This window comes from Semicossyphus pulcher, unplaced genomic scaffold (genome assembly GCF_022749685.1).
Source record: "Semicossyphus pulcher isolate SPU_LCO1_2020_fin unplaced genomic scaffold, fSemPul1.0.p SCAF_24, whole genome shotgun sequence".
In the NCBI taxonomy this organism is placed as follows: domain Eukaryota; kingdom Metazoa; phylum Chordata; class Actinopteri; order Labriformes; family Labridae; genus Semicossyphus; species Semicossyphus pulcher.
This window is the reverse complement of record NW_027211698.1, coordinates 5300913-5586150: the sequence shown is the minus strand read 5'-3', so window position 1 is coordinate 5586150 and position 285238 is coordinate 5300913. Positions and strand designations below refer to the sequence as shown.

At 42.4% G+C, this 285238-nt stretch overlaps 8 protein-coding genes across 10 annotated transcripts; 2 read left to right on the top strand and 6 right to left on the bottom strand.

Annotated features, from left to right (window-relative positions):
• Nucleotides 1–1972: 1972 nt before the first annotated feature.
• Nucleotides 1973–4010, bottom strand: cryaa (crystallin, alpha A). Its single transcript, XM_069675590.1, has 3 exons — nucleotides 3813–4010; nucleotides 3271–3393; nucleotides 1973–2182 (listed from the first exon to the last, which is right to left on the bottom strand). The coding sequence occupies exons 1-3, from the start codon at nucleotides 4008–4010 to the stop codon at nucleotides 1973–1975; spliced, it is 531 nt and encodes a 176-aa protein (XP_069531691.1).
• A 40625-nt stretch (nucleotides 4011–44635) lies between these two features.
• Nucleotides 44636–121465, top strand: dgkza (diacylglycerol kinase, zeta a). The gene is made up of 36 exons (XM_069675646.1): nucleotides 44636–45618; nucleotides 47488–47596; nucleotides 47810–47902; nucleotides 50319–50396; nucleotides 51968–52030; nucleotides 52924–52980; nucleotides 53106–53174; nucleotides 53341–53412; nucleotides 53486–53602; nucleotides 54816–54887; nucleotides 55077–55175; nucleotides 55262–55344; nucleotides 55437–55497; nucleotides 56166–56279; nucleotides 56366–56503; nucleotides 56689–56767; nucleotides 56858–56913; nucleotides 59027–59089; nucleotides 59170–59243; nucleotides 61580–61691; nucleotides 63714–63800; nucleotides 65034–65146; nucleotides 65243–65343; nucleotides 70803–70882; nucleotides 71188–71232; nucleotides 86208–86274; nucleotides 90186–90226; nucleotides 94057–94193; nucleotides 104562–104651; nucleotides 106071–106127; nucleotides 108612–108661; nucleotides 114213–114253; nucleotides 114393–114513; nucleotides 115081–115117; nucleotides 115409–115508; nucleotides 119314–121465. The coding sequence occupies exons 1-36, from the start codon at nucleotides 44636–44638 to the stop codon at nucleotides 119428–119430; spliced, it is 3876 nt and encodes a 1291-aa protein (XP_069531747.1). The 3' UTR covers nucleotides 119431–121465.
• Nucleotides 121466–130906: 9441 nt separating this feature from the next.
• On the top strand, nucleotides 130907–152517 carry mdka (midkine a). Its single transcript, XM_069675397.1, has 5 exons — nucleotides 130907–130961; nucleotides 146786–146859; nucleotides 148884–149051; nucleotides 150287–150448; nucleotides 151859–152517. Exons 2-5 carry the CDS (start codon nucleotides 146787–146789, stop codon nucleotides 151885–151887), a joined length of 432 nt encoding a protein of 143 aa, XP_069531498.1. The 5' UTR covers nucleotides 130907–130961; nucleotide 146786; the 3' UTR covers nucleotides 151888–152517.
• A 19333-nt stretch (nucleotides 152518–171850) lies between these two features.
• Nucleotides 171851–203445, bottom strand: chrm4a (cholinergic receptor, muscarinic 4a). Its single transcript, XM_069675520.1, has 7 exons — nucleotides 203029–203445; nucleotides 181502–182094; nucleotides 180702–180856; nucleotides 178499–178700; nucleotides 178333–178422; nucleotides 176293–176559; nucleotides 171851–174738 (listed from the first exon to the last, which is right to left on the bottom strand). The coding sequence occupies exons 1-7, from the start codon at nucleotides 203081–203083 to the stop codon at nucleotides 174493–174495; spliced, it is 1608 nt and encodes a 535-aa protein (XP_069531621.1). The 5' UTR covers nucleotides 203084–203445; the 3' UTR covers nucleotides 171851–174492.
• A 6358-nt stretch (nucleotides 203446–209803) lies between these two features.
• gucy1b2 (guanylate cyclase 1, soluble, beta 2) lies at nucleotides 209804–220474 on the bottom strand. The gene is made up of 16 exons (XM_069675680.1): nucleotides 220454–220474; nucleotides 220271–220344; nucleotides 220057–220151; nucleotides 215982–216142; nucleotides 215810–215909; nucleotides 213969–214175; nucleotides 213744–213847; nucleotides 213552–213653; nucleotides 213384–213477; nucleotides 213111–213307; nucleotides 212852–212975; nucleotides 212628–212776; nucleotides 211765–211911; nucleotides 211463–211617; nucleotides 210047–210228; nucleotides 209804–209979 (listed from the first exon to the last, which is right to left on the bottom strand). The coding sequence occupies exons 1-16, from the start codon at nucleotides 220472–220474 to the stop codon at nucleotides 209804–209806; spliced, it is 2088 nt and encodes a 695-aa protein (XP_069531781.1).
• A 2552-nt stretch (nucleotides 220475–223026) lies between these two features.
• LOC138603582 (protein SON) lies at nucleotides 223027–235347 on the bottom strand. Of its 2 annotated transcripts, XM_069675443.1 has the most exons (20): nucleotides 235262–235347; nucleotides 234312–234530; nucleotides 233339–233373; nucleotides 232196–232389; nucleotides 231918–232111; nucleotides 231614–231831; nucleotides 230120–230390; nucleotides 229840–230033; nucleotides 229598–229750; nucleotides 229336–229511; nucleotides 229127–229261; nucleotides 228865–228951; nucleotides 227116–227334; nucleotides 226876–226986; nucleotides 225995–226111; nucleotides 225769–225916; nucleotides 225534–225602; nucleotides 225216–225331; nucleotides 224938–225039; nucleotides 223027–223886 (listed from the first exon to the last, which is right to left on the bottom strand). In XM_069675443.1, the coding sequence occupies exons 1-20, from the start codon at nucleotides 235342–235344 to the stop codon at nucleotides 223809–223811; spliced, it is 2919 nt and encodes a 972-aa protein (XP_069531544.1). In that variant the 5' UTR covers nucleotides 235345–235347; the 3' UTR covers nucleotides 223027–223808. The 2 variants fall into 2 exon arrangements, with proteins under 2 accessions (XP_069531544.1, XP_069531545.1); XM_069675444.1 differs by lacking the exons at nucleotides 224938–225039; nucleotides 225216–225331.
• Nucleotides 235348–236753: 1406 nt separating this feature from the next.
• LOC138603307 (voltage-dependent L-type calcium channel subunit beta-4-like) lies at nucleotides 236754–258251 on the bottom strand. 2 transcript variants are annotated; one of them, XM_069675005.1, is made up of 13 exons: nucleotides 257878–258251; nucleotides 253034–253204; nucleotides 252501–252623; nucleotides 252057–252184; nucleotides 248325–248401; nucleotides 247865–247884; nucleotides 246883–246963; nucleotides 246504–246562; nucleotides 245224–245333; nucleotides 244901–245052; nucleotides 243292–243387; nucleotides 242921–243106; nucleotides 236754–241603 (listed from the first exon to the last, which is right to left on the bottom strand). In XM_069675005.1, the coding sequence occupies exons 1-13, from the start codon at nucleotides 257920–257922 to the stop codon at nucleotides 241340–241342; spliced, it is 1512 nt and encodes a 503-aa protein (XP_069531106.1). In that variant the 5' UTR covers nucleotides 257923–258251; the 3' UTR covers nucleotides 236754–241339. The 2 variants fall into 2 exon arrangements, with proteins under 2 accessions (XP_069531106.1, XP_069531107.1); XM_069675006.1 differs by having other exon boundaries at nucleotides 236754–241600.
• An 11269-nt stretch (nucleotides 258252–269520) lies between these two features.
• On the bottom strand, nucleotides 269521–281260 carry LOC138603402 (semaphorin-5B-like). Its single transcript, XM_069675157.1, has 21 exons — nucleotides 281116–281260; nucleotides 280337–280436; nucleotides 280174–280219; nucleotides 279978–280040; nucleotides 279800–279898; nucleotides 279045–279258; nucleotides 278682–278967; nucleotides 278455–278590; nucleotides 277159–277366; nucleotides 276863–277070; nucleotides 275317–275434; nucleotides 275045–275229; nucleotides 274755–274898; nucleotides 274521–274668; nucleotides 273092–273317; nucleotides 272742–272963; nucleotides 272499–272669; nucleotides 270703–270852; nucleotides 270434–270469; nucleotides 269974–270185; nucleotides 269521–269891 (listed from the first exon to the last, which is right to left on the bottom strand). Exons 1-21 carry the CDS (start codon nucleotides 281258–281260, stop codon nucleotides 269730–269732), a joined length of 3279 nt encoding a protein of 1092 aa, XP_069531258.1. The 3' UTR covers nucleotides 269521–269729.
• Between the last annotated feature and the right edge of the window lie 3978 nt (nucleotides 281261–285238).

Below are 285238 nucleotides of genomic sequence, written 5' to 3'. Positions count from 1 at the left end.
TCCTCCTTTTTCTTCTCATAAAATCTGACAGCTCTGTTTGTGTTTTGTGATTAAATACGTCATTCACTGCGAGTGACTGGGCGGGGTTGATGACGTTTATATCATGCAACCAGAAGAGCGACACATAACAGGAAGATTAAAAACATCCGAGGTTGAAGAAGAAGGATCGTTTACAAGACGACGGCAAAGATGGCTGCAGACTGGAGAGAGGAAGAGTCTCAGGAGCTTCAGAAATTGTTCACCAGTTGTGGGGACTTCAGTGTGATGTCACGCCTTATGAGACCGTAGCTGTGTCCCAATCCAGGGGCTGCATTCTTTGAACGATGTATTAGAAGGCCGATTGAAGGCTGTCCCATTTTGAAGACAAATGCGTCCTCCTCTTCCCGAGTTGGGTGCATCCTTCACAGCCCAACATATCCTAAGATTCATTGCATGCCACTTCAAACGAGATGGCAGACTCTCAAGTGGCCGAGGAATACACTTTAAATGTAAAAGTTTTTGGTTTCAACTCAGTCGAATAGCTAGAGATACAAATGTTAAACATAACGAAACGAAAGGGGCCTTGAAACTAATTATCTTTAAAATAATAAGTTAAGTTATGTGACGTTACTTATGTTGGCGACAGAAGCAGCGATTTGTTACACAAGGGTAAGGGCGGGAACAGCTGGTGACGCAAACAGGAGATCCTCTGTAGAACAGACTGTCTCATTTCAGTTTGGCCTTAGCGTCTACGCAGGCTGCAGATGATCATCCTTTATAGGCCGCGTCCTTCTAAGGATGCAGCTACTGAATTGACACACAGAGTTTGGCATTTCGGTTGTTGCCATCTTTGTTTTTGGAGAGGTTGGCTACCCAAGAGGTTAAGTAAAGTGACTGAATTAGCTGAGGTGACACCTAGCAGGCAGCTAGCAGCTCCCACCTGTCACTCAAAGAGGCCACGCCTCTAATGATGCATCACTTTAAGCCTTAATATAATGTAAACAGGTGAGTTGTATAAAGATTCTCCCCGTACAGTTGTCATGAAGAGAAACATTTTTTGTACCAGGCTGTAAACATGTTTATTTCTGCTGTAAAGTTTTAACCTGGGGCTCTATGGGGACTGACTCACTGTGGGGCTAGCCTCAAGTGGTCATTTCAGGAACTGCAATTCTGTGTTGGCGCCATCCCCTCTCAACCTCAGAAAACGCTCGAAATTACCTTATTTTCTTGTATAATTGTGACCTCTGTGATAACTTTTTTTTTTTGTGACTGCTTCACAATAAAAGCCCCCATATTTTGCTAGTTGAATGCTTTTAATGTAGCAGGAAGTGTCATGAAATCTTCATCTTTAAAGCTGTGTATACATATCTACCCAGAACCCTGATCAGGTGCACTGATGTCATAGTTGAAACCTTTTAAGAGTAAAGAAGAAATGCACACATGAGTTGCCTTTTGTTAATTGTACAGCTTTATTATCTGTTTCTTAGTATGGACTTCTCAGTAATGAGCAGGTATCCATTGAACAAGTCCTACACTACAGCACAGGATATATTTAAGACAAGAGAGGAGAGGGTTTCAAAGAGTCAGCACAAGAATGGAAGCAGCCAGGGCCTCGGAGAACTTCACTGATGGAAAATCTGGGACAAGACATGTGTGACATTTACCTCCAAGCTTAACCCCAACCACCTGCACCGTCAGAGGGCTCGCTCTGACGAACACCAGCAACAACCAGCAGTGAATGTCTCATCCTTTACATGGGGTTTCTCTTTAAAAACTCCAGCCGCCCCTCACTTAACCATCCTCATGGGGAGATTTGTGTTAAGCTCCAAACAATGATACTAATAATACTGTAAGCTAAGAAGAATCTACAGAGGAAGAAGTGAGGAGGACACAGAAATCCTCGAAGGGAAAGTGAGAAGAAAAAGCCAAAGGGTGGAGGATGGAGACTCCGGTCGTCCATCCCGGTCGATTCAGGGTCGCCACCGCTCGGTTTCTAGGAGGAGACAGCAGCATTGGGCTTGTCGTCACGGGTGACGGGGATGTTGCGCTCGCTGCGGCTGGATTCATTCCCCCCGCTGACCTTTGGCCCCCACAGAGTGAGCAGACCATCAGCTGACAGGGTGCAGGTGAATGATGATTGGTCGACGCTGGAGGGGATGCGGTAGCGGCGGTGGAACTCACGAGAGATGTAGCCATGGTCGTCCTGAAAAACAGTAGGAGGATGGCAGAGTCAGGTAAAGACGTTATTTTTATCATAGACTGTATATTGCTTCGTGGGCTGCTGTTTTGAAGCCTTAAGTTTGGCATTTGGTCACCGCCATCTTTGTTTTTTGGAGCAAGAAATTACCATGATTAGAGGGTGGAAATATGATAAACAACAGCTTTAGCAAAGGCTATGTTTTTGGCCAATGCTAGCTTAGCAAGGTGCATACATAATTCTTAGTAACTGGGATATTAATGGGGGTGCTAATTTTGGCTAGCTAACAAAAGGCTTTAAACAAAACCACCTTAAAATGACGAGAGGGTGGAACTGGAGGTATACAAGGGGTTAGCAGAGGCTCTGTTATTGGCTAATGCTAGCTTGGTTAGCAAAATGCATACATAAGTCTCAGTAACTGTGATATTAATGGGGATGCTAATTTTGGCTAGCTAACAAAAGGCTTTAAACAAAACCACCTTAAATGAACAGATGGCTCCTCAGAGTGCCGCCATCTTGTTTTTTTGGAGCAGGAAATTACCATATTTGGACAGAGGGTGGAACTGGAGATATGCAAGGGGTTAGCAAAGGCTTGTTGCTAGTGCTAGCTTAGTTAGCAAGGTGCATACATAATTCTGTGATATTAATTGGGATGCTCAAGGAAACGTCTTTTAGTGCAACCTAGCTGTGAACAAAACATCCTTTAAGTTTGCTGTGTGAGTGACTTGTCAATCACAGGTAGCCCCGCCCTAAACCCTCCCCTGCTTTCTGGTCTGTGTGACTCTAAATGGGAGCATCGCTGACTAAATGAACATCATGCTGCGTTGAAGAAGACTTGAAACTAGAGATTGAGACCATTAGGAAAATGTTTACAGAGGGAATAAATCTAGAGAGAATTCTTTGGAGTCGCCCCCTGCTGGTCATTAGAAAGGATGTAAGTTTAGGGCACTGCTGCATTGAGTCTTTTTAAAGGGTTTTGACACATCACAGGTGCACCTTATATTTGTTGTTTTTGACTCAAAGTAATACTAACATGTTCCCTTGTTGCATACTTTGTCCACATGAGTGTTTAAGGTAGAGAAGAGGAGCGTTACCTGTCTTTCTCCATGCTTCCCCTGGATCTCCACGTAGTCGTCAGTGATCTTCACATTGAGCTCGTCGGGAGAGAAGTGCTTGACGTCCAGGTAAACTGTGAACTTATCCCTGTCGGACCTCACCTGAGGGAGACACACAAGCATTGACGGAGTTAATAAAGTTAAGGAAATTCTTGATTTGGGCTCAGTAGAAGTTATTTTTCAATGTAGAGTAGCTAAATTCAAGACTATTTCTGGAAGCGAACTAAACAAAATCAGGATATTTAAATGTAATACTTGTGAACAATGAGCAAAATCCAGTGTAAAAAGTAAGAAATAAATCTGTTAAAGTGTTTTAAATACTATCGAAGAAGCATCGGTTTTTGTAGGAAAGAAAAAAGTTCAACATTTTGCACATAAAAAGACATTTCCTGCTGCTTTGGTTGAAATTGTAAGCAATGTTTAGATGAAAACAACCCTTCTCTTCCTTTAATAACTAATTAATGAATTATTAAATTAAGCCAGCTCTGTCTCCATTTGAGTCTTGGTTCTCGTCTCGTTACCTCAGAGATGCCGGAGTTGGAAGAATCCATAAAGCTGCGGAACAGCGTCTGTCTGTAGTAGGGGCTGATGGTGGAGGCGGCGTAGGGGTAGAGGTCGTAGTCGAACATGCCTTCTCCGAAAAACTGGTCAAAGAGTCGGGCAGGGTAGACGGAGCCCATGGCGCGTCTGAACCAGGGGTGCTGGATGGCAATATCCATAGTGACTGGAGACAGTGTGGTGAAGCTCAGGTGAAGATGTACCTGCTCAGCTCAGAGTCCAGGAGGGGGAATAAAGGAAGGAAATGAGGCGAGATAGAGAGAGCAGAGTGTGGAGGAAAACCAACAAGCGAAGAAGAGTTTCCAGAGTGCTTCGTCCTCTGCTCCACAGCCGCCTCCTCTTTATATACCTGAGAGCCAGAAAGAGGGGCTTTAGCCAGGATCCCTCTGGAATGGCATTATCTCATGGTGGGTTGGGCCCCGTCAGCAGAATCAGGGCTGAGGATGGCGAGGAGGGGGGCACCGCTGGGTCCAGACCCAGAACCACCCACCGACCAGACAACCAGGGCTGCCAAAACAAACCCTGCCGGCTGGGGAGGAGGGAGGAGGAGGAGGAGGGCCCGGACAGAGACAAAGAGGTCAGGAAGCACACTACAGAGACATTTTACCTGAGCGATAGTACATCAAACAAATACACATCTACTCCGTCAGACTGTCAGTGACATAATACAGCCGTATTGTTCAGTCTGTGTGGTGGGACTGAGGGCAGATTTAGAGACAATGATGCTTGAGTCAATGGAGCGACGACAACGGACACAGAGACATGAGAACAGATGGATTTACTCACGTATTATACGACAACATTACAGAAAGGATCCCTACAGAGATTGACCTTTTTGTTAAAGAGGAAGGGGATTTTTTTCAACCAGAAACAGACGTTACATCACTCTCTTCAAACGCACCAGACTCCATTCAAAAAAACAGTAATTTTATCCTGCAGAACGCAGGAGTTGCTGGTCTTCTGCTGCCTCGATTGGTTAGTTATTGGGTTATTGTGTTGTGTGGGATCTGAGCTTACATTTACAAACACCAAGGTCACACAATAACACACTTGTTTGTGTAAAGTAGACCAGCAACTAACATGTCCTGCAAGGGAAAATTGCTTCCTTCAAAGCCACCAGACTCCATAGGCAAAATCTGTAATTGAACAATATCCCTTGAGGGATCCGTTCTGTGATATTGTTGCACAGCTTTGATAAGGAACTGAACCATTCAGTGGCTAATTGGTAGAGGTGAGCCAAGCTACGTCTTTAGTAGTTGGGGCAGCTCTACCTTAAGGTCAGCACAGCAAGGCCCATGCTCTTACCTGTCAACTGGCGCTGCATCAAAGCTTTCCTTTTTGGCTAGGCCAGACTGAGCTTATAGACTCTATATAAAGGCTGACATCAGCCATTGGTTTGTGGCCTTGAGTTTGGCTGTCACCATCTTGGTTTTTTCCAAGTGACCATATTTACATAAGAGGGTAGAGCTGTAGAGGAGCAAGGGGTGGGCAAACGCTAATAATCAAGCTAGGGCTAGCTTGGTTAGCAAGGTGCATCCGAAATTCACAGTAACTATGGGGATCTTTGGAGGCTAATTTTGGTAGCAAATAAAGGTCAAAAGGTCATTGCTATGCCTCTGTTTGACTCTAAATGGGAGCATCATTGACTTAATGAACACCATGCTGCATTGAAGAAGACCGGGCCCCATGCTACCATGCTAGCTGACAACTTTCAGTCCAAGGCCTGGCTTCAGGTAAAGGCCCAGGTCTCCTAGTCCACACCAGATTGGTTGAAAGTTACTGCTCCGGACCTGCTCTTTTTTAACTCGTCTAAATCTTTTTGTAAGTCATGTGTAGAGCACGTATTAGCTTGAAATGCTACGTGCTAATGAATTAAACCCTGCTTTGCTTTGCTTTGTGTTTGTTCATGTCAGTAACAGAGAAAAATAGCATCGCAAACATTACAAAACCTGATGTAATTGAAGACAACAGGCCATCTAAGGCTGAATTCTAATGTAAAGATGAGGGTGACTTCCCATGCCTGTTGTTTCACCACCAGTGGCTTCCCGCCGCCTGCATTAGTCTAATCCCGCAGGGCTTTGGCGGGCCAGCACAGGGGCTTAGCTGCTCCATGCACCCGCAGGCCAAGAGCAACTGGGCCGGGGCTGGGGCTGATTTAGGGGCAGTTTGGGGAGGTTGTTGGGGTTTGGGGTCGCTAGCTGCTCCAGACCGGACGTAGATGCCGTTGGACTGGCCGCGGTTCAGCCGAGTCAGCATTCTGGGTTTTTATCAATGGGACAGATAATGCCTGGGTGCTCTGTGTGTCCACAGCTCTGTAAAGCTGTTTTTGTCGACAACCTGTCGGAGTGGACATTCTCAAATCCATTCACTGATTTCTGCGCTTTATAAAGATTAACTCTGGAATCTTGTAGTAGGAGTTTGATAAAGGATACTGGAAAGGAAGGAAACTTCAGCTGTTTCACCACCTGATCCTTGGAACTCAGATGTGTATTTAGTCCCAAGGCACACACACAGGACACACACCATCCTGAGCGGTCAGAAGTAGTAAATATTAAATGCAACAGTGAACAAAAGTGCACAAAATCCGAGTGCAGCGCCAATTTAGCTGCTTTCCAAATCATATTTTGATTACAAGTCAGTAGCTAATAATATAAAGACATGTTTTGTATCTGCCTGTGTCACCTTCAGCTTCAGAAGCAAGTTAATCTCACTATGCAGAGGCTGCTGGGAGATATTCACAACCCTGGCTCAGAGGAATTTGCATCATATTAACTCTTTGCAGCGAACAAATCCTGTGGATTTTCTCTCCCCTCAGAAGAAGTGCATCGGGAATCTTACTAAAACATTAACTTAGGTTTATATTTGACATGTGAGAATGTAACTGTTATGTATTGACCGGCTTTTAAAGTGTGAGCAGATCCTCTGAGATGAACCCGGAGGTCATTTTCACTCTTTCAGCAGCTTCTAAAGAGGCTGAAGAACAAATTCAGATTGTTACAGATGAGGTTTCATAAATTTCAACAGTAGATATATAATATTTATTTAGAAGTCAGATCACTGTAAGTCGTGGCTGAATTCTGCTGCCCCCTGCTGGACTGATGTCATATCACCTTCCACACCTTAAAGGGACTGTTGTCCAGTTTGGTGTATAAAGTGAGAAAAGCCTGAAATTCAAGTGACTACATTAATGAATGAACTATTACTGATAGAACGCAACACTAATATGTTAGAATGAAACAAGAAGATTTTAAAGAACAAAGTTTCCAATAACATCTTATATCTTTCTTCATTTAAATGGAGCCTGTAATTAAAAGTATAAAGTCTATACTGTACATACATGGTCATATCACACCTCCAGCTTTTTATCCTGGATTTTATTTCTGCATTATTAACTTTTAACTTCTACCTGGACTGTTCCAGTAACAGCTGCACATGTTCATACTGCAAACATGTTAACTGTCCCCTGTCTACTCCCAAAAGCACCTACAATGGGCACGAGAGCATCAAAACTGGACCATGGAGCGATGGAAGAAGGTGGCCTGGTCGGATGAATCATCTTTTACATCATGTGGATGGCTGGGCGCGTGTGCGTCTCCACATAGGGAGGACATGGCACCAGAATGAGAAGAAGGTGAGCCGGCAGAGGAAGTGTGATGCTTTGGGCAACGTTCTGCTGGGAGACCTTGGGTCCTGCTGTTCATGTGGATGTTACTTTGACACGTAGCACCTACCTAAACATTGTTACAGACCAAGTACACCTCTTCATGGAAACAGTATTTCCTAATGGCAGCATGATGCGCCCTGCCACACAGCAGACATGGTTCAGGAATGGTTTGAGGAACGACGAGTTCAAGGTGTTGACTCGGCCTACAAATTCCCCAGATCTCAATCCAATGGAGCGTCTGTGGGATGTGCTGGACAAACAAGTCCGATCCATGGAGGCCCCACCTCGCAACTTACAGGATCTGCTGCTCACGTCTTGGTGCCAGATACCTCAGCACACCTTCACAGGTCTATAGGAGTCCATGCCTCGACGGGTCAGGGCTGTTCTGGATCTACACAATATTAGCAGGTGGTCATAATGTTATGGCTGATTCATGTTGAATCTATTCTCATCTTGAACACTGTGTTATTTCACACATTGAAATAACGTTATATAACTATATCATCCTCTCCAGTGTGAAGTCTGCAGGTATGGATTATCACACCTACACTCACAACAACATCCTTTGAATGCAGGACTAAAACAGGTGGTTGCAAACTTCAATAATCCTCTGTGATGTTTCTTCTGTTTGATTCAGGCCCAGCGGCCCGGAGAGGAGCTGTAGGTGGATCTCTGGTGGTCTCACAGATCCGGAACGTCCCGTTTGATAGAAGAACAGTGGAGCCCTGCTTTTACTTGCACGTTTCCTGTGGGAGAGGATGTGGTTGAATCACAGCTGCACCTGAGAAATCAGAGATATTTGTGCACCTTAACATAAAAGCCTCAAAGTGTATGATATCTTACATTTGTTTTAATAATGTAATGTCTAGAAATCCATCCTACATTTCCCATAATGCAACTCAACCTTGGAGCTAACCTTCCTGACACTGTCAGCATGTCCCATCTTGGTCCCTTTGTTCATGTGTTTCATTACTTCCTGTTTTATTTTGATAATCTCACCTCTCCTCTCGTCTCAGACTCTTCACTTCCTGCCTGTGTGATTGCCAGCCTCGCCCTGATTGGTGTCACCTGTACCTGATTAGTCTCACCTCTCCAGTGTGATTAATCTAATCTGTCTGGTGGTGTGTTCACTTGCTCTTCAGACGGTTCGGTTTTCCAAGCTGGGAAGTCCTTCTTCTGACTTTGGTTTGCTCATGAGCTTAGATTCAGGAACAAGATAGACGCCAGGTTATTTTTAGTGTCCCTCTACCTGGACAGCAACAGTAACAGAAAATGTTTTACAATATGTTAATTATTTAAAGGTTTTTGACCCTAAAGGGAACATGTACGAGGTCCGACATGTCTCTGCAAAATATGATGTCAAGTTTGCAAGTCGTGTACCACAATTCCCCCTGACTTTCACAAGTTGTAGTTCTTATTGTCAGGGCCTTTACAAGAATTTTCCCAGTCGGAAACCAGCTTTTTAAAGATTATTTAGATGCCACATTAATTCATAATTGGTCCTAAAGTGTCTTATCCTGACTCCAGCCTAGTTTTTGGACGTTTGGTTTGTTTGCCAAGAGTTAAAAACTTTCTGTTTGGGTTAAACGCTGCTCTTGTCTCCGTCACTTTCTATCCAGCTGTCCAATCACAAACGAGGAGGGGCGGGGCAGTTATCTCCAAAGCCATATCTTATGGCCCAATCCCAATCTCCACCCTAAAGCCTAAGCACCTACTGGTGACCCTAAAGTCAGGTGTGCAGTGCGGTATGTAATTATGTGTCTTACATTACAGTGTTTGTATATTTTAGCATCTTTAGCGATTGTTTTTTTTTCTAACGTTATTGAATACCTAATAAATATAAGTCACTGCTCCAGAAGTGCTCTTTTACATCTTGTCTAAACGTCTTCATAGAGCACTTATTAGCTTGTTAGGCTCGTGCCATTCCAGTGCCGTCCATGCTTATTTCTTTTCAAACTATATTAAATACTTCTTCAATACACTAACATTGGTTTGCATTTAGTGTGGGGCTGGACAATAACGTTCTTCACGTCCCACAGAAAGTCTGCAGATATGTGGACTCAGAAGTTTGGCGTTGAAAAGGCGGCATCAGAGCCCTTAAGCGCTTGATGATTTGACAGTGGGACAGCGCTAAGCGCTCACACACTTGGCAGGAACGTGCCTCAAAGTTCTTGAGTCTGTGAGTGTGGAGATTAGGATCAGGCCTTTGTGTACGAGTGCAGAACTTTAGCAGCAATTACGCAGAAAAAATCGGGTCTATGAGGTCTGTTCTCGGTCCCTGTGTGCTTTAGCTTTCCCCCAAGGACTCTATTTTGTGCCCACATCAGGATATTTCCTATGAAGGCAAAATATTGCAGCTCCAAAAGCACTTTTAAGCCCGCCCAGCTCGGTGTGATCAGAGGAATCCCTGTTGTTTTCAGCTGGGAAAAAATAGTCCCTTTTTACCCCCCTTTCCCACGCCCCAGAGGGTAAGGAAGCAGGATGTGGTGGTACCTGTCTGTCCTGTCAGGAGTTTCAGTTTGTCATTATGCATGTCAATCAAGTCTGCAGGTTAAATTGTTAAGTTGCAATATTGCAGTTAGATATTGTGCAGCTCATTTCCTGATGAAAATAGTAATGAGTTTCTGATGGGTGACTTCCTGGACAGATTTTATTGTTTTGTCCAAAGTGGGCGGGGCCAGAGCAGAGAGGGGGCACCTTGCAATTTAATGCAGCCCAATCACAAATGAAATATGAAAGCATAATTCTGTAATTTCATTCGCCACTGTTATTAGTAGGCTGGTTGTATTGTTCAATAGACGACAAGCGGAAAGAGAGAGAGAGAAGGACACACACGGGGGGAGAAAGAGAGCTGATTTCCTGCAACATGTAGATGGAGGACGCTGCAGAGACACCGCTCACCTTCCGCCGACAACTTTTAATTACAGCCCGAAGAAGAGCTCCTGAACACACCGCGCCTGTCTCACAGCGAGCTGGTGTCCTGACTGACCCGAAAAAAAGGACACAACTCTGCGGGTTTACCTCGCAGAGCTCGGCGGTGCAGCACGCGGAGGATGGGACAGAGAGACAAGCTTCATTTAAATACGCACCAAAATAGTAACTTCTAAAAATAGCCGGACACAGCAACACAGCAGGAAGAAGCTGAGCCGATTGAAATATTTGCATTTTATACGTTAAAAGAAGGGGGAGAGAGAAAGAGACACCGCAGGGATGATGAGAGACTCTCCGGTTGTGGAGCGGCCTGGGCTGGAGGACGTGGCCGAGGAGGAGGACGTGTTCGCCGGGGAGGGAAGCAAGAGCGAGCCGGAGAGCTGCAGCTGCCAGGTGGGTGTTTGTGGGGGTGTTTACCGGTCTCTAAAACAGTTAGATTCCTTCTTCTCTCTCAACGCAAGCATAGCATAACCTAACCTATTTTAGTGCTTTTTTATTGTAAGGGAATATTTCAAAATAAAAGCTTTATCTTTCCTCTCTTTACAGCCTACAAGTGCTGCATGCTTTAAGCAAATACTGACTTTAACAGGCATGCTACAGCTCGTTCACCTGTTAGCTTGCTAAGGAAAACTGGGCATTAAAATGTGTTTTTGTTTGTTTTAGGTGGCAGCAGAGAAGCAGGTGGAGGGAGCAGAGGAGGAAGAGGTGGGGGCCGGCCAGCTGTCAGTGTCCCAGATGGAGGCAGAGTTTGCCCAGCTGACCTTCAGGAAGCAGGTGTCCTACAGGTAGTCACACTGACAACAAACAGAGAAAAAAAGTGGAATGTGGCCCACTTCCTGCTAACCTGTTCTACCTGACTGTGGCTCTTGGCTGACTGGGTGGATGTAGTGTCTGTGTTAATGTGTGTCACATGACGCTGTGCATTTGTGTGTGTGTGTATCAAGCTAAAGGTCTCCTTATTAAAACTGAAAAGGTTAAGATCACTTCCATGTAGTGACAACAGGTGTCAAACCAAAGTGACAGCCACAGTGAGAGAGCAATAACTGCAGTTCCTCTGGTGTCCACTTGAGGCTGTCTCCAGCAGTGAGTCAGTCCCCATAGAGCCCCATGTTAAAATAAACATGTTTACAGCCTGGTAAAAAACAGTTTGCGTCTCTATGGCTCATTTCTCTCTTCATGACAACTGTACGGGCAGAATCTTCATACAACTCACCTGTTTACATTATATTAAGGCTTAAAGGGCCGTGGCCTCTTTGAGTGACAGGTGGGAGCTGCTAGCTGTCTGCTAGCTGTCACCTCAGCTAATTCAGTCACTGAACCTAACCTCTGGGTCGTGTTTGTGCTGTTGGAGCCTTTTGGAGTTTTTTTCATGTAAATATCAGGCAAATGATCTGTGCGCTGACAGACCGTCCAACACGTCTGACACTCAGTTTTTACACTGTCGCCTCACAGCTAAAAGGTTCCTGGTTTGAATCCAGGTTCAGACGTAGTTTGGATGTTTGCATGCTCTCCGGTTACTCCGGCTTCCTCCCACAGTCCAAAGACATGCCTGTTAGGTTCATTGGTGACTCTAAATTACCCATGAGCATGAAAGGTTGTCTGTCTGTGTGTCAGCTTTGTAATTGACAGGTGACCTGTCCAGGTGTAACCCCGCCTCTCGCGACCCTAAACAGGATAAGTGATAATGGACGATGGATGGATTTTACTTTGTTAGCATTAGTTTGCAGATCTGCGGTCTCGGCATCTGCGCTCTTTGACATAGCTTGTTAGCTTAGCTTGTTAGGTATCTATCTTAGCATGCTAATGAATTAGCCTGAAGCGTAGAGCTTATATCATGATTACTTTGCCCATCTTGGAACACCATTGGCTCTCGTCTGACGGTGATGTATCCTCTAGGAGCGACGTTGTAGCCAGCGGTTAGCGATAAAGAACTTTAGGACGAGACTTCCTTTTCCGTGCGCTGCATTGTTTAAGTCCGACTAGCAACTTGTGAAGCGGGATTAGAGTTGGAGTTGAGATACGACGTTGAAGTACGTTTTGCTAACCCCTTGCTTCTCTCAAGTCTCACCCTCTCGTCCACATATGGTCACTTCAGGCTCCAAAAAACAAGATGGCGACCGCCAAAATGCCAAAATTGAGACTTCAAAACAGTAGTCCATAAAATAATGGCTAACTTCAGGTTGGTTAAACCTTACCTAATGTACTCTAGCATCGTGTGGCCTGTATATCTGCACTGCCTCCTGACTCCTAACTCACAAACAGTGAAGCGCAAACAGCTGATCGAAGGCGTGTCTGCTTCCGTATACGTCTAACTGTTGTAGTGAACATCAGGCTCGTGCACGGGATTAATCTGCTGACGTGTTTGTACACTTCTGTCTTGTGTAAACACAGTTCAGGTTTAGCTTTGAACCTGTTTGCCTCCTGCTTGATGACCTTTGACCTCTTCTCAGGGCAGTGAGAAGCTTTCGTCTGGCGCTCACAGACAGCTAATGGGTTTACGGTGTTGATGGAGTGTTCGGGCGCTTTGCCAGAAGACACTTCAGTCTTTGTCCTTTTAATTTAACTTTAGCTTCAGAATTTCTTATATCACATATTTATTTTGCTACAGTTCAAGTTGCTTTCGTTGCAAAATCACCTCCTCGCAGTTAAAGCGTCCGCCAACCGGTGCATCCCTCTGTTTTCACACTCCTCTCTGCATCGTGTGTGTGTGTGTGCGTGTGTGGGCTGTACCTGCTGTGAACTTTATATTGTCTATACATCTATACCATTTATTCCTGTAGCTTTTTGCACTTCTTGCATTCTCCATAACTCTTTTTATTTATTGCTGCACTTGCAAAGGTGGTGCATATTTATAAGTGATAAAAGGCTGCATGCACAGGCTGCAGGTGTCTGTTTATAAAAGAGGAAGTTATTGTTAGCTTGGACGTCAGGGCCTGTAGGTGCAGTCCCTACCTGTGGATGAAGGAAGGCATGTTAATGCACTTTATTGTTGCCTAAAGGTAGATAGAGAATGTACTGCCGTCAAACTGGGACCTTCAGCAGGCATGGTGGTGGAAGCGGTTGGGATGAGGGTCAGCACCTCCAAGTCTGAGGTTCTCACGGGTGTGGAGTGAGTCTCTGCCTCAAGCGAAAGAGTTCAAGTATCTCAGGGTTTCAGCAACAATGCAGGCGTTTTACCGGACCATTGTGGTGAGGAAGGAGCTGACCTGTAAGGCGAATCTCGTTCCAACCCTCACCTGTGGTCATGAGCTTTGGGTAGTGACAGCAAGAATGAGATCGTGGATACAAGCGGCTGAGAAGAGTCTTCTCTGCAGGGTGTCTGGTTGAGCCTCAGAGAGAGGGTAAGGAGCTCAGACACCCGGAGTAGAGCTGCTACTCCTTCGCATCGGAAGGAGCCAGGTGAGGTGGATCGGGCCTCTGATTAGGATGCCTCCTGATCAGAGTTTATGCTCGACATTTTTTTTTGGACGGGCAATTTGTCCATTAATATTCCAGAATTCCGCCCATATAGAAAAACTGTCTGTTTTGAATAGCCATACATACATAATCAAATAATTAATTCAACATTAATGAATACATCAGACATCATCCTAAATGTGTGTCTTTGTATTTCATTAACGTTTAACAGAATAACTTTAAAATAAGCTGCATGAAGAAGCCAATAAAGTTTGTCTAATTGCCATTTAGGGCAATGTGCGGCTTCATTGAACAGAATCCATCCAACCCATCGGGTCAACTTGCAAGTTATTAACCTTTTTTCTCAGTGAGGCGGCTTCTCAGGTTTTTCTGGAGCGAGAGCCCACGCTCTGCGGCCACACTCCACACAGGAGTTGTGCTGGCAATCTTTGCCAGCTTTTCCCAGTGGGAGTAGATTTCCCCGAAATCCCGGATTATATTTTCACATTCCGTGTGGAATTTCAACCCACCGTAGCCACGCAGCGCCGCCATCATCAGCACTGCATCTCGCAGTTGCAAATGATGCGTCATACTGTGCCGTTGTCCGTCTCCGCCTGCCCATCTCTCCATGTTTTTAAAGGCTACATAAGTTCACAATAGCTTATTTAATATGTTATTTTTTTAATTTGTTTATTTATTTGGCATATTTTCCCACCGGACATTCGGCCGTTGATATCCTGGACAACTGCACGATACCGGCGAAAAAGCCCTGCTCTTGGGCGCCTCCTTGTGGAGGTTTTCCGGGCACGTCCAACTGATAGGAGACCCCGGGGCAGACCCAGAGCTCGCTGGAGGGACTCTACTGTAGATCCCCTCTGCCCTGGAAATGCCTCAGTATCCCCCAGGAGGAGCTGGAAAGTGTTGCTAGGCAGAGGGACGTCTGGGTCAGCTTGCTTAGCCTGCTGTAGCCGCGACCTGACCCCAAATAAGTGGAAGGAAATGGATAATGGATTTACTGCTAAATGTTTTCAGCTCTTGCAGCTCTTGTCTGAGTACATTTTCACACTAATATTCTGTGACTCTCGCCGCCTCTGGTCTTCCTGGCTCACCATAATCTCGTTTCCGTTTTCAGTGTCTTACAATCTCCTACATGAGGCTCTTTGAAAGGATTACAGATGTTGTGTTGTGTCCGAACAGTTACCCGGTCATGTTTACATTTCCACCCCGAGAGAATATCTGGATTTTAATCCTCTCATCTCTTATTTGATGATTATTTTCCAGTCTTTGGCCCGCCGCAGCTTCTGAGAAATGTGATTGAAATCTAAAATAGATTTGACCAAATGTTCCTGCTGTATTTGTTCAGGACTTCGTATGCAAACATGCACATAAGAGCTCTCTGCAATAACGCTGGTGCAGTTGCTGAAATATTGGCTGTCTGTTGCTGTAGAAACAGTTGGCGTGTGATCGTCTCTAATCTGATTGTGGTCCCTCCTGCGTAAACAAGCCTCTCCCCTCACAGCTGCTCCAGGCAGACCACTGAATGAAGTCTGACGTGCATGTTTTCTCTGATTTCTTGTCATAGGAACACAAGTGATGATGATGAATACACAGGATGAATTATTTAGAGAGTAACCGAACACCGAGCTGGACCGCATTGTTGCACTGACCTGTTTAGCTGAATGTTTCACGTCTGAACACGCCCGGCGTCAGCACGTCACTGCAGCGAACTTCGACCTCAGGAGGAGAGCTAAAAGTTCTTGTTGTTTCCACTGACAGGCTCAGATTGTTATTCTAAGTGTGTGACAACATTACAGAAAGGATCCCTACCGAGATAGACCTTTTTGTTACAGAGGAAGATGCTTAATTTAACCACAAACGGACGTTACATCGCTCTCTGCAAACACACCAGACTCCATTCACAAAATCAGTCATTTTAGCTTGCAGAACACAGGAGTTGCTTGTTTACCTCGGCCTCCATCGGTTAGTGTTTTAACGTTGTTGTGCGACTTTTGTGTTCAAAACGGTTGCTTCAGAGCCAACACAACATTTTCTGTGTAAAGAGTAAGTGTGAAAGATTAAGAAGCTTTTTTATGAGCAGAAACAGCTGTTGCGTCGCTCTCTTGAAAGCTACCAAACCCCATTGACAAAAACACTAATTTTACCTCACAGAACACAGGAGTTTCTAGTCTACTGCTGCACTCATCGGTTAGTATTTTGGTGTCATAAAAAAGCCCTGCAGACATCATGGATGCTTGCATTACACTTTAAGACGCTGTATTAGCCACCATGTGCAGGCACAGAGACAAAAAGCGTCTCTTATGTTGGGGATGAGACTCATGCTGCTGCTTCAACGGTGCCAGAGCCTGACAACGGCCTACAAAAAAACCCATGAAGACGGTTTCAAGAAGGTTTTTTTCCCCATTTGGCGTGCCAACATTTCTGACATGTAAGAAATTAATCCAAATATTGAATAGCTGGTCAAAAGTCGTTGATTGGTCCTTTTATCTCACGGTGTTCGCCTGCTTTGAAACGTGTTTGGAAGACACAGTCTGACTGAAGCAGACAGCCGACGATCGCCTCTTTTTCTGAGCACCACCTTCATGATACCTGTTATCTCTAATTTGAGCCAGCTTACTAAAAGATGTAATAAATAAGATTTTCCTAGAAAAATAAAATATAGACTTTTACAAATATAATATAAATCGCTTCATGGGCCTCTATACATGTGTGTTGGTGAGTGTGTGTGCAGACCCTTGTGAGACACGGGACATTTTCAGGAGGGGCGCTGTCGTGATTCCCTGAGCAAATCACAGCGTATAGGTGAGTGTGGGAGTGGTTCAAATTAGCAACTGGGCCCCGTTCAGACCGCCGAACATGGCGAGAGAGCGATGCAGAGTTGGCCTTCTTTCTGTTGGACAGGTAGGCGCCTCAAACCGGGTAGGACAAGCTAACCGGCGATTAGCATGCCAGCGAAAAAGCTAGCCGTGATGCTGTTGGTGTTAGCTCGGCGGGGTGGGCGTGTCTCGCATGAGGAGGGGCCCAGTTTGAAGGTGTTGTTGACAAAATGAAGGAGAAATCCTACTTATTATACCTTTTAAATAAAGCCTGGGTGTGTTGAGCTTCGTAGTACAGCCGTCCGTTTTGTGGATGCCGTCATGTTGTCAAGCTGCCGCTTTGGGACATCATCACCTGTATGGCTCGGTGGGATTCAGGGGGATCTGCAGACGCCCCTCAACCAATTCAACCAGTTACAGGATGCATTGCTTGTATTGTGACAGATTAGACGCACAGGGGGGGAAAATATAGATTTTAAACATCAGACAGCCACCACCGACATCTAAGTCCCGTCTCGTTAACGGAAACAAAGCGTGTGTCGTCAGAGTTTTTATTATCAAAGATCTATTTTTAGCTCATCAACGTCCTGTCTTTCATCAGAATTTTGTGAATGAAATTAACACTGGGAGAGAGAGCTGGAAACCTGACGTCAGAACAGGCATCGGAACCAACTTTTTACTCTTTGGCTTCATACAAATTACATCACAACACGACACCTTGTATCATGTGCACGTCTCACACTGGCATTAAAATTCAGTATAAGCTTCCCCAGTGTGGGATTTGAGCCTGAGTCTGAGGCTGCAGTCTGCATCACAAACAATAAAAGATATAATCCCTCTAAAGTCTGCGTTAGAGCTCGTCTGACACATCTGTACATGATCGTATATGATGTGTACAGTTTCCAGATGTTTAATTGAAGCGGATGTTTTCTATCAGCGAGCTGGAGGTCAGACGGCTTCATCTGCCGGCTCGTTATGTCACGGCCTAATCCCAGCATAATTTAGTATCATCAGTAATCCAGATGGGATTGTGTGTGTGTGTGTGTGAGTGAGTGGCGGGGGTGGGGCAGGCTGGCACTGTTCTCCTGACTCACTAAAGGAGAGAGTTGTGTAAGGATCAGCTGGATGTGTGGCACTGCGGCGCTGCGGCGTGTGCGCACGTCATCGTGTGGGACTCACAGGGGGTCGAACTTAATCTGCTGATATTGTTACATCCCGTCGACGTCGGCGTGAACATTTGTAGTATTTCCGCAGAATCTGAGCGGAGTAGAAATCTGATCTGCAGGTGCAGGTGCTGTTTTCATAAAACACAATCAAGGTTACCTCTGCGTCTGTTTTTAATCACACACGAGTATCGCTGACAGCCGAGGCAGCAGATGGAAACCAGACCTGCTGCCTTCAGATGAACTGTTAATGATCGGAAAGGATACAAAACACCATAAATACTGTCCAGCTTCTTGTAGCTGACAGATGCTGATATGAATCAGACATTAAGCGCTGCCTTCCTGGCAATTATGTCTCTAATTGGAATAAAATTGTGTTTCTTCTGTATAATTAGATATGGAGTCTTTGAAGGATGTAAAGTGGAACAGATGCACGAGTAGGGAGGGTTTTTCTTGTGTGTGCTTCAGCATAAAATCTAAGGATCAAATCTAATCAGAGTTAAATTAGGACAATCATGCTTTGTTTTTTCCAGTTTCAATCACCAATCAGCGTTTAGATTTCCCGACTTCCCTGAACGCATCATAAATGATGGCTCCGCCCTCCGTCTAATGTTAAAGTAGTTTTCTTCTCCTCTTGAGGACAGACCTGACAAAGCTTCATGTTGTTCCTAATCTGCATCATGATGTTATTTCAGCAAACTGAAGATCCGATAATTAAAGTCACTCACAAGAAAATCCCCCTGAAGTAAGCCAGTGTGCAGCCTCTGTGTGTCTTCCTGTTTACAGTGAAACTGAGACTCAGCACAAACTGATGAACAGGCGCCAGAAGTGACCATATTTAGACGAGAGGGCGGAGCTGAAGAAGAGGGTTTAGTTTTCAGCCATAACTCGTGCTAGGTTAGCAAGCTGCAACTAAAAATCAACATAACTGTTATTAATTGGGATGCTAATCTTGATTTAGGAAGAAAATGTGCTGACCCAAAATATTTGTGCTTTGAGGGACTACTTTCTGGCATTTTAATCCTAGTTTTTGGGGGTTAGAAGTCGCCATATTTGGACAAACTGTGAAGCTGGAGAGGAGAGCAGGGTTAGCAATCATTTCAGCTAACCCTAGCCTAGTGCTAGCTTAGTTAGGAAGCTGCCTCTGTAACTCACAATAACTGTGATATTTATTTGGATGCTAATTTGGCTAGCGTAAAACAAGCTTCAGACAAAATGTACGTAGTGAAAATTTTTTTAGTACAGCTAAACGCTGAATAAGACAACCTGTCAATCACAGGTAGCCCCGCCCTAAACCCTCCCCTGCTTTCTGGTCTGTGTGACTCTAAATGGGAGCATCACTGACTAAATGAACATGAACTAGAGATTGAGACCATAAACTTTCTCATAGACTTCTATAGGATCAGACGCCTTTTTGCAAACAGGCTGTCATCAAGTCATTAGCCTGTATCTGCAGCCAGCAGCCCTTTACATGCTTTAATCTCCTGTATCGTCTGGATTTGATGGTTTGGAGTCCTCAGGCAGGACACTGATGGTTATAACGATCATAATTGACAAGTGTTGATGCTCTAAGTTGACCAGCTGAGGGAGTGGGAGGGGAAGAACAATGCACTTGTTGCCTGAAGCCAAAAAGTTGCATAATTTAGCACAACAGAGTGCCAGATGGAGGCAAACACAGATGGCACAGACAGAGAGCAAAAACGGACAAACAGGAAGTGAGAGGATGCAGCTCAACGATCCAAATCTCCCTCCACTTCTCCTGCAGCTCTCTGATAGCACAGACTAACTTTTTCCAGTCTTTTTCACGACTTCTGTAGAAGACATCTCTCAGCTCAAATTGATCATGTTTACTGTGTTCAGTTCCAGGATTTAGCAGTTTTTCTGTGATTGTTGCAGCCTGAAACGCCTGATTTCACTGCAGCAATGAAAGTTGTGGTGTTTTGAGGCTTTTTGTCTTGTTTGTCTTAAACTCTGGCACGAGGATCCATGTGTTCACCAGTTTAAATATAACACACAACACAGTGCACTATTGACCTACAGCGGACAGTATGAGCTGTCCCTCTGCAGGGTCAGCTTCAGGAAGTAGGTTAATCAATAGCAGTGATCACTGTCCTCCCCCTACAGCCCACTGGAAATACACACACAACTTTAACCTCGACATTTATAACTTATTCTAACTTATTCATTAAATATAGACACACAAGCAGCAACAAGAAGACGCTTTAAAAGCAACGAAACAGAAGGTGGGAGTCGATTTTAAAAGAGCATAACGATAAGCTGATAACAGGATCGATTTCTGCAGCGTCGCTCAGTCATCTTCTCATATCTGCCTTGTAAACAGGTTGTAAAATGACTTCCTGCATCACGAGTTCGGCTCTAACGTCGGTCCACGAGGCCGTCCACAGATGGAGCTGACACAGTCGACACACAGATGGTGCAGATCTGCACTAATTATTCATCTCTCTTTGTATCCCACATGAACATCACAGAGAACAGTCGGTCAGTGTGGAGACGAGTGTTGGAGTGTGGTCGCTCGACATCACATCACATCACCCCGATCCTGGCTTCACGACATCGGCTTCCTCTTAGTTTCAGATCACATAAAACTCACTTTTATGTACTCTGTCTCCTCTCAGCTGCATGTTCGTCCTCTTGGTTTAACTCCATACTGACTGTACCTTTATGTCAGCTGTGTCCCAAGTCAGGGGCTGGTTGCGTCACAGCGACGCGTTGAAGGCTGTCCCATTTCGAAGGCTCCTTCAGATGCGTCCTTCGCGGCCCAACGTATCCCAAGATTCATTGCACCCCGATTCAAACGAGAAGGCGGGCTTTCAAGCGGCTGAGAAATACACTTTAAATGTAAACGTTTTTGGTTTCAACATGTTAAAAAACGAAAGGGGCCCTGACACTTTTAAATTATCTTACTTCAGCTAGCTACATGTTGCTAGGCGACAGGAGCAGCGTTTGGTGACGCAAGGTTATGGAACTCCTCCGTAAACCGGACCGTCTCATTTCAGTTCGGCCTTAGCGTCTACGCATGCTACAAGTGACTCATCCTTCGTAGACCGCGTCCTTCGAAGGATGCAGCCGAACTGAAATGAGACGGTCTTGTCGGTCCTATTTGCGTCACCAGCTGTTCCCGCTCTTACCCTTGCGTCACCAAACTGGTAGCTAGCATGCTAAAGTCATGTAATTTAACCTATTATTTAAAGATAATATATTTAAAGGCCCCTTCCGTTTAACATGGTTAACCAAAAACTTTTACATTTAAAGGGCCAGTTCACCGACTTTCAACGTCAGTCCTATCATGCTATGATGGGGAGCTAATGCCATTATGGTTCAATAAAATGCTATTTGGCTGTCTGCCTTTGGAGGACGCTATCCGCTTCTCTAATGGGCCCTGGAAAACCTCAACCAGACTGCGTAAGACGCGTCATCTGGTGGAGGCCAGGGAGCTCGCTAAACTACACTTCCTCAATCTAGGACGCCCGCCTCCGATGTCATGTCTCGTTCAAAATGGTCAGGTTTGAAATGTACAGGTGCTGCAGAAAAAGCAGTCTGTCCAACGCCAACCTTCAGCACCATTGCAGCTGCAAATAGGTATTAATCATAATCTAAACCCCCCCTGTCCTCATGACTGTCTAATCTTTATATCTATATTTATCTTTATACACTATTCTATCTGTAGTTTTAATAACGCGGCTGTAAGTGGACGAAACAGACGGTAAACGCAGCATCTCTGATGTGTTTTTCACATGTAAATGTCCCCACAAGACTATAAAAGAGAGGCTTACTGCTGCGGACCTTTCCTCTGCTCATTAGGAAAATTGTTTGCTTTGGGGTCAGATTTGGGATTAATGTTACAATTTATAATCAGAGTCCTTCATTAGAGGGAAACAGAGAAAATAGGTCAGCGGTGGGTGTTGGGAAGTTAAAAGGATCCCTGTGAATTGTGTGCCATGCCGCTGAGTGGCATTTTATTTGTCATGGAAATACTGAGTGGGCGCTGGATGAGAGGGAGCAGGGATAACAGAAAGCAGGGGAGCAGGTGTGTGTGTGTTTGTGTGTGTGCGTCAATAAAAGTACTGAGATGAGCTGTGTGTGTCTGTCAGAGCGACTGAAACCATAATCACATCGCACCATAACAACAACAACAACAATATTGCCTCTTTCATGCTGCGATGCCTTTATTCTCTCACCTATACAGATCCTATACACACACATATATATTTTAATTATTGCTATATAAAGACAGATATTGTTATATAACAATCAGGGCGGGTACAGTTAAGTAATACTAACAACATGAGCCCAATAAAGTTGTTGCTTCGTTCCTGAAATAGAAAACGTTCACACCCCCCTTATTTTTGGTGAGACTTAAAAAAGGTCTAAAAAAAGGAAAATATTCAAATAAGTGTGAAATGTTTCCAATATTTAAATTGTATGCTTTCCTACAAACTCAACTGGCTTAAACTATCTTTCAAAAGCAAAGGAAGAGGAGGTATTAGGGTGTTATAGAGCCAGAAAGCCCACAGAAGGAGGAGGTCAGGTGTTCCTGGCTCCTTTTAATCAGGCTCAGATTCTTATTTTAAGTGTCTGACAACATTACAGAAAGGATCCCTACAGAGATAGACCTTTTTGTTACAGAGGAAGATCTCCGCAAACACACCAGACTCCATTAAAAAAAACTGTAATTTTACCTTGCAGGATACAGGAGTTGCTGGTCTACTGCCGCCCGGATCGGTTTGTTTTCGTGTTATTGTGTGTTAAACAAATATTGCATCGGATCTGAATTAAGTATTTTAAACACCACAAAAGTCACACAATTACACAAATAAAATAACCTGACAAGGCAGCGGTAAACAAGCAACACCTGTGTTGTGCAAGGTAAAATACTGTTTCTCCAAATGGAATCTGGTGGATTTAAAGTGAGTGATGTAAAGGCTGTTTATGGAATCAAAAAACATAACAGAAAGGATCCCCACAGAGATAGACGTTTATGTTAAAGAGGGAAACCAGAAACAGACGTTATATCGCTCTCTTCAAAGCCACCAGACTCCATTGACAAAAACAGCGATTTTACTTTGCAGGATACAGGAGTTGCTGGTCTACGATTGCCTTGATCAGTTTGTTTTTATTATATTAATATTATATTTATGTTATTGTGTGTTAAATATTTTGTTGGATGTGAATTAAGTATTTTAAACACCACAAAGGTCACACAATTACACACAAAAAATAAACTCAAAAGGCAGCGGTAGACAAGCAACACCGGTGTTGTGCAAGGTAAAATTACTGCCTTTGTCAATGGAGTCTGGTGGATTTGAAGAGAGGGAAGTAAAGGCTGTTTCTGGTGTCACAAATCAAACAGAAAGTATAGATCTTTTTGTTAAAGAGGAAAATGATTTTTTAACCTCAAACAGACGTTACATCGCTCTCTTCAGATCCACCAGACTCCATTGGAAAAAACCCATGATTTTACCTCACATGATACAGGAGTTTTTGTTCTCCCGCTGCCTTGATTAGTTAGTTTATATGTGTTATTATATGTTGCGCAAATATAGTGTTGGATCTGAGCTTTCAAACACCAAAGTCACACAATAACACAAAAATCTAACAAACCCTCTTCCAGGGGCCGCAGTACAGAAACTTTTCACGTCTTATCTCAGTTTAGGATGACATTTAGACTGGTTGTTATTACAGATACATTTTTTCTAACTAGGTGTAGGAAAATATGCTTCCTTATCTCAGGATAGGAATTCAGCCATTGCGAAACTGAGGATAACATAACTGAGGAATTCCCTAAGTTGAAAGGAAAGGCCCCTGTACTTAATTCAAAATAACCGTCTTGAACAGGACGCAGACATGACTTCTCTTACAGTATGATTATTTCTTATCTCTGGAACCTTCTATGTTTTCAGCCTCTTTTCTGCACCAGCTTTGCACATCACTTTGAACATCGCCGCTCATAAATATTCCTGTGAACACATACTGAAGGGAGCCCTGTTGGTTGTCTGGTCTTCTGTCTGTTAGACATCGCCCTCATCTGGTCATTTACAGCAGTGCATAGAGAAGGCCTTAATTCTTTATGCGTTGTTATCAAGTATTGTTTGTATATCGAGGCCTGTTATAAACACACACACTGTTTTGACCCAATGCCACATACACCATCCTGCCACCTCTAAAGCACCAAACGTGGATTAATCCGCCATTGAAAATAGTTCCCAACTGTTGCACTTTCCCTTGGGTTTGAGAAACATTGATTAAAACTACAGTGCCCTGTAGGGGAATGAATGTTTTAGGATTAGAAGAATAGGGTACCTTAAATATTTGTGAGTGCTCTGACCGAGCTGATGTCAGAGACACGACAGGAAGTCAGAAAGTATTGATTTTGCAGTGTTCAATGGTGTGTCTATTGCATTCTTAATGACCTTTATGTTGTTTTAAGAGCCAGGCAGGTGTGACAGGTTAGACATTAGATCACTTCATTTGTGCTTTTTTGATTATATGACATGAATCATATGAATTATATGATTATGATTCTTAAAAGTGTAGTACTTTTAAGTGTATCAAAAAGTACCTGAAGTTCATAACAGCACTATTTGTTTGCATTAATGTCATCAGTCCTGCTATTATCACAGCTTTAGAGGAGCTCTTAAATTGAGTGATTTTAACATGGACCCTGGTGTGGACCTTTGCTTATCGTTCTTATCAATGAGCCTACTTTATGATACTTTATGTGCAGTACTTTGAGTATATAATAAAGTGCTTGGAGAACAGTTTAGGACTAGTTCCGTATAATTATGTACTCAAACTTCCCCTACAATCTACATGTTGATTTATTTAGGTATGCTATTGGCAGCAGATTGGAGTAGTGGACATATAATATGCAAGCTAGTTCACTTCACCGCTTAAGATGAGTTCTTAAATTGAGTGATTTTTGCTTGAGACCCTGGTGTGGACCTTTGCTCTTGGTTCCTTATCAATGAGCCTACTTTATGTGCAGTACTTTGAGTATATAAAAAAGTGATTGAGTACAGTTTAGGACTACTAAAGTACATGTATGTAGTTCCACTTCCTGTGCAGTCCCAGTAATATCCCAGCTTTAGAGGAGTTCTTAAATTGAGTGATTTTTGCATGGGCCCTGGTGTGGCCTTTTGCTTGTGGTTCCTATCAATGTGTCATTAATATACTTTTATGTGCAGTACTTTGAGTATATAAGAAAGTGATTAAAGTACAGTTTAGGACGACTAAAGTACATGTATGTAGTTCCACTTCCTGTGCAGTCCCGGTAATATCCCAGCTTTAGAGGAGTTCTTAAATTGAGTGTTTTTTGCATGGACCCTGGTGTGGACTTTTGCTTGTAGTTCCTATCAATGCGTCATTATTATACTTTTATGTGCAGTACTTTGAGTATATAATAAAGTGCTTGGAGAACAGTGTAGGACTAGTTCCGTATAATTATGTACTCAAACTTCCCCTACAATCTACATGCTGATTTATTTAGCTATGCTATTGGCAGCAGATTGGAGTAGTGGACATCCCCGCTTCAGATGAGTTCTTAAATTGAGTGATTTTTGCTTGAGACCCTGGTGTGGACCTTTGCTCTTGGTTCCTAATCAATAAGCCTACTTTATGTGCAGTACTTTGAGTATATAAGAAAGTGATTAAAGTACAGTTTAGGACTACTAAAGTACAGGTATGTAGTTACACTTCCTGTGCAGTCCCGGTAATACCCCAGCTTTAGAGGAGTTCTTAAATTGAGTGTTTTTTGCATGGACCCTGGTGTGGACTTTTGCTTGTAGTTCCTATCAATGCGTCATTAATATACTTTTATGTGCAGTACTTTGAGTGTATAATGAAGTGCTTGAAGTACAGTTTAGGACTAGTTCCGTATAATTATGTACTCAAACTTCCCCTACAATCCGTCGGCTGATTTTTTTGGCTATGCTATTGGCAGCGGAACGGAGTAGTGGGCACAACAACGACATGTCATTGGATTTTAAGTTAATATAGAGAGCGTCCATGTTGTTTCCACATTACAGTTTAAAGCACATAAAAGTTGGAAAAATGCAACCATCCAAGTCGCCATGAATGCAGTATAAGTTCTTTATTCACACTGTTTTAGCTCAGGTTTTGGCTGCCACAATATCTGAGGGAAAGCTAGATTGTAATTAAAAATATATTTTAGTTGCAAAGTGAATTAAAAAAAGCTAGATCAAAGCAGTCAGAAAGTCAGTGAGAGGGTTTCAGTCAGGCATGAGACGGGGCAGCTCACACAGAGGCCCTGATTGTTTTCATTATCTACTTCCTGGTTTGAGCCGGGCGGGTAGGAGAGGATCAGTGTGTGAGTGTGTGTTTACCAAAGTGTGTGTGAAGCAGCGTGTGGCTCGGCTGTGTGTGTGCTATGGTGTCAATGTCCACCTCACATGGAGTGTGATTAAACTCAGGAAGAAAGTGAAGAAGAAGAAGAAGAAGAGAGGTAGGAGGAGGAGAAGAGGAGGAAACAATTTGTGAAAGAGTGGCAAGAAGGAGAAGGAGAAGCAGAGAAGGAGGAAGAAGAGAGGTGAAGAAGAAGAACAAACAGAGAGGAGTGTGAAGTGGAGTTCTTCTGCTCTGATAGTGATACTACTGCTGCTGACAGCTCTACTACTGAATGGAGACATGAGGAGGAATGCTGGGGAGGATTATCTCTCCCTCAGGACCCAACACTAATCTCTCACTACACACTCACGCACACACCTTGTGTCTTGTAAAAGACCTTTGGCATGTGGATTATTGACTTTGTAGCTTCAGGAGGGCGGCCATGTTTGAAGTTCTGCAGCATTTTGAATGTTGTTTGTTTGTAAAACTACTTTGTTTGAACTGTTTTCTGCAGGGTTGATATTTAAGGGACAGTTAAAGCTAAAGTTTGTAGCGCTGTTGTTGCTGTACCTGCAAAAGAATACATGTAATTCAGCTGTTTCAGTATAGTACTTGAAGTGTAGGACTTTGAGTGTAAAGAAACATGCAGTTTAGGTGTAGTTACGTTTGTTTATGTACTCAAACTTCCCCTACAACCCTGCTCATATCACAGCCTCAAGCGACTTCTTAAATTGAGTGATTTTAGCATAAACTCTGGTGTGGACTTTAGCTTGTAGTTCTTTATCAATGAGTGTTTGTTATGATACTTTAAAGTGTTGTACTTTAAGTGTATCAAAAAGTACCTGAAGTACATAACAGCACTATTTGTTTGCATTTATGTAGGCGGACTTCCCGTGCAGTCCTGCAATTATCACAGCTTCAGAGGAGTTCTTAAATTGAGCGATTTTCGCATGGACTCTGGTGTGGACTTTTGCTTGTGGTTCTTATCAATGAATCATGAAGATTCTTTATGTGCAGTACTTTGAGTGTATAATAAAGTGCTTGGAGTCCAGTTTAGAGCTACTGAAGTAAATTAATGTAATGAGAATTACCCTATAATCCTTCTAATGTCACAGCCATAGAGGTGTTCTTAAATGCAGCTGTTTTTGCATTGGACCATGGTGTAGTAATTTGCTTGTGTAGTAAGCGTATGTGTATAGAAATGTGCTTCAAGTACAGTTCAAGTGAATTTAAGCAGTAAGACTTTCCATGCAGTCGTTCTTGTACAACAGCTTCAGAGGAGTTCTTAAATTTGTTGTTTTTAGCATGGACCCTGGTGTGGACATTTGCATGTACTTCTTAATCCATGAGTCTCAATTATGATACTTAAAAGTGCAGTACTTTAAGTATATAATAAAGTGCTTGCAGTACAGTTTAGGACTTTTAAAGTATATTTATGTAGTTAGACTTCCTGTGCAGCCCTGTTAATATCAGAGCGTTAGAGGAGTTCTTAAATTAAGTGTTTTTGGCATAGGACCCTGGTGTGGGCCTTCAGTCAGTATTTGTTTCAGGGTTATAAATCATATTTCTAACGGTCACAAATTAATGAATTGGCTGCAGAGACATTGCTGAAGTCCAAGAGTCTAGTCCAGCATCTTACCAGCCTACTCTGAATACTTAAGGAACCTTTAGTCCTCCTTTGCAGAACATTTTGGACATTCTGAGACCATTCAAAATTTTGCAAGAACTTTCTGTCAAAATGTGACAAGGCATGAGACCACAAGAACAAGAACAAGTTCATGTCATGGATCCAGACCTGGGAGTAGAAGCTGATCTGATGGGACGCGGAGCTGGACTTTGTGCTGAAGCTCCTGAAGAAGAAACAAAAGGAGAGTCTAAAAGAGCAGAAGAAGAACGGACGCTAAAAGGATGTGATGGAGATTTCAGCTCCGCCTCCTCCTCCTCTAATTCCTCCCTGCCTTCCTCCGCCTCCTCCATCGTTCCAACAGTGTACTCGCCGCCCCCAATCTGTGTGGAGGAAGAGAAGGAGGTGCTGACTGGCTGCTCCAAGTCTTTCACCGGGCTCAAGATCTTCACCAGGAGGTAAGACGAAAGGAGAATAAAAACCAGTTCAGTTCAGCAGGTGGTGCACCCTTCGCTGATGTAATAGCTTATATTAACCAGCAGGTGGAGCCATTGCCTGAGACTAAGCTCCCTGCCCTGATTAGACCGGATGTGAACAGATGTGTGATACTTGAAGGCAGCTCACAGCTGCAGTAACAACATCCCCCCTAAGACTCACTGATACAGAGCCTCTCTGACACACATATGGCGTCGCACGTTTCAAAAGTTCAACTGTCAAACCTGCCCTCCCTAGATCTACAGATACTAGAAAACACCCCCATCACATCAAGCTTCTCTTGTTATTCACACTTCTAGTAACGAATCATGTATTTTCCCACATTGCTGGATGACTGAGTGCATGATCCGGATTATATCTGTGTGTGTGTGTTTGTGTTTATAACCTTGCCAAGGGGTCACTCGTCATCATGTGCACAGGGGACATGATTCCCACAGCAACAGGGGCCACGGTTTTCAAGCCAACAGCAACAAGGATGACAGTTGTGCCTCCAGCTTGGCTGGACACTCGAATAAACAAGTGTCAGTGTGTCATTGGTGGGAAGAGAGGGATGATAGTGGCGCACTTTGTCGCTGCTATGCTAGTGTGTAATGCAATCAGAAAGCTGGAGAACAAAACTAATAGTGTCCTTTAATAATGTGAGGCTGTGGTGTTTATTTCCATCCTTTATTTTATCTTACTACTATTTTTTAATTTTATTTTTTACTTATTTTACAGTGTTAATAGGTACAAAAAGTTTTGCAATTCCTCCAATACATTGCTCCATCTTGCAGCCAAGAGACAGGCTGTGATGGCTGCAACATAATCTTTCTAGGCAAGCACACCTGATCAATTTACGCCCTCGAAAAGTTCTTGTTGTTTCCACTGACAGGCTCAGATTGTTATTCCAAGTGTCTGGCAACATTACAGAAAGGATCCCTACAGAGAGAGACCTTTTTGTTACAGAGGAAGATGATTTTTTTTAACCACAAACAGATGTTACATCGCTCTCTGCAAACACACCAGACTCCATTTAAAAAAACCACTAATTTTACCTCCCAGAACACAGGAGTTGCTGCTCTACCTCTGCCTCGATCGGTCAGTGTGTTAATGTTGTGTGACTTTTGTGTCTGAAAACGGTCGGTTCAGATCCAACACAATGTTTTTGTGAAAAGAGCAAGTAGCAGGATTAAGGTGCTTTTTTTGTGAGCAGAAACAAGATGTTACATCGATCTTTTCAAAGCAACCAGACTCCATTCACAAAAATGGTCATTTTACTTTGCAGAGTTGCTGGTCTACCTCTGCCTCCATCTGTTTTTTGTGTTGAAAAACTCACAGTCACACATTAACGATTAAAATGGCAGTTTCTCTGTAGGGACATCTCTTCTTGCATGAATGCATGTGTATATGTCAATTTTTGCATGTATTTCAGGCCTTTTTGTTGAATTCCCCCTGAGGGATTAACAAAGTATTTCTTCTTCCTCTTAAATACAACAGAAAAACCATGAATCATTAAAGCAAAACATAAAAGGGACATTTCTGTTTGCGATGTGTGTGTATGGCATCTCTTTGTATTTTAAATCCTATTAGTCTATTAATCTTTCATCTAGATTATGTAGTCCAGCCTTGAATCGGTCACAAAATGTGCCGCAGAAAGAGGATGTAGGTCACCTTTTTGTAAAAAACTATCTTTTTAGCTCTGGTTCTGTTTCCTCTTTCTCTCAGCGCTCGTGTTGTTTGCGTGTGTAATCTTTTTCTTCTATCTTTGTGAGGACCGACCTGCGTAGCGAGGACCGTTTTGCAAAGTGAGGACATTTTTTGCCTTGTCTTCATTTCCTCGTAGAACTTTTTTCAGGGTGAAGACTTTGTTTGAAATTACAGGCTTAAGACTCAGGTTGTGTTTAGAGGAAAGTCCTGGAAATGCATGATGTCACAGACGGTCCCCACAAAGGTAGAAGGACACGTATGTGTGTGTGTGTAAATATTTATCAGACAGTTTTGCACCCAGCTTGACAAGGAAGTACACCAAGTTATTTTAGTCCTCTCTCAGGCTCTCTCTTTAAGCCACACCCACTCTCTCTCTCTCTTCCTCTCACCCGGTGTCTCTCGCCCCTCCCTCTCTCTGTACTCCACATTAGCGGTCACTGTACTCTGGGGTTTAGCGTGAGCTCAGCAGATAAAATAGATGAGAAAGAGGAGTGGAAGCATGGATGGATAGTTTTCTCCTCACTTGTCAGGTTGGCTCCTCATTTATTCTGTTTTTTTAAATATTTATAAAGATTCAAATATTTCATGAGCTTTGTTTTAACACGGATCTTTCTTTGCCTGTTGTGTTTGATTATGCAAAGTTAAATCAACAGTTTAGTCTGCAACTCAGTGAAAGTAAAAAGGTTGTTGCAGACTGATGCAGTGCTGTGTTCTTCTTCATTCAACTCAGATGTAAACAGAACAGCTGATGAGAGGGAACTTCCTCTACGAATAAGGCAAAAATATATGCAACGGAATAAATCTGGCCGACAACAAGATCATGCAATGACCTCAGTGTTTCCCTCAACTTCTTTTTTTAATAGTGCTTCATATACTGTATAGATCTGACTGTTCTGAGGCATAGAGCAGACTTTTTCTGCATGTAGTCGTTCGCTCTTTCTATCATGAAAGATAATCAGATAAAATCATTGCAGTATATCGCTTTGCTTACAGTCACACTAAGACTTAAAATCAGGTTCTTTACCTGAATGTGGTGCATCATGGGTAATTTCAGTGTGTCTTTGGGAGTTGGGTGGATAGGGTGTCTCTGTACAGCGTCTCTGTTCTGGACTTGGCGCTGGACGAGGACGTGGAGCAGCTCATCATGCTGCACTTTGTGCTGTTTTTTCAGCCGCTTCAACAAGTTAGTCGTGTTGCTTAGCGTTTCAGACGCAGGTTTCATGAGCTCTTTGCATGTTATTGTTTTCTTGCTTAGATTATAATCTTGAAGATCTCAGTTTCGTTCTCTTTGGCGGTACCTATGGTGATAAACGGTAATTGAGGGAGCGCACGTCCCAGATATCCAGACAGTGCTGCATGTGTGACGTCCACGCTGACGGTCGCTTTCCTTTTCAGACTGTTTGCTTCATCTGAGCGTCGAGTTTGTTTCTTTGTCTTTGGATTTTCACTTATTTTTGAAGTTGTATCTGTAGTCATCCATCTTTTCTTCGTTTGTTCAGCCATAGTAGATTACTGTTTACTCACAACACTTGCAGAGAGCGGAAAAGCAGCCGCTTAGCTCCGCCTACCCTCTCTGGCAGACCAACCACTGCTGGGTGATGGAAAACACGTCACTTACTGGGCCTTCAACTTCTGTTCCAGACATTTGTCTTTAGCTTCTCCGACCATCTCTGTTGTTTACTCTTCCACTCTGCAAGGTAGGCGCTCATCACATGACCATCAGCTCCCCCAAAAGTGAAGCCCAAACCTCTCCATTGCCCCCCTAGGGGAGGGGCTGTTAGTTTAGGGAGCGCTTGATTTCATACGCAGGAGTTTTCTATGGGTGGAGCATTATAAATGTCACCGTCAGCCATGTTTATTTAATCGTGGGAAGAGTAATTGTGCAGCCCAGACTCACATAGTCGCTACTTGCCTTTGTCTGACATGCATCTTCTTCTTTGAGGTTTTGGCTTTACTTTCACCCTCAGTTTTTAACCTCTCAGTTCCCGTTCATTTAAAGGTGTATTTTCAGTAAAAAAAAAAATTCAAAATCATTATAAGTCAACCAAATTTCTCCTGATTTAATTCTGAGTAACGAAGATTTTTAGGGGAAATGTATCTGAGTAAAAGTGGAAGTTGACAGAAATGTGTTTTAAAATAACAGCAGGTAAATTCCAGTTTTTCTTGGCTGTATCCGTGGTAACGCCCAGTAACGGTACGTCAACTACAGATGATGTATTTGGAAACGTTGTGATGGTAGTAGTGAACCCACAGACAGTGGACCCTTTAAGCTTCTTATGTTTGACTCATAACTTTGCTGTTGTGCTTCAGTTTTTCCACTCGTGCAGTGTTGTTTCCAGCAGCTGTCAAAACCCCTTCTGTACACAGGCGACCAGCACCGTACTGACAGAGCTGGAGACTCACTGGTGAACATGGTGAAGCATTTAGCTGCTACGTCTAGATTTGTTTCCCCCCTGCTTCAAGTTTGTCTGCTAAGCTAGGCTAAACACATCTTGGACCTGTCTCTGCTACAGGATGCATGCATATATTGAACACTCAAAAGGCGACAAACAAACACAGCATTAACTTCATATTTCTGCACTTGTGTTGAAACAAGGGGTCGCTTGTTTGGTCGAGGGCCAAAATAAGCAAATTAAAAGGAGCAGCTGCTCGCTTATGAAGCTTTAGTGTCAAACTGTGACCTTTTACTGAGTGCTTTATGCCTTTATACTTTATAGATTTCACAGATAAGCAAATGAATGATTGGTTAAGGAGGTGAAATCAAACGGAAGTGAAACATTGAGCTCATATTCAGTGAAAGGACGGTATTATTTTCTCTAGTTGTGCTTTTAGTGTCAGCGTGATTGTAATCAGAGGTGATGGGGATTATGCTGAGCAAGACTTATTTAGGTAATGGAAATGCACGTCTGCTGTATATTTCCAGTCATTAGTTTGACATGAAAGCTGCTGTTTGGACTGAAAACATGTCACCATGTAGGCCGACAACAGAGAGAGAGCGAGAGCACTAATGACCGCGTTAGAGACACTACTGTTTGGACTGAAAACATGTCACCATGTAGGCCGACAACAGAGAGAGAGAGAGCGCTAATGACCGCGTTAGAGACACTACTGTTTGGACTGAAAACATGTCACCATGTAGGGAGAGAGAGAGACACACACATTAAACATAATGTAAAATCGAACTCCGTCTCGCAGCAGTCAGGAGAAGTAGTCCAAATGAATGTTTTTCAGTTGAAAGAATATTTCTTGGCGCTAACTCAAAGCCAAGTCCAAAAGGTCAAGTAGAATTATCTTTACTTTCCTCTGTCACATGACCTTACTTTAATTTCTTTTATAGTTTCCTTATAGGTTTATTTGACTCTAAACCTCAATCTTTTTTTCACAACAAAACAAAGTAGTATTGGTGTCAACAAATAACCAAACTTCAACAGTTTTTTCTTCGATTTAAGCCACAAACTGCTTGGTTACGTTGAGCAAAAGGTCATGGTTTGGGATAAAACAGTGAAGAGAGCGGGTTAAACTCTAAAGATGGAGGTCATATAAGTCCATGGAAAGACAGTTGTGACTGTGTAAATAGGTTAGTATTCATGCCTAATAGATTTAGTTGTACTTTTCTTATTCCTCAAATGTCCTCCCAGCTGTAAACTGTGAATAAGAAGTGGATGTAGCCCCCAGGTGTGAAAAGTCAAGCCAAAGCAGAAGTGGTCAAACGGACTCCTTTGGTCGCAAAGAGAAGTCCGACTGAGTCGAAGTCTGTAAACATTTTCCTAATGAGTTTATGGTCTCAAGTCTTCTTCAGCACAGCGTGATGTTCTTTTAGTCAATGATAATGCCATTTAGAGCCAAACAGACCATAAAGCAGGGGAGGGTTTAGGGCGGGGCTACAGCGACCTAAAGAGGGTGGAGCCTAACATTCCAATTAGAATCAGTTTAAAAGCCAAAACTGAACAAGAATGTTCCCGATAAACTCCTCAATCAGACTAAAAGGGCACAAATTGCTTGCAGAGGGCTGCTTTAAACCATAAACCGATCAAATGAAAAATTGTACCTTGTAAAGAATTTGCCCCGATCACCTCCTGACTGCGCTCTTCTGCGCAGCCCTCCGTCTTGACGTAAATGCGTGCTGATGGTCGCGATGTACAAGATGGCGACATCCAAGTTTCAAGCATTAAGAGACTTTAATATTGGCTGACGTCGATGACTAATGTTGACATTGATGGCTGACGTTGAGGCTCCGTGGACGGCTACGATGACGGCTGATATTGACAGCTGACATTGACAGTTGACGATGACAGCTGACACTGACGGCTACGATGACAGCTGACATTGACGGCTACGATGACAGCTGACATTGATAGCTGACATTGACAGCTGTCGATGATAGCTACGATGACGCTACGATGGCAGCTGACATTGACAGCTACGATGACGCCTACGATGGCAGCTGAGATTGATGGCTGACATTGACAGCTGATGATGATAGCTACGATGACACTACGATGGCAGCTGACATTGACAGCTACGATGACGCTACGATGGCAGCTGAGATTGATGGCTGGCATTGACAGCTGATGATGATAGCTACGATGACACTACGATGGCAGCTGACATTGACAGCTACGATGACGGCTATGATGAAAGCTGACGTTGACGCTACGTTGGCGGCTGATACCTTGGTGTCACGCCGTTGCTTGCTTAACAGCAACAGAACAACGACAGAAAAGTGCATGTAAACCAGCTACTGAGAAATAACTACATTATTAAGTTAGCCTGTTTTTGCTAGCCAAAATTCACATCCAAATTAAAATTGCAGTTACTATGTATTAAGGATGCTCCTTGCTAACTTAGCCTGCACTGGTGTTAGCTGTTAACTTAGCTGTTAACATAAGAAATGCATAACTCTAGGCCAAAAAAAAGGCAGTCCACTACTTGTTCTAGTCAATGCTATGTTTTGAAATGACACTCTAAACAACGCTGTAACCTGAGGGCTTGTAGAAAGGGGAAGGTTTCCCAAGACCTGCAACAAGGAACACCAACCTGCTCATCTACATTTTGAAGGAAACACAATGACTGGTTGGACAACGTTTACGGTACCGTCCAAACTCTGCTGAAGTTTAAGGAAATATCAATAATAACAAACTTACCAAGCTGCCCCTCCCCCCTCTTATAACCTCTTATATTATATTTGATAGCATAGTAAAGGTTTTTCTTTGCTTGAACTTAAATGTCTGGAAGCCATCTTTGTTTATTGTCAGAAGAGGTTGATTTCCAGCTGCTGGTAGCTGTAAGGCCTCAGTTTGACACAAAGCTCAGAGGGGGAGCTGACATTGAATAACACGCCTGTGGGAGAGTCGGGGATCCGGCATCCATGAAACTTTCCTTTTGTTTCCTTTTGACTTTCATGTATTGTGATGATCCAGGAGGGAAGTTTTAGTGAAGTGGACGCGCAAAGAGACCTCTGGGTTCCTTGGTTTGACGTGCAGAAGATAAGAGGTGTGAAGTAAATTCAACTGTCATTGGAAGTTAGTTAGTACAATCCAAAAATTGTTGTCTCTTCTTCCGCTCGAGGCTCTTGTTTGCCAATATAGACTAATATGGTTCAAACACTCATAATGAGTGTCGGCCCTGTGTGGCATCAGTTTGACGTTTAAGTCGCTAACTACAAAAGTCCGCTTGTTTGATCCGAATCAAAGAACAAATTGTTACAATTTTGCATTTTGCCTTGAGACGGCGGACCAAACGATGCACGAGGAAACTGCTCTCTGATTGGTCAGAATTTCCATGTGGGGAAACTCCCTGAAGTAAACAAAGAGGGAGAACAAGAAGAGAGAGAGTCGCTGCTACTTATCACTTATCAGCTCCACTCTCCTTTTGTTTTTCACTGAACAGTTTGAACACCTTTCACTTTGAATTTCCTCGTCGCTCCCCCACGCCTGTCCTCTACTCCTCTTGCCTGGCCTGTCTCTGCAAGTGTCAACATCCCGTAATCACCCACAATGCACCTGTTTTGGCTTCCTGTATTAGTTCCTACTGTAAGTCCGTTTATGTTGTGGATTTTGTTGAAGGATGTTTTCTAAAGACGTGTTTATTCCCTGACGAAACAGACGTTTAACTCTTCTGCTAAATCGTGTGACACTCAGTAGAACCCGAATAATAAATCAGCAGTTCTACAAATGTGTCATGCAGTGAAATAAAACATGATATCAAATCAATCAAAATGCAAAACTGGAATTCCCCTTTATAGACACTTCGGGGATCGCAGGTGTCAAACAACTTTTAAGCTAGCTACATTTATCAGTAGATGAGAGCATGGAGGCGTTAAATAAAAGTACGTTCATCGATACTTCCTGTCAGCAGATGTCTTCGTTACACTTTTAGGCCTTGGGGCATTGGCAGCGATGCTGATTGACAACATTATACACCGCTCTGTTAATTCAATCACCGTGTATCAGTTAAACCACACAACCACACAGCATGTTGAAAGGCATTTAAGGGAAACATCACAGATGTATTTCTTGACAATACACCACATCAGAGTCGTGACAGAGCTGCAGAGAAGTGGAAAACCACAGTGCTTTAGAGCTCTGTTTATGCCCGTGTGTTTGCATAGTGTTCCCTTATTTTTCATGTAAATATTTAACCCAACTGCACAGAGCTCTGGACTGTCTCACATACTGCTGCACACTCACACACGGACAACACCTCTTTATTCTTTCCATGAAGGGCACCCAGGCGACCCAAAAAATGTGGTTGATCATCCAGCAGAGGCTTTACAGTATGCTGTAGCTAAAAGATCAGAATCAGCGTTTCCTTTTAGCTCATAGAGGTTTAAACCTGCGATGTCAGGTGGCTGCTTTCTACCTGCTGTTATGCAGATTTTCAATTTGTAAGGACCTATTTACTTTGACGTCATTTATTTATCATTGACAGTGTGACATAAATTATTCTTTTTCATCAATTTAAGTCACATTTTATCACTAAAAAATGCCTTATTTTAATATTTTTTGTCATATTCATTTACTTACCTTCGATTTTGGTAGTTTGGTTCCTCCTTCCTGTTTTTAAATAGGTTGGATTTTGGTGGCACATTTCATGGCAGTATTTGATCACTTTATTGTGGTTTGGCCATGGCGCCAATTTGTGTATTTGATTGTTTAAGTGCACTCTATTTGGGCCACGATAGCATATTTATCTAACATTTTATCTTTGGTTGTTTGATGCAGATATGAAGCTTTGTATCCTTATGGTCTGTTTTCTATCGTGTGTGTAATGGTTTTACGGTTTTATACAGGTTCCTGGCAAGGTTACGAATTGGGCTGGTTTTGAGCTGCAATTGGGCTGGAAACTGTCGCTCAGATCTGGCAACACTGTTTTTGGTACAACGGTGAAGAAGAGTAATAAGGCCGAGAAAAAACTTAATTCAGAGATTAAAGTTGTAAATTTGCTCGAAAAAAATGGCAAATTTGTGAGACCAAAACTTGCAAATTTATGCACACGAATGCTCTCTGGACGCCCACCCGAGCACGTAACGCACTTAATACAGTCGTCAGCCACATAGTTGGGGTTATTGTTTGTTCTATAAGCCTCCATCCAAACAACCAAAATGACTGAAACTACTGATTTAAAGTCGTTTGGTGTGTTCCCTTTCAGTATCCGTCATGAGGTCGTAGGGTAACTCACATGTGTGGTGGTAACCCCTGGGGCAAACGGGGAGCATAGAAACGTGTGTTTCTGCAGCACGAGCTAACAGGGCAGAGAAGAGACACAGGTGAATCAGAGGGAGGGGGCCGTGAACCCTGAACCTTCCTATAAACACGATTTTATTGGTTTTTGTGTCTCACAAGTTAATGACTTTATAATCTTATAAATTTGCAAGTTTATTATGGCAAATTTAAGACTTTAACCCCGGAATTTTCCCGTTTTTTCTCGAGATATTTCTCTTCTCCTCCGGCTCCATCTTGTTTTTACAATGGCGTCGTCCTTTTGCTCCTATAAAGACACTAATACTGTATGAAAGTACTAAAACATCAAATGAATGCATCAAACAAACTTTATTTACGGTAGCTTGAGCTTTGACTCGTTCGATCATGTCATCTTGTTGTGCTCTCTTGCGCCTGACTTGAGAATTGGTTCCATTATCTGTGAATCCAAACAACCCAATCCCGAGTTTTCCAGGCTGTTATCACACACTGTTTTTACCTTTAACACTCAAAAATATTGCTCAGTAATTTGTATATTTTTACATTAGATTATACTGTAAATGACAATGACTCTTGAGAGGCTCTATTTGATGTCCGTCCTGCTTGAACCCTGACTGTGCAGTTTATTTTTAGCATCATGTCAGTCACTCCTCTGTCTTTAAAAGGAGTTCTTCTCTGTTCCAAAGGAAGTTCCTATTTCTAGAAACAACACGCAGGACGTATGCAGATTGCAATATGCTCGGTGTGAGTGCAATGTGACATGCAAACACACGCTCAGGTGGGTCATGTTGTATTTACTAAGTACTCTCATCTCATCTCTCCCTCACTTTCCCCAGTTATGCTCGGGGATTATGATTGTAGAAGGCTGCTGTTACATAACAGCAAAAACACACGCTCACGCACACAGAAGGGAAAAACACACGGTCATAATAGAGTTGTTTGGAAGCAAAGAGGAGAGGAGGAGATATTTGCACTATAAACAAGGACGAATAAGCAAATTATAAATTGACTTTGACGGATTTTAAACCCCTCGTATTGCTGGCTAATCTGTGCTGATTATTGTTACACTAAGTTTCTGAACCCGGGGATAAATTGTTCCGAAACTCCTGCAGTCTGAGCTCGGCTTAATGGAGACGCATACGAATTAGGCAAATGAAAGTGTATCAAGTCAGATCTGCTTATGAGCCTTATACATGCGTGGTATTTACCTTGATCACTTTATTCCACACGGCCGACATGGGTGGAGCTGTTTGAGTGACGTCATGAAGCGGGGGTTGGCATAAGCTCCTGAATGGGTCCAAACATTTCAATCCTCCAACTCCACCAAGTTGGGTGATTAGTGAGGCATCGTGACATGGAGCAGCTGTTTCTCTGGCTTTAAGAATAGTGACCATACAAACAGGACATGCTTATTTTGCAATGGTATTTCTTCTTAATATTGTCTACAATGCAGGTAGTTTTTTTCTTTGTTCTACTCCACTCTTAAGGAGGAATGTGAGTTGTGTTAAACGTGGTTATACCTTCATGATTTGGGGACAAAAATTTACCTCCTTTTTTTTATATTGCACCAGGAGATTGTTCCAGGCAGTATCGGTGTCTGACAACATTACAGAAAGGATCCCTACAGAGATAGACCTTTTTGTTACAGAGGAAGATTATTTTTTTAACCACAAACAGACGTTACATCGCCCTCTGCAAACTCACCAGACTCCATTGACAAAACCAGTAATTTAACCTCACAGAACACTGGAGCTGCTGCTCTACGATTGCCTAAATTTTTTATTTTTTTTTGCATTATTGTGTGTTAAACAAATATTTTGCAGCTTCTGAATTGAGGATTTTAAACATCACTAAAGTCACACAAAATAAATTAACAGGCAGCAGTAGAGCAACAACTCCTGTGTTCTGTGAGGTAAAATTACTGTTTTCGTCAATGGAGTCTTGTGGATTTGAAGTGAGCAATGTAAAGGCTGTTTCTGGTTTCAAAAGACATCACAGAAAGGATCCCTATAGAGATGGACCGTTTTTGTTACAGAGGAAGATGATTTTTTTTTAACCACAAACAGACATTACATCGCTCTCTGCAAACACACCAGACTCCATTCACAAAAACAGTGATTTTAACTTACAGAAAAAATTAGTTGCTGGTCTACCAATGCCTCAGTCAGATAGTTTGTGTTCATGTGCAAGTTATGTGTTGTAAAGGCATGTCTCGGATCCAACACAACACACAAACTAACTAACCAATTGATGCTGATCAGTAACTCCCTTGTTTTGCAAGATAAAATTAGTGATTTTGTCAGTGGAGTCTGGTGTGTTTAAAGAGAGTGATGTAACGTCTGTTTGTGGTTAAAAAAATCATCTTCCTCTGTAACAAAAAGATCTATCTCTGTAGGGATGTTGTTGACACCAGAAACAGCCGTTACATCACTTGCTTCAAATTCACCAAACTCCATTTACAAAAACAGTAATTTTACCTCACTTGTGTTGCTGGTGTACCGCTGCCTGTTGGTCTGTTTATGTTATCGTGTGCCCTTTGTGGTGTTTAAAATCCTTAATTTGAATCCAACAAAATATTTGTTTGACACAAAATTAGGCGAAAAAACAAACTAATCCCGCAACCGTAAAACCAGCAGCACCTGTGTTCTGTGAGGTAAAATCACTGTTTTTGTCAATGGAGTCTGGTGTGTTTGCAGAGAGCGATGTAACGTCTGTTACTGGTTAAAAAAAAATCATCTTCCTCTGTAACAAAAAGGTCTATCTCTGTAGGGATCCTTTCTGTAATGTTGTCAGTGAAAACAACATGCACGAATTCCCCTTTAAATCTCCTTTTTGGAGACACAAAAAAAGCAGGTGACCTTCTTGTTAAAGAGGAGGATGATTTTTTTAAACCAGAAACAGGCGTTACATCACTCTCTTTATAGTTTTAATTGTAATGGATCTACTGTTATCAGGCACATTTACCCCCATGATTATGTAGCAGCCATTATAACCCATTAAACAATTTCTCACTGAAGCAATCGACTGGAGCAATTCAAAGCTTTTTGCATCTATTAGTTGTTTAGTCCACAACATATATAATGGGGCCCAATTTCAAGCAATGAAGAGTGAAACAAAGACCCCACATGTCAGTTACTCTATAATAATTTCCATGGTGTTGTATATAGAACTTGCACATCTCCTGAGACGGTGGCTGTCGTTAGCCTCACTGTGACGACCTTGACCTTTGTAGTCGGGTATTAGCAGATAGAGTGCTTGTCTGTTTAATGTCAGCGGTCGGATTAAATGAACAGCGGAGGTTTCAGTGTGCTGATGGTTCTCAGCAATAGGACTTCCTGTTAGACCGTACCGTGGTTTCAGTATGGAGGCCTAAGCTGCACACCCGTTTATCCTCACCTCTGATCTCATGTTTTCTGTCCTATTCTCTAAGCTATCTTCTGAACTGTGGCGCTGTGTGAGGGTAGTCTGTGAAAGTGTGGTCTGCAGCGGCGTCGTGTGCCACTGACACAGTCATTCTGTTCCTTTTAGGTTCAGTGGTAAATCAAAAGCAGAACAGATGTTGGTTTTCACCTCTTCTATAACTACAGAGCTCTTTTGTTTTCTATTTTTCAATAAACTGACATTTTTAGCTTTTTATTCTTCTTTTATTCTTCACAGCTGTGTTTTAAAACTAGACCGTTAATTTCCTGTGGAGCATATTGAGTGTCATGTTTACTGTAAACTGTCTGCAGCTGGAGACACAACTGATATTGAATGCGTTGCTGACAGGTTGTAAAGGACAGAACCACAGAAAAAAAGCTGTTAATGATTTCACAAGTTAGCCACGCTAGCTCGATGTGTCATATGCATAAACTGCACATAGTTTATGACAGGATGAGTCATCGTGACCAAATATACAGTTTCAAGTTCACGATGTCAACCGTGTGAAAACTACAGCCCTGCAATTAAGCTATCCTTCATGAGGATTCATTTTGTGTTTGTTTGCTATTTTTGTAGGGATGAATAGCCTAACGAGGTGGGTTTGTTTATAGTAGTTAAGCCAAGATGCTCCTATTTCCTAGTCCATTATTTGTTGATCTTAATTTGGTCATTTGCATGTATATTTTGGGAAATCAGAGACTGGTTTAAATTGAGAAGCTGAAAATAATTTTATAAGTCACTTTGTTCACTCTTTGTGACATTAACGAGAAATACAAAACACATGCGTGAATGAGCCGCCTGTTAAGGATAACGCTAACAGCATCTCCATCAACTGAACCAAAGAAAGGTTAGCTTGATAAGTGCAGTGGTTAGCGCTGTCGCCTTCGAACCCCGGCTCAGATGTAGTGGGCCTTTCTGTGTGGAGTTTGCCTGTTCTCCCCGTGCATGCGTGGGTTCGCTCCGGGTACTCCGGCTTCCTCCCACCTTCCAAAGACATGCTCGTTAGGTTCGTTGGTGACTCTAAATTGCCCATAGGCGTAAGAGTGAGCGTGGTTGTCTCTCTTTATGTGTCAGCCCTGTGATGGACAGGCTATCAGTCCAGGGTGTACCCCTCCTCTTGCCCAATGACAGCTGGGAGAGGCTCCAACCCCCCTGTGACCCGGAACAGAATAAGCAGTATAGATGATGGATGGATGGATAGTTGCGTAGTGTCGGTAGCTTGGCTCTATCCAGGCTCGTAGCGGGTTACTAGCTTGTGCAGTTTGGGCAAATTCTGTAACACTATGGATAGATCTAAGAGACGTTCAAGACTTGTCTAAACAGCTATGGATTTGGTTGATTGTTTCGAGGCGGTCCTAAAATCTACCCACTCACACCAGAAAGAGGCAGTGACATCAACAAGAAAAAGAGTGCCGTGGTAGTGGTGGTAGTATTTCAATCTGGGGTGCTTGACTTGGGAACTGGAGGGTTCAGCTTAGACAAGTCAGTGTTGAGTACTTGTTGGAAGGTGCCAGTTTACCTACTGGGCACTGCTGAGGTTCCATTGAGCTAGGAACCGAACCAATACTTCCTCAGAGCAAGTTGCATCCCCCCACCTCTTTCTTTTTTAGACCTTTTAATACCAGCAAGTGTCTTCTTCTTCTTCTAGTGAGTGCATTTGGGTTGTGCTACACTTTTAATATAGCATCCTTTCTTTAGGCTCTGTTTCATACCCTGCAAGCAAACCCTCAAGGTCAGCCCTGTCAAGTTGGCCAAAGAGTATTACTGAAACCGTCTTGGAAGCAGTGCAATCAATGGATGGAGATGCAAGTGATGTAACATTGCTCTAAGATTTGTTTTCATTGTGGGACAGGGCCTTCTCAGTTTACCTCTAGCTCATGATTCTGCTGACGACGGCAGAAATTGATACCTTCGGACTGAGCAGAATTTTGTCCATTGAATACCTCAGAGGATCAGAGAGATACGATACCAAAAGATTCCCATCAAGTGTTACTCTGGCTGAACCCAGCGCCCTTTTGAGCCCAATACTCACAGAAACAAAGAGGCCCAACAGCTGAACTCAACCTGCATTTGTTTTGTATAGTTACTTCCTGTCGAGAACAACACAGATTAGACAGATTGATACGCCTTATCTTTTCTGATGAGACAACCCTGAGTCAACAACTACTGTTTTGTAATATGCTGTAATGCGACATTTATCATTTATTTGGAAACAGAAGAGCAAGAAGTCCTTGTCGGTTTTTTTCTAGACTTGAAATTCAGATAAACTCAAACCTTTTTGCCTTTATCTCTGAAGTTTTTAGTTTTGGCTCATGCAAATGTTCAATGAAGTGAACGTTGTCAACGATGAGTTGGAGCGCTTTCTCCTGCACCAAACAGGAAGTAGCAAACAGGGTAAATAGTAAAAATAGAGGGGACTCTGAAGAGGGCTGCTGTAACCATTTCCACCATGAATGTGACGCCATGGTTGGACGCTCGATCGCTGTGAGGACACTGTGTTAGCGCCTGTCTTTGTTGGTTGTTTTCAAGACTTAAAATTCAGATAAACTCAAACCATTTAGCCATTACCTGAAGTTTTTAGTCTTGGCACATGCAAACACTGAAGTTCAACTAAGTGAACGTTGGCAACGACCAATAGGAGTGCTCTCTCCAGCGACAAACAGGAAGTAGCAAACAGGGTAAGAAGTAAACTTGGAGGGGGCTTTGGAGAGGGCTGCGCTCAACGTGTCCTCCATCAATGTGACACCATAGTAAGCAATGAAAGTTCGGAACAAAGAAAGGCCTAATAGCCTGCTAGCTCATAGTGCTAACCCAGCTAGATGCTATGGCTTCAATCACCGCTTTTGTGGCCGAACACTTCTTCCGATTCTGCCTCCTTGTTTCTCTTCTTCTTAATTTCCACCAGGAGCATTATGGGAGATTACCTCAACAGGAAACTAGTTGAAGTCTTGTAAATAGTGAGTTGCCTCTTGGTTAACTCACATCTAAAATAGGACAAATGAATGTTGAAGGAAACACTGAAAAAGGTTTTGATTGCTTGAGTAACTTTGAACGAAGCAGCACTGCATCAGGGATCATTGATCAGATTAAACACTTTGTGAAATGACTTGTTGAATTAGTTTTGATGGTTTTGGTATTTAGCCATTACTTGATCCTTGGAATGAAGTACATCTTGCATCAGTAATGTCAATGTCATAATCTAAGGAACAATGTAGATTACATTAACGGTAAAGGCTGTTTGCTCCTTCAGCATTTCTAAAGGAATACCGTACAGAAGCTGGACAATCATCTCTTTCACGCCTTTGTTGGAGGAAACCCAATTATCATGGTCTCCATCTTCTGCCGCAGGGATATTGAAACATTATGTGCTCTGACATCTGACCTTCAACCTTCAGCTTGGTGCCAAAGAAGACTGGGATAAGACGCTGCTATGCTTTCTACTCCGGCATGACTTATTGGCATGCAAATTTACTTTCTAGTGCCTTCATCATTGCATCTCACTTCAAAACATGATGGATTACTTCTTCCAACGTCATTTCCGCCGTCGCCAGAAAAGACAGAAGCATCTGCCAGCCGTGCGACAGCCTGGTCCTGCTGTTCCGACCAGTAAAGCCAGGAGGCGCTCCAGTGTTGGTTTGCCCTCTGTAGCTCTAGCACAGTCCAGGCGCTCCTCCATTGGTTTACCTCGACTTGATACTGACCCTCGCAGGCGCCCCAGTGTTGGCTTACTGGTGGCCAGCGGACAGAGGCGACAGTCCATTTTAGATTCAGCTGGAGATCCTGCGAGAGGAGCAGAGAAAGCTGATGGAGCCATCAAGAGAGGAAGACGGGGATTTCCTTATAAACCTTACCATGGTCATGGCACCGTCCCTTGCATGCCTCGCGGACTGGCGGTTCGATATCGACGTCCTTCTAAAGTCAAATCCATTGAACCTCATTTGCTTGGATCTTCAATGTTACTTGCGAGTTTAGTCCAGATGGGAATAGGTGGGAAAGAGAAAGACGAGGAAGAGGAGGAGCTAGATGTCTCCATGCGTTCCTGTTCGGAGTCAGATGGAGAGGAAGGAAGTGATGAAGAAGTTGGGAATGGAACTGGAGCATCTCGAATGCACTTAACCCAGGCGGTCATTACAGAAAACATTTCTCCCCGCCCCTTGCTCCGCCCTCCTCGCTGCCTGAGACGAAACTCCTCCCACCTCCTCCCAGCAGACTCTGTGTTCCAGAGCCGTGATTCAGGGTGTGGAGTTTACGGACGATACAATCGACGACAGTCGAGTCAAAGTCACTGGACGCCAAATAAACCAATCCAGAGTTCCACGACCAGTCCGAGCCTGGGTCAGCTGGCCTCTGAAGTCACGAGCTCCGAGTCTGCAGAGACAGATGTTTCCTCTTCTGGGTCAACACTCCATAAAAGCTGCTCGTCACCACTTTGGGGTCAAGAGGAAACCATATATTATGATCCATATCTGGATACATGGGAGAACTTCCTGTCGTATGTAAACACACACTCAAACACACAAATATGCACGATAACATCACAGTGTGCTTTATGTTTTGTATTTATAGGCAACACTTTAGTCTTTGCTCTAACTGCAACTTCATAGAGCTTTTCTGCCTTATTTGATGGGAATATCCTGGAATTTCTTTAAGACTGATGTCTAAATGGATGTTCTGTTGTAAGAGTGCTGTCGACTGAACAAAAACAAACACGTTAGGTCCAATTCTCTGGCTGGTTGAGTTTTATTAACTGTACAGTGGAGACAATGGATCGTAACAAAGCTGTAGAATTCCAGAGTGAGTGCCAGGATTTTATTCAGGATTCAGGAAACAACTGGCTGAACAAAAGATCTGGGCTGGGCAAAACCTATTCTCTGAGAAGCTGAAAGAACCAGACATGTATTATGTTTCAGTCCCAGGGGGATTCTGAGTGACCTAAATCACAGTAAGATTCTTCTTAAGTCTGTAGAGAGGAAGGGGCGTTGGTCTTACAGATAAATGTCAAATATTTGTGTGACTGTGTAAGAGCAATACGGGAGTTCTTTTGGGAAACAAAGGGAAATCCACAACAAACTGGTTCTGTTCTGTTGGGTTAGCTCCTCCTTGTACCATTTGGCCCCTAAAAGTTTCATACCTGAGTGAAAGGACGACAATACCATTTCAGTGAAAACTCCTTAACCACTAGTTTTCTTGGCCGTATCAGTTGGAGAAGGAAATTGATATTTATAGTCCCATTGGAAAATTTTTGCATCCCAATTTTCTGGAAAACTCATATCCAGGTATCCAACATTTTTTTGAGTTCATGTTGTTTGTGGCGACCCGATTACCTTCCCTTTAGCCGGAGAGAAACTTGCTTTCAACTACGCGTTCCTTGCATCATCTGTACGATGTGTCGTTGCCGTAAACGGAAACAAGTCCGGGACAGTTACGTCCGTGCACGGAGGAACATGTTGGAGACACGGATCGGGGACGGTGCAGACGGTGTGTTCTAACCTCCTCGAGTGTCCCCACGTCTGTTGTTTACATCCCGCACATACAGTAGTTTCACACGGCCTGAGCTCTCTGGTGCGCCCTCTGGAGGTATCCTCCGGTAACACGCGTAGTGCACAGACAAGTATCGTTCAGGCCGCAGACGGTTGTTTACGCGATCGCACGGTTAAAAAGCAAGTTTATCTCCAGCCTTAGTGTCCAAAAGGTATCACATAATCTCATTTACATGTTATTGGTATCTTGACACGTTATCAAGATTAGGAAACACATCTTAATGCAAGGGGTAAATGCTAAATATGGTCGGACCTCAATGGGAATAAAGAGAATGCATTAAGAGTATCTGATATCCCAGTCCGGATATTACCAGAGGGAGCGGCCTCGTCTTGACGCTTCCTTTGTCCATTCAAACTCCCAGGGTGATTTTACATCATAATGACCTCGTCATCAATCTCAATGTTTAACATGACCATTTCCTCTTATAAAAAGTGTGTATTACGAGCATGTGTGTCCTCTCTGTGTGGAGACTTTCTTCATGTCTATATGAGTTTTCACAGTTCAGCAACACTCTGATCATAAGCAGGCGTGAATGTGAATTTGTATGCTTGTCTAAATGTGTGTCAGCCATGTAATAACTCTTGATCTGTCCAGGTGTGCGCTGCCTCTCGCCCACTGTGACATAACTGAGCTCACTGTGGCTCGTGTTGTCTTCTTGCTTCCTCTTCTTCTTTTGTGTGTGCGTCTGTGTAGTGTTCCACGTGCAGCTGCGTCGCTGCAAATGATGCATTACTGTAAAACAACAAATAAGCTTAGTCATTTGAATGTTTTTACCAAGAAGACAATTTGAGCATTCACAAGTTTCTGTCTCTGCTTCCAGGAAAGCGATAGCAAAGTCCGGCCTGCACCACCTGCCCTGTCAGCCCAGCACGTCGTCTCTGAGCAGGACCGACCCCGAGGCGATCATCCGCAGCACTCTGGACTGGACGGTGAGTTTGTGACTCATTTGCACTTTAAATCAACTTTCTTTCTAGGCTTTGCACGAGCCAAAAGCTGCAGAGAAACGTCAGGAAAGAATCCGGCATGAAAGCAGTGTGCTGCTTTTGGATAAACAAAGTTGACTTGCCTCGTACCAAAGACCTACACGCATAGGGGTTATTTGTGTCCTCATGTGAGCCTCCTCTCTGTTTCTGTCTCTGCAGGACTCTGCTCTGTACGGAGATCATATCTGGTTCGAGACGAATGTGTCTGGAGATTACTGTTATGTAGGAGAACACTGCATAGCCAGAGCTCAGGTCAGTATCTCACGATAATCATCCTCTTGTTCCTCTCTGCAAGTTCAACTCATAAGCAGATTTTGACGTGTCTCAATGTGAAGCATCTTTATACATTTGCATACTTACACGTCTCCATCTGCTAAAAGCTCGCTGCCATATTAGTCACCCACGTAAAAACAGGTCTTGGCCGATGATGCAGCACACGTGCGCTCTGCCCAAGAACAGCCATAAATAACAGGTGGTCCACATTTGGTAGCCAGACCTCGGGCTGCATTTGGCTCAGGACATCAGGTCAAAATAGAGCCAGCTTGTGACATATGTCCAGAGTAGCCAGCAAGCATCTTAGAGTTGACTGTATCCAATCACAGTTAAAAAACAACACATGAGGAATGCATTAGTTCCAGTTAGGGCTGCACGATGAGTGGAAGTCTGAGCTGTACCTGCCTGTAAACTGTAAACATGCAGACTGCTGCTGTCACACGTAATGTCGGCGATGATCCACGCAGGCTTTTACTTACGCCTGGTTATCAGCGCCACCTCTTCCCGGTGCTCGTGGCTCGGTAACAGAGCGAGCGTGCCGTGGAGTGTTTACTTTTAGTGGCTACACCTGCAAAGCACACACGGCGTGAGGTTGTGCGTGCCAACAGGAAGTAGGAGGCGGTGAGCTTTCGCTTCCGTCATCGCTGATTAAACTTACATTTCAGCATCGTTAGAAATAGTACACGACATCCCGTATAAGTGACAAGATGTCGCTCCACCTGAACTCTCTCGACTTTTTCATGCGGCTGAACCAAGAGTGTTGTATGTAATTGTTTATGTGGATATAAAACACACTGCATTTATTTAGTATTCAAGATTCAAGAGGTTTATTGTCATGCACGTTAAAAACACAGCGGTTACACTACACATGAAGTGTCTCCCTTCACGCAACAAAGAACTTAAGTAAAAAAAGTAAAGTGCACTATGCATCGTGCAAATACAAGTAAACATGGACAGTAATATTGTACAGTAAATTTGCATAGTAATGAACATATTGCATAGTAGTGTACATTTCACAGTCCAACAAGTGTCTGTATGCTACAGTTCAATTATGCTGTTAGAGTGAGAGTGATTGAATGGGAGGCAGAGGGGGCAGTATAGAAGAAGAAGTATAGAAGTATAATTATAATTATAGTATAATTTCCTGTATTTTTTTATATTGCCGAACAAGAAGTTATCACAAAATCACTTTTCTCCAATATCGTGCAGCCCTCGTCCCAGGGATTAAACACCTGCAGTGTGCACATATTTTATTCTCATAAACAAGCACAAAGGCTTTTTTAAATATGTGGTATTTAAAATGTAAAGTGCAGCTTATTTCCCCAGTTTAACTTTCATAAACTTTCCCATTTGGAACAACTTTATTAATGTTATACAAATTTCCTCCTACATGTTCTATGCAGGAAATAATCAAATGTTTCTAGATAAATAACTTGAGAATAAATGATTGACCAAATAAACATCATAAATGTAAAATACACATTTTAATAAAAGTGTAAAGAGAACTAAAAAGTTTGATTTATTATAAAGTTGACCACAAAGAGTGACAGTTATATCACTTTTTTAAGAGGTCACCAGTTTGAGTCGTAGTTTAATCCTTTTTTTTTCTTTAAATAAAACGCTTTTACTTTGAAATTAGTTCACAATTTATTCTATGTTATATTGACTATGATTATAACTTTACTTATTACATTTATCACTTTCCTGCGTACATACATAACACCTTTATCAACCTAATTTAGCTTAAAGATAGATTCTAATCCAGCCGTTTTATAAAGGAGGAAGGTTTTGTATCAAGGATGGGATTTTTTATCCTAATGTAGCTGCCACATGTGATGTCACGATGATGTCATTCACCATCCGGTCTTCCAAAACTCCACAAAACTTTGTCTCTGCCCCAACCAAGGTGACCACTCCCTCATAGCCGCCTTTATTATACAAAGTGTTACACCTGTACCTGAGTGCTCTGTGACGTCCGTAACAGTGACACCTGATGCTCTGTGATTCATCTCCGGTGTGAAGGCGGTCTGTCATTGTCGTCTAACACGGTCATGTCATGATATATTTTTACTCATGTCCGCTCAAATTAACGTCAAACATACAGCCGATCTGTCACATTACATTCAGACAAAGAAATCAGATGGCACACACTCTGTCATGTCCTGTTATTCTTACAGTGTGTGTCTGGTTCCAGCTGCAGCGTGACAGTTTTTGCGGTGCACTCATGACCCCTAGTGGTCAGAGAGGGCATTACTATGTCATGTTTAATTTCCTCCAAAATCACTCCAAACAAATCACACGTTTGCTGTTGGTAAAATTAAGTTGTTTCACTTTATTTTCTGCCTGTGGTTGTCTTTGTTGATCTTATTCTCCTCCTGTTTCTGTCTTTCTCCAGCAAAAGTCCGTCAGTCGAAAGAAGTGTGCTGCCTGTAAGATAGTCGCCCACACCATCTGCATAGAACAACTGGAGAAGGTAATTTCTCATGTATTCAAAATAATTTTTACCAAGTCGACTGATCCAGTGAATCTTTTTTTTTTTCATATTTTGGTTCTAAATGATTCAATAGGTACAAAAGTTTTCAGATGGTTTCAGTAGATTGCTCTAAAAGTTCTTTTTGTTTCCACTGACAGACTCAGGTTGTTATTCTAAGTGTGTGACAACATTACAGAAAGGATCCCTACAGAGATAGACCTTTTTGTTACAGAGAAAGATTTTTTAAAACCACAAACAGACGTTACATCGCTCCCTGCAAACACACCAGACTCCATTGACAAAAACAGTGATTTAACTTCCCAGACCACAGGAGGTGCTGATCCACTGCTGCCTTGATTAGTTAGTTTGTTCGTGTGTTAGTGTGTTGTGCTGGATCTGCAACAAGCCTTTACAACACAAAACTAGCACAACATTACAAACAAACTCTCCAACTGAGGCATTGGTAGACCAGCAGCTCCTGTGTTCTGTGAGGTTAAAATGACTCTTTTTGTCAATGGAGTCTGGTGTGTTTGCAGAGAGTGATGTAGCATCTGTTTCTGGTTAAAAAATCATCTCTCTCTTTAACACACAGGTCTCTGATCTCTGTAGGGATCCTTTCTGTAATGTTGTGTGACACCAGAAACAGCCTTTACATCACTCGCTTTAAATCCACCAGACTCCATTAATTAAAAACAGTAATTTTACCTCACTGGTGTTGCTGGTCTACCGCTGCCTGTTAGTTTGTTTTTGTTATTGTGTGACTTTTGTGGTGTTTAAAATCTTTAATTTCAGATCCAACAAAATATTTGATTAGCACACAAAACGCATATAAACAAAACAATCCAGGCAATAAGAGACCACAAACACCTGTGTTCTGGGAGGTTAAATCACTGTTTTTTCAATGGAGTCTGGTGTGTTTGCAGAGAGCGATGTAATGTCTGTTTGTGGTTAAAAAAAACCATCTTCCTCTGTAACAAAAAGGTCTATCTCTGAAGGGATCCTTTCTGTAATGTTGTCACACACTTAGAATAACAACCTGAGCCTGTCAGTGGAAACAACAAGAACTTTTATACGCATCCATCAAGGATTATGTTGCAGCTATTCCAGCCTGTTCAGCCTACTGGAGCTGTTTCAAAACTTTTTGTACCTATTAATCATTTGGAACCCAAAAATATGCATAAAACGAGGGCCCAGGATTCAAAAAAATGTAACTCCCCTTTAAATGTCCTTTTTGCAGACTCGTAAAGCTGCAGGTATAAAATGTTGCATCACAGACAGATATGAAAGAAGGATGTTTGGACCGTCTTTCAGGAGGGAAAAGAAGGTGATGGAGGGATGAGTAAAGACAGATTAAACTTTCCATCCTGAAGGATGAGTTTAAGATCAGAGAGAGGTGAAAGGGAGGATTACTTTAAACCCTCGGTCCTGATGGAGATCTAAAAATGGGTCCAAAGCTGGTTATTTATTCCACTTATGTCATTTTTTTTTTTTACGTGTGAAGCAGAGGACAGCACATTTGAAAGACGAGGCACCTTATTTTTATTTAACCGTCGCTCCTGTCTAACCCTCAGTTCCCCAGCTCTAGAGCCATTCTGCTGGACGCCACGCTGCCCCTCAGTGAGCCCGACTTTAGAGTGAGACACACAGAGCTCCTTCTTCCTCTCCTTTCTACCTTTCTTCACCTCACTTTAATCCAATCACAAAGAAACTCATACAACATCAGTGTTTCCCTCCCTATAAAGGATTTATTTGGAGCGGCAGAATAACAAAGGGTCTTTGTAGGTGGGGGTAAATGTATGCTCAAATAAAACCTTTATATGAGGGAAACACAAGACTTTTATTATCTGTTTATTCTAATCCAATTTAATCTGAATCTATTGGAGTCCAAACTTCGACTTTTGTTCTCGCCGAATCACAAACAGGTGATTTTCTTTTTGTTAAATCTTAGGACGTCCTCTCTCGTCATTTATTTTCATGTTGATTCACCTGGTTTGATAGGAGGGGATGCCAAAGAATTTCACTCCACTTTGATCTGAACACCTTAAGCTAGCCCAACTATAAGCTTTAGGAACGTTTTAAGCCTCCTCTTGAAAGTAGAGAGGGAGTCTGCCTCCCGGACCTGAGCTGGTAGATGATTCCAGAGGAGAGGGGCTTGATATTCCTGGCTGAACCAGGATTTAAAGAAGCAAACACAACAATTGATCAGTGTATTTCTGCTAAACCAGTTTGGTTAACGTCACGTCATTCAGCCTGTCGGCTGCAGCGTCTGGTGGTTTCTCTCCTCGGCCCTCGTTCTTCTTCTCTCTGACACACTGTTTGGGAGCTCTCTGTCCAGCTGATATGTGACAATGATGTTTTCATAAATGCATGAACAGTCGGGTGAATTTCTTTCAGGCTTTTTCAACCTGTACAAGTGAACATTATTTTCCCACATCACCTGGACTATAACCTCTCACAGGACCCAGCGCAGGCTAAGTGATCACCATCACTCACTCTTCCCTGTCCCTCTTCCTCTCCTCTCTTGCAGATTAATTTCAGGTGTAAACCGTCTTTCAGAGAATCGGGCTCCAGGAACATTCGAGAGGTGAGTTCAGGAAGAAGGACGATTTCTATCTCAGGAACAAACATGGAAATAATGTTTTTATGTTATTTATCTGGAAAAAAGTGTTGCTAAATATTGTAAAATGTGTGTCTTGTGTGTGTGTTCAGCCCATCGTGGTGCGTCATCACTGGGTGCATCGGAGACGGCAGGAAGGAAAATGTAAACAATGTGGAAAGGTGGGCGAGAATTCCAGCATATTTTACACTGTGTGCAGTAAAAACATGAAGAAAAGCTTGTTTTCCTACATTTCTTGAGTCCACATTAAACTAAATATGAACTAAATTAGTAGTTAATTCAATTTTTCCAGCTTAAATAAAGGTCTCTTCCTGTGTTTCCCTGCAGGGCTTCCAGCAGAAGTTTACCTTCCACAGTAAAGAGATCGTGGCCATCAGCTGCTCCTGGTGCAAACAGGCTGTGAGTTATTCACTATATACATTCTTCCTGCTGAATAATCAAATGTATTATAACATATCTTTTCCCTCTTTAGTACCACAACAAGGTGTCCTGCTTCATGCTGCAGCAGATCGAGGAGGCCTGTCCAATAGGAGCTCACGCTGCCCTCATAGTCCCGCCCACGTGGATTATACGGGTCAAACGACATCAGGTAACACGGCTGTCAGTCACTCTTAACTGGACTTAACCAAGAATCACAAGCTGCACAGTATCAGACTCTCTCTGCTGTCACACCTAAAGTCTGTATCACTCCGCAACAACAAACATAAACGTGCGTTTTGCTGGTGTGTGCCACGCAGCCGTTGTGCGGTGCGTCTCTCTGCAGCACAGAGGCAAGGAGAGAGAGAGGAGAGATGCCAAAAAGTGCACTTTATTGCTGCAAAATGTTCAAATACAACTAAAGTTATGATTCTTGGCGTGCACCACCTTTTTACCTCTAGGTGTTGGAGCTTAGTGCTACCGTTAACTGTCAAGAAGCCCCTCACACTCCCACTCGTCTGAGCCCTCTTTTTATTTCGGCCTCTCTTTGCAGCTTTCTTCTCCTCCAAGCTCGTCCTTCTTTTTGCTTCTTCAGCAGTGCGTGCCGTTGTCGGTAAAGGAGGTGCAGGAAGTTTACCGCACGTTGCCATAGCTCCTGACTGATACAATCTTTGTGTGCGCGTGTGCTGCTGACACAAGTCACGTAGATGCTAGTTTGTCAGAGTCAGAGTACAGAGTTTGGAAAGCTAACCCTGATTGGTTGTTTGATTCAGACCAGACAAATGTTCTAAAAAACTACATACAAAGGGGCGTGCGCTCACAGTCACAGATCAGACACCAATATCATTTCAGTTTTTTAGCCAGACTTTTAGAGTAAAGTCCGAAAGTCCAGACCGAAGCTGTCACGTGTTATTAAAAACTGCCTCTTTACTGCAGGATCTGGGGTCCTCAGATCTGTAGTTTATTTACCTCTAAACAAGCTTTCACATCCTTATGAGCACAATGCCAACTTCTCCTCCATTAGAAATCTAATCGAGCCCTCTTTTTCTCTCCGAGGCTTCAGGACGTTTTTTCTAAAAGGGTAAAAGATGAGGGAGGAGCTGAGGGGTAACTCTAAGAGGAAAAACAGCACCGTTATAACTTCAGCTCCCTGCAGGCCTTACTAGACCTTCTTCTTTCTTTATCCCCTTTTTATTATTTCCTCCATGCAAAACAAGAATACCATTTTGCATCCTTGTCCTTGACTTATTTGAAGGGAAATGAAGGTGCAGATCCTCGCTGTATTAAAGTAGCAATTAAAACACCTCCTCAGGATGATTGTCTCTAGACATGAGAACAAAGTGCATCAAATCTGTATATCTCTTCCTCTTCTGTGTCTCCCTCAGTCGTCTATGAAGTCGAGTAAGAAGAAGAAGAGGACGTCGTTCAAGAGGAAAAGCAGCAAGAAAGGAGTCGAGGTCAGTGCTGCGCGGTGTCCTGTGACCTGCAGGAAGCAGAGCATGAAGAAATCACAACATGTTTTATATTCTGCAGGGCTTTCCTGACACTTATCTTGTCCTTATTTTAAAGACATTTTAGGGACATAAAATGAAGTAAATGAGAGCTACTAAAGAGAAGTTCTTCTTCTTCTTCTTCTTCTCTGGCAGGAGGGACGACTGTGGAAGCCGTTTATAATCCGACCCATCCCTTCTCCTCTGATGAAACCGCTGCTGGTGTTTGTCAACCCAAAGAGCGGAGGGAACCAGGTATCATGAACAAACCAGCTCATGTGCGGCTAAAAAAAGTGGTTAAAATAAAGTGTCTCTAGACTTAAACGTCCTTTTTGTTGCAGGGCAATAAGATCCTGCAGTCCTTCATGTGGTACCTGAACCCCAGACAGGTGTTTGACCTGAGCCAAGGAGGACCAACTGAGGGGTACGTCTCTTTTTCTTCCTTTCATACAAACTTCTTCTTGTTATGTCAGGTATATTTGATTTAAATCACCATTAACACATTTAATCTTGTAGCTTGGAGCTGTATCGTAAAGTCCACAACCTGCGGATCCTGGCGTGTGGAGGAGACGGCACAGTGAGTCCTTACACACTTACATCATTAGTTTATACAAAAATAAGTTTATTTGTAGAGTATATATAAAAGTACAACATGGATTGAAGTGTGAAAGTCTTATTTTTAACCAGAAACAGCCGTTTCATCGCTCTCTTCAAAGCCACCAAACTCCATTGACAAAAACAGTGATTTTACTTTGCAGGACTCAGGAGTTGCTCGTTTATTGCTGCCCTGATTGGTTAGTTAAATTTTGTTATTGTGCAACTTTTGTGCATCTAACTGTTATTTTAAATCCAACGCAATTTTTGTGTGACACTCAATAACACAAAAAATCTAACCAAAAGAGGCAGAGGAAGATTAGCAACACTTGTGTTCTGCAAAGGTTAAATCGCTGATTTTGTGAATGGAGTCTGGTGTCTTTGAAGAGAGTGATGTAACAGCCCTTTCCTCTTTAACAAAAAGGTCTATCTCTTCCTATTATTGCCTAGATTAAGGAGCGAATCATTTCCAATCTTCAGTATAATGATATCCTGATACGATATCATGAAAATAAAACAGGAAATGCCAAATAATTTAACCCTGAGATGCTCTGTTGATTAGTTTTTTCTCATGGACACTTCCTGATTAAGAGGTATGCATGGACGGACACGTCCCTCTGTCTCTCTAACTGCGCATCTGTGTCGATCCAGGTGGGCTGGATCCTGTCCTGTCTCGATGAACTCGGATTAAACCCACAACCTCCTGTTGCCGTGTTACCGCTGGGGACAGGAAATGACCTCGCCAGGACCCTTAATTGGGGAGGGGTGGGTACAAACACGGACAAACGCACACTCTCTTTCATTGCATTAGTCCCCTCCTTTATATTCATGTATTTAATGTAACTCTGCAGGGCTACACAGACGAACCTCTGTCTAAGATCCTGTCTCATGTGGAGGATGGAGCTGTCGTGCAGCTCGACAGGTGGAATCTACAGGTTGAACCAAACCAGATCGCAGGGGCTGAACCGGACGAGCAGCAAACTGATAAGGTGAGTGCACACAGGCAGCCTCTGAGATTCTAACGGTATATTGCCTCGAGTGGCCGTTCGAGGAACTGCAGCTTTTAGAACTGGCATCTTTTTTTGAGGTTTCCAAATAATTCGACTCATATTTTAGCCCAGATATAACTTTTGTTTTCTATAATTTGCGTGTGTTTGTGTGTTTTCTGTCTCAGCTTCCTCTGGATGTTTTCAACAACTACTTCAGTCTGGGGTTTGACGCTCATGTCACTCTGGAATTCCACGAGTCAAGAGGTACACTCATAATCAAACGTGACATATAAATTGATGTGTAAAGATGCTGTTGCTACATATATGTTAAATGCTTTGTTTTTGTTTTGTCAGAGGCAAACCCCGAGAAGTTCAACAGCCGCTTCAGGAATAAGATGTTCTACGCTGGGGTGAGTAAACCTTTACATTTGTCTGTGTTTGCTCTGTTACAGCCCCTATGTTAGATATAACATGAACAAGTAATTCTACGCCTGCCCACTGGAAGGAAACGTGATAATGTGCCAAAGGATCTGCTTTTTCTGCCTCTTAATGATTTAATAGTTGATAATTCCTTGTTGAGATTAGGGACACATTTCAAAGTATTTGAAAGAACTTTTAGCACGCTTAAAAACTTTATCAGAGATCATTGTGACTGTAAATACGGCTTGTACAAGAAATGCATGTGCTAGAAATGAAGCTTAAAAGATGCAAAAAACTGCAGGTTTTCATTCGACGTCGGTGCCAAAGCAATTAAGAAAAACTGTGAAACCTCCAAATTCAAAATTGCAATCAACATCACCACAGGAAACGGGCAATAAGAGGAACTTCCAGAGCTGGTTTCAGCTATTTTTGAGGACTGATGTCACACGAGTTTGTCAAGTGAATGATACGATACGGTACACTTTATTGTCCCCTTGGGGAAATTTGTCTTGGACTCCGATGCTGCGCACACCTCGCTCCCATTACAGTTGGATCAATAAATTAAAAACCATAGAAACACAATCCACATGTAAACAAGAGTACAAGCCCGTGAAAAGACCACAAACATGTATTGCATGTAACCCATCTGGCACAGATCCACATAAAAGAAAGTCTGAAATATAAGAATATAGGAATAAAAATGACGATCGACGTGGGCGCAATCGATTTTTTGTCTTCAGCAGTGTGTCGCTCCAGCTCCGTGTTTGTTTAAATGTCGCCTGGTTTGATGCAATGTCTAATTTATGCAGGAGTTTACATGCAGCTATCATTTTCAGGGTTGTACCAGCTGGAATAGTTCCAACATGAACAGAAGTAAAGTAAAATCTTACACCTCACCTTTAGTTGGTGTCCAGAACAGTTCTCGTAAAATGACTTTTGGGTGATGCATTATTTTTGAAAGGCAGGATGACTCGGAGGATGAGAAGAAGAAAATATTAACAGAATATTGTATTATACATTTTAAACTTGGATACAGCTGTGGCAGCGCGCACAACTCCAAAAATAAGTTACAAAGTATCGTTTCAGGTGCAGGGAAAAAACGAAATCCAGAAAAAACAGAAAGCTCCGGCACTCACAGGATCAAGTAGAACTGACTATAATGTGGGTCACAGATGAAAACGTTTCGGCTCTTATGGTATGCTGAAGACGGCATAAGAGCTGAAACACATTTTAAACTTGACATCAGACACTAGTTTCCATCTTATCTCACTGCTTTGTCCAAGTTTTTGTTTAAAGATTAAATTGAGTCTTTTGCTTCCACAACGCCGCAACGCTATGTAAAAAACACACGCGAGCGGATTTACGCCGGCGTTGCTTGGTCCAATGTAAAATAAGAAAGGCTACAATGACGGTGGAGCTTCGGTACGGCGCTGTGGCGGAATTGCAGTGTATAAAGGGCTTATGTCTCTCTTCCCCCTTCTCCCTTTCTCTCTCTCTTACTCAGTTTCAATTCAGTAGAGCCGTATTGGCATGGGAGACATACTTTGTAATTACATTGCTTAAGCAAGTGTGAAATAAATAGACATAATTAAGAACAATAACAAGATTAAGAAGATTAAGAAGGTGTAAACAGAGCAGAGTACGATTGCAGCACTATAATCACTTGCATATAAAAAATGTTTAACTAAATATACAAACTGAAAATTTGCTGTTAAAATATATACAGATAAGAAAAGGACGTGGAGTCTGTAATAAAGTTTTACGTCTCTGCAGAACAATTAAACATCCTCAAAGGTTTAGCATCACTCAGTGTGCACTTTGTAGCCTAACTTAAATGAGATATATCTGGAGCAGCTCGCCCAGATCCTTTAATGTGGTAAACATGACAGCAGGTGGCTCAGTCGTGCTGCTGTGAAGAAGAGAGAGAAACAACTCAACACCTCTGAGCAGGAGGAGAAGTTTGTTTGTGTCTGACAGAAGCAGCAGGAGATAACTTCATCCTGCTGAGAGCTTCATGATGGACTCCTCTGAGAGATCCTGCTCACCTGTGTGTGTGTGTGTGTGTGTGTGTGTGTGTGTGTGTGTGTGTGCGTGTGCGTGCAGACGGCGTTCTCTGATTTCCTGATGGGGAGCTCCAAAGACCTGTCGAAGCACATCAAAGTGGTGGTGAGTAGCTGTCAATCAAACAGTCGGTCGTTTGTGGGAAAGCTCTGAGTCACTCCATCGCCTCCTCTCTCTCTCTGCAGTGTGACGGGACAGATTTGACATCCAAGGTTCAGGACTTGAAGCTGCAGTGTTTGGTCTTCCTCAACATCCCCAGGTGATTATTCTGTTCCTGATGCTACCTGCTATCATAACTGCTTCATACTAAAACGCCTTTGTAGTTGTTTCTTAGGTCTTCTAAGTAAGTTCCCTTTTTTTACACAACACCAGAAGTGTGAAATGAACTTAACGGACATTTTACTTGTTACTTTGAGGAGTGAACACTAACAGACCCGTGTGCTCAGAGCCGTGACACCAGGCAGAGTCAGCGAGAAATACCGCTAGCTGTGCGGCTAACTTAGACTCGTAGCTAATGGAAGTGCTCTTAGCCTTTACACCGAGCGCCCTTACAGGCCTGGGGCACTTCGGTTGCGTTGACTGGATCTCCTAGAATTAGTTGCGCCCTGATTGGACAGGTTAGCTTCCTCTGATTGGATGGTCAGTCGAGAACGTCGAAGCGAGCTGATTGGCTCGTTAGCCGAGGGGTAAAGAAACGGTGCTTATAACTCGTAGCTTGTAACTTCAGGTTCACACATGCAGATAGGACGTTTGTGTGTCTGTAACTCAGACTTGGTGAAAGTTGAACATATTGTGGCACACATTTTAAGTACACATAAAGCTTTGTAGGAACTTAAGAAACTAACCTGTGCTTCAAAAGTAGGAACCAGGGTCTAAATTTTAAGTAGGTCCTCCAACACGTGTGCATGAACTAATCACTCATAGTGTCCCAGAAGAATCTTCTTTTGGATATGTGTTGAAAAACAGTCTGGGCAGTCTTTGCATTCGTTCAAACATCATGTCAAAGGGGCGCAGGATTAGCTCAGCGATTAAAGTGTGTGCCTCGTGCACAGAGGCTCAGCTCTCCACGCAGCGGCCCCAGGTTCCAGTCTGACACTCGGCCCTTTGCTGCGTGTTATCCCCACTCTCTTCCCATGTCACCTATCGAATAAAGGCAAAAGCAAAAAAGATAATTTTATAATCACGTTATAATAAATGATATAAAAGATATCATAAAGACCTTTATCACTTCAATGGGTGTGGTTTTGCAGTACATAGCACACTTGGAGAGCTAAGTCACTGACACGGTGAAGCTGTTTTTCCTTCACCCAGGAGACATCTCTTCCTGAGACACTAAAACACAGTTTTTATATATTATTTAAAGGTATAATAAGTAGGATCGTCACCAGAAGCTCACTCTCACTCTCTCAAGATCACACCCACCCCGCCGAGCTAACACCGACAGCATCACAGTTACCTTTGTGCTAGCATGCTAACCGCCAGTTAGCTCGTCCTACCCGGGTTGAGGCACCTACCTGTCCGTCAGAAAGAAGGCCGACTCCGCATCGCTCTCTCGCCATGTTCGCCGGTCTGAATGGGGCCCAGTCGCTAATTGGAACCACTCCCACACTCACCTGTACGCTGTGATTGGCTCAGGGAACCACAACAGCGCCCCTCCTGTAAACGTCCCGTGCAATGCAAAACAAGTAAAAACCAGACTGATTATACCTTTAAGGGCCTAACAATAACATTTTCCCTAAACCTTACTGAGCTGTGACTGTTTAACAAAACAAAACATCACCTCTGTGGGGAGTTACAGTCAGGCGTGAAGGCGCAAAGATTAGGAACTTGTTCTGCTAAGTTTTTGCTAGCGGTTTTGCTAGCTGTGACCAGACGACCTGAGGTAAGCTGAGGAGAATGACGTCCTCCTTTGGTCCTAGACTTCTGGACTCACAGGAAGACGTCCAGTAGTGAAGAAGAATGCTTCTAATAAGCCGGCAGTTAGTTGTAATTTATATTTTCAATAAAGGAAACATTACAACCTTTAACATGGAGATCGTGCACCTTCACAGACTGAAACTGCCTCTGCTGCACTTTCCCGGAGCCAATAATACGAGTGAAATTACTTTGAATGTTTTCTCTGCTGCTGGGAGCCTGATATTACACCAGCTGTTTATGACACACAAGAAATAAGGCGCCAATTTTGTAAGATTGTTTTTTAATCTGGTTTATGTCATTGGTAAATTACTGTAACGTACTGTTGGAGTCTAATGTGCAATAAAGTCAGTCCCAGCGCTGAGGGAGCCCCGTCATCACTGCCGCGCTCTTAAATCCCTGCTGTCACTGAGGAGGAGGTAATTGCAGAGCGAGCGCAGGTCTTAAAACGGAGAGAGAACGTCCTGAAATCAGTCACAAGGAGATTTAATCAAATCAGATGAAGATGATGACAAGTGTTTCTGCTGCTACTCACAATACCTGCAAGTGTTGTGTTTGTTTCAGGTCATGAAGGAAAGCGTTTTATGATTCTTGGAAAGCCTCGAATTGTAGAAACTTTCACATCAGAAGAGCAGTTTCTTTATATGTGTGTCTGAACCTCTGATGTGTGTTTGTTTTTAGGTACTGTGCAGGCACCACGCCTTGGGGCAACCCTGGTGAACATCACGACTTTGAGCCTCAGCGTCATGACGACGGATACATCGAGGTCATCGGATTCACAATGACTTCACTGGTACGGAGCTCACTGTGACTTATTTCCACATATTTTGAGGTCTTAATGTCTAACGGGTACAAAAAGTTTTGGAATTGCTCCAGTAGATTGTTTCACCCTGCAGCAGTGAACCAGGCTGTAACAGCTGCCAACCAATCAAAGTGCGTCCTCTAAAAGTTCTTGTTGTTTCCACTGACAGGCTCAGATTGTTATTCTAAGTGTCTGACAACATTACAGAAAGGATCCCTACAGAGATAGACCTTTTGTTACAGAGGAAGATGATTTTTTTAACCACAAACAGACGTTACGTCGCTCTCTGCAAACACACCAGACTCCATTGATAAAAACAGGAATTTAACCTCACAGAACACAGGAGTTACTTATCTTCCTCTGCCTCTATTTGTTTGATGTTTTTGTGTTACTAAGTGTAATACAAATATTGTGTTGGATTTAAAATAACCCTTTAATGTACCAAAGTCACACAATATCAAAACCTAACTAACAGATCAGGGCAGTAATGGATGAGCAACTCCCGTGTTCTGCAAAGTAAAATTACTGCTTTTGTAAATGGAGTCTGGTGTCTTTGAAGAGAGAGATGTAATGTCTGTTTGTAGTTTAAAATAAGCCTCTCACTTTTTTTTCTCACAGAGGAAAATTATTTTTTTAACCACAAACAGACTCTCTTCAATGCCACCAGACTCTTTCTACCCTCTAGTACGTGAGGGTTGCTGGCCTACTGCTGCCCCAATCTGTTACTTTGTTTGTGTTATTGCACGACTTTTGTGGTGTTTTGAATTCTTTATTCACATCCAATACTATTTGCGTAACAAATGATAACACAAAAAACTAACAAGTTCAAGGAAACAGTGGACCAGCAACGCCTGCATTCTGCAAAGTAAAATTAGTGTTTTTGTAAATGGAGTCTGGTGGTTTTGGAGAGAGCGATGTAACAGCTGTTTCTAGTTTAAAATAAGAACTTTTGTTAAAGAGGAAGATGATTTTTTTTAACCAGAAACAGACGTTGCATCATTCTCTTCAAAGCCACCAAACTCCATTGACAAAAACACTAATTTTACTTGGCATGCTGGTCTACAACTGCCTCAATCTGTTAGTTTGTTTGTGGTATTGTGTGATTTTTGTGGTGTTTTAGATTATTAATTCAGATCCAATACTATATTTGTGTAACACACAATAACACAAAATACTAACTGTTCAAAGAAGCAGTAAACCAGCTACTCTTGTGTTCTGTGAGGTAAAATCATCGTTTTTATCAATGGAGTCTGGTGTGTTTGCAGAGAGCGATGTAACGTCTGTTTGTGGTTAGAAAAAAGCATCTTCCTCTGTAACAAAAAGGTCTATCTCTGTAGGGATCCTTTCTGTAATGTTGTCACACACTTAGAATAACAATCTGAGCCTGTCAGTGGAAACAACAAGAACTTTTAGTGGACGCACTTTGATCCATCAAGGATTATGTTGCAGCCGTTACAGCCTGTTTCACTGCTGCAGGCTGAAGCAAACCACTGGAGCAATTCTGAAACTCCGACACTGATTTGACTCTCCTCTCATGTAAATATTTCTTTCTATTGTTGTAGAAAATAAGCAGTAACACATGATATTTCCAGCTTCCCTTTTCCAGTCACAACTTGTTAATCACATATTTTAACGTGCAGCAGGCAGAGCATTTTTTTAATCCAGATGGTCCAGAGAGTGTTTGAGAATGTAAAAAAATATTCATATTTCATAAAAAACACAGATGCTGATTCCATAAACGACATAATGATTCATGCAGACTGTACAGCTTTAATTGGATCAAGTGATTTAAAACAACCATCATGAGATTAAAAAAAAAATCATCCATCTGTTTGGGGATTCAGCGTCGCAGGGGGAAAGTAAGTGTTTATAAAGTCATAGCTGCACTAATTGATAAGTGAAACTGTATGTGTGTGTGTGTGTGTGTGTGTGTGTGTGTGTGTGTGTGTGTGTGTGTGTGTGTGTGTGTGTGTGTGTGTGTGTGTGTGTGTGTGTGTGTGTGTGTGTGTGTAGGCTACTCTGCAGGTTGGAGGTCACGGCGAGAGGTTGAACCAGTGCAGAGAGGTCACACTCACTACTACAAAGCCTCTCCCTGTGCAGGTACAACTGAAGATACACCTGTTACTGTGCTGCTTCTCTGAACTTGAATGTGTTCCGGCTGCTTTATATTTAAACAGTCACAAGGATTTTCATGCTGAGCAGCTGCTTTTTTCTTTACCTGATGTTGTCTAAATAAAGCAGGGTGTTCACTTTAGCTGCAAAGATTAGTTCGCAAATCGTTTCGACTGAAAAAATAAGCTGCAACTTATTTTTATGGTGCATAAATCTTTTAAGACATTTTTCACACAGCCTCTTAAATATGGAGATTTCCTGCCTTTCTCTGTTTTAGCTCATATAAGAGGTTATATATTTGTGTCTTTGACAAGTAAATCAAGATGTTTTAAGACATCGCCATGCTTTTAAAAAAAAACAGGATACAATTTTCTTTCTATTTTCTAATATTTTGTAAACCAAACCAGTGTCGAGTCACCAAACCTCGAGTCTGAGTTGAGTCAAAGTAGGCTAGCATCTAGCTAACGGTAACACATCAACAGTCCAAGTAACTTCAGAGTCTCACTGACTTTGCTCACTGACTCTGCATCCTGGGGTTTGAGGTCGTCCTCGTCTTCTTCTCGATGCTCCTTTCACATATCCGACATGTTGCACGGCTCTCGCTGCGTTTGCTGTAAAATCTTTGAAAGCAAAACGATTCGTGGCGCCTCTTTTGTTGCACGTGAACGCGCATGCAGGTGCACACACGAGCCTGCCCTCGCTCGAAACTGAATAAATTATTATTTAAAACAATACAACAGTTCTAATTAATAAATAAATCTGAGTCCTCCTCTCCGTCTTCCGAGCCCAAATACAGTCGATGCTCGAGTCTTGAGTCCTGAAACTCAGGACTTGAGTCCGAGTTCACTAGAGTACAACATCACGGCACCAAACAATGAAACAATTATCTAGAAATCAACTGGCAGATGAATCAATATGGCAATAATCCTTTGTTGCGGTTCCAGTATAAACCCATTAAGATGCTTTACAGGAAATGACAGCAGTGACACACACAGTCAAGTCAACACATCTGAACATAAACACATTTAGGCACAAAAAAAAATACACGTAAAAACACCAAAATAAGTCTCTAAAATAAACCTATATTCAGCGTGCAAAAGTGTTTTTTAATGATTAGAAATCTCAATATAACTAACTATATACAGTGCATAAATATATATACAAATGTGTGTATAAATATGAGCATTCATGTGACTGACTGGTTGGTTTGTATTCTGTCAGGTGGACGGTGAACCCTGCAGACTCGCTCCCTCCGTCATTCAAATCAGCCTCAGAAACCAGGCCAACATGGTGCAGAAGACCAAGCGACGGACCTCCCTGCCTCACTGCAATGAGTATGTCTCACACACACACACACACACACACTTTCATCACACACATTAACGCACAGTAATTTATCTGTTTAATGCGGCCTGGTGTTTGTGTCTCAGTCAGCAGCCGGTCCCGGAGCGGCTGAGGATCCGGGTCAGCAGGATCAGCATGACGGACTACGAGGCGCTGCACTATGACAAGGACAAACTACGGCAAGCATGTAAGGACACACTCGCAATCATGTCTGCAGCGGGGTGAGCAATGTGTGCAATTAATGAACATAGCTGCTGTTGCACCTGCAGAGGAAGAACGCTCTCTGTGTCAGGATGCGGCGATGTTTCCCTCGCAATACAGCGTCTGTTTCGTTGCATGTAGAGAGGCGAGCGCTGGCACACGGATGGTTAAATTCCTGCGACGGAAATGCCAAATTAAACATTTTAAATACATAAACAACACATGCAAAAAAACTCCTGTAATGATGTGAAGATTAAACATTCAAATATGTTTTTTCTACGAGACAGAAGCAGAAATCTTTTTGTTTCTTTAAAATGTCTATACTCCCGTTAAGACGCTCCGGTTCTATCAGGCCACAGTTTTCCCAGCGTCTTGCTTGTCAGTAAGATTTCTCCGAGCCGTTCATCGGGGTCAGAGAGCTGCATCTTTGTTCCTCTCTGACAGCTGCATCTTCTGAGGAGGGAAAACGATCGCTTGAAAACGAGAAGGTTGATCGATGACGTGAAGGTCAGCACGAGCGTTTTTTCGTGTGTGTTCACATGACACACACACGGAGCAGCGTCATGGATTAATCAGGGGTATAGGACGGGAACAATTACAGTGAGCTGTTTCTGCAGCACACATTCAGAGTTTAAACACAAGGGGGGGCTGTTAGCTTTACAATATTTAGCTTTATAACACTGTAAATAATTAATACAAGTGTAAATATGTATATGTATACATCTCCAATTCTAATTGACATTAATAATTCATAATCACTCTGCCTTCTATTTAATCCCAAAGTGTTTTATTGGCTTTAGCTGCTTTCATTATTTTCCACATGTCCTTTGTTCTCGCTGTCTGAAGTTTGTTTTCTCATTATGCAAATCGATCAGGCTCTCCACTTGTGGATGTGTCACTCTTGGGGAGATGGTAAAAATATGATTCACGCCCCGAGGCTCAGCGGTTATATCATCTCAACGCCGTTTCTCTCACCGAGGCTCCGTTTTCCTCCCGATCGTGCAGAGAGATGCTTTCACTGAGATCTCTTTCATGACTGATGAGATATGATCTGTACGGTTTCTGTGGGGGATTACACAAGGATAACTTCTGAGAGACGACAACCAGTGAAGCAAAACCCAACAAAGATAGTTAACTCCTATGTAACAGATGAAAGATGACTTGTTTTGTTAGACCGACGAGAGATTAAAGAAAGCTTTGAGTCAGTGTTTCTGACCGCTCAAATTGCTCCTTCATGTTCAATCATGTTCAGAAGCAGAGACTGTACTTAAAGTCGTTATCTAGAGATCACATGTTCATTATTTAGTTTTCTTGTGATGATAGATGTTGAACTTAAAGGAGCAGTTCTCCCCTGGAAAGCCGCTGTCAGTCAGAGCTGGTGTTCTGTGTAATCAATAGAAGCAATAATATTTGAAATTGGCGCCATAGCTGTGGAGAAAGTTGCTCGTGGTTTCGGCCATTCTACATACCTACAACACCCAGCATGCATTGCGCCCCTCCCTCTGAAAGTAACGGCCCAGGGAGAGACGCTGGAGTGAAATACGACCGTTTCGCTGCAGGCGACGGCTCAGAGCGGGACAGAATCTGAAACACGACGAGAATATACCGGTTGGTCGTCTTAGAATATCTTCAGGTCTGCAGTCTACATTTCAAACCTGACGATTCTGAACGAGACATGACATCGGAGGCGGGCGTCCTAGATTGAGGAAGTGTAGTTAAGTGAGCTCCTTGGCCGACGCATTTTATGTAGTCTGGCGAAGGTTTTCCAGGGCCCATTGGAGAAGCGGATCGCGTCCTCCAAAGGCACAGAGTGATAATGACCATAATGGCATTAGCTCCCTATGATAGCATGAGAGGACTGAGGGTGAAAATCAGTGAACTGGCCCTTTAAACAGACAAAATCTGCTTTGAAAGAGTACATTAAAACAAACACTAAAGGGTACTTTTAAGGAGACATCATAGAGTATCAAAAACAGACGCTCTTATTGCACAAAAGCGAAGCCAAACCCCCCCTGGAGCGAGCGTTGCCATCTTGCTCATCTGTATCCAGAGTGTGTGAAGTAGAGATCTGCTGTTGGACGTCCCGCCCCTTCCTCTACCCGACACACACCTTTACCTTGTGTCCTTGCCGTGTTGGAGCCCTCAGGTGGGCTCAGTCTGCAGCAGAGCAGCTTCTTGTGTCAGTCTGAAGCAGATATTCACGCTTATGGAAAGTTCAATGACTGTAGTGTTAGTGTTAGTTACGTCTCCTCTCGCCGTTCCTCCTCTACTCTGCTACTCGGGCACAGAACGCTGCAGGAGCCCCATTTGTCAACAGAGCTGTCAATCATGAGGCCACGCCCCCTTTTTTATAGCATCAAATAACTAATTAAAAGTAAACTTCTCACTTGGACATAAATCAGCATGATAAGAACTAGATTTATAGTTTGACTCATGTCCCATCTGTTAACATGGAGGAGGCGGGCTTTATGAGCTATACTGCAGCCAGTCAGCAGGGGGCGCTAGAGAGGGTTTGGCTTCACTTTAAGGGAGCTGTCATGTCGGCCATCTTTATACAGAGAGCGGGCTACCCTGAGACTCAGACAGACTCTTTGGCGTTCCTTAAAACAGATGCTAAAGGGTACCTTTGACTGGAAGCCCGGCTGTTCTTGGTTTCTGTAAACATTTCCAGCTTGCAACAACAAACTTGTTGAGTGAACAGAAGAAAAAACAGTTGGTTATAAAATATGCAGTAGGTTTTATATTTAGATATACGATAGAAATGTGGTTATATGAATCTAACCATGACACATGGTTAAAGACTCTCAAACAGGCCGTTAACGCAGATTTTCTCTCAGGAATTTTGGCGATCTGTCTCGAAGCTTCCTGGATTTTTGTTGCGCTTTGTCTTTGCGTTCTCAGTGAGGTGTTTAGTATCAATGGTAGTTGTGTGTGTGTGTGTGTGTGTGTGTTTGTGTGGGTTCAGGAGCCTGCTTTGACGGCTCTTCCAGCATTAAGCTGTGTGATGTTCAGCCAGCTGCGTTGTTGTGTCGGTGCAGCGGGCGGCAGGCCGGCTCAGCCTCGGGGAGCAGTCTTTATTGTTTCAACAACATATATCTGCTTATTGATGACACGCCAGCTCGGTCAGGCTCATTTATTTAAGATAAAACACACCGACGCCAGCATCTAGCTGGCTCCGAGTTTTGGCACTGGGGCGTAAAATGTCAGATGTGGAGTTTTCCAATATTGATGGAATTCTCGGATACGCAGCTTCATCAGCTCAACACCAGAGAAATGTGTCGCCTACAATCAGGCCGTGTTGTGCTTTACTTATTCTGACAGATGTTGTGTTTACCGAGCAAAGATGGACCGCACACACACACACACACACACACAGTTGTAGAACTACAGTTTGCTCAAAGTATCTTGTAATTCGCCTCGCCTTGTTTCTGAATATTAAATGAGATCCAGACAATAGTTTTCATGTTCTTTTATTCATGTGGTGCAGACTGTTGTGAGCAGAACAAGATGTCTTTGTTACATACTGTGTGTTAATGAAAAGCAGATTATTTCTATGTTTCTCTTGCTTCCTTTTTATTGTTAGCAAGTTATTCTAGCGATAGCTCTAACAGGAAGTTAAATTACACCAAGAGTCCTTAAATGGTAACTCTTATATTTTGACATATTTTGGAGTCCAACGTTTTTGGCTGTCTCCAGTAGATGTCTTTGGCCTGCAGCCATGAAACAGGCTGTAATGGCTGCAATATAATCCTAGTGCATCCACTAAAATTTCTTGTTGTTTCCACTGACAGGCTCAGATAGTTATTCTAAGTGTCTGACAACATTGCAAAAGGATCTCTACAGAGATAGACCTTTTTGTTACAGAGGAAGATGATTTTTTTTAGCACAAACAGACGTTACATCGCTCTGTTCAAACACACCAGACTCCATTCACAAAAACAGTGATTTTACCTCACAGAACACTGGTGTTGCTAATCTTCCTCTGCCTCTATTTGTTAGATTTTTATAAGTTATTAAGTGTGACACAAATATTGCGTTGGATTTACAATAACCCTTTAAAGCACTAACTAATCAGGACAGCAATAGATGACCAACTCCTGTGTTCTGCAAAGTAAAATGACTGTTTTTGTAAATGGAGTCTGGTGGCTTTGAAGGGAGCGATGTAACGCCTGTTTCTAGTGTTGTTAAAGAGGAAGGTGATTTTTTTTTTACCAGAAACAGCTGTTAGATTGCTCTCTCTTAAAATCCACCAGACTCCATTGACAGAAACAGTGATTTAACCTACCAGAACACAGGAGTTGCTTGTGTAACGCTGCCTCTTATGGTTGGTGTTATTTTGTGTTACACAAATATTGTGTTGGATCCAAACTAAACATTTAAAACTTCAAAGTCACACAACAACAGAAAAACTCACTCATAGATCGAGGCAGCGGTAGACCAGCAACTGGGAGGTAAAATTAGACTTAGACTTAGACTCAACTTTATTGATCCCTTTGGGATGACTCCCTCTGGGAAATTCAGTCAAATAACTGTTTTTGTAAATGGAGTCTGGTGGCTTTGAAGAGAGCGATGTGATGTCTGTTTCAGGTTAAAAAAAAGCATCTTCCTCTTTAAGAAAAAGCCTTTTTTTTTACTAGAAACAGACCTTATATTGCTCTCTTCAAAGCCACCAGACTCCATTTACAAAAACACAAATTTTACTTAGCAGAACACAAGAGTTGCTCATCCATTGCTGCCCTGATTAGTTAGATAGGTTTGATATTGTGTGGCTTTGGTGCTTTAAAGGGTTATTTAAAATCCAACAAAATATTTGTGTTACACTCAATAACACAAAAAAATCTAACAAATAGAGGCAGAGGAAGATTAGCAACACCAGTGTTCTGCGAGGTAGAATTGCTGTTTTTGTGAATGGAGTCTGGTGTGTTTCCAGAGAGCGATATAACGTCTGTTTGTGGTTAAAAAAATCATCTTCCTCTGTAACAAAAAGGTCTATCTCTGTAGGGATCCTTTCTGTAATGTTGTCAGACACTTAGAATAACAATCTGAGCCTGTCAGTGGAAACAACAAGAACTTTTAGTGGACGCACTTTGATCCATCAAGGATTATGTTGCAGCCTGTTTCGTGGTTGTTGTTCGGGAGGAATTCCAACAGTTTTTGTACCTAAAAAATAGCCTCCCCTTATAAACAAAACTTTAAATCACTTTTGACGTGACTGACCTTTCCCTCTAACTGGTTCTCTCTGTTATAAAGAGAATACTTTATTATTTATTCTCTCGTCTCCAAACTAATGCAACTCCAAAACACTCGATGTTGCAAGTTCTGACGTGTTGCAATCTGACCTGAACTCAAACTAGCAGCACTCGCGGGGTGCTGGAGTTGTAAACCACTGTATAAGCAGATATCAAAGTGCTGTTGGATAATTGTCCTGCTCCTCTGTCTCTGCAGCCATCCCTCTGGGCCTGATCGTGGTTCCCGGCGACAGCGACTTAGAGACCTGCAGAGAGCACATCCAGCGTCTGCAGGAGGTAAGACGGATGTGCAGTGCCTCCAAGAGACAACCTTTGGACCAACACTGATTAAAGTGTCTGTAAAACTGAGTTAAAGGCAACTGATGAATTACGCCCAATTTTTAATTGCTTTAAAGCTTATCGGGTGCAGAAGCGTGACATTCTGTAAGCAACTTATTTTCAGTGTAAAAGTTGGATTACAAGCCGCATTTTGTAGTTCATATATTTGCCTGTTAATGTGCGAGGGGCTTGGCTCCGTGTGATTGGTTCAGCCCGTAGAAAACTCTCCTCTGTACTCTCTATGCTCCCGCCTTCCTCTCCAGGACTTCTGCTCTGTCCATCCCCCCTTCAGATGCTTGGGCGTGCAGGTTGGTGGTTTGATGCTAGTGTGGTTTTTAATGGATAATCATCCCAATAAGTTGATCTTAGGAAGAAAAGAGGCGCTATCTACGAAATCAAGGGAACAACACACATATTCACACATCTTCCTGGCAGTCTGTGGTCGTGTTTCCGGGCATGGCTGTGCTGTGGTTGTTCTGATTCCTGCTCTGACAAGTGATGCATGTGTGGGGGTTGTATCTGTGCAGTTAACTGACGTGGTTGTGTTGGCTTGAAGCTATTTGAGTTCTGTGGCTTTTGTGGTGTATCTGTAACACATTTGTCATAACTAACAGAAGCACAAAGGCTTCAAATCTTGAAAGAATTGGTATTTTTTGCAACTAAACGCCCGTCTGCTTCTTGCAAGGTTACTCTTTTCTCTTCTTTTCCCTTCATTTGTTCCTCTGCCGGGAAGTCCGTACTCAGAAAACAGAGCTAAGATCAGTAACTGGAAAACAAGAAAATGGTACTTTAAAATACTTCCTTTGAAAGATGCTCAACCCAAGGACAGATTCTCAAGAAGCCTGATTGTCTCTTTTACAAATTAGTGTGCGATCAAAACGTTCCAAGGCTCTCAAGAGGCTCAAAGAAGCCTTTATCTTCCTGAACGAGGCGTGACACTCGAACAATAAAGGCTTTTTAATTGTTAAAACAGAGATCCAGTTACGTGATGTTTCTTTAACATGAGCAGTGAAGAAAAGCCACAGCACCAAAGCTGCCGTATCCATACATCATCGATACAATCGCACACACGGGGATAATCTGAGTGTTTACAACGTGCGCAGCTTAAAGCAGCACACGCAGTGACTGAATGCTGCTGCAGCTCTGCTGTTAGAGACGATTAAGTCATAAATGCTGTGAAAAGCTTTTCCTTAAACTAGCTACTGGACCAACACACTCGCAGCTCCTAAAGGTTAGAGGGAGTGCAAAAACAAGCTAAAGGAAACACAGAACAAACTGCGAATGAATGCAGAGAGACTGATTGACGGTAAACAAGCAACACGGCAGCAAAGAAGATCCATATCAAAGTAGAAGGTTGTCAAAACGTTGTGAGAGAATGGCAGCAAGGACGGACCCAAATGCAGACCGTGGAAGAAGCTGGATTATATCAGTGCTTTAAGGAAACAAGCAGGTTCTGGTCCAGGTGGCTTGAAAGTGTTTACATGACATTGCCGTTTCTAACCATGTTCAAATGTACGTTTAATCAGCGTGATCAGCGCGGTGACGGTAACTTCTTGTACACACAACCTCACGCCCGGTGCGCTGCAGATGTAGCCGCTAAATGTAAACAGTCCACGGCACGTCTGCTCCGTTACAGCCTGTATCTGTAGCCACAGCGTTAACCAGCACCGGGACGAGGTGCCGCTGATAACGGGGATACTCTCACTGTGACAGCAGCAGCGTCACGTGCTTGTTTGCAGTTTACAGGCAGGTGACACACAGAGTCTGCAGCTCAGCGTCAGTTCACTCTGTGCTCTGCACTGATGTGATGACAGATGGACTTTTGTCGTAGATAAGTGATGGGAAACGAGAGAATGGCGAGTTCAATAAAGTAATTTTCCTCACTATTGCACATGCGCACATTACATTAAAAAGGCTTGCGTGCAGAAACAATCAAAGAAGTCAAGGTTGTTTTCTTTGAATGTTTGAGAGGATAAGTGTCTTATTATTGGGAATAAGCACAAAGGTATTTATCATGTTAGACAAAGGAAACTCCTGCAGATAATTTGACCGTGGAAAATCACATCATTGTGACGGTTAAACGATAAATAGAAGACATAATAACCGAGGAAAAGTTGCACGATTTTCCACGCACAGTTAGAAAAGTGTGTTTTTATTACTGCTGTCTTACAAACTTGCAGCCGAAAGTGCTTCAAATGGAAAATAATAAAACACAGATGGAAACTAAGAACAGAAATGGACAATAAAACAACAAGCTGTTAGAAATCAACTAAAAATCACCAGAAAAACTTTTTAAACCATAAAAATTTCACCAAAAAATGAACCTAAATGGCCGCCGGTCTATTGAACACTGTAAAAAACGAGCCCATTTGAAGGCACCACCTTTTGCAGATGAGGGAATATGACGCCAGATACCTGCAGACGAGTTGAGGGACATGATGGGGAACAGAGGACAAGTCCAACAGCATTCAGTAAATAAATGGAAAATGGCAATAAGGATGGAGGAGGCCGACCGCTCGACTCATTCTGCAGCCGTTGATTCAGTCTCGTTTAAATGAGCTGCTTTTTAAACAATCGCTTCAAACATCTGATGACTGACGCTGCTGTCAGAACCCAGCGGTGCATCGTGAAAGGTTAACTCTGACACCAGCGCTGAGACTGAAATGTTCCACCAATATATAAAGAATCCTCCGGCACACACACACACACACACACACACACACACACACACGTACAGTACATACACCATTCTAAACAAACACACACCCACACACATAAACAGAACAGACTCTGTACTCCAGGGGTTACAGAAGTACAGAATGTGGCCAGCAGTGCATTACACAACACGATACACACACGCACACACACACAAATAAAACCAGAACATATCCTGTTAGTCATAACAAACTCACTCACAATGAAGGCATCCAAACTTTTAGCAGCAGAGTGAGCTGGAAATAAAGCTGAGGAGGACAGATAACTGATCTGCTGGATTTGCAAATCTTGGGGCTTTCGCGCCCGCTAAACCTGCACACGACACAAAAAGACTCCGCCTCAGTCTCCAAGCACACGCAGAGGGTTCGGCACCCTAAAGCGTCTCTGTGCTCCGGTGCTGTTTGGATTTAAAGGAGTCATCATGCAAACATTTGGGGCAAGTGTGGCCCCTTTCTATGCAAATGAGCCTCGTGGCAAAAAGTGCGCACCTAAGCTGGTAATGCCTGAGAGCAGAGAGTGGAGGTGCAGCTTCTCTCCACAATCAGACACAGAACAAGAGCAAACTGCACGAGCTGTGAAACTTTATGGGCGTGTTCGCTCTTGAATATCCATCCGTCCATTTTCTTCCTCTTATCCGGGGTCGGGTCGCCGTGGCAGCAGACGTCCCTCTCCTTAGCAACATTTTCCATCTCCTCCTTGGGGATCCCGAGACGTTCCCACACCAGGTGGGACATGTAATCCCCCCAGTGTGCTCTGGGTCTACCCCGGGTTCTCCTCCCAGGTGGACGTACCCGGAAAACCTCCACAGGAAGCGCCCAGGAAGAGCGCTGACTCAGCCGGCTTCTTTCCATGGGAATAGGTAGCATTAGGGATGCACGATATTGGATTTTTTTTGCAGATATCCGATATGCCGATATTTTACAACTCATTTAGCCGATTACCGATACCGATATTTTTTTCCCGCACACCTAATTGCAGAGATCATCAACTCCTCCTCGCATCACCGAAGCTGAGCAGTCATTGCAAATAGCAGTGTCGCTATCTATTTTCGGACACTTTGAAAAACTTCCACACCACGGACATTTTGGCTTCTAACTCTCTCATGCTGCAGGTAGACACATGACGTCATCACGCTGCGCCGAGCAGGTCTTCTTCGCACCGGGGACATTGCGCCGAGGTCGGGCATTTAATCAAGTATGCAGCAGCCCATTATTTTATCGGTTAATTATATCGGCGGATATTGGCGTGTTGGCCGATTTCCGATAGTTCATTTTGCCCATAATATCGTGCATCCCTAGGTAGCATCTCTACTCCAAGCTGCCTCCGGGTGTCTGAGCTCCTTACTCTGTCTGTAAGCGGCTTGAATATCATCAGGGCAGTTTGCTTAGTAAACCGGACCTTGAGACGCTATCAGCGGCCGCAATCCATTCTTAGTGAATTCCCCCTCAGTCAAGCCACTCTTGTTGTAGCACTCAAACATCACTCAGCAACTCTGGTTTCACTTTTAGGGGTTAAAACCAAAAATGTATTTGTAATAATTAAAGTAACGACACGTGGGGAGCAAAGTTAAATGTTATATTGAAACATTTTTTGTCTTAATAACTTTAATCTTTTGGTCTCTTGGAAGTTTAAAGTGTTAGTTTGTCGGTGTGGGTGAGTTCAGTCGACCATTATTTTGAAAAACCTTCCAATAATGCAGAATCTTTATCGAAAGTCCCTCAAATGCACCCTGAGGCGGCAAAAAGAGAACAAAAAGTGTCGTTTTCATATCTTATTCAGTGAGTTTTCTTTAAGTTTTATTAATGGAGCAATTATCTCAAAGATGCTCCTTCAAAGAACTTCTTCTAAACTCGACTAGACTCAAAACTTTGTCTTATTTTCCTTACAGGACAGGATATACATTCTTCTGTAAATGAAGTCTTTCGGTTCAGTTTATGTTGGCGTCAAATGTATAAAATGTAAACACATCGAGTCTTTAATGTTTTTAGTGGTTAAAACTTCTGTTAAAACACATAAACTCCGTCCTCTCTGGCGTCTCAAGTCCTGGAGGAACTTTTCAAACTGCAGGAAACTTCTCCCATCCTTCAGCGATGCAGCATGTGACAGAATACTCTTCTTCTGCGTTATCAATAATTCCCCACCCAGCGCTCGGCTGCCACCGCGGAGCAGAGAGAAAGGAGCTCCGGGGCCTTTTGTCTGGTGTGTCAGGTGCTAAATATCACATGAGAATCGCAGCTCGATCCATTACGGCCCTTTCCTGTTGGAGCAGTCATTATGGAACATCTCCCTAATGGAGACCTACGTCATTAATTCATCGGATAAATTAACCAGGCAATGTTCCAGATTACATGTCTGAACGCGGCTATATTCAGACTGACTCTCCTCACTCAGAGGAGAGTGAGACCGAGTCAGGATGTCCTTTGTGCTTACCACCAAGAGCGAGACACTTATCCTCCTACGTTCAGAGAGAACGACCTTGACTCCTGTTTGTTTTCTGCACACCAGCCTTTTCAGAAGCAGCTGTATTGTCTGGAGATCGCAGCAGCACTTGTTGTATTTTCCTCGTCTTTGTACTCTGCTTTTAACGTAGAAAATGTTCTGACCAGCGCAGCGTGTGCAGAGCAAAGGTGGCAGGATAAAACAGATGGTTGCGCCATGTAAATACGGCAGCGTAATGTTAGTTCGACTGGATTTTGCATGGATGGACGGATGGCTGATTTTCCCTTCTGAAGTTAAAGATCAAGTTAAGGAACATCTGCATCGTCCAGGCAACCGAAAAGCACAGTTACACCCTCCTATTACTCTCTACTGATCTGAGTCTTACATGTATCTGTCATATCCTGCTGCTTTCAGAGTCTGTAGAGTCTGTAGATAGAAGAAAAACAAGGCAGAAACATGCAAATTCAGACATTTGACTCTCCTCAAATCAAAGTACAACCAAAGGCCTGACACATAATCTGTATTTACAGATGCTGCATAAAAATGCAGGACCGGTTTTTAGTACGGGAAGTGGTCTCGTTTCTGTTTGTAGTCCAATTTGTATTGACCAATCATGCATCAGCAGCTTTGGTTTTGGCTTTGGCGCTCTCTCCAGCCCCAAACAGGAAGTAGCACCCTGGACACGGAGGGGACCCTGAGGGCTGCTGTCATCATGTCCTCACTGAATGTGACTCCATAGTTGGACGCTCGCAGCAGCCCAACTACAGAAACTTTCAGTAGTGAGGGAGGAAACTTCTCCATTGTTGGCCTTTCTTCTTGTAAATTTCCACCAGGTGTATGATGGGAAATAATCTCAACAGGAAGCTAGTTGTAGTCTGTAAATAGTGATCCTGCAGGACACCAAGTCCTGAGAGTTAAATGTCTTTGTCAGTGAGAGGACTTTGAAGTCAAACTAGTTTATCGTTTGCATTAGAGGCATCACAACAGGTGCAGCTTTGATTACAGGTGCAGGACGTTTATGTCATCACGCCGCACCATCCAGACAATTTATTTCCTACTTGGAGCCGCCATCTTTCCTGATTGTTTTTGCAGAGCTGATGAAGGTTAAAGATCCATCACATGCCGCTGATTTAGATTTCTTTGCACTCAAACGTGCTGCGAAACAAAGACCCTGGAATCTGCAAAAAGGGAGCAAAAATACAAAACTTGAGCCGCAGAATTCAGCAGCAGTTTTTTAATGCAGAGAAAAACACACAGGTTTGTTTCATCATTTTAGTTTCCCCTGTGCGTCTCAGTTTCACAGGGTGATGCATGGACTGTGCATCCATATCCTGTTTTGCGTCCGTGCATCAAAGTTTATTGGTGGTATTATTGCATTTACCTGCTGTAACAGGTTTGTCTGGTCTGTAGGAGATGCTTCCCGCCGTTCCGCTGCTGTCGGCTCTGAACAGATAAAACCTTTTCTCAGAGACGATCACTTCGACTTTAGCTTCTCATTGTTGCTTTATTTAATTTCAGGGTTAATTAGGAAGTCTCTTTGAGGGCCGCGTGTCCTCAGGAGAGGCCCGAGAACAAAAACAATCATTCACAGAACACTTGTGATGTTCGAAAAGTCTTTTTGTTCAGTAAAGACACTTTCCACAGTTTAGTTCTGTCAGCGGAGAACAGGATCAGACAGGAAACCTCAAAGAGCTTGATGCTTTTGAAACTGAATCTTGAGTCACTTTTAACTGTCGAGCTGACGACGCTTTGTTTGGCTCTCATGATTCATAATGTATCAAACAAAGTAAACCCACTTTGAGAGCTTAAAGAGAAGCTATTACACTTTTTACACACATTTTAGAGCTTTAATTTGTCCATTTAAAACTAATTATGTCTCAAAGTGTGTGATAACTTTGCTTTGTCTCTAATTTAGATTTTTTTAATTGCCTAAGTGTGATGGGATAGTAGAGGAACTGGAAAATGCCGGAGTCATGCAGTGTATTTCTGTTAGAGCTAGTTGGCTAACCTTAGCATGCTCGCTAACGTTATGACAATACTATCCGAGTGTGTATGTCAGTGTTGTCAGTTTAGCTTGACAAATAACATGATACTAACTGAGGTTGATTTTGGACAACATGATGCCGGTCAACATGATACCGGTTAATGAACACGTCTCGTCAGTGAAACGTAAACAGAGCCGATGAGTTCCGAGACTGAGCATGCTCAGTGTCGCGGTGTCTTCGGCAAAAACCCCGGATGCTCGTTCATGCGTGCGAGTGTCCGCGCGAGCGCGTACAACAAGGAGGACTGCAGTTCCCTCAAAGGCCGACTGTTAACCTTTAAAACACGGTGTAGCATTATCGCCTACATTTGATTGGATTTTTGCCTTTAAAATGGCTAAAAAAAGAGAAAGTGCTCTGCCTTTAATTTGTTCGTGTGCCTCATGAAATCACACCGCCATCTCCTCTTCACTCTGAACTTTTTGACCGTTAAGAGTAGGGTTGTCATGATACCAGAATTTCAAACTTTGATACGATACTATTGGGGGAAAAAAGATACTTGACACCTGTTTGTTACCACAACAGTGTCCGGGCAGTGGTCTGGAGCTCAGCCAACAGTCTGCAGGTCGGTACTCGGTGAAAATGTAGCACCAAGGTGACACAGCTGTCTCTCTGCTCTGCTCTCTGTAACTTTTGCATCTTTATGAAACGTAAAAAGGGACTTCACAAAACGTCTTCATGTGACGTTCTGTGAATGAGAACAGTCCGCTGTATCGTTGCAGTAACAGAGCTGCAGGTGTGACGGAGGGCTAAGCAGACAGACACACAGTCGACTTCGGCCTATCAAATCTAAACCCTGTCCCTTCCTGCGGGGTCGTACGGAGGTGTAGGTGTGTTAGTATGTTTAACCGCTGTGAGAAAATCAGAAAATAAGGTCTTATTTCTCTGTTTCTCAGCTTTATTTTCATTAACGGCGCTCGCTCTCTTCACTTCCTGTCTATGTCGCTCGACCACAGCTGCTCTCTCTCTCTTGTTCGCTGCAGTTTCGGTCTCTTCTCCCTCGACGTCCTGATCAAAATGGGCAACAAGAATCACATTAAATCACAAAAACACGCTCACCTGTTGAAATACACAACAAACAGACAACAAAAGTTAGGTTACTCTGAAGGCATGAGAGGTAAAGTCAGATATCAGAGCTCTCCGCCCTTCATATGACAAGATAACTGTAGTGTAACAAAAACAAGTGGAGGATTTCAGAGAGAGTTGAAGCGACGTCGGCTAACTCACCCGAAGGTCGTCCAGAAAATCTCCACACCTCCTCTCCTCTCTGCTGGGAAACACTACGTCTGTTCAAGGACCAGAGAGCAGAGAGAAGTAGTAAAGGGAACATAATTAGCAGCATCTCGCTCGAACAGGTCGGTGTAAATCAGAGATGAGCGCGTTGAGATGCTTTAAAAGTCACAGAGAGAACAGGCTCACCTGCTCGCTGCTGCTGTGTCTCGCTCTCAGGGGTTTGTTTCTCTCTCTCTCTCTTCCTCCTGTCTGTTTCTTTTCTTCCTTCCTCTCAGCAGCCGGGGGGGATTTAGCTGTTGGGATGCCGTGCTGTCATGCTCTGTCACCTTGACATGTGCGGTGAGGGGATGAGGGTGCTGTGCTTTTTTTAACACAAAGTGGGCCGATGCAACCTGATTGTGTTTCACAAAGAGGAGAGCTCTGCAGCCCTCAGCGTCTCTGAGGTGTAGAGGAGCAGAATCAGCTCAGATTCAGCTGAGGTTCCTGATGTAACCCTCTCATTGATCAGATCAGAGTGGTTTCTCCTGAACTAAGTACAAATTATTTATGCTAACAAGAAGGTTCAGAGGCATCGTGAACAGATTGAAACTTTCCCCACAGAAGAAGAAGACTGAGCATGCTCTTGTCAGAAAAAGTCCCGAGGTCTGACAAAACTTCCTCTCAGATCCAATAACAGAGACGCGTATCATCATGATGGATCGAGTATGAAAGACGTTCCTGCAGAACATTTGTGAGCACAGACACTGACAGCACACGAGGGTAATGTTAGCTTCTGTGTGTTAGCATTTGTTGCTAGTTTTGGTCTTCCAATTTTGCTTCTATTTCTGCTCTCGTTCTCCATCTCTTTGTTCCTATATAAAGCGCTTGAGCTGTGTGTTTGTTTGAAAGGAGCTGTATAAATAAAGTACAGTCTGACCCTGTAAATCGACCAACATGCACTTTAAACAAGTGGATTCAGGTTGTTTTTATCTGTTTATAGATGAGAATATTTAGCTCTCTGTTGCTAGCCCCTGTTGCTAGCCGTGCAAGATGCAGGTTGGTCTCATTTTGTGCAAAACTCTGTGCATGGTGCAGCTTTATTTGGTCTCATTGGTCGCAGTGCAATGAACAGAAATCAGAATGCATGCACAAGTGTCATTTTGGTCGCTGTAGCTCAGGATATCAAGGGTTGTACACCAATCTCAGAATACATCGGCTATCGTGTGTTGACGATATATCCTCTGTGAGTGACGGCCATTTTTCCGGGGCTTCCTGTGTCGCGATAAACGACTTCCAGCCAAGACGTCCTTTTCTTGTGCTGCATTGTTTACAGTCCGACTAGCAACTTAAGAAGCGAGATTTGAGTTGGAGTTGTGAGACGACGTCCAAGAGCAGATTGTTAGCTGCATGTCATGCAGATATCTACGACAGCGTATTGGAGCGATTGTAGGAAGAAAAAAAAGCAGCCGGGAGAGGAGAAATATTTAGAGAAAAAACTCCCGATTAAAGTCGCAAATGTACCCAAAAAAGTAGCAAATTTACGAGATTAGAAAGTACATTTGTGAGGACAAAACCTGCAAATTTATGCGCACAAATTCTCCCTGGACACCCAAGCACATAACACACTTGATACATTCGTCCGCCACGACCTTGGGGTGGCTGTTTGTTGTCTAAGCCTCCGTCCAAAAACAAAACGACTGAAACCACTGATTTAAAGTAGTTTTGTTCTAGTATCCGTCATGAGGTCGTAGGGTAACTGTCATGTGTGGTGGTAACCCCTGGGGCAAACGGGGAGCATAGAAACGTGTGTTTCTGCAGCAGAGGGTCGCTCAGTCTTTCTCCTCTATGAAGTCTGCTTCTTGTGTGCAGAATAAACAGGCTGAATCTGCTCCGAGCTCCGTGCCATGCACGCCTGTGTGAGCAGCAGAGCCAACAGGGCAGAGAAGAGATACAGGTGAATCAGAGGGAGGGGGCCGGGAACACCAACATCCTGTTTGAGGGGTCGCGGCTCAAACAGGTTCCGAGTTTTCGAGTTTATTACTCTCCTCCTCCGGCTCTATTTTTTTGTAGTGGTCCTACTACGGCGTCGTTGATGTCTGTTTCCATAGATTAATAAAAGGATTAATCGTCGTCAGATGACTGCTGATGGGAGCCGGGATGGCAGCACAGCTGATGCTCTCCGCCTCTTAAGCTCTCCGCACGGACTGTGTTTCCTGCATGCAACCAAAGCCTGCTGATACGTCAGTAAACAACTAAACTCAGACTACAATAAGAAGCCAAATCGTGCCGACAGATTCTGTATTTTTATGCACTTTCATGCAGAATCTGTGCATAGAAATTGCCTCTTCCATCCCGACTCCTCCAGCTCACATGTCGAAGTCTTTGTGCATGAATGTGTGTGAATGTTTAAGATACGGCTTAGCATTAGAAAGTCTAATGTGACTATAAAGGTGCCACCAAATGTGTCAGCAGGGTACAGCATGGTTCGAGCGTCTGACCGGTTAATATGTGGGGAAATGTGTTTTGATAAAGTCGTGTTTCTCTGACATTTGCTTCAAAGCGATAATCTTTGAACATGTCTTAAAAACATCTTTCCTGTGCCGCTCCTGTACGGGATGAAAGATGGTTGGACTCAAAGGAGAGACGTGTCTCTGTTGTGAAAGTCCTGAGTCTGACCAACACTCTGATATTTAAGAATTTACCAAAACATATGAGAGCTTTAGAAGCGGATGACTTAAAACAGAGGAAATGACTCTAGGACGTACGAGGGGAAATATATTTATGCATATGCGTGCAGTTTGCTTCACTCATGCATCTTATATGAACACTTTGAGTGCGTTAACATGCTCATTAGCCTCCTGCTTTTGATCTTTTTCGGGATATGAAGTTCGAATGCAACAAGAGAAACCTTGTTATTCGCAATTCACATGAAAGGACCCAGGCAGACGTGTCTTGATTTATCACCGTCTCTTTTGTGCACCAACAGAACGGGTTGATTACAGGCCATATATTCAGCACGCTCTAGTTTCCTTTCCTGAGTTATAGCTTTCTTATTTCTTCTTGTGTCGGGGAAAATTTGAGAACACCAGGATGCATTTCACTGCTGATACCTGCAGCGACAGGTAAACTGCACTTCCAGGCTGTTTGATAAATAACGCACATAACTGCAGGCGCAGAATGAATCAGAGACGAGCCTCGAAAGCTTCTGAAATCTGACCAAAGCAGAGAAGGAACTTTATGTGTAAAGGAGCAGAGGAGTGAATGGAAGAGAGGCAGGAGAAGAAAGAAGGTGAGGAAGAGAAGAGTCAGACGAGTTCAGCTTTTGATTCCGCGTTTGTAGGTTTGCTGTAAAAAGCCTGCGGGCGTTTCACTCAGCCCGAGACTGCCGCTGAGCTCGACAGGAGGATGAGATAAGTAGAGACAAACGCAGAGACGGAGAGCAGGAGAGGTGTTTACTTCAGCCGGTGTCTCTGTCACACGCTGCATGAAAGGTTCGCACTTTGAGGGGGAAATGACTTCACTTTCTTTGGCTTGTTTTCCCTCCTGTCACGTGTATTGAAAGGAGACTTTTTACATTCAGTCACTGCAGAAATAGCTTGCATTGAAGCTGCAAAAACGGCATCAACTTCCTGTAAATGTGACCAGTTTTATGATAAAAATCTTTTCTGCCAAGATGTTACTCCAGTTTCTGCGGAAAACCTTTTAAACAGCGTGAGGCCACTGATGGAAGCTGTTTGACAAGAGGGCACAGAGTCTGCAGGTTTCCATCCAGACCTCTGCAGCCGGTCACTTCCCTTAGAGCTGTGCTGTGGAGGGCATCCGAATCAGCTTTATAAGCCAGGTTTGAGTAGATACACAGGCAATTTCACTTTGCTTTTGGGTTGCTAAATATACACAAAACCTTTTGTAACATTTGTAGATGGCAAGTGTATTTATATAGCACATTTCAAACCTACGAGCACAAATTCAAATGATTAAAAAAAAAAAAATCTGCAAGAAAATATAAATAATAGAGCCAAAAGACAAAAGCACACTTATAAAAACAATAAAAAAAAACAATTTAGAGCATATTTTCTTCTCAATAAAAATTTAAAATGCAGCAGTCCTGCAGAAAAAAACAACCAATTAAAATGCCTTTAATTTACAAAACATTGAAACCTTTAATTCTAAACCTGTAGAATTTAAAGTTCAAATGTAAATGATAATAATTAAACACAGTGGTTAACAGGACAGCTAATTACTATGAGCAGAATTAGTTTATTAACTCCCCTTATAAGCTACAGAGGCAGGAGTGGGGGGCTAGCAGTGTCTGAGAACCCCCCCACCAACAATCCTCTATGAAAATAGAGGTAGTAAAAAATGTAATAAATACATGTACAAACGTCATTCTAGCTTATATTTCTATTTATAAGACGCTAACTATATAAACGTTTTTATTTACGTAATGACGTTTCAGTGACGCAGGGTCCTAATCCCCCCAGAAAAAGGCTGAAACTCCCCTAAAAACACCCTCCCCCAGGTAATTTTGTGATGAATTTTTATGCATTAAAAATTGAATAAATACATATAGAGACATGTATCCGAAGTATATTTATTATTATTTCGAAATATAATTTATTTTACGTAATGACGTGACTGTGACTGTGACGCGAGTGCTAACCGTTGAACCGTTAGATTTGATTAGTTTGTACCTTACGCGTCAGATAGCATTAGTGGGACAGCTTAAACATACATTACTCTTGTAGTTTTTTGGCTAGAAGTTGCAACAAGTGTTGTATTGATTTAGTGAAATACAAAAAGTCCGTGCTAAACAATTTATTATGGACCGCGTTACTTTTGTTACCGATAAGTAACGAGGAAAGGTGGCGACGATTACAGACTGCTAATACCGGAAATGAGGATGCTAATTGCTAACGTGGTGGAGGACGTGCTTGTGCTAAACATGGCGCATAATGAGGAGGAGGAGGAGGATGAAGAAGAGGGCTGCCTGACCGTGCTGTATTGATACTGTAAGGTAGCGGTTTGAGCAGAAAGTATGGTGCTTCTGTTAAGTATTGTGTTCCTCGGGCTAACGCTAACGAGTAGCTAGCCGGAGTTGTGTGTTGCTGTTAAGATGGAAATAAAGGACGAATCTGCCGTACTGTAAAGTAATTAACTAATTAACTACAGCTGTTTTTGCACACAGCTGAAGTATTTTGTAAATCTACAGTTGTTTTTATGGTGACTAAGTTTGGTTTGTGATTGAATGGAAATTGAACTTTTTATTAGCAGCTGTTTTGTTCAGTAGGAATATTTGGAATTAATTGTACTGGCGTTGTACATGAAGTAATGCGCATTTCAATTATATATGCGTGGTAATTACTGTCTAATTTCTTCTGTAGTAATATTAGCTGTAATTTATTTTGTCAAAACACATTAGCATGACCTAGAAGTAATCCACCCCCCCCCCCTCATTTACCTGCTGCTGCTACTTATATACAGTAATTAACACAGGAGGAGGCATAGTTGTTCCCACATGAATTGTAAACACTAATATCTGCTAACAACATTAAAACAAAAAACAAACAAACATATTAAATAAACAAATTAAGATTTATAAAGAGTGACAAACAATACGCACCTATGAATTATATGGAAAAAAATTAAATAAAAAAAAGTAAAATGGGAAAAAAATACATTTAGTGTAAATGCAGAGACTATTAAAACTCAGTAAACATTGAGGAAGTGAAAGTCTGTTTTTAAACTTCAGATCATCAAACGAGTCAGAAAAAGAAATTGATGGAGGACGATAATTTCAGTTTTTCAGGCGTCTTCTGACAAACCTCTGCGACAGCTTGACATTTAGTCGTTGGTCCGCGGACAGACAGGAGTGTGTGCAGGATCAGAGGAGTCTGACGGTGCAGTACGGGGGCAGGGGTTCACAGACAGAGACCCTTTAGTCCAGCGTAAACAAACAACGAGATTTTAAACTTCAGTTGACCGGGAGCTGCAGCAGGGAGGCGAAAACCTCAGTTATATGGCATCTAGTTATTTGATCTTGTTAAAAGTCTCGCTGCTGCTTTCTGAGCTAATTGGAGGACGGATGAGAAGAGGCAGAGAGAAAGCAAAAAGATGAAGTAATGAGGCGGGAAGAGAATCGACAGGAGGAAGCTGTCTGCACCTTCATATCCAGGGATATTCAAGGATATGAAGGTGAGGACAACTTCCTGCAGGACACAGAAGTTTTCAGATACTACGAAGTGGATTGGTAGAATACCTTCTTATTGAAAACCCAGAGATGTGGGTCAAACATGTCACCATCTGTCTGAATCTTTGTTGCCAGATCTTGCAGGAGAAACAAGCAAAATAAGCATCTGATGTGTGATTCCTCTGAGCAGCATGCACGAGAAGGATTTACAATTAACTGTATTTGCATATATTTCTGGCTTTTTCCCAGATGGTCTGAATAAGCAACTTTGCTTAGAGTTGCTTTTTAGAAATATAGCTGCGAGGAGGGTCTAAAAAAGTTGCTAAATTCCATCACTGAAGACTGTCATCTGTGTTTGTAGGGGAAAGGAAGTGCTGAGGGGACAAGTTTTGGTGATTGCAGAAGGACGTATGCAAATCTTAAACAACATTTTGAAAACATATGCAGGAATATTTAGAGACAAAACAAACCCTGATGTTCATTTTATATACTGTCTCATATTTCTGTCTCACTGTGGACGTTGTAATCCTCAGACCTGTTGCCTGGCCTGCAATCTGTCTCTACTCTCTCCTCTTTCATCCACCCAGCCTGTTGTTCCTTCTTTCTCTCAATCCCCAGCTCAGCCGATCTCCTGCTAGACGTTATCTGCAGCTCTGTGATCGACCTCTTCTGTCTGTTTGTGTTTCAGGAGGAAGCAGCCAAACCAAAGAGTCTGTCCTCGCAGAGGTTATCTCCAAAGTGGTGTTTCCTCGACTGTAAGTACATCACCCTCTTAATACTTTACCCTTTTCTTAATCAGTTTTCACCTTCCCGTGTTTTATCAACAGATTGCTCTTCTTCCCACTTGTACCATAAACATTTTCCCACATTTTTCCATGCAAAAAACCCCACCAAAAACCCAACATTTTAGAGTATGAGTAATACATGTAGAGTTGATAAACTCCTTTGCAACACGTGAGGACCCCAAAGTAGGGATAAAAGTAGCATCATTTTACTTACTGCAAAGATATAATCATATTTAGGGCTGCAACTTACGACTATTTTGATAGCACTACAGTCTTATATTAATGTTAAAAGCCAATACATTTCCCTCTATAGATAGCTAACGTTATCATCCACGTGCTTCCGTGATAAACAAGGTCCGCTTTACAGATCCTGCAGGCGATCCTTTTCTTTGCAGCGTTCAGGCTGAAATGCTCCCAGACTTTATACATTTTTGGACGCAATGGCCGCCAACATTTTGCTATGTTTGTTTACCTATCGCTTCCCGGTCGCTGTTTTGCATGAGCAACTCTCAGCAGAGATTGTAAGGATGTGAGATGGCTCACCGCTCAGCAACTCAGCTCTGGAAAACTATGTTATGTCTGCGCACAGCATGAAAGACACGCAATGACATAACCAACTAATTATCAGCAATTAAATTCATTGGCAACTAATTTTGTCTTCGATTTTCGAAATGGATGTGTCACACAACATTGAAACAAAATAATTAGGATGTGCTAGAGTTACAGGAACTGAAATGAATTGGTTAAAGTTAGTAAACAAACCTTTCATAGCTTCCTGGCTCTTCACTGCAAAACCGTGAAAACACGAATGCAGAATGGTGTATTCACACTGTATTATATGTGGTTTTTATTCCAATACTAAATACTTTTTTTAATCAATTTCAAACAGCTTATCATCAAAATCATACTTTCTAGTACCTGTTTTTTAATATTCTCCCATCATGTACTGCAGTAAAAACACCCACACTTTTTTTAGACGTAAAGCTGTTGTGTTTTAAGACACGACTGAGTGAGCACTACCAAAGATATTTTCTAAATTTTAGTGTCCCTAAACTTTTATTGCAAAGTGCAAATTCAACATGTGAAGGTACAACATTATAATTACAAATTTGCTCTTACTATTAATGTGCTCTATCCTTTTTAAAAGATAAAGAGCGGTTATTTATTTAACTTATTCTGATTTAATCTGTCGTCTTTTTCTTGTGAAATTTACTGTAATAATGCTAAAAACCCACAAGTATACTCTGCCTTTTTGCAGGTAGATACCGCCTGTTCCTCTCCTTTTTACTTTAACTTTATATAATGTGTATTTATAATGTTTCTCTGCAAAAAGTGTGTATGGCTGCCGTCGCTTTATAGCCTCTATTGGCGTCTTTTACCTGTTTTTACATCCAAAACATATCCCCCCATCACATGCTGTCCTTGCTGTCAGAATCTTTAAGTTGCATTGCCTGATGCTGAACATTGACTGACAGTTTTTTCGTCATGCGATATTGATTTTTGATTTTAATTAAACAAAGATCCGATGGGTGTGGCAAGGCCAGGACAGATTTGAGGGGAGTTTGTGGAATATAAATACAACAGGAAGGTGAAACAATCAATGAAACATCGATTTTTGAATACATTAGATATCTGACAGCAGCTGGACGATTAGTCCGTCTGCTGGTCCAGTTTCTACTTTTTCAATCCTGTCGCCTCAGAAACATTCATTGTTGCTATGATTTAATGCTCGGGGCTTTGTTATAAACCTGTCAGATTGTTCATGTAGCCGCTGCAAAGCTTCGTCTGCAGGATTAAAGTAGCAGAAAAACATGCAGAAACAAACCTGTAACATGAAAACAGGTGAGCGTGCTGCTGCTCCGGAAGCCTACTTCCATTGCATTGTGTTTGTTGGTGAAAGTCATGAATATTAATTTCATACAGCAGCAGCAGCTTACCAAAAATATCACAGAGGAAAAGCTTGCGTCTTACATAATGTTATGCATGCATTCAACACGCACGCACACACACACACACACCTCTGCTTGTGTGGAGTCCTGGAGGAATTAAGCAGAAAAGTGGAGACAAAGAAAGCGAGCTGGGAAAAGGGAAGAAATAGGAGTGTGTGGTGTGTTTTTATGTTTTAATTTAAGGGAAACTTTACTCACTACAAACTTTAAAGTGACCATAAACTCCTGGTGAAAATATTAATATTAAGTTTCTAGCTGTTTAACAAAGCTGATCCCCAGTTCCAGTCCTGATCTAACATTTAGATGTCTCTACATAATACAGCTGCACACTGCACTTTCCCACAGATTGAGTATTCTCATGACACACTTGAAAAGGCCTATTTTAGGCTGCTGTCAAAAGCACAAGTGCATAATGAGAATTCAGGCTTTACCTGTGTTTCTGAATGGTATCCATTCTAGAGAGTTGTCCTGGTTTTGGGGTCTTTATCTCCTATTGTTGTAGCTTCTGATCAACTTTGTGCACAAACCTGCAGTTTGACCTCTCTAGAGGACCAGAGTCTCGCTATTACGAGGAGTAAAGTGCAGCTGCTTGCATCATCAATAAGGTCATTCGTGCTTGTGTATAAATTTAGCATCAAACTAAGACTTAAAATCAGGGTCTTTACCTGAATTTGGGTGCATCATGGGTAATTTCAGTGTGTCTTTGGGAGGTGCGTGCAGCGTCTCTGTTATGGACAAGGACGGGGAGTAGCTCGTTCTTCCTGTTGACCTTCATACACTCATCATGCTGCACTTTGTGCTGTTTTTTTCCAGCTGCTTCAACCAGTTGAACTGTACATGGTCCCTTTTAAATAAATTAAATCAAATCAGAGTTTGTTTTGTTGCCGTGCAGCACAGACGCAGGTTTCATGCACTCTTTGCAGATTATTTTTCATGCTTAAAGGAGCAGTTCTCCCCTGTCAAAAGCTACCGTCAGTCAAAGCTGGTGTTCTCTGTAATCGACAGAGCAATGATATTTGAAATTGGCGCCGTAGCTGTGGAGAAAGTTGTACAAACAGCTTGGGTTTCGCGCGTTCTACATTCCTACAACACCCAGCGTGCATTGCGCCCCACCCTCTGAAAGGAACGGCCCAGCAAGAATATACCGGTGGCTCGTCTTAAAAATCTTCAGGTCTGCAGTCTACATGTCAAACCTGACGATTTTGAACGAGACATGACATCAGAGGCGGGCGTCCTAGATTGAGGAAGTGTAGTTTAGCGAGCTCCCTGGCCTCCGCCGAAGTCTTGCGGAGGCTTTTCAGGGCCCATTGGAGAAGCGGATAGCGTCCTCCAAAGGCACAGAGGGGAAAAATGTGCTCTAGTAAACAAATAACCAATTGTGCATGGAGATATCAGTAGGAATCTTTGCTGTTTCAAATCAAGAGTGAGACATTGTCACTTGGTGGATTTACAATTTAATTTTTGGACTGGCAAATCAGATGAACATGAGCTCCTAGGGATGCGGCCAAATAATGGAACAAACTAGGACATCTTTATTAAACTTCCCTCTTACAAAAAGCTACCAATAGAAACAGGAAGCTAAAACTCAGCTGGAAACCCACGATACAACCAAACTGCTCACTAATTCAGTCCTCAGGAAACTCATTACTGCCTTTTTTTAGCTCCCGAAAAAGAGAATAAGGTGTAAAGTTTTCTAGTTCTGCTGAGAATCCCATTATTTCCTGGTTAAAGAGACAGACAGCCAGATGATACTGTCTTGTTACTCTGCAGGTTGTCACATAGACAGTAGCTCCCAGTATAATTGCTGCAGCTGTGGAGAGCCGACCCATGTACGAGTCAACAATGATGAAAGAACTTTTAGTCGCTGCTGGATTTAGAAAGCAGAGTGATAACATTTCAGTGTTTAACACGGTTTCTGTTCGTCTCTTTCAGCAACGACAGCAGACCGTTTCTACAGGATAGACCGAGCACAGGTGAGTCTGACTCCACTTCACCGGAGGTTATTTATGTATCATGTCAGCACTATCTCTAAATATATTCAGTATGTGACCCGCTGAGGTCAGCTGTCATGAATGCTTTCCAACACAACACCTGTGAGACAGCTCTACACAAAAACAAGAGCGCCTACTGTACATCTACTGTACACCCACTGATCATTCTTATTCCAGTTAGGGTTCGTGTGATCTAGTTTTGGTTCCCCTATTTTGTTGACTAGATTGCTTCATTCTGCAGCAGGGAAACAGGCTGTAATAGCTGCAACATAATCCTTGATGGATGCGTCTACTAAAGGTTCTTGTTGTTTCCACTGACAGGCTCAGATTGTTATTCTAAGTGTGTGACAACATTACAGAAAGGATCCCTACAGAGATAGACCTTTTTGTTACAGAGGAGGATGATTTTATTGACCAGAAACAGTCATTACATCGCTCTCTTCAAACACACCAGACTCTATTGAGAAAAACAGTAATTTTACTTCGCAGAACACAGGAGTTGCTGATCTTCTTCTTCCTCTATTGGTTAGTTTGTTTGTGTTATCGTGTGACTTTTGTGTATTAAAAAAGTGTAGCTCAAATTCAAAACAACACAATAACACAAACAAAGTGATGTATTGAGGCAGCAGTCGACCAGCAACTCCCTTGTAAAATTCCAGTTTTTGTCAATGGAGTCTGGTGTCTTTGAAGAGAACTATGTAACGTCTGTTTCCCTACAGAGATAGACATTTGTGTCAAAGAGGAAGATGTTTTTTTTGTTGTTTCTTTTTTTTACCAGAAAAGGCTCTTACATCGCTCTCTTTAAAGCCACCAGACTCCATTAATAAAAACAGTAATTTTACTCTGCAGAACACAGGAGTTGCTGGTCTACTGCTGCCTGTTAGTTTTTGTGTTATTGTTGGATTTTGTTGGTCTTGTTCAGATCAGACATATTTAATTGTTTAATTTGTGTAAAAGACATTAACACAAAAAGTAACTGTTTAAGGCTGGTGTAGACCAGCAACTCCTGTGATCTGCAAGGTAAAAATACTGTTTTTTTCAATGGAGTCTGGTGTGTTTGCAGCAAGCAATGTAACGTCAGGCACTGAAAATCTAGTGTCTATAAATTATCTCCAAGAAAATATATAGTGCCCAAATTTAAGGTTATGGCGATGCTCTAATGCTGCAAGTATTATTTATTTCCTTGACAGACCTTTAGGATAAAATTATCGTATTAAAAAACAACTATTATCATAGTTAAGTATATTTTATTTTCATCTTTATTGCCTCTTTTGTGGGAATTATCTGCCAACTTTGTCTGCATACAAACCACCTTTTTCCACCAAATTGCAGAGGAGTTTTTGAGTGACTGTTTTCACCCTGAGTGTTGCCTGCAGGCTCCCTCACAGACAGCCAACGCAACCTGCTGTCAGAGAGGAAAGGGCAGAGTGTATGTAGCCTGACCACATATCACCTGCTGCTCAGAAAGCTTCATGACTCTTTTAAAGTGAGTCGGATAAAAGGAACTTTTTCCGTCCTTGGTTTTCCTGTAAATTCATCTCGGAGTCTTTCCTGTGGCTGCTTCTCACCTGGTCACTTCTCAGGTTTATGTAAATGCTGCAGCCGTGGGAGCAGATGTCGGCTGCTTCATGAGCCTGAAATGATTTGGGTTTCTTGCAGCTGCTTAATTATTCCAAAGCCGGGTTTGTGAAGGCGTATTTGGCATATTACTCTGACATGTGGTTCTTACACCACAGGTACAGAAGCTCCTACTATTGAGTCCTGAGCCTTGTTAATATTCAGCTCGCTCCTGGTTTGGAGTCGCAGTTTAGTGTTCAACTGTCAGAGGATGAGATGTGTTCCTCTGCCACTTCCATCCACAGATACACAGCGCTGAGGTTTCAGTGTGACTGTGGGAGCTTTGCTCAGAAACAGAAACTCTGTGGATCATGTCTCTGACTAGAGAGACACTTATTAACTCTGGGATGCTAAGCTAGGTAGCTAGTACTAGCATCCTATTCATACGGCTTCTGGTCAAACACAATACACAATGATTCAAGCCAGTGCCTCCTTTTTGCACGGAAAGTGAGTGAATATAGAATAGTATTTTTGCTTGAAATCACTAGTCCTTATTTTAACCCAAACAAAATATTTGTTCTCAAATTTATTAAGTATTTTTGTGTCCTGGAACCAACCAAATCGCTGCTCTCCTGTACGGAGGTGTGTGTGGACGCAGAGTCCGAGCCAGGAGAGGTGGGATGTTGGTGTGAATGGCTGCACAGGAACAGATTTTCAGGATGCCAAGGGCGACTTTTGAGGCCTCTCCACAAGACTCTCGTAGCAAGACACTTCACACTGCTGTGAAAGCACAAATCTGAGTCACAATCGAGCAGAAAAATATTGTATATTTTGTCCAGTTTAGTCTTGAAACCAACCAAATTGTGACAATTTAACATCGTCAATAACCCTTTTTCCCAGTATGAACATTTGCTGTATGAGGACATGTTGCCTGTATTCAGTAGGGGCTATTATTAAGGGAATGCTCCTGTGGTTTATTTAAAGGGATAGTTCGGTTTGTTTGAACTGGGGTTGCAGATAGGGTCAATTCCACATGTAATTTATCCTCTTATAAGGACGTCCCACCTAAAAATCAATAGTGGTTTCAGTTGTCGGCTTTGGTTTTGTATAATCCTCTTCAGAAAAATGATCGGTGCAGGCATACAACTGTCTCATTGTTGCACCTGGTACAGAGCAGCCGCCGCTATCTAACACCATGATCACTCAGTAGAACTCGGTGTAATCTAAAAGGTAATCAGGACACTCTTTGTTGGAACAGTCCGGAAAAAGGACAAGCAAGCACCAGCGGTGATATCTTCAGAAAAGTGAAGTTTGATTTCACAAACAGCTGACGTACGACATAAAACACTTCACACATAAAGGAAAACAACGGCACCAACAGCACTTTGTCGTTTCCATAATATTATATTTTCTTCAGTTTGTTGTCTCTTCAAACCGCTGACACAAACAGCTGATCCGACATTGTACGCCGCAGGCGTAGTAACACATATGTGTTGCGGTCCACACAAAGTAGTGCCACATAAAGAGGCTTTCTTACCAAAAAGTGAAAAGCGGTGAATTGTTCAAATAAAGCGTACAATCGATACCACTATTGACTTTTAGGTGAGACGTCCTTATAAGTGGATAAATTACGTGTGGAATTGACCCTATCTGCAGCCGCATATAGCTGCTGTACTGGAGCCGTGCTGACCTCATATAACCCCACTTCAAACAACCCAAACTATCCCTTTAAGCAACAAACAACCTATCGGGGTTGGAGGCCTTGTTAGAAAATACCCCAACTGTGCTTGGACCTGCTTTATATTAGTTGCACATTTATGTTTGGCCTGACATGAATCAGAACAGATGGAGATAGAGGCGCTAGAAACATCTGTGAGCAATTAAAACATCAACCAACAGGTCGGTCTGCTTCACAGGCTGGGCAGTGCTACAAATCAAGCGGCTGCTTATTTGCCAGAAATATTACTTTTCCAGAAAAGCTATCACATCTTAAAGATACAGGATGTTATTCATATTGCAATCAATGAAAACAACATCCATGCTCTAAAATGCAACCAAAGTTACAGTTCTGCTAAGTTATAACAAGATGTCCGTGTGGCTGATTAATGATGTTTTCTAAAGACATGACATGCAAAAAATGTGTATTATTGTCTTCTATAATATTTCATGAAGCTTCACCTCACAGCAGGGTCTTCATAAACCTCTCCGCACTTCCTGTTTGTCTGAATCCATCCTGTGTTTCTTTGTTCGATCAGGAACATCTCAACTACGTATCAGAAATCTCCCAGGAGGAGATCTACATCCTGGACCCGGAGCTGGTCGTCATGATGACGGTGGGAACCTCAGCCATGCCTGACCTGGTGAACCCCGCCTCCAGCCTGGGAAACAGCAGGTAGGTCAAACACAATCTCCTTGTTTTCAAGCCACAGAACACACTGGTTTCATTTAAAGGTTTAGGTGGAGTTGAAACCAGCAAATATGAGGATGAGGAGAAAGAGAAGCATGTATTTAATTCTGGCTTTTTGTGGAGCAAAGGCTGCTACTCCTGTACGGAGGTGTGTGTGGACGCAGAGTCCGAGCCAGGAGAGGTGGGATGTTGGTGTGAATGGCTGCACAGGAACACATTTTCAGGATGACAAGGGCGACTTTTGAGGCCTCTCCACAAGACTCTCGTGGCAAGACACTTCACACTGCTGTGAAAGCACAAACCTGAGTCACAATCGAGCAGAAAAATACGATAGATTTTGTCCAGTTTTGCAGCAGTCTTCAAGAAATCGTGCAAACATGTTTTCTAGTTAGAGTCGGGGTGGACTGTGCTGTGTGTTCATGCACACCTCCAGCTGTTCCCTAGATGTCCAGGGTCAGAGTTGGCTGATCAGAGCACAGATACCTTCCACACATGAGAGTGCAGACTTTGACTCACCTGTAGGTATTCATTGGCAACTTATAATGTCATCAATTTTAATCATTGCACCTCTGCTGCTTTAAAGTTGTGTAGCGTGATACAAGCAGGAAAATGCACGAAATAGAAGTAGTTAAAAATAAAACACATAATACCGTATTGTTACTGAATGCAGCACGAGCCAGTGTGATGCATTGTTTCCCATTGGATCGCCCTCCCTGCTGTTTTGAGCTGAACTTCTGTTGAACGTCCCGTTTCTATTTTTACCGCCACTCGCGTCGAAAAGCCCTGATTCATAGAATTTAAAATGAGGACTTATCTGTTCGATACCTCCTCATTTAATTACAACAAGCTAAATAAAGCTGCAGCTGGCTGGAGGGAGATTACCAGGGAGCTGGAAGCTTCTGTCAGGATGCTAATGACAACCTGCTTTCGCTTTTATGTCCAGTTAAGAAACATCTGAATATCACAATATAAACCCATCATGTGCGTACGTCTCCAGCCTGATATTATACACAGCAACGTTAGTACGTGCTTTGTTTACATGTGCATGTTTAAATGCTTCAGCAGGCATTGGGGCGGTTTGCAGCAGAGTGTGACGTGGTTGGGATGTGAGTCGGCACCTCCAAGTCTGAGGCCATGGTGGATTGCTCCCTCCGGGTGGGGAGTGAGTCTCTGCCTCAAGTGGAGGAGTTCATGTATCTCGGGGTCTTGTTCACGAGTGAGGGTAAAATGGATCGTGAGATTGACAGGTGCATCGGTGCAGCATCAGCAGTAATGCGGGTGTTGTACCGGACCGTCATGCTGAAGAGGGCAAAGCTTTCGATTCGCCAGTCGATCTACGTTCCAACCCTCACCTGTGGTCACGAGCTTTGGGTAGTGACCGAAAGAATGAGATCGCGAATACAAGCGGCCAAAATGAGTTTCCTTCGGCGGGTGTCTGGGCTCAGCCTTAGAGACAGGGTAAGGAGCTTGGAGATTCGGGGGGAGCTCGGTGTAGAGCCGCTTCTCCTTCGCATCGAAAGCAGCCAGTTGAGGTGGTGCGGGCTTCTGATTAGGATGCCTCCTGGGCGCCTCCCTGTGGAGATTTTCCAGGCATGTCCAAATGGGAGGAGACCCCGGGGCAGACCCAGAGCTCACTGGAGGGATTATATATCCCGTCTGGCATGGGAACGCCTCGGGATCCCCCAGGAGGAGCTGGAAAACGTTGCTGGGGAGAGGGACGTCTGGGTCATTGGTGAGCCTGCTGCTACCGCGACCTTGCCCCGGATAGGACGAGGATAATGGATAGATTGATGGATGAATGGAAACAGAGCCGTTTAAAGCAGAGACCAAGTGAGACAAGATCAAACAAATAATTATGGACTTTTTACTACATTTACTGTAATTTCTATCGTGAAAGTAAAGCCTGTAAATTATTCTTTTAATTAGTATTTTTATTTCAATCTACCAGGCTCATAAATTATCAGGAAAAACATGTCAGTCAAACTCCTGTAAAAAGATATTTTCCGTCTAAAACTCACCTTTAGAGGTTGTTATCAAACCATTCATTATATTGGACAGGTTTTACTTTGAAGCTGCCGTACAGACACTTCTCTCAGGGCTTAATAAGAGAAAATAGGTCTTTTGAAGCGAAGTGCTTTAAGTGTTTTAACATTCAGACCAGAGTCAAAGAGCAGAGTTAACAGGACCTGTCAATGTCAGTCTTTAACCTTTATATTCCCATTAAATGTTACCGCTTATCCTCTCGAGACTGCGAGGGCACATTGAAGTCTAACAGAGGGACACATAGGTGAGCTTAATGTCAAGTGTATCAGGTTGCATTAGACACCTATACATAAAGGGTATATACAGTATAATGTACAGTATATGTGGCTGCTGCTGTAGGAAGGGCGCCTGCACATGCAAATTTCCGAGCGCTGCTTCACAGTTTGAGTTGTCGGCGTATAGAGCCTGTTAGAGGGCAAAGCCTGCATGAAGTAGAGCTGCACAGCTCTGAAGTGTGTGCGCGCGTGTGTGTGAAAATACATGAATAATATTTCCTATCTGCGTTTCTTTCCCCTCTGAGAAACAGCAAAGTGTTACTATGACATTAGCCACGGTTGTGTGTGTGTGTGTGTTCTCGGTGTGTGTGTCTGTGGATAACAGTGTTTCTCTGCTTGCCCTGCCTCCGTATGAAATCCTTTTAACCACATTTACACACACGCAGACACACAGATTAAATTCTCACCTACAGGAACCTGTTCGTGCGGCCGTCTGTTAATGCTCTTTAAACGCTCGCTCGTTCTCTGCAGGCGGAGCGAGGAGATCGAACAGAGAGGAAACACACTCACACATTATTTTTTCTCTGTTAACTGAATTTTATGATAAGTCCGTTGTTATTCATTATTGTTCATATTTCTATACTTTATGATTTCCCTAACCTGTCTCCGGCTCCTAGCAACGAGCTTAAGCCCACAGTCATGTTAATCTAAATGTTGCAAAAGCCTCACCTGCACACATTTACACAGCTAGAGGGAAATAAGTCCTTTTTAGGGACTATTTTTAGAGGGGGAAGAATCCATGGTGGTGTTCTAGTGAGTATTTGGAGCGTGACAATAAAGGAACATGTTGTGTATCCCACTGATGTGCTTTCAATAGTTTTTTGGCCACGATTGAGAAGATAGATCAGACTGTGTGGTGCACATAACACTTGTTCTGAGTCTAAGGTTTTACTATATTTAAAAGTTTTTAGCTTCACTTGGCGAATAAAGTCAGAATTTTCACATTTGACCCTCATCCTCTTCCGTAGCTGAGACCTCCAGAGCTTCTGTCTTTCTTTCTCCTGGCTATTTGGAATCAATCCTTGAACGAGTTCTTCCTGAAAAGCAAATCGTAGCTGGTTGCTGTTGCTGAAAGTTGTTAAGTTTTTGTGCCATGTCAAACTACAAACACTATTAGGTCTTAAAAAAGAGAGGTAATTACCTTTAAATTTGATGAGGTGTTGTCCCTTTTGACTTGATGGGCATTTCAAGCAAAAATACTATTCGATATTCACTGGGAACTATCCGATTATTATTTGAAGATTTCCCCAAAGTCTGTCCCGCAAAACTCCTTTAAAACACAGGGTGTAATGAACTGTGCACCTTCCCTACATAATACACTTATGATCTGCTTATTTTACCTTTCAAAGTTTGCGCTTGACCTTCCACACAGGACTCTTGGAGACGGCTGCAGAAGTCTCAGTTTTCTCAGGTTCTCAGGTGAGCAAACTGCTTTCTGATGCGCTACAGTAGGGGACTCCAACAGGTAGCTCGCAGCGAGGAATTTAGTAGCTCGCCAAGAGGTTCACTGACAAGAAATCCGACAACAATAAATGTACCTTGAAAGCCTCTTCCCACTTCAGTTCAATCAAATACACAGATGTCCAGCCCCCTCCCAATACAAAATAACAGGATAGGCCGATCAGCTGTCAATAACAAACAGTGATGCTCCTGGCAAGTTTGTCGACGTCTGAACCTAATCAATCACAGCAATGTTGCAGCAACCTCCATTGACAGGTCAGGTCAGTTATGCTCTAAAAGAGCTGCTGCTTCTTTTATAGTGCTTTAAAAAGGCAACAAAATAAAACAAAACACCAGGTGTTAAAAGAAAACTGAGAGCAGTACAAGGAGGCAAACAGTAGAAAAAATCTTTATAGGAAATAAAGAGAGAAAATCAAGTAAATGAGGAAATGCTGCCTGATAAAATATTTTAAGAAGGGTTTTGAAAGATGCTCGATCAGTTAGATTAACGTTGTTTTTATGCAGATCAATAGCACACTAACTTATTAATCACATATAATATTTTTTTTAATTAAATATCATGATCATGAAAAACATCCTGACATCCCGGGGAAACTGCTTACAGGCTAATAGGTGGTTTTGTCGCACAGATTGACGTCTTTCAGCGGTGTAATTGTTTGCATGTAAACATAAATATAGCAGATAATCACTTTAATTAACGAAAACATCAACAGCAGAAAGCTTTCAGGTCGTTACATTAACACGGTGTCGACGTTAATGTGACCGTTTCTCTGCTCCTCCTCTCAATCTGTTTGTACCGTTTCAGTAATGAATGCTAATTGTTAGCATAAGTGGACGCTGCTGCTCTGATAGCTTTGACCCTGCTAACAGCTCTGATTGAACAAATGCGGAACTTTATTACTTTGTCTGTTTAATTATGGGATATTTTGGTACTTTAAAAACAACAATATTCACTTCCAGGATGCTAACATTTCTTCTCGTCTTTAAGTTGCTGTGAGGATAACAATGAGAACATGTAGAAATTAGCATACAGAACAGAGAGAGGGAATAAATAAAGTAACAGGTACAATGTGAGTATAGGCAGAGCAACGCAACCTGCTGATCCTAACAACACTTCCCTTTGGCTATGTGTGTGTGTGTGTGTGTGTGTGTGTGTGTGCGTGCACGTGTGTGTGTTGGCGGGCTGATTTGCAATGCTGAGTGCACTGAGTGGGAGGATGAGGAGGAGAGATGAGACCCGGAGAGAGGGAGAGAGAGATGGGTTCGGGAGAAAAAGACAGAAAAACAGTGGATGGAGAGAGAGATGGAAAGCATGTCAGAGCGCTCAAGAGTCACACCAATCTGCCGTACTTAGACACACACACTCACACACACTCACACATAAACAGAGTAGCAGTTTGCCCACGCAGGGCCAGAGGTGAACGTTATTCCTCCCACCATAATTACCTCTCTCTCTCTTCTGCTTCTCTCCATCCCTCTGTCTCTCTGACAAACACGCTGAAAGACACCTACACGCCAAACATTTTGTTTTTTTTAAATGATTCCTGAGCTGATAGCTTCGCATGCCGTCAGTTTACACTTCAGCAGCAGGTTAAAATCTGTTCACGCAGACACAAAGCTAACACAACAGCAGGCGCTCGCTTCACAGGTCAGGGAATGTTTGTGAGGAAAGAAGAGTCGACTCGAATCTGACTAATTATGTGAAATGTCTCCTGAACGTGGCAGACGGCGCTCCCCTGTTCATTTTCCTGCTTTTAGAGGAGAGTGTATATTTAGTATTTTAACTGAAAGCTTCAATACAAACTTGGGCCATATTTCTTTCTATATTTTGGAGTCTGAATGCTTAATAGGGACAAAAAGTTGTGGAATTGCTCAAGTAGATTGATTCACATGTAAGCAGTGAAACAGGCTGTAATGGCTGCAACATAATCCTCGATGGATCAAATTGCGTCCACTTAAAGTTCTTGTTGTTTCCACTGACAGGCTCAGATTGTTATTCTAAGTGTGTGACAGCATTACAGAAAGGATCCCTACAGAGATAGACCTTTTTGTTACAGAGGAAGATGATTTTTTTTTAACCACAAACAGACGTTACATCGCTCTCTGCAAACACACCAGACTCCATTCACAAAAACAGCAATTTTACCTTGCAGGAAAAAAGGAGTTGCTGGTCTAAAGCTGCCTCAATTTATTTGTGTCAATGTGTGACTTTGATGTTTAAAATGGTTAGTTTGATGCCAATATGATTTTATGTGTTACACATAAACATAAAAAACCTCACCGATCGAGGCAAAGGTAGACCTGCAACTCCTGTCTTCAAATATATAAAATTAGTGTTTTTGTCAATGGAGTCTGGTGGCTTTGAAGAGAGCGATGTAACATCTGTTTCTGGTTAAAAAAAAAAGGTCAATGACAGCTTTTACATCACTCTCCTGAAAGCCACCAGACTCCATTGACAAAAACAGGAATTTTACCTTGTAGAAAACAGGAGTTGCTGATCTACCCCCCAGTCTGTTAATTTGTTAACGTGTTGTGTTGGAGCAAAGCTAACCTTATAAAGTCACAACGATTCGTGTTCTCTGAGGTGAAATGACTGTTTTTGTAAATGGAGTCAACCTGCTAACTAAGCTAGTGCTTTCATTTGTTGATCACCTAGCATTTGCTAACCCCTCGCTCCTCTCCAGCTCTTACTCTCGTCCAAATATGGTCACTTCTGGTGACGTCATTGTTGCTATGTCCACTTCTTTTATACAGATTATGTTCTTGATGGATTTATACTAAATCAGCTACGATGTACAGAAGCAACTGAAGCTGCAAAGGTAGCTGCTGAACATATACCGTAACACTGTGGTAACTGAACAGGAGCTAGCATCCCCACCACAACAAGTTCAATTGCTTTGTTTTCTTTTGTCCTAAGTGATAGGTGTTACGGTTTAAAGTGCGACCCTGTTAACTTCCTGAATGCCTTTTTTAAACCCAGCACTGTCAAAAACATTTTCATTCCAATGTAAAGAATCCTGTTTGAGGCAACATGTCTAATGTGTGTTGAAACTACGACAAGCGAGGAAGAATTTGTTTGAAAGTTCCCAGATATTGGGGTCACTCCTTAGACCATAACACCGGCAGCGGCGTAGAGGAACCCCGTTTTAAAAGTTGATTTTTCTCTGACCCCTGTTCCAATTTATTACTGAAGCTCGTGTTGAAAGCACAAGCTAATTAAAGTTAGAGTTAAATATGAATAAACAAGGTGGAAGCTGGCTTTAAGGAGCCTGCCAGGGAGCAGAAAATAAGCTTTACATATTAATTAAAATAATAATAATAATGACGAACTTTAACTCGAGAGGTTATGTCTCCAGTCTGATCTTTATCACACAGTCTAACCTCTAAAATATGCATATTTAAAAGATTCAATGGTGGCATGACGCTGCGTAAACCTTTCACGCAGAAGTGTAAATAAAGCTTCCTTTCTTAGTTTACTTAAATCAATTAAACCGACGTGTTTAAGGTCAGATGAAGACGGTTCTTGTGCTTAAAAGAAACATTGCGCTAAAGAAAGACGAGGTGCAAGGCGCTGCCCGCTGATCTCAAAGTCAGACGTCTGAAGTGTTTTTCCAGAGTTAAGAGCCTCTAACGCTGATCTCATGCCGCCTTTGCTTAAATGCTTTTTCCATATCAGTTAGGACGCTGTTGCAACGAGAAGTCGGGCACCTGCTGCTCCCTCGCTCCACGGTTTATTACCCTACAATTAATCAATATTTAAAGACACTTTCTACAACAAACAGAAGTTTCCAAAACCTACACAAACATTCACCTGAAGGCAGCTGGATGCACCTGATGTTAGTCTGGGGTTACGGTCAGTTTAATTTGCAGTTTCGTAAAGAACTTGACACTTGAAGACTTCTGCTGCATGCTATCGCTAAAACAAAGGATATCACAGGTGACAGGGAACAGGAAAGGTGAGGTGTAAAGCCACAAATATAACTCAGTCACCTGAGGGCGGGTACAGCTGCAGCATCCTCAGCACCCCCTCCTCCAGTGGCCGCGTTTGCGCCTCGGTGTGAAATCTCCTCAGGACCAGCCGTGTCTTCTGCATCAGCCGTCATCGGTCAGCGGAAAGTTCCCTCAGCTCTCAGAGTGACGTGTCACACAGCGCTGGGGCTGCTGGTGACAGTTTTTAGTGATAATGGGAGGCAGAAGCGGCATGAAGTTTGTTTTCCTCAGCAGTGAGAAACAAAACAGCTTTGATACGGCTGTGAAGCAAACAGAGCGCGCTGACACTGATCAGTGTAGAAACAGAAACGTAGGAGGGAGACTGAAACCACAGACAGATGATCAGAAGACACTGTTAAAAGTTTCCCTCTAATCGCTCGTTCTGCCACACGAGGTTAAAGGATGGCTGGTCACATTTGGATCTCATACCAAGCAGGAATACCGAGGAAAACAATGCACTCTAATTCTGACTCAACCAACGTATTCATGAGCCAATTTGGACCAGACGTTAGAAAGGGAGAAAACCGACGTTAAGGGATACTACAAAACTGAATCCAAAGGGTGCTTAAACACACCTTACCTAGTATTAGACAAGCCTAAACAGACCTTAAAACAGATACTAAAAGACACCTTGAAAAGGACCTGTGTGTTAGTGTTAGAAAGGAAGAAAACAGACGCTAAAAGGTACCGCCAAACTGATTGTAAAGGTTCCTAATACAGACCTTACAACACATTAAAAGGGGGGAAGCAGACCTTGAAAAAGATGCGAAAGAATACCCCAAAACTGACTCCTATGGGTGCCTAAAAACAGGCCTAGCTACTGACTGGTCAATATTACTCGGACTACAAGCATAGTTCAGATTCTACTATGTAGAATCTATTAATGGAGATTAAGTGTGCTTTAAAACAGGTTTAACCATGTTAGAAAGGAAGAAAACAGGCGCTAAAGGGCACCATGAAACTGATTCTAAAGGGTACCTAAAATAGACCTTCCCACACATTCTAAGGGGAAAAAACAGACACTAAACAGTAGCTTGAAATGAATGCAAAAGGGAAGCTAAAAACAGGCCAGGAGAGAAAGAAAAAATAGGAAAAAGGGCACCATGAAACTTATTCTAAATGGTACTTAAACAGGCCTCACCACATATTAGACAAAACTAATCAAACCTTGAAACAGATGCTAAAAGAACCTTTTAAATGGATTCAAAGGGGTACCTTAAAAAAGGCCAAACCATGTGTTTAGAAAGGAAAAAAACAGACGCTAAAGTGTACCACTAATGTGATTCTACTGGATACCGTAAACAGACCTTACCACAGATTAGAAGGGGAAAAACATATGTTGAAAAAGATGCTAAAGACACTAAAACACTGCTAAAACAGACAGCTTCATTGTACCACAAAACAGGTATAGCCACGTGTTATAAAGGACAAAACAAAGCTTGAAACAGGTGCTAAAAGTAGCCTTGAAAAGACGTTTAAGAGAACCTTAAAACTAAAGGGTCCAACAAAACAGATTCTAAAGGGTACCTAAACACATCTTACCACAAATTAGACGAAACAAATCAGACCCTGAAACTGATGCTAAACGTACCTTTTAAATGGATCCAAGGGGTACCTTTAAACAGACTGTACTACACAATTGAAGGGAAAAACAGGTCCTTAAAACACTGCTAAAGAACACCTTGAAACGGACTCTTTTGCGTACCTTGAAACAGGCCTAACCAGGTGTTAGAAAGGACAAAACAGATCTTGAAAAAGATGCTAAAGGTTTCATAAAAACAGCTGCCAAAAATACCTTGACTGGCACCATCAGTACCTGAAGGGTATCTGGAAATAGATTCAAAAAGATAACCTTATAACATACAGTAAACAGACTCAATCCTTTTGTCTATGAGATGCAAAAGGGGCCCTGACAAAGCATGAGGACAGGTTGTGCATGCATTTGATTATGCACCCAAATTGTGCATAACTTTTGGTGACATCCGACAAAACTGTTAAAAAGATTGCTTATTATCTCTCTGTGTTGCAGTTTTGAGACTTTTTCGTGATGCACATCTTCTGCTACTTTCTCCACATTTAGAAAATTCAGCGAGAATTCATAAGACCTCAACTTTTCACACTTTTAACACAACTTCAGAATGCTTTCCTCTTGCTTCTTCTCTCCCCTACCAGCGCTTTTATCCCGCTCATGCTCATTATCTGAGTTCAACTTTTTAACTCTTTGTCTCACCAGAGTCAGAACCTGAGATATGAGTGAAAGCAGAGAGGTGACAGGAAGGTGGTAGCTCAAAGTTTTGACATTTGACTGCAGCAGGAGACACTAATGTGGTTAAAAAAAGACAAATGTGGCCATAAGGGTTTTAAATGTAACTTTTTATCATTGCAAGTGCATTATGGTAAAAAACACTGAGCTCTCAGACCTCCTGGTTTCGTCCTCCACCGAACATCTTCCCTCGTTCGTTCCTCAGGCTGCTGGGAGCTGACGACCTCTGTGCATATCTGAACTCCTGCAGGAAACTTTGAGTCGAGGCTGTAAGCTGTCTCCTGCTGAGTTTGTTCATTGATTCTGTTTCTTCTGCTGCAGTTCCTCCCAGAGGCAGCGAGTGAACAGTGACAGCTCCGCAGCCGAAGCTTTAACCCACAACACTGCACCTGTGGCCAGCAAGCTCAGCAGGTTAGTGCACGAGGGAATAAAACATGCATTCTTCACATACTATGGGAGGAAACGGAGGCTTAAGTATGAGCTGGAAGTGAGCAAGACTTTTTGTATTAAGATAGTGTGGGAGGAGGAATATGTTTTTATTTATTATACAAGTGTGATAAATACTGCGGGAGAGCCAGGCACTCTGGTTAAACCAATGACTGTATATAAAGATGGACAGCGCGTCTCCATCTGCTCCCATTGTACGAAAGTGAAGCCAAAATAGCCCCTGTGATAGGCGCTGCTAAAATTTATCGGGTGTGTATTTAGATTTTATAGTTTGACTCATGTCCCATCTGTTAACATGGAGGAGGCGGGCTTTATGAGCTATACTACAGCCAGTCAGCAGGGGGCGCCCGAAGTGTTTTGGCTTCACTTGTAGGGAGCTGTCACGTCGTCCATCTTTTCATACAGTCTGTGGGTTAAACAAGTACTTATTACCAACAGTGCAAGACAAACATCTGTTAAACTTCTCTCCCAAACATTTGACCATGATATTTTTCCAAAAGTTGCCAAAAATAATCTTAAAGCAGCTTTAAAGTACTTATTACAAGTTACAGAACATTTTATTTTATCATTTTATATAGTCACTTATTGCTGCGCTAAGTTAAAACCATTTTACATGAAAAGTTTTATCTGCAAAAGGCCCGAAACTTGGACTCTCTACAGCCACTATGCTCGTTCAAAGGCCTTATTGTTGATCTTTAATTGACTGTAGATGTCTCTAACTTGTAATTTTATCTGTTTATTATACTTGTATCTATTATTTATTATTGTTTTTCTTCTTAACTCTTAGCTTTTTTTCTATTAGCTGTGTTGCAAACACTGCTTTACGTCTCAACAACATTGAACATGAAAATACCTTCTAAATAAAGCTACTATTGACATCATCAAATGTCGACATATAATCAGCTTCAACCTCTGTGCTCTCTTTATTGACACCTCTTAAATAGACCTAGCAAAGGCGGCCTAAACATAAAGATTCGGGGGAATTCACCGAAGGATTGTGCCGCTTTTGCGCCCGCTAAACCTGCAAAAGACTCCGTCTCATTCTCCAAGCACACGCAGAGATGAATGCACCCCAAAGTGCGCTGCAGAGCAAACAGCATATCTGAGCTCCAGTGCTGTTTGTATTTAAATGAATCATTATGCAGACATTCGGCAGAGGAATTTGGCCCCTTTCTATGCAAATTAGCCTCATGGTAAAAAGCATGATGGTGATGATGCGCAATTTATGGAGCTATCAGCAGCCACAATTCATTCTTAGTGAACTCCCCCCTCAGTGTTATTTTTAAGTGTACTAAAAACAAAAGTTTGGCTTTAATACAAAAAATCATAATAATCTAAATGCTGTTCTTTGTTATAATGTTGTTGCTTGTTTGTGTTTTGCAGGGCGGGTTGCATCCATCGTTCAAACACCACTGCTGCTGATTTCAAACCAAGACTGAGGTCAGTACGTCACAGGAGATACACATCCAGTCTGTTGTAAAAAGTATTGCCTTACAAATGAAAGGCGTGACGTCGGCTCTATTTACACTCTATATTAATATGAGTCCTAGTTGATCCGATTACAAGTGGACAGCTCTTGTTGAACGCACCCAAGAGGCACTGCCATCCAATCACTCAGACCCCAATCAGAGGAGGTCTGGGACGCATGTGGCCACAATCTTCTTGCAGTGTTTACACACCAGTGGAGCAATGGATGATAGGAGGGCTGCAGGATTACAGCCAAAATGATAATCAGGATTATTTAATACTTTTAGGGACGTTTGAGGTGTCATGTGGAACGACACAGCATAGATGTCGTGGCAGACGTTCGCCCCTGTCCGTCTAATATCCAACCTTAAACTTGCGTCCCTGTGATGCTCAACCTAGCTTGAGAACAGGGAGATCTGATTGAGTCTGTAATGGTTATTAAAGGGTCACACAGACACTGGTATTAAATAGATGCAGCGTTTAACAATAGAGGTTGTTGCAGTCAGACTCCGTGACTCAAAAACCGTAATACCATCCCTACTTTGAGTTCAGTGATCCGTTGCACCCCGATCACTCAGACCACATTCAGAGGCGGTTTTCTCTCATACATGTGATCACATAAAACCCTTCTGGCAGCTGTCCTTTCATCAGCAACATTAAACACTGCTGTCACAGGAGGTGTGATGTGCTGCCTGCTGCTGGCAGTTTGAGGTTGACGTGTCTTTGTGAGACTTCTTTTAGGTTTTCATCCATTAACAACCAAAGTTCTTGTGATATTGTCAGTTTGACTCGAGTCTCTGTGTCACATCCCACTGCTCATTAAAACACACTGGTACCCATTAAAGCAGAACAGTCTGCTCATTAAAACTCTGTTTTACTGACAAAATGAGTACATGTAGTTTTTTGTACCCTAAAAAGGCCCCGTCTGTGTGTCTCGTTGTGTGTGTGTTTGACCCTGAATGAGGTCACATCCCGTCACAGCACTTGGGCAGTGTGTGTGTTACAGAGGTAAAAAGTTTAGTCCTTAAAAGTTATACCTTTAAAAAGTACTAATAACTTAACTGTTATTAAAATATTAATAACGTATTACTTTGACTACAAACCTGCTCTTTTTATAACCAGAAACTGGCATTACATCGCTCTCTTCAAAGCCACCAGACTCCATTGAAAAAAATGGTAATTTTACCTCACAGAACACAGGTGTTGCTGCTCTACAATTGCCTGGATTTGTTTGTATTTTTGCATTATTTTGTGTTAAACAAACATTTTGTTAAGGTTTTTAAACACCACATAAGTCACACTAACTAACTAACAGGCATTGGTAGAGTCAGCAACACCCATGTTATGCAAGCTAAAATTACTGTTTTCGTCAATGGAGTCTGGTGCATTTGAAGCGAGGCCGTTTCTGGTGTCAAAAAACATTACATAAAGGATCCCTACAGAGATAGACCTTTCTGTTTAAAGACAAGGATGATTTTCTGAACCAGAAACAGCAGTAACATCATTCTCTTTAAAGTCACCAGACTCCATTGAGAAAAACAGTAATTTAAGCTTCCAAAACAGGGGAGTTGCCGGTCTACTGCTGCCTGTTTTTTTGTGTCATAATTGTCTTTGTTGGACTTGTTCAGGTCAAACATATTTCATATAATATTTGTGTCACCCAAAATAACACCCAAAAAAGGTAAGCAATCGAGGCCTGGGTAGACCAGCAACTCCCATGTTCTGCAAGCTAAAATGACTGTTTTTTTCACTGGAGTCTGGTGCATAAAGAGGAAGATGAAACAGACATTAGATCGCTCTCTTCAAACACACCAGACTCCACTGACAAATACAGTATTTTTACCATGCAGGTCACAGGAGTTGCTGGTAGTGCTGCTGTTCGTTTTTTGTGGTGTTGTTGGACTTTGTTGGAATTGTTCAGATCAAACATATTTAATATAATATTTCTCTAACCCAAAATAATAGAACAATTGAGGCAGCAACTCCTGTGTTCTGTGAGGTTAAATTACTGTTTTTGTCAATGGAGTCTGGTTGGCTTTGAAAAAAGCGACTTAACAGCCTTTTCTGGTTAAAAAAAATCATCTTCCTCTGTAACAAAAAGGTCTATCTCTGTAGGGATCCTTTTTGTAATGTTGTCACACACTTAGAAAAACAATCTGAGCCTGTCAGTGTAAACAACAAGAACTTTTAGTCAACTATATTTGCCTACTGCCCCCCCAGAATATGTAAAAAGAAGGACCCTGGTTTAAAAATACTGGAAACCCCCTTTAAAAACTCAACGTACTATGAATCATATAGTGAAGAAGATGTGGAGAGTGTGCGTCCATGAGTGTGTGTGTGATCGTGTGTGTGTGTGTGTGTGTGAGAGTGTTTTTAGCCCTGCAAATGGCTGCAAATGTAGAAACAGTAAGTGGTTGAACAGCTCTTCTCTCTGTGTTTTACTTTCTCTCTCTGCAGAGCGGAAAAGAGCCAGAAAATGAGTGAAACGGAGCGGGAGAGAGAGAAAGGTAACGCACACTCATGCACCCAAACACACTTGTTTTTGTCTTTCAACACTTGTGAGGACTCTTTCGCTCTATTCCCTAGCTTTTAACCTTACCTGTTACCTTGAATTTAACCTGAACGTTATGCTCACCTGAACCTTTAAAATCCAGTCTGAAGCGTCAAAAAGTAGTGAGGACGAGAAAGTGATCCCTGTACTGTATTTGACAGGTGTGTGTGTGTGTGTGTGTGTGTGTGTGTAACAAAGACAAGCGCGACAGCTCCCGCGTCTCCAGACAGATTGTTTTCTTCTCTGACACATATTTTTTCCACCTCTGTCTCCGCGCGGCTCACTTTGCATGCTGGGAGTTTCCTTTCTGTCAGCTTCGCGGCGGTTGTATTCTCTTTGGGAACTGGCGTGTTTTCGCTTCATGATCTGGTTCAGTTGTGTTTCTCTCTCGTGGTGCCAGCAGGTTGTTTTTGTTTGATTCTGGTTTTTGGTGTTGTGCGTCTCCGGCTGAACACAACCCAGTTCTTTCTGCGGGTGATTAAAGTCGGTATGGAAATCAGCCTCCAATCTGCATCAGCAGCAGCTAACTAACACTGTGGTGCCGTTACTTCAGAGGAGACGTGTGGAGAGGCAGCTGCCTGACAGGAAAATATTCTTACCACCTTTTTACTGTTTACTACAGACACATAAAAAACCTTGTAAGCATATTGTAAAATATATTAAATAGCCTTAAAACTACACATTTGACTCAGGGTCCATCAACATGTTATTATTCCTAAAGCTTTAAAGACACAACAGCTCTACAGGCGGATTTTCAACCCAAAGCTGCAGCGAGCAAAAGAGAGCAGCTGTGGTTCAGCAACATGGACAGGAAGTGAAGAGCAGTTAATAAAGCAGTGAAACGGAGAAATAAGACGTTATTTTCTGCTTGTCTCACAGCAGTTAAACAACAAACTAACACCTCCGTACGACCTCGCAGGAAGGGACAGGTTTTAGTTTTTATCGGCCAAAGTCAACTGTGTGTCTGCGCCGCCCTCCGTCACACCTGCAGCTCTGATACAGCAACGACACAGCGGACTGTTCTCATTCACAGAGCGGCACATGAAGACTTTTGTGAAGTCCCGTTCGCGTCTCATAAGGATGCTAAAGTTACAGACAGAGAGCAGAGCAGAGAGACAGCCATGTTTTCATGTCCCGCCCTGCCGACTGTCAGCTGAGCTCCAGACCACTGCCCAGCGATGGACGTCCAGAAATGTCCAGCAGAATAATAAGAGGAATAGAAACACAGCTGAAGGGCAGATCCTCTGCAGACACAGACAGCAGCTCACATCATGAGTGATGATGAAGAGGGAATATTTTAATATGCAAACTCCTGCTCATGAAGCCTTTCATTACTGTAAACAGTCTGATGAGCTGGTCCGTGTTTTGTGACTCTTTCTGTAGCAGCTCTGTGTGAAGGAGGGAAATTAAAAACAAGATCACCCAGTTTTTGGAACCTAAGAGTTTTATTTTTGTTGCCGTGGTAACGAAACAGTTATCGAGTATGTTTTTTTTTGTTACTAGTATCATATCGAAGTTTAAAATTCTGGTATTGTGACAACTTTACTCGTCCCTGTATCAGAGCTGCAGGTGTGACGGAGGGCGGAGCAGACACACAGTCGACTTCAGCCTATAGAAACTAAACCCTGTCCCTTCCTGCGGGGTCGTACAGAGCTGTAGGCGTGTTAGTTCGTTGTTTAACCGCTGTGAGACAGCTGCTCTCTCTCTTGCTCGCTGCAGCTTTGGGTTGAACATCTGACTGTGGGTCTGATGTTGTTTATAAAGAAATGAAGCTGCTCTAATAATTCTCCCTTTTTAAACTTGTTGTGAAGTGGCCCTTTCTCAGTGATTGAATAAACCCCACACTCCTTTTCTCAGTAGATTTGATTGGGGACCTTTGTCCTGGCAGCTCAGGAGGTTTATTTCTGGTGTTTTGTTCCGGCAACAAACACAAACAACAACCAAAACATATGTCACCAAAACTGACTGTGGACACGTAGATGAAATATATCTTTAAAAGTCGTTTAATTTGGAAGATATCCTGTAGATTTAGTTGTATATTCTGAGTGTAAACACAGCCGCTCAGACCGTACGTGACACGCTGTGATGCTGTACGGACAGCTGGGGCTGAAGTTGAGTTAATTTGCATAATTTATTTAGAAAAGAATCAGATTTAGTCTTTGAAACATTTAAATTCAATCTGTCGTTCTCTCTGTCAAACACAGAGAACATGAATCTGCAATCTCTAATGCACACACACACACACACACACACACACACACACACACGTCACTTGCTCCATTGAACTCCGCGGTTTGATGCAGTCAACCTGTCTGACCCTTATGGGAGCTGTCTGTCTGTGTTAGTGTGTGTGTGTGTGTGTGTGGTGTGTGTGGTGTGTGTGTTGTGTGTGTGTGTGTGTGTGTGTGTGTGTGTGTGTGTGTGTGTGTGTGTGTGTGAGGGAGAGATGGAGAGAAAGATGTGGCCAATTTATGAGTCTCTGAGAGATGAAAAGAGGGCGGCAGGTCTCTGCATAACCTCTCTGGTTTCATAAATCTACTCCCTTTCCTTTCCTTGTCTCTCGTCTCCTCCCTTCTCTATATTGTTCCTTTCATTTCTTTCCCTTAATTTCTTCTCTTTTGCCCATCTCCTTTCCTTCTTTTCTCTGCTCTCCTCTATCCTCCTTTCCTCACCTACACACTTCTCTCTCTTATTCCTTTCCTCTTCTTTGCGTCCTTCCTTCTTGTTCCTCTCCTCTCCTTAGCTTTTTATTCCTTTCCTCTCCCTTGTTCCTCCTTCTCCTCATATCTCTTATTTCCCTTGCTCCTCTCCTTTGTGTCTTTCCTCCTTTGCTCCTGTCCTTCTCTCCACTTCTCTCCTTTTGGTTCTTCACCTCTTAGTTCTTATTAATCTTTTCTCCTTCGTTCCTCTTTTCTCATCTCGTTTCCTCCTTTTTCTCTCTCCTCCTATCTCCTCTCCTTCTTTCCTCTCCTGTCTCCCGTCTTCAGCCTCTTGTTTCCTCTCCTTCTTCCCTCTCCTCCCTCCTGTCCTCAGCCTCTAGTTTCCTTTCCTTTCCCCTCCCCTCCCTTCTCTCTCCTCCTCTCCCCTCTCCTTCTTTCCTTTCCTCTCTCCTCACTCCTGTCTTCAGCCTCTTGTTTCCTCTCCGTCCTCCCTCCTCTCCTTCTTTCCTCTCCTCCTCTCTCCTGTCCTTCCTCCCTCTCCTCTCTCTCTCTTCTCCTCTCTCCTCCCTCCTGTTTCCTCTCCTTTCCCGTCCCCTCCCTTCCCTCTCCTCCCTCCTGCCTCTTGTTTCCTCTCCTTTTCCTTCCCTCTCCTCTTCTTTCCTCTCCTCTCTCCTCCCTCCTGCCTCTCCTTTCCCTTCCCTCTCCTCCTCTCTCCTCTTCTTCTTTCCTCTCCTCTCTCCTCCCTCCTGCCTCTTGTTTCCTCTCCTTTTCCTTCCCTCTCCTCTTCTTTCCTCTCCTCCCTCCTGCCTCTTTTTTCCTCTCCTTTCCCTTCCCTCTCCTCCTCTCTCCTCCTCTTCTTTCCTCTCCTCTGTCCTCCCTCCTGCCTCTTGTTTCCTCTCCTTTCCCTTCCCTCTCCTCCTCTCTCCTCCTCTCCTCCCTCTCCTCCTCCCTACTCCTCATCTTTCCTCTCCTCTGTCCTCCCTCCTGCCTCTTGTTTCCTCTCCTTCCTTTAATTCCTCCCGTGGTCTGAATTCATTTAATTCCTGCATTCAGAGTGTGTGTTGTGTTTTGGTCGTGTGTGTTGTTTCTGATTTGTCTTGAAGCCACAAAAGCTCTTAGAGGTTTTTGAAGTCTGCTCTCTCTCTCTCCCCCCTGCTCACCCCCTCCCCCCTCCTCACTAAGCCTAACATAACTGGATTAGGACTCTGTGTTCAGAGAGAGAGAGAGAGGGAGGGAGAGCGAGTATTGAGGTCAGCCTAATAAACATTCATCTTGTATGTCAGGCTAGCTTTATCTGACTGTACACACACATTAACCTGTGACATGAACATGCTACATGTCTGTGTCTGATCACCCAGCTCATTATAATGACGAGGCTGTTATTGGCTGGGATCACTGTCTGGCACACTGTGTACTGTAAATCCAAGATGGCTGCTCCTGATGTCTATATTTCAAGAGCAGGATATCACAATAGTTCATGTGGGGAATTAAAGGCACCTCTATCTACACACCTGTCATCCTCTGTCTATCTGTCTTTGTTTATCTACCTGTCTGTCTACAACTCTCTCTCTAACTCTGTGTCTGTATTTCTAATGTCTCTCTTATTGTGGACCTACCTCTGTCCATCTGTAACTCTATCTTTATCGATCTGTAACAACTCTATCTCTTTTCTAACCCTCGATCTCTTACCATTTCTTACTCTGTCCATTTCTGCCTATCTCTCACTTTGTCTCTGTCCAATGCTATCGTTGTCTGTCTCTGTGTATCTCTATATCTATCATTATCTGTCTCTGAATTGTCTCTCTCTGTTCCTTCACTTCTCTCCTCTCCTTTATTCCTATCCTTTCATTCACTCTCTCCTCTTTCCTTCTCCCTTCTTCGTTCCTTTATCGTAGTTGTTTTATCTACTTTGTTCCTCTCCTCTCCTTCTCTTCTTTAAGTCCTCTCCTTTCCTTCTTTTATCTCCTTTCTGTCATTCCTCTCCATCTTTCCTCTACTACTACTACTACTACTACTTTTTCCCTTCCCTCCTTTCCCCTCATTTCTTTATCTCTCTTATTTGGTTCTTCTTCTTCATTCCTGTCCCCTTTTCTCGTCTCCCTTCTCTTGTTCCTCTCCTTTCCTTTCAGTTGTTCCTCTCCTCTACTTTCCTTTTCTTCTAGTTGTTTTGTCCATCTTTTATATTTCTATCTATCTCTTACTTTCTCTCCGTCCATTCATCGATCTACTAACTATATGTATCTCTGCCTATCTCTAACTGTCTCTCTATCTCTGTCTGTCGGTCTGTCTTTACTCATTTCTTACTCTGTCTCTTTCTCTCTCTCTTACGTCCATCGGTCTAACTGTATCTCTGTCTCTCTCTATTTCTGTCTGTCTCTAACCTTGTCCTTCTCCTGCTCTGTCTATCACTTACGTTTCATATTGTTCTCTTTTATTCTCTGTCATACTTTTACTTTGTTTCACTGTAACTTTATCCATCTCTATCTATCTCCAGCTCTGTCCCAATCTCTGTCTCTTATTCTGGTCTGCTAACTACATCTGTCCATCTCTATATTCATCAATCTCTTACTATTTCCATCTCTTGCTCTGTCTATCTGTTGATCCCTAATGTTGTTGTCCATATCTGTATATCTCTGTTGTCTCTGTATTATCCTTCTTGACTTTGTAGAAGTATCTCTTTCTCTCTCTGTGCCTGTCTTCTGTCTCTACTTTAGTCTGAGTCTGTTTTGGTTCTGATTTGTCTTTTTAGAAAACGCTCCACGTAAAGAAGAAGGCTGATTCATGTTGAGTTACATCACTGAAGCAGTTTGACTCTTCCTCTCATAGTTTCTCTCTCTCTCATTCTAGAGCTGTTGATCGAGTGTGTGAAGAACAAAGACTTGAAGAAGGTAAGTTTTATTTAACAATTTAACATCAATGTTTCATTAAACATCCGTCACAGACTTTTTAAAGCTGTAGGATTAGCATCTATGAGTAGAGGTTTGATATGTTCATTGTCAGCTCATTTAACTGTTATTGAACCACCAGCTGCAGGAGCTTCACCAGAAGGGAGCCGACCTCTCCGCTCTGGATTCTTCAGGCTGTAGTTTGCTTCATCACGCCGTCAGTGCAGGAAGCAAAGAGATGGTGCGCTTCGTCCTGGACAACGGTGAGTTCAGCCAATCAGCTTTCTCTTTGACTATAACTGTGTTTTTGTTATGGTGTTAAAATGTAAAAACTACAGCAATTTACAATATTTGTTTCTTGCAGTTGGTTAATATGGGATTAAAAGGCTCACTAATTTAAGTACATAAGAAGATTGAATGCAAGGTTTCTGAGCGTTCAAAATGCCCATTTAAAGTTGTAATAATAAAAGTATAAGTAAAAAAAACCCCATAAATTTGCACAATTTAAAAAAAAAATTAATATTTTGTGTTTTCAGCCAAAAAAAACAATCAATAGCACACCTTTTGCTTCACATTTCAGACACCATAATTAGATCACATTTAATGAGTAAACCATGATATGTTACAGCTAATTAATGTTCTATGCAACTTTAGACAAACAACGCTACTACAAGTTTCCTGTATTTTGTAACATTTTCTCTTGAATGAAAAAACAATGTGTTGTTGTACAGTAGACATGAAAGAACATTTCAACAGCATAGTTACAGGTGTAAAGAGTATAATTTATTCAAACGCTGCATTAACGCTCTTGTCTGATGTCTTTTTTGCAGCTCCAAGTGACCTGCTGGATGTCACAGAAAAACAACAGTAAGTTCAGTCGTGGTTTTATTTATCTTGTCGACACATTCTATTTATTCAACTGTAAACTTCTGTACATGGAGTGAAAAAAACTTTCCCACTTGTCCTGTGACTGTATCTCCATCTTTGATGTCGCTGCACTGATCCCTGCTCCCTATACGTGCCGGGCGTCCAAACCACCAGAGAGCATAAACATGAAACCCCAACAAAGCAGCGGGGCGTCCCCGGAGTCCCACAGGACGTGTGCTTCAGAAGCTGTTATCTAACGCTCTCTCTCTCTCTCTGTTCTCTGACCACCAGAGGGGAGACGGTTCTCCATCGAGCTGCTTCTCTGTGCCACAGAACCATCTGTCATTATCTGGTAGAAGCTGGAGCCTCGCTGATGAAGACAGACCTACAGGTAAAAATCAACACACATATATACACTCATTTATTTGTAATGCTAAAATAAGTGGACAGCCTCAGGTTTTTACAGGTCTTCTTGGGGCCTCCAAAGCTACAAAAAGTTTAGTAATTGCTGCAACAAAATATTTCAGAAAATCCTAAAACATGTCCAATAAAGTGCTTGTTCTTGTTCTGATACCGCCAAAAATAGGATAAATAATATGATATCAGCCTGGCGTAAAATCAGCTCGTTTCACCGGGAATCATGCCGTCTTTCCTGCTCTAAATTGCCACCATGGAGGTATCATGGCTGCCACCTGTAACTACTGTTTCAAAGCAGCGAAGAAGAACTGATTTCTGGTCATTTATCTTGTGATGATAGAAAACAATCAAGTGCTAACAGAGAGTATAACTATAGTCCGGGTTTCACGTTTAAAATTACTGTTTTTTTATGCTTCGTTGCACACAGCAGGTCTGACAGGCTGCACGCTGAGCTGCTGCTAACGTTAGCTTAGCTTATTTGTAGGTGCTCTGCCTATTTTCAGGTAAGGACTCCTTTACTGTCCGCCAGTGCTGAGGTTTTTAACGTGAGCTGAATTAACCTCTCCATAACAAACTTTAATCAGGTGATTAAACAGGTAAAAACAGATTAAAGCAGCTTAAGGTTAAAGATCTTTGTTTTTCTAATGCTCTTAAGCAGACACACGAGAGAGATGAGTCAAACAAAACTTATCCAACCTGAATGGTTAATTATTTATATGTAGATTTATTGTTCTTTTTCAGGTGTAACTGACTGTCACACATTATAAAATAAAGCTTTCTTTTATTCACACCACAAAACATCACATAAGACAGGGTTAGCCAGTACCAACAGTTTAAACACATCTCTCCAACCATTTTAACTACCTGATGAGCTTGTTTTGCACAGGAGGAAACCTCAGACATCAATTCTGCTCTCATAAAAAACTACAACAATGAAAGGTAAAGAAATGCTCACCTAGCTAACGTTAGCAGCAGCTCAGTGTGCAGCCTCTCTAACAGGCCGTGTCGAAGACGCTGATTTTTAACGTGACACTACTTTAGTTTGTGTATGTCTGACTAATGTTGCAGTCTCCACACTACATTGTAGCTGTTTGCTATCATCACAGGATAACTCACCAGAAATCAGCTCTTCTTCTCTGCTCTAAAACAGTAGTTACAGGTGGCAGCCATGATACCTCCATGGAGGCAGGACGGAGCTGCTTGCTGTTTTAGAGCCACAAAGAAGAAATGATTCCCTGTGAAACCAGTTGATTTTATGCAGGGAAAACAAATGACAGTATCGTGTACTTGCTGATACCTGATCTTGCTTTCGTGAGGTACTGACCACAAAATTACTGGTGACGTAACCGTGGCGACGTCCACTTCTTTAGGGCTGTTTTCGTGTGCACGTGTCGGCCTCAAATATGCATCTTCTTCCACTCTGCTCAGATTTCCATGGAGGTTTCAAGCATGTAGAGAAGCGCCTGACTGGCTGGACTCAGCAATGACCTAGATACAGAGAGGGGGAGGAAGGGTAGGGGGGAGAAAGAGGGAGAGACAGGGAGAGTGCAGTAAACGGATCGAAAGACAACACTATGATTTCAACATTTTCTGTAAAGTACAGTTTTATCTCTACGTCGGGTCTTCAAATATAGATGATTTTCTTTCTCAGTCAGTGTTTTAATGTCTGGTGGAACCCCAAAGACAAATTCACACACACACTGTAATACAGTCTCTTCTGAACTATGGAAGTGATTCAGCATAAATGCCCCTCCCCCATAAACAGCCACTTAAAATATGCGTGTGTGTGTCGTCTGAAGGGCACACTGTTGGACAAGTGTTTTCTCGCTAAGTCATACTTATTATTTGGAGACAATCCTGCTTTTTAACAAAAATCAGCAACAATAAAGCGAATGTAAAAAAATCACCAATAAAGACATGAGCATGTCCTTAAATTCACTGTCACACACATTTTGACATGCTGTACTATGACTTTTGAAGAAAGTGAAAAAGGTCATAGTATATAGCATGACAAAAAGGGTTTAAAAAGTGATAGCGTCATAGCATGTCGAAAAAAATCATACTGTACTGTAACTTTATAATTTTTTTCGACATGATGTACTATGACTTTTTTATCACTTTTGTCGACATGCTATGCTATGACTTTTGAAGAAAGTGAAAAAAAAGTCATAGTACATCATGTCGAAAAAAATCATACTGTACTATGACTTTTTTTACACCTTTTAATCCCTTTTTGTGATGCTATATTATGACTTTATCACTTTTTACAACATGCTTTACTATGACTTTTTTCACTTTCTTCAAAAGTCATAGTATAGCATGTCGAAAAAAATCATACTGTACTATGACTAATTTTTTTCGACATGCTGTACTATGACTTTTTTTACACCTTTTAATCCCTTTTTGTCATGCTATATTATGACTTTATCACTTTTTACAACATGCTGTACTATGACTTTTGAAGAAAGTGAAAAAGATCATATAATATAGCATGACAAAAAGGGTTTAAAAAGTGACAAAAAGTCGTACTACAGCATGTCGAAAAAAGTCATAGTACAGCATGTTGTAAAAAGTGATAGCGTCATAGCATGTCGTAAAAAATCATACTGTACTATGACTTTGTAATTTTTTTCGACATGCTGTACTATGACTTTTATTGACATGCTGTACTATGACTTTAGAATAAAGTGAAAAAGGTCATAGTATAGCATGTCGAAAAAAGTGATACAAAAGTCATACTATAGGATGTTGTAAAAAGTGATATGCATAATATAGCATGACAAAAGGGGATTAAAAAGTATAAAAAAAGGTCATAGTATAGCATGTCGAAAAAAATCATACTGTACTATGACTAATTTTTTTCGACATGCTGTACTATGACCTTTTTCACTTTCTTCAAAAGTCATAGTATAGCATGTTGTAAAAAGTCATTGTTTGACTTACTGTATAATATGACATGCTATACTATGACTTGCTTTATGACTGATCCTTTCATACATACCAACATCGCTTCAATTTATCCTCATTCATTTCCTTTTCGCTGTCAATCAGTCGTTGGTTTTTTTTCCGGCCCTGGCTGCAAATGAAAAAAAATAAAATTATTTTAAGCGTGCTGAATTATATCCAATTAATTCAGTTATATGCTTTAAACACATATTTAGCTTTTTGTCTTTTTATTTCAAGATGCATTTTCTAAGTATTCCACATATTAATTGTTTGAATAGCACTCCGATGACTCCCATAGGTCACTGTGAAAAATAAGACGAGGCATGAATCTAAACCTCACCGTGCGCAGGTCTGAGACAGAATGAACACCTGTGATGTTGCCGCCGTCTTACAGAAACAGGTGTCAGTGTTGTAACACAGTCTGACCTCTGCTTCTGTCAGACTCTAAGAGGATTATTAAAATCTGAACGTGTCATGTTGAAGAGAATGTGCTCAGCAAACTGTCAGTCAAGACAATATCAGGTGTGAAAATTTGGTACATGTGGAGAAATTCTGTAATTTAGTTTCTGATAATGCAGACAGGAAGGGTACAAGTAGAAGCAGCTATAGTGATTGTTGGGTGAAGAGATGCAGACAACAGGAAGTCTTGTTTGATGTCATCAAGGTGGAAAACTTCTTTACCTGTATGCGCTGTGCTGAGGAAAACTCTTGCAGTATTCCAGCAGGACTCGAGTCACGGCTCGGCTCCATGTTCTGGAGGGCGGAAGCTGCAAAATAGAAAATAAATCAGATGAATAAAATAAACAATAACTCCCTGTTTGTCTCTTCTTCAGGGTGACACTCCTAAGAACCGGGCTGAGAAGGCTCAGGACGCTGAGCTGGCAGCGTACCTGGAGAACCGACAGCACTACCAGATGATCCAGAGAGAGGACCAGGAAACGGCCGTCTGAAACCGCCTCAACTTTTTATTAACTCAAACGAAGACGCTGCTGCTGCTCGTCTTCCTCATCGCCATGAGACTGACTGCAGCTCGCTAAGGGCGGTGTGACGGGAGGACTGGTCAGATCCCAGTTTACTGCAAGTAAAGAGGGCAGACGAAGAGAAGCTGTGCCAAATCTGAACTCATTTAAAGTGATAGAGGGGTTTTTTTAATCGTGGAAACGATGGTTTGAATGCTAAGCTAATGAAAGAGTCAGATTGTCTGTGTTAAGTCATTCCTTTTCATTTTGAGTAGCTCTGTGAGAAAAAGTGTCGGAGAAATCAAGAAAACAGAGGCATTTTTGGGGAGTGAACTTCTTCCTAAAGATTTCATATCAAACAATTCCTGGAACTCCACCGACTCCAAGAGGGATGATCTACCTTTAGTTATAAATGACGCCATGTTTTTGGAGGGTTTTGTTGTCTTAGTTTCAGAAAGTGAATAAAGTGTGCACACTCGTTGGATCTCAGGAAATTTTGTACAGCCGTGGAGCAAATTCTAAAACCTTTACAGTTACAGCCTGTTCTCACACTCAACTAGGTGTGTCCTGAATCTAGGTACGACATCTCTGAATGCTGTCTTCTAGCTTTGTTCTGATGTGCCAGTGAAGTTCGGTGATGTAGTATAAAGAGCGTGGGAGTAGGATACAAACTCAAGACTTTAAAGAAGATAAGGTTGTGGTTCCCATGCAAAAAAATCAAGTTTAAATTATTATAAAAAGTGACATTTTTCAAGATACTCAACATTTATTACTAATGTCTAATACTTATGTAATGTAAGTGCTTGTGCTTAGTAACAAACATAAAGGAGACTGAGGTTCACGTGTAACCAAGAGTCAATGAAGTTGAGTAGTTACATTAGTAACATAATATCTTTAAAGCTTAGTTACGTAGCTAACTCGTGTACCTACCGTAAAGCTCAGTGTATAAGAGTTTTTAATGTGCCGCTCATATTCTGAATTTTACGGTACATTAGCTACGTAGTTATTTTCGCCCCATGAATCTTTTTCTGTAAACTAACCAGGTTTTGGTGCCTAAACCGAACCACACTTGCTTATTTATCATTGCTAACACCTTATTTTGAAAGTCCAGTGGAAGTTAACTATACTTACTTTAACTATAAACATTATTTAGCCTTAAAAGAAACATCTTCAAAGCACGCCTCATCAGACACAAAACCCTGATCCCCTGTACAAACAAAAGAATAAGCTAGAGGGCAGCATCCAGAATTAATGAAGCACCTTTTATAAAAAGCTACAACAACAGTTTCCTCGGGTTGAGATTCTGAGATATTTTCTATGTGCAGTGTCGACATGTTGGCCTGACGATGGACCAAAGTACTGAAAACAAGGCGCGTTAAAGAAAGAGACCAAAGTGCTGGACGGACCAACAGAGACGATTTCACTGAGCTTAAATTCTGTACCATGTCGTGAACCTGCTTTAATTGTTGGACAACTTTTGGATGTTTTTTTCCTCGCCAATACAACTTGATCAGAATATTATATCATTTTGTTTTATATCAACATATTTCAGACTTTTATGTTGGAGAATAATAAAGAATCTGATTGTTGGTGCCTGTTCTGAAGGTTTAAACGTCTGAGCATCCAAAATGTTTCAATCACAACACGAGATTATGATAAAATGCTATTTAAATATTTTGTCGGCAGGATTTCACTTTATTATATTGTGTTTTCAAAACTGACCAAATCTTAACGTGATTCTTGTGAGACTGTGGGGTTTCTGTTCCAGTGCAGTAATGTCAAATTAGAGAATGTTTAGATTCTTTTATATTAAGATTGTTTTGTTAAATTTAAGGAAAATCAAGTCATATTTGATTGTATTTACTTGTTTTTTTTTTCCATTAAAGATTTTATTTAACAAATTATTTCAGCGCTAAATGCTAACAAACCGTTTTCTCTGGACTGACGGATAACGTTTGAAACTGTAACATAAACGAGCTGTTGAGGGGAAATTACAGAAAAAACATTAAACCAAAAAGTCCCATCAGATCTCTGTCTTCATTTACTACATCTCTCTGTAGCTGAGTTAGAGATTCAGTGTGAGAAACAGAAGAAACACAGCGGAATATACGGCTGGAGTAAAGCGAGGCAAAGGCTGCATGCACGCAATGCATCCTGGGACATGTAGGCGCTGCCAGAAAAGGCTGCTCGAGCAGAAGAACTCAGCCTTCTCCTTTTAATAAAGCAGCAGTGAGAGTTTATTGCTTCAACCACAACATTTACGATCAACAATGAATTTAAATCAACTTTAAAATCAGCTGAAAAAGCTCTTTAGTTTGTAGTTTCAAAGGATTAAAGTTGCAAGAGTTTATAAAAGGCACAACTAAATGCACATTTACACACACGTTAAACAATTGTTTTTAGAAACGTTGCTACATTATGATTTTCACTTGCTAACTGCAGGTCAAACGCAGGTTAAATAGTGATGAAAAAGTGCACCAAATAATTCAGACTCCAATCAAAACAGAGTTTCTGCAGCTCCTATCTTTGATGAAGGAGGAAGTAAGCTGAGACTTCGGTCGGATCAAGAAACGGTTTCCAAACTGAATGATGCAGCAGAGCACATCTTCACAACACCTAACAGTTACGTTAAATATTTGGTGTGGCTTTCTGTTTCCAGATTTCAAGCAGGGTATCAATTACTTTCTTTAAAAAGTGCCAAGAGACTGAACCTTATTTTCCTCTCAGACGTGTAAAACTGGGAGTTTAAATGTGTTAAAATCATTTACATCAGAAGTTTTAATAAATGTTTCATTTAACTTTTTTGTTGCTCAGTTTGACTCCTAAATGCCGTCTGTTAAAACAGTTACACTGTGCTTTATAAAGATTAAACAGGCTACATATGTTATTAATAAAATGTAGTAATTAAACAATATTCTGACAGGTGAACTGAGGTAAGCTCTGTCTGACTGTCTGCAGCATGACTGGAAGATTCTCTGGCAGACCGAAATGTTCCCGAACAAATCACTTGATCCGAACAAACGTCAGACACAGACACGCTTTCTGCTGCAAAGTCTGAACACCGAGTCAACAGATGAAAAATCCTTTCTCTGTCAGGAACAACAGGAGACAATAAGAGTGGAAACACCTACACAACACAAACACATCATCTGCCCTCACAGTTCCTCATGCTTCATGTAAACAGACGCACAACTAAGATATTTATTCACATGAAAACACGGTAACCTTGGCTTTGTACGCCCAGTGGAGAACCAGTCCTTTACGTGACCTGAAACATGAAGCTGTTTTCATGTGTGAGAGGTCAGAGCGCTGCACGCAGGCTGCAGGTTTTATGTGTTTCTGCTCAGACAGAACGTCTCTGAGACCGATGATGTTTTCTGAGTTTTCACAGTCAGACGTTTGAGTTTAAAAAAGGAATATCTTAAAAACTTCCAAATCAAAAGTCCGGCGGGGTTTGAATAAGAACTTTCAGACTTCTGCTCTGAACTCGGAGCCAATTTGCAGATTCGGAGATGCAAACTAAAACACACTGTTTGATGAAGAACGCTGGACAGGAAGTGAAGAAAACATTTACAGTCAAAGTTGAGGGAAATGTTTCTGCACAGTTCAGAGGCTCTGAGGATTCTGTGTGAGCTGTGTACAGGTCATTATGAGAGTGTAACGGCACGGCGGCTGCAGAAAGGGGTGGCAACAATGAACTGTGTTTGTGTGTTCAGATGACTTATAGCTTCTTTTCAGCTCTAGAGGTTTTCATGCAACTTAACGGTTATTTAGACGCCTGCAGCTTTGGGTTTTTTCTGAGGTTTGTCTTAAAGAGCAGACGAAATCTTCAGTATTACATTTAAATAATACATGTTATTAAAGTTTTGGCAACTCAGCGTTCCAGCGCAAAATCTGTCCGACGTTTGGAGTTCAGACGGCGTATTTATTCCATCTTGAAGTGCTAACTTTAGCCTCACGGTTAGCCCGACATTTTTCCACATTTATTTTTATGTACTTATTTCTTTCATGTTTATTTAAGGGGCCCGACTAAACAGGAACGTTCTGCAAACTGTTCTTAATGCTAAATGTCCTTTAAACTGACCTGCAGGCTCTAATGTAAAACAGTACAGTAACCCGGGTCCAACTGCAGAAGACGAACAAACTCAACGTGTGCGTCAGCTTTTGTTTTAGTCTAAAAATGTGTTTACATTAATAATCCAACCAGTGTTAATTAATTGACAGCAAACAGGAGGCGTCTCTGCTCTGAATCTCTGCACGTGTTTGTAACAGTTAGAGGAGAAAGTAAAAAGATCGTTCAGTCTGATATTAAAGATTTAAAGCTCAGATCAGAGCGTGTCTCTGCCGCTCATGTTTTTATGATCACAACGTCAGCTGAAAACACAAACTGTTTCTGTTTGTGATTGTTCCCTGTGAGAGGCTTCGTGTTTCTTTTAGCAACTGACACTAAAATAATACTTTACCTGTTTGAGAAAATTATTTAGTTTGAATCAATTTCAGGGCAGAGATGTTCCAAACGAATCTGGTCGGATTACGGCTATCGGAAAAAGGATTCTGAAATCAGATCTGATCAATCCTCCAGTTTGAGTAGGAGTGGGAAAACTTTGATCCAAACATCCGGATGATCCTGACCCCAGCAGAGGGAGGAGTCAGGCTGGATTACAGGATCTAAATGTCATAAGTGATAAAGTAGATAAAGAAGACATTAAGGTTGTAAAAAATCAAGGATTTATCCCCATAAAATAATCCACCCACCAGCATCGAAATAAAACATTAAATGTTTAATTTAAAGCAGCTGAGAGGAACTATTTTGTGTGGATTTTGGCGCCCCCTGTGGACAAAGTGTGTAGTCCTCTGATAATTGTGATTTGGTAAACTTTAAAAATCTGTATCTAAATCTAGTTTTACTTTGAAAAACCAGGACAAGAGGAAGTTAGATTAGCTGATACAGATGAAACTTTTGGAACCGCTGGGCTCCGGGTCGATTGCTCTGGGTTCAGTTGTAAAGAGAGAAACAGCAACAACCTTTAATCTGTATTATTGTGTGACTGCTTTTTATAAAGACAGAAATATCACATCCTAAATGATCCTCCAGCGCAGCAGCTTCCACAGCTTAAACCTGCTTTAGCTCCTTTCAGAGTAAATTGTTGTTTAGACGGTTCGTTTGAGCGCGATCAATCCGACTGCATCTATAAGTCGCTCCTGTATTTACTCTTTGCAACAAAACTCGTCCATGAAGGCAGATAATTCAATATAAAACATATACAGGCGTCGTCCTGTCATACATCTGGCATTTACATTGGCATTTGGAGAGGAATCAATGCAAGAAGAACGCAGCAGCTGAGGCCACGTATTCCCAGAGAACAATACAGGCCTCATTAAGTCCACTGAAAACACGACGGAGAGAGAGGTCGATACGTTTGAGCTGGAAGCGGCCGTTCAAATATCATCCTGATTGGACGGCGGCAGATACAGCCGCTTGTCCGGATCAATAACAGATCTCTCTGTATTGTTGTCCAGCGGTATTTAAAGTGATTCTTCTAGAAACGAGGAGTCCTCAGAGCTGAGCAGGGAGGATGAAGAGCACTCACAGGGAATATAAGATCATGCTCAGATATGATGAAGGCCAACGTGGGATCCACCACTTACACAAACACAGGAGCATGTAGAAGAAGTGCAGCTACATAAACTTCTATACGGCCTCATTTATAACTTAAGTCTTCAAAAACAAACTAACAAACTAAAAAGTACAAATAAATAAGACGACTGTAATTTGAGGAAACTGTAATCTAAGGCTTTTATTTTGAAACCTGGATCCTGAACCTTCCTGTTTAGCTTCTGTTTAAGAGGTAAATCCCTGAACTTTAACTGTCCGCCATGTTGTCTGTATTTGCTCCTCCCTGCTTTGCTTTCTGTTTGTAGTCCGAGTAGTATTGACCAATCACGTATCAGCAGGCTTCAGTGTATGCAGGAACAACAGTCCATGTGGAGAGCAGAGGAGGAGGAGCTTAATCCCCCATAATGCCATCAGCGTCATCTGACAACGATTTAGCTTCTCATTAATCTCTATAAACAGATGTGTGCAGCACGTTCAGCTAACAGTCTGCTTGACGCTCAGCGTTTAGATCTCCCGACTCCCCTGAACGCATCGTAAATGATGGCTCCGCCCTCTGTCTCATGTTAAAGTAGTTTTCTTCTCCTCTTGACGACAGACCTGACAAAGCTTCATGTTGACTTGTTCCTAATCTGAATCACGATGTAAGCCAGAGTGCAGCCTCTGTGTAACTTACTGTTTGCAGTGAAACTGAGACGCAGCACAAACTCCGGGCACGCTTGAAAAGTCGTCCGTACCTCCCCGAGGATATCGTTATTTATCTAACAATTTCTGAGCTGAATGTCTGAGTTCAGCAGCAACTTTTAGTCTTTGGATGTTTTCTGCTCCTGATCGTCGGAGAAGCTCGCAGGACTGTAAATCTTTAATAACAGATGATTAAATGAAAAAACTCCTGAAAGTTTCCTCTGATGCAGCGTGTCTGTTTCAACTTACAGATATCTGAATATTGCTGCGATCACTTCTTCAAATAAAGGTTTAATAAGCAGGATAATGTGCGGTGCGTTCACAGCAGCAGATACAATAACTGAGGAGAGCAGAAACATGTGGATCAATGGAGCGTAATCTCATTCAGACTGTGACTCGCTGTGTTGAATGCACATTTGACACAGTTTGCCTATGTATAAAGGACATCAGAGCCGGAGCGAGCTGCTCTCGGCTTCAGTGAGAGACGAGGAGACGTGATGTTTGCTGCTGTGGAATCTGTATTCATTCTCCGGCTGACGTGTGAGCGCCGAGTCCTCATGAATAATGAAGCGTCAGTGCAGAGGTTATTTCAGCGTCTTTGATCAGGAGGGCGACGCTCTGCCAACTGCTCTTACGCTCATTTACAAAGCTTCATCACGCGGTGAGATCTGCAGCGCTGCAGGAGAACATCTACAGGAAGAGCAAATACTTCATCTGTCAGCTTAAATACAACGCTCGTCCGGGTTATGTGTGCATCCAGTTTGAGTTTACACATTTCTAATCATAACATTTCCTTATCTGTACTTTATGTCCTTCTTCTACAGACGTATCTCATAGCGTTCCTTCTCCATGCATTGTTTACAGTCCAATCAGCAGCTTGAGAAGCGACCGTGTGTTCAGATCAGTACATACAGTGCAGCCTGCTGATACGCGATTGGTCAATACTACTCGGACTACAGACGGAAACCAGAACACTTCTCATGCCAGTCTGGTCCTGCAGGTACAGATTCTACAACCTTAAGTAGAGTCTGAAAATAGGGTTCACATAGAACATGAAGCAAGGGGTGAGTTAGGGCGGGGCTACCTGTGATTGACAGGTCGCTACCACAGGAACCTGTCAACCAGGATGGAGACATATCAATGAATACCAACCCTTTTGTTTAAAAGGTAACAAACTTCAAAAATGTGGAAATCCACACGTTCTGCAAAACGTATTATGAACATTGACAACTTGTGCATGATGAGTAAAGTAACCATGACAACAGCTTTAACTTACTTATCTCCACAGGCTAGCAAACAGCGTCTCAACAGTACACACTGCCTACCAAGGCACACAGCAGCCCAGCGACACACACACAATCTTTGACACACTTTTTAACTAATAAGTAGGTAAATGCATGAAAAGGAAATAAACGTGCAGAATGCGAACCTTTGCATGAAAAGAAGAGGAAGTAAAGCTACAGGAAGTGCAGCACGAGCAGTTTGTGCAATAAAAGCTTTTTCAGGAACGTGTCCCAACGTAACATGATGCACGATAGACGTGTTCACAACTTAAAGAACAGAGAAGACGTGCTTGTAGGAATGCAACTGCACCACCTTCAAAATAAAAGCCTGCTTCAATCCATAGGAAACTCTCTCCAAATGTACAATGGCGTTCATAACAGCATCACACTGCTACATCAGCACCAAACACACCACTGCCACAGCTGGTTTAAGCAGGAAACAAGAAAATAAGACACTGTACCCGGAAGCAGACGAATCAGACAGCAGGATTTAAGCGAATAAAAAACTTTTACTCACCGAAAACACGTCGAGAAGAGCAGTCAGGAGACAGGAAACAACATCCAGCAGGAAGGAGGCTGAAGGTGAGTCAGGAATCAGCTGGAAGGGATCAGAAAACCCAGGAAGACAAACATTAAAACACTGCTGGACATGGAGGACAGAGACGTACAGGCACAGGCAGGTAACGAGGGACAGGTGGAACCAATCAGGGGCGGGACAGGAAGCGACGCTCCATTATTTAGGGGGGAAAACTGAGTAACAAAATAAAACAGGAACTAAGAATACACGAACAATGAAAGAAAGCTGATTTGTGCAACAGATCATTACTAACAATATCTACATATTCAGACAGGTTGGCCTCTAGTGGAGGGAGTTACTACTGCAGGAGAGGAGGCAGAAGTCAGGTGACGTAAAGAGAGCGATGAAGTCTGTTTGTGGAGGGTTTTTTCGTGTGGTGGATCAGCCACACAAACACAAACTATTTCTCCTGTGTTGAACTGAAAGTCAACTTTGATTCTTGTAAGTTTTGTTTGTAATATCACTCAACACACTGTAGCGTAAATGGGTAGCAAGATTAATAACTAATAACTAATTAATAGCAAAAGGATTTAGGCTCATGATCAACAGGAGAAGAGAGTGAGAGGAAGTTGCTTGGAGCTTTATAACCTTGGGACCAGAGGGGTGTGGTCTCTGTGGTCCCTCTCTAGCCACACCCATGAGGAGAAGGCTCTGAGAGTGAGATTATTTCTTTTAAAGCATTAAAATCAATATTGCCTACTTCACATATTTAATTCTTCCATATTTAAAAGTCTGTCAACTACAGAACGACACCAAACACTTGATATTAATTGTTGAATAAAACCTGTTGAAAAGGGATTCAATGAACTAAACAATTAAACAACAAGGTTGATGGCAACATCCATTATGACGACAGATAGTATATACATGTACACGTCTGCATATGCACAGGTAAACCTTTCTGCACATCACATGAATGGATCAAATGATCTCACGTGTCCACATGTGGTCTTCCTTTGTTAGCAGACAGACATGAGGAGGAGGTGTGATCAGGATGAGGAGAACTACAGTTTCAGATTCACATTAAAACAATTTTCACAGTATTAAAATATGTTAGCTCAGCATAACATTACTTTAAGGAGAATCAGTCACTTTAGTCCTTATATTCTCTGCAGAAAGGATGTGTCTGCTTGTGAGTTATCTTCTCTGGAATGTGAGAAGGGTCGTAAACTTGGGGGATGGTTGGTACCTACATTGACCATTTGTAGCAGCACTCTTCTACAGACTCTGCATGTGTCTGTTCCAATGATCAGAACACTTTGTAAAAAGATGCTGAATTAAGGTCAAGGCGATTCACGCTACAACACCAGGACCTTATACAGGTAGTGTTGGTGCCTACACCTAAACAAACTGCAACAGTTTCACGTGTTTAAAGTTGGGGGAGGAAACTTTTTAAAGTATTTAACCAGAGAAATTCTGTAGCTAATACTTACTAATACTAAAACACCAGAACGTACACTGCATCCTAACTTTAAATGCAAGACGAGTCCAAGAGCCAATATTTCCATCACTACCTGTAGGCAACTTTCCATCCTCTCTCTCTCCCTGATTGGACGGACTTTTTACACGAGTTCGACAGCCTCAATGCCTCAACATCTTCTTTTATGCATTTGATTTCCTGAGTGCTGTCTAGACACAAAAACAAAGAAAACAAATAACTCTTCGAACCCAAGCTTTAAAATAGTATTCTCAGACGCCTCTGTTTCGGTGTCTTTGGTGACACCTGTGGTGAAAAGCTGTAACTGCAGGTGTGTTTTGGACCTCAGTCTTCGGCCCATAGATAAACTTGTTTTTTAACCGTGCGTTCGCATGTACAACCGTCTGCGTCATGGATGTAATTGTTCACATACTTGTCTTTGCACTACGCGTGTTACTGGAGGATACCTCTAGAGGGCGCACCAGAGAGCTCAGGCTGTATGCAGCTACTGTATGTGCGGGATGTAAACAACAGACATGGAGACACTGTCAGACGTCTCTCCAACATGTTCCTCAGTGCACGGGCGTAACGGTCCCGGACTTGTTTCCATTTAGTTTTGCAGGTTGCCACGACGACTTCTAAAACAGAACTTATCTGTCTGCAGCTGTTTGACATGCGTGTTCGTCTCTGTGCGGCGGCAACGACACATCGTACAGATGTGGATAATTGTGGACTTCGTCGATCAGCTTGTCTCGAGAACTTTCTGCCATTGCTGTCCCTGCTGCTGTGTTGACCCTCTCACACCCCCTCTGCCTCGACACTGCCCCTACTTGTTCATGTGCAGACTGCAGCTCGCATTCACATCGCGTTTATTTCTGAGGACGTGCGCAGCCGACACAGCTATCATACGCTTGCAAACGAGTAGTAAAAAGCAAGAATATCTCTGACCTAACAAACAGCATCCTTGCAGGCAGTTTTGTTGTCTTGATTTCAATGTCAAACCTGTTTCTATTTCTTTGCAGTTCCACGTTTCATTGATTTCGTCAGTAGAAATCAATCTGCACCTTGTTTGTTCGGCCATATTGGCGTACCGGCCACTGGAAGCTGCTTGTGATTTCTTCCCACAAATATCAACTCTGCACTCAGCTTGTAAAACCAAACGATTCTGCAAACACCACGGCTCACGTCAATACTCGATCACCAGTTACCAGTCATTTCTTTCTACTGAAAATCTTCAAAATAAAAGCGTGGACTTCCTGTACAAATGTATAGGTATGAGGACGTGTTGCCTCCCCTGCTGTGGCTGGAACAAACAACATATGTGGTCGTACATATTGAAGACTTGTTTTGAAAGAGTCTGAAGACAACATGAGTTTGTGGAGCTCTGACCTGAAACAAACTCCCATCATGCCTCTTGGCCTGTTTAAATACCATCAAAGCCTCCCTGACACATTACAGCTCCCGAGCTGTTATTTTCTCGGCTGTTATTCTGCTGTTTTCTGTCTTTGCTCTCCCTTGATGTAGATCGACTCCAAATTATGGGTATAAGATGAAAGCAGAGGCGTGCATCGATTCAGTCTTGTGTGATAAGACAGAAAACAGAGCGATCAAAGACACAACAAAAGCCGGAGAGGGATTCTCCTCGCTGTGGATCAAGGAGAGATTTCAGCGTCTGCTGATGTGGATCTGTAAATCGACACAGGGTGAAGCTGTAGATGTGTTTGGTGAAGGTTTTACCAGAGTCTGACCTGCGGCACATGAGTCAGTGTGTGTGTGTGTGTGTGTGTGTGTGTGTGTGTGTTTGAGGGCGCGGGGTGAACGGGGCTAATGTGACCAGAATGAACTGGTTTGGGAGACAAAAGCAGGGGGTGAGGGGAGGGAGGTGCATGAGGGAGACACACGAGAAACAAGAGAGAGAGAGACTTTCTACAACTGACCGGTGAACAAGTAAGTGCTCTTTAAGTTTCAGCTCATCCTTTACATCACGTTTATACACTTTAGTTATTTATGCCTGACAAAGAAACACGAACAAGTTTATTTAGTTTGTTCTACTTTGTGAGTCTATTGTCTTTTTAAAGACATTTAACCCTTAAAAGAGCCTCAAAGTTAGAAAGTTTGCTCACAGCTTCCACTCAGAAGATTAGCTTCTGTATAAACAGAAGCCTCAGATCCTTGCAAACTTTACCAGCAGGATTTACGCTTTACAAATGTATCCACCTTATTTCTAATGAAATCCACAGACTGTCTCGTGTTTGTGATTCAAACATGGACAATATAAATCTTTGAACAAGGAAAACATGAACTTTATTGGCATGAAACAGTTTGATATGCAAATATAAAAGCAAAGTTAGAAGAGTTTTTATTATTTTGACTTTTAGTTTAAATTAGTTTTTTAAGACATGAGATACTTGTCAGGGGCGAGAGCCAACATATGCAAAATATCCACATGTATAAAATAAAGTGACTAAAGACATTCAACAAAGTTTTGTTTTTACTATTTCAGTTAAAGGAAACGTTTTTGACATTCTAGTTTTTGTTATTTTGTTAATTTTCATCAACGATACCAACTTTGGATTAAAGCCAATTAATTATACTAGTTCAAAAGTCTTTTTAATAAACCTCAAATAAAGAATAATTACATCTTGAAAACATTGCAAACTTGCACCAGCAGGATTTATCGCTTACAAATATGTCTGCTTTAGTTCTATAAACTATTTGGCGTTTATGGTTCAAACATCTTTAAAAAATGCATTTTATTGGCATGAAACTTGTTGATATCCCAACATCAGAGGCTAGTTAATCAGACTAGTTGAAACTGTTTAATCCATGTTGTTTTGCATTTTTGCGCTGAAAGAAAATCACTTGTTTTAAGAACTTTTCTTTTGAAAGGGACGAGGTAGATTTTTCAAAATAAAACAGATGTAAATGTAGCCGAGCTAACGGCTAGTTTTACAAGAAGTTCCCTTTGTTCGATGTTGTCGTGCATCCTGGAATGAATAACTAAAACAATGTTATACACCCGAACTTTGACCTTTTGAAACAAGGGTTAACCCTAAGTACACAAATACATTGAAATTAACCATAGGTGGTTTTCTAGCACTAATCATGTTAAAGCAGCTGGGAGGGGTTTTGTGTTGATTTGGGCGCCTCCTGTGGACAACAGAGGTACTGTTCTTTGATCTTGCTCTGGAAAGAAACCTTTTTGTCTTGTTTAAACAGCTGTTTGCAGGATAATAATGACATAATGTATTTATTTTTGGCTATGTGAGGTTAACAATACTTTGTTTGCAACGTTAGCCTGTATTGTTATGTCTTATAATCATAAGCTAACAGCAGGATAAAGCTGGCTGCAAGGACAAAACGAATGCTAACTTATGAGCTAATCGTGATTCAACCAACAAATTTGACTCATCACATTTTGGGTCACGTTTAGGCACCAAAACTACTTTGATACGTTCAGAAAAAAGACATTATTTTGGGTGTAAATTGTGTTGGTTATGTTTAATTTAATATATGTAAAACAGGTCAGAGTGTGGGGTGATGGGAAATGTAGGCACTGACAGAAGACAGTTTCACAGCTGTGTGACTCCTGTGTTTAAACATTCAGAACTGTGTGTTAAAAATAAACACACATTATTAAGAATAAATCACATTTCGCATTAATATCAAACCCTAACTTCCTCCTTTGCTGCTCCTCGTACCCTCTTTGTTTGCTGCTTATGATCTGCCCACTGGGTTTTATTAGTCTTTATGTAATTGTCCCATTTCCTGTGCCAGATCGGAGCACTCTCCCCTCAACTTAACTCCCAAATACTGCAACTAAAGCTCTTTTATACACACATTATTCTGTGTGTGTGCGTGCGTGTGTGTTGTGTTCACTGTGTAGCAGAGAGGCGTGGAAATTTAGTGTGTGCAGAAGCAGCAGTTTGGCTATTGTAGCATTTTTAAGGGTTATAAATGTTAAAAATGCATGTTTTTGCTTCCTGCTGATAAGAATAGCTTTGTTGTGTTTGGCTCTTAGTGTTCGGGACGTTTCGTGTGTGTGTGTGTTTCTGTGCGTGTGCAGACGAGAGCGAGATGGTAGAAAGGGCAGACAGATGGGAGCAGGGTTGAGAGAATTAAATATTATTATTAGCTTTGCTTTTTGCTGACAGAGACCAGAGAGCTGCAGCTTCAAAGTCGAGCAGAGACGATGATAAATGCAGCTCCATAAAAGTTAATTGTTCGAACCATTATGGGCCCCAAAGTGAGTGTTTATGACCCAGTCAGCTGTGAGTTACGCGCACGTCAACGCCGTAAATCCTCAGGTAGTGGACTCACCTCAGAGAGAAGCAGCTCTTAGTTAGATAAAGAGCTGACTTATCGGCTAATGCTAGTGTAGCATTTAGCAATGTGCATCTGTAATTGACACCAACTGAGATGCTAATTCGGCTAACGAAAAATAAGCTTTAAACAACTTACTTAAAAAACTGACCGCACAACCAACCGCTTTTTAAGGTAGCGATGGTAGCGACCTGTCAAACCCTCCCCTGCGGGTTTTTTCATGTTAAATTGCAGTTAATGACACGTACCAGATGTTTCACATTTAAAGCCTTTTAGAAGACCACCAATTGCATAGTTGCTCTCCTTTTACTGGAAGACTTTAAAGGCGAAACATCTGCAGGAGGAGATGACTCAGGGTGTGTGCAGAACCGAGCTTGTGGTTGGTGACTTCACTGATACTGGAAGTGACACGTGAAAGTCTGCCCTGATTGCATGTCACTGCAATTTCTGTGTTTTACGTAGGCAGGAATTGGACCAGCATGACGTCGACCCTCTGTTGCTGAGTCGGGATTCTGACTAAAAGTTTAGTGTTTTTCACACTGCGGGTCCGCCTCAGCGCCGTAACGCAGCCCCGTCCTCATGCCGCATACATTGTACCATGCAGCGCTGGCGTAAAGAAAAATGTCAGCCGTGAGCAGGACAAGTGAAAAGTGCTGTGCACGATATGTTAAACTATAGAAATACTAGTTTGATGCTTCACCACACGCACTTACAGCACAAGGAGAAGCCAGCGGCGACAGACAACAGGCAGCCTCGCATCACATCATTTGCTAGCCCTGTTAGCACACGTCGGTGTGATGATACCAGAGCAGAGAAGATTAGCCTGCTAATAACGGACATGGTGACTGTGATATGCTCCCATTAAGTGTCGTGGAAGGAGAAGGCTTCTGTGAGCTGATGGCGTTTGTTGAGCCGGAGTACAAGCCACCATCATACTGGACAGCAGCTACGAGAGGGGAAAACATGCGAGTTACGTGTGAAGCAACACAGAACAGAAGTCCATACAGTCCACTTCCGCTGTGACGTTTGACAACAGAATGCTACAGCGTTAACTGACGGGCCTGTTCAGGTTGTTTAATAGGAAATGCCCATCCCTAGTTACTACCTCCGATGCCGACTCAGAGGCGGAACGACTTCGCCCCACCATTGCGCCTCCGTGCGTTCTACATAGAAGACGTAGCGCAACAGAGGCGTAATAATCCCGCCTTGTACTGGCAGTGTAAACGGGGCTTCTGAAGCATGCAGGAAGCAGCTGTCTGCCCACTTGCAGACCAGCAGCCACAGAACAGGCTGTAATGGCTGCAACATAATCCTCAATGGATCAAAGTGCGTCCACTAAAAGTTCTTGTTGTTTCCACTGACAGGCTCAGATTGTTATTCTAAGTGTCTGACGACATTACAGAAAGGATCCCTACAGAGATAGACCTTTTTGTTACAGAGGAAGATGATTTTTTTAACCATCGCTCTCTGCAAACACACCAGACTCCATTGAAAAAATCAGCAATTTTAGCTCAAAGAAAAAGGAAGTTGCTGATCTACCTCTGCCTCGGCCAGCTACTTCTTTGCTTGTAGCTCAGGGCCCAGGTTAAAACAGCTGTATAGACTAAAACATCAGATGGGCCTAAAAGCAGATGTGTGCATGTGGTGTCTCTCCCCTCCACCGTCTCTGTGGTCGGCCTCACTCTGTGGTGTAGCTATGAGGTCATACACGGACATATAAAAAGTCATTTCTGCTCGGCTGCTTTCAGAAATCCCTAATTACAGAGTCAACAGCAACACACACACACACACACACAGATTCACCAGCTCTCCAGCCCTCATCCCCGTCCTCTCTCTTATAATAATTTTGTCAGAACCAAACGACAAACTCTGGCGGCTGTGGAGCTAAATTAGTCATTTTTCTCGGCACACTCGCTCGGCTTTCCAGATCAAAAAAAAAGCGAACATGCCGCAGAAATTCATCCGGTCAGCGTTTTTCATTATGAGGCGAGTGTGCGGATCAGCCGTGGTCCTGTCAGATCACAGCCCTGTCTGTGCTAAATGCCAGCTCTGCAGACATTAAAATTAAAGGTTATTTGTTGTAATCCTGGATCCATGCTGCAGACAGAGACCTCGACATAATCATGGCGCCATTAAACAGGACCTTGCTTAAAATCCTGCAAAGACGAGGTCAAAATCAACGACCGACCTCTCGTCATGGAAAAGATCGTGCTGCCTTAACCGTGGAAATCATTGTGCACCTACAATTATAATAAAGGTGCATTCAGAGGGAACACAAAGTTCAGTCTGACCTCGCTGTAATTGCACAAATTCCAATACAGGAGTGTTTGTGTAAAAAAAGAATCTGACAAAAAGGATCCTTGGAGACTGTCTGCACAAAAATAGAGCCGTTGTCGACATCTTTTTACAGCCTATGTTTGCGTGAATAGTTTGGTGGCGACCTCTAGTGGGCGCAGTTAGGACAGAAGAACTTTGACCTAGGAGGGAACGGGCTGCAAGTTCAGAAACACGTGCAAAAGTCCAAAACAAACGCTGCAAATGAAGTACGTGCTGCAAATAGCTAAATAAAAAGCATCGACAGCAAACGTGCAGCAAATACAGAAATGATGCAAAGTCGAAAACACACCGAACAGGAAGCTCGTGCAGAAGAAAAACGCTGCAAATCATCACAACGGAAAAACTCAAAGACACAAAAAGTCAGTAACCTGCAATTAAAAATGCCTGAGAGAGGAGGAGAGAGGAGCTGAACAACGGATCGCAATTTCATCGTCAGAGCACACTTCATTAATAATCACATCCGCATGCAAACATTTGATCCATCAGAGGGCTGCACACGTATATTAACAGCGCCCAGGTATATTTGGCGACACGATTGGTTCATTACTCTCCTGCACCTGTGGCGAGCAGCGTCTCCTGTAGTGCTGTCACAATTGGCCACAAAGGACGTTCGATTATTCCTTCGAAAAAAACATCAATTCGGACTGTTCGAATACCGATTATTGCTCAAAATGTCCACAAGGGGGCACACCAATACAACGAGAGACAAACTTACTTGCAAAGATATATTTATCTAAACATAAACATGCCTTTTAAAAGATCAAAATAGGCTTCCTACACCTGCAAAATATACAAATAAAGTAATTAAGTTACAGTAGAGCGACAATCAGCGCTCCTAGCGAGCTGTGCTGTGACAGGTATATTTATTTAAACAAACGTCTTATGTCTTAGTTATGCTGGAGGTGAGACTCTCTCTCTCTCTCTCTGGCCGGGCTTTCGATTTGAGTTCTCCGCCATCATTAGCACACCCACGGTTGTTGTATTAGCTCGTTTCAGCTCGACTGAAGTTAATCATTAACGTATCTTTGCATGAAGTGACGTCGTGATGCATTCAAAGATGCTCTGTAACAAACCTTGTTATGGAGATGTTTTAAAAAGGATGTAAGTGCAGCCGTGTGGCGCGGATGTCATTCAGCACCACGTCGGTTTTCATCGCTTCGACACGCAGCGTCTTTAACGGCGAGCCTCCTTCGCGCGCGGCTCACCTGCTGCTGTGAGAACGAGATCGCAGGGTGAACAAACCTCGGAACGCAAGTTGTGTTATTTTGGCGACTTTGTGCAGCTCGTGATGAATGCCAACAGAGCAGATAGATGTAGGGATAAGGAACCAGAAAGAGCACCTGTGTGCAGGTACAGCAGATGAAAGAACTCAAGAGAAACAAGATGAGCCGATTAAAGTAGCTTGTGAGCAAACACAAACATATGGTGGAGCACAATTATAGTGGGGATATATACGGTATAACCTTCTTTAAAAAGAGTAAAATATAAATTTACATTTGGCTGCACTGATGAACGTCACAGCTAATTGTCCTCTTACTTTCACATGGATCGAGTTTAAGTGAATCTAAAGACTTAAAGAAGAAGAATTTTGCACTGGTTATATCCTAATTTAATCTCAGCCACTGAAGAGGAAAGAGAGCATTTGTTCCTTCTCTTCCTCTGACACACTCAGTCCACCATAAATAACCTCTCTTACAGTCTCCTCCCTGCAGAAAGCTTTTCTTCCCTGTTTGTTAGAGAGCCACAGTTTGGTTTCAGGACTGTTTTCTTTCCCTGTCTCATGGCAGACGGACCTCTCGGCACTGACAGAGATAATCAGAGCAGAGAGAGAGGAGAGTCACTTCAGGGAGTTTCGGGTTTTTCTCTCTGATAGTGCAAGAATTTCACATTCCCACAGCGACTGGAGAAGAATGTGCACGTCTTTAAAATCCGTCTCTCATTGTGTCTCTCCGTCCTCAGACTATACACAAGATGATTGAAATCAAACAGTTTTTCTCTGAGGCGTTAAATATTGAGAACTAAATAAGCAACAATCAAAGTGAAAGTTTGAGAAAAACATCTTAAAGTATTAAAGAGGAGTTTAAGACTCAACAGCTCAGCTAATGTTTTGCATCGGGGCCGTGTGGGCGTCTGATTCAAAATCCTAATTTCAAACGACAAACACAAAAGCTCAGAGAAAAATCGAAAGACTGTTAGAAGAAATAACCACAACTGGGAGAGTTTTACAAGGCTTTAAACCTTCAATAAATCATAAATAAGGGAGAATTATCTGCAGCCCTGCAAAGGTTTCGCCCAAAGAAAGTTCTGGCAAGATTTGGTTTCAAAGGACAACAAAAATAAAAGCCAAAAAGCTGCAGATCAATAATCTCACCGCCTGAAAATGAACCTACGTTCTGCAGAAAGCATTTTGCAACTTACTGCGGCTGTCAATAAAGTTCCTTTATCTGCAGACTTTCGTGTGTCTGAATCAAGGTGTGCAAAGTTTCGATTAGCCGGGGCCCCCTCGCTGCCAAACACCAGACACAGGATATAAACTAAGCCAGTTCTGGCACAACAACATGCAACCATATTTTCAGAGTTAAACCTGTTATGCAAACTAATCCTCTGCAGCAGGGGGTCCTCTGGGAACTCGCTAACAAGTCCGAAAAAGTGTTGCGAGGGTGGGGGTTGTTGCTGGGTTGTGGCCCGGTCAGCTGGTGCACAAACTTTTATATAGTGATGTTTTTGAACCCACCACAACATGATGTGAACTAATGAGATAAATGTACGCCTCCACTGCCAAGTTATAAGGCTTCTTTCACATTTGTTTCACACGGGCTTGAAGATTTATGTTCCTCTTTTTAAGTCGTATTTATAAAAAGCAATATAATCATGTATAACCAGCTTAATTGTGAGCAGAGTTTGAGGTCTTACCTGAGGCAGAGGGAGTAGAAAGACAGGTGTAGTCCACGTGGGGTGGCAGCTGGGGGTGGTGGATGGATCAAACCATGCAGGACTTTCATGGACACCTGGTTACAAGTCCTGTTTGACACCAAAAATCAAAGTTCAGTTATTAATTTAACCTACATGACGAGATAAGATAAGATGAACCTTTATGATCCCACAATGGGGAAAATGTCTGTGTTAACAGCAGCAAAGGAATGACAAAGAAAAACAGTGCCAAAGTGGTTGTACAGAGGTGATTGAGACTTTAACCCAGTTTAAAGAGGGGGTATTATGCTGTTTCACATTTTAAGACATATATATAATGTTACAATGTTGGATGTTCAGACTAAACGTGGGAGAAGTTTCAAATCTGCAGGTAAAAGTATGTTGGAGTAATCCCCTGCTAAAACAGTCTCAGTCTGCAGGCTGCTGTGAACGCCAGGTTTCACACAGTTTGTTCTACACGCTGCATTTTTGTGACGTCACAAAGTGCAGCCTCAGCGGGCCAATCAGAAGAGAGTGGGCTTCTAGGGGCGGGGTTTCTTAAAAGGGGCAGAGCTGACTGACTGGGCCTGCACAGAGCACCAGTGTGAGAAACATGAGGAGTTTATTAAACTGTAAATTATGCTACGCTACTCCGCAGGTATCACGAAATATGAAGCTTGAAAATAGCATTATAGCTCCCCTTTAAGAGAGGAATAAAAAAAGTATATTGTGTGGTAATAACTAACCAATGAGGGCAGAGATAGACCAACAACTCCTGAGTCCTGCAAGCTAAAATCACTGTTTTTCTCAATGGAGTCTGGTGTCTTCGAAGAGAGCGAAATCTTCTTCCTCGTTAACAGAAGGTCTCTCTCGGTAGGGATCATTACATTGCAGTCTGCATCACGGCCGCTGGCTGAAGCAATCTGTTCCAAATTGCTTTTGCACCAATTAGTAATGTAGACGCAAAAACAGGACCCTGGTTTTAAAACTACAAGAATGTAATAACTGGTACATTTCTTAATATATCTGTAATAAACATTAGCACATATTAAATCATATGAAAAGGAGATGAGCTTCTGTCTCACTGGTCACTACTCTCGCTGCTTTCTTTCTATACACAAACACACTTACTCCCACACACATACATACAAAGCAGCCCCGCAGTGAGCTCGCAGTGTGTTTCTCGGTCACTGACTTCAGACTAAAAATGAGATTGTGTATTATGGATAAAAGGCTTATGTCAGACTGTTCTCTCCCTTTTCTCTCTTTGCTCTGTGTGCATGTGGGCGGCATCGCCATCTCCATCTTATCCAGTAGTTTGTATCTCTTTAAATCTGACTTGTAATGAACTCATGTAACTGTTCTTGTCTTTAACTTTTCTCAGACATGTGGGTGTGTTTTTTTTTGTTGCATCTTAAAGTATTGATTTTCTACAGCCCCGCTCCTGGAGTCACAAACACTGAGATTTGTGTTATTTTGTGCAATTTTCGGAAGTTAACATAAAAAATTCAACACGCAACCTTATTGGTTGAATCAATCAGGATGCACTGAGCTCACCGTGCTCTGCTCTACGTGGTGTGTAGCATGTTTCCTCTGCAGACGCTGCACAGAGCAGGCTAACTATGAGCCACCAGGGACACGGTTATAAAAAGGCCCAGCAAGAAAATACTTATGTATATTTAATGAAACGAGGAATTTGGGTTTGGAAAGTTGATAATTTCACGGCTGAATGCGCTCTTTGTTGCCCTTCTTTTACACACAGATTTGAGGAAAAGCTTGCAAACGTCGTATCACACTGTGAACCAGAAACACAATTAGCCTAACAGCAGAGAAGTAATAATCAAAACAAACCAGGTCAGCTGATTTTTCTACAAAGTAAGCTTTAAACTAAGTCTCAAACTGCGAACGAGGTGGAGGCCGTTGTGTGTTATCTCGACTCAAGCAGAAGGAAAGTGTGTGGCAGCTTTACGGTCAGAAATAAAATAATGCTGTTGACGTGCTTCTTTGAGAAATGTGAGAAATGTGCTGTTGTTGCATATCTCGTCTTCTGGCTTGTGTCTTTATCGTTTAACGGCGTACGTTTGCATTTTGCTGTTTGTGCTGTGGTTGTGGCCTCACGTGTTTGGACAATCTTTACTGCACAATATTTTACATAAGTTTATACATATATATACACATATAATTCTTCTGTATGACCCTGAAAGTGCAAATAAGTCGATTAGAACAGACTAGACAGGCACTGTTAGTCGGTAGAGCAGGGTAGCTCGCCAAGAGGTTCACCTTGAAAGCCTCTTCCCACTTCAGTTCATCCAAACACACAGATGTCCCGCCCCCTCCAATACAAAACAATAGGATAGGCCAGCTGTCAATAAAAAAACGTGATGCTCCTGGCAAGTTTGTCGACGTCTGAGCCTAACCAATCACAGCAATGTTGCAGCAACCTCCATCGACAGGTCGGGTTATGCTCTACGCTAGCTGAGCTAAAGTGAGGAGTTCAGTGCTGTTAGCCTGTTAGCCAGATTAATGATGGACAGTGAAGGTGGCCACGCGAAGAGGAAGCAGAAAAAAAACTATCTCCACGGGGAGTGGGAGCGTTTTTATTCACGAATGTGAAGGACAGGTGTGTGTGCCTCATCTGAGGTCACCAACGTGTCAGTCGACAAAAGAACCAACAGGGGGCGCCACCAGCAGTTACAGCGATGTGATGCACAGAGCTCTTGGACACTTTCATTTTTCAAAGTAGCTCTCAGATGGAAAAAGGTTGGAGACCCCTGCAGCAGAGTATAGCAGCAACTAAACAGCCAACTCAACAATATGCAGATGACAACCTAATTCACCAACACTTTCATCCATTAAATAAAAAAGAACTATTTCAGTGGCCCTGCTCTTCAAGACAGAACTTACTAGTTACCCCCTCGAGTATTAGTTTTGCTTCGAGGGCAAGTTTGGGATATCAAATAAGCAACGTCCGGTTAGATTTTCAAAATAAAGCTTGTTCAGAAACATTAAAGTTTTGGACATGAAACCGTTATTAACATTTAGCAGTTAATGTGAATCTGTCAAAGGAAAAGGATCGTGTTATGGGGTAAAATAAGTACGATATGAAAGAAGTTATGTACTCATTTTAAAAGACGGCCACATTGACTGGTTGGCTTCACACAGGAATCGAACCCTGGTGTCTCCTTTGTTTGACCCATCCATTGACCCTTACAGGCAACCCAAGCAGACACACATCTTCCCCTCAATTCAGCGACACATTACGTTAATTAGCTCGAGGACAGCTGCCTCAAATGATGCTAAAAGGTTAGCCAACCAAGTCGGGCAAAAATTAAATTAAAATTCAAAGTTTTGAGGTCCAGTGTCCGTTTGACCCGAACCTCCCACTTCACTTTACTTCAACGACACTTAAAACCAATGAGCGAGAGGACAGAGACCAGCAGTGACGCTACGGAATAATCTAATGCGCCATATTAAGTATTAGAACACTCACCAAGCTGCTGTATTTAACTAGTTAGGAGGAAAAGTGGCTGCCAGGACTAAAAACATTTTTTAAATGAGATGCTAAGAAGCTAAATGCTAATACCACAAACTAATCTTGGAACTTGTTGGCTATTGTGTGACGACGACATATCCTCTGGGAGCGACGGCCAACTTTTCAGGGCTTCCGATGTAGCCAGCGGTTAGCGATAAAGGACCTCCCCAAAGACCTTTTCCGTGCGCCGCATTGTTTACAGTCCGACAAGGTCTAAGAATGGATTGTTAGCTGCCTTGTGCTCTCCACACCAACTGTTTTTCCTGCAACCAAAGCTCAAACATGATTGGCGAACAGGACTCGGACAACAAACTTAAACCAGAACCCTTTAGACACCAGGATCCTGCGCCTACAGATTCTGAAACAAGAGCAAAGGATAAAATACTAACAATATAGAAGAAAATAATAATGCAATCCAACCGTTCCAATCCGCACCTGTCTGTCTCTTACACACCTACACACGTGTGATGTAACACATGCTCCTGCCCTTTAATCTAAAGGGTATTTCAAATGTGTCGGTCGTGTGAATGGAAATACATCAACATAAATGACCTGGTTCAGCTGGTCCTTTTCTACAGGAAGCACCTTCAGCAGACTGTCATTAACCTTTAACCTGAAAGAGCCTCAGTGTTGATCATTCCTTACATCTGCCTTGACACAATGATGACCTTTGACCTTCAACCTGAGCCCAGCAGTGTGTTGTTGTGTGTGAAAACAGAAGCCACATTAGGGATCATTATTTCCTTATAAAAATGAGTTTCTATAAGCAGTTTTAAAAGTTCGTTTGGTCTCATCACATCACGGCCGTCTCATCAGTTACATGGTTTTAAAAGCCTGTGGATCTGATCTGGACCAAGGTCTGGATAATTTAAGCTTTATAGCCATAAATATTTTCTTTATCCCCCTCGCTGCTGCTTCAGTTGATCCTGCTGAAGCTCGGGGGGGTTTTCTCAGGGGAAGCTGCTGTGGTGCTTTTCAGCTGAGTCCCTGGACAGGTTATTAGAGCAGCAGTGCATAATTGCTGCCTGGTTGGCGTGTGAAACATCCACTCCAGCAGCTCTGCTCGCACTGTTTATTACCGACTTCATCAAGAGGGGAAAAACACTGGAAAGTCGCTGTTTTTTCTGCTGCTGTGCATGTGTTCTTTTTGAGCTTGGACAAGTATAAGTATTGTTTGTGTCAGTCTGTACTGGGCTTACAGCAGTTTGACATTTTTATTAGGTTCTCTAAAGCCGCTTTCCCACTGGTCAAAACACCTGCGAACACCCTATTAAATGGAAAGGCTACAATCTGCATTCAGACCCGGGTCAAACAACTCTGCAGGAGACGAGGTTAATTATCGCCTCGGCTCCGATCTGCATTGATGGGAACACAAAACCCCGGTCGACACGCTAATCTCCGCCCCCTTTCCGATGCTCCATCGCTAACTTCTGTGGCTCCTCGTCATCTCAGCTACAAATCCACCCGTCTCTGTCCGAGCAGCGCCCGAACATCGTTCCACATGTGTCGAGTTTAATGCACAGACTGAATGAGTGATAGATACAATAAAGACCTAACCACCGTTACATCTTCACTGGATAAGACCCTGTCTCCGGCACGTTTGTGACGTCACACGGTGACGCAGCAGAAAAGAGACCGACAGGAGGATACTTCACTGGCAATGGGAAAAGAGACAATCTGCATCTATAAGCGGGTCTTACCTTGAATCTCTTGTTGCCTCCATCTGCAGGAGTTTGCTCAGTTGTCTTGGCGTCCAACAAGGTGTGACTGACAGCTCCTGAAAACACAATCAAACCGAGATGTTAAATTACTTATAAATTAATAAGTTTTACTCAGGATTTTAAAACACATCTACTGGATTGGTTGTGGGATCTGGAGGGATGGGGACGTACTTTTTTTTTTTTTTTTTTTGGCCTTTTTGGCTTTTTTTTATTTACAGGACAGCTGAAGATAGACAGGAAATGTTGGGAGTAGAGAGTGGGGGGATGACATGCACAAATGATCGGCAGACCAGGAGTCGAACCTGCGATCAGTGCGACGAGGACTGTAGCCTCTGTATATGGGGCGCCTGCTCTACCGACTGAGCTAAACAGCGCCCCGGGGACGTACTTTTTTAATGTCTGTTGATCGAGACTTTAAACGGTATTAAAGGTAGAAATCCAGCACTACAGTATAAGTTTGTATATTTCCAGTATGTAAATGTGATGGGATAAACTCAGCGCTGAGGCCTGGAGGTGACTCAGTCGATGTCTGATCCTGCTGCCTACTGAGGTTAAGTTAAAGAATCAGTAATGAAGTCTGTTGTCGAGGATAAAAGACTTGTATGGATTAAAGAACATGTTGGCATCCATCTTCTGTTGTTTTGTCTTATCTCGTCTATTTAAAGAAAACTTTCTAGAAAGATGTAGACTCACATCAATGAGTGAACTACTTTCTAACATCCGTACGTCTGTCTGTGTTTGGATAAATGACAGTTTTAGAGATGGGTGTGACAACGCAGCGGCTTCGTTTCTAAAAAGGTATTTGAATGTAATCTTTGATGAGCTTTCCTGAACAGTTTGTCAGCAGACCTGAGCGGAGCGGGCCGAGATGTTGATGTTGGAAAGCATGAAATTTCTCAACACCCACTAAGGCGGGGTACGCACTACAAGATAATCAGGCTGATTTCGGGCCTGATTCCCTCCTTCAGACTAAAGTCCTGATTGTCTGATGGTTGTAAAGACGATCTCTCAGATGTTCCTGTGTTGTGAGGGATGTTAGAGTGGTTTTACTTCCCCCGATCTGCTCGGGAGAACATCGTAACCGCACTGATTTCAAACATTAAACATGTTCAATATTGTGGATCGTCACGTGGAACCAAACGATAGCCAATCAGGAAGCAAACTGACTAAAGCAGGAAGCACAACAACCGCAGCCATGGCGACAAAAGAGAACGTGCAGCTTAAAGTAACATGTCGAGCCCATGTTCAAGCCGTCTTTGTTCTTTTTTCTTCCTGAATTTTCAGTCAAAAGTCCAAAAACTATCATCATCAATTCTTCCTGCCCGTCGTCCGCCATGTTTGTTTCCTCTAAAGTCTCGTTTGAGTGCCAGAGATTTCCAGCTGTGAGAGTCGGACTCTGATTGTTGGTGAATGAATGTGTTAGTGTGTGGTGTCATTCTCTGTCGTCACGTGTGGCGGTTAACATTTTAAACATCTGTCACTGTGAGCCAGACTTCAAGAAGTATCAGGTGAAAACATCTGTCCATTTCTGTCAGAACACCACTGCAGCTGTATGCGTCCCCAGGCCAAAAGAATGAGTTATATATGAAAAAAACTAACTTATATCCTGGTAGTGTAGGTGTATTTTACAGGGTGGGCGATATATCCTTGGAATGTGTGAACTTCCAGCCTTATTACTGACTACAGCTTTATGGTAGGCTAACACTTAGCGACCCAATCAAGTTTGGTATAATCACAGGGATGGAGGACCCAAACTCAGACGGGTAAAACTATTTATGACAAAGGAAAGGAACATAAAAGGATTACAGAAACTGAGGTCCGATGAGGACCAGGCCAGAATGAGAAGGTCCAGAAAACAAGGCAAAAGGTAAAAAATCAGACACGAGAGGGAAGGGTGAATTACAAAATAAAACAGGAAATGAAAACAAAATATCGAAGAGAATAAAGATTAACAGCTGGATATATCACTTTAATACCTCTTTCCCACCAAAATTAGCGCGTTGACGCAGGTTTTTTAGACCGTGAGGACCCGCTAATAAATGCAGATTGTCTCTTTTCCCATTGCCAGTGAAGTATCCTCCTGTCGGTGTCTTTTCTGCTGCGTGACCGTCTGACGTCACAAACGCGCCGAAAACAGGGTTAGTAACCAGTGAAGATGTTACGGTGGTCAGGTCTTTATTGTATCTATTACTCATTCAGTCTGTTTATCAAACTCGACAAGTTTGGAACGATGTTCGAGCGCTGCTCAGACTGAGACGGGCTGAATTTGTAGCTGAGATGACGAGGAGTCGAAGAAGTAACCGACGGAGCATAGCATCGCGCCGGAAAGGGGGCGGAGATTAGCGTGTCGACACAGGTTTTGTGTTCCCATCAATGCTGATCGGAGTCATGCAGAGTCATGTGACCCGGGTCTGAATGCCGATTGTAACCTTTCCCACTAAGCAAAAAAGTTAGCGTGTTAGCGGGTTTTTTGACCAGTGGGAAAGCGGCTTTAGTTAGATTATACGATTTATTTAAGGTTTAATTGCTGAAAAGAATATAAGAGTAATTAAATGTCTAATAAAAAGGAAAATCATTGTATTTATTTTCCTTAATTTAAAAAAAGATACAGGATCAGTTTTCATCCAGTAACTTGGCCAAACATTCAGACGACTGATATCAGCTTCATAGCTGGCTCTTAAACTACCAGCCAGCTCAGTGTGTAGAACAGTATCTGCCTCATGTGTCCAGTATTGATCTCTATATACATTTAATCCTTTATGATTGTGTTCTTGCATGGTGCGTTCACAGCCCCCTGTCTTGCGTTATTATGAGCTGTGATGGTGGAGAGAGCAGCAGATAATGAGTCCACATTAAACCCCCGGGCTCAGGGTCAACACTTAATGGTCGAGCTGTTTGCGTGTATGTGGAGCCGTGTAATGTTGATTCTGTGTGTTCTGTCTGTGCAGGATGAGAGCTGCTCTGCTGCTGCTGCTGTTTGTTACTCTGACCGTCACCGCGGCTGCGGGGAAAAACAAGAAAGGTGAGGATCTATCCCTCTCTCTCTCTGTCCTGTCTGCTCTGTCGCTTTCTGTGGTCCTCCTGTCAAGTCGAGTCAAGTCAATCTTATTTATGTAGAAATATATACAGCAGTGAAGTGCCAAATCAAAGCAGAAGTTAACACATGACAGTTTAGAGACAGAGCAGGTCGAGATCGCAGAGCGAGCACTCGGCAACAGCAGCGAGGAAAAACCTTCCTGTTAGACAGAACTAATGTTACATTACAGATTATAAACAGAGACGGATCGTTAGCGTCCAACAGTTATTATCTTTTGTTCTATTTGAGCATTACAGCGAAACAACATAGACAAAAAAAACACAAAAAGACACTTTAAGAAGGAGGAGGAGGAGGAGGAGGAGGAGGAGGAGGAGGAGAAGAAGTAGATGTCGAAGAAGAAATAAAAGAAGTAGAAAGAGGAGAAGGAGAATAAGGAGAAGACGATCAAGAAGAAGAGAATAAACAAAGACGAAGATGGAGTTTGAGGAGAAGAAGAAGAGGAGGAGACTAAGATAAAGAAGAAAAAGAAAAGGAAGAGTAAGAGAAGAGGAAGAAGTAGATGATGAAGAAGAAGGCGATAAAGAAGACAAAGACAAAGATGGAGTTGGAGGAGAAGAAGAAGAAGTTGAACTCAAAGACGCAGACAAAGATGGAGAAGAAATAGAAGAAGACGAAGGAGAGGAAGATGAAGATTAGGAAGAAGAAAAGGGAGGAGGAAAAGGAGAAGTAGATGATGAAGGAGTAGGATGACATGAAGAAGTAGTAGATGAAGAAGGAGAAGAAGTAAATGAAAAAGTAGTAGATAAAGAAGGAGAAGTAAATGAAGAAGGGGAGATGAAGAAGGAGGAGAAGTAAATGAAGAAGTAGTAGATGAAGAAGGAGGAGATGAAGAAGAAGGAGAAATAAATGAAGGAGGAGATGAAGAAGGAGGAGAAGTAAATGAAGGAGGAGATGAAGAAGGAGGAGAGGTAATGAAGAAGGAGGAGATAAGGAAGAGGGAGAAGTAAATGAAGAAGGAGGAGATGAAGAAGAAGGAGAAGTAAATGAAGAAGGGGGAGATGACTAAGGAGGAGGAGGAGGAGGAGGAGTAAATGAAGGAGGAGGAGAAGTAGATGAAGGAGGAGATGAAGAAGGAGGAGAGGTAATGAAGAAGGAGGAGATAAGGAAGAGGGAGAAGTAAATGAAGAAGGAGGAGATGAAGAAGAAGGAGAAGTAAATGAAGAAGGGGGAGATGACTAAGGAGGAGGAGGAGGAGGAGGAGGAGTAAATGAAGGAGGAGGAGAAGTAGATGAAGGAGGAGATGAAGAAGGAGGAGAGGTAATGAAGAAGGAGGAGAAGTAAATGAAGGAGGAGATGAAGAAGGAGGAGAGGTAATGAAGAAGGAGGAGATAAGGAAGAGGGAGAAGTAAATGAAGAAGGAGGAGATGAAGAAGAAGGAGAAGTAAATGAAGAAGGGGGAGATGACTAAGGAGGAGGAGGAGGAGGAGGAGGAGTAAATGAAGGAGGAGGAGAAGTAGATGAAGGAGGAGAAGAAGAAATTGATGAAGATTATTATTTTAAAAAGTGAAAAGTTTTCTGATTTTTCTGGTTTAATGGAATCATTTCAGAGTCGAGCTGAAACAACTGATGAATTAAAAGTTTTTCAAAGTTTTCAACAATTAAGTTTGTTTCGACTGTTTTGATTTGAGAAGAAAAATGTAAATTTTCTGATTCCATCTCCTTTAATAAGAATATGTTTTGGCTTCTCTCCTGCATGACAGTGAAGCACATAATTAGGGTTGTGAATAAACAAGATGTTTTTGAAAACCTCATCTACGCTTTGGCTTTTAATGAATCAGGAAAACAACAGACATCATGATGACACTGGCTTTCATATTTGCCCCGGCCTTAGAGAGAGCAGCTCAGGCGGAGCGCACAGACTGTCGCATCTGTAGATTGCACTCGATATAAAATATTAAAACTATGTGTGTCTGAAATAACGAGTGAATAAATATTTATCGTGTCCGCAGAGAAACACAAACCCTCCCCGTCCGGGTCAGGATGCACTGACTGGCGCTATGGCAACTGTGTCCCTAGCAACGGGGACTGTGGAGCCGGGTTTAGAGAGGGGTCATGTGACCAGCAGACCAAGAAGATGAAATGTAAAGTACCGTGCAACTGGAAGAAGGAGTTTGGAGGTAACATGCCTGCGCAGACACACACACACACACACACGCACACACATACACACGCACACACACACACACGCACACACACACACACACGCACGCACACGCACACACACAGCTCCATCAGACTGTAAAATAAGAGATTAAATGGATAGATAGTGCAGGTGAGATTATGGAGGGTAAATAAGTATATCAGAGTAAAGTAGTCTGGACAACATTTATTGCAGGGTGTTTTCATCACATAATCCACTGACACTGAACGACTCCTCAGTGTGAGAGGTGGAAACAACAACACAAACACCTGCAGCATGTGATGCAACCCAGTGCAGCAGCTCTGCATCAATCAACTCTGTGAAGCTATGAAGAGACAAACTGTCCTGACCATAGTCTGTATAAAAAGATGGCCGACATGACAGCTCATTAAAAGTGAAGCCAAACCCTCTCTATCGCCCCCTGCTGACTGGCTGCAGTATAGGTCATAAAGCCCGCCTCCTCCATGTTAACAGATGGGACATGAGTCAAACTATAAAATCTAAATTCACGTTAAATACATGTTTCTCACACAAGGTTTCTGTCATTATAGTTAGTTCTTATCATGCTGATTTATGTCAAAGTGAGGAGGTTACTTTTAATTAGTTATTTGATGCTATAAAGAGGGGGCGTGGCCTCGTGATTGACAGCTCTGTTGACAAATGGGGCTCCTGCAGCGTTTCTCTACTCCGAGTAGCAGAGTAGAGGAGGAACGGCGAGAGGAGACGTAACTAACACGAACACTACAGTCATGTTTACACTATAATTTGTGGTGTGATATGTGAACTTGAAATTACCTGGCCTTCTTTTTTACTATAGCATTACACTAAGTTATAGTTATAGGGATAGCATAGCAGTAGCTGTATTGTTTAGTGATATACCTAAGTTATTTTAGCGACTAGCTCTGTTAATGGGTAACAAAGTGTAAGAAGGTAAGATGAACATCTCTGCGGTGCAACCAAACTCACTAGTTTCAACAGTTTAGTGTCGACAGCGTCCTAAAAAAATGTGTTTCATCGATTGTATTTTTTATGCTTTAGTTTTTTCCCCCCTTTCCCTGTATTGTTTGTCTGCATCAGGGCTTTCCCCTTTTCTTTTGTTTTGCTTTACTTGTTTTGATCCAAGTGTAATCATTGTGTAAATTTCATCTAGAAGTTCTGAATTTTAAAACCAAGTGTGTTTCTTCTATCTGTCCCTTCCTCTCTCTCTTGCAGCTGACTGTAAGTACCGGTTTGCCAGCTGGGGTGAGTGTGATCCAGCGACTGACCTGCGGACCCGGACAGGGACGTTGAAGAAGGCTCTGTACAACGCAGAGTGTCAGCCGACCATTACTGTGACCAAACCCTGCGCTGGAAAAACCAAGACAAAAAACAAAGGTTAGACTTTAAATATCATAACGGCGCGTCTCTTTATCAGAGAATAACATACAGTGACGTATATTTGCTCTTTAAACAACATTTTTGGTCTCATCTCTTTAAAGTATTTTGTCCAACCAACAGTCAGAACCCGAAAACTCTTTGTTGGCTCTCTTAAGTGACAAAGAAAAATGTTGACATTTCAGCCTCGAAAATGTTTGTAAAAAAAAAAAAAAGTTGGCAGTTAAGTTTCTTTCAATCGACTAATTGATTAATAAGATGTTATAAAAGGACTGGCCTGATTGATGAGCAAACTGGTGTGGGCATTAACTGTTCTGAGACAAATGTTTCTATGATTCCGATGAGACCTTCACCTTTCCCAAAGCACCAGGATCATGCATCGAACACACAAAATATTCAATGATAATAGGGTGGGACAAAATATGGATATATGGCAATATATCGTCATCCTGAGTCATGCGAGACAATTAGCGATAAGCTGGCGCCGAATATCGATTTTTTTAATTTACAAATATACGCTCTAAACAGACCGCGTCACTACTTCATGGCTCCTCGCTGTGGTGCTTATGACATGAATGAGGGTAGCATGAACGGAAATTAATTGGCAGAAGAAGTTAATCAGATATCGGAGACGTCTCACAGAAATATCAATTATCGCAGAATCGCTGTATCCTGATACTATGACTATCATGGGCCACGTATCGTGTCGCGTATCATATCGCATATCATAACGCGTATCGAATTGCATATCATATCGCGAGCTACCCTGCGATTCCCACCCCGAATAAAGATTAGAAGAATAGCTCATTCACTGCTAATAACTTAGCTAAATACATCAGGGGTTCCCAACCCCCCGGTCCGCGGACCGGTACCGGGCCATTGGTCATTTAGTACCGCACATACAAACATACGCGGAGTCAGAACCGTCGCATGGGCTGTGTGAAGTGTGCAACCGCACAGGGCCAAGCGCCTCTGAAGACGCTTCAAAAGTCGCTCAATTCAGCTGAAAAAAGCACGGACCTGGCAACCCTGGCTTCGGATCCCATGAAACCCCACCCCAAATATTATTGCTACTGTCTGGTCCGTGTTGTCAAAGGTCGGGAACCCCTGCTGTAGAGGAACCCCTTTTGATGTAAAGACCCTGAAAATGTTCCTCTAGCACCTTCCTGAGGACAAACGTACAAACTTTTTAAGATTAGCAAACTCAGAGGAAACGATTCTGCCTATCGAGCCTTTAATAAGAGTTTAATTATGTCGTCTTTATTGCATTTCAGTGTCTTCACATTTCCACTCCTCTCTTCTGTGCACTTCTCCTGACACTCTTTTATTCATCTTATTCCTTTACCAATAAAGAACTATTTGTGTGAATTAATGCTGAGAGCAATATCTGTGTTTGTGTCTGTCTTCCAGGAAAGAAGAGAAAAGGCAAGGGGAACTAAAGAGAAGCGTCTCCAGGGACAAGCATCTTTTAAAAAATAGAAATAAAACAGCATCTGAAACAGTGCAGCGGCCCCAACACTTAAAGATTCATAGCCTTATTTCCATTCACACATTTTCTAGTCTTCTACAAGCTTCCTTCACAGCGACAAAAAACATTATTCCACAACAATATTGTCCAAAAAAATGTCTGCAAGGCTTTCTTTCATATATCGCTGCCAAATCTTCCGTAGAATAAATGCATCTTGGCGTCGACTTCACCATGACTACGCTGGGAACAGGAGCTATTAGAACTCCCAAGCTGCCTCTTTTTTGGGACTGAAGCATTTTGTTCATCTTGGATGCGTCGTAGCTTATACACACAAACTGAATACTGTGTTTTATGGGTTCTGCTCATTCTGGTTCATTAAACACAGCCAAGAATCCCTTCTTAATAATTCTTGTTAACATAGCTGCTTGTAGATCAATTTGTATTAGGATTATCCGCTTAGGACCACACAAGCTCCTGTTAGACTTACCTTTTAAATGAATATTGATAGATAATCTGTCACTTTCTAATCTTTTCTTTCACTCTGTAGAAGGTTTGCAGCTACAGTGTATTTTCTATTTTCTTTATTTTATTAAACTGAAAGAACACAGCCTGGCGTTTTGTCTTTTCTTGTATTAGTAATTGTTTTAACTCTGGCACCATGCATCTTTACTTTCTTTCCTTTTTCTTGGCAGGTCTTGATTGTTTTTTCAGTCAGCCTCATAATGTAACTGACCGAATGCATCCCATATTTGTTGTAAATAACTCCAACCTGAGGCCACAATGGGCCCAGTTCCAATCCAGTTTTTACGATCATGGACTCTCAGTTACAGTTTAGCTTGTAATGCTGAACAATGGATCCTTTCCTCGCCATAACCAACATGGCAAACGTATTTCCTAGGAGGTAGCGTTGCTATTACATAACAGCATCTCTGTCAAATCTCTATTTCATTAATAATATTGTTCTGCCCCGAGTGGAGGAGTTTAAGTGTATCAGCAGTCAGCAGTAATGCAGGCATTGTACTGTCACAATAAAGAGGGAGCTGACCCTAAGGCGAAGCTCTCAATTTACCACTCACTCTACGTTCCAACCCTCACCTGTCCTCATGAACTCTGGGTAGTAGATACAAGCAGCTGAAATGAGTTTCCTCTGCAGGGTGTCAGGGCTCAGCCTTAGAGATAGGAGCCCGGACATCCGGAGGCAGTTCGGAGTAGAGCCGCTTCTCCTTCGCATCTAAAGGAGCCAGTTGAGGTGGTACTCGGTATCCTCCCGGGCGCCTCCCTGTAGGGTTTCTGGGCACGTCCAACGAGGAGGAAACCCCGGGGTAGATTCCCCAGGAGGAGCGGGAAACGTTGATGGGGAGAGGGACGTCTGGGTCACCCTGCTTAGCCTGCCGCCGCAACCAAACCCTGGGTAAGCAAAAGGAAATGGATGGATTGTTTTCTGATTCAAAACTGCCAAATTTCTGACGACTTGTGTAACAGCTGTTTGACAGGTGAGAAGTCTGTATTAAAAGTTGTTACTGGGTGTGTTCTGGTGCCATGTCACTTTGATCTCATTTTAATGACCTGATTTGGCTGTCAGCGTAAAGCCCACACATCCAGTCAGTCTCTCTCTCATTCACACACACCTCGTGTGTCACTCTGCCTTTGATGTAGGTTAGAGAAGAAAGCCTCCATCAATAAATAAACAGCTTACTGCTGCCATGATTTATTTCTGCGATCTTCATTTCATCTATGACTCGCAACGTGTCAGGGCTCCACACGTGTAGTTCCTGATGTTTGTGAAGGCTGATGAACCTGGTATTGATATTTGACATAATACAGATCACTCGCGTAAAATGTGTCTGTGGGTTTGATAATCTGTCTACATGTTTGGTTTTCTCAGATAAAGTCAGGTTCATGTTCCTCGTTTTGTTCCTAAACTTTCAATTTGCACAAATCTCTTTCATGCGTCTACAGACAAAGGAAGCTCGGCCCGTCTGTCCTTGGCATGTTTCAAATGATTTTCACAGTTGGAGATGCAACAATCAATTTGACTCTTTGGATTGTAGATTCAGAGCCAACTCTCTTTGTTGAGATTAATCTATTTTGATTGACAAAATCAAAAACATGGTACAGAACATCTCTGGACCAAGGACGTTTCGTCTAGTTGCCTCTTAAACTTCATCGTGCAATAAAAAACAGATGTCCAAACTCCTGCATGCTTTGTGCTATTGGAACCACATCTGGTAGACTTGAAGATGTGTTTGAATCAGAATGACAATGTGGCCAATAGGTGGCACTGTAGGCAGCACCATAACTTAAAGATTTCTCCGTCTGTCTTCCGCCTTTCTTGGGAACTGTTTATGTGATCGACTTTTCATTTGGCGCGTGTATTGCTGAGAACCCAAAGAAGTGCAGTTTTAAAATTTGGTGCAATTTGGTAAGAGGGTTGCGCTTTCACCACTTCATCAGTTTATTTGCTACTCTTACAAAACTTTAGCATTTGAACTTTTCTTCCAAAAGATGTCATATTTCCTGAGAACTATCCACTATTGGAACCATATTTGGTGGACATGTGTAGATATGGTGTCTAAGTCACTGCGCCAAATTTGGTGCAATTTCGCCAAAACGTTGTAGCAGCATCATCAATATCAAGAGGAAGGAATCTCTATTTCGTCTGTAAGTATGTTTGATTGTTTGCATCTCTTTAGCAAACCTTGACAACCAATTATCAATCTTCTTCACACTTGATGGGTTTATCGGTGAAGACCTAAGAGAGCGCAGTGTTGAATAAGATGCAATAACTACAAACTTTATATTTCGGCCTGTAACTTTTGAACTGAAAGTCATGGAAACAAATATTTTTTCTGGAGCTAAAGCAGCCTCATCCACCACGTGTGTAATCTCTGTCTGTATATCTGTATGTATGCACTGTTTGAAGGCCTGACTGCACTTTGAATATCTCGAGAGCAATTCAATCCCTCTACTTCACACTTGGCGGGTGTATTGCTGAGGACCCCGGGGAGTGCAGCGTTGAGTGTGAAGTCGATCAGATGAGTGGTTCTCAAGAACACTGCAAGCATGGGGAAAAAAGCTCTGCCCTTCACTCGGGTATTAATACATCTCAAGGAAGTAATTTTAAGGTTCATTTAATCTGTTAAAGTTCACTGACTGGTCACTACAAGCACAATACAGCTTCTTCCTGTGTCCTTTTGTGCGGCTGCTTATAATAGCACGACTTTTCAATGGCCTCGGTCTGCAAGTACTTAAAGTGAGGAACCCTCGAGCCAAAAACCTATATGTTGGGCAACACGGAGGAAATAACCCAAGCTCCCAAACATCCATGTGACTGGAAGATGACGAAGCAAAAGTGTTAAATGTCGGCATTTTCAATGTATTTACAGGGCAAAGGAAACATGGTCCATTCCCTTAAACGTAGTGTGCTGTATACACAAACAGACAGAACTTTAAACGCTGATTAAAATAGGAAAATGGCTCTTAATTGCCGCAGGAAGTGAAGAGGATATAAACAGCACAAAGAAAGATCAAAACCAAAATAAAGGACTGCGAGGAAGCCCGCAGGGATGAGCCGTAGTCACGCTTAAGGAAAGGCACGGAGAAAGCCTGGCAGGGTTTACAGACTCTTACAGAACAGAAACCCAAAGGACAACTTATCTCATTTACTAATGAGCAAGACCCTGTCAAGGATTTAAAGAGAATGTGTTGTAGATAAAGACTCCAAGGATCTTCCAATGGAGCAAATGGAAGAAAATAAATGTAGAAAACGCACTGTGTAAGGGCACTTTACACTCTACAACTCCAGTTCTAAAATTATTACCAGCAGACTGATAATCAGACTCAACTTCAGTTCATTATTTGAACTAATAGAGTGTGTGGGCGGTGATTCAGAGCGCTGGAACCAGGGTAGTGATTATGTTTTATCTGGCTTTAGTAGCAGAGCCTATTATTATCACCAAAACAGGCTTAAATGTTGCACTGATAACTTATCAGAGTTGTAAAGTCCTGTCTCACAGTATTATACGTCTCTGAGGGGTTTCAGCGCTTGATAAGCTTTACAACTGGATGTTTCACTCAGGCGCGATTACCACCACAGCACAGCGGTCAGCTGCCTCAGGGCTCAGAGCCTCGGGGCTGGTTTGCTGTAACTTTAAAAAATGCAGATGTATTTAAAATATGCACGACTAAAGCATATGATCAACTGAAAATGATAACAGCTGTAATCTTGGTACTACATTATTTTCTCAGCCCAACAGGTGTTTTTGGTTTGTCGACTGGTGGGGCAAGAAAAAACATCGAGACGGGATCTGAATACGACTCATAAACAAATAAAAATGTTTCCTCGTTTTTAAGCATCGTTTTTTTAAACGTTCAGTGTAGGCTTCTGATATTTGCATAATGTTCATAATTATTTCTGTTTTTCACAAATGTATGTAAAGTATATCAAATTTAGAAGTACATCATAAATGCACAAATGAGATGATATCCCTTTAGCTAGGCTCGACCATATTTTGACAGAAGAATAAGAAGAAGCAGAAGCAGAAGAAGAAGAAGCAGAAGAATAAGAAGAAGCAGAAGAATAAGAAGAAGTAGCAGAAGAAGAAGAAGAAGCAGAAGAATAAGAAGAAGCAGAAGCAGAAGAAGCAGAAGAATAAGAAGAAGCAGAAGAATAAGAAGAAGTAGCAGAAGAAGAAGAAGAAGCAGAAGAATAGGAAGAAGCAGAAGCAGAAGAAGCAGAAGAAGCAGAAGAAGAAGAAGAAGCAGAAGAAGCAGAAGAAGAAGAAGCAGAAGAAGCAGAAGAAGAAGAAGCAGAAGCAGAAGAATAAGAAGAAGTAGCAGAAGAATAAGAAGAAGAAGAAGAAGCAGAAGAAGCAGAAGAAGAAGAAGCAGAAGCAGAAGAATAAGAAGAAGTAGCAGAAGAATAAGAAGAAGAAGAAGAAGCAGAAGAAGCAGAAGAAGAAGAAGCAGAAGCAGAAGAATAAGAAGAAGAAGCAGAAGAAGCAGAAGAAGCAGAAGAAGAAGAAGAAGCAGAAGAAGCAGAAGAAGCAGAAGAAGAAGAAGCAGAAGCAGAAGAAGAAGAAGAAGAAGCAGAAGAAGCAGAAGAAGCAGAAGAAGAAGAAGCAGAAGAATAAGAAGAAGTAGCAGAAGAATAAGAAGAAGCAGAAGAAGAAGAAGAAGAAGAAGAAGAAGAAGAAGCAGAAGAAGAAGAAACTTTATTAATCCCAAGGGGAAATAATTTTACATTTTTTACAAACATGCTACACACACATAGGCCCGAAATACACACATGCACAAACAGGACTCCATGGACACGCACTAGTGGAGAGATGTTAGCGTGAGGGGGGTGCACATGGACATGCGCCCTGAGCGGTGGGGGGTTCGGTGCCTTGCTGAAGGGCACCTCGACGGAGCCCAGGAACGTAGCTGGCACCTCTCCAGCCCCAATTCCATGCTTGGTCCATATCGGGACTTGAACCAGCCACCCTCCGGTTCCCAAGCCAAGTCCGTACAGGACTTAAGTCCTAAAGGACTGTAGCCTCTTGGTTAGGCGTGACAATCGCAGGGCAACTCATGATACGATACGCGATACGTGGCCCACGATAACGACAATATCACGATACGAATTCTGCGATAATTGATATATTGCAGGACAATCATATATCATACATCATGATATCTGATTATCTTCTTCTTCTGCCAGTTAATTTCCGTTCACGCTACCCTCATTTGATGTCATACGTGCCACCATGATGTCATGAAGTAGTAAGACAAAATCGCAGGGAAATCTTATCTGTAAATGTAAAAATCGATATTTGGTGCCAGACGAACGATAATTCTATTCCACGAGTCAGGACGACGTGTCGACATCTCGATATTTTGTCCCACCCCTACTCTTGGTTTTAAAAAGGGAAGCCAATGAGGAATTGGCTAGCCTCTAACTCCACTGTCAAATTGTATAGAAGTCTATGAGAACATGGTCCTCCTTCTCTCCTGATTTATTCCCTCGGTAAACATTTCCCTTTTGAGTTTATGGTCTCAATCTCTAGTTTCAAGTCTTCAACACAGCATGATGTTCATTTAGTCACTGATGCTCCTATTTAGAGTCACACAGACCAGAAAGCAGGGGAGCGTTTAAGGGGAGGTTGCTACAGAGGTGTAGCAATGCGTTTCAACCCTCGCATCCAAATATGGTCACTTCTGGCTACAAAGAAACCAATATGGCAACAGCTAAAATGGAATTTTTAGATTTTGGAATACTCACATGTAGAGCGTGAAGAGTACGAACCAGACCTGCTCTTTCTGTAGAGTGTCTTGAGATAACTTTGGTTATGATTTGACGCTATATAAATAAAAATTGATTGATTTAGTAGTTTCCCCTGAACGCATCACATCACTATTATTGTTTGCGCTCTCTGAGTGTCCTTATATCCTTTCTTATAACTGGGCCTCGTTTCAAAATCTAGATGCAAAAACTCGGTATTTATTTACCATAGACATAGGAATGAGGAGAAAAAAGCTGTTGCTCTTTGAAGCCATTCATTTCCATTAGACCAAGTGTACCAAATGCAGCTAATTAAAACTGGACAAAAGTTTGTCGTGTTGTTTTTTGCAGCGCAGCCCTGAATACGGCAGTAATTTGTTTCTATGCCCTGAGTTAATCCTTTTATTACATAATGTAGCTTTAAAAAAACGCCTGCTGCCTTTGAAGTGGATAAAAGTAGTTGACTGGATTGGTGGTAATTATTGAATTTCTGTCTGCTTCCACCTGCAGCTACGGTATTTCTCTTTGCTTTGTTCTACACTAAATTATTGAGGCCTTTGACGTGCAGAATTGTAGAGGTCTGGACTCTCCGCCTGTCCTGGTTTGACTAGATTTAATCTAAAGTATACAGATCTTCCTTTTATCATCACAATCAGTCGTCCTTGGTCAAAAACCCTCAACAAAGGCGACTGCTGTTGTAGATGTCAGCAATTCAGTGCTACAGCCTCCTGATTACACTCAAACCTTGGAATCATTGTGGCCGTAAGAGCACCCTGTGTTGATTGAGTGCAACTCTTCTGTTCACGTATTCTCTCTTAAAGCGAAAAAGCACACTTTGATTTTTAGATCTGAAAATGAAAACCTTTTATGAAAGCTTTGGGTTGCATGTTGGTCTCATGCTCCTCTCTGACACACTTTAGAATGACTTTGGAAACTGACTCTAGAGAGATCAAATCAACTAACTTTACTTATTTACAATATTGTTTCCAAATGGATGCATTTCTTAATTATTGTGCTTCAGATTTCACCATGCTGGACGAGGGCTGCACCTGCAGGCCTGCACACAAAGTGAGGTAGAAAAGAAGAAAGTTGTTGGACTACCTCCATGTAAGATATTTACCCCACGATAACAGACTCAGAAAGTATATCCTTTTCATGGTGTAACATATTAGACCGTTATCATCAGCTGTAAAAACCCTTGAAAAAATTGTTTTTAGATAAAGAAATGTTTTATTGTTATTTCACAAAATATGATATCCTAATAGGTATTATGCTTTATGAGTAGTATTTATTATAATATCTCCCGCAAAAAAGTAGGACGAAGGAAAGAAAATCAAAACATTTGAATGAAGTTTCTTCTTAACAGTTCTACAATAAAAGTACTGATTATTTATGACGATCAAGAACACGAGCTAAGAAGAAAGGTTAATTTAAACATATGTGCAGAAACAAAAAGTATGTGCAAATATGCACTTCAGTCTCACACATGGGGTAATGACAAAGATTGATTTAACAGGCCACCAAAAATAGCAATCAGTTGGTTCTCTTTTTTCAGGATTAGATTTATTAGCCGGATTAAAATTTGGTTTTGTTTTTTCCTTATGCTTGTTATTTTCTATTTTTATGTAAAAAAAAAAAAAATATATATACATGTTTACATTATACATGCAATGAAAATGTCATGGGACATGGTGCTGGGCTGTGTAAGTTATAGCTAATCCTAAAACTGCTACACTGAGACATAATTAAAGCTAAAATTAAAATTAATTTCAAGCTGGAGATTTTTCTGACCAACACGTAGGCACCTGAACCGTCTGAGTTTCTTAACATTCAGGAAAACTTAAATACATTAGGACAGTATGCAGAATTAATTTGTAACCATGCTGATTTTAATTACTGAATAAAAAAGTAGATTTTTTTAATGATCATGTTTACAGCAGTAAACAAGCTCAAATGTGTTAGTATCACTTCGTGTTTTAATGGAAAATTACACACAGATTCTGGTTTTCTGATGCACAAAGTCATTTTACAAGATTTCATTTGATTTAATTGGTTTAAGTGCGTTTGCATGTGTGTGTGTGTGTGTGTGTGTGTGTGTGTGTGTGTGTGTGTGTGGGCAAGTGTGCGACCATGCATATACCCTCAGAGTCACTATCTCACATTCCTGGTGATGATTATTCATCCACATAACGAGACTCAGAGTTATTCCGCTGACTGTGATGATGATAATCACAACTTCACCATGGAAACACACCGCCTCTCCACTCGTCGCTGTGTGTGTGTGTGTGTGTGTGTGTGTGTGTGTGTGTGTGTGTGTGTGGCTGCCTAATAACAGTGACTTCCATTGTTTTGTGTTACACTGCACTTGTGTGAGAAGCCTAGGTGTTGTTTTTCTTTCAATCTGTTCCTTGCAGAGCGAGTTAAAGGCTACAGACAGCGAAGAGGTGGTGAAAAATACCATCTGCTGTAAAAACAACAGGTTTTTCAAAATAAAATGCAAATTAAATGTTTAACTGACCATTTAAAAACATTGTACCATAAAAATGTGTCTAATAAGAATGGATTTGTGCAGATGTGATTCTTCTTCCTGATTCCTGACTCTTAACGACCTGCTCCTCCCAATCTAGGTCAGCTCTGATGTTCTGATCTCTGTGCTCCGTTTCATTTCAGTCGACTCTGGTGAAGTGACGAGTGTAGTTTCTATCTGTGTTGCCATGGTTATGGTCTGACGTTGGGATTACAGTAGGAGTGGAGGTGGGAGGGGCTATGTCTGGTTTCCAACACTTCTGCTGGCTTTAATAGATACAATTACTGATTGTTCCTTAACGTTGTGGCTTCATTGTGCAGAGTGATGTGTGTGCACAGTATATATCTGCTTACTCACATGCAATCCCAATTTAAAGGGGAGGTCTGGTATTTATAACCTGGGCTCTATTTTACATATTGGTGATCTAAATGATCTTAAGGTATGAAAAGTTTCGGGTTCGCACGAGGAGATTGCTTCAGCAGACGGCAACAATGGTCGCAATGTAATCCTTTGGGGCAATTACAGGCAGCAAAGTACGTCTGCTAAAAGTTCTTGTTGTTTCAACTGACAGGCTCAGATTGTTATTCTAACATTACAGAAAGGATCCCTACAGAGACAGACCTTTTTGTTACAGAGGCCATCAAATCCCTCTCTTCGAAGCCACCAGACCCCATTAACAAAATTCAATTTTACCTTAAAGTGCACAGTATGTCTACGGCTGCCTTGATGGGTTAGTTTTTTGTGTGATTGTGTCTTAAACAAATATTGTGTTGATTAAAATCCACCTTTTAAACACCAAAGTCACCCAATAACAAGCAGACTCGCCAATGGAGGCAGCAGTTCACCAGCAACTCTATTGTTCTACAAAGTAAATTTACAGTTTTTATCAATGGAGTCTGGTTGCTTTGAAGAGAGCGATGTTTCTGGAGTACAAAATAGGATCTTCCCTTTACAAAAAGGTCCGTCTTTGGACGGTTATTTCAGACACTCAGAACAACAATCTGAGCCTGTCAGGGGTTAAAAAGAGAACTTTTAGTGGACGTAATTTGATTAAGGCAAATTGAAGCAGAAGCAATCTACTGGAGAAATTCCAAAACTTTAGTAATTTAGATTAAAAAAAAATCTGTATAAACAAAAATAACTTCCCCTTTAACACCTTAACGTACCTGTAGGACTTCTGACATCAACACTAGTTTGGATTTCACTTCCTGTGCGAGGGTGGTTGGAGGCAGCACACGTACACAACCTTTGGACAGCAGGTGTTTTTATTTGCATTAAACTTTTGTATCAACACAAGTTGCTTCCAATATACCTTAAATACATTTCATTTAAAAATTAATACTAGCTGTGTATCAGGAGATGCTTTATGTTGATCTGAAAATTATGCTTCTATTTAAATGGTATCTTACATGAAAAGGTAGAAGAGGAAGTACAAACAGCCATTAAGCTTTTTGAAGACGAAACAAATCACCACAGTGGCGGCTTTTGGGTGTTTGGCTTCTCCCAGAAGGCACCACTGGAAATCACTGGAAGTAATGAAAGGACTCGACTTTAATGGCTCTTAATGTTTTAAAGAGTAAATCAAGCATGATTCGTTTCAGCCAGCAAACGGCTGTATGGCCCATTGAGGGAATAACTAACTACTTAAGTAAAGTAAGTTATCTGCTGCAGCACATCTTGAAGACTTTCTACTTTAACGACATAAAAAAGGTGATAAATAATTGAATAATTAGCTGCTTTATATGTCGGGTCAGAAGTACTGAGAGTGAGTTTCACTTTCTTGTACTTTTGTTTGCGACCAAATTTCAGAATCCAATTCCAAAGCAAAAACATCTGCTACATTTACTGTTGATTTACTCTTTAAAACATCGTCCTTTTAGCTTCTGTGTACCATTGGGAACCCAGTAATGGCGTGGCATTTTAAATGTACAATATATACAGCACATGTACAGAGGTTTACCAACATAAAGGAAACATTACTAAGACAATATATGTGGGCGTTTCCTTTAGTTCGGCGTTTATATTACATTTTTCCAGCTCCCAATATAAAACATCTTAAAGCAGGGATGTTCTGAAGACATAAAAAATGAATGACTCAAAATGTTTTGTGGTCACTTAACTGATGCTGTTGAGCTGAATTCTTAATAGCAATACTCTGACAAAAGAATAACTACAATTCACAATGTCTTTAGATCACTGTAAAGTACATGCTCTGTACACCGGGAGGTAAATATACTTCATATACTCTGAAAGAACACAAGGATCTTCTTCTCTTTGGATAAGTCAGGATTCTGGTTTTGTGTATTTACAGCAAATAAAGTGTTTTTAAACTAGTAGTTACTACCTTAGTTTATACATGACTCTGAATCTAATGTTTACATCTTTACAAAAACGCTTGGATGGGCTTTTTCCAGAAATCTACCAAATGAAACCAAAGTTGTTGAGCTGGTTTCTCCAGCCTCCAGCTTCTGTACAGTCTTCATTAGATTATAAACAGAAAATGTGATATCGTACGATCACGGGCGGCACAACATTTGTCCATCAACTTCCGTTTTATCAGGCGGAATACATTCTCTGTGAAGTCTTCTGATTAGAAGATAAAATCTCTCATCAGATATAATCAGATCAAACTTAACCAGAGCATTGATGTAGCGGTTCTGTAACACCATCTGATCATCACAGTCAGTGGCCCCATCCCAATGTCCTCTATCGGCCTGCATTGCTGCAAAGGCAAGGACGTCCTAATTATTTTGTGGATTGATTGTTAGGGGTCATCTAGATCTCCAAATGGAGCGCTTTGAACGCAAACCAAAAATGGAAGAACTTACCAGAATGCTTCAAAACTTAGTAGTTTCCATGGAAATGGAAAACAAATGTGCAAAACATTTAAAGTCTGAGTAACTATCTGAGTATCTTTCATAATCAAAGAAAACAGTTTGTGACTATTCTGAAGTGACAGAACTGTTTTTAGAATGTCTTAAAATATGACATAACGAGTGGTGTTCCATTTCCTAGGCAAAGATTTCAAACACTACACTTTATAACTTCATTTTGAAAGGAAAAAAATGAGCCGAGTGTACTTTAAACTTGGGGTGCAGCCATATTGGGGGATTGGGATCGGGCCAGTGAACACACGCTGAGCTATGCGTTGGCTTTTTAGCAACTGCACAAACCGATCTTTGGAAATATTCATGGACTCTCCGTCATCTGATTGAGACTTTTAGTCATTTTAAATTCTGGTCTGGAGTGGTGGCAAATTGGTGGTGATACTACAGGCGGGACTGATATGGTGTTGGAGGGAATGTTTGATAAGTCTTTACCATGCTATGTTGGGCTAAGGCAACTTCAGGACCAAGGACAGTTCTACTTCTCTTTGAGCACACAGCTTATACCATAGACTGTATACAAAAGGTTGATTTAGCCTCTTGTTTCAAAAGTGAAGCAAATGAGGAAGTACCTTACAGTGGCATTCTTTCTAACCGCCAGCAGGGGGCGACTCCACTGGTTGAAAAAAATAAGTCAGATTGTATATAAATCTATGAACCATTTTAGCAGTTCATGCTTTACCTTATGGTCGCTTCTGGCACCAAAACAAAAAACCAAGATGGCAACGGCCAAAATGTCAAACTTTAGCCTGCAAAACAAAAGTCAGCAGACTGATGGGGGAGGTCATGGTGGCTACGTCAACTTCTTATATGCAGTCTATGGTTCTAATCCCAGGATGGATGTCAGAGAGGGTCTTATTTATTCCCCTGTGCTGACCTGTATCAACATTCATGCTCCCTGCAGTTACACCCACATCACTTTCATTCTCAAGAGATTCATTCATACTGTACTCCACTTCCTCTTCTGATTAAAAATAGGAGGACAAATTGGTTCTGTCAGCTACAATAACCCTGTACCCACCTCAGTGATAGTTTGATTTATATACTTTACTCAGCATTCATTTAAGCTTCTGACTAGAATAAAAGGAAGCCTTTGTCACATGAATGGGTTTATGAATGGGTCCTTGTACCATTCTAACTAAATAAATGTCTTCAAGGCACAACAATGGCTCCTATTTCAATCGAATGTTCCCCTCTTGGTCTGTGGACACAGGCAAAGAGGTGCCAAGGACTATGAGTTCAAGGATGCTTTCACACATGAAGCTCTACAATACATGAGCTTTTGTGCTGATGTTAAAAGACTGTATTTTCAAAACTAGCTGATAAAAACCAACATGTCTTCTATGTATAAGCCTCACCAAATCCAATCAGCCAATGTTATAAGCCAACATAAACTCTACGCTTCAAAATATGACCATCTGGGTGCCACTTAAACAATTTTTGCAAATGTAAGACTTGGGGGGTCAAGTTAGCATTAATAAATATGCATGGTCCAGTTTGAGTTTCAAAATAAAGCAGTTAAATTAGAGGTAATAAAAAGGGGGGAATTTAGTTGGACTTTCAAACTAAAGCTTGCTGTGAAACGTTTGAAAGATGTGGACATGCAACAGTGACAAACACGTGGATTATATGACCTAAAAAGACATCAACTTCTTCAAAGAAGCTGTTGCTGTTGGTGTTGCACCCAGTCATTATGGCCCTATACACTACATAACCTGACTTTAATGCAAAATCAATCACTCATTCTTTACAAGTCAAGAATGAGAATGTGCTGTTTATTCAATTGATTAGTATCATTACTATTAAGTATTAAGGCTCCCTACACAGCCACAACAACAACGCCTGCCAGAGGTGTACGATGGGAAACCAATCAATGTGGAGTTGGCGAGTGCTCTTTGGAAGTGGGAGGCAATTTGTCCCATTTTGAAAGGTATTGAAGAAGCCTCAATCACACTTGTTAGACCTCCTGTACGCCCACATCCTCAGAGCACGTCACGCTCCCTGTGGGTCAGACTCATCCCTGATCTGTCTTCACTTCTCCACCTCACTCCTCTGCTCGCTCTCTCCGGAGAAATGCTGTCATGGAGTTTAAAACTCCTCCACTAAGAAGAATCAAAGTTACAGCAGCGAACCAGAAATGTTCGCAGCGTTCTCTGAATGGAGCTCCACCACAGACAACGGACAAAAGACCTTGCCTGCTCAGAGCTGTACTGGTGCGGCAGGTTAAACTTTAAATTCAAATGGAAACTTGTCCGACATCACCGCATCCACATCTTATTCTGAGCAGGAGGAGAATTTGCTCGGCTGCTTGGCAGAAAGATATTTCTCTAAAACAAGAGCAGATTACATTTACACTGACGGGTCTCTGACAGAGTAGGCGTCCCTTCTTGTCTTACATTAAGCGTCTTATGGAACTTATTGTATTCAGAGCCGTCTAACATGTTAGATACACGTGTGGGATGTGCCGTGGAAGCTCGTAGGAGAATAGATGTGCTATTGTGAACACATGAGCTGTCAGGGTTTGTTCATCGAGGGTGGCAGAGGGGAAATTTGTTAACAATGTCAAATGTTTTTTAACCGGCCATAAAATTGTAACGACGTTTGAAACAATGCAATTACTAAAAACCATCGACTGACTGTTTCAAAGTGAAATATTAATCTATTTAAGCATCTATATCAGACATACCAAACATCATACACTTATAATATTAACCCAGCTTCATCTTATCGTTGTGTACATCTTCTCCACACACCTGACTTATATTTCATCGTGGTCAGACAATGGGATAATGACAATGAGTCCCGACCACAAATGGGAAGGTTTGTCGTCGCTGTCGCACAAAAGCCAATCTCTCCTCCCCTGCTTATCTACGGTGACCAACAAGGGCAATCACACCGCAGAGGGCCCAACAGTTTGGATTAGAAGGACCAGGCTTCAAATTTAGAAACGATGCAAAAGTCCAAAACAAATGCAACGACAGAAACGTGCTGCAAATGAAAAACTTGCTGCAGAAATCAAATTCATTAACATCAAGCTAGAAAACAAATGCAAAGAAAAAACTTTTCTTTTCATGCTTCCTCTTGTGTTGTTCTACACAGACTCTATGGCACCACATTTTTAAAGTTGGCCTCTCTTCCTTGGTTGGAGGGAAGGTTGCACCGGGCTGCGTTACCGCTTCCCAATCACAGTTAGCGTTAGAAATGCTGCACAGCAGGGGTCAATCTAAAAGTGAGAATACAGTTAACGACGGTCATACGCTGCATGCTGCCACCGGTGCTGAGAGTCAATGCTCATCCAAATCTTATCTTACAATTTACATGTTGTAGTGATGCGAGTTGAAGAATAAAAGAGCGACGTCTGGCCTTATTTACTTTAATCGCCAGCATAGATTTTTACCCACATTTGGCGAGTGAGGGCTTTTACTTTTAGATCCTGAGTTTACTTAATAATTACTCCACAATAGACTCCACTTCTTTTTAACAATGACTACGACGATTCCCAAACAATCACCAAGTCTTGAACCCTGACGACAGAAGTTAAGGTCATCGTTTGCTAACTTAAAGCCAAGCGAAGCATGAAACAGAAGTCACCCTCAGAGTATGAGTTCAGCTGAAGTATTAAGGTGATACGAAACATTTGTGAAACATTTTTCTCAAAAAATGCTTTTTTTTTTAAAAAGTTGAAGGTTTAATTTTGCAGCATTAAAACTCTTCTTCTGAGCAGGTTTGGTAAACGTTCTCTGTTACAGTCTGTTTCTCATTAAGGTCAATAAGATGGACTGACTTTCTCATGAATATCGTGTCCAGTGAAGCCTTTAATTCTGTCAGTATGTAAAGCAGTCAGGCAGTCAGTCCAATTTCCCTAAACTCTGCTGTCAGCCGTTTATTCTGCACATCTTGTCAATTAAGCCTGTCAAGTAACCTTTACTGCCAATCACTCCCTGCGGTGTGTGGGCGACAGTTCTCTTTGTACTGTTCCTCTTTGTCTTTGATGTTTTCTTTTCCTCGCTGTCTTTCTCTGTAGAAACCTGTTGTTATTGTTGGTCTTCATTGTCATTGTGAGAACACAAAGAGCTTTCTCACAAACACTGTCACAAACTGCTTCAAGGCTTAAATCTGAAATTCAAACTTGAAAAATAAGTTTTACAAGTTTTAACAAAGGAAAGTGAGGTCGTGCAGACGCTTAGAAATGTGAGCAGGCTTTAAAAGGAGAGAAAAATGATAGACATCTTTTTTATCCAGTTTTTTGTTACAGCATTCTCAAAGAATACTGAGAGGTCAAAGGTCATGGCCTGCCACTATTCTTGCATAACTGGAGATGTGGAATAACTGGTGTTCAGTCTGAGCTGTCTTGCCTGAATAGGACTTGTATTATGTAAAAAGTCTTACTTTCTCCGTTATTTTCAGAATAATGATTATAATCTGCCGTGTCATTCAAGTGTCACAGATTTCAGTGCAATTATCTGTTGAATTTCACTCCAAGATGCTTGATAATAATCTCTGCAAGTCAAATACTAAGCCGGGGAAATAAAAAGCGAGAGAGAAAATGATGTGAGGTGGAATAAGGCCATGAAGTATAATGATTGAATCAGATTTCTGCAGGGGAGAGAACAGCATGAATTATCTAAAGCTGTTTAAATGCTCCTGCAGAGTCTCCAGTGAGAGCAGCGAGTGACAATAAAAGGGAAATGTTTCCACTTCATAACGTCTCTTTGGAAATCATTTCGCACATGTTGTGACAGTCATGCAATTATATTTTAAATTATAGTCATTTGTCAAAGTCATGCCGTGTTGTTTCCAAACTTTGAATTCTAAGAGGAGTGAAGGAAACGAGTACATTAGAACGGCTCCAAACCAGAACTTCAAAACATTTTACGATTGTGATCTCCCGTAAAATAGCTTAAACAATAAAACCTAACATTATCTCCGACACATGATTGACAGCAGAGCAACCTACACACCAGCAAGCAAAGAAATGTAAAACAAAAGAAGCAAACAGCCAGACGGACTTTGGAAGAGTCCAGATAACGGGTTGGTGACAAGTCATAGATAATTTTGGAGTAACTAAAGTCAAATGTGTGGAACAGAAGACGAAGAGCTGGTCCCCTGTAACGGCTTTTGTTTGGAGGTGTTTCAGGATTTAAGTGATGTTAAGAAGAAACAATAATCAGCAAAGAGGTCATGAAACCTGCGTCTGCGCCGCAAAGCAACACGACTAACTTGTTGAAGCAGCTGAAAAAAAAAGCACAAAGTGCAGCATGACGAGTGTATGAAGGCCGAGAGGAAGAACGAGCTACTCCTCGTCCTTGACGCTGTCCAGCACGGCACCCAACTCCCAAAGACACACTGAAATTACCCATGATGCAAAACTGCTCTATTCTGTAATTGAATTGTTTTAATTGCCATGTTTGTTGTTGTTTTCAGAGGAGAAGACCTTTGTGGATAATTGGCTTCCAGGAAAAACACTAAAGGGTCATTTTGAGACTTGGTTTGTAAACTTTACAGCCGGACATGTTGTTGCTGCCACAGCTGTGTGTGCAGTGATGCAGCTAAACAAACACATGCCTGATTAATCAGCTGACAATACAGTGAGTTGATATGGGTTACTCTGACCTGACGATTTGATGGAGCTCTTTATCAGACGACACTTAAAAGACTCCAATAGATCAATGGTATTTTACATACTGACATTGAGCAAGCATTGTTAGGCTTCAGAGAAGGATGACTAAGAACAAGGCCAAGCCATCCTTAAACGCACTAATTACAGGAGCGTCCTTGTGCACACTTACTGAAGAAAGCAGCCTAATTGTTAGTCACTCCTCCTCAGTCCCAGTGAGGGAGACGATGATGTCACAGTTTTATTTTTTCTCCAGTAGGTGCTTGACTGAGTCTTGACGAGCTCCTGAGCTGCACTAAGCTGACGCAGTGACATTATAAGCAGACAGGAAGCCGGCCCGAGCCCTGCTGAGCCACCACAGATATTTCAGCACTTTGGCTGACTGGTAGACGTTTCACTCCTCAGACGGGACGGCTGCGTCTGAAATGGGCCGAGTACAAAATCCTTATTGGTCATGAAAACTGTCCGTCACTAAAACGTTAACTCTGCATTTGAATATGACCTGACGTTCCCTCATCTTGTACACAAATGATGGAATAACTACCAGCAGCCATTTTCCCTTTGTGGCTGATGGTCCACTGTGAAATATCAGAAAGACATTGGAACATCTTTCCACACTCTCTCTGCTAATAAGACAGTTTTTAGCCATCTGTCTAATTCTGCCAGACTAAATCTCCGGCATGAGCATTAAGGATGGGAGAACAGGACTAAATGAAGAATTCTCCTCCCACCATGGCCGATTTCTCATCCACAAGCTCATTATATCTTTTCCTTAATTCCCTCTTCTTCCTGCCTCCGACCCTCTGTGTCTGTAATTTCCTCCCTTCCAGATGTTCTTCCCTCTCTCGTCCTGTTCTCAGTTCTCTCTCCTCCTCCTTTAAACATGCATGTTGTTTACTCCTTCAGTCATTAAATCACAGCTGTTAAAAAAGGTGTAGTTTGGGGGAAAGATGCATGAACAGGTCAGGGAAGTATGGAGGCTATATATGATTGTTTAGATAGATTTTCAAAATAAAAGTCTTGCATTCACTGCGTTAAAACTAGAATCATTTTTAAATCTATTTATAATTCCGTCCGGTATTGATGTTTTAATTATGACCCATGTTATATAAATTAGTTTTAAGCCAACTCTGGTACACATTATATGGTAACATATGTTTATTATTGCACATGGTACAAATAAAATAAATAATAATATTTATAATTCTCTCTCTGGTGTTCCTTGACTTTAAATTGATGATAGCCTTTCCTTAATGCCTGCTTTTGTTATTACATATTGATTACAAATTCATCCATCCATTTAGTGCTATAGGGGTTACATTGACTTTCACGGTAAGTGCTATAAAAATAGTGATTGATAGAAGAGAAACTCATTTCTTTAGTTACAATGCAAAACAAGCTAGCTAAGTCAATGTAAAAGATTAGCTTGTTATAAGATATAGATAAGTTAGATAAGAGTTAGATGTTAGCTTTTTCGTTTTGAGGTTCCTTAAAAACAGACCTAACAGTCAAAATCACACCAACAATAACAAATATTACTACAGAAAACGAGATTCGTTTATCTCGCGAGTGCAAGTCAAATGCACGAGATCAAATGTACGAGATCAAATGTACAGCGCGAGCACAATTTATTCCATACTTTACTACTGAACAAAACGGATGCTAACAGAAAGTAGCCAACAACGATCCTTAACAACCACAAACCAAATCCAAAATCACCATAAAGTATCTGTGGATTTACAAAATACTTCAGCTGTCAGCAAAAACGGCTTAAGCGCTCCTAGAGTTCAGTACTATCTTACTTTTCTATTTAAACAGCAGCAAACAACTCCAGCTAGCTAACAGCTGCCTGCTAGCTGCTGGCTAACTTTAGCCCGACACACAGTACAGTACAGGACAGAAGTAGTTTACTTTCCGCTCATGGTGTTAACTTACAGTATGTACGCAGCACGGTCAGTCAGTCCTCCTCCCCCACCTGCTCATTATCCTCCATGTTTGGCATGGACGTCCTCAAGCAAGTTAGCAATTAGCATCCTCGTTTCCGGAAATTAGCTGTCTCTGTTCGTCGCCGCTCTCTCTGTTTTCTTTATCATAACAAAAGCTGATTAGTTCAACTTATTGTATTTCACTGAATCGATACGACACTTGAAGCAACTTCTAGACTAGACACTGATAGAGTAATGAATACGTATGTGGTCCCAGGTGCAATGATGAACCAATTAATCAAATGCAAGTTTAACGGTCAACACTCACGTCCCTGAATCGTCATTACGTAAATAAAAATAAAAAAAATACTTTTTCCCTTATGAATATAAATACACGCCATCGATGTCTCCATATGTTTATATTACATTTTTTATTACATAAATATTTTTAATCACAAAATTACTGTGGGGAGAGCGTTCTTGGGGGGGGGGGGGGCTCAGCTTACTTAGGGGAGGGGCTTAATACGTCAACGGAAATACGTCGAATTCTTACCAACCAATTTCCAGACATCCTGCTGTGATCTGTCCATCAAACCTGTCCCATACAGACTCCTGGGACAGTTCGGACGGTTTAAACTGGATTTGAGAATAAAATCTACTATTTAAAGATCATAAATCATAAATGTACAATCTTTATTAAAACCTAAGTTGATTCAATTGATAATTTTTCATCTGACGAAGATAATACAACTGATATTGATTAATTTGCTCTTCTTTCACGTTTTGCTGCTCACATTAATGCCTCAATTAGACCTTTTCTCTTCTAGTGGGTCTCTAACAACAGACTACTGTTTTAATTTAACTAATGGTACGGCTCCAAGAACTGTTACATCATCAGGATGTTGTTTTAGCTGTTTAAACTTTCATTTGGAGGTTTTAATGAACTTTAACGAACTGCTCGTGGGGCTAGACCTTTAATCATTTTTAATGGTGGTAATTAACACTTTAAAGACAACACAACTGTTAGCTTCCTAACCGCAGGGTACTAATTTAAATCAGCCTACTTAAAGACATAGAGCTTAGGTACTACTACTTTGAATTTTTATCATTCTGTGACATGCAAGTAGCCTATTTAAGGTCCTAATTTTTCCCCATGTTGTTCTCCTGCTACTTTTTTGACCTCTACATATTGGCTGTTTGTTTATACTCTTTTTCTCCACCTTTAATTTGTCTTCAGTTGCAGGAACAGCCTCAGTCATCTGTTTTCTTTCCGTACAAATTCATGTTTTAATTTCTTGTCAATCTGTCCTAAAAGTTTTGTCAGTTTTGTGTTGCTAAAAGTCTGTGGTACCAAGAAATTATATTTGATTTAATATAAAAAACAAGCTCCACCAGTTACAGATATTTTTCCAGCCGCTCTGCAATTAACTGAAAATAACCAGGCTGCATGTTATTTTCTCTGAGCTCCCAAAAGGTCACCGTGTTTTTTTCCTGAACTACTTTAAAGTTCACTCACATCAAGTTCTGCACTTCCTCAAAATAATTTATGCACTCCCTGTGATCCATAAAGGAAGTCTGTGCTCTGACAGCTGCATACAGCGTGCATACATTATGATATGGTTTGATATAATGTGTAATAATTTAGTTATGATGGCTTGCTGCGACCCTCAGCTGTGGCAGGCTCAGCTGTAAGTCTGTATCATTGACTATCTATACTGTAGCTTTGAAAATGGCTGTAGAAGCATCTGCAGCATCACGACACATCCTTTTAAATATTGTAGAAGCAATCAATTGTTGGAGGAAGCTGGAAAGGTCACGCAAACTTCTTGCTCTACGTGCCCTAATAGGGATGATGCTCGGATGTAGATGTCTTCTCTTCAGAATTCTGTCACAATTTTCTCTTCTCCACCGTCTTCACCCATCAAAAAATATCATCTCTTTCCCTTCCTCTGAGCCCTGACTTTGCACCTCTTTGCCTTCCCGACCTCACTCTTCTTTTTCACTCACATTCTGTACCGACACTTCTACCCTGGCACAAGAGCAGGTTCTTGAAGTTCCTTTTGAACTCGGCGTTATGCAGGACATAACAAGCTGTCAACATAACACAGCGAAGAGCCAATAGCCCACACAGTGTCAGGGACACAGGACTGGCAGAAGGTTGAGAACAACACCATTATTATATACTTTAATATGAGTCTTTGTGAGGATGAAAGCCAGCTGTCTGGCTTTAAAATGACTTCTTTACCAATGCTTATTCATGAGGAGAAGCAGGAGTATTATAAGAGCGTTCACATTGTAAGGAAACAGCCTGCCATGGGTTTTTTTGGGGGGTTGTTTTTCCATCCTGGGTTTAGATGATTGTAATGTAATCTCAGTCAACCTTTGAAGGGTCGTTGAACTGACCGGCCATTGAGATATTCTCTACTAGTGTCCAGAACCAACAGCCTTCCTATTTTGAGCCTTTTTTTACGTCTCATTCTATTCTTTGGATACCAGAAAGGGGATTATCCCAAATGCTAGTTGTGTTCACTACTATCCATCTTTCTTTCTGTCCTTCCAACCATCCATTCATCCGTCTATCTGTCGCTCAGTGATCAACCCATCCAGTCTATCAAACATCCAGCCATTGCTGTTTTTCATTCATCCATCCATTCATTTGTTCATCTTTTCGTTCAGTCTACTGTCCATCCATTCATTCATCAATCCATCCATCCCTCCAGTTAACCGTCCATCTTTCCATCCATACATCTGGTTGCGTATCCAACCAGTTCTATCTACCCATCCTGTCTTCTTTACATTGATTCATTGATTCATCAATCACTCTATTATCCAGGAATCAATCCATCCATCCATCCATCCGTCAAGATTACTGTCCATTCATCTTCGGATACATCCATACGTCTACCATCGGTCAATCCATCCATTCTATCATCCATCCATTTAGCTATCCATCAAGTCCTCCTCCTCTGCCATCCATGCTGCAGTGCTGCCCCTCTGTTTCACTGTCATCAGTCCTGTCTTTCAAATGTATCACCCCATCCATCCATACCTCCATTTATCTGTTGTTTTCTCCTCCCTCTACTTTAACTACCAACTTCTACCAACGTCCATGATTTCACTCAGTGTGTGATTTGATCCGTCTCTGGTTAGTCTGGGCAGGTTAAGGAATCCCTGGATTACACATTTCACTCTGAGTCTGTACCAACAAGGCGTTCATCTGCAGAATAAACCACAGTTGCACATCCCTGCAGAAGTCTCTTTACAAGGACGTTTCCCTTTCTCTTCTCTGGCTCCTTCTCCCTTCCTCTGTCCCCAGTCCTTCCCCATCCATCCCACCCTCGGCCTTCTTCTTCCTCCTTCTCATCTTGTTCCGATGTTTTTATACTGGCACAGCAGCAGGTTCTTGAATGTCTTTTTGAATGTGGCGTTGCACAGTGCGTAACAGGCCGGGTTGATGGTAGAGTTGACATAACAGAGCCAGTAACCGATGGCCCACACGGTGTCGGGGACGCAGGACTGGCAGAAGGTGGAGATCAACACCATGACATTGTACGGCGTCCACGTGAGGATGAAGGCCAGCAGGATGGCGAAGATAGTCTTAGTCACCTGTTGGGAAAGTGAAGAGAGAACTGAACAAAAGAGAACGGAACAAAGGAAGAATCAAAGCTCTGATAATCGTCTCCACTCTCCAGGCAGCCATTGGCTTTTCTTCATCTCACTGTGGTATGAAAATCAATTTGCTGAGAATCAACTGTTGCAGTCAAAACATGTTGTTGTTGTTCTTGTACTGTAGCTGATGTGAAAAGAACGCACTTCATTATCATGCACCAAACATAACGTTCACTCTGAAGCACTGATTATCTCAAGTGCTACCATGGTCTCAGACCTTCACAGGCTGATATAAACCAAAATGCTACTGAAGACAAATTATACTGCTCTTACATGGTGATTGCAGCCTAAAGGATCTCTATGAAGCATCCTGTCTCTACAGATGATGGGGAAAACCATCTTAAAACCTTTAGACACTGATAAATGACTGGAAGCAATGTGAACGAGCCCGCTAGCAAACATTAGATGGAATCCCAAATCTCTTCTCTTTCTTTTATTATGCTCCATTCTCTTCTTTTTACCCAGGCAGTAAGTGGATTCAGCTTCTGATCATAAATAGTCACCAATATGTTTTGCTAGAGTCTCTTTTTTTAACCAGAAATAGCTCTTACGTCGTTCTTTTCGAAGCCACCAAACTCCATTGAAAAAAACAACAATTTTACTTTGAAGAACACAGGAGTTGCCTATCTAACTCTGGCTCAACTGGTGAGTATTTCCCATGAAATTGTGGGACACACAAATATTGTGGATGATCTGGACAAACCAAATACAACAAAGGATCCACACAATGACACAAACAAACTTACAGACTGAAGCAGCGTTAGACCAGCAATCCCTATATGCTGCGAGGTAAAATTAGTTGTTTTGTCAATTGAGTCTGGTGGGTTTAAAGAAAGCAATTAAACGTCTGTTTCTGGTTTTAAAAAAGCATCTTCCTCTGCTACAAAAAGGTCTATCTCCTTTCTGTAATGTTGTCAGACACTTAGAATAACAATCTGAGCCTGTCAGTGGAAACAACAAGAACTTTTAGTGGACGCACTTTGATCCATCAAGGATTATGTAGCAGCAGTTGTATACATAAACCCCTCGCTGCCCATGTCTTGAATTCCAAGTCCGACTTGTTGTGATTTTGAGGAGTGCTGGACCCAATTTAGACTCATGTCTGTCATTTTAAAAGCTCAGAGGAACGTTTCCAAATACCATCTGTCACTCCCAATGATAATTAAGTGAAGTGACTGCAGCACAAAAGCCACTCATCTCTGAAAAACAGCTGCTCCATACCATTCACACGCTGGTGGAACTGAGTAATCCCACCTGCACACCAGCAACATGCGCTGCCATGCAAAAACAATCATCTCATCCACGGCGAAAATAATTAAAACAACATTTTATCATTTATTTTAAGAGCTAAAAACATCCTCATTATGATCTGCCTTTATGCTCCTCCAACAAGCCCTCTTACTTCTTGTCATGTACATCCTCCCATCAGCAGCCTGTGTATTGTTGTGCCTCGTGTGTGTGTGTGTGTGTGTGCAGTGTTACATAACATACTTTCTTTTCTCTGGCAGCCATCTGTCTTTTCCTCTTCACTTGGCTCCTGGCGATGCTCGCAAACTTCCTCGCCACAGTCCGAGGGCGGCTGATGGGGATCGAGTGCCTCTCGGCGCCCTCTACAGGCGGGACGATCTCAATAGCCGTGATGCATTCGTCCCCGCTGTGCTTGGTTACGATCTTTATCTTGGACCACCTCGAGCCGGCGCACATCTTGGCGTCAGCGGGGTTGGGCGTCAAGGGGGCCGGGTTTGGATTGATTGCAGCCTGGAACATAGTCGGGAGAGTTTGTGAGGAAGTTTTGCAGCCAGTGAAAGCTGTTGTAATCCGCATAAAGATGCATAAAGTCTGGGATTTAAATTCAATAACAATCGTGTTCCACTTCAAATGTGCCAGAGTACTCCTCCATAAACAGAATTCATTTTTCTCATTTGCTTTGGCATATTATCTGCTGCAGTTATCAAAAGAACGATCACGACATGATTTCACTCTGAGCAGAACAACTCTTCTTAAGATAAATGGCACCAACACAACAGGACGAATTATTCATAGTCAAGTCAACGCATGCAAAAAAATGTCGAGAAGGGTGCAAGTGATTTCTTAATCCAAATTCCCACTAAAATACCGGAACACAATAAGAACAACCTATATTTTCCTGATTCACAGTAAACACCTTGAGGGATGCTTCAACTACGGTGGCCGACAAGGAATGGTGCCAACTCAAAATCAAAAATAAGATATAAAACGCTGAAAAAGTTCTGCAAATGCAAAGTTAAAAAAACACACATGCAACAGAACATGCTGCATATCTGAAATCCTCCAGGCCTCTAGGGGGAGCAGTTAATATATTAGACCAAGGAGACTCCAAGCACTGGTCTGACTTATAGACTGTAAGAGAAGGACGTAGCCAAATATGAAGTCATCGTTTTGTTTGTCGACTTTTTAAGCATCAAGTTTGGTCTTTGAGCCGTTGCCATCTTTTTTTTTTCCGAGTCAGAAATGACCATATTTGGAGTAGGAACTAGACAGTTGCTTTCTCCACTGCCTTAATGAAGCCTCAACCTTGAATATGGCCGCCGCCATGTTGGTTTACTGCAGCCAGAAGCGACCATGTTTGGATGAGAGGGTGGAGCTGGAGAGAAGCGAGGGGGTTGGCAAAGCTGAACAGTCTGTGTCTGTGGCTGATCCATTAGTTTGTGAATGAGTGCGTTTAGTCTGTTTGTGACGGTGACTGACTGCAGGTGTTTATTTATCAGGCTAAAGAAGTAGCGGAGTCCATAATCTTTCAGGGGAAAACGTCTGACACCTATTTACTGGCCGATGATTAAATAAATGTTTGATAAACACTGCACAGGCTAACAAGCAGCTAAAGCGAGCGCAGTATACCTGTTACTTAGTGCTAAATATATATCAATACAATTATACTCGCATTTAACTGACTGAAAAGCTGGAGCTCAGACTTCTTGCACGGACAGAAAGTTCCAGAAATAGTCCAAATTTTGAATGAAAAAACACAAACAGGCGAAGTTAAGTTCAGTGACTGTGTGTCTGTGTTGATGTCTAGCAGAGAGCCAGCAGGGTCCACCTGTCAATCAAGTGACCCCGCCCCTATGATTTAAGGATTGCCGTACATTTATCTTTAACAGTAAAATTAGCTGTTAGTAATTAAACAGTTTTTCTAGCAGGCTGTAAACATGTTTATTTCTGCTGTAAAAATGGGCATTTTCCCATCTGCTGTAATGTTATTTCTTGTTTTCTGGAGCCTCAAGTGGCCACTCGAGGAACTGCAGTTTTTTGCACTGGCTTCATCTTTAAACTCCGGAGGTTGCAGCATTATTGCTATGTTTCTGTCCTACTCTTGACGACTCTAAATTGGATTGCATCCAGTGGAGTCGCCCCCTGCTGGTCAAAAGAATGCAGGTTGAAGGTCTGCTTTGGCTCCGCTTGTAACACCAGGAGGCTCCACCCACTTCTTCTAAACAACCTTTGATCAGACCACAGATGAGATGAATTAAGTTGAATAACGACTGGAGCACCAACCTCAGAGATGACCTCGTTGTTTGGGTTCTCCTTCGGTTCTGTGGGGGCGATAAAAGCTGTGGACGAGTCGTTGGAGCTCTCTTTCTCCTCCTGCATGGATGGATGGACAGATCAGTAATACTCATGTGAGCATACATAAGGAGTGATTTTAAAGGTGTGTGATTACCTGTGTGAGTCCAGGACTGGGCTGAGCCGGAGCCTGGTTCTGACCCGGTTTGGGTTCCTCGGCTCGGCCGTTCTTCACGGCGTCCAGCGCGGTGGTGGTGGAGTCCAGGCTGAGCTTGGGGGTGGAGCGGGGGCTGGCCTGAGGGCTGGTCTCATTGTTGTTGTTCTGCTTCAACAGGTGGCTCTTGATCAAACTGGGAGTTCTGGGAACGTATGAAAAATAAATCTGGATTTATCGACTTCAAATCGTCCAATTAAAGCAATTTTTTTATCTTATAAGGACCTTTTTTGTTCTTAGATTAAAGGGTGTCACTTATACTTTATTTATCTGGGGGATTTTGTGCGTTACAGTTTCTCTGATACAGAGAGAAGCATGAAGAATACAGGGAATAAAGAATATAGGAAACATTTATAGAAGTAAGTAGTAAAGCATGATTTATTAAACATGTTGTGCTTTCTTTTTGAAGCCTTTAATGGATTAGCTCACTTTTCGCAAAGTTCGTTCTGCTCGTGATTTGTCTCGTTGTCAGTTAATCAAATGCATTCTCTTTGTTTTAGACATGTATCTTTAACAAAACCCCCCTGGCCCTCTTCAATGATTTTGGTTGTGTTTACTGTGTTACTGTCTGCACCTCTAATGAGGGTTCTCTTTGAATTTGTTTTCTGAGTTTATTTGTGTTTAAATAAATAAATTATGGCGACGAAATAAAATGTTAAAACCCATTTTTCCCCCTTTTATGTGAAAATCTCAAACTTTTTCATGTAAATAAATGTCTGTTAAGTCTCTATCGCCGAATGAGGTAACACAACGGTGATTGAGCCTATGGCTTTCGTGGAAAAATTCTCAAGCGGCGCCCAGTTAGTGACGCGTTTTCCATCAGCCAGCAGTGGTTGGTCTGCCAGAGAGGGTAGGCGGAGCTAAGCGGATACAACTTCAAAAATAAGTGAAAATCCAAAGAAACAGAAACAAACTCGACGCTCAGATGAAGGCGAACAGTCTAAAAGGGAAAGCGACCGTCAGCGAGGAAAATCAAGAGTTACAGCCGGAGCCAAGCATGGACGTCACACATGCAGCACTGTCTGGATATCTGGTAGAGAGGGCAGCTATCGTTCACTGCAGTGACACGGATCATCAGAGCTCATTCAGCTGCAAGATGAATTTATTAGACTCTTTCAGTGACACTTCCCTTGGTCTTCTCCTTAAATCATCACAATATAACAGTTACTAGGCTATATGTGTCCATTAGAAAACCTTCTGACGTTATAATGACTTAATGAATAGACATCATTTAGCTTGTGTTCACCTGTCTGTGAATTGGAAAATACTTCAGCTACTTCGGATGATTCTGTTCAAGTGTGCTCCCGCAGTCACCGTGTATCGCCACAGGTGGCGCCAAAGAGAACGTCTTCTAACTGCATGTTTATTCCTTTTTGCTGTTATTATATGTGTTGTATATGATTGTTGCCTTTTACTGGACACCTGTATTGAGACGGTTTTAAACCCACCTGCCTCAATTTAAAAGCATTTTAGTTCAACTTGTGTTGATTTTAAATCTGCTTTATGAACAAAGTGACTTAAAAAGCAGATATAAATCATTTATTGTACGCTTATTATGCTAATTAATTGTGCAGCAAATTGTGTGCATGAATAATTCATGCCTGGGTGACGTGTTTCTGGTACCACTTTGTGATTTAGCGACCCAATTGTTAACTCTTATACAATCAAAGAAGCAAACTGCATCACAATGTTTGATCACTTTGATATTAAATGATTTCTAAGAGCGTTATAATTTAGTTTAAACGCAGAAAAGATCCAACAACTAACTTCCCAGGTGAAAAAATAACAAATAAATCATATTTATCTTTTAGATTGTATAATTATTTTTACTCTAATTGCATAATTAAAAGTGTTTAATCCCCCGACAGACGGCAGAGAGGTAGAACATGCTGCAGGAGTGCTGACAGGAAGTTTTAAAGCTTCTTCTGCAGAGAAAATGGGTCATCTCTGTAATCCCCTGTAACGAACACACTCAGGCTCAGCACAGGCGCTGTGACAGGGAAGACTGTTTTTTTAATGTCTGGCAGGGAGGACATCATAATGAGGGAACAATAAGATTTAATTATAAAGTCAAACTTTCTCTTAAAGGCGAAGAAAAGCAGCTCCTCTGTGTTTGTCCTCTGTCTGTAACCTGTGTTTTTCTTACTTGATTCCCTTCTTCTCCTTCTTCTCCGGTTTGTGTTTGGACACTCTGCTCCTGGAGGCCAGCGAGATGTGGATGTACAGGACGGTCATTATAATCACAGGGAGGTAGAACGCCGCGATGGCCGTCCCGAAGGTCGCCGCAGGGTTAGAGAGGAACTGCAGGCAGATGGAAAGTGTTGCATCAGCCACAGAAAACACGAATAGGTTTTATTTATGCACTTCTTGTTTATTAGAGTCAGTCGTGCAGGCTGACGCAAGTCAGAACAACACACCTGAAATCAAAGCGTGTGTGTGAAGCTTCTTTAGTTTCTGTTGACACTGTGCTGCTCTAACTGAGGTCGTAGTTAGAGGAGGTGTTGTGTTGCTCTGCATCATCTCAGTGTCCCAAACAGGCTGAGCTTATTTATAGGGACAATTATGCATGAATGTAGCCCACTCAGAACCCCTCTACTAGCTATGTTCACTGTTTAAAACCAACCCACGTAAAAGCCCGCTCAGCCCTGCATCCTGCAAGTGGAGCGACACATGACCAACGGGGGTAGACTGGATATAAAGATGGCCGACACGTCTCCACCTCCTCTCGTTCTCCTCTGTCAAGTGAGACAAGCTTGTTAAGCGCCTAAAAGCATCCCCATAGCATCCAATGGGAAGAGGTCAAAGGTCAAGAGTCAACAGTTATAAAGAGAACATCTATTAGTCACCATCTGTCCCTTCATAAACAACCACTTGCAATCATGTGACGTTCACTTGAGCCTGTTTACTTTAATACATAAAGATCAAATTAAGTTTTCCAAACTGTACCTGAATGTAACACTCTCCGGGCGGCACCGTTCGCTCCCCGACGATGAACTGCCAGAACAAGATGGCCGGCGCCCACAGGATGAAGGACAGGATCCACGCCGCTGCGATCATCAGCCCCGCCATCTTCGTCGTCCGTCTCGCCGGGTACGTCAGCGGCTTGGTGACGCAGAAATATCGATCGAAGCTGATGATCAGCAGATTCATCACCGAGGCGTTCGAGACGACGTAGTCTAAAGCGAGCCACAGGTCGCAGACCACCGGGCCGAGCGGCCAGTAGCCCACGATGATGTAGACGGTGTACAGATTCATGCTGAAAGCACCGATGATCAAATCGGCGCACGCTAACGAAAACAGGAAGTAGTTGTTGACAGTTTGTAGGTGGCGGTTCACTTTGATTGACAGCATGACTAAAATGTTTCCTGTGACCGTCACAAAGCTCAGAGAGCCCGTAACCAGGGCGATGAAAAACATCTCCAGAGCCTTATAAGGACTTCCTGCCACGCCATCGTCCACCGCGGAGCAGGACGTGGAGTCGTTGGTGGACACGTTGCAGGAGGCGTTGAACACGTCGGCTGATTGGTTCACAGATGAGCCTGAAAGAGGAGAGAAAGGTCAGACATCAGGAGATATTGTGCTTTATTTCAGTGGTGATTGATACTTGTGATTGATTTTATGCTGCTAATGCTAATTAGTGCTATAACAGCTGCAAAGCATGATGCTAACCCTGTGAGCTAATTCATCAACGTGAGTCAATTTCACATTATCCACTTGAAAGCTCTTTCAGGAAGCTCCCTCTCCCCCTGCATCCACCTGTAAGATCTGAGTCTGCAGCGTGTTCCTCTGGGGGGGGGGGCAGGCGGCATGTCGGTGTGAGTGTGTTTGATTGACAGGCCGAGGCTCGGCGGGGGAAGCAGAGACTAAGTAAACAAGCTCGTAGTGAAGCTAACAAACCGCGGGCAGACAGCAGCTTGTTAGCGGTGCTTTTGAAGGGTTCGGACCACAACAGCTGCTGAAAGGACCAAAGTGGGCAGACTGCGTGTAAGACGAGGACGGAGCCGCTTGGTTTTTAAAGGGAAGCCGATGCATTCTTTCTAATGACCAGCAGGGGGCAGAAGTCTGTGAGAAAGTGTACCTACTTCTCTCCTGATTTATTCCCTCTGTAAACCTTCCCTAATGAGTTTATGGTCTCAATCTGTAGTTTCAAGTCTTCTTCAACACAGCATGATGTTCATTCAGTCACTGATGCTCCCATTTAGAGTCACACAGACCAGAAAGCAGGGGAGGGTTTAGGGCGGGGCTACCTGTGATTGACAAGTAGCTATCAAACCAACCTGAAGATTGTGTTGTTTCTCTTTCAGTTGCACTAAAAGACAAATATTTAAGTACATTCTAGCCAAAATTTGCTCCCCAATTAATAACAGTAACCTTGTTTTTTAGTTGCACCTTGCTAACCATGCGCTTCTTCAGCTTGACCTATCATCCAAATATGGTCACGTCCGGCTCCAAAAAATGACGATGGCAACGGGTAAAAAAATGCCAGACTCATGGCTTGAAAAGGTTAGTACAAATCAAATTTGGATATAGAAAAAATATATATATAAAAAATACAATATATGGATATATAAAAAACACAAAATATATTGTAAAATGATGTCATAGAATTAAAGAAAATACCAAAATTTGATCAGATTTTGCAAAATAAACACAAAACATCCATCCATTATCTATATCGCTTGTCCTGTGCAGGGTCACAGGGGGCTGGAGCCTATCCCAGCTGTCATTGGGCGAGAGGCAGGGTTACACCTGGACAGGTCACCTGTCAATCGCAGGGCTGACACTTAGAGACAACTTTCATGCTCACACTCACACCTACGGGCGATTTAGAGTCACCAATGAACCTAACGAGCATGTCTTTGGACTGTGGGAGGAAGTACCCGGAGGGAACCCACGCACGCACAGGGAGAACATGCAGACTCCACGCAGAAAGGCCCACTACGTCTGAACCGGGACTCGAACCAGGAACCTTTAACCTGCATATGCTTATTGTGACCTAATTTCTTCGGCATCTTTAAATGCTTCATACCTCCACAATCTCTACAAGCTAAGCTAACTGTTGTGGTTTTAAATTAAGATCAGTTTAAACAGGAGTCACTTCATGTTTTAATGTTTTCTCCCTCTAATGACAAAGAGTCAAACGACAATCTTTGGCTGACATTAAGCCCTCGAACCGACCTGATACACGACCACAGAGTGCGACTCCGACATGGTCACGTGTGCGTTTATTTCTGGCTCCACTTCAAAGCTCCATGTTGTAAAATTAATGCGTCCCCTCCAACCAAACCTGCTTTAAATACACAGCGTATTGTTCTTTAGTGCTTCTGCTGATATTCAGACTCGTTCAGCAGAGGGACTCTGGCCGCTCCGATAACATTCAGGGAAATATTAAGACGAGGGAGAAAGAGACGCTGCAGAGCCAGGAGGAGAGCGGGCGATCTTTCAATAGGGAATTGATTTGAAACTTTCTGGTTCTAGGTTTATCTGACTGCATTTACAATAAAGATCCAAAAATAATGTTTCCAGCAAAGAGACACTAGCACCTCTTATCTCTCACGATGAGGGCAAAAAGAAGTCTTTTCTTCTGGGTAACGTCCAAAATGTAGACTCTGGATTTCTGCATCACGTCTTTAACTCGAAGGAAACGGACCTCCCGCTGGCGGCCGCAGGAGGCGGTTGCGTAACACAATCCCTCCAGGATTCAGCGGAGTTTTCCTGTGATTGTTGCGGCCAATAATGTCTGATTTCACTGCATGTTTTTTGAAACATTGCGATGCAAGATGCAGCATTTTGCCGCTTTTTATTTCCGCATAACACATTACACCTCGACTGTGAGCGACCGAGACAATCGCTCCAATAAATCCATGTGTGTCTGCACGTGCACACGCAATGCTATCCGCATGTGCAAGGGAGAATGCAGCAGTATAAAAGCATTGATAAGGGACACTATCTCACTGTGCAATGACTATCTGAAATCAGTAACAGAGCCTCTGATTAGTGCAAAGTTAGGAACACAGCCTCTGATTGGTCAATAGACTCAACTCAAGGCATCAGGAAGTGGCGTGTATGTGCATGACGACATGCAGGAAGATTGGTGAAATTTGTGGATTGATTGATTTCATGCAACATAAGAACTTCACCTAGAAGAGGTCAAAGGTCATGCAGCAGGAACCAGCGTACACCGTTCTAATGGCATCTTATACCAGGCACTATCTTTACACAGGGATCTCGGCCTCTTACACAACCACCTGTTATCACATCTCTGATGTACTGGACGCACCGGTTAATAAACGGACCATCAGGGCTCCGACGTGACTCGGAGAGAAAGGAACAAAACCGAACACTGAGCTATTGTCTGAAAGAAACCAGCGCTGACTGCAGGAAGGAAGCAGGATGTCAGAGGTGGCTTCTTCCTCCTTCCTGAACAGGTTGCTTCCTCGTTCTCCTCAAACGTCTTTAATTCATGCTGACATGCTTCACTGAACACATACATGCTCTAAATACTGCATCTGAGCACACATTAGCATCACGTACACGTTTTAACATGTACAGTGGTAAAGTAGGCGACCAGCACGCTGTCATATAACATTCTTCATCCCCACAGCGTGGGTTCGACCCCACCGAGGAATCGCGTGCGAGAGAGCGGAGTGATTGTGTGTTTAAACATGCATGTTTCAATCATGTATGTGGATCCTGCCTCGGCTCTTTGACGATCTGCAGCTACAGAACGACTGCATCATGTCCCCAGGAAAAATGTACAACATCTGTAGAAACATCAGATTTTAAATCTTATACGGCAATCTGTTTGTCCTGAACATTCTATCCGTCCATTTTCCTCCTCGTATCCGGGGTCGGGTCGCAGTGGCAGCAAGCTAAGCAAGCTAGCCCGGACATCCAACTCCCGAGCATTGTTTCGCATCTCCTCCTGGAGGATCCCGAAGCGTTCCCAGGCCAGGTGAGACACATTATCCCTCCAGCAAGCTCTGGGATGCTCTAGGCTCTGCACAGGAGGCATCCTGATCAGATGATCGAACCACCTCAACTGGCTCCTTTAGATGCGAATGAGTAGCGGCTCTACTCCGAGCTCCTTACCCTCTCTCTTATACCCCTTTCCCACCAAAATTAGCGCGTTGACGCAGGTTTCTCAGACCCAGGAAGACCCGCTTATAGATGCCGATTGTCTCTTTTCCCATTGCCAGTGAAGTATCCTCCTGTCGGTCTCATTTCTGCTGTGTCACTGTCTGACTATCTGTCACAAATGCGACGGAGACAGGGTTCAGTCTGTTTATCAAACTCGGCGCTGACACATTTGGAGCGATGTTTGAGCGCTGCTCAGATGGAGACGGGCTGACTTTGTAGCTGTGATGTAGATGAGATGAAGGAATCGCAGAAGTTACCGACGGAGCAAAGCAAGGGGGCGGAGTTTGTCGACACAGGTTTTGTGTTCCCATCAATGCAGAGGCGATAATTACCCGAGTCTACTGCAGAGTCTGAGTGCTGATTGTAACATTTCCCACTAAACATAGAAGCCGAGTGTTAGCTCATGACCACAGGTGAGGGCTGGAATGTAGATCGACTGGTAAATCGAAAGCTTGAGACCCCTGAGACTTGAAACCCTGAGATACTCCTTCGCTTGCGTCAGAGACTCACTCCCCACCTAAAGGAAGCAATCCACCTTTTCCCAGCAGAGAACCACGGCCTCAAACTCGGAGGTGCTGACTCGCATCCCAGCAGCTTTGCACTCTGCTGCAGGCCGCCCCGGTGCCTGCTGCAGGTCCCAGTTTGATGACGCCAACAGAAGCACATCGTCTGCAAAAAAGCAGAGATGAAACTCTGAGGTCCCCAAACTGGAAACTCTCCTCCCCTCGGCTGAGCCTTGAGAATCACAAACTGTCAGCACAGAACTGAGTGGCAAACTAACATGCATACTTTCTGTGTGGCTCATGCTCGTTCGGTTTACTGGTGACTCTAAAACTACCCGGCAGTGTGAATGTGACTTAACAGACTCCAACATGTGGCACATTTTTTCCAACTCTTTCCAAAAATAAAACGTTTCAGTTCTTACTGGAGGCCGCGCCCGCAAACCGAAGAAGCACTTTGATCTCTCTATGAAATATAGAACAGAGACGAGCGGCACATTACGGCCGGTTTCATCACCATCGGCTCGTATGTACATGAACGACAACAAGGCCGGAGCTGCTGCAACATTCATACATGCCCAACACTCGAACAGTCGACACACACGCTGCTGAAATATTCATCTCGCACACACACACACAGAGTTAATTACACCACTGCACTTGTTCGCATGTTGCAGGCCTCATTAAGAGAATCTGTGCAGGAAGAAGAAAGCCTGACGTCTCCCAAAGTGAATGTATGAAAATAGAAAGCAAAGAACGTGATGCATTCAAAGAATCCTGTAAAAAATAGTGTCTAACCTCTTTTTTTTTGACATCCTGCAAGAAGAAGTTTGAATTTATTGTCTTTTTAGGTTTGAGGCTCTTTGATTTAATAGAGTCTGAGTTATTTGGAATATTTCTGCTCCTTTTTTTTCTTGTAATTTTCTTTATTTACCGCCAAGGAATCGCCCCAGAAAAGGAGCAGGTGATCTTTCTTATATACCTCGATGCATACTGCAGAATTTGCATGAAATATTTTCAAGTATTTGGAATCATAATGCGAAGGATCTTCCCAGAAAAGGATTAGCTGATCACTGCCTGTTGCATCTCCGACGGTGCCATCGGGGCAGCTGCAGGTTCATCAGCCGGTGGCCTACCGCTCCATTAACCCCGGAACATCTGGTGATGGTGGAGCAACGGTAGGGACGTCTCCCCACCGCACCCTGCAGCTGTCCCTAGGACTGTGCCTTCCTCACGCCTGATCCGTCCTCCTCAGCCAGAGCCAGAAGCTCCCCTGCTCGGCCTTCTTGAGTCTAGGACCAGACGCTCCTCAAGAAGCGCTGGCTGGATGTTCCCGTGAAGCCTCTGCTGCCGACTTCCACGGGGTAGATCACAGCGGACAACCCTGCTTCTCAGGCAGCGGTGGATCAGAGTACGATGTCTGGGCGCAGAGAGGTTGGAGCGACTGATCGAGGTCCGCTCTCATGTTCCACTCACACCCAGCTGTTAAGGCTGATCTCTCTTCCCTGGTGACGTTCTGTACCGTGTCTCCTCGTCCAGTGAAGTGGATCAGCCGCTGTCTCTGGTTGCTTCCAGCCAGCGAGTCGCCAAAACTTCAGCCAGCTTTTGCAGGACTCGGTCGTGGCGCCACATGTACCGACCCTGAGCCAGTGCTGTTCCACAACTGGAAACTAGTATTTAGAATATTAATGCTTCATAATTTCTCTTTTTTCTTCTTCTATTCCCCAGAGAAGGACGAGGTGAACAACGGGATGGCCTTCCTCTTTTACCTCGATGCTTCCTGCAGAATTTGCCTGATATATATTGAGTGGTTTAGAATATTTCTGCTCTACAATTTCTCTTGCATTTTTCCTCCAGGAGGAGCAGGTGATCTTCAACATGTAGCTTGATTCTTTCACCAACATTTGCATGATATGTTTTGAAGTATTACTTATGCTCTATAATTTGTCTTTCTCTTTGCCTCTTCCCCGGAGAACGACGGGTTGACCTTCTTCTTTTACCTGGATGCCTGAAGCCGAACGTACGTGTTTTATTCTGAAAAACTTTGCTTTGAAAAGGAAGAAAAATCCAAAACCGTCCTCGGGGGGAGGAAGCAGGTCTTGCAGTTTTGCAGCAAACAAGCCCCGGTGGGTCCGCTGCTGGAAGTGAAGAGGAGAGGAAACCCACATAAAAGCCACAGGTCTGGTTGCCCGCAGCATCATCCTAATGATCGGGCCTCTGAGGGGTTTGTGTGTGCAGGTTTCACTGAGCGAGAAAAAGCCTTAAATATCACAAACAGATTATTATGCCGTGAGAAGAAAAGAAGATATTTAAGTCATTGTTTCACCGAGGGAGCAAAAAAGTCTGAGTACACGGCTCCATTAAACGACTGATTACAGCTGTAGCTTTGTGTTTGCACTAATCAAAGCAGAGGGGATGTGGGGAAGCTGCAGCAAAGTCAGACAGAGCAGGAAACACGAGCAGTTTGACCTTCAGACAACAGGCGAACGCGTCACCCGGATTATTCAAGGCTGCAGGAAAAACTGCGACTGAGGGGAGCACGAATGCGATTAAAGGAGAGCATGGAGCGGAGACGCAAACCTCAGAGAACAGGAAACACTTCAGCTTCCACAAACATCCTTTCATGACGAGATGTAAATGAGTGTGCGCAGCAGGACAGTAGACGTCTGTCAGGTGTGAAAGAAGAAGTGCAATATGTGTTTTTAAGGCAGGGGAGTCAGAGCAGGGCTGCAGGATGATGGCCAAGTTAGTCGTGTTGCTTTGCGGCGCAGACGCAGGTTCTTCTTAACATCACTTAAACCTGAAACACCTCCAAACAAGCGATGACGAGCCGTTTCAGGCGACCAGCTCTTTGTCTTCTGTTCCACACATTTGACTTTAGTTTCTCCGACCGTCTCTGTTGTTTACTCTTCCACTCTAAACTGCCGCTGCATCACATGACATGCCAGCTCCCGCAAAACTGATGAGATACGCAGCCTTCCCAACGGTTTCTCACTATTAAACTGCACTTTGTTAGTGTCTTTTTGCACATTTGCATGAACTGACATGTTTTCTATGACATGTTATTATTATGTTTTGAATATCAATATTTCTATTTTCAGTATTAGACGTTTCCCGTGCACCTCGTAGTGTCTCCTTGACAGTTCTGACATCCACAAAAGTGCTGCTGCACCAACTGTTGGGCACTGCAGACGGGTAACAGGAGGGAAGATATGTATTTTACAAGGTGAGCGGCCGTTACGCCTCAATCCCACAGGAAGCATGTCTGATCTGCAGCGCAGCGGAGGTTGATTATCGGCTCATTTGGAGGTCATTCTTTGATTTTTGTGCTTCTATCATGCTGAACACACTACTTAATTAAAACTGTTCTTTTTTCAAGATTTCAGTGTGTTGTTGCTATAAAAACAGAGTCTGTACCGGTCTGTACATGGCGTTTTATTTTGAAATGACTGGATACTGTATGCTGTTTTCGTGTGACTTCCTGTTTGGGACGATCCGCTCTGTTCAGCTTGACGCATGCTTAAAGCGGCCTCAATCAAAAAATAGACCTGGCGCGTATCTTTAGCGGAGCAGAGCGGAGACACACTTCTGGGACGTGTTGGAGACGGACCGCGGCACAGACGGATCCTGTGGAATTTGAGGGTCAGAACCTGCATCCTACTTTTAGGGCGTTCTGTTGTAGCCAGCAGCGATACCGATGAACACGCGGTCGCTTTTCAAGCTGCTAACTGGACTGTAAACAATGAACGAACGGAGACGGAAGTCTTTGCTGGAGGTTGTTTAGTTGGCCACAATTCCCAGAGAATATATCAGCGTCACACGATAGCCGATGGGTTCAGAGATTGGTGCAGTAATGACAGTCGTCTCCTTCCCCAACCCCTTCAAGTGGACCAGTCCGTGTGAGGTCAGAGGTCAGCAGGAAATCATCAAATTATAACAGAACGAGCGGAGTTAGGAGCTGAATTAGAAAACAATTAGAAAAGCAAAAAGGTGGAGAGAAGACGAAAAGATCTTGAGGCTGAATCTACTGCTGATGATGCTAGCGCCGCTAGCCGCAGCAGTGCTAACAGCGCTAGCTTGAAAACAGGAAGCGTCTGCAGTGGACTTCCTTCTGTCCTCTTACTTTGCTGTTGTGACTCTTAAAGATAACGTTATCTCTGCCCCAGTTTGCAGGACTTATCAGGGCCTTATCTTTAAATAATAAACGTGTTATCTTCAAACATTTCGCAGATGCCTCCAGATTTTTCTGACCTCCAACATTCTGCTTTTTTATTCCTTTATTATCCAGTTTATCTTTTTATGCAGCTCTGCTCGTTCTGTTTTGGAATATGTTAAAAGTAAAAGTTAGCAGGGTGAACTTTTGTTCCCGCTCTGACCCTGTTTGCTACCAGCTGGAGGATTCACATAAACACATTTCAGCCGATGCGTGCGCTGAAACATCTCAATGACGACTGGATGGATTTCCAAAGCGAGGCTGCAGCTGTTTGTTTCGTCGTCCAGCAGAAGCAAAGCCGATCCTGTGATGAAGGCGACGGATGAATAGAAACATTTGCGGTGTGTGTGTGTGTGTGTGTGTGTGTTTTAAAGTGACGGCGCCAAAATGTTTGCCTGATGCCCTCTAATGGATCCAGATAAAGAGAAAGAGAAATGAAGCCAGATGTGTGAAGCTGCAGAGATGGAGCGATGCAGAGAGAGAGAGAGAGAGGAGCTCCGTTACAGCCAAAGTGTCAAATAGAATAACTAATGTAGCCGCACACACACGCACACACACTCACACAGAGCGCTGCTGGCTCTGCACTGTGAAGTATGGATTTGTAACGCTGTGATGTGTTCTCCTCCTATCTCACTTCTCTCTCTCTTTTACACACACGCACGAGCAAACACACAAACAGTTTGAAAAGTCATGAAAAACACGAGGCCGACGAGGAGCTCGAAGGGCAAAGACGGAGAAATAACGTCTGATTTCTATGTTTCACCGTGATTCTCGGTTAGAGGAACTCATGATCCTGAAATCGACGTTGAGATGTTCACATCAGGCAGTCGTGCAAAACGTCCCAGTGGGAGGATGTCATGGAGACTTGCAGCGTGCACAGGGCCGAGCCTGCAGATGAAAGGGAATAAAAAAGTGCTTCTTACACTTTAAATGTATTTTGGGAAAAGAGGAAACCCCGAGGCTGCAGATATCTGACATCATGTCAGTGTGACTCTGAAAAAAGACAACAGGTTTAAAGTGATAATCTTGAAGATCTCAGGTTCTTCTCTTTGGCGACACCTCTGGCGATAAACAGTAACTGCAGGAGCACACTTCCGTGCATGTGTGACGTCCACGGTTGGCTCCGGTTGTAACTCTTGATTTTCCTTTATAGACTGTTTGCCTTCATCTGAGCGTTGAGTTTGTTTCTTTATTGTTGAAGTTGTATCTGTAGTCATCCATCTTTTCTTCGTTTGTTCAGCCATAGTAGATTACTGTTTACTCGCAACACTTGCAGAGAGCGGAAAAGCAGCCGCTTAGCTCCGCCTACCCTCTCTGGCAGACCAACCACTGCTGGCTGATGGGAAACGCGTCCCTAACTGGGCGCCCAATCCATAATACTATATACTGCAAATGCAGGCTCAATCACCATTGTGTTACCTCATTCAGAGATAGATAGAGACTTAACAGACATTTATTCACATGAACATAAGGCCTGTTTGTCAGTCTGAACTTTCCACGTTAGTTCGAGCTGCTTCTCACACGGAGCGATGCAGGAGCACAATGAACCCGTCTCCTCTCCAACAGACCATGTGATCAAAACAAGTAAAAACAAACAGCAAGCAGGACAATTTCTATCCGCCCAACGTTTTTCCTCAAATTCCTGATGGAAACTTTGCGGCCGATTACACATTCATGTTGTGTTTGCAGAAATTGCCTGATTGTCAGCAAGGCTGCAAATCTAATCTTTTTTTAGATGCATCTCACACAACAAACTTTTCCCATGACCCTTTTGATGTGAAACTTCCAAAACAAACCGGAAGAGTTTCATGTGACTTTAAGAGGACGGTTAAAGCTCAGATTTTATCACCGTCGGGCGGCGGCGTTAACAAATAAACAATCAGGTCTGCAGTCACATGGTTTCTCTCCAGCAGCAGTTATCAGATTGTTTCGGGCCGTCTCCTGTCACCTGAACCGCTGTGACATTCCTTCACACCTGCATGCTGCTCCGGTTCCCGTCCGACCGGCTGCACGTAAACGTTCAACGTGTGGCGCTAAATACAGGAAGCAGCTCGAGCCTCTGCGTGTGAAACTAAAACACAGAGGGTCAATTCCTTTAACAGTTACAGAGCAGAAGAACAAACAAGCAGAACACTGAATACGCTCTGACATAAAGCCACCTGCAGAAACCCCGCGCGCTCTCTGCAGACGTCTCCAAAGAGCTCAGCGGCAGCTCCTGCACACGGCAGAGCTTGGCCTGCATGATCGTGTACACACAAATTGGTGCTGACAGCGCACGCACACACGCACGCACGCACGCAGAGGAGATCAGAAGCGGGACAGCACACAGAGGATGCTGCGCGTCTGTGTGTGCGGGAGCCAGAGAGACACAGCTCTACTGCTGCCAGGTTTCAGACCTCAGCCTTTGTTCCTGCTCGCCGTCCTGCCGCCGTCTGATGACCTTTACCTTGTGTTGGATTTACGCCTGCTCGCCTGGAACAGCTTTTTGTCTCTCGTCCCCTACACCACTGTCTCCTCCTGTGGGCTCATCCCTCTCCAGCCCCTGTCCAAAACCTCTACCATCAGCCGTCAGCTAAAGACACAAAGGGTTGCAAGAATTCGTAGTTTGCTTGGATACCTCTAAAACAAAAACTACAGCAGCTAAAGTCTTCATTATTCTTGCATGAGAAAGCTCAAACGTCCCTCTGTCGTGCCGTCATATTGTTTGTTTATTGATGAAGTCTTCACATCATGTTGGGGGCGATTAAAACATTTGCAAGAAGCAAAGAGAAGCTGCGATACGGCTGCAGGAGTTTGATGTTTGCATAACTGTGTTTAAATTAATCTAAAATCAATAATAAAGCAGACAGAGCATTTATTATTTTTGCATCAGAAAGCTAAGACTTCCCTCTTTCGTGCCATCAAATTGCACGTTCATTGATGGAGTCGTTACCGTACTTTAGTGCAGTTTCAACTAAGTGAAAGCTGCGATTTGGCTGCAAGACTTTGATTTTGCATAATCCTGTTTAAACTGATCTAAAAGAAAGATTAAAACAGCCGGAGACTTTATTCTTTTTGCAGCAGAGAGCTGAAACTTCGGTCTTTCCTGCAATAAAACTGAGCCGTCAATAATGACGTTGTTACGTTGCATTATTTGTGGTTTAAATTGGTTGAAAATGCAAGCGGCAGAGGCCGACTGCCATCAGGCTATGGGAGATCGTTGTCTGCATAATCCTGTTTAAATTAATGTAAAATAAAAACCATAATAGCTGGAGGATAACTGACCTAACTTATAGACCATTTAAGAAGTATACATTTTAGGGTTTGAAGCGTTTAAAGACGATCCAGGAAATGAGGTCACAATAAGCGAAAACACAGATGCAGAGCAAAGGGGTCATAATAACGAGCCTTAATCTGAATGCATTTAAAGTTTAAGATTGATAAACTAAAATAAATCAAAACTTTAATTACGGGTAATATTTGTTCTTCATCATAACTTCCTTCAGAAGCAGCCCGAGGCGTGTGCAGGCTTTCTGCAAGAGTCGCTGACTCAGCAGTCTGCTCCCTTTAAGCCGCTTTAACTTGTGAACACTTCTTTTTCTCTCTTCAGACGTCCGCACTAAAACTGTGTTTCTCTCCGCCTTAAAGAGAGCTTTCCCTGAACCCTGACGTGAGCTGCTCGGTGACGCTCGGGCTCTGTGTCGCAGTAAAGTTCACTTCCTCTGTGATCTTTTACTTTAACTACAGATAGAGCCGAACGCAGGAGCTGCAGAGATGTTGAGATCGACGAGCACGCATGTTGATTCTGTCAGAGGACACAGTGATTATAAAGTAATGTGCAGAGCGCAGACGTGGGAAGAGTTTAAGGGCCTCGATTAAATACATATTTCCTCCTGAACTGAGGTGTAACGGGCCGTTAATCTGCTGCAAGGAGACGCACTGATCACACACAGCAGAGCAGTTATCATGAACCTGTCTTTATGTTGATTTTCCATTTGGTCTGTCAGTTCAACAAGTCCACCAACCGAAACAAAGACACAGGATGTTTAGTCCGTCCCGATGACGCTCTCATTCGGAGATTAAAGTCGTAAATTTGTCAGGAAAAAAAGGCAAATTTGTGAGATTATTAAGTCATAAATTTGCACACAAACACTCTCTGCACACACGCCCGCGTAACACTCTTAATACAGTCGTCAGTCTCGACCTCAGGGTGGTTGTTTGTTCTATAAGCCTCCATCCAAACAATTAAACCACTGATTTAAATAGTTTTGTTTTAGTATCCATCATGAGGTCGTAGGGTAACTGTCACGTCTGCTGCTTCTTGTGTGCAGAGAAAACTCCGTGCCATGCACGCCCGTGTGAGCGGCAGAGCCAACAGGGCAGAGAAGAGACACAGGTGAATCAGAGGGAGGGGGCCGTGAACCACAACCTGCTTTCAGGGGGGGCCGAGCTCAACAAGGTTCCTATAAACACAATTTTACTAGTTTTCATTTCTCGCAAATTTACGACTTAAATCTCTGAATTTTTTTGTTTTTTTCTCGGAATATTTCTCTTCTCCTCCGGCTCTGTTTTGTTTTGTTTTTTCCAATTTAAAGGGCCAGGTCACCGATTTTCAACATCAGTCCTATCATGCTAGCATGAGGAGCTAATGCTATTATGGTCATTATCTCTCAGTGCCTTTGGAGGACGCTATCCGCTTCTCCAATGGGCCCTGGAAAACCTTCGCCAGACTAAGAGACTCTGAGTTTGAAAAAGTGTTTTGGGTTAAAATAAGTTTGGTAGTTATGTTTGATAAATTGCGCACAGAGGTTACGTCACATGCTTAACGTAAGAGCAGTAAAAGACAGAAGTAAGCGTTCACTTTCCGCCTCAAAGCACCGAATGGATTTATATTTAAGACCTCAATAGCAGCAAAAAAGCTTCTAACTTTTAGCTTATACCTCCAACTGAATCTGCAGAGGAGTGTTGCTCATTTTTCTCAGCTTGAAGAAAGTTTTAAAAACTCCCTGATGGCCTTGTTAGCAGCTCGAGATGTCCTGTGAACACTTTACGGACGTCGCTTTTAAACCGAGCGTCTACGAGGCTGCGAGGATTTTTAGCTGCAGTACCGCGATCGCCCACTGGGCCAAATTTGAAGCAAGGCTGAGCAGCAGTGCTTTATCCAGGTCTGAGGGCGTGGAGGAAGATAATCACCTGTTTCTTCTTTTAAAGCAGGAAACACATGAACACTTCCAGTAACACGAGTTTCCTCTGAACTCCCTCGGAGTCACATCTGATGCACTTCCTCTAAATCTGACCTCGTCTCATCACAGCGCTGGAACCACACGTCCTCAATCCTCTCTCTCTGTCTCCATCAGTGTCTGATGTTTCCTCACAGCGAGGCGAGAATCAGCAGAACAACAACGCTTGATAAGAAAGACGTCAAAGTCAACAAAAACATAGTGATCATAATGAGAGAGGAGAGAGGGAGAGCGTTCTGAACGGCTGAGTCACCAATAAAATAATAAAATGGAGAGTTTTTCTCGGGGAACACAGGGAGGTATAGAACGAGTTCACCAACAAGAAGAGGCTGAAAACATGAAATCTGTGTCTATGCAAGGCGGCACAAGTAATCCAGTATTAATCCCCATCTTGATTTTGTCTTAAATAAACATGACTGATGGCGATCTCCTCTGCAGGGCGTCTGGGCGGAAGAAATACGAGGAAGAAAAGGGACGGATGTTAAACTGTCAATCTTGAAGATTTCAGTTTCATTCTCTTTGTCACCAGCTAATGGCAATATACGGTAATTATGGGAGGACACTTCCCAATTTAACCACACATCCACGGTTGGCTCCGGTTGTAACTCTTTGCCTTCATCTGAGCGTCAAGTTTGTTTCTTTTTCTTTGGATTTTCACTTCTTGTTGAAGTTGTATCTGTAGTCATCCATCTTTTCTTTGTTTGTTCAGCCATAGTAGATTACTGTTTACTCGCAACACTTGCAGAGAGCGGAAAAGCAGCCGCTTAGCTCCGCCTACCCTCTCTGGCAGACCAACCACTGCTGGCTGATGGAAACCTGTGTCACTAACTGGGCGCCGCTTGTGATTTTTTCCTGCTAAAGTCGCCACAGACACCCAGTCTGTCATAATACCATATACTGCAAATGCAAAGGCTTTTCCTCCACAATTATTACAAGGGTCATAGGTCATAGTCTCTTGCAGATGGAGCTACACTTGAGTGCTGAAGATTTGCTGTGTGTGTGAATTAAAATAACTTATTGTTAATTTTTCTAAACATCATTCTCTCTTCATCAGATCGTCTTACAAGCCGAGTTTTAATTAAAGATGTGACAGAATTAATAAAATATTAGCACGATCAGCTCTCCTCCAATCAGACGACTGCAGAAAGCCTCGTCTGCCTCTGAAGCCCCCTCATGCCTTTCTTGCCCCCCCTCCTCTCTCTCTCCATCTTTACATCCCGCTCTGATGCCAGCTCACAGGGAAGAGCCAGGAGCAACATCTGGGCTCACACACACACACACACACACACACACACACACAGCAGCACGGTAAATGCAACATGGCGACTGTTGTATCCTGTAAAAGTAGGCCATAACAGGAGGGAGGAGAGAAGACGAGAGAACTACAGGTTGTGAAAGACGCCGGTGGATCTTTAACAGGATGTTCGTTTGTTTCGACACACAGCTTTGAACACAAAATAAAAATCTGCTTTACTTTGGTTCAAATTTAATGTCAAAATGTCGGCGTGAATTGTGACTCTCTTTGGCAATTGTTTGCGCAACTGTCGCTAAATTTCATGACTAACAACATCCTGTATTAGCGGACTTTTGTCATGCATAACCTCTGACAGTTCGTTTTTTATTCTCAGGCCGTGTCGCCGAGCTCTTTCAGTAAACCATTCCGGTATAAGGAGCAGAAAACAACTAATATATAGCTCTGCAGCAGAACTATAAATAAGGTTCCTCTAGAAAATAACTTGTTCTTTGTTACTTCTCTCGACACAAAGTTTTAAAGGCCAAATCAGCGATGATCAAAAAGTTCATTGAAAAGGTCGGCAGTGAAATTTACAGCGTTCTCTCTCTCAGGCCGTCCTCATCCTCTGTTAAGTTCTAATAACTATGCAGTCATTAAAACAGATGCTACACAGACGCTAACATGTGCATGTGTGTGAGACGTGACGGCGTCTTGGTTTAATTTGAAACACACACAAATTACAGTCTACCATCCGCTTTCACCATGTCCAGTTTGTAATCCTGCTAGCGACCGCTGCGGTAGTCAAGCTCAGCCTACGGTAACGTTGATAGTTGTGAGGATGGCGGCTGCATGGCGATCACGACGGAGCATGTCTGTGATGAAGCTTTAGCTAGATTATAGCGCCATCGTCTGGGTAAAATAGGTCGCGCCAGTATACAGTGTATATATTTAGAAAAACAATGTAATGCAACAGGTAGCAAGCGGGCTAACTAGCTAGCATAACTAATGTCGCATAAGTTAACCATTTATTTTAAAGATAATTTGTTTCAAGGGCCCTTTGGTTTTCTTAAACGTGTAACGCAGCTATAACCAAAAAGTTTTACATTTTAAAGTGTATTCCTCGACCGTTTATAAGCCCGCCATTTCGTTTGAATTGGCGCACAATGCATCTTGGGATACGGTGGGCTGCGAAGGACGCACCCGATGGAGCCTTCAGATTGGGACAGCCATCAGTGATGCAATCGGCCTTCGAAGGCTGCAGCCCCTGGATTGGGACACTTAGCTTATGTGTCAGCCCTGTGATTGGCTGGTGACCTGTCCAGGTGTAACTGTGCGTTCACACCAAACGCAGAATGGAGGAGAGGAAGCGGGGCTTATCTCCATGGTTACCAACGGCGTCAGGAGAACAGCTGGGCCCTGGGATGAGACATGTGGGACGTTTGTTGAGCACATACAAAAGATCCTGCATTAATATAAAGATAGTTATCTGCAGGGTAGCTCTGCAGATTCAAGGACCGACACTCAATCAACACGTTGTCAAGAAAAAAGTTCGTCTTAGTCAAGGTTTTCATTTCAGGAGGAGAACAACAAGAGGCTGCAGTGAAAACACAATCGATTCTCCTCATTGTGTTTCTTCTTGTAAGAAAAAAGCGGTGTATTGTTATCAGCCGTGCTTTGTAGCGTCTCTGTCTATGTAGCCGAGTCTCAGTTTAAATATCAAAGCTGTGTCTGTAATTATCACCCAGCCGGCTGCAGGCTGATAACAGTGATCCGTATCACATCTGCAGCCCTGCCTCTGATGCCAGCGCGTTAGACGACGGGTATTCTCTGCTGCCGACCGCCTGCTCGCTCCAGCACGGAGCCAGACCTCTGGGAATGGAAGGAAAACAAACTCCCGGTCGCCTTTGGCCGCTTCACTCTGCAGAATAATGAGGACAAGTACAGGACAGCGAGCATGCACCTGCAGGACAATGTGACAGCTGTCCGAGGGGACGCCAAACTCAGAGCCGTGACAAACACAGAATCGGGCATCCTGTCAATCAACACCTGGAACTTATCTGAGTCCTGAGAAAAGTATTTGTGTTCCACCGCCCAGACAGGATGCTCGTCTCAGCTCTAATCCTCTCCTGCAGTGTCTGACATATGCTTTATTCCCCTCCTTTCCTTTAGAGAGGCTGTATTTTTCCAGCTTCACGGCAGGAAATGTCAAGCATGAAGCGTCAGAAATAAACAAAGATGAGGAAGATATCAGGGCGTAAATATTCACAGATACAGACGACATCAGTACGCGGAGCTCTGGGTCGATTGCCCCGATTATAAAGTTACTGCTAATCCTGCACACTGTGCTAAGCGTCTCCAATCTCGCAAGACTCTGACGCTGACCTTTGACCTTTTACAAGAGTAGCGTTAGTGTTCAGAGGCTTGCAACGGCGGTGAGACAACTCGTAACACACACCTGGTGAGACAGAAGGGTGTTACCTGGGCATGCAAGAGGATGCACAAGTAAGAACAGTCAAGACAGAGAGCTGAGTATTAAACATGTTTCCAGCCACAACTCGGCAAAGTCTCTCGTGTATCACGGCATCTTTAGCCCGCTGTATCGCTGAGATAACAGTGAGTTTAGGGTGATGGCTTTGTGACAAGGTAAACACACCTGAGCCGAGGTTTAATACTCTAATCAGACAGCATTTGTGCGTGTCAGAAATGTTAATCAAATTAAAGTTAAACAAGGTCTGTCACAGGCAACAACTACAGATGCATGGACGTCATGTGCAACAAAATCACATGTGACAAACGCAGCAAAATTAGTGGAGAAACCTGAATTTTGCAAACCTGCAAGTCACGTTTTAGAGCAGAAAGAACAGCAACAAGCTCCAGTTTAAATCCATCAGTGTTTCCCAAAGAATGACTGTGTAACTCTTACTGAGACGGGGGATACATTTGTATGAGCTACAGCAGAAGTAGGCCGACATTAAAGAGGAGAGTTTGCAGGAAAATCAGTTACAGGAGGAACGTACTACCAGAAAAAGTCTCTGTCCCTAAACATCTTCCAGCTGAGACTTCCTTCCCCGTGTGCTGCATTGTTTACAGTCCAGTTAGCAGCTTGAGAAGCGACCGTGTGTTCAGATCAAAGTGAAAGTGAATGTCTGCTAAATAAACGCTGTCATCTTTTGGTTCGTTCCATCCCCCGGAGGAGCGCCCGTTCATCTGTCTGTGCTGAGTCTCTGTCTCACTGTAAACAGTAAGTCACACAGAGGCTGCACTCTGGCTCACTTCAGCGGGATGAAGCCCAAACACAAACAGATTTTCTTGTGATTGACTTTAATTAACGGCTCTTCAGTTTGCTGAAATAACAACATCATGATGCAGATTGGGAACAACATGAAGCTTTGTCAGGTCTGTCCTCAAGAGGAGAAGAAAACTACTTTAACATGAGACGGAGGGCGGAGCCATCATTTATGATGCATTCAAGGAAGTCGGGAAATCTAAAAGGATTTATGTTCCTCCTCTTTTGCTCTCCACACAGACTATTTTCTTGTATACAGTGCAGCTTGCTGATACGTGATTGGTCAATACTACTCTGACTACAAACAGAAACCAGAACACTTCCCCTACAGGATTAAAATCTGCTCCTAACAAGGCGACGGATGGAACAAAGAAAAGGCTGGAGTCTGAAGGAGTGTTACGTGCGTTAAGTCCCACAGGTAAGGTTTGTTGTTGCCTGAGTATAACTAAGTACACAGCAAGCTTTATTCTGAAGGTCTAACCGCACATTGCTTATGTATTATAACTAAGATGAACACTTTATTTTGAAAGTCTCGCCATATTTTATGCCAACATTGTCACTCAGTACGTACAAAACTGGCACTACAGTGGTACATAGATCCTCAGTGTTTCATACGTGTGTGTATTTAGACACACGAAGCATTGAATGCATTTATCTCGTCTACACACACTCAGTGAGACGCGTGCCAGCTCGCACAGTAAAGCTCCAAAAACACACATTTTCCTTCTTACAGTATTTGCATGTCATCATGTACACACACCCCCAAATCTCAAACTCTTTATCCACTCCAGTTTGTGCACACGCACAGAAACAAACCCGCCTCCCCTCGGCGGGAATCTGCTCTCTGCAGGAGCGGGGATGTAAATAGGATAGAATTAGAAAGAGAGCGGGAGGAAGAGGGGGATACACGAGAGATGAAGAGAGGAACAGAGGAGCTGCTGATGGAAGGGGAGGAGACGGGGGAGGAATCGGAGCAAACGGAGGAGAAGGGGGATGTTACATCAGCCCCCTGATGTTTTATGTAGAGCTGCCAATCATACAGAGCGCTGCGCTTTTCCTCGCAGCATAAAAAGGACTTTCTGACAACAAAAGACTCATTCATTTATACAGTAAATCCACTGTGCACCTTCTATAGCGTCCATATATGGGCGTAGAGGTAATTGCCCAGGGCTGCACTTAAGCAGCCAAATATGGGACAACTGTGCATTAGCAAAACCGCCAGAGAAACGTATAGGCTCGCTACGCTACTCATTCTGTCAATCATGCAGCACCTGCAGCCACATCCCGCCCCCAAGCTCTCTACAGCCAATGGCAGCCCAGCATGGTGACCTTTAACAAAATGTACAAACTGAAAAAAAGAACAGCAAACAGAACCGAACGACTTTTTCAGGCCGCCTTTAAAGCGACTTGTCAATCACAGGTAGCCCCGCCCTAAACCCTCCCCTGCTTCCTGGTCTGTGTGACTCTAAACGGGCGCATCAGTGACTGAATGAACATCATGCTGTGTTGAAGAAGACTTGAAACTACAGATTGAGACCGTGAACTCATTAGGAGAATGTTGACTGAGGGAATAAGTCAGGAGGGAAGGAGGACTATTTTCTCATAAGGTTTGCAGCCGGTGGCGTCGCCCCCTGCTGGCCGTTAGAAAGAATGCAGGTTTAAGACGCTCGTCCTGACTGTGACACGATCGATACAGCAGCCGATCAATACGACCTGGGACAAACTTTGACCTGCAGGTGACTCTGAGGTGTCACAGGGGCGGTTGTGTTTTTCCTCTCTCTCTCAGCTCAGACGCAGATTTCAGATTTGCACACGCATAAAACTCTGTGTCCTGTAAAGACTTTTCCTTATGTCTCCTTTATATTTCCCTCTTCCCAAGCTTGTCTCTTTATATCCCAACGCATGAAAAGACGAGATGAGGGGATGAAAAGAGAGAAAAGAAAGGAGCGAGGTTTAGACGGGGGAGCAGCAGAGGAGGAGTTTATTCCGCCTTTTTAATCTCTGAAAACCTAATTCGTCTTTTCTCCGTCTCTTTTTGTTATCTCCGCCTTCGACACCTCCTGTCGCCCCGAGTCTCTTTCTTTCTCCTCATCCTCATTTTTTTTTTCCATCTCCTGCCCCGAGCCAAAAGCTGCTGCTGCCTTCATTGTTTGGATTTTTACAACAACATGAAAAATGAGGCGGATGCTGACAATGTGATGTTGGTAATTGATCGTGTAAATGTCAAATCAAGACTTACCTGCTGATCCAGGAGCACTTTATCAGCCAATTACTGGTTTTACATATAAATATCATTAAAATAAAGACTATTATGGACTAAAAGCAGCCTGTATTAAATTATTATTCACTATAATGACACAACATTGTGTCTAATACACATCTTTAGCCTGGTTGGATGTGAAAATGTTGCTTATTGGGTTTTCAATGCTACATTTTTTAAACAAAATGACTATTTTTTCCACTTAGATTGTTTGATATACACAAAAACTTTATATTTAACAATATGTTCTTTTAGATTTGTTTCTATTTTTATATTTTCTGGATATAAATCAAATGCATTGTTGATGCACAGTTTGTTTTTTATGTTTAACTTGCCCAAAGTGCATCTTTATGCCTCCATAAGTAGCGCATTCAAGGTAATCAAGATGCCCAATCAAACTCACTTTACGCACCTTTTTAGGATCAAACTCAATGACAAAAAATAATTCAACACACAGCTATCACGGGGCTATTATCTGATGAACAGTTTTCTATCAGAAAAAGCAAAAATAATCGCCTATCTTTGCGTCTTTTTCTTTGCGCCTAAACTGCACCCGGTCAGATTCTTTATCGCGCCTTGCGCGCGCGTCAAATCACCACATTAATCGCTGCTTGGACTCACCGCTGAAGTTCCAGAGGGGCTGCAGCCCCCCGGCTCCGGTGCTGCCGTTACTCATGTTGCATGGCGGAGGACCTCTCTCCTTTATGTCCTCGCTCTCTCCACTTTTCCTCCTCCAAGTTTGCCTCCAAAAAAAATCCTCCTGTCGTCCTCTTTAAAAAGTCTTTATCCCTTTATTCTCTCTTTACTGTTCACCCTGTTCCTCCGCTGTGCGCCGAGGACTCAGAGTTTACTCCTCTGCTGCTCTGATGGTTTCTCTTTCTGCTGTGATGTTAAACACTTTGTATGTTCTCCTCTCAGTGGGGTGGAAGGTGTTTAAATCGGCCGGTTTGTCACAGAAATCTGGGATAAAACAACAAATAAAGAAGAAATAATCAGTTCGTTAGTCTTCAAGTCGCCGGAAATGATAAATCTGTTCGCTCAGGTCATTTCGCATGGTTTTCTCGCGCTCCGGAGCGCGTTCATCCAGCGCGAGCGGCAGAGAGAGAGCGAGAGAGAGAGAGAGAGAGAGAGACTTGTGATGTCATTTTCAACCTCAGCCAATCCTTAATGACTGAATCTCCGCTTTAGTTAGAATATTTACTTCCTGTCTGTGCTGGTGTTCTGCATTAAGTTACTGTGGCATCAATTATAACAAGATTTATGTCTCACTGGTTGTCCTGGAAAGTAAAATGGAAGCCGAAAAATGTCCTGCTTACGCCTAAATCCGAAACTTTTAACACAAAATATTTTTTAAATGCAATTCAATAAAGAAGGAGAGCAACAACAAACAACAAACATTCAGGTGATCTATTTTCCAAACAGTTATTCTCCTTTGTTTCTGACGTAAGAACAGGTGAAAAAACGTTTTAAATGTGGAGGGGGGAGAGCTTGTTTTTGGATCATTTTCTATTTGTTATCTTTTCTTTTTTGGTCTCTGAAAGTAGTGAAAAAAAATAGGTTTAAAGTTCATTTAAAGTAGTTTTTGTTGTATTACTCGTTTCGGCCACAAGGGGCTGAGGTGGCCAACAACCTGATGCTCTCAACAGGTACTAGCTGTCTCCCAATTCAGGGGGCTGCATCCTACGAAGGACGTATTTGAAGGTAGATTGTGTGACAGCGCCTCCTTCAGATGCGGCCGACAAATGCGTCCTCCTTTTTCCAGGAAGGATCCATCGAGTGCATCCTTCGTGGCCCAACGTATCCCAACATTCATTGTGCACAATTCAAGCGAGATGGCGGATTCTTAAATGACTTTTAACGAAGGTTTCAACTCAATCGAATAGCTGTGATGCAAACGAAAGGGGCCTTGGAACTTTAAATTATCTTTAAAATAAAAGGTAAAGTTATGTTAGTTATGATAGCTAGTTAGCCAGCCAGCTACTTGTTGCTAGGCAACGGGAGCAGCGTTCAGTGATGCAAGGGTAAGGGCGGGAACAGCTGGTATTTAAAATAAAACTTTCAGTCCTTTTTAACATGCAGTAGTGGTGCACCTCAGCCTCTTGTGGCCAAAACTGGTATTGCAACAACAAATGTATTTGTGTTTGGATAAAAAACACAGAAAAAGGATTAAAATAATAAGTCATAAACCAATCTCTTTTTTTAATATGGTCTCTCTGGGCTTCCATACTATACTGCAAATGCAAATCAATTACTAGTAGGCTGAACCTGCTCTTCTTCCTCTGCTTCTAAACCAATTAAAACTGTCTAAGGAGCGAATAAAGGAACTTCCTGTCCTCTTACCTGGAAGACTATTAAACTAAACTAACTCCCTACTGACAAAATTTGAGGTAAATATGTTGCTGAGTTTTTGTGCATCAGTCTGCATGTCAGGTTATAACAAACAACCTTTCACAAAGGCTGTATCTTATTTCTTTCCTGCTTCCTCCCTCTCTGTTTTCCTCGCACTCTGCCCTTGTGTCGACATACTGCCATCTACACAGACACACAGAAAGTAGACTCTTGTGTACTGTCACTTCAAAGCTGAGTGTTAATTAATCCAATTAGAGGAGGAGGGGGAGTGAGAGCAGAGTGATGGAGGAGAGGGTGAGGTGGGAAAAGAGGCTTTCACATCAGTTCATCTTCATAAATACTCGACAATTATCAGACTTTTTACAGCAGCTGCACACAAAACTGGACACTAGCATGAGCTGAGCATTGGAATATGAAAGTATGAGCACTCCATTTAAGCTCAGGTGGATAAAGATAGTGACTTCAAAGTGCCCTGTGAAGTGTCTCACCTGTAGCAGGTTTTCATGTGTGGGTTCCCATTGTGTAAACGCCTCTAAGACCTCAAAGATAGAAAGAGCAGAGGGCGTTTCGGTGAGTAACACTGGATGTAAAAATAACTTCAGTTTGTTTACAAGGAAACATTACATGGCACCTTTAAAGGGTAGTTCCTGTATTCTAAACCTAGGGCACTTTTTTAAACATAGTTGAGGTGTAAATGACTAATATGTACAAAAGGTTTGGAAATGCTCCTGTAGATTGCTTCAGTTTGCAGCCGTGATACTGGCTGTCACTTCTGCAACTGTCCACTAAAAGTTCATGTTGTTTCCTCTGACAGGCTCAGATTGTTTTTCTAAGTGTCTGACAACATTACAGAAAGGATCCCTACAGAGATAGACCTTTTTGTTACGGAGGAAGATGCTGTTTGAAATCAGAAACCTCGCTCTTTTCAAAGCCACCAGACTCCATTCACAAAAACGGCGATTTTACTTTCAAGAACACAGGAGTTGTTGGTCTACTGCTGCCATAATCAACTAGTTTATTTGTATTATTGGGGTATAAAATAGAATGTTGGGAATCAACACGATATTTTATGACACTAAAATACACAAAAAAAACAGCAGCGGTAGAAAAGGCAACTCCTGTGTTCTGCAAGTTAAAATGACTGTTTTTGTCAATGGAGTCTGGCGGCTTTAAGAGAGTGATGTAACAGCTATTTCTGGACTTAACAGGATCCCTACAGAGATAGACCTTAGATGTTTTTTTTCAAACCAGAAACAGACGTTACATCCCTCTCTTTAAATGCACCAGACTCCATTCACAAAACAGCCGTTTACCTTGCAGAATACGGGATTTGCTTCTCTTCTACTGTCTCAACCGATATGTTTATTTGTGTTACTGCTTGTTATAGAGATATCGAGTTGGAGTCAAAAACAAACAAAAACAAACAGATAGGTGTAGCGTAAGAACAGCAACTGCCATGATCTCCAAGGTTAAATTGCTGTTTTTGTCAACAGGGTCTGGTGGCTTTGAAAAGAGCTCTTTAACCTTTTCTTTATTAACCAGAAACAGACGTTACATCGCTCTCTTCAAAAGCCGCCAGACTCTATTTACAAAAACAGTGATTTTACCTCCCAGAACACAGGAGTTGCTGGTCTACCTAAACATAATATTTGTGAAACACACAATAACACAGAAAACTAACCGAATGAGGCAGCAGTAAACAAGCAACTTCAATGTCCTGCGAGGTAAAATTACTGTTTTTCTCAATGGGGTCTGGTGTGTTTGCAGGGAGCGATGTAACGTCTGTTTGTGGTTAAAAAAATCATCTTTCTCTGTAACAAAAAGGTCTATCTCTGTAGGGATCCTTTCTGTAATGTTGTCACACACTTAGACTAACAATCTGAGCCTGTCAGCGGAAACAACAAGAACTTTTGGTGGTCAGTTGCAGCCATTACAGCCTGTTTCACAGCTGCCGGCTGAAAAACTGCTGGAACAAATCAAATTTTTTTGAACCTTTTGGTCATTCTAGACCTAAAAATCTATAAAAATAGAACCCAGATTTGAGAAAAACTCAAATTCCCCTTTAAGTACAAATCAAAATGTTATATACTGTATATTTAATTTGGGTTAATAAAAGGGTGGTTACCTAAAACAGGTAATGATCGGAGGGTTGAGAGTGAAGGAAAAGACCAGCGCTGGTTCCCATATGCTGTCCACAAACTGGGGAACATATCCTCATAAAGCTCCAAGTGTGTCCAGGAAATCTACAGAAAAAAACACCACAGAAGAAGAAGAGGTGGTCACTTACAATTTAATTTAATTTAACTCAGGTTTATGAAGCCTGGACTCTAATTCTTGTAGTAAATCCTCGCAAAACCTTTTATTTCTTCCTGGTAAACATGTGGGGAGTTTAGTTACAACCTTTACTACATTCTGTTTATTACAGTTTGTATATTAAAGTCATTTTTCCATGTAAAATAAATACCACCCTTACAGAATGACACTGAAGTATCGACTTGTGTTGTGAGATAAAAGAGTCAGAACGTGTGTTTGCGAGTGTGTTTGAGCCGACAACCTTACATAAGAAACTCTCCGCTCTGCTCACCTCACCTCTGACACACACAGAGACACACACACACACACACACACACACACACAGCATGTGTCATTATGGACTGAAGTGGGCTGATTTTGGCTCGGCCATTATCTTCTTACACAACCCACTACAGTGAAGAGAGTCTGTGTGTGTGTGTGTGTGTGTGTGTGTGTGCGTGCGCGCTCACATTACTCATGTGCTTATGGTCCATTTGAAGTCATTTCTAAAATTGCACACTAATAAAGCAGCGTGCTCCGTCTATCAGGCCTCTGCCCTCTCTTTGTCAGCAGCTTTACTGTGAAGTGTTGAAGTCTGAAAGATAAAACTGATGCAATTATGCCACTGAAAGAAACGCTTTATTTATTTATCTATTATTGTTGTTACGTAAACGCAGAGCACAGCTTCCATGTCTGTCTAATGTTTGTTACAATGAAATTAATATGATGATGATTATCCGGGTGAGGATGTCTTAAACCTTTTTTTTGTGCAGAGCGGAGTCCTGCCGTTCCTGTGCTGCTGTGTGCAGTACACTCAAACCACCAGAAGGGGGTGCTACACCTTCATAGATGTACTGTGGAATTAGAAAACACTATTATAGTGTTGGAAAAATAGCTGAAATGTAAGAGTGTTCAGACTATTCAGAACGGGTACACTTGTTCTCACAGCTGTTTCCTGTGACAAAACATCTATTTCTTTATTAATCAGTTACACATATAAAATATATAAAGGCATATAAATACACAATGATAAAAATGTACTTTTATTTATTTGACATAAGCGACGGGTCCAATCCAGAGCCCGGTTGTTCAAGAGGTTTAATCCTGAATTATCCAGATAATTTGTTTTCCCAACCATGATCAGCTAATCCATCTTACTTTATCACAGTGTTTCAAAGAAAACTCGACTGGATGAACCTGATCCAGAGACTGATTTTTAAGATAACTAAATCCACATTACGTGAACTTTAAACAGGACTACGTACTACACACTTTGTCCACAGGGGGCGCCAAAACAAAGATCCTGATGGGTGCTTTTATTTAAATATTCTATGTTTGATATTGACGCTGTTTGGTGAAATATTTTAGGGGAATAAAATGCTTTTTTTTCACACCTGAAAGTCAACTTTATCTGCTTCAGCAACGGTAGTGATTCGGGAATATTTAAGAAATATATTAAAGAAATGAAATCACTGTAAAACTGTTGTGTTTGAGCAGTTCCTCCTGATGTTTACATCAAAGTTATCACAATCCAACTCAACAGTTTTAAACAACCAAATAAAAACAAAACCTGATTACCTGATCTTATCCGATCACTTAATCCTTTTCTTCCGCTTTCGAGATTTGACCCGATAGCTTTAATCCGATCAGATTACCTTTGAACAAACCGGGCCCGCAGCATGTAACTGAAGTGCTGCACAGAGAGCTGACAGATTTGTAGCCTCATAAAACCACATTAAACAACGTAGATGATCAAGAAAATACCCATAACATATCAGTACATACAATGAATTCAGCAATTTGAAGTACAACAAGTTAAGTTTTGTTAAATCACAAAAGGCCTAGTCCATCTATCTGACCCCCTACAGACGTAAAGGCCATTAATAGAAGTTATAATAAGATTCAACTTTATTTATATAGCACTCTTCATAACAAGGTTGCAAAGTGCTGAAAGGAAGCAGATAAAACGACACAGAATGAAGAATTATTCCTCTAATAGAAACTTTACTGAGAGGATTTAAAAGAAGTTAAAGTCGTGGCCTGTCTTACTGTAATCAGCAGAGAGCTCCACTGTCTGTCGGCTCTGATTGCAAACACCCGGTCACCTTTGGTTACCAGGCGAGATATAGGAGCAAGCAAAACAGCTGGATCCTCTGAGGGAACGCCCAGGCACAGAGGGGGGTATACTTTGGGGCGAGGCCATTTAAAGCTTTAAAAGTAATCAATATAACCTTAAACAAGAACACCAGTATAAAGTGTATTACAATAAACTAGGCTTGAACTAATAAAAGCATGAATAACTTCGGTGGGAGACAGGAATGGTCTCATTTTGGGTTTGACAAGATTCTTAACAAGAGCGTCAAAACTAAGATCTGCATGAAATCTGCACGTTAAGTTTGGTGCAGGTGGTGTAATGTCACTGCCAGGTCTGCAGATATTATTGCATGGCAGTTTTATGTATTTTACTTTGCAGGTATGCAGCTGGTTGTTTGTAGATCCCAGCTCCTGACTAAAGGTGACCAGGAGGCATCAATAAGATCATTAGCATCTTTAAAATCCTTTCTTTTATAGGAATGCATTTCTGAGTTCTTAAATATCTGCTGTTTTTTATCTGATATTTCTTATATTTGTGCTGTCTGCAGATTTAGTTTGGTTAAGCTGACTTTAATGTGACTTTGTACCATCGTGTAGCATCCTCCCCGTCGTCTTCTCTTCGTGTCCTGGTCGAGCTACAGGAGGCTGATCTGGTTGTCAGTCAGAGTAAGAGACACAGTTTGCTGTTGAAGCTGTCTGCAGGCGTTCTGCAGCTGCTTTCGTCGGTCTGATACGGGGGGGTGATGTCCCAGGAGAAGGGGTCCGGGGCTGTGACTCCATCTGAGGGTAAATCTCTCCGCTCAGGCTCAGAGCTCACGTCCGGTTCGGTGTCAGGCTCTGAATGAAGGAGATGCTTTAAAGTCATATTGGTGTAAAGATGTTTGTATTTTTGTTAGCTGTTTACCTTTGTCACTCTGAGCACAAAGCTCCTCCCTGTACAGACACGCCCCTGCAGCCTCTCGTCCCATGATGCTCTCCTCTGACACCAGCAGGTTCCCCAACAGGAAGTAAGTGGTCATCTTGCCTTTACCCTTCACCTTAATCAGCCCGCGCTCCTTTATGTTGAAGCCTGCGTCCTTCAGCTCACTGAGTAGGAGGGGTAAGAGTATGCAGAGGGACGAAAGTAGAAAGTAAGGATGTGGTGTTTTATTTACAATAATGATGCATCATGTTTCAGACACTGTGGATGTTCCTCCTGTCAGTCAGGATCAGCAGCTGTCGGTGTTTTCTCTGCACACAGTGTTTGGATTTTGCTTCCTACCTGCACGACTTGATAGCACCCAGCTGCTTTAGGTAAGTGCCCAACAGCCTGCACAAATGATGTCTGTAATTGAAGGTGTGTTTTGAATTCATTCATGCACATTACTGGAGACTGAAATCAGCGTGCGTGGTGCAGCATTTGGGTTTAGAAATTTGCTTATTTGATGCTAAATTTCCCTGCTGTTTTGCTTTGTTTTGGACACACTTTGGTTGAGGTTTAAACTAGGGCGGCACGGTGGTGCAGTGGTTAGCACTGTCACAACTAGAAGGTTCCTGGTTTGAACCCCGGTTCAGACGTAGTGGGCCTTTCTGTGTGGAGTTTGCATGTTCTCCCCGTGGGTTCCCTCCCGACTTCCTCCCACAGACATGCTCGTCAGCTTCATTGGCGACTCTAAATTGCCTGTAGGTGTGAATGTACAGGTGTAACCCCGCCTCTCGCCCAATGACAGCTGGGATAGGGTCCAGCCCCTTTCGCAACTCTGAACAGAATAAGCGGTATAGATAATAAGTTTAAACTAATGACTATAATGTAAGTTAGCGCACCGATCTCTGTCCATGGTGCTGAAACAGATCCAAGCCAAAATAGATGATACAAGGCGTTTAAGCTGCTCTGTCTGAGTCACACATTACATACAAACATTCTAAATGTGAGAAAGAACTATATGTGTCAAAGCAGTTTTCATTAGGTAAATAGATATAATATCGTTTGCTGAGCAACACCCCATTCCCGCAGCATTAGCCTGCAGAATCACCTCATTTAACAGAAAACAAATGGCCAAATCTTTCTGCAAAAGAACTCTGAACAATAATGAACACAAAGCTTTTTATAATTGAATAAATGAAGCAGAAATAAAAGAGAAAGAACAAAATAACTCTGGCTGTTTAAGATGGACCATAATGAAAGGTATTATATGAACAAAGAGGATGAAGAGGGCAGAGGTCTTCATCTGCTGGTTTTGAAATTATTATCAGGGCAACAATACAAATCGTGTATTTTGTTGGCCTGAAGGTGAGAAAAGTGCATGCACATACACACACACACACACACGCACACACACACCTGTATGTGGAGTCGCTGAGGTGAATGTGGTCGGGGACTCCGTGACTCTCCATCCTGGAGGCGGTGTTAACCGTGTCTCCAAACAGGCAGTAACGAGGCATCTTCTCCCCCACCACCCCCGCTAACACCGGCCCGGTGTGCAGACCCACACGGATCTGAAACACACACACACACGCTGTCAGAACAGTGTGTCATTCTTAAAATACCTGGAGAGATTATTTATGGCCTTTTACGCCCGTATGTGGAGAGAGAGGAGAGTGTTGAAACAGGGGAAGATACCTGTCGTGACTGAGGATTCTAACCTGTATGGGTTTCCCTGTCACAGGGTTGGTGACCTCTCTGGCTGCGATCCTCATACCCAGAGCGAAGTTTGCCACTCTGTGAGCGTGAGTGTGTGTGGGGACGGGAACACCTCCCACCACCATGTACGCATCGCCGATCGTCTCCACCTTCAGGAAAACAATAAACCCACCTTTCTCCATCAGATTAAACCTACACCCCTATTATGAAGCTTTTTAAAGCCCCTCTGGATCATGCTTTGTTCTTATGCTCATTTAAATTTCAGATGGTGTTGAGCATTAATAAGTCTGCCACTGAAAACGACAGTTCTTGTTTCTAAGGCAACAAAAATGCAGATTTAAAGCAAATATTTTACAAGCAAAAAATACATTTTGAGAAGGATGCAGATTCATTAAAATGCCATTAAACCCCAAACCAACTTCTCTACATGTTAAAAAGGTAAATGAACTGCAGCTCTTCTTCAGACCACTCAGAGCTCTTACACACTGATGGTGGAGGCTGCTATGCAAAGTGACGATTTGCAATCAGTGTCTAAGCGTTCATGCACATTCATACAACAATGGCTTTGCCTTCGGGAGCAATTTAAGGGTTCATTGTCTCGCCCTAGGACTCTTCCACTCGCATGTAGCTACGGGAAGTAGCAAAGTGGATGTTAATTTGGTCAGAAACCTGTCCATCACCTTATAAACACTTGATTTTGCAGCTTTATGCTGTTGTAGGTGTACTTTAAAGACTGGGCGATAACCCCTTATGAACATGGACGAAATGCACACATGCACAGGTGGGAATTGGAACCTTTCAAAACCTCATCTACCAAACACTCCCTCCTAAACGTCCTGTAGGGATGTCACAGGTGGGACGGTACCTTGTAGATGTCGTGTACGTTGGTGAGTCGGTCGAACTTGGAGTACATGCAGTTCAGCATGTGAACGATGTGGATGGGCTCGCAGGCGGCGCAGATGTTCGTGAAGGTGACCACGTCGCTGAAGAGAATAGTGCACACCTCGAACTCTCCTGGAAGAGACGGGACAGCGTGACGGAGCAGCAGACAGATGGAGTATGAAGAGACAGACAGACAGACGGACTGACCCGCCTTCACGCTCTTCCCGTCCTTCAGCTGGTTGGCGATGTGTCGAGGCAGCATGGCGTACAGCAGAGTCTCCGTCTTCTGTTTCTCAGCCTCCAGGTGACGAGACAGGATTCTGAGTTCCTCCTACAGACACACATCAAGTGTATTTGTTTAACAGTTAAGACTCGTTTCCACCTGAGATGTAAGCCAGACCTCCTCAAGGTAAGGCTGCCCAAATCTTACAAAAATCTACAAGAACCTAAAGTTTATGTCTCCTACTTTCTTCCTCTCCAGCTGGTTGGTGAGCTCCATCTCCGCCAGGCGCTGCTGGTTGAGCAGGACCAGGTCTCTGGTGACGTCGTGCTGGGCCAGGTCAGCCAGGTGGAGGCCGACGTCCTGGAGCTCCTGGAGGCTTCGCAGCTTCGGGGAACAGAGGTAGAGCATGCAGCCGAGAGACTCCATCCACACCATCTGACCTGCAGATTTCATCAAACACAGGTTAACCTACTCGATCTTATGTGTTCATAAAATGTATCGTGTTACAGGTGGTACCTCTTAGTTTGAGCATGCTGTGTTTGTCGTTGTAGCTCTTCAACACAAACTGACTGTTGATGAACTTCCTGATGCTCTCGATGGTAAAAGTCACCTGGAGGATGGAGACAGAGGCTTTAATGTTTGCAGCGGCACGCCTTCTGGCTCGGCCGTGTGACTGTGTCTCACCTGCGGGTGTATGACGGTGAAATATCGGTCCAGCGTCGCGTCTCTGAACTGGAGACCTGGAATAAACTTCTGTATGTTCACTCCGGTCTGCCTCACCTTCAGCTGATACAGAGGCCAGGACGGAGAGCAGAGACGGAGAGAGACGTTAAGGTGGGGGAAGCACGACCAAACAAAGACAACATGGAGCCTTACCTGTTCGTCAAAGACGATATGGAAGGGGAAAGCATCGCAGAAAGCTTTCTCCTCTATCCACAGCTTGTTCGGGTAACACGGACTGAAGGTGCACTGGAGGCGGCCTGGGAAGTAAATCAAACATACCCACTACATCAGCTACAAAACAGGCTGCAACATAATCCTTGATGGATCAAAGTGCGTCCACTAAAAGTTCCCCTTTCTTTGGTGAATAGATATACTTACCAACAGTTGTTATCTCTCTACAGTTGTTCGTACTTGTAACGGTGGAGTCCTGAGTTTCTGTGCCTAAACACGAGGGATCGTTCGTTTGGTTGACCAGAAACACGACGTGCTCCTTCTTCCCTGTGCGCTCGTCTTCCTCTGATTGGTTCAGAACCTCCATGGTCACTTCAGTGTCAAAAAACTCTCTGGCGACCGCCTCAATGATCCCTGCAGCAACATGGAAGAGAGAGGGGTGAATGAGTTGTGCATGTGTCGTAGTCTGCATCTGTATCAAACTGTGCACAGGAGAGTTAAATGTGTTAAATTAAAAAGAGCTCTTGAATGAATTTGAGGAGACAGAAAACGACAAGGATGCAGTCGTGCTGTTTGAACTACTTTGTGGTCGTTTTTTATTTTAAATCTTGAAGGTTTTTTGTGCCTCTTAATATTTTCGTTTCTTTACGTCTCTTTTTAATCACATAATGTTATTTTTACATCTCTTTTAGATTGTTTTGCGTCACTTTTTAGTCATTTAACATGTCAATCAGTAGCTAGGAGCTATTTGGGGTTCAGTCCAAGGACACTTCGACATGTAGTCTGAGGGAGCTGGGCCGAACCTCAACCTTCTGATTGAAAGACGACCGACTCTACCACTGAGCCACAGCCGCCCCGGTGTGGTGTGTTGCATTTCCTATAACCATTTAAAATCTTCTTTTAACTAATTTTACATCTCTTTGTAGCTGTTTTACTCTTTTAAGTAACTGAACATCTCTTTTTAGTTGTCTGGCCATTTCTTCTTTAAATAACATTAGTTGTTTTAGTTCTATTGGCAGAGATGTGGACTTGAGACTTGGTGACTTGGACTCGAGTCTTGACTTGATTTGAGGCCTGATGACTCGGATGACTTGCGTGTGTTCATAAGTTTGAATGTTAGCTGTTCAATATAAAATAATAAAATTCAATGTTGTCAAGTTTCTAACTATCAAGCATGTACGCAGCGCAAACTGGGAATCATGATTGGTCGACTCAAAAAGCTCCCCGGTATGTGATTGTCATGATTGGATGACTGGCTGTCAGTCAAACTCCTCGCTATGGCAACATCAAAGCCCCCAAAGAGAAGCCTCATCAGTCGTACTCGTTACTACTCAACACGGTCTCAGAGCAGACCATCATCATGGCTGCGTCTGTGCCAAGATAATACAGATACAATTCACTGTCATACTTTTATATATATATATATGTTATATAAACTGGCCAATAATATAATTATTAAACGGGCTGCTAACACCTTGTGTTTTCTCTTTATAAAGACCAGATACTACAGGTAAGAGTGCTGGATGTTGGGTGGAAAAAAAGTGACTTGACTCGCCTTAACTAAGGACTCGATTTGACTTGACTTGACTTGACTTGGAGACTCGAGACTTGCTTGAGACTTGGACCAAATGACCTGAGACTTACTTGGGACTTGAGCAAAGATGACTTGGTCACAACACTGTCTATTGGCATTTTACTTCTCTTTTGTTGTTCTACGTATCTTTTTCGTAGTTTCTCATTTCCTATAGTCCTTTAAAATCTCCTTTTTCTTGTTTTACAACCTTTTAAATTAAAGTAACACCTCCTCTAGCTTGTTTGGTGTCTCTTAACAGTCACTTGGTGTCTCTTTTTTTATAAGAAAAGTTAAAAGAAAACAGTAATTAAATACACACTCAGGTAACTCGCCTAACTCTGCCCTAGAGTCACTCTGATCGTCTCTTTATTGATTGTGCTGTTCAAAAAGGTTTGTAAAGAAAAACAGTTTGCACGCATATGAAACCAGGATCAATGCAGTGGATTGATGAAGTGAGTCAGTGGTTGTTTTTAACCTGGTACAATGTGGTACAGGCCCTTTCTGTCAGAGTAGTAGTGAAGCAGCATCTTCCCGTCCTCTGTCATCTCCACTCGGAAAGATGGAGCATTCATTTCCTTCAAAACAGGAAGTATAAATCAGACTCTTTACATTTCGTAAGAGGGAACAGAACTAACAAACGAGCGTACCTGATAGGACAGAGCTAGGTAACTATGAAGAGCGTCCAAATTCCCAATGAACTCCATTAGACTTCCTCCCAGTGTCCTCAGCATGGTGTCGTAGCCCGCTTGTTTACAGAAAAGAAAGAAATGTTCTCCAAACAGCTTCAGAAACACGTCTGCAGAGACGTCTGCAACAATAAGACACACAGAGGAACAGAACACAGAACATTATACCCTACTTTAAAATATTTTGGGGGGCTAAAGTTTTGGAATTTTTCAGTAGATTGCTTCAGCCTGCAGCGAAGGAACAGGCTGTAATGGCTGCAGTGTAAATGCCCAATCAAAGTACGTTAGTATGTAAGTGTCTGACAACATTACAGAAAGGATCCCTACAGAGATAGACCTTTTTGTTACAGAGGAAGATGATTTTTATAACCAGAAACTGCTGTAACATCGCTCTCTTCAAACCCACCAGACTCCATTTAGAAAAACAGTAATTTTACTTCACAGAACACAGGAGTTGCTGTACTATTACTGCCTCTATTGGTTAGTTTATTTGTGTCTTTGTGTGACTTTGGTGTTTTTGTTAGTTAAGATCAAACATAATATTTGTTAAACACACAATAACACAGACAAACTAACCGATTGAGGCAGAGGTAGACCAGTAAAACTCCTGAGATAAAATTGCTGTTTTTGTCAATGGAGTCTGGTGGCTTTAAAGAGCGCGATGTCGCAGCTGTTTCTGGTTCAAAAGCAGCATCTTACTCTTTCACAAGAAGGTCAGTCTTTACAAGGATTCTTTCTGTAATTTTGTCAGACACTTAGAATAACAATCTGAGCCTGTCAGTGGCCTGTCAGAGCCGTTACATCACTTTCTTCAAAGCCACCAGACTCTATTTACAAAAATAGTAATTTTACGTCACAGAACACAGGAGTTGCTGCCCTATTGCTGCTTCGATCAGTTAGTTTGTTTTTGTTATTGTGTGAATTTGGTGTTTTATTTGGGTAGTTTGGATCCGATAAAGTATTTGTGTAACGAACTGATTGAGGCAGCGGTAGACCAGCAACTCCTGTTTTCTGTGTCATTAAATCACCGTTTTTGTTAATGGAGTCTGGTGGCTTTGAAGAGAGCGATGTAACGGCTGTTTCTGGTTAAATTTAAAGTATGTTACCTGACTAAAAAGGTCTATTTATGCAAGGATCCTTTCTGTAATGTTGTCACACACTTAGAATAACAATCTGAGCCTGTCAGTGGAAACAAATGCACTTTGCGTTGCAGCCATTACAGCCTGTTTCACAACCGTCGGCTTAAAAAACCGACTGGATCCATTCCAAAACTTTCTGTACCTATTAGTAAGGTTTAAGAAAATTAAAAGTCTGCTTTAAAACATCACTTATCACTTTGTAGTCCAGCCTCCCAGTGCACACATGTTTGTTTACTACAACACTGGCAAATATTCAATTACAGCCTAATCCCAACAGTAAGCACAGAATAGATAATCAGACCTCTGGGAGGAGCTCAGTACTCTGCTGACGTGCCCTGAATAAACAAATGGTGTTATGTTTTATACATCTTTGCCCAGGGGCCCCTCTGTTTCATTATCTATATATGTATGTACATGCCAGCTGTGATGTACACACTGCATGTCATAATAAATAGTTAACTTGTTGTTTACAAAGCTTTTTATAGCCCCTGTGTTTAACTATTCACATTCTGATCATACAATGTTTTTTCAGTATTGACATTATGTTAAAAAGCAGCTGAAAAGAAAAACAGAAAAATATGTGTAACATGGGATTAAATTAAAACAGAAGCTGAAACTGGAGTCTACACAGCAGCTGTTTAGTGGCTGCTTTGGGATGTAAGAAATAACTATTTTTAAACACAATGTTTTGCAGCTTAAAATATTATTTCTGCTCTAATATTCAATTGTTCATGCAATGTTATAAACTCCTTTGGGTGTACCCTGTTGGATTTCATCAGGGACACTGTTAACACTTTGTCACACGTACACAGAGACAGACGTTCACACTGCAGACGCAGACATGTTTTCAATTTGAGCAGAATATCACGTGGAGTGAATGTGATATAGTCTATCAACAGAAAACCACGTATATGTAATAATTATGTGTAACAAACCTATCTATACTTATTGCAGTTCTTAAACAACGTGTACTTAATCACACGAGAGGGAGTGATGTACTGAATATCAGCACGGCTGTGACTCGGTCGGAGGCCAAACTGGACTTTTGTTGCCAAGCAACCCAAACATTCTCCTGCAGTCTGTGTCTACAGGCGACCACAGATCAGCTGGTTTTAACATGTACATTTATCTGTATGTTTGGATTTATCATCGACCAGTCAAATAAGAGTCTGCTGTGTGATTCAGAGGTACCAGCTTGATCAATGTAGACATGCAAGCCTCTTTAACACTTTAAGAAAATCAATTTTGCCTCATTAATAAAGTTACAGGCGAGACTGTTTAGTCTGCTTCACTAAGACAGAAATAAATGCCCGAATAAATGTTTGTTTATTTTTTTTCGGCTTTTGCCCTAATTTAGAGGACAGCTGAAGAGAGACAGGAAATGTGGGGAGTAGAGAGTGAGAGAAGACATGCGCCAAATGATCGGCACACTGGGAGTCAAACGTGCGATCAGTGCGACGAGGACTGCAGCCTCTAACAACTGAGCTAAACCAGCACCCCCTGTATTACCTGAACCATTAATTTACTTTAAAAAATTAAATAAACATTGCATTAACATTAAACACATTGCATGTACGAGTTTTGTTTTACAATGTACTGGTTACATTATGTGTTTTTATACAAATAAAAGCACACAACGAATATTTTGTTTGACCCCTTTAACGTCCTTCATAGAGTGAATATCACCACCCACAAAAATGTAACAGATTTAAACTCGGATAATTCTTTAAATTCCCCCTTTATCATCTTAAAAATTTGGGAAAAAGAGAGCCGATTACTCATCGTTTATTGTGATACAGCAAGTTGCGTACGTAAAAAAAAACATCACACTATAGGCTGTAAATCTCTCAGTTTACACTCTAAATATGCCACTTACGTCTTTTAAACTGTGAATTAGTCACTTAATTAATCGAAAGCTTTATGGGACGCATAAAGTGCTAAAAAATCACCAGTGATAAACTTATAGGTTCGTTACCCTAAACACCTGCTGTATCTAATTTGATACACTTTCAACGCAGTTTTACGATAAAATAAGTAACACGTTTTAGGACATTAATTGTTGCTTGAATCCAGTAAATATTCCACTTGAAGTATCAGGAATAATTTCAACGTTTTTCTGCCTTAACTTTTTTAAAATTAGCAAAAATAACCGAGAAAAACGACCTCCATGTTTGACGTCTCATCCTGCGTCTGATACTCTGCCCCCTGGTGGATTATCTGTGCACTGCATGTGTCTGGTTTTATTAAACAGGTTTTCCAGGAAAAAAAGGATCACATAAATAATATAGAGGTCTAAAAAACTTCAATCAAATATGATGCGATTGGTAATAATATAATATAATTATTCCAACATAAACCTCTTACTGTACATCGAAGTAAAGCACCCTAATCCAGTTAATTAATAGTTAATCCAAGAAAAAATCTATGTTTTATCTTATTATGGATATGTATTATTTTTACTCCATGCCTGCTTCTTATTCTTTTCCATATATATTTCGCACTGCGTTAATAAAAAAAGGCTGAAGTACTAGCAGCTCTTCCCTTTGGAAAAGATTCACCACAGGAGGATCAAACATTTCCTTCATTTATAATGGTAAGTAACTTGAAGCTGGAACTATACGAAGACCGTGGGTGAGAAATTATGTGCGCACAGGATGAGAATACAATATAATATAATCACCAGTGCAGGAAAAATCTCCTCACCTCCCCCAGAGACGTAAACCCAGTCCCAGCTGTGCTACTCTCAAGATATCTCATAATTAATTAGTCAGACTGGCATGAAATGTGCTGAGAGGATGTGATGTCTGATATGTACAGAGCAGATAGCAATGGAAGGTTTTACTATAAATGGAAACAGAATAATTGCAATCAGATCGTGGAGGGGTTTGAACTCTTACCCAGCAGCGAGCAGGCCTCCTGCACGAGGCTGACGGTTAGGATGTCGTCATAGACCGTGTATGTCATGAATGTTTCCTGGACCCCTGGAAGAGAGCTGTGGAGAAACCATGACTTATTCAGTTTGTATATAAAGTTCTGTGCATTTACCGTCTTGATCGTGAGAGTCACTTAAATCCATTATTATTTTATAGATCCATGTAACTGTGCTCAAACCTGAGTTTGTCCCAGGTGTCCTGTCCAAACTTCTCCATCACCAGAGACTGGAGGCAGCTGTTAATGAAACCGTACTGCAACAACACAAACACTTCAAAGGCTAATTCACACATTTTATTTAATACTGAGCCATTTTTTTCACATATTTTACTAAAAGACTAATAGATTAAAAAAGTTGATTACTTCAGCCGGCTGCTGCAACATAATTCTTTGGGGAAAAATGCTCCAGATCAAAGTGCGTCCACTAAAAGTTCTTGTTGTTTCCACTGACAGGCTCTGATTATTATTTAAAGTGTCTGACAACATTACAGAAAGGATCCCTACAGTGATGGACCTTTTTGTTACAGAGGTAGACGCTTATTTTAACCAGAAACAGCTGTTTAATCGCTCTCTTCAAACACACCAGACTCCATTGAGAAAAACAGTCATTTTACCTCCCAGAAAGCAGGAGTTGCTGTCCTATTGCTGCCTCTATCGGTTAGTTTATTTATGTCTTTGTGTGACTTTGGTGTTTTAAATTGCTAGCTTAGATCAAAAATAATATTTGCAAAACACACAATAACACAGACAAATTAATCGATTGAGGCAGAGGTACACCAGCAACTTCAATGTCCTGCAAGGTCAAATCACTGTTTTTATAAATGGAGTCTGGTGGCTTTTGAAGAGAGCGATGTAACGTCTGTTTCTGGTTTAAAAAGATAAAAAAGATTAAAGAGGAAGATGTTAATTTGCTCCAAAAAACAGCTGTTACATCGCTCTCTTCCGAAGCCACCGAACTCCATTGACAAAAACAGTAATTTTACCTCCCAGAACACAGGAGCTGCTGCTCTACCTCTGCTTTATCTGCTGTGTGACTTTGGTGTTTTAAAATGTTAGTTTGGATCAGACATAATATTTGTGAAGCACACAACACAGAAAAACTAACCGATTGAGGCAGAGGTAGACCGGCAACTTCAATGTCCTGCGAGGTTAAATTGCTGTTTTTGTGAATGGAGTCCGGTGCATTTGAAGAGAGCGATGTAACGTCTGTTTCTCCTTCTAAAAATAGCGTCCTTCTCTTTTACAAAAAGGTCTATCTGTGCAGGGATCCTTTCTGTAATGTTGTCAGACACTTAGAATAACAATCCATGATGGCAATGTAACACCTTTGGAAGAATGTATCAATAATGGCAACCAGAAGATGCACTCACCATGTCTGTGTCTGATGTTATCCTGCTGAATTCTTCTCCTACAAATGTAGAATGACTTTATAGTGCTTTCTCTGCTCCCTCTCTCCCTGTCTCTGTTGTCTATAGAGGATCAAATCCCAGCCTGTCTCACACCTCAGTCCACCTGCTTCCTACTCCTTAGAGCTTGTTATGAAGGCAGAATTATGAGAGACATACACATCAGAATCAACAGGGACACAGACAATTACCTGAATGATTTTTATGGATAAAAGTGGAGCTGAAAGATAGATGAAGCTTTGGATGCACACGTAATACTTAAAAGTAGGCTGTGTTTATTGTTTGCTTTGTAGTATTCGTTTTTCTTACTGGGAATGTATCCGATTTCTCGTCGACACAGGAGAGTAAATGTTGAGTAAAGTACTTGCCGACCACAGCAGATACTCCGCTTCATTGCTCAGCAGCATCAAACACATCTGGCAGTGTTTCCAGAGAGGAGGATTGGGGATGTCATTGCACTAGTGACTCCTGCTGGTTGGTTTGGGTGCTTGTTTCCTGGAGGCCCGGCAAGTAGTCTTCACTGGTGAGTGAAAAGAAGCAGCTGCCACAAATCTGTTGTATTCTGTGGAGGGGGGGGATGGTTGTCCAGACTCTCCCCAGCCTTAGCAACATGTTCTGGGGTCTAAATCACAAATAGGTACAAAAGTTTGAACAGCTCCAGTAGTATTTCTTCATCCAACAACCATGAAACAGGCTATAAAGGCTGCAATGTAATCCTTGGGGGCAATTATGTCCGCTTAAAAGTTCCTGCTGTTTCCACTGACAGGCTCAGATTGTTATTCAAAGTGTCTGACAACACTACAGAAAGGATCCCTACAGAGATATACCCTATTGTGAAATAGGAAGATGCTCATTTCAAGCACAAATAACTTTACAGGGCATTTTTTTCCAAGCCACCAGACTCCATTGACAAAACCACTAATTTGTTAGTTAGTTGCAGATCTACCACTGCCTCAATCGGTTGGTTTGTTTGTGCTATTATTTGACTTTGGTGGTTAAAATTGTTAGTTTGTATTAAACACAATACTTGTAGATCACACAATAACACCAAAAACCTAACCAATTGAGGCAGCAGTAGACCAGCAACTGCTGATTGATTGAGGTAAAATGCTGATTTTGTCAACGAAGTCTGGTGGCTTTGAAGAGAGCGATTTAAAAGAATTTCTGGTTAAATAACGGAAGATCTAATCTTCCAAATTCTAAAACTTTTGGACCGAAACAGCTGTAACATCCATCTCTTAAAGCCACCAGACTCCACTGACAAAATCAGCAATTTTACCTTGCAGATAACAGGAGTTTATGGTCTATCGCTGCCTCGATTAGGTAGTTTGTTTCTTTTTTTTGTGTGTTACACAAAGTTTCAAACTAACCAAATGAAACAACAAAGTCACACAATAACTCAAACAAACAAACTAATCGAGGCAGCAGTACGGCAGAAACTCCCATTTTCAGCAAGGTAAAATTACTGGTTTTGTGAATGGAGTCTGGTGTGTTTGCAGAGAGAGCGATGTAACATCTGTTTCTGGTTAAAAAAATCATCTTCCTCTGTAACAAAAAGGTCTATCTCTGCAGGGATCCTTTCTGTAATGTTGTCAGACACTTAGAATAACAATCTGAGCCTGTCAGTGGAAACAACAAGAACATTAGTGGACTTAACCAAGGATTACATTTAGTAGCTGAAGAAATCTAAAACTTTTTGTACCTCTTCGTCATTTACACCCAAAATATACATATAAATAAGTTACATTCAACAGGCATTGTTTTGAAGAAACATAACGTCTCTTTCTCTATTACATAACATAAATATAATCTTTATTTGTTTACATGTTTAGCAGGTTAGTTCCATAAAGTTTAGCAGCCTCTTTAATGAGAAACACTTTGTTAAAATGAGGCCACACGTGTAACATCAGGACCAACAGAAACGCTTCTGACCAACGAAACACCGTCAACACATCCATCACAGAGAAACTTATATATATCAGAATTAATGCTACAATATCTTACATACATACATACTTACATACATGCCACCCGCTTTTAACATGATGGAGAACCTTTAACGATCCGAACAAGCCGGGAAAATGAATTAGCCAGCTTGTCATGAACATACTGACTTGAAAAAACAGGATTTTGTGAGTATAAAATCTGTCGTTTTAGCAGAAGGAAACTGTCCGAGAGAATGTAACAACAAGAGTGGCAATGATGGACTGGTTCTTTCACCGGACTCCCTTCTGTCAGTGTCCCAAAACAGAATACAGTCAAAGTGTTGAACTACAGTCTGTGAAATCTGTTAGTCCCACTCATGTGTGCGTCTATGTAGAGAACAAAGGTCCAGTTGAAGCAGCAGTGAAAACAGGGCCGGTATAGAGTCCTGGTCCATCGACAGGAACCTGAAAACAATAAGAACCACAAGTAATGTTTAAATCGGCATAAAAATAATCGGATATTTCAATATGAGATTTTATTTCAGTTTGAAATCACAAACTCCTCCGAAGAGAGGCCGAAGCTTTAAACATGAATCTCAGGACACAACACCCAGCATGCATTGCGCCCCTCCCTCTGAAAGGAACGGCCCAGCGAGATATGCTGGAGTGAAATACTACCGTTTCTCTGCAGGTGACGGCAGGACAGAATCTGAAACACGACGAGAATATACCGGTGCATCGTCTAAAACATCTTCAGGTCTGCAGTCGACATTTCAAACCTGACGATTCTGATCGAGACATGACATCAGAGGCGGGCGTCCTAGATTGAGCAAGTGTACTTTAGCGAGCTCCCTGGCCCATTGGAGAAGAGGATAGCGTCCTCCAAAGGCACAGAGCGACATGGCATTAGCTCCCCATAATAGCATGACAGGACTGAGGGTGACACTCAGCGAACTGGCCCTTTAAAGCTACTACGAGGAACTTTCATGTTGTGTGGATGTTGGCGCCCCCTGTGGACAAAGCGGTACGTCTTCTCTCTTGTATGTGAAGGATCTCAGTCATCCAGCTGGTAATTCGGAGCTCAATCCAAAAGGGTGACTGGACTTGGCTGAAGTTCCTGAAGACGTTTCACCTCTCATCCGAAAGGCTTCTTCAGTCAAACGTATCACTCTCTGTTAGGCCGGAGATATACATGCTTTTCAACCTTCTGCAACCGTCTGCGTCATGAACGTAATTGTTCACATACCTGTCGCTGCAATATGCGTGTTACTGAAGGATACCTCTAGAGGGCGCACCAGAGATTGTTCTGAGGACGTGCAGGACGCTCCAAACAGACACATGGAACGTGTGGCAGCCATCATGCGCACATGAACACATAGTTAAAAGGAAGTATATCTCAACGCTTGTTTTTATCGACCCGACTGCATGGGAAGTATCCACACAGTAAAAACACAGATACATATAAAGTAAAGCAGAATTATTCTCCCTCTGTGTTGCTTGTACTATCTTGTATTACCTCTCCCAGGGCCTGCAAGGCAACTGTAGCCGCCATGGCCTTGGCGTGCTTTTTATTGGGACTGGCTGTCTGGGGCTGGTAGTCCACTCCGTTCACTGTCACCTGGAGACAAGACGACAGATGGAGGGGTGATCAAACGTCTGAATTTAACTCTCAGAGGATACGTTAAATAGAAATATGAGATTTTATTTCAATTTGAAATCACAAACTCATCTGAAGATAGGCCAAAGCTTTAAATGTGAATCTACCTCAGGACGCTCGGGTTCAAACTGACCCACCTTAAAGAGGAAATTCTTGCGGTGATCAGGACCGCTGTGATGAACCATGACGAAGTCCGGCTGCATTATCCGCCTCTTGTTACACAACTCGATGAGTGCAGACACCGGGTGCTTCCCTGGATTAAAAAAGGGACGTATGAGATGAAGAGGAACAAAACCACCAGGACATTGTTCTGTGACTTTTTTGACCCAACTTTCTGACTGTCTCAGGAATGAATCCTCTCATATAGAATCAAGTGTAATGCTAATGCTAATGCTACAGATTTTGCAGGATATTATTCTGGTTTGTTTTCACTCTTTATGCTGCGTGTCTGTTACCCATTAGATCCTTGGTCACCACCAGTCCTCCTGTCTGCTTCTGAGGCTTCTCTCCTTCAGCAACCAGCCCTGAAACACAGAAAAATCACCATCATCAGAGGAGAAGATAAAACTTTGTTAATCCAGAAGGAAATTATAGTAGCAGCTCTAAAATTACAGCACAAAATAAAAGTAATACAAGAAAACGTATTGCATCACTAGTTGGTTCAAAATGGAGTATACTGTGGCATCAGACCTTTGCGGTCGACCTTGAAGTCGATGATGATCGGCTCCACCGTTCCCTCTCGATTCCTCCCCAGGCCCTCTCCCGTCTTCCAGCCCATCTTTCTCATCAGGAACTCCCCGACTCCCCCCGATACCGGAGCGGCTCTGAGGAACTGGTCCTAACAGAGACACGGAGAGAGAAGAGTTAGAGAAGGAGTTCATGGGGAAAATGTTGTTTGTTGTATTTGTGTTGTTACCTTCTTGAGCCACGCCTGTGGGCCGCTGTTGGACAGCTCCTCTGAGCTGAGGACCTGAGCTCCAGTCGAACCCGTGAAGAGACCAGGAACAGTGTTGGACTGGGCCCAGGCATCCACCTGTCAGAAGATTAATATAAGATGAAACAGTCAAAGCATTCAGGTAAAATCTGGTACAATAGCAGGAGGGTAGACAGATAGGTAGGGAGGGAGGGAGGGAAGTAGGTAGGGAGGAAGGGAGGAAGAGAAGGAAGGAGGTATGTAGGTGGGGAAGGGGGTAGGGAGGGAAGGAAGGAAGAAGGTAGGTAGGGAAGAATGAGGGTAGGGAGGAAGGAAAGGAGGGAGGTAGGTAGGTAGGGAGGGAGGGATGGAGTGAGGGAGGAATGTAGGTAGGGAGGGAGGGAGGGATGGAGTGGGGGAGGAATGTAGGGAGGGAGGGAGGGAGGGAGGGAGGCAGGAAAGGAGGAGGGTAGGGAGGAAGGGAGGGAGGGACAGAGCTAATTAAAAAGGTAGGTGGATAGGTAGGAAGGGAGGGAGGGATGGAGGGACGGAGGTAAGTAGGAAGGTAGGAAGGTAGGTGGGTAGGTAGAGAGGAAGAGAGGAAGGGAGGGAGGAAGGGAGCAAGGTAAAGAGGGAAACGGAAGGTAGGTAGGTAAGGAGGAAGGGAGGGAGGGATGGAGGAGGGGAGGGAATCATCTTAAACTAAAGTAAAATAATAAAAGAAAAATATCAACTTGTTATCGAGGGAGGCAGAGGTGTTGATATGCAAGAGGTGTTGATTAGCATGCTAAAATGCTAAGCTAACATGCTTGCTAGCTTACTGACATTTGATATTAAATTCATGGTGTTTGCGTTAAATAACAAAACATAAATCTGCATCACACCTGCTCCTGCGCCCGGCTGAGCATGCAGATGGCGCTGACATCATAGGGGTTCTCAGCCAATCGTCTCTGAGCTTTGATTCTCTCTGTTACAGCCTGAGAGATGTCCACCGGCTGCACAGAGAAAGAAGTAAACAAACTTTAAAGCACTTTTAAAACAGACAAACGTAATAATCATCAGAAAAGCTCACATTAGTATACACACACATATATACAGACTCAGTGAACACACAGTACACTGACCTGCAGCACCGGGTCGGGGAAAACGCTGTCATTATCCGCCACAAACCCAGGCTGATCCTCGACCTCAGGTAACCCCGCCGCCGTCGCCGTGTCACCTGTTGACGAGGTGGTTGTTGCTATGGGAACAGTGGTCAGAGCCTTTCTGGAGGCGGCTGCAGCTTTTTCTGTTGTTTTATCAACAGGAACCCATTCTCCATAAGCACCCAGTGTCTCCCCCTCCTGGACAGAAGAGGACACTACATCACTCACAGAGCATCTTAAATTACTGTGTGGCAACATTTAGAAGAACATAATCAGCCTGAATAAAAGGTTAATAAAAATCTATAAAATTTTAATATAAAGCGTGTTAAAGTTTCTACATGTTGATTGTAAAATATTATGGAATTAATAACGCCCAGAGGGAGGGGCTACAGGCCTGAGGTAACTGCTGGTGCTGCTGTGCCAAAAGATTCAGTCATTTGTGAAAACCTTTACTCAAGTATAACAAGATGCTCCTCACCTGAGCGCAGGTGGGCTGGCTGCTCTTCTGATATTCCCCTTCATAATGACATATAAGCTAACAATAGCCCAAAATTACGACCTCATTCTTAATATAAATAGCATATAACTCGGTGTATAAGACACACTTTGAATGTCTAAAAAGTGAGCTGCGTCCTATATACCAGTGAGAACAATATACTGGTATAAAATACAGACTGAGGTATGTTATTGTGCTGTTGTTATTTTACCCAGACGATGGCGCTATAATCCAGCTTTGTCACGGACATGCGGCGTCATGACCGCCATTGCAGCCGCTATCCTCACAACAATCAACGTCATCGTAGGCTGAGCAGCGGTCGCCAGCAGGGTTACAAACTCAACATGTCGAAAGTGGATGGAAGGATATAATTTGTATGTTTTTTGTTTAGATTATTTTCTTTGGGCCTTTATTATACAGGACAGCTGAAGAGAGACAGGAAATGTGGGTAGTAGAGAGTGGGGGAAGACATGCACCAAATGGATCGGCAGACCGGAAGTCGAGCCTGCGATCAGTGTGACTGTGTCGAGGACTGCAGCCTCGGTACATGGGGCGCCCGCTCTACCAACTGAGCTAAACCAGCGCCCCCATTATTTGTGTGTTCTGAATTAAATCAAATGAAAACAATTATTATTAATAAAGAACTATAGAAAACCTTTTTACGCTCTGGGATACCTTATATTCTGAATTTTACGGTACTTTTTTCTCGTAATAATACAACTTCGTTCTTGAAATCGTATTTTTTTCCCTTTAACGTGGCCCTAATACTCGGCTGAATATTTTATAGATTGTTGTCAAATTTAAAACGAGACATTTGTTAAAAATATTAGGATTTTTTTAACAGCAACATTACCAAAATGGGTCCTGATGGTAGATATATGCAGTAAACTCTACACACACTGAGGCCTAATACAGCCTGGGACACTGAGGAAATTGCTACACCAAGGTATAAATTGCATTAAATAAAGTAAAAGTTAGATATTATTAGATTAGATTATTAGATATTAGTTATCAAAGGCGACACTGGTCTCTGTCTGACACTTTAGTCGAGACCAATATTTCTGAAAGTCGAGATGAGGGAAGGCAGACTCTGATGTTCAATTGCAATTTTTCCTACATGTCTAGTTCTATATGTTAAGATGGCGTTGGACCAGAATACAACACCATCATGTTGTCACTGTTAACATCCCCGAGTTTCTCCAGATCAAAATCTAAAGTAAGTATATTCTGACCTTCTTACGATGCTGCGATCCCGAGGACACGGGGAACTCTTTAGCCATGCCTGCGTCGCTGCGCACAGCCGGACGAACCGTCGTATTCTGCAGGAGAAAAGAGGAGGCAGTGTTTTTATTCCTTCTCAAATTACTTTCTTAAGTGCTAAACTTTGATATTTATTTCATAAGGTATTAAAACTCTGAAGAAGCATGCACTGACTAATGATGCGTAAGCTCAAATATAAGATGCAGTGTCGTCGTGTGTGTGTGTGGACGTTACGTTGATGCTGAAGCTGATGGCTTTCTGCTCTCGTAGAGCTGATGCACCGAACGGCTTCCCATCATCCTCTTCGTCTGACACATGAGGCAACGCCACCGGGAGCTCTCCTTTACTGTCCACGATCATCTTACATTTCTACACACACAAACACACACAAATTAAGCACTGCCTTTAAGCACCAGACATCACCATGCGTGCTGCAGCCTTACATCAGTAAACTCCTTAATGCTGATGCTGTTGGCCTGCTTCGCTACTTTCCGCTTCACCTCCTCCAGAGCCGACATGTTGGCTTGGGAGGAGGCAGGAGGAGGCTTGTTGGTGATGGAGGGCAGAGGGAGCAGGGACGACAGAGCGCCCATGTTGGACAACGCTGCTGTCATGGTGGCTGAAGGGAAGACAGAGGACCAGTGAGGAGGAAAAAGATGCAGCAAATCGATGTCTGTATCTAAGAAGCAGGAGTGCAAACTCTACCTGCCGTCATGCTGGCCATGGCGGCGTTCATGGCCACGCTGGGCAGAGTGAGAGGCAGCACCGTGGACCTCAGGCTGGCGGGGATCGGCATCCCGGCTTTGGCACACATGGCAGCCGCGTTGGCTTTGGCGATTTCTAACAGCTGCTCCTTATCTGAGGAAAGAATTAATGTTAATACAATAAAGGAAATAATTGATAACATGGATGTGGGGATTATGCGAAGAGATTTAATATTGTCTGACCCAGGTCACTGATGCGGTGAGGGCTGTCGCTCGAGCTGCAGTGCTTCCGGTTCGGGGATCTATTCTTTCTGAGGATGAGCACAGGGGAGTGACTCGGCTCTCGTTTCCAGCGGTCCCTCTGGCTGTACGTCGCCCTCCTCTGACCTCGAGACGCCGACCGTGAGCGTGACCGCCGCGACCTCCGGCCCCCTGACCTGCAAACACCACGTGTAGCTCAGTATCATCCAACGCCAAGACAAAGACAACTTAGTTCTTCTTCTAAATCGCCTAAATATCTAACCTGGAGCGTGATCTCTTCTTCTTCGAAGGACTCCTGGATCTGGATCCTCTCCGGTGGCTCCGACACGGCGACTTGGATCGTTTCTGCCTCTTTGACGACTTTGACTCTTTTTTCCTCTGCGGGGACTTCGACGGTTTCCTCTTCTTCTTCGCTGGTGATTTAACACTGGAGGGGCAGTCTGATGCTTTAATGTGAGGGGAGCAGGGCTCAGCGGTCTGCTCAGGTTCAGTAGATATGGACTGGGTCAGCGTGGACTGGGATGCGCCAGAACCTGGAGCAGAACATAAGACGTTATTTGGAGCCTCTTTAAAGAAGTAAACAAACCTGTTTCTATAGGTTTCATTATCTCGAAGTGTTGACATTACAAGCTGACTGGCGTTGCACCACAAACAAATCACCCAATTTTCTACATCAATTTTTTGTCTCAGGGTGTGTTCACACCAGCCTTATTTAGTCTGATTGAACCGAACCCTGGAGCGTTTGTCCCCTCGGTGCGGTTCGTTTAGGTGGTGTGAACGCCTGAATGAAAGTCTAGTGCAAACCAAACAACCGGACCGTGGTCCGATAGAAAAGACGGGTCTCGGTTCGTTTCCAAACCAACCACGGTCCAGTTTGATTGTGGTGAGAACGTAAAAAGACTTAAAGTAGGACCAAATACAGGAAACAAACCATAAAACTGGGCATTGTCGTACGTTTACGGGTGCTGACATTTGCAGAGACACGCAGCGAGATGAGTAGAGGGCAGCCGTGGGGGAGCGATGAGGAAATAGAAATATGGGCGACCAAACAATTTCACAAATGCTTGTGGAAACGCACGAGAACACGGAGGTGTTCAAACTGTTCAGAGAAAAAACTAAAGGAGAGAGGAACTGATCGATCTGTGGAACAGTGTCGGTTATAAATTAAAAAAAAACTAAAAATTAAAGTCCCTGATCGTGTTGAGTGCAATCGATCAGTGTGCTCTGCCTCTTTGTTTACTTCAGGGAGTTTTCCCACGTGGAAATTCTGACCAATCAGAGAGCAGTTTCCTCGCACATCAAAACTTTTGGTCCGCTGGTAAAAGCTGCCGTGTGAACACAAACCAAACTCAAAATGCAACTTTGTAACAATTTGGTCTTGGATTCGAATCAAACAGACCTTAGGTGTGACTGCGCCCTTAGTAAAGAAAACACCAACTTGTTTTAGGATGCTTTCACACCTGACAGCTTCGGTCCGGACTTTCAGGCTTTCCACTGAAAGTCCGGTTTGTTTGGACAGGTGAGAACACGCATTTGAACTCTGGTGTGGACCAAACCACCGGAGCACGGTCCGCCAGAAAAGACGGAACTCGGTCCGTTTTCAAATCAACCACAGTCAGGTTCGATTCAAGTGAGAGCATAACATTTGATGGCAAAAAATATTAAAAGAATATCTTTAAACTTAAGTTTTTAAGCCCTTTTGTATCCTACTATTGTAAGACTGGAGTGTATACAGTGTATCTCTAACCGATCCTACCTTGTACTTGTGTTGTGTCCTCCGCCGTCGCTTCATTTTTCTCTGCTGGCTGTTCACTCCGGTCAGACGCCTGCAGCTCTGCGCTCGACTCTGTCCCCTCCTCTGCTGTGAGGTTTTTATGAGGAGGGCTGGAGGTCGGCTGAGGCAGCTGGAGGCTCTTTGAAGGCTCTTGTGTGGACTGTGTGGATTCATCCAAAGCTGCCTTCTTCTCAGGGGACCTACCAGGAGGAACAACAGCCACATGACACATCAGGATGAGAGAAGGCAGTTTGTTTTTCCATAAACGGATGGTTTTCCTTCATACCTGGATTTTGTCCTGTGCCGCTTTGAACTGGACGAGGAGCGAGAGCGAGATCTTCTGTGGTTCTGTCTGGAGGGAGAGCGAGACGTCCTCCTCACCGAGCAGGAATGTGAATGGGAATGTGACCGTGAACGGGAACGACGACAGCTCCTCCTGTCGTGTCTGTCTTCTTCTCCTCTTCCTTTGTTGGAGCTGTCCTGTAAGGAAGCAACAAAGAAAGATGGTTCATAACGAGTCTCTTAGTGAACTGAGGACACCTTGTTTCAGTCAGGTGTCGTTACCTGTTTTGGGATGATATCAGGCAGCTCCTCTCGTCTCCTTGGCGATGACCTTTGACCACATTTACCCTCTCTCTGCTTCGACTCTGAGTCAGAATCGGACGAGTTCTCTTCATCTTTCCGCCTCCTCTTCTTCTTCTTCCTCTTTCCTGTCGAGTGCCGCTTGTGGCTCCTGGACTTCCTCTCGCTCTCCTCACCTGGACAGAGAGTTCAGCAGCTCTGTGCCAGTACAGCATGTTTTGTACAACAGAAATGACAAACCTGGAGATGACGCAGACAATAGAGACAGAGCGCAGGAGTCACACTGTGAGAGCCACGCCCACCGGAGGGGAAAGAAATCACCACACTGCAGATTTAAAGCATTTTTAAAGTCAGTGCAGGGTTGTGGATCGTTTCCCCTGAGGTGGGCGGGACTTTACGCCGATCTGTCTCTACAATATGATTTGGGAGTCTTTGGGAATATGGAGATGTATGACGCCACATGGTTTGATAAAGCCAACATAAATAAGCCTAGACAGACTGACAGGTAGCTTGTTGATCGCACAGTTTAGGAGATAATCAGCCAGGTAGTGACCCAAAAAATCAGTTCCCTCCTTAAGGTGAGGCTGAGCCTTGGATAGGAGCTCAGGCATCCGGGAGGAGCTCGGCGGAGAGCCGCTGCTCTTTCACGTTATGGCCGGAGACCCAAAGGGTGGACACAACACTCTTTTATATGGCTCATAAATATTCTTCAGTATCTCTTATCTGGCCGTGGAATGCCTTCGCATCCTGCAGGAGGAGCATGAAAACACGACTTGGGAGAGGGATGTCTAGAATACTTTGCTCAGCATGCTGCCGCCACTACATGAACCCAGATACACTGTAGAGAATGGACACAGTCTGTTTGCTTTCACACAACATAAAAACACACAGGAGTCCACTTAAAGGCGGCCGAAGAGCCTCTTTTTCAAGCGGCTTTAGGAGGTGGTTTAATCAGCAGAGGGGTTTAATTGACAGATTCCACATAAACCAAACTAACAAGGCAAACTGACTGGAGTCTATTCAGCTGCATCCTGTCAACACCTTCCTGTGCGACAGTGATCAGAATCAGCTTGACTGGCCCGCTATGAGCATCCATATGCCTGAAATGATAAGAGAAAGACTTACCTCTCTCCTTATTGGCGTCTGTCGGTGATCCTCTTCTATGAATCAAACATAAAACCTGAGTTAGGCACATTTAAAAAGTAAAAAGGAAGGAATACAGACCCATTTCAAAATAAACCCAACCACCAAACATTGTAAGGTTTTGCAGTATAAAGCCAGAAATGCACAGAGGAGCGAGTCAGTCCTTAAGTTCATCTTGTGTGTGTGTGTCTGTGTGTGTGGTCTGCAGCACACTGCTTACCTCTATGTGAGGTCTGACTCGGTGATGCTTTATTCAACCTGCTGCAGTGCTCTCCTGGTTCATGGCAGAAAGGCTAAACTGATGATGCTGTTGTACGCACCTTCTGTTAAAGGGAGAATTCGGAGTACAGACCTTCTTGTAAAAGAGGACGATGTTTCGTTTTTTTAAATCAGATACAGCCGCTACATCGCTCTCTTTGAAGCCACCAGACTCCATTGACAAAATCAGTCATTTTACTGTGCAGGACGCAGGAGGTGCATTGTCTATTTCTGCTTTGATCTGTTAGTATTTTTGTGTTATTACAGACCAATAGAGGCAACGGTAGATCAGCAACTCTTGTGTTCTTTGAGGTAAAATTCCTGTTTTTATCAATGGAGTCTGGTGTGTTTGAAGAGAGCGATGTAACGTCTGTTTCTGATTTTAAAAAATCATCTTCCTCCGTAACAAAAAGGTCTATCTCTGTAGGGATCCTGTCATGTTGTCAGACACTTAGTATAACAATCTGAGCCTGTCAGTGGAAACAACAAGAACTTTTAGTTTTGAGATTTCTTGCAGCTGCCTGCTGAAGTTATCTACTCATTCCAAAGGTACCCAAATTTGTCTTTCACAGAAAGAGCATAAAGCAGAATTCATCAGTAAAGCCTTACTACCATTAACCATTCATAACTATCAGTTAATAAGGAACATTTACTGTGTTAGTACTGCTCAGCATTGATCCCTTCATTCAGTTTTCACCTTGAATGATGTTTGCTTCCTCCCTCCAGCTCCGCCCCCGACTCTGAGCTGCTCTCCTTGTCTCGGTTCCTCTTCTTCTTCTTGCTTTTGTGTTTTTTGTGCTTCTTATGTTTCTTATGATGTGAACCGCTGCCCCTCACGTCTTCCTCTTTGTCTCTCACTAACGGGGCTTTCTCTGCTACAACCGTTTCACTGCCAGCAGCAACATTTTCAGCGACACTGATGGAGACACAGAAAAAGAGATATTACTATTTATCAGATGTTTCCTATCATTTCTGCCATGTAGCTTGAAATATTCCAAATTTTTAATTATTAAAGTGTTACAAATGCATATGCTGTATGATATTATTATGGTTGGCAAATGCTACATTGTTGGTAGGTTATATACATCCTGTCCAGACCATCAGTTATCTCAATAAATCTGTAGATTAAATATATCTAATGTAATAATTGCTAGTAATAGCAGACTTACAGCAAGGAGAACATACTTTATTTGCAAGGGTGTTTGATGAAATCTCAGCAGCATTAATTAGACGGATATGTGCATCCCTTTAAGCAAATAATCCTTCAAAACTGGAACAACTTAAAGCAGGTTCACGGCTATACATGCACAACAGTTAGCTAGCTAACCTGCAAAAACAGTTCCAATAGGTTGTTGTCACGTTAAATAAACAACACCGTTTTACCGGCTTAATTCATTGCTTTCAAAATGGTTTTTATTCAACCTCCATCGAACACATTTAACACATCATTACAAGTTGTATCCCAGCCCTCAAATGCTTTAATAAATAGGTTTATAGTAACGCTAGCTTGTTTGTTATATTAGCTAACCATAGCGGACACCGGCCGCTGGAGCTGAAACAAATTAACGTTTCTTTTGTTCTATTCACAAGTTAGCTTATTTTATTTAGCTAACACTAAGGCGGATACAAAACACAACAGTGACATACGTTTTGTCTTCATTCTGGTCTTCAATTTCTCTGATTTTATTCAATATAAAATCTTGGAAAATTTGTTCCAAGTTGGCCGCCATGTTTCAGTGTGCACCGGATTTATGGTCCGGGTAGGAACTGTTTGGTGTTCCGCTGTGTTCCGGGTGTTGTTCAAAATAGCAGTCCAAAAACCGAGCTTGCTTGAGGAGTTTTGGGGTCATTTCCCCTATATAATATATAAAATAAAAGTCAATCGTCCGTTAGTTAGATTTAAAACACGTTCTGCTGCTACTGAAGTATTTTGGGCCCTCTTGCTCTAACTTGAACATTCAATCTCAACCTCAGTGCATTTCTAGAACATAAAACATTAACTTTACACTCATTTCATATCCATGGTTCCAGAGGGTGTTCAGTGATGTATTATACATCAGGCCCTAATACATACATCATGTAGGATGTTATCAAAACTCACTCCCCCGCTCACCCCCTGCATGAGACTGTGGGGGGCTTAAGCAGCTCCTTTAGCAGCAGACTGGGACACCCACCCTGCAAGAAGGAGCGCGACCACAGGTCCTTCATACCCACTGTTGTCAGACTTTATAACGCCTCATTATAGTGTAATAACTGTACTGCAACTATCATCCAACATTCATACTACAGTTATACATATCCTCCTTTCCATACATAGTTTACTCTTAAAATGAGGGTATTTGACCTTAACCATGTTGTGGGTGTACCTCGTAAACAGTGGATGATTTTCTATCTTCAGAGCTTCAAACTCTGCAGCAGTGACATCTGGTGGTTCCGGCTGTAACAACCCTTCAAGAGGGAGCTAATGCACAGAAACACCTCTTGATTTTATAGTTTTTATCTCATTTGTTTGCAGGAAAAGTCCAAGAAGCTTCCAAATAATTTATTAAATCTGTTATACTCATTGTGCTGCAGAACCGGAGATTGACGCTAAAAATATTATTTAGTTATTCCACTTTATTATCTGTTTTTAGAGGAAAGTTTCCCATGTTTGGCTTTCTATGATGCATGGCTTTGTATAGGAGTTATGTAGTTAAGCAACACAAGTAAGAATAAGTCCAGCTTTTTATAGCAGAACTTTAAAGACTAAACGAAGCCCTTTCTGGAGCAGCAGTGATGTCTGAAGCTTCGATGTGCTTCTGACAAGAGCGAGACAATTTAAGCTATGGAAAACAGCTTCTGTTAATATATTTTATTTGCATGCTAACACTTCTATTACCTCTTTGCAGAGCTTAAACCACATGCACATAAATAAATCTATGTGTATCTACAAAAGAAAATAAAGGCTAAAAGATGTATGATGATTGTATTGCACCTATTTCAACGTTCCAGGTTTCTGTCTGGAGTTTGGTAACAAGCTAAAAATTCCCCGTGGTGCCCCAAGGCCATAAAATTCAGTCTATTTCCTTGTTAATTATTTTAAATTACACAAAATTAGTCAAGTTTCTGAAACCTTTGAACGTTTGTGCTGCATGTATTAAAAGAAACCTAAAGACATCTTTAGAACGGCTTTTATTTTGAAAAAGAAATGTTTTAAGTCACTTGTAGCTTTGCCTTTAAACACAATCACCTCCAATTTCATGTATTTTTCTTTATTTCCTCCTTATAAATTAGAATGGTATATTATGCATGCAATACCGCATTAACCGCTTTAGGTTTTCATCGTCCACAGAAGAAACAAAAAAAAAGATCCAACACAAAAATCCTTTGAAAGTCCGGATGAAGCTGCTTGGAAAAGGGTGGACGTCGAAGCCACAGCATGAAGCGATGTACACAGTTTGCGGTTGCATAGTACAGTACATGGAGTTCCTCATTTTAAAACAGCATGCCGTTTTGTATTGCACATTACTGAAACTTTGTATACTGGACCTCGCTGTCGTTCCAAGAGTCCCACGTGGGTCGTCGTCGTCTCATTTTAGCAACATGTATACAGCAAATAGCATCTCTCAAAGACATTATGTACAGGTATTTGTTATAAAAATAATCGCCAGCAAATCATCTATTACTTTTCTACTGGAATAAATATGTTTCTTTTGCTTCTTTTGTTTTTTAATCCTCTTTTAAGAAAGAAAATCCTCCCTAGAAGGTCTGTAGTTAGTGGGATTTAATATATGAAAAATAAAAGTAAACAAAAGGTGGACAGTTTTTGAAGTCTGTGAGTGAGCAAGATGTTATTTTAATCTGATCTAACATCCACAACTCAAACCGCTCACAGAGAAGGGGGTGGAGGGACGCTGGTCTGGAAATCCCGTCTGATTGTCTCAAGCAGCCCAGCTCGACATTGGTTGGCTTGATTTCGATGGAAAATGGCTCCCTGTTCAATCAACCAATGGGATTTATGCTATGGGGCAGAATGAGACACATGAGCGTGCTTGTAAACAGTAGCATCGTGCTCTTTAACACCTTCCAGTTACAGTCCATAAAACAACAGTTCAAACAAACAGGGAAATAAAATTCACATTGTAGGAACAGTTGCTAAAATCCCGCCTTTTTCTTTTGTGCTGTACAACTTTCTCTGGATTATTTCCCCCTTTAGTTTCATCCACGTCTAAACAGACTGATCCATGAAGAGAAAACACCTTATTTTATATTCAGATCGGTCAATTAAAGTCTTAAAGTTGTTGTCAGGGTGTGAAAAGAAGGATTCAGCCAAATTAGGTCAATTTAAGTCCTGAAACCGTGTCAAATGTCTCTTATATAGGACGGTATTTATGTCGACTCCCCACAGACTCAAATAGAGTTTGTTACACAGCGCGACAGTAAAATGTGCCCCACTTACAGGAAGTTCCTCCTGACAGCAGCTCCGGACTTCTTTTAAATCAGTGTTTGGTTCATAAGTTCTTCTAATCTTTACAGTTTAAATAGTATTAACCTTATAACTCATTATATTGTCGGGAATTAATCCTCCCTTGGCCGGTATTTAATCTGGTGTTGCGGCGTTCACTACTTTTATTTTGAAGGGAAGAGTCTAAACGTGTTTTTCTAACGATAAAAAAGAAATGAATATTTTCTGTTACGCTCTACATGTCTGACATCAGGATGACAATCACTTCTTACACTTTGATTTGACCTTAAACGATACATTTCTCCTGCAGTGTGTTTTTGGTTTGTCCTTTGTTCAGGCCCATTGCCATAGAAACCAAACGGATCAATTAAATAAATAAAAATGTAAATAAATAAAAGACGAAATAAATGTGGTTTTGTTTTATTTAAATGCCTTCTTGAGTAAAGATATTTGTCCTTTTACTTTGAATAATTCATCCTTTAACTGATTAAACTTTCTTAGTGTTCAATCAGCTCATTTAAGTCCGGTTTGGTTACATGTTTGTCAGCCAATCAAAAGCAAGGACAAAACACAGACACACTGCTGGTAGAACAAATAATTAGATGGCAAACTTAACTTGATTTTCATCGTATCAGAACGATGACAGACAAATCTATGGAAGCCGTGAGCAGCCAAAAAGTCCAATTATTATTAATCTATCATTTCGAGACGACAAGCTTCTTATAAAAACAGTTTCTTGTGGTTTAACGTTTTTATTATTATTTGTGTCGGGCAAAGATAACAACTTCATTAACGTTCTGATTTTGTTTTGTTGTTGAGTAGAATGACTTTGTGGCTACAAAATATGGAAGACCATTTTCATTTGATTATAAGCAATTTCATCAGGAAATAAAGAGAATTATTTTCAATTAAATGTCCTATTAAGTGTGTGCAGGCGTGTTCAGACCAAAAGCAAAAAAAATATTATGATGCATTCAAGGAAGTCATGGAAATCTAATCGCTGGTTTTCTCTCAAGCAAATATGACGCCGTATCAGGGCCATTGTAAAAAAGATGGAGTCATTAATTTGACAGAAATTAATACTGAGCCTCTTTATGAGCTACAAAAGCAAGAGAGACCATCAACAATAAGACTGATTATATCTTTATAGTTATTTTTAATGCCTGTAACCACCACCAGGGGGCAGGTGTCAGACGAGGCGAGGAACTTGTGCTGCCCAATCAGCCTTTGTTCTATATTTTACACGGCAGGGATTCACAGCGAGTGATATGTTTGAATATTAAGAGAATGCAGGAGGATTTTTTGTTGAAAAACACTTCAAGAAAGACATAAGAGATACCACTTTGTCCACAGGGGGCGCCAAATCAACACAAACCAGAAGTTCCTCATAGTAGCTTTAAGATCCGACAGCAGAGCTCATTCTGAAGGAGACAAGACGACTGTTTTACAAATGGTAGAATGAAAAAACTAGACCCAGAATATTCTCACAAATTTGCCCTTCTTTTCTGGTAAATTTACGACTTTAATCTTGGAATATTTCTCTTCTCCTTCAGCTCCATTTTTGGCCCTAATATGCCGTTTTACTCACATGAATGACACAGTTTTCGCGTGCTAACATCATCTAGCGTCGCCTGTCCACCACTGACTTTCTATGCAACTTTATCACACAAAAAAAACCCTTTTGGTCCGAACACATCTTCATATTTATTCAAAGCCTGTTCTGGGGCTGAAATTTGACTAAAAAGTGGCATCAAAATCACAATTTTAAATCTAAGAAAAAGAACGTACTGTATATTTAAACGATAACAAGCCTTAAAAGTTATTCACATTCCCAGCAGCTTTCTGCCTCCACACGAAGCACCATGTCGGCTAGTTTAACTCGTGTTATCTCGACTGAGTGTTTTTGTGAGGGCGGGGTTTGATCACTGTTTGACAGCTGTTTCTTTATAACATAAGTCTGAGTTAACAGAAGCTGTAATCATCCACTTTGAGTCATGCAACTGACTGAAACCCTTCAGCGTGTTGAGCACAAACCTCATCCAGAGATCATTCCTCTGTAGTTTCTTTCTTTTCTCTATTTTTTTTTTAAAGACAGGTGCCCTACAGCTCTACGAACATCCACGTGATAACAGAAGGGGTTTATTTTAACGTCTGGAGGGAGCATGCTCTGCAGTCAGGACAACATGCCAGCTACACAGAGGATGAACATGATGCAACCGACGCTGCCATGTCACATTTTCAGTGCTTTAAGACCCTAAAACCTCGGGAAGGACCGTCAACATCTGTGTTTTAACGCTGTACAATTTTAATGCAAAAAAATATGGAGATGTTTTTTTAGGTCAAAAACATCCTGCTCTTTGCGCTTGCAGGGCCCAAACTATCCAGAAATTCTCACAGCAATGGCATCCCGAGTTGAATTCTCCTACTCTAATATCTGTCACAGCTATCTCTCTAAGTGCTACCTGTCGACAACAGAAGCAGTATTGCCTTCTCCTACAGTGAAACCGAGATCTGAACCCAGCACCATCAGAGTCCGTTCACGCGTATGACGGCGAGGGTCAAATTAAAATCCTAAAGCGATGCTACAGAAAAGCTGGCCGTGCTCAAAAGTGACTTTCAAAATAAAGCGAAACCGTTTGGGAATGTGAAGCACCAGTTTTCAAAACTAGCAGCCGGATATCTTCTGCACACAAACCCTTCACATGTCCACACAATCAGGCGGTTCAGGACCTCCGTATCTACACCTCATCGTGGGAGGATCCAGAATGCTAGGTACAAAATATCAATGATGCGGTTTGATCTGCTATTAGCATGCAATAAGCTAAATGGTGAGAGGATTTATACATGGCCCGAGCAGCCTGCAGCAGTCCGAGTGCAGTGGACTCTCCTTCCAACCTGGTGCGATGTTCCAGGCTCTAAAAAGCCTGTTGTACCGTCACCATCCGACCGCTAGCTGTAATTAGCTTGCTGACACGGGCAGCTAGCACAGTCTGCACTGCACGTCTGCTGAGCATCGTTTTTTAACGCTTTACAATCCAAAAGGTCCCAGAAACAGAAATTTAAGGAGCAGCGTTAGTAAATGTTGGCCTCCTGAACCTCTTGAGTACTCACGCTGTTGGTTGGCGGCTTGATTTAAACAAAAATACATGATCTTGTTGGGCTTTTTAAAGAGAAAAATTAAACAAAAAAAGGTACAATTTGGGACCATCTTGGCTCTGTTGCAGCGTTTATTTCGGGTGGAATCTGGGCCGTTTGAGCCCCGGGTGATGGTAGGAGTGGGCTCAGAGCCGGTGCCGGGAGTCATGGCTGTAGCTGCCCGGTGAGCTGCGATTGCGATGTGGCTTGTATGCATCCTGATAGGGGTCCTGGTAGTCCTGGTAGGGGTCCTGCTGCTCTCGGCTGTGCTGCGAGCCAGAAGACATGCGGTTGCGTCCCTTGTGCGCCCGCTCGTTGTGGTAGTTCTCGTCTGATGTCATCAGATTGCGCCGTTCGTTCGGAGTGGAGTGGTCTCCCGTGTGGTTGCTCTGTCGCATTCTTTGGCTCTGCTAAAAACATAGCAAGGACGCAGGTTAGACTGGACACAGCACGGCTTAATTTTACATATTTTGGGCACTTTTAATGACAAATAGGAGGCAAAAGTTTTAGAATTGCTTCAGTAGATTGTTTCATGCTGCAGCAGTGAAATAGGCTGTAATGGCTGCAGCATAATCCTTGATCGGTCAAACTGCGTCCACTAAGTTCTTGTTTCCACTGACAGGCTCAGATTGTTATTCTAAGTGTCTGACAACATTACAAAAAGGATCCCTACAGAGAGAGACCTTTCTTTAAAATAGTAAAATGCTTTTTTTGACACCAAAAACAGATGTTTCATCACTCTCTTCAAAGCCACCAGACTCCATTGACAAAAACAGCAATTTTACCTCCCAGAACACAGGAGCTGCTGCTCTACCTCTGCATGTACTGGTTAGTTTTTCTGTTTTGTTGTGTGACTTTGGTATTTGAAATTGTTGTCAGAATTGTCAGACCCAACACAATATGTGTGTAACACACAATAAACTTACTGATTGAGGCAGCAGTAGAGCAGCATCTCCTGTGTTCTGCAAGGTAAAATCACTGTTTTTGTCAATGGAGTCTGGTGGCTTTGAAGAGAGCGATGTAATGTCTGTTTCTGGTTAAAGAAACAAGCTTTTTGTCAAAGATTATTTTTTTTAACCACAAACAGACGTTACATTGCTCTCTTCAAAGCCACCAGACTCCATTGACAAAAACAGTGATTTTACCTCAACGATAAAAGGAGTTGCTGGGCTACTGCTCCCTCGATTGGTTTGGTCGTTTATGTTATTGTTTGAAATAAATTGTTAATTGGGATGTAGCACAATATTTTTTATATCATAAATTAGCTAAGTAAAAGACACCAATAAAGGCAGAAGTACACCAGCCGCTCCTGTGTTCTGGGAGGTAAAAATGCTGTTTTTTTCAATGGAGTCTGGTGTGTTTGCAGAGAGCGATGTAACATTAGTTTGTGGTTAAAAAAATCATCTCTCTCTGTAACAAAAAGGTCTATCTCTGTAGGGATCCTTTCTGTAATGTTGTCAGACACTTAGAATAACAATCTGAGCCTGTCAGTGGAAACAACAAGAACTTTTAGAGGACGCACTTTGGATAACGTTGCAGCCATTACAGCCTGATTTCTCTGCAACGGGCTGAAGAAATCTACACATGCATTTTTAATAATTAAACATATTGTATAATCTGGCATTATTATCTCTACATACAAGGTGTCGACAACTCTGCAACAAATAGTGAATGAAACCATAGTGTCAATCTCCCCATAAGGGCTCCTCTAAGTGATGAGTGTGTACCTGCAGTCCAGAGATGCTGGTGGGGTAGGGCGTGAGTGTGGTGGGGCCCAGGTTGCGCCCCAGCAGGGGGTTCAGGGGCGTGGCCATCGAGGTATGAGTCGCTTTCCAGTAGGCCTCGAGGTATTCAGCGAGATGCTCACAGGCGTCCTCCAGCTGGTTCTCATCCAGGATGATGTCAAACATTTCCTGTTAGCAGATGGTGAGAGGGAGGAGAGGAAGGAGACTGATGACGAGGGGATGAAATGAGCTCCTGAATGACACCGCATGTTAGAGCTGTGCAGAGATTGTTATTGTATAATATATATACTTACTTGTGTTGAATTTTCTAACATGATAAAGTTATAGTATGAGGAGTAAAATGGTTCTCTTACTGGAGGACACTGGGCCAGCTTGTCGGCAGCCACCAGCTGCACATTCAGGTGTTTGCTCTGGGACTTCCCTCTGGACTTCACTAGCCTCTGCAGGACCTGGAGGACAGGGAGGGAGGACACGATGCTCCAGTTACACAGACTTCATAAAGAGCAAGAGGAGGCCTCAGCGACATACAAGAGGATGTTTCTATGTGTGTGCAAATGAACGGTGCTCGTCAAATATAATGATGTGTCAATATGTAATGTCGCGATTTTCTACGTCTTTAGAGAGAAAAATATAAAATTCAGGGTTTTTTTATGTTCCAAGTTAAAGTAAAATGTGCTTTTTGTGCATGTCATACTGGAGTACACGTCCATCAGTTTATTTGCTATAAAATAAAAATATATATTATAAGAAGTGGCCATAGCCATTGTGATGTCTTGCCTTGGTTTGCAGACTTCTGTTTTGAAGCCTTGAATTTGGCATCTTGGTCGTCGCCATCTTGGATTTTTGGAGCCAAAAATAGAGCTGCGCAATTAATCTAATATTAATCCCGATCAAGATTTAGTCTAACGATTAAATAAACACGTCTGACGGTGATATCGACGTTTAAAATGCTCCGCCCGTAGAAAACTCTGCTGCACATCAAATCAAGTGCTCCCTAAACTAACAGCCCCTCCCCCAGGAGGCGATGGAGAAGTTTAGGCCTACCTCGCAGCGGAAGTTTAGAGTGGAAGAGTGAACAACAGAGACGGTCGGAGAAACTAAAGTCAAATGTCTGGAAGAGAAGACGAAGAGCTGGTCCCTGAAACAGCTTGTCATCGCTTGTTTGGAGGTGTTTCAGGTTTTAAGTGACGTAAAGAAGAAACAATAATCATCAAAGAGGTCGTGAAACCTGCGTCTGCGCCGCAAAGCAACACGACTAACATGTTCAAGTGCAGCATGATGAGTGTATGAGGCCGAGAGGAAGAACGAGCTACTCCCCGTCCTCCAGCGTCAAGTTAGACATCCAGAACAGAAGACGCCCTAACCACCCAACTCCCAAAGACACATTGAAATTACCCATGATGCACCACATTCAGGTAAAGAACCTGATTTTATGTCTTAGTTTGATGTTAAATCATTTTGATTATCACATGCTAGGAAGGTGTGGTGCACAACAAGGCTGTAAGTCACCTGACAGGATGTGACTGTGCAGCATTGCCGATCGGTGGCAGCATATGGGAGGTTCTCGTGAGCGAGCACGTGACCCTTAAGACCTGCGCTGGTCCACGCTGTGCTCCCAGTGTAGAGAGAAAAAGTGCAGCAAACTTACTCTTCCATGCAAAGGTGCCTTTAGATTTGAAGCGTAAAGTATTTCATGCTGGTTTGTAGAGAACACTGTGACTCTGCAGAGCTGCTGCACCAGTGGAGGGTAAATATGAACCTTACAGACACAAAGTTACCTTTAAGATGTCCCTGTTTGTACGTCTCCACCAAGCTGTGGACATTATATCCAAGGGTTAATTTCCTTATGCTGACTCTTGTTTTGACAGGGCTTCACATAATGAATAAAAGAAGGTTGTTGGGTTAACAAAGCTCCACACAAACCTGCCTTGTCAAAGAGAGATCATGTGTGGCTCTGAGTACCTTTGGCGAGGAGACTTTGACGTGAACGATGATGGGGGCCAGCGAGGTTTTGAGGAGTTGGGCCGGGTGGTTGATGGTGTCGGCGTCCAGCACCACCAGCTGCAGGGAGCGGGCCAACTCAAAGATCCTCTCGATCTCACTCTGCACCTCAGCTGAGGACACGAGACACGATATGATCATGATTCATTATGGATCAGTGCAGGACTTGTCTGATTCACCTCAATGGACTTTTCCTGTTGATTGTTTTCGACACCTGTACATCTTTATATAAATAAATGACTCTAATGTAAATATATGTAAATAATAAATGGTTGTGTTCTTACCTAAGCTGGAGCGAGTGTTGGATCTCTCGATGATGGCTCTCTTACTCGGGTTGTTGAGAACAGACCTTTTGGCTAAAGATATATCAGCCGTGACTCGTGTGATAGATATCCTGCAGAGAGATCAGAAAGAACACGCCCATAAAGTTTCACAGATCCACAGTTTGCTCTTGTTTTGTGTCTGATTGTGAAGAGAAGCTGTCATGATGATGATGAGCAGGGAGAGGAGGGGGCTGCTCTCTGACAGTTTACTGTAAAGTCCAGACTCGACAGGTGTTTACGGGTTTCCCTCTCTGTAACGCAGCTTCATTTTTGGCCCTACACACGGGTCTGTATGTGACTGACTGAGTGACCGAGTGAGTAGCGGTACTTTCAGAGCCGTAGAGAGAGAGAGTTGCGACATTGCAATGGCGGATCATGGAGCATATTGGCGCTCCACTGATGCGACTCTCTGTCTATACGGCTCTGGATACTTTGTCCGAGGAGTAGGCGGGGCTGCTCCTCCGCTGCCCTCACCTACGTCCACAGCGCACACCTGCTTTCAAACACACTGTCATCGGCTTCCAAAGGACAATCCTTGTAACACATTGCCGACAAAAGCGCACGGTGACCTGACACGGTCAGCCACATACGAGGTTTTGACCTAGTCTTGTTTAAACGAGCGGGCAACAGCAGCTCGTCTGTACAATAATCCCCGCCCTGCGTAACGGACTGATTGATCTCCTGATTATAATAATCATGACAATATATTATTAACAGATTGTTTTTACAGACAAATACATTTTGATCACACCAAAGGTGGAATTATCGTCATGATCAGTGTAAACTCAGCGTGACAGGCCCTATAAAGACTGCGCTGCAGCTCCCACCAGCTCTCTGCAGACGGTTATATTTGCACTCTAACTCGCGCTGCTGTTAGCGCTGCTGCTTGTAAATTTGACACTTTTTTGCCACTAGGCTCATTTATATAGAAAGAGGCCAAATTTTTCCCGAATGTCTGCAGAATGACTCATTAAATACAAACAGCACCGGAGCACAGAGACGCTGTTTGCTCTGCAGTGCACTTTGTGTGTGAGTCTTTTTGTGTCATCTGCAGGTTTAGTGAAAGCTGCACAATCCTTAAGTGAATTCCCCCTACAAGTTATAAGAATCGATCAAATGTAGGCGTATGTTTGACAATTAAAAAGCGTCCTCCTGCCAACCTTAATCACAATCTAGTGGTCATTAAAATATGCCATCAACCAAACTTTTAAACACATAACAACAGGTGACATTCTTCTTACCTGCCATCAAATCTGTGTTTGAGGAAGTCGAACAGAGCTTTCTGCATCATGTCCGTCACCTGCAGAGGAAAAGATAAATGTATGTCCTTTTTTAAAGAGCAATGTAAAGAGACATGTTGCTGATACAGACGGATACAGAGAGGATTCTCTGCACAGAATCTGACCATTACACAACATGTTTGATCTGACCTCTTTGTTTTGTTTGTCTGACTGCAGTCTGATGTTACGTGGGCGATGACACACTCGCAATTTAACTGCACCAACAAGGAGCTATTTTTGGGGGACATTCAGGCCTCTTCTCCTCTCTGTTATCTTGGTGTTTTTCTCGACTTTAGCGCTGCATTCGCTGAAACAAAGACAGACTGACTCTGCGGCTCACCTCGTATCCCTTGAGCGAGGGTCCCACCAGCACCACGGGCCTCATGGAGGGAACCACGTCGTACGGGGGGATGTGCTCCATCTGTTCGCACAAACACGTTTGATCAGCGGCGTCACAATAAAAAGAACTCCACAGAAACACTGAGACATTCAGAGCACACGGCTGTGATGGGCTGCTGAGTCAGCTGAGTAACAATCAGACGTGGTGAATGGCGAACATGTGGAAGGATGAAGCAAATGAAAATGAAACTTTAGCAAACTGTAAAACAAATGGAATCATACTGATGAATAAAGAATTAGTTTTTAATTCCTACACTGCTTCTAAACTAAAAGATTTCTTTGTTAACACGGTCTCCTGTCTTAGGCGTGGTCCCTGAACACACCACAGGATTTAATTCTATTAATTTTAATATTAAATTAAGTAACTGAACACCATCCATCCAATATCTACACTGCTTATCCTGTTCAGACTGTCATTTGGCGAGAGGCGGGGTTACACCGGTGACCTGTCAATCACAGTGCTGACACACAGAGACAAGCTTTCGCACTCTGTGGTCAGCTTAGAGTCACCGATGAACCTAACGAGGACGCACGGGGAGAACATGCATACGTCTGAACTGGGATTCGAACCAGGGACCTTCTAGCTGGGAGGCAGCAGCGTATACCACTGCACCACTGTGCACACCCGAACTGAATACCTAACTTCTGTAAGAACTGCATTTCTGTGTTTTTGTGTTGTAAATTTTCCTCTTTGCAACTTTTGTAATTTTAAAAGCTTAATTCTTTTTTTTTTTATAATATTCAGCTAGAAAACATTCAACATTCAGTGGAAACAGTAGTTTGATCTCACTGTTTTGTCTCATGATTCTTCTTTTAACTGTACTATGAGGTGGTAACTTCCTGTCAGTGCTTCTACTTCCTGTCATTAATGATGGTAGATCTAGCGGATGGTGATGAGTGATTTTTTACCGTCACCAACTTACCACTTTCTGTTTCTGCTTTCCTGCAGGAGGGAGAGAACACAGTGAGAGACTCGTGAGACGCTGCGGCTCGAGGAAACGTCACCAAACATGTCAGACATGCGTCATGAAAACATGAGAAACGTTAGCAAATGAAACCTATCAGGATAAACCGGCAATAAAAAGGATAAAAAGTGGTTCTATTGTCCTAAAGTTATATTCACAAAGCCACATGAGTGCAGTTCAGGGGGGGTCATAGTCTTGTCGTTGGGTTCACTGTTGTAAGCCCGTGTCTCAGAGCGCCTGCAGTCCTCAACTGGAGGAAGAGGAGGATCATGGGAAAATGTACCAACAAGTCTACGCAGTGAACTTAAGCTCTATGCAGAGATATGGGAAGGCTTTAGAGGCTGATTCTGTCTGTGTTTGTCGGCTCTAAGCTGGCGGCTGGCCACTAACAGCCCCTCCCCCTGCCTGATGCTCTCACCTGAGGAGGAAATGAGGGGGCGGATAGAGGCCGAGACCTCATCCTCTACACTGGAAGAAGAGTTCCCTCCAGACTTACTGGAAAAGACAAGAGGGGATAAAGAAAGACAGAGACACACCTGGGTATTAATGTGGAAACAAACAAATCAGCAAGTGATCATTCAAAGCAGAGAAAGCTGCTAAACATGGAGAATTAAAAACGCATTGTTTAATAAAGGAGGATTATTTGGGGCAGGCATAAGAGAAAAAAGAGGGGAAAAGATATTAAATATATTTCGATTATAAAGTCTGAATGTCGAGAATGAAATCAAAGTGTCGTTATCAGTGGAAGAAAAAACAGAGGAGGAACATTTCTGAGAATACTTTTCAAATTTAAAAAAAAAAAGCAAATTTAGAGAAAAGTCCATAATGCAGAAATAAAAATCTTCCTCCTCTTAATTAGTTTTTCTAATAATTCTCAATAAAACTGTTTGAGTTCATTCCCCACATTTCAACTTTAATTTCACTTATCTATTCATTTTTTCTCACGCCTGGCATCATTAGCTCTGATTACATTATTCGTAAAATGCATGCAGAGTTCATCTCTTTTCTTTTGTCTCATACCAGGTACTGATACTAAAAGTGCAACTTTACTGTCGACATTTTGACCTTATTCTTGAGATTTTAAGTTTGTGTGACATTTCGACTTTATTCTTAAAATAAAATTTGTATTTTGTTCTTGTATTTATTTATTAATTTATTTTTCTTCCCCATTTATATATGACTTAAATTTAATATACAACTGCAATGTACTAAAGAAACAGCTGTCTGGAATGATGAAACTGTAATTATTGCAATAAAGTAATAAATATATTTAAAAAAAAAAGCAAAATACAGAACATCTCCCTCCTCTGATTTACTTCTTTTAAGTCTGGCACTAATAATAAAAGTTTAACTTTATTCTCAACATTTCTATTTTATTCTAAAATGGCAAAAACAAAAAAAATCTTCTCCCTTTGATTGATTTTTTTTTCATCTTTATTTTTTATCTCAAAATATTTGGACTTTAATGTCAAAATGCTGAAAGAATACAAACAAATCCTCCTATTTCTCCTTATTTTTTTCTAAGAACCATGATCTATAAATAGAAACGATCTTCCTCTTGTTTTTTCACACCCTAATCCTCTTCTGTTTTTATAGATCACAAAGAAAAAAACAAACATTAAGTCATGCGAGATTGACGGTAAATATAACTTATCAACTTTCACGTCTAGTTGATTAAAATGATTGTTTTTCGGTGGATACATTTTCTACATGGCATCACAAGTTGTTAGGTTGTCTACACACACAGGATAGGAAGCACATTCAATGAGGTCAGTACCCCAGCACCACATAAATAAAAATCTTAAATTACATTTGCAGTAATTCTGACAACAAATAAAAGCCATCAGTTAGTTATTATAAAGTTCTGAAAGTTTATGTGCACAAATATGACAAATTAAGTCACTAAAATCAGAAGCTAGGAAACTTCCAGGGCAGAAAATGGTCCAAACATAATCCTCTCAAACATCTCTGGAAGGCAGCATATATGTACTTCTTCAGTTACAGTAAGAAGTAGTGCTGGTTAATGTAGGTTCAAATGTCTCTTCCTGTTTGTGAGTCTCGGTGCCAAAAAGCCGCAGAAGCCAGGCTGCTAAGTGAAGCTCTGAGACTCCTGTCTGCTGAGATCAGTGTTAAACTTTACACCAAGGCTGGAGGACGAGCATGTGAGCTACTGTACAAACTCTGCATGACAGAACCTTCAACACACATCAGACACAAAGAAACTACAGTAGGAGGCTGATCCCAGTGATAATTAGAGCCATTGAGACGGTTTAAGTGATGGAGGAAATAGTGTGAAGTCAGGAGCAGACTGCAGTCACTATATGAGCCTTTTAACCAGGAAGCTGCTGCTTTATCGACTGCATCATGTTTTTGACAGCATAATGAAGCCTTTTAATCGTATTTATTCCACTCTAATAAAGAGTAAAACAGTCATTCCATGCTTAGTTAGGTCAATATGATAAGATATTGATAGGCTAACAATAAGATAATAATAGGCTAACGATACGATAATCATAAGCTAATGACATGATAACTATAGGCTAATGATATGATGACCATAGGCTAACATTATGATAAAGAAAGGCTCTTGATTTGATAAAGATAGGCTAACGATACGATAATCATAGGCTAATGATAAGATAAAGATAGGCTAACCATAAGATAAAGATGCTAATGATCCGATAACCATAGGATAATGATACAATAACTATAGGCTAACAATACAATAAAGATAGGCTAACTTTACCATAACCATAGGCTAATGATATGATAACTTTAGGCTAATGATACTATAACTATAGGCTAACAATATGATAAAGACAGGCTAAGCATAGGCTAATGATACGATAACCATAGGCTAACAATATGATAAAAATAGGGTTAGCATAGGCTAATGATATGCAAACCATTGGCTAACAATATGATAAAGATAGGCTAATGATACATTAAAGATAGGTTAGCAATACGATAACCATAGGCTAATGATACGATAACTTTAGGCTAATGATACGATAACTTTAGGCTAATGATATGATAACCATAGGCTAACGATAACATAACCATAGGCTAACAATATGATAAAGATAGGCTAATGATAGATTAAAGATAGGTTAGCAATACAATAACAATAGGATAACGATACGATAAAGATTGGCAATATGATAACAATAGTGTAACGATACGATAAGGATACAATAAAGATATGCTAATAATAAGATACGCTAACAATATGATAACGATAGGCTAACGATACAATAAAGATATGTTAACAATAAGATACGATAACAATATGATAACGATAGGCTAACGATACAATAAAGATATGCTAACAATAAGATACGATAACAATAAGATACGATAACAATATGATAACGATAGGCTAACGATACGATAACGAATCGATAAAGAGAGGCTAACAATCTACGATGAATCGAAGTGACCTTGATCATCTTTCTTTACCTCAATCATGATGTATGAAGTTTTAGTTGACATGAATATTAAACCAACAGTTTAGCTGACAGATGCTAAAGATGATCATTTGAGATTAAGAGAAAGTAAATGAGCCAGTATTTGTTCTAAGGTTAAAAATAAATTGCTTTAAAAGGCAAACATATCATTTATCGCTGTTATTTCTGGGTCATTATACCATTTTCTGTATAAGGCTGTGAAAACACCCATGGAGCTGTATGATAGTTAAAAATAAAGTGGTCCAAATAGGTGCAGTAGAGAGCGAAGGTGACATTCAGCTGTTTGAACATAAAGCGTCAGCGTGTGTCTCTATAATACAAAAGAAAACTAAAGTCATCTTGAACTTTTGGAACTGTATGTAACTTTGATCAGTATGTTGTTATGCAAATATAAAACCCTCAAACATAGACTTTTAAAAACACTGCTGAACCCATTTTATTTTGCAAACCCTCAGTGTGAACAGGCAATAACTTAGAGAATTTTGGAAACAATGACGCAGTTAAAATCTGCCTTTTACCAGCACACGCACTCCCAGTGTATGTGCAAGGTCGTTTGATTTTGTGAGCTTGTAATATACACGGAGATAATTCCTGAAACGATGCTAAAGCGAGACAGTTTTTGTGTAATAACACTGTTCAAATTAAGATGTTAAGTGAGAAGAGAGTGTTTCTGTGTGACTTACCCTTGGACTCGTCCTCTCTTTTGCTCCTGCTGGAGCCGGATGTTCTCGAGCTTCAGAGGGCTGGGGATGAAGCCGATTTCACAGCCCTCCTTCACTAATCGACCTATCCACCAGTCATTGTTGAACTTCTGAGGACGGTAAAATAAAGGACGCACAAAAAAACAAGGATAATGGAAAAGTATGTTTATGTTTCACAGATTTTTTTATTAGAAACATGGACACAGCTCTATAGGACTCTTTATTAACGCGATGAAAATGCACCTCCCACAAAAGACTGATGTTTGCTTAATCCTGTTTAAATTAATCTAAAACAAAAACGATAATAGGCAGAGCATTCATTCTTTTTGTAGGGGAAAACTAAGGCTTCAGTCTTTGGCGCCATCACGTTTTGCGTTCATTAATGATGTCAGAATTCTTACATATAATAAAAAAACACGCCTGTACCTCTTTTATGTGGAGAAAGTCCTTGGCGTCGAAGGAGATGGCTGTTGCAGGAACTGGAACATCCTCATCCAGAGCGCCGCAGTAGCTGACGTTTGTCCTCACAGCGAATGCTACAGGTTTAGTCTGCAGGACGGAAAAACAAACAAAGTAAGTTAAAGAGAATATTTGTCTTCCAGTTTTTATCAGTTTATCAACACCTTTCATACAAGCTAGTAGCCAAAAGTGCTCAAAAAACACAGATGAGAAATAAGTGGTAGCGTTTATAAAGAAAATAAAACTGGGCCCAGTATGCTTCCTTGAGGAACTCCGCCGTCAATACCATGAGTCTCTAATAGACACCTAGGATGAAAATAAAACTTAAATATGACTGAAACCCATGTTAAACACAGAGAGTCCCACCCATTCCTCTACATTACTGATTCAAATCTGTGAGTCTTAATGGAGCAGAAAAACATTAATTCCAGGACCCCTAAAAGCACCACTAGTCTGTGTATGTGCATAAAAACGTAGCTGCAGTGTTACAGACGGGCTACCTTGGCTCTCTCCAGTTGAATGGTGGCCTGCTGCTCCCTCTCCTGGCGGCTCTGTCCCGGTCCTTGGCTCTGGCTGGGGCTCTGGCTCTGGACCTGGGCCTGCACGTCCCGCTCCTCCTCCAGAGAGACATCTGAGTCTGATGGTCTGCTAGTATAGGAATCAGCTGAGCCCTGCAAACAGAAAACCACACAGCGCATTACAAGGGCTGTAAAGCTGGGATACAAACAGCTTTTGTTCGGGTTTTGGTCTGTTGCAGAAACACGCAGATACTGGAAATATGGACTTCATTATTTTGAGATCTTGTGGGGAACATTTGGTCACTATCGAAGTCTGGAACAATGGGATTCTAGTTAAACAGCCCTGCTAAAAGAATTAAAAATGTTAGAAACTTTCCTAAGGGCCAGAATTGCGATAAAAAATGTTACCCTTCCCATCCAGCACAGTAAGAAAAGCTGCATTTAGAGCAACAGGAAATGATCACAAATGGCTAAAGGCACTACTTGTAATAGAGTCGATTCACTGTTAAAACCCTGTTTGGAAGACAAGGTAGGAATCTTGAGATACATTGTCCCAAAATCGAGGACTTAAAGGGAGAAGTGCACCTAAATGACCTACAGTGTCCCTCCAAAGAGACAAAAACCACCTGTGATTAGGCCTCGGCGCTAAAACAGCCTCGACACGGGATTGTGATGCTTAACTTTGCACATTTAATACCAAAAACCAAAAAGAGAGAAGAGTCGGAATTGTGGGAAGATTGAGCAGGGATGACATGCAGCAAAAGGCTGAGGGATGGAGTCAAACCCGGGCCCGGTGCGTTCAAGGACTGAGCCTCTATGGGTCACACGCCTTAACCGCTAAGCTAAAACAGCAGCCAACTACTTCCTGACTGTATCAGGGAGTATATTTTTTAACCTGATAAGGATTTTAGTCATCTGACGTCTGGAAAAACAAGCCTGAGGGGGCAGTTTGGCACTCTACAGCCAGACCAGGTGATGATGTAAAAAGATCCAACTGCCAGGAGCATCTCAGACAAAGTGGAAAACCTGTTCCTGAAGTGTAAGCAGTTTTTTTTTGGCCACATGCTGCCAATTTAACACTTCCAGAAACAGGCAGACTGATTCCTGCGTTTTTAGGACAAGGAACAATGTTTTTGTGTGAAAAATCTTGATGAGCAAGACGAGAGGAGGCATTTCACACAATTTAATGCGTCCTACTGAATTACGTACTCTGTTGGTATCACCTATTTATTATCTAAATAATATAAAGCCCTATGCAGGAGCAGCCATCATTGTTTTATTCTGCATGTTTAGAATTGTATATTGTCACTGCCAATGTTTCTTGGGATTATATAGGTAATTTAGCATTCTTGCTAACTCCAGTGTGTTTACTTCCTGTATTTTTGTGCTGATGTGCATTAAGGTGCTCTGTCCCGATTGCATAAACAAATATACAATGAAAGATTTGATACCAAATATATTGTATGCTTTATCCACATCATTTTAAAGCTAAACTAAATGAAGTGCTGGGGAAGTTTAAGGCACAAACAGCTGACTGATGTGCAGGATTGGCGACAGTACAGGAGCAGGAACAGCAAAAGAAGTCATTCACGATTCAAAATAACAATTAATGATAATTCCCAAAATAATCTGACCATTTTTGCCAAACAATTGGGAAACAGATGGACCCACAGCGGATACCAAAAATGTTCTTTTGTGTCGTGTGTTTGCTTTTTCTGTTTGTTCCTCGCCGTCCAATCTTCTCGCACACACTCTTGGCTCGTAACCACATCCGTGACTTAGAAACATGCTGGACTTGCACAGTTGGAAATCCAGTAATGCTTTTTCTTTTTTGCTGTGACATGTCTGAAGCAAGCGCTTTCTCCTGCTACGTTCATCCCAACAATGAGCCGCGAATGAAGACTCAATTAAGTCAGACCATTAGTCTCAAGAAGATCAATCCAGCTCGTCATCACAGCTAAGCACTTTTTTTACAAGCTAGCAGAGAGCGAGGCCTGACTTCAGCAAACTCCTCGGCTGGACCGTGTTCATTTAATCACAGAGTGCAACATTCGGAGAACTTAAATGGTTTCTTACTTAAGGAAATTTTAAGCTTACTGGATTAGCAGTAAAATAAACTGTAATGGCTGCAACTCTTAAAGAGCAAATGCACTAAATCAAAGTGCGTCCACTAAAAGTTGACGCACTGACAGGCTCAGATTGTTGTTCTAAGTGTGTGACAACATCACAGAAAGGATCTCTACAGAGATAGATGTTTTTGTTACAGAGGAAGATGATTTTTTTAACCACAAACAGACGTTACATCACTCTCTTCAAATACACCAGACTCCATTGACAAAAGCACTGATTTAACCTGGCAAAAAACAGGAGTGGCTGGTCTATAGCTGGCGCAATTGGTTGTATAACTGTGTTTATCTTCAACACAATATTTGCGGAACACACAAATAACATCAGCAGCAGCAGTAGACCAGCAGCTCTCATGTTCTGTGATGTAAAATTACTGTTTTTGTTAATGGAGTCTGGCGGCTTTGAAAAGAGCGATTTAAAGGCTGTTTCTGGTTAATTAAAGAAAGGAGGTTATCTTCCATATTATACAACGTTTGGACCTACTAGACATTTAGAGGAAGATGCTGTTTTTTTAATCAGAAACAGCTGTAACATCCTTCTCTTATAGACACCAGACTCCATTGACAAAAGCAGTAATTTAACCTTTCAGGAATCTGGAGTTGCTGCCTCAATCAGTTGCTCTGTTTGTGTTGTTGAGTGACTTTGGTGATTTAATTGGTTAGTTTGGATCCAACACAATAGTTGTGTAACACACAAACAACATAAAAGACCTAACCACTTGAGGCAGCAGTAGACCAGCAACTCCTCGGTTCTGTGAGGTAAAATTACTGCTTTTGTCAGTGGAGTCTGGTGGCTTTGAAGAAAGCGATTGAAAGGCCTTTACTGGTTAAATAAAGAAAGGATCTTATATTCCAAATTCGAAAACCTTTGGACCTATAAGCCATTTCGAGGAAGACGATTTTTTAAAACCAGAAACAGCTGTAACATCCCTCTCTTATAGCCACCAGACACCATTGACAAAAACAGTCATTTAACCTTGCAGGAAACGGGAGTTGCTGGTCTATCGCTGCCTCAATCGGTTGGTTTGCTTCTGTTATTGTGTGACTTTGGTGTTTTAAATTGTTAGTTTTGATTGAAAACAATATTTCAGTAACACACAAGTAACATAAAAAACCTAACCAGCAACTCCTGTTGTCTGTGAGGTAAAATGAGTTAATGGAGTCTGGTGGCTTTGACGAGAGCGATGAATCAGCTGTCTCTGGTTAAAAAAAGAAAGGATCTTAAATTCCATATTCTAAAACTTTTTAGAAGATGCTTTTTAATCAGAAACAGCTGTAACATCCCTTTCTGAAAGCCACCAGACTCCATTGAGAAAAGCAGTCATTTAACCTTGCAGGACACAGGAGTTTTTGGTCCTTTGCTGCCTCTATCGGTTGGTTTGTTGGTGCTGTTGTGTGACTTTGGTGTTTTAAATTGTTAGTTTGGATCCATACAACACCAAAAAACTAACTGATTAAAGCAGTGGTAGACAAACAACTCCTGTAATCTGTGACGTGAAATTACTGCTTTTGTCAATGGAGTCTGGTGGTTTTGAATAGCGTGACTGTTTCTGGTTAAAAAAAAAGGATTGCATCTTCTTAATTCTACAATTTGAATGTGCCTATTAGTCATTTAGTCCCCAATATGTGTTAGAATATAACCCAGGTTTAAAAACACTGCTTGTCCCCTTTAAAGGGCTATTACACCTATCTTACATCCAGATCAGTCTACTTGTCAGAAGCGCTATCTCAGTGAGTGAAAACTGTTGTATAATATCTTCTTCGGCTCCGGAGAAGCTTTGCAAAGTCCAACAAAATAACCCCTGCTGATGTCATAGTGATGTCATCAGTGTTATCTAAGCGTGAGAGTTATTTTAAATAAAAACTTGCGTTAAAAGGGAAAAAGGGTCTCACTGAACGGGATATTGAGCTGCTTTTTGGGGATTGTAGTTTTTAGGGTTTAACACATACTATAGACTTCTTCTGCTTCGATTGCAACCCGTATTTTTTATTCTGTCTTTGCAGATCCACCAACTTTATAGAAAAGCATCCCTGTGAGCGTAGGCTATAATTACATTACTATAGGTGATGCCTTTTTTCTCACGACACCAAAAATCCTTCATCCGACACCAATGAGTCATCCTGAACATCATTTCATGTATCTGTGTGGATGTTGTACTGTAGCATCCCAGCTATTAACCAATGGAGTAGCTTCAGCATGTGACTCATCAGCATCAGAATGCACTTAATGACATCATGATGCATGTTTCTGCTCGCCTCGGCAGAGCCTATAGGACGCGGATAAGAAATACTCGCTTCTGTAGAAGTGATAAATGTAGAAATGTGGCCGTGTGTCGGGCCTCGGGGTGGAAACGGGTGATTAAAATCTTCCCATCTTCCTCTTTGAGTCACGGCTCGCTCCTTTTCTGGACGTAGGGAGCGTGAGGACGGCTCCTCGTAGATCTGCTTGTTCTTACATCACCCAAATTTATAGAGAAATACATACAGAATATATGTGAATGTCACACGTCAGAAGCCATCTGCCTAATGTGCACCCCCGCCTTTACACACACACCAACACCCACTCACCCAACCCCCTTTCAGCCAAGCATAGCCCACGATCACGCTACACTGTACCGCTGGCTAACCCATTAAAAAGGCCTCCAAAATGTGTGAGTGCACAGCTGAGATTCACACACACACACACATCCAAACACTCACCGCCTCCGAGTCTTCAAATCCATGCAGGTACAAATTGTCATACATGGAGGTTTGATAATCCAACGAGCACCTTTAGGAGAACGAGGGGGGATAAAAATGAGAGTGGAGGCGGAGGAGGAAGGAAGGAGGAGGGGGCTCCGCTGAGAAAAAAAAAAGGATGGATGGGGGGGATGACGACAATCCCGTCTCTCCACAGCAGAGATGAATAATTCCTAAAAGAAAAAAAGATCTCTCCTCCCGTTGGATCACGCCCGGTCCTCCGGAGGCCGTCGCCTGATGGATGCAGCTTCTCCCTGATCGCACGTTAGCGCTGCTGGCTCACATTATAGGACGGAGCGGCTCTCCCTGGAGGTAGCCCAACGCTGGCATTTCATCTCATCACACACACACACACATATATAGGTACACACAATGAAGCAGCAGAGGCAGCAGCAGCAGCAGCAGCGGCAGCAGATCCTTCCTCAATATCCAAGCCTGATGACAGAGCCAATGTGCAGCGAGCTGATTGGCTGGCTGGCCGTCCACTCAGCTTGGATGAGTGTGAGGAGGCAGCGGGGAAAACGGGGGAGGGGGATGGAGGAGAGAAAGAGGGGAGCAGCATCCTCCATTTCCCTCTTACCTCTCAGCCTCACTCTGCCTTTTTATCCTCTGAAGGTGCAGCGAGAGGAGGCGGAGATACATTCACTGTGGCTCTGATGATTGAATTTACACAACAATGAGGATTTTTAGGGGAAATGATCGCTAGCTTGAGTCCACCGAAACGTTTTATTACTTGGATATTTTGTACTTAATTAAATAAGTAAACTGTTCGGTTGTTTTTCTGTAAATACGCCAACCAAAATTAAAGCCTTCGTCTTGTTTCAAAGGTGGAAAAAGGTGCAACTTTCCTCTTTGAAATCTGAGTTACAGCCTGCGATTGGTAACAGAACCCCTCCTGTCAGTGCCCTTCAGCAAAGCACTCACATTTGGGATGGGCTGGGCCGCCGTCCTAGAAATCCTTGCATGAAAAAAAAAATGCTCGAGTTAATCTTGAATGGTGTCATCATGTAGTTTGTCCAGCAGAGGGCGCTCTGACTCCATACTTTACAGCCCTCTCAGCACTGTCTGCAGCACATGTAGCAGAAGCCGAGCACACAGAGGACACTAGGATTGTTTGACAGTATTAAAAGTGCTGCATATTCTTCAGTGCATCTTTCTCTCTGTGTGTTATATCCACACAGACTAGATCTGTTTTCATTTGAGTTTAAAATCCCCTGCATGACGACATATTGGTGTTTTTACCCCAGTTTAATTGGTATCTTTAAGATCCTGTTCTGGTTGGAGTCTAGTCAAAAAACCTAAAACAAGAAACCATCACAAGAAAATCAATAGCACAACAGTTATAAGTAAAAAAACAGCTTCCATAGATTGTCTCGGGGTCCAGACTTTTAAAGGCCGATATACCTTCCCACCAGTAGATGTCGCCACTTATCTGTAAAGCGAGTGTACCCCTCATGACTGAGGCCAGCCGTCACTCACAGCGACAGAGCCAGGGGGATGAAAGATGGAGAGACACGGTGATCGTCTGGAACAAAGTGGCTCAAATGTCGGCCGAGTTAACCGACAACTGAGGCGGAGCTATGATGCTAATTTAAGAGAATCTTCATCAATGCAGCAGAGTCATTAAACAACTGTCAATCACCCAAGAAATACAGTGTCACAGAGGGTAATGTCTGAAGACAGCAAGCCCAAAAATATTAAAAATGCTAACAGTGTTAGCTAACAGATGCTAACAGAAAAACTCGTACTGTGGTCCTCAAAGAGAGTCTGACAGGAGAGTGTGTGAGTGTGTTACTGAACAACAGAACGAAGGTTTGACCCGTTACCAGAGCTGTCATCCAGCTGTTTCAGGACTGCTCTCTAAACAGACCTCACTCTGACGGTTAATGATTTATTTTGAGAGCAGTTTTATTTAATTTAAATGTGACAATATAATCTAAAAGATATTGAAAACATGATTTTAATTTAAAGGTAAAATAAAATGGTAAATTTGGTCTTCAAAAAGTCTTTGGACCAATACGGTCTTAAGAAATCCTGAAATAAACTGGATGTTTTTCAAATTTAAAACAGACAAATGACCTGACAATAAATGTGCTTATTAATCAATTCATAATACAACATATTTTGTATTCTTTGGGGCTGTTTTTCTCAAATGAAAAATCATGTTTAGTGTCCAACAAACCTTTAAAACGTCCTCCCTTTTCTGCTCTTTTACTGGTACATTACTACCAGCAACTAACAACCTGTATATCAGGTATGAACCCTGTGTGGTCATGCCATACTCTGAAACAAGTCTTCCGACCCATACGACCCAACAGTGTTTCATTCCTACCCTTTAATACTGCTCTTTATACTACAGCGCCTTTGCTCCTGTAACATCTACTACGGCCACTAGATGGCACAACCTGCATAAAACATTAAAAATGGGTCATAACCACAGACTGTATAAAACGATGGCCGACATGACAGCTCCCTCAAAGTGAAGCCAAACCCTCTCTATCGCCCCCTGCTGACTGGCTGCTGTATAGGTCATAAAGCCCGCCTCCTCCATGTTAACAGATGGGACATGAGTCAAACTATAAAATCAAAATACATTAATTTCACACCTGGTTTCTGTCATTATAGTTAGTTCTTATCATGCTGATTTATGTCCAAGTGAGAAGTTTACTTTTAATTAGCTTTTTGATGCTGTAAAAAGGGGGCGTGACCTCATGATTGACAGCTCTGTTGACAAATGGGGCTCCTGCAGCGTTCTGTTCCCGAGTAGCAGAGAGGAGACGTAACTAACACTAACACTACAGACATTGAACTTTCGGTAAGCGTGAATATCTGCTTCAGACCGACACAAGAAGCTGTTCTGCTGCAGACTGAGCCCACCTGAGGGCTCCAACACGGCAAGGACACAAGGTAAAGGTGTGTTTTGGGAGGAGGAAGGGGTGGGACGTTTCTTAAATCTTTCAGTACCTGTCTGAGGATGAAGCTGGTGGAGGTGGTGCTGCCATCAGACCTCTTCAGTCGGCTCCTCCTTGAATAAGTCCCTCGATTCACCTGAGAGGAAAAAACAGCAGAAACACTTTTTAAGCAGAGAATGTCTCTGAATCTTTCTCCAAAGCAGTTTGTGTTTGTTATGTGTGGCTGAAGCTTTCAAACACACAGTGTTTCCTGCTAACTTTTCCTCTTCCCTCCTGACCGTCTCTCTTTTCCTCTTCCAAACAGTCCAAATATACCCTCAGAGTCCATCTCCAGGGAGCTGAATTAATTATCTGCCAGTGATTTGCCCCATTTCTGTTCCAGTCTCCAGAGTTAATGACAATGTCACTGTTAAAAAGTCGGAGCCTACTTCCCTGAATTTAATAAAACAGGGCCATAAATCTGGGTCACCATCTCTCTTCTGTCTCTCAAATCAAGCCAGGAGGAGCTTTGATGGATAAAGTTAGCCAAGTCTATGAATACACTGCTATTAATGTCAGAATGTAGCCTGCAATTATCAGACACGCTGAGGAAAAATGGAGTTATCAGTTCTCCAATAGGGGCCCTCCGCCAAAATCTGCTTATTTATATGAGAGTTTAAATATTGTTTCAGGTGTATAATTTGTTAACCTGTGTATTAAAGGGGTTTATGAGCACTTTAAAACATTATGTAAAGGATCCCTACAGAGATAGACCTTTTTGTTAAAGAGTAAGATCTTTATTTTAGCCAGAAACAGACGTTACATCGCTCTCTTCAAAAGCCACCAGACTCCATTGAAAAAAACAGTGATTTTACCTTTGCAGACCATGGGAGTTGCTGCTCTGCTGCTGCCCCGACTGGTTACTTTCTGTGCAATTGTGTGACTTTGGTGTCTAATACAGTCAGTCCAGATCCAACATTATATTTGTTTAACTTAAAAAAAGAGTAACCCATGGATGCAGCAGTAGACCAGCAACTCTTGTGTTCAACAGAGGTAAAATCGCACATTTTTTCAATGGAGTCTGGTGTGTTTGAAGAGAGCAAAAAAAATCATCTTCCTCCGTAACAAAAAGGTCTATCTCTGTAGGGATCCTTTCTGTGATGTTGTCAGACACTTAGAATAACAATCTGAGCCTGTCAGTGGAAACAACAAGAACTTTAAGTGGATGCACTTTTTGAAAGATTGCGTTGCAGCCATTACGGCCTGTTCTGCAGCTTCTACTAGCTTACCAATCTACTGTATCTAGGTTTAAAATTACTAGAATAATCCTTTAAGTTCTTATAGAAAAATATGTATTATTCTTGCATACTTGGTATTAAGTGTGTAGTCCACCTAGCAGCATTTCCAAACATGTACATTTTATACAACTGGTATTGGTCACTGAAACCCAAATTGGTGTCTCTGCAGAAGGAGACGGTTAATCACAATCAAAACACAAATATTTATCTGCTTACCATACAGGTCAAAACTCTGATTTAATTCTCATACCTTCTTTCTCCAGAGACAATAAAAGAGTTTAATAACTCATATAACTCAATAATGTTTCTGTCATATATATGACTTCACCATATAAATGTTTAACGACTGAAGATTTTAACACGTAAAATGAATCTACATATTTATCCATGAGGCCACTAACAACTCAACTGAGGAGCCTTACGTCCATGCAGTATGGACTTCCATAACTTTAGTCATTTTACTTTAAGGTGTTTTTTTTTAATGTAAATTTAAAAGTATTAAAGTGAAGTGTTTCCTGTTCCCCAAGAGGCCTAATGTGTGTCCTTAATAATTAAGAAAAAACAACATAAAGCTGATTATATAGTTAAAGAACTAACTCGGGTCTAACAGTGAGTCATGGCGTCTTTTCTGACGGCTAACTTTTTAGTAAAAGGTGTGAAGTGTTTAAAAGTAAGCACTAGTTTCTAACACTTTTTAATAGTGTACAGTGAGTCAACCAGCTTAGGTCCACCTTATATTTGGATGTTACCTGGACAGAAACAGAGGTAACGAGTGCTTAGTCAAAGTTTTTTCTATGTAACGACTGTTTAAAGTTTTATTTTGAAAGTCGTAGTGATAAATGTCCTACCTGAAAAATGGGCGCCTGGATGCCCTCGCCAATCTTGTTCCGGATGTAGATGTGTCGGGACATCTCTGCCAGCACATCGGTCCAGAGGGCTGGCTGCTCCGGTCCAGCCCAGCGGAGGGGTTGCGGGTTCCGGGCTGCGTGCTCCAGCTTCACGCGACACTGCACAACATGAGCGCTCGCGAGCTGCTGCTGCCGCTGCTTTCTTTAACTGTCCACCTCCTCGAGACAGGTGTTCCCGCTTCTTCCTTCCTTCCTGCTGCGCGCGCGGGGAGGTGCATGCACGCTGCTGTCGCTCGCGCCACTCAGAAGCAGATGCGCCTGAGTGATGGACGGAACTATTTTAGAAAGCAGAGGGGGGGCGAGGGGGGCTTAATTTAGTCTGAGAGGCAGGAGGTCTTAAAGAGGAACATGGGACTATTTTAGACACACAGAGGAACTATTTTAGGCTTAAATAAGCAGCAAAGATTGAAAAAAATACGCTTTTAGGCTGCAATTAATGTAAAAAATAAATAAAAATAAATTACCAGCTTTTATTTTGTAGAAATCGGGCTTAACTGTACTTTAGATGTGAACTTAACCTGGTTTCTAAAGGAAAGCCAGTGCAGAAACTGCATTCTGTCTAATGTCCAGCAGGGGGCGACTCCACGTTGCAAAAGGAAGATTGCACAGAAGTTTGTGAGGAATTTACCCTACTTCTCTCCTGATTTATTCCCTCAGTAAACATTTTCCTAATGAGTTTATGGTCTCAATCTCTAGTTTCAAGTCTCCTTCAGCACAGCATGAGCCAAAAAACAACATGGCGGCTGCAATACAAGTAAAACACAAACGAAATCACTTATAAAGTCCATTAACCGGAGGACAGGTGAATTTAGCGCCAGCTAGGGGCTCCCCTGGCCACCAGAGGGCCCCAAAGAGTGCTTTAAATGTGTTTATGATATATTCTGTTAATGTTAATCATAAAACAGGCGGTATTAGAGCACCGTGATTCCTTAAAATGCAACCCATCTTCAAAGATTGCATCTTTCTGCAGCCCAAAAATAAAGTAGGGGCTTCTTATTCGAGTCATTCTGTCGTGCTCTAGTTCTACATCCTTTTATATTTAGACCCCTTGGTTCCAAACTACACAAAAAATACATCAGGAATACTGAATCTGTGTCCCGCCCCTTTGACGTCTCAGTCAGACTCTGACGTACATGGCAGCTCCAGCTTGATTTCAGAAGTAGGCAACTGGGTCATTCATGCTTTGAGATCTCAGCACAGTTTATCTTCAACACACACGTCTGTCCCCCGAAATCTCTGCAAAAACTCATACCAAACATTCGCCCCTGAATGCATGCACTCTTATTTCACTGGATTACACACAGAGCCTCATAAGCCCGTGTCTGTTGATGCTTCCATGTTGGTGCAGAACCTTATTTTAGATTTGAAGACGTCTGAAGTCATCCTGCATCATTGGAAGCAGCACCAGTATTGTCTGTGTGCAAATGAATATGACAGGTGATTCATCCCGCTTTATTTTCAAACATATCTTATTAAAATTCAGATTTTTAAAAGCTAATTTAATTGTTTCAAAATGCTAAAAACTGTATTATAAATACTGAATTTATGACTTTAAATGCACTGAGTTGCAGGTTTAAAGGAATTTAAAGTGTCTTTAATTTAGTAGGTTAGTAGTTTAATTATCACCACATTTACATATATATTTTAATGTTATTTTCATAATTTAGTAAGGTCACTATTTGACAGGGTGCGCTCTGCCTGTAATGGCTCTGTTGATTAAGATTGGCGGAGTGATATTGTTTATTTGTCCTACGTTCGAGACAGACATAAAAGGCACTAGGAAACAGCGGAAGTTGTCCCCGTACTCTACTTTACCCACATCCCGAAAGTTAATGTAATTAACTACATAAAGTTTAAAGTTAACGACAAGACAACCCAGTGTAAGAGAGTTCACCAGCGTTACACTAATATTAATGCTACTAACAGGCTTATTAGAAACAGCTGCATGTTGTTACGCCGTTTGTCCAGCAGATGGCGGCATTACCAAAATAAAAGCACCACAGGATGTTTACAGGCGCAGGTAGAGGTGTGTTTTCTCTGCTGCAGGCCAAGATGGTGACGCTGTTCCATGAGTATAATGTTAACACAACTTATTGATTAATATATTAGAGTTCTAACTTCATAGAGGAGATTAAAAATAATGATGTAATCAGCAATTTTGATTTTGAAGTCATGAAGAAGCCAGAAGTCTGTTTCCAGCCTCTTGTAAAAAATATAGTTTCAGGTTTTTTTTAGTTTTTAGTTTTACATAATTGTTTCTGGTTTTTTTGACTATTTATCAGCCTTAATTAGATATTTATAATTATAATAATACAATTTATGTCACATTGGATTTATAGAAAATGAGATAGGCATTATGTTATGACATTTAGAGACTAACAATGAATTAAAAAAAGCACCTGTCAGGATTATTTGGAAGGTAATCAATAATGAAAATAATGTGAGCCCTGTTTAAGAGTTTAACTGTATTTATTTAAAAAAGAAATGTAATTAAAGGTTAGCACAGAAAGTGTGAATATCTGCAGTGAAATAGAGCCGATCAAATGTTTTCTTATCTTATCTGACAAATTGTAGCAACAAATTATTTTTGGAGGAAATAGAAATATCTAATGTAATCTGACATTTTTGTTTCTGCAAAGAAAGCAGGATAATGTTTCTGTTATTACAAGGAAATTGATTTTGGTGGATTTCATCAGCAGACACATTTTACATCTGATTTTAAAAAACCTGCAAAGCAAACAGGAAACATTTGAAGCCATTTGGCAGGTTTATACTTTTCTAACTATTCTGCTGGACAGAAATAACCAGGAACACTCTGCAACTTCCATCAAACATCTGCAGTCCATATATGTGGTCTACTTCCTCTGCAAGCTCCCTAAGTGTGTCTGCACTCACCTGGTCAAACTAAAGTCACTGTGCTGAAAATAAGCACCTCCTCCTGTATCCAGCATCTATTGAATGTATGTATGTGGAGTAATGGTTCACATATGAAGCACTTTGCTGTCTGACTCCGAGACAGCTGAGGATAAAGAGTGCATCACTCTAAAAACAAACAAGGCCACCTGCAGGCGAGAACAACCGGGTAACCTGCAAAATAAACGGTTATATTATATATTAACAAGCTAACACACTAAATACATTAAACCTGCTGAACATCGGCGTGTTAGTGTTGTAAATATAACAAGCTTTCCTGGTCGCAGCTAGATTTAGATCCTACTGTAAAGTGCTGGCTATATGAGGCATGACACTGGCATGCTACCTGTATGGATCGGAGTGCATCCTCGATGTAGTTTTTAATATTTATGAACTTTTGCTCCAGTTTTTTTAAAGTTGCTAAATGGGAGGAAAAAACACACGCAGGTGAATAAATGTATAAATATGGGGCAGGAGTTCAGGAGGGTCGTCTATTTTGATGTCCTGGTGGTTTTAACAGCAGATTCGGAGAGAAGAGGAACGCTGCTGACTGGACTTTTGGAGGAGTCTGTCTGGGTTTGAAGGGGTCCAACAAACAGAACTTTAACCACAGACACCTGTATGTGACTTAGGAGGACACTGCGCAGTAGTGATGGTTGTAGTGGTGGTTGTAGTTCCTCCTCTACTCTGCTACTCGGGAACAGAACGCTGCAGGTGCCCCATTTGTCAACAGAGCTGTCAATCATGAGGTCACACCCCCTTTTTATAGCATCAAATAACTGATTAAAAGTAAACTTCTCACTTGGACATAAATCAGCATGATAAGAACGAACTATAATGACAGAAACCATGTTTGAGAAAGATGTATTTTGATTTTATAGTTTGACTCATGTCCCATCTGTTAACATGGAGGAGGCAGGCTTTATGAGCTATACTGCAGCCAGTCAGCAGGGGGCGATAGAGAGGGTCTTATTAAACATGGTTACACGACAAAATGCACAAGAAAATCTATTCTACTGATCACTTGTAGCACCACTTAGATTGTTGAATTTCTGCAGGTCTCAACCTCAAATCTGCAAACAGGTGTCTTCTAGCTGTTCCTGAGTCAGGGGTCAAGGGTCAAAGGGACCTTGCTTGTGCATCAAAGTGTTTGAAGTGGCTTCCTGAGGGTCTGAGGCTGAATCAGCTGCCCCTCCCTCCTCCAGGTGCTTCTATTATTCATCAGCGGAGCTCTCTTAACCTGCACACATGAAAAACATTAGAAGCATGGTGTACAGGACAAAACCGTGGACCTCAGCGACTTCCCAGCATGCCTTTCTTCTCTCAAACAACTCAATTATTAAAGACACAGGGGACGCTGAGGGACTGAAAAGAGCATCTTGTACCCGTTCAACTCTTTTAATAAATCAAACTTTTTGTGACATGTGTGGTTCAGGTTTTAACACACTTCTGCCTCCAGAATGGATTTATTCGTCTTTTTGTTTACAGTGAACATTATACAAAAATATAGAGTAACAAAAGTTTACAGTGTCCAAAAGGCAGTGTCGAGTCAGATTCACATCATAGTCAGGAGACGCGTCTTTAAGGAGGAAAGTTAAGGATCTATTTTTCCTCGTGAGTGATTTTTTTTGTAGAAGCCAAACACATAAAAACATGTCCTGTGTATTCATGTTAGTGTGCAGTGAAGGCTGAAATCGTACTGATTTTCAGGGCTTGTTTGTTTCATGCTACATTACATTTTAAAGGTGAGAAACACCTGAATTCAGTTCTTGGTATTTACAATTTAAAAGCACAAAATATGCAACAAACATTTATTTTACAGCACAAAGAAACTTAAATATTAACAACACTGTCCGGGGATATTAACATTATTTCAAACTGCCATCTGTCATCGTAGAATCATTTCTGTTATTCTGATGGTGTTTGGTTTAATGTTTGCGTCTGCAGTAGGAAGCAGGAAAATGGAAACCATGCAGACATGGTTCAGGAATGGTTTGAGGAACACGACGAGGAGTTCAAGGTGTTGACTCGGCCTCCAGATTCCCCAGATCTAAATCTAATGGAGCATCTGTGGGATGTGCTGGACAAACAAGTCCAATCCAGGAGGCCCCACCTCGCAACCTACAGGATCTGCTGCTCACGTCTTGGTGCCAGATACCTCAGCACACCTTCACAGGTCTAGTGGAGTCCATGCTCGATGGGTCAGGGCTGTTCTGGACCTACACAATATTAGGCAGGTGGTCATAATGTTATGGCTGATCGGTGTTTGCATGCATAATGCAAACATAATCCACATGTTGTTGCAAGAAAACAACAGCTGTGTGGAGAACAAACACAGTTTTAGTCCACCTTTCTCTCCTTCAGTGACAGAGCGAGTGTTAAACATGATTAAAGATATAAAACTGTTTGAGCTGCTTGAGCGAGTTAAAGGGGAGTTTAAAAATACTGGAATTCCCCTTTAATCCATCACAGTGATGCATGTTGTGAAACACGTGAGAGGCTGATATTTACACGTGCAGCTGTAATATTTGGTGATTTGTGAACAATGACCTTACTGCGTAAACATCCAGAGAGTTTGAGCGTGTGACAGAAACAATGTCCGACGTATGCAGTAAACTTCAGCTGACACAGAAGCTTGGTAACAGTGTACAGTACAAAGTGAGGTGAGTCAAGAAAGTGTCCTCTTCAGTGTTGCTTTGTGGACTCTGATAAACATTAAAAATTAAAGCAAATATGCCAAAAATCTGTTCATTTTTTTGCTAATGTTTCTTACAACGCACTGTCATTTGTCCCGAAGATATCCACATTAACATGTCCGAGCCTTAAAGGATCCGTAACACCCCCCTGCTGAAACTAAGGGAGGAAAAATCAGGTCTCTCCTCAGTCCAGAGGAAACCAAGGTGCACACAATGTCTCTTTAAAGCAGAGTCCTGAGCACCAAAGGAGCACCTTCATGCAGGTGCAGCAGGAGAAAGACCTCGAGCTCGCGCCACTGCACTCGTGTCTTTGTGGCTTGCACGTAGATGCATCCAGAGCGTTTTATCGCTCGCTGATCATTGGCTCATTGTCTGAACTTCTTTTGCACAAGAAGCAAGCACATTAGAAGAACAGGAGGAAACAACAAGGCCAGGCTACCGGCGTTCTGTTTCAGCTGTGGTGCGCCTGTTCACCTTGCAAGTCACACGTGGGCTGAAATCTCTTACAACAGCGCTATGAAGTCAAATAAACAGATGTTACTGATATTTAATGACAATGAAGGGGATGAAAAGGATGCCGAATTGACTTCATCATGATGCAGATTTGTTAAAAGTGTGAATTCATGCTTTGTCGGGTCTGTCTGCAAGACGACAAGAAAACAACTGATAAAATGCTCGTTTTTTGAATGGAATTTGGTTTGACCCAGATTGATTTCTTTTACTCGATTTGTGATGGTCGTCCATGTTTCCTGGCAGCACGAATTTGTATCCAATCGCGCTGCACAGAGAACATGCGCTGCTCTCGATCTGATCTCTGCGTAAGGTGCAAAAAAAAGGGTGCAACTCGTGCAAAAAGCTGCACATAATGTGCATCATTTACTCAAATTAATTAAGAGCCAATGAGTCTCTATGTACAGCTGGTGAACTTTCTGCTGCAGAGGAAGAAGTCTCTATCAAACTCTGTTAAGATGTTGCTGCAGATTATTTTTTATGTTGGCCTCATTAGGAAAATGTAGTAAACCCGGGTGAATAAAAGTGAAACAGCAGACAGGATCTGGAGTGTAAGATTGTGTTTGGGTGAGTGAAGAGGAAGGGTCTGGCCTCCCCTCAGCTGTGCATGTAGGTCCTGCAGGGGGAGTCCGGGTGGAAGTCGTACTTGCTCAGACTCGGGGGGTAGTAGGTGGTGGTGAACATATTGGTGGGCGGCAGCGGGGACGGGAAGTGGTTGCACGTCTCCTCGTTCACGTGGAGGTTGTTCTTGTTGAGCGTCTGCGACGTGGAGACAAAAAGAAAGTTGAGTTGTTCACCTGTCTGATAAAGGTGAGGTTAGTGTACAAGTAATCCAGCCCACCTTGAACTCCATGGGGATGTACTTCTCGTTCTTTGGCGCGGCGTTGCCCTGCTTGTTGTAGGTGAGGTGGTTGGGGGTGCTGGGGTGGATGACGGCCGACTCTGCTGACGGGCGGTTCAGGTGGTGGCAGTACGAGTAGGTGAGCGCTGAGAGCAACGCTGCTGCGAAGAAACTGGCCAAACCGACAGCGACCAGCTGGAACAAAGTGAAGGCTGAGACAGAGACGGAGAGGGGACGAATTCAGCCTCTGTATTCTTTCAAATCAGGTGTAACTTTGCAACAATAACTTGGTGTTGCTACATGTTTAGTGACAGTAATTAAACTGCAGTGATATAGATTTACTGCGGGAGTGAAGGCAGCAGATGTAGTGTTGTGAATAGAGGATAAAAGCATGCAGAATGAGAGTGTAAGCTGGGAGGAAATCACAATGAGTGTGCAGATGTAATTAGTTTTCACTCACTGCCACAGCTCCCGCTCTCCTGTCCCGGTAAAATAACTGAAAAGAGACAGAAACACATCAGTGTAGAGAAGTGAAATCACTGCAGCTCCAAAAGATCAAACGACAAAGTGACGAGAGAAAAACGAGGCGAGGCAGAGCGCTGACATCTCAATTAATCAGTTAATTTCTGCAGAGGAAACACGTCAGCATTTACCGTCTGATTAAACCTCTGTGTGACTCAGAAAGTAGCAAACTTGTTCAAGGAGTGAAGGAATAAAAAGCGTGCTCACCGGGCACCTCGTGAGGCTGGCACGGCCTCGACTGGGTGATGTTCCCCTGGCAGAGGCCGCCCTCAGACTCCGGGTCCTCTCCGCAGTGACGAGTGCGATGCTGCAGACCTTCATCGTCACAGTCGCCCCACCCTGTCCACTCACCCCAACCTGGGGACAGAAGACGAAGGTAAAATTTGGGGGCTTTTTATGAACCTCATTTATTCTCTGACTTTCAGCCGAAGCATGCTGGGATACACTCTAACACAAATATTGATTCAGTCTCCCTGTGTGGAGCAGATTTCCCATCAGTGTCCACACAAACACCATAACTCAGTCTGTGGAGACAGTGTGAACGGGCGGAGGGAATTTATGGTGAAACAATAATGATGAACGAGAGAAAAGTCGAAGAGCACCTTTAGAAACATCGTGACAGAACAGGGAGACGAGGGCGGTTGGTGCAGTTTTCTGGTCATTTAAAGGTCACAGGAAGAGAAATGTAACATTGAGATGTTGGTGTTGTTGATTTCAAACATCTAAACGTCACACACTTTCAAGTGAGGAGAAGTTTTCCGTGGATTAAACTTAAATAGAGAAGTTTTCCGTCTACGTAACAGTGAAACTAGTAAACACCTGTCGAGTCTGGACTTTACAGTAAACTGTTGAAGAGCAGCCTCCTCCTCTCCCTGCTCGTCATCCATCTGTCGATGGAGCCGAGCTCCGTCAGTGTGGAGCTCAGTTGATGCCTGAGAGCAGAGAGCGGAGCTGCAGACAGCTTCTCTACACAATCAGACACGAAACAAGAGCAAACTGCACGAGCTGCAACGTGTTTGTGCTTGAATATCATCAGCGCAGTTTGCTGTGTGAATCGAACCTTGAGACGGAGAAGATTGATGAGAATTTATGGAGCTATCAGCGGCTGCAGTTCATTCTTAGTGAACTCCTCCCTTAGTTTTGAAGCCAAAAAAACCTGCTCACTACACATTATCCCGCTTCTTACACGGCTTCTTACTCACAGTTTGACACAAATTATTGATTTTAAAATGATTTTATTCATTTAAAAATGATCTTTCCGTTTAAGAAAGGTCAGAAGGAGAGCTGCATCCATAGCAACGGTTAACTCTGTAGCCTTCTTCTAGCTGTTTTCACTCACGTTAAATAAAAACATGATGGTGCTCTGATGGTGAAGTGAGACACGGTGAACCGGACCGCAGGAATCAGCGCAGCCCCTGATGGAGGTTTACTGTCTCGTCACACCGCTGTATCCCGTACTGTGTTCTGTTTAATGTTTACTTCATGTGACGTCTTCAGTTTTGTAGCTCTCTGTCGTAGCTTCAGGTTTTGCATTGTTTAACCTTCATGTCTTTCTCTCCTCTGTTTTTGTCTCTTTTCTTCTGTTCCCTCTGTAAGTCGACGTCAAATTTACCGGACTTCTTTCGGCGGATTGACAGGAGTACAGTTAGTCCTACGGATCGTGTGATTAGAGCTGCATCCCTAGCAACGGTCTGCTCTTCATAGCAACGGTCTGTTATCGAGAAATGTTTCAGTAAGTATTTGTAACTATCCCAGCTGGAAATGTTTTGTTCTAAGAACGTTCTGAGAATGTTGTGTGCGATGTTCTGGTAATGTTTTGAGCGGGAAGTTTTTATTTGGTTCCAAGAATGTTCCTTTTAATAGCAGTAGAACGTTCTCTGAAAACATTCTCAGAAAGTTGCAGTGAGAATGTTCTGACATCCCAGGCCTCAATAACATCCTGAAAATATCTGAAGAACGTCGCATCCTGATTTAAACCTTCCATAAAACATATGCCGTCATACCTTCACAGGTGTGTGTGTTACACAGCGCCTCCTCCGTGTGCAGCCCGATACAGATGTCTCCTCCACTGGCAGGCAGAGGGTTACTACACGTCCGAGTCCTCTGGTAGTGTCCGCCCCCACAGCTGGCCGAGCACTGCGACCAGGAGGACCAGCAGGACCAGGCTCCGTTCACTGCAACACACACCCATTTACACACATGTTCTGCTGCTGCAAAGACAAAGAAAGCGAGGTGTTTTCTGTTACCTTGGCAGGGCTGAGTGTTGCAGTCTTGATACTCCACGGGGGATCCCACGCAGGCGCTGGGGTTGGTTCGACCCTCTGCCGTCGAGCAGCCTCGTTTACGCGTTCGGAAGCCTGTGGAACACTGCTGTGAGCAGGTGGACCACATTTCCCATGATCCCCAGCGTACACCTTGGGGCTGGGACAGAGTTTGACCACTAGTCTTCACCAAGCCTTCGACCAGAGCTGCAAAATACAGTAAATTTTTATGCCTTAACTGAGTGAGAGGACAGTAGACATTTTAGGTTTGCTGCAGAACAGGAAGTTTAAAGGGTGTTCCCCATATATGTTCCCCGTCTTTTTCCAGTACTCACAGTCAGTCTGGCAGGCTCCAGACCCGTCGTTGGGGCAGAACCGGGTCTCCAGCTTCTTCTTGCCCAGCTGGAGCTGCTGAGGGTCGGGGAGCAGCGCCCGACAGGTGTACCTGAACCTCTGCTCCTGCCTTGCCCCATCATGACTGACGTTGAATGGCATCCAGGGGGTCCAGGGGGTGTTGCGGCGCACCTCAGGACAGGCGTCCAGGTTACAGGCCTTATACTCCTGGAGAACAGGACGGAGGAAACTTGTTATTATCTCATGAATCAGGAGGTAGAACTTCATAATTCATAGTTTTTTTCCACTGACAGGCTCAGATTGTTATTCTAAGTGTGTGACAACATTACAGAAAGGATCCCTACAGAGATGGATCTTTTTGTTACAGAGGAAGATGATTTTTAGAAGCCAGAAACAGACATTACATCACTCTCTTCAAAGCCACCAGACTCCATTCACAAAAACAGTGATTTTACCTCACAATGGAGTCTGGTGGCTTTGAACAGATAAGCTGCAAGGAGTTTTAAAAATACTCTAAATTACAAGGTTGGCCATTTTTTCACAAGGTAATATCCTTTTCTGGAACCAGAAACAGACGTTACACTGCTCTCTTCAAAGCCCAACAGACTCCATTGATAAAAAAAGTTATTTTACCTTGAGGAACACAGGAGTTGATGGTCTACTCCTGCTTGATCGGTTAGTTTGTTTGTGTTGTTGTGTGACTTCGATCTCTTTGAAATCAAACACAATGTTTGTGTGACCAACAACTGTACAAAAATCTAACCAAATCGAGGCAGTGGTAGACAAGCGACTCCCCTGTTCTGTATAAAGGTAAAATGACTGTTTTTGTCAATGGAGTTTGGTGGCTTTGAAGAGAGAAGTTGCAAGGAGCTTTGAAAATACTTAAAATTACAAAGTTTTTCCCCCAAGGTAATATCCTTTTTTTGGAACCAGAAACAGATGTCACAGCCCTCTCTGAGAGCCACCAGACTCCATTGACAAAAACAATCTTTTAACCTCACAGAACAAAGGAGTTAATGGTCTACTCCTGCTTTGATTGGTTAGTTTGTTTGTGTTATTGTGTTACTTTGATGGTTTAAATGGCTCTCTGGAATCAAACATAATGTTTGTGTGACCGACAATTACAGAAAAAAACTAACCAAATTGAGGCAGTGGTAGACAATTAACTCCCCTGTTCTGCAACATAAAATTACTGTTTTTGTTAATAGAGTCTGGCGTCTTTGAAGAGAGCGATGTAACGTCTGTTTCTGGTTCCAAATAAGGGTTTTACCTTGACAAAAAGGTTTATATTTGTATCTTGACCGTGGCTGAACAATCTACTTTAGTCATTTAGACCCAAAAACATGTAGAAATAGGGCCGTGTTTCCTCTTTAACCTTGTATATTTTCAATTAAACAAGCTCTATAGTACCATGGAACATCCGGGACAGGTGTTCCCATTCTCACAGGTTCTGGTCCTGGAGTGGACCCCCCCACCACATTCAGCACTGCAGTGAGCCCAGGGACCCCACGCCGTCCACAACACGGGCAGGGGACAGGGCTTCTTATCATTGCACAGCCTGGAAACACAAACACAGAGAAGCTAATGACGTTAATGATGTTTCTTTTGTGTGTATTTCTACAGTTTAAACATGCCCCTCCTCACCTTTCCTCTCGACCCTGGCCGACACAGATGCGACCCCCGTGGCGAGGCGAGGGGTTGTTGCAGGACCGCTGCCTCACTTCAAACCCGATGCCACAGCTGCTGCTGCACTGACCCCAGGAGGACCAGGGAGTCCAGCCGCCGTTTCTGAGGAACAGAACCCAAGAAAGAAACATACAGTCATTATTTTGGAGATGGCCAACATGACAGCTGCCCAAAACCTCTCTATTACAATATCGTAATAAATAAATAAAGAACAAAGTAATGGATTCGTTAAGATAAAGAAGGTGTACCTGGAGCAGTTTGCCACCTGAATCGTCGACCCCTTACATTGGACTCCTCCGCACCGAGCTGCAGGTCCGTCGCACGAGCGGGACCGACACATGCAGCTGCTGACCGAGCCCTCGCCGTCATCGTGGTTACAAGGCTGCCATTGTGCCCAGGGACTGAAGCCGCCATCTTGAGTCAGGTTCCTCATCTGCAGAGAGGGTTTACAGGGGGAGAAGAAGAGGTCATATTTTCTATAAGATTATATTTAATCCGTGTGTGTGTGTGTGTGTCTTACTGGGCACTCTGTGATGTTCTGTGTCCACTGGTTCATGTTGGAGCTTTCCTCGAAGGTGGTGCAGCGCTTCTGTTTGAGGTCCCAGCCGCAGTACGGGTCCCGGGCCTCCATGCACTGACTAACATGAGAGCAGACAAACAGTCAGGCATCGCTGCATTAGCAGAAAGTCTTTCTAAATGACATCACAAGCTTTATTAGTCTGCACATTTCTGCAGCCTACGTTTGTCAACATGTCCTTTAAGTGTATTTATTATAAACAAATGGCTGCTCATGCTGTTTCTGCTCAGACTCCTGCCAAAGTATGAAACATGGACGACTGACGAAGCCGTTTGTTTACAGGGAAAATTAACCAGGCTCTTAACTTAATCATCGCTGTCAGCGTTTATTGCGAGCGTGTCAGACTTGGCCTTCCACACGTTTGTGTCTGTAATCGCAATAAGTTCATAAATCTATTTAAGTAATTTCAAGCTGAGTTATTAAATTTGCACACTCACAAACAGCAGCAGCAAAAGTGTTTATACCTGCATGTTTGTTAAAGGAGAACTGGGACCTATTTTTTTCAAGCTGTCTAAAAGATGTGGAAGTGGTCCATTAGATCTTTTGGCTGGAGTGAAACAGGCTGTAATGGCTGAAACGTAATCCAAAGTTTATCAACTCAAAGTTCTTGTTGTTTCCACTGACAGGCTCAGATTGTTATGCTAAGTGTCTGACAACATTACAGAAAGGATCCCTACAGAGATAGACCTTTTTGTTACAGAGGAAGATGATTTTTTTAACCACAAATAGACGTTACATCGCTCTCTTCAAACACACCAGACTCCATTGAAAAAAAGGGCAATTTTACCTTGCAGTACAGGTGACTTTCTGGTGCACCTCTGCCTTATTCGATATGTTTGTTTGTATTGCTGTGTTTTAAATTGTTAGTTTCAATCATACACAATGTTAGTGTGAAACAATAACACAAGAGGAACAAACCAAAAGCAGCAGCGGTTGACCAGCAACTCCCATGTTCTGTGAGGTAAAATTGCTGTTTTTGTGAATGGAGTCTGGTGTGTTTGAAGAGAGCGATGTAACGTCTGTTTGTGGTTTAAAAAAGGTCTATCTCTGTAGGGATCCTTTCTGTAATGTTGTCAGACACTTAGAATAACAATCTGAGCCTGTCAGTGGTGGACGTACTTTGTCCACCACTTACTTATGTTGCAGCCATTACAGCCTGTTTTGAGGCTGCAGGCTGAAGCAATCTTCTTTCTTTTGGTCTGTATTAGTTATTAAGTCCCAAAAATATGTAGAAAATAATGTTCCACTGTCAGTGAAAAAAAAAAAAAAAACTTTTAGTGGACGCTCTTTGGATTAAACTGCAGCCATTGCTGCCTGTTTCCCTGCTGCAGGCTGAAGCAACCTACTTACCTTTAAAGACCCTAAAACATATAAAAATAGGGCCCAGGTTTAAAAATATGAGAATATCCCTTTAATAAACCTAAAGTTTTATAAGTCTGCCCCACTAATTATTCAGATAAAAACACTCCGTAGTTTTGAGTGTCTGTACCTTTCAGTCGGATAACTGGAGCAGCGCTCTAATGGGATCTTCACCAGTCTGTCCTCCAGCCCAACAAACAGCGATCTGTCACCCTGGAGGATTTTCAGGCTCTTGATTGGTGCGATTTTCCCCTCAGGGAGGATCCGGAGCTCCTCCAGGTAGCAGCCATGGAGGCTTTTATTGGTGGTGGAGAGAGCTTTCATGATGGTGCCATATTCTGAGTGGACAAGGCAAAACAGAAGAACAATATATCACTTATTTACCCCCAATCATTCTAAGTCTGCCCTCACTCCCCTCTGACTCACCTGTGCCAATGTACATGACATGGTAGAGTCTGTCCCGGCCCTGCACGATGTCCACCACCAGCTTGGAGAAGCGCAGGTTGTCCTGCGTGAACAGAGGGTTGATGGTGACCGGCTGGACCACGTCGTTCATGAGGAAGAGTCTCTGGGCGTCTTGGAGGCTGCGCTCGGTCAGGTTCCCCCCGGGGCCTCCCTCCTCCAGAGTGCCACACTGAGCAGCCATGAAAGAGGAAGAAGTGTCAGGTGTGAAGGATGTAAAATCATGGTTTTTAAACATGTTTCTGAGTCTGCAGGAGGGTTAGGGTTATACAATGGTATAAATAAGAACATTCAAGAGAAATTTAGAGAGTTTTAAAACCAGAAACAGCTTTTACTTCACTCTCTTCAAAGCCACCAGACTCCATTGACAAAAACAGTCATTTTACCTCGCAGACCACAGGAATTACTGCTCTACCACTGCGACTTTTAACAAGTTTGTTGGTGTTTTAGTGTTACTTTGTTGTTTCAATCTGTTAGTTTGGACACACAACCGATCAAGGCAGCAGGAGAGCAGCGTGTCCAGAGGTCTGAAAGGTAAAATTGCTATTTTTGTCAATGGAGTCTGGTGGAATTGAGGAGGCACGTTAAATGTGTTTCTGGTGAAAAAAAAACACCTGTCCCAGATGTTCCATGCTGCTGCAGTGCTTCTTTATTTATAAATATGCACAGTTAAAGAGGAAACTCTGCCCTATTTTTCCATGTTTTGGGTCTACATGACAAATATGTACAAAAAGTGCTTGAATTGCTCCAGTAGGTTGCTCAGCCAGCAGTCAAGACACAATTATAGACCTTTTAGTCAAGGTAATATCCTTTTTTTGGAAGCAGAAACAGATGTTACATCGCTCTCTTCAATTCCACCAGACTCCATTGACAAAAACAGCAATTTCACCTTGTAGAACATGGGAGTTAATGGTCTACCTCTGCCTTGATTTGGTTAGTTTTTTTTGCGTTAATGTGTGTATACAAACATTGTGTTGGATTGGAAATAACCATTTGACATCAAAGTCACACAATGATCCCAAAAAAGTCCACCATTAACTCCCATGTTCTACAAGGTAAAATTGCTGTTTTTGTGAATGGAGTCTGGTGCATTTGAAGAAAGTGATGTAACGTCTGTTTCTGGTTAAGAAAAGCATCTTCCTCTTTAACAAAAAGGTCTATCTCTTTAGTTTAGTTATCAGACACTTAGACTAACAACCTGAGCCTGTCAAACAGAAACATTTGCAACAATTAATCTTTTTGTTTTTGTGTCTGTGTTACCTGAAAATTGGGTATGGGGTTTGGTGTGGAGAGCCAGGCAGTGCGGGGGTTCTCCTGGTAGCGAAAGGGCCCGTTGAAGGCCTGAGTGATGGAGCTCAGGTTGAAGGCACAGATAGCAGAGGCTGAAATGCTGTTCCTAAAGGAGGAGAGGAAGGAAACATGGCAATTCAATAAGAAACAAAGCAAGAAGAAAAGAGGGAAAGAGGTTTCTCAGTAAAAACACTCACACATTTGTGGTGAAGATCCCGTAGATCAAGTCCTGCTCCGGCAGGTAAAACGTGCTCTGCAGCTCGTTGAAGTAAAAGGGGATCTCTCCTGAGCGCGAGCAGTTGAGTCGGGCCTTCATGAAGGTGGTCCACGTGTCCTCCAACAGGAAACGTCCGCCCATGTCGTTCTTACAGACCCGGGCCACGCGGGAGACCACCATCTTCCCGCAGTCGTTCTCAACGGCGGTTTCTCTCAGGAAGAAGTAGGCGAAGCGGCCGATCTCGTACACGGACACAAAATGAGGCTCTAAAGGACACACAAGATGTCATCCACTAAAAGCTCAATGGAAGCCTGACAGAAAGACAGATCAGTGTTGTGTTTACCGTTCAGCCATTTGGAGTTGTACTGTGCGGTGCGAAGCGGCGGCATGTTCCCGAGGCTCCTGTAGATCACGGGGTCGCGCCCTGAGAAGTCGATGACGGTGGCTGCGTACAGCTCGCCCCGCTCCGTTATCATGGCGGTGGAGTTGTGCCGCGGGTCGTACGGACATCGAGCCACTCCGTTCACCGTGTCCAGCACCTGAGTCATGTTGACGATCTGACCGAGAGAAACAGGATGTGAAGCGGGGGAAAGGAGAATCTGCTGCTTCTGTTTGAGTCTGCAGCACATTTCTACATTAATTACAGAAGTTTGGATTTATTTGTCAGGATGTAATGATGCATTCTTCTGCTTTCCCAAGATGCACAAAGCAGAGTATTCATTTCAAAAAGCAAACGTTAATCAATTCCAGAGCGTTAATGGATCTTCATAAAAATCGATCATGTATATAAACACTTTTCGGGATTGTAAAGCCAACAAAACCTATTAATCTTTGATTTAATCAGCAGCAGATTAACAAAATAATGAAGTTATTTATCAGGTACAAATGCAGCAGAAGTTTTCTGACTTAAAGGCAAACATTGGGGTGTTTTTATTTAACTTTAGTGCAAAATTTAACTCAGAAAACTTAAAAAAAACCCATGAATTTCTGTTTTGAAAAAGTTCTGAAGGTGGAAAAACAACTCCAAGATGACAACAGCCAAAATGCCAAATGCCTGGTAGCTACGTCTACTTCTCATACACAGTCTTTGGTACCAACCTGCCTGGTTATGCAGACCGGGGTGAAAGCGTTTGTCCCGCATGTGAGCAGCGTCGTCCCACTTATTAACAACACCCGGATGTAGTTTTGACACTCCTCCTGCAGACAGCACATTGATAAAATGAAAAGAAAGGACAAAGACGGAGTTTCTTCTGTGTATCATGTAGCATCACACTACCTCAGACTTCCCCTTGCTCTGACACGAGCGTCTTGTTTCTTCATCAGGTGCCCATTCTGTAGCCTAGGGAAGAAAAAACACAACAGGTTATAAGTAAATCTGTGTTAAAGAAAAGCTAAAGAGCCAAAAAACATTATTTTGTTACTTTCTATTTTCTACTAATTTAAGTAAGTTAAGTCTTCTCGGCTAACGTTACCTGTATGACTGAAGCGTTGTTCAAACTCAGTCTGAACAGGAAGTTTCTGTAAAAGAGGTTTTTAATGTTAAATTGTTAGAGGGTCTTTTCTTCTCTCCTGGTTTTCAATTCCAATCAATCAAATATTGTTACTGGATGCTGTCTGTATGTAGTTATTTGTCACCTTGCTCCCACAACGATCTGGCCTCTGCTCAGGTCCAGGGCCAGCTGGGAGAAATCCTTCGCTCCTCGGTGGGAGAACTCGGACATCCACGGCCTCAACGCTGCACAGAGGGAGAGAACAAGAGGATGGACGAGGCAGGGCCGTTATATGAGGGAAGGAATGATAAAAAGGGCAAGTGACAATAAAGAGGAATAGTGAGCAAAAGGAAGAAGATATAGCATCTATTGTTTGCAAGGGAATCTTTCAGCATCAAACTCACTTATAGCTCTCGAAAAGGCTACAAAATCTGCCTTCCATTATCTCTACAGCTCACTAATAAACACATGTTTTTGAGATCTTTTTTTAAAGTTAGAAACAGGTTACATCGCTTTCTTCAAAGCCACCAGACTCCATTGATAAAACCAGTAATTGTACCCTGCAGAACCCAAAAGCTGCTGTTCTACTGCTGCATGGATTTGTGAGTTACTTTGTGTTATTGTGTGACTTTGATGTTGTAAATATGATGTTTGGATGCAACACAACATTTTTGTAGCACACAAAAACATAGCCAAACCAGGCAGCAGTAGACCTTGAGCTGCTGTGCTATGGGAGTTAAATCCACTGTTTTTTCAATGGAGTTTGGTGGCTTTAAAGAGAGCGATGTAACGTCTGTTTCTGGATTAATTAAACAGTCATATCTTGATATTAAAGTTTATCTCTGTGTTGCTTTTATTTTGTACAAATTTAGACCCCAACTGTGACCCTCTCCTCTCTTTAGATGTTGAATGACAGCGACTCACCTTGGTATGAAACGACAGGATGCTCCTTTCTGCTGCAGTCTGCTGGTTTGATGTTCGGCTGCTGGGACAGACACACGGACGAAAAGACGACCAGGACGAGGCCACAGGGGGAGAGAGGCCACGCCCCCCACCCTGACGTTATCATAGCTACAACCACATCCAGTCTTCTTTCAGGTCTTCAGGAAACACCTGTCGGAAGAGAGGAGAGGTACGACATCATGAGCATGTGACTTCTCCAGATATTTAGGAGTTTTCTGAGCTGTAAACATACATATTCGACTTTAAAGATCCATATTTTAAACATGCACATGCTCCCTGGCTCCCTGTCCGCCTGTCCATCAATCTAAATTAGTCCCGCCTCAGTCTGTCTGCTCTGGGTGTCCAGCCTCCTCGTCTGTGTCGGCACGACTCGGTCACGGCTAATTCACCTCAAAAGGCCCGAGCCGCCGATCTCTCTAATGCCGACCCTCAAACCGAGGGAGCCATCAACAGAAATCTTCATGACTGAGGAGATCCTTTCAGAGACGAGCCCGGGCCCGGAGCCAAACACGGGGGTGTGAACTCTGAGCTGTGAGCCACATGAGGGGTCTTTGTGTCAACATCAGAATCCATTTATGAACATCAGATCTGCTCAGGGACGGTGATATGAAGATGATTAGCTTAGGCACAGGGGTCGCAGCAAAGAGGAGGGCTGCAAAATTATATACGTCTTTTTATCTTTTTTTTTAGACCAATTTCCAAATAAAACCTTTTATAAATAAAAAAACGTTCACTATAAATGATGAGAAACTTTGCTGAGGTCGTGGAGTCAGAATGAAGTGAGATAAACAAACACTACTTGAGGTTAGGGGCTCTATGCTACATTAGCTGCAACTAGTATTGCAGCTAAGAGTGTTGCATTGTGGGTAATCTCTATTTACAGATTCTATATTGTGTCAGACTACAGCCGATGGGATCCGAGATCGCACTGTGGGTAATGTAGGTTTGAACCAAATACTGTATTAAAAGATGGCCGACATGACAGCTCCCTAACAGGGAAAACAAACCCTCTCTATCGCCCCCTGCTGACTGGCTGCAGTATAGCTCATAAAGCCCACCTCCTCCATGTATCCTCCACTATAAAATCAAAATACATTTTTCTCAAACTTGATTTCTGTCATTATAGTTAGTTCTTATCATGCTGATTTATGTCCAAGTGAGAACGTAAATTTTTAATTAGTTATTTGATGCTGTCAAAACGATGATTGACAGCTCTATTGACCAATCTCCTGCAGTGTTTCAGAGTAGCAGAGTAGAGGAGGAACGGCGAGAGGGGACGTAACGAAAACAATCACTACAGTCATTGAAGTTTCCATACCTGTGAACGTTAACCTCAGACCAACACAGAGAAGCTGTTCTGCTGTTAAACACGCCGGTGTGCAGGATCCTTGCTGTTTTTCGGTAAGTTAAGTGTGTGTTTGGGTTAGCTAAAGTGGCTACAGCTGCTCCATCCGCCGATCTCTACTGCGACTCTGGCTCCAAATTGGGGGGCTATTTTGGCATCAATTCTGTACAATGAGAGCAGATGGAGACGCGACGTCCATCTATATATACAGTCATTGGTTTGAACAGGAGGATTGCATGGAAAAAAATATAAAATCACTGGTTTTGATCCGTTGCATGGGCTGTGTGAAGTGTGCAACCGCACAGGGTCCGCAGGAACACACATGAGAACCTGGCAACCCGTGCTTCGCATCTTGCATTTTTTTTTTTTTTACTATAGACTTGACTTCTCTTTAGCAACTTCTTCCAGCTCCTCCTGGGGGCGTTCCCCAGTGTTCCCAGGCCAGGTGGGACATATAATCCCTCCAGTGATGCTCAGCTGCATGTGCTGCAGACAGCGCTGAGAGTCAGAGCGCCCTCTGCTGGAATAACTACATGATGACACCATCTCTAAAGCATTGTTTTCTGCACTATATATTGGGAAACACATACGCCACTATGATATATCTGTGACAGGCCTGTTGGCTGATAATATCGGCCGCTTTAAGGCGTATTGGTTGAACAAACAGTTAAAGAGTAACAGCTGAAAGAAGCTTAAACGTTGGGCAAACTGTCAGCTCAGGACTAAACAAAAAGCTCCTAAAGATCAATAAGTGGAGCCGGTGCAGAGTTAAATAGAAGTTAATTAAAATTAGCATTTCAAACTTTATAAAAAAGATGACTTAAGTTCCTCTAAAGCTTCTTCATGCCCCCTCTAACGTCTTAAACCAGCGTCTCTGCAGCTGCTGCACTCAGTAGAAAGGCTTCAGTGAATGTGCGCCTGTCTGCGGCTCACCAGGACGACTGAATGTGTGTGCAGCAGAGGTTTTTCAGGCCGCTGGGTCCAACATTGCTGCTTAATGAAGCGACAGGAGCCGAGCCTCCACCGCTGGCCCTGCCTTTGTTGTGAGCCAATGCTCCTCTCACCGTGCAAAGGCCGGCCGGTGAGAGGCCTTGTGTTCTGGGACTTGTCCTTTCAGCGCTGAGAGGGGGGGAGCAGCGGCGGACGTCAGTCAGATTCTTCAGGGGCAGAAGGAAATGTTCAAATGTAGATTCTCGCTCAGCTTGAAGAGAGCTCGAGAAACAACCCGTAAGAAGATAGAGGAAGGATAGACGTGAGCATTTCTGGCTGTGACACCTTGGTTAAACTTTGGTAGGTTTAGTTGAAGGTAAATTCAGACACTTTTGTACGCCCAACCATCCAGCCAACCTTCTTCTTCAGAGGCTTTGCAGCACTTTTACAAAATGATTGTCCTCCTGTCCGTCCTCTCCAGCCAGATTTCCAACTCTAATGAGATCTTCATTGAAATTTCCCATCCATCCTAAAGACTCCCCTCGGACTTTCCTTCTTCTTTCCCCAACTACACACACATACATCAAGATATATGTTGCCTGATTCCCCGATCTGCTCAGAAGAACGTCATTTTTTAAATCATCCTAAATATGTTCAATATCTGGTCCGATATCCTGCTGTGTGGGGGGAACCCCAAGGACAGCCAAGCACGTGCTCTGTGGGTCGTCACGTGGAACCAAACGATAGCCAATCAGGAAGCAAGCTGACTGAAGAAGGAAGCACAACAACCACAGCCATGGCGACAAAAGCAAACGTGCAGCAACATGTACATGTTCACGCCGTCTCCACCACTTCATCCACAGTTTCTTCTTTTTTCTTCCTGCCCGTCGTCCGCCATGTTTGTTTACTCCAAAGTCTCGTTCACAGTCTTTCTTCCTAAACTAAACCAAGTAGTTTGGTGACTAAACTTATAGATTTAAAGGGCCAGTTCGCCAATTTTCAACCTCAGTCCTATCATGCTATCATGGGGAGCTAATGCCATTATGGTCATTATCAGTCTGTGCCTTTGGAGGACGCTATCCGCTCCAATGGGCCCTGGAAAACCTCCGCCAGACTACGTAAAATGCGCCATCTGCCGGAGGCCAGGGAGCTCGCTAAACTACACTTCCTCAATCTAGGGCGCCCGCCTCTGATGTCATGTCTCGTTCAGAATCATCAGGTTTGAAATGTAGACTGCAGACCTGAAGATTTTTTAGACGATCCACCGGTATATTCTCATCGTATTTCAGATTCTGTCCCGCTCTGAGCTATCGCCTGCAGGTAGTATATCACTCCAGCGTCTCTCGCTGGGCCGTTCCTTTCAGAGGGAGGGGCGCAATGCATGCTGGGTGTTGTAGGAATGTAGAATGGGTGAAACCACGAGCTGTTTGGACAACTTCCTCCACAGCTATGGCGCCAATTTCAAATATTATTGCTTCTATGGATTACAGAGAACACCAGCTTTGACTGACAGCGGGAGAACTGCTCCTTTAAGGATGTGTTTGTCATTGGTGGATTAAATCAGGTAGGATCAAACAGTAAACTCAAATGTAGCTCAGATCACCAGGGGTCCAAGTTTTGGGTAAATTCATATCAGTCAAAAAAATCATTTCGTTTCCAAGTGTGTTTTCAGGTATCTGAGGTTTTGGTTTGAAGGCCGTGTCGACAGAAAGCAGGAAGTAAGAACTTGTTTTCTTGGTGCCAGGAGCGTGTAAGAACATTCATTCATTCATGTCGCTGCCCGTGTTGGAAAAACACAGTAAAGCCTGA

Excerpts from the sequence above, each read along its gene's own strand:
- cryaa (XM_069675590.1), bottom strand. The coding sequence starts at position 4,010 with ATGGATATTGCCATCCAGCACCCCTGGTTCAGACGCGCCATGGGCTCC. Across the intron at positions 3,394-3,812 it reads CCAACTCCGGCATCTCTGAG|GTGAGGTCCGACAGGGATAA; the intron begins GTAACGAGACGA and ends TGTCTCCCTCAG. Across the intron at positions 2,183-3,270 it reads GGAAGCATGGAGAAAGACAG|GACGACCATGGCTACATCTC; the intron begins GTAACGCTCCTC and ends ACTGTTTTTCAG.
- dgkza (XM_069675646.1), top strand. The coding sequence starts at position 44,636 with ATGATGGATTACTTCTTCCAACGTCATTTCCGCCGTCGCCAGAAAAGA. Across the intron at positions 50,397-51,967 it reads GCATAGAACAACTGGAGAAG|TTCCCCAGCTCTAGAGCCAT; the intron begins GTAATTTCTCAT and ends TCTAACCCTCAG. Across the intron at positions 53,175-53,340 it reads AATGTAAACAATGTGGAAAG|GGCTTCCAGCAGAAGTTTAC; the intron begins GTGGGCGAGAAT and ends GTTTCCCTGCAG.
- mdka (XM_069675397.1), top strand. The coding sequence starts at position 146,787 with ATGAGAGCTGCTCTGCTGCTGCTGCTGTTTGTTACTCTGACCGTCACC. Across the intron at positions 146,860-148,883 it reads TGCGGGGAAAAACAAGAAAG|AGAAACACAAACCCTCCCCG; the intron begins GTGAGGATCTAT and ends TCGTGTCCGCAG. Across the intron at positions 150,449-151,858 it reads AACCAAGACAAAAAACAAAG|GAAAGAAGAGAAAAGGCAAG; the intron begins GTTAGACTTTAA and ends TCTGTCTTCCAG.
- chrm4a (XM_069675520.1), bottom strand. The coding sequence starts at position 203,083 with ATGAGTAACGGCAGCACCGGAGCCGGGGGGCTGCAGCCCCTCTGGAAC. Across the intron at positions 180,857-181,501 it reads CCGGAGAGTGTTACATTCAG|TTCCTCTCTAACCCTGCGGC; the intron begins GTACAGTTTGGA and ends ATCTGCCTGCAG. Across the intron at positions 178,423-178,498 it reads CCAGTCCTGGACTCACACAG|GAGGAGAAAGAGAGCTCCAA; the intron begins GTAATCACACAC and ends CCATCCATGCAG.
- gucy1b2 (XM_069675680.1), bottom strand. The coding sequence starts at position 220,474 with ATGTTGCAGCAGCCGGCTGAA. Across the intron at positions 220,345-220,453 it reads TGTTGCAGCAGCCGGCTGAA|TACGGTTTCATTAACAGCTG; the intron begins GTAATCAACTTT and ends GTGTTGTTGCAG. Across the intron at positions 209,980-210,046 it reads TTGTGCTCAGAGTGACAAAG|AGCCTGACACCGAACCGGAC; the intron begins GTAAACAGCTAA and ends TCCTTCATTCAG.
- LOC138603582 (XM_069675443.1), bottom strand. The coding sequence starts at position 235,344 with ATGGCGGCCAACTTGGAACAAATTTTCCAAGATTTTATATTGAATAAA. Across the intron at positions 232,390-233,338 it reads AGACGCCAATAAGGAGAGAG|GTGAGGAGAGCGAGAGGAAG; the intron begins GTAAGTCTTTCT and ends CTCTCTGTCCAG. Across the intron at positions 230,034-230,119 it reads AAGAAGAGATCACGCTCCAG|GTCAGGGGGCCGGAGGTCGC; the intron begins GTTAGATATTTA and ends TGGTGTTTGCAG.
- LOC138603307 (XM_069675005.1), bottom strand. The coding sequence starts at position 257,922 with ATGTATGACAATTTGTACCTGCATGGATTTGAAGACTCGGAGGCG. Across the intron at positions 245,334-246,503 it reads AAACACAGATTTGATGGCAG|GATATCTATCACACGAGTCA; the intron begins GTAAGAAGAATG and ends ATCTCTCTGCAG. Across the intron at positions 245,053-245,223 it reads CAACACTCGCTCCAGCTTAG|CTGAGGTGCAGAGTGAGATC; the intron begins GTAAGAACACAA and ends TCGTGTCCTCAG.
- LOC138603402 (XM_069675157.1), bottom strand. The coding sequence starts at position 281,260 with ATGATAACGTCAGGGTGGGGGGCGTGGCCTCTCTCCCCCTGTGGCCTC. Across the intron at positions 280,437-281,115 it reads TCCTGTCGTTTCATACCAAG|CGTTGAGGCCGTGGATGTCC; the intron begins GTGAGTCGCTGT and ends CCCTCTGTGCAG. Across the intron at positions 278,968-279,044 it reads CAACTCCAAATGGCTGAACG|AGCCTCATTTTGTGTCCGTG; the intron begins GTAAACACAACA and ends TGTGTCCTTTAG.